Source organism: Camarhynchus parvulus, chromosome 3 (genome assembly GCF_901933205.1).
Source record: "Camarhynchus parvulus chromosome 3, STF_HiC, whole genome shotgun sequence".
NCBI lineage: Eukaryota > Metazoa > Chordata > Aves > Passeriformes > Thraupidae > Camarhynchus > Camarhynchus parvulus.
This window is the reverse complement of record NC_044573.1, coordinates 75,334,818-75,623,175: the sequence shown is the minus strand read 5'-3', so window position 1 is coordinate 75,623,175 and position 288,358 is coordinate 75,334,818. Positions and strand designations below refer to the sequence as shown.

Here is a 288,358-nt window from a genome sequence, read left to right as displayed (position 1 = left end):
TTATAGATATTAGCATAAGGTAAAAGAAGAAGAGAAACTAAGTGCACTGGCTTTTATTCATGTGCATTTGTGTGGAAGATGCTTGGCAGCAGAATATTTCAGTAAAGTTACACTACTCAAGAGAGTAATAAAGTGTGCTACAATATTCCTACCATTTGAGTGTTCAGACTATGATTTTCTGAAGATAAAGTACAGGTGGGGAGGCTTTCTGGCACCAGCAGTCAAAGCTTTTGTTTTCCTCTTTTTGAGTTTACAAAACCTTTGGGATATTTTGTAAATGTGGCCATAAGATAGTAAAAAGTGGATTTTACTAGAATTACAGCATTTAAAGAACTCTGCAAAGAGCTGACTGGGGCAACATTTCTGTTGTGTGCAGTGCATTACTGAATTGGAGTTCTGTCACATTTCTGACATACACTCTGAGTTTTCAGTGCACCTATCACAAGTCAATTATATTTCTTATTTATTGGAAGTGGGCCAACCAAATGAGGAATAGCTGTACTTGGTGACACCAACTCCATTTTCCCCTGTGGTAAAATCCAAGTCTGGATGTACCCAGCAAGACAACAGCAATGTTTCTCAACATAAACTCACAGACACCAGGGATTTGGGAAAGTGTCACCTCTTGATTGGAGGCACACACTCCATATCTAATTGTCACTCATGGATTTTTTTATTTTACTCCTTTGGGAATTAAAAACTCTTCAAAAGGCTAAGCGCTTTGAAGAATATACGTAATCTAGATCTTTTGAAAGACTTCTGCTCAAGCATGGATAATGATGTGGCTTGCAGCTCCTTTTTTATATGTCCAGGAGGAAATTTCTCTAACATATTCTTTCTTCTTAATTAATTTAAAAGCCTTCCAGTGTCTTTCATAAGTTTTTGTTACTTGTGCCTTCCCCTGGAGAGTTTATCCCAAAAGGAAAATCCTCCAGTGACAAAGTTGGAAGAGAAAAATAGAAAAATAACAAAAAAATTTTTTCAAAGTCTTTTGGCCTTATTCGTGAGTAGGTGGTTAACTTATTCTCCCCACCATAAAATATCTCTGTCTATGAACTTGGACTGTGCACATCATATCCATTGTCCTCAGGCAGACACATTGTGGAGCACAGGAGAGGTGCACAGATATTGTACTCAGGACAAACACATCAACTGAAGGCAGCCAGACTTCATCAGCATCACTTACAAAATGCAGCCACACTGCATGTTAAAAATGGAGGCTTTATAAATGCTAAGTCTTACCAAAGCATGAGCATGATGCTGCCAGGAGAGCCCTGTGCCTTTTGGAGCACCGCTCAGCATCACAGTGCACTGTATGTTTATAACTCTTTCCTAAGCAAATAGAGTCAGAACAGTATAATGAACCATAACTTTTCCTACTTTAATATCAGTTTTAGAGAGAGCAGTGCTGGCTGGTACTGCTCAGTATTAATTGTGTTTTTACTTTTCATTTCCTGTGTCCAAGTAAAAGCTTTGTAGTTTAAGGGTGGGTCTGCCATAGAATCCAAAGGAAGTGAAGTTAGCTACATCTGCCATATTTAATTTAGCTAGCTCAAGTACTGATCACAGTGCAACAGCAGCAGTACAGAGGCTAGAATTTACAGCCCTTTTTGAATCAATAGCAGGACTGTTATTGACATGTGGGATGCCTACTGTAGATATATCTCTGGATACTGAAGTACCTGAGTTGCTCTGCAGAGGACTAACGTGAGATGGATCAATTCAAATTAATCACTTTAACCAATGCATATTTTGAAAGTTCCAGTTTTTCCATAGCTTAATAGTATGAGATCTGGCATTATTTTAAGGTCTTGGATTGTTTTTAACCCTACCTTAGTCTAGCAATCGGGCTAGTTTAAAGTGAAGGTTACACCAATACACAAAACTATCATGAGCCCTTCTTCTTTCAAAAGTGTAACTCATGTAACCAATGTCCTTTCTTCTCTGCCTAAAAATCAGACATGGATGCTGGATAAAAGCACACAGAGAGGGCTCAGCACATTGTGAAACACAGGAGGTTCCCTCAACATCGAGAAACACTTTTTCACTGTGAGAGTGACTGAGTGCTGGCACTGATTGCCCAGGGAAGTCAAGAGGGGGCGGTTCTCCCTACTTGGATATATTTAAGAGCCTGGTCTTGGGCAACCAGATCTAGGTGGCCCTGATTGAGCAGCAGCATTGGGTATCATGACCTTCAGAGATGCCTTCCAACCTCAGCTGTTCCCTCAATTTGTGACTGAAAAGTACCTCACCATCCACCATAAGCACTTTTTCTAACTGATCTCTGCATCAGCCAGCTCAGACTGTGTTTTATCAGGAGGTGAGCTGTAGCTGCCATTCAGCCATTGGAAACATAACAAGGGCCACAAAATGGGAATTGCTAAGGACACTTTAACTGTAAGCAAGCCTCATTACCATTCCTCATCATGATCTTCCAAATGATGCTTTCCTGGGGAAAGGCACAAGCAGAAAGACCACCTGTATTTCCCTATTAGCACATTCCATTTACATGACCACAGGCTGGTCTTCATGTAAGACTTCCATCTTTACTCTCTGCTGTAGACAGGAAACAGGACTTGCCCAATTTGCCATGGAGGAACACATCATAACTGGTTGAAGATTCAGTAGCCTGTCTCAGACATCTGTATTTTAATTTCTACTTACATCATTGATTAATGCAGTACCACTGTGTACCATTTTATTCTCCAAAAATGCATAACCAAAGTCTGAGCTCATAATATTTTTTTCTCAGGCTCAGTTTACTGCCAGATGGAATAAGAAATGTTAGGAGATATTTGATATCCAAAGCCAGCTTTCACTTTACCACAAAAAGGCAGTTGTGCTAAGAGTTCTATTTTTAAAAGAGTTATTCCAAGTTGCCAACCTTTTGGATAATAGTACATGGTCTTTTACTGAAAGCATTTGTGAAGCAAATATCATAGGGATTAATATTTTTTTAAACTAGTATAATATTTCTACATATATGCATGTGGAAGTGTCACATATGTGTATGTATTCCCTGTATTTTATAACTGATCATTGGGTGCAAAACGAGAGAGAGAGAGATAAATATTCTAAATCTCGATTAAGAGCCTAAATCACAGTGAATTGATGTGTGCTCAGCAGGATCTGCTTTTCTAAGGTGCATTAATGTTTTAAAGATCTCTGAAATTATAAAATGCGATTGAAAGAACAAACAGGTTAATAAAAAGCAGGCAAAATGGTACAAGGTGTAATTTGCAGCCCTCAGAAGTTTTTACCGTGAGCAAGTATGTGAGCCTTAACGATGATCAAATTAAATGTCAGATTAATTCCTAGATATGTGGGAGTGCATGTGGTGATATCAATGATTTCTATTCACAGCAATGACTCATCTCATCTGCTTCTTGAAATTCAAAAGTGAGAACTGGACTGGCACCATGCTTCTCAATGGCAGCACTAATTGCTTTCAGATCTTACATTGCAGGGATACCCTCTGGACTGTTCACAGGCACTGAGCCCTTGTGGCTAATTAGGATCTAGCCCATAACTCTGAATGAAAACCAGAAATTTTTAGTTCAATTTTTTTACTGTAACATCTATCCATAAACCTGCTATCAAGATAACCATATCTAATAAAAAAAATTAATAAATTCATGAGCTTTCTCTCAGGTTAAAAACAACACTCTTCTCTCCTAAAGAAGACTCTCTCTCTCTCTAGCATTTGTCTGAGATTAAAAAAAAAAATCACATCTCTTTCTACCTAAATACAGTGGAATTTTTTATGCCAGTAGGAATGTCTCTCCCACATAGAGGATTCTTAGTATAAATCCAAAAACTTCACTGGTAACATTTGGAAAGATGCTCTAAAAGAAGGAGCACTGATACATTCAGTTCCGTTTCACCCTCTTTGGCTCCCAGGGTACCAAGGACTGTAAGACTGCTAGTAATAAAATCACTTTAATGCTCTAGTACTTGTTATCATGCCTGAAAGGCTGTTTATTGCTATAAAAGGTAGGAACATTGTACTATCTATATAAATTAAAAGCATAAATACCAAACATTAGGGAAGTGATTCAGTAAAGGTCAACAATCATCCATTGAACACAGTCACTGCCAAGATATTTTTGGATGTGCATGCCCAGGATATGCAACAACAGATCATCAGAGTGTGGCTGGAGCAGGCTTTCCTGAAAAACGAAGTGCAGGGAGTGCAGAATCCCTGAAGCAATATTTGTCTGTTTTATTAAGATGATAATAGACCTCTGCAATATCATAGTGTTGTTTCCTTTCATCTTAAGTTGGAAAGCCATGCAAAACTCTGAAGAGACTGGGTAATTATTTTAGGTCCAAGAAAAGGCCAAGTGAGATACCCTAAGCCATGCAGGGAATGGCAGAATCAAGAAATGAGGGAGAGTTTGAGTGCACTTTTTCTGTACAGAAAGTCAGTCACAGAGAACCTGTCCTGCTATTCAGAGATACAAAACAGCAGTACTATTTATCAGCTTTATGGGAGGTGAGTCCTGCAGCAACAAAACAAGTATATGTGATTTTAAAATGTTAAAAGAAAAAATGAGAAGCTTTTAGTGCTATTGGCCAACTTCATTTGACAGCAGGTTTTAGATCCACAAAACAATCTGAAAACTGTGGATTTACTGTGAATGGAAGCTTCCACTAAACAAAAAACAAAATAAAAAATTCTTTCCCACTTCTATTTTAAATTTAAAACACAGATTTCAAATAGATAAAAAAATCTGGCCTTATCAGACTGCTTCAGTACTGATGTGTATCTAGTTTTGCCTGCTTAATGTCTGTCCTCATTCAAGATATTACCTTTCACATCCAAAGGGAGCAGCACACAATTCCCATTTAGGTTCCTCTGACTCTTTTAAATAGTTATACATGCATTAGGCCAGAGATGTGGCCAAAACCCACTTCCCAAATTTATTTAAATTTGATATAATTCAAGAAAGTAAAATTGCAATACCATTTGTATGTCATTAAAGAAAGAAATGCCTTAAAAAGACAATCATATGAGAATTTCTACTAAATCTATTCTTGGACATCCTTAGAAGTGTAAACAGTAATTTTGGTAACCATTTTTACTCATCATTCTTGAAGAAATTATACCTTGCTACAGTCAAAATAGACATGATACATAATATAGAATGAGCAGCATTATCTTTCTTCCTTTTTTAATATCAAATTTTAATTTTTGTTCTGATTTCAGTCTGAATTAATTGCCTAGTAGAAGAATGTAATAAGAGCTGTCAGATATGGAAAAGGTCTCTCACTTATGAAATCTCATCTAGTCAGAAGAAAGGATGAAAGAAGAGAAAATGTTTCAGTGGGATGTATCTGTCATGATCATGAGTGTGTAATTATCGTGTTTCAGCACTGAAACAACTGCAAGTCATTTTCCTGTACATATCTTGCCTTGTGCCCTTCCCAAGTGCATATGATTTATTCCTGTATGTAACGTTCATATTAAGGCTTCTAATTGAAAGCCATGTAAGTGTAGTTCTGCTATGAGAATGCTGTAGCTTGAATCTCAGAAGACTTTAGTTTAATTTTCTGTCTAACACAGGCTCAGTCTCTGTTCTTCAGTTCACCATATACCTAACAATTTTCCTCCACCTCTATCTGTTTCTCAGCATGCCAGTCTGGCTTTCAGGTAAAGCTGATATCAGCTGAGATTCATCCCATCTCTGTTAAGAAACTAAAACTAAAGTGAGTACAGTCAACGGAAACAAACAAACAAACAAACAAACAAAAAAAACCCCAAAGAACAGAAAAACACGCACACAGTAGCATTCTAACTGTAATTTGAATTTATTCAATGATGGAGACTCCACAGCCTTTCTGAGCCACCTCTACCAGGGTTTGTTCACTCTTACAACAAAAAAGAGGCTTATTTTTCTTCATGTCTTACCTGAATTTGAAATGAGTCACTTCAATCCCTCTTTATGTCCTTTAAGTAGAATGCCAAAAAATTTTCTTAACTTTTTGCCTAGATGTTGAATGTCTAAAGCTAAATGAAGTGAAACACACAGAATTAACAGCTGCATTCAAATGGTTTGGTAGTCAGAGAAATAAACTCCTGAGGGTATAAACTATATAATTCAAGTCCTTACTCTCTTTAAGGAATTTGAACTTGCATTCCCACATTTGGATCATTTAGCCATTAGACTATTTAGACTATTTGAAGTACTGAAGCAGTAGCACTTCTGTCTCTCTTTTTTTTTTCTTTTTTTTTTTCTTTTTTTTTTCCATTGGCTGACTCACATTCCAAGCAGATTCGTGTTTTGGATGCCTAGAAAAAGAAAGATAAAATAGTACCTGTTCTGAGTTAGCTCACTTTTTACTCATCACACTATTTACACCAAACTCTTCCCGCATTGTTCCCTTCTGGATGGTTATGGAAGCTCTCCTCAGAACTAACTACTGAAAATATATGTCTGTCATGACCCCTTTTCCCCTACTCCCTGAGATTAGGGGGAAAAGGGACATCTAACAGTGATAACTTCTTGGATATGTACATAAGTACAGCATTTTGGACCTTAATTCTGTGTGTATAATTGAACTGCATACAGTGCTGCAGTACTAAATGCAGTAAAGGTTTGACTCAGCTGTGGACAACAGCCAATTTACTTTGTGTGTAAATCCACATCCATCACTTCCATTTTTTATGCACAATGGAGCAGTTTCAGCTCTGCCTTTTACTACAGCATGAAAGGAGAGTTTCTAACATCATCTACGTATGGCTCGCTTCTCCTCATACCACCTTCCCAGGGAAAAATATGGATGCACAGTGTTATCATTTTCATTTGGTTCAGTTGGTTAGTTTTGTTTTTTCCTTGCTTTTTTTTTCTTTTTTAATAACATCTATATGCATATTCTTGTACTCTTGTAATAGAAATTATTTTCTTTTTTTAATAACATCCATATGCATATTCTTGTACTCTTGTAATAGAAATTATACAGTAAATAAAATATGCCACAAACTGGAGGCAGTAAGCAATTATGTTTGAGGCTATCCTCATCCAAGGGGAATTAATTCTATAGCTTGTGACTGGAGTCCCCCCAGCTCAATTTCCCATGTCCCTTTTCTCTTGCTCAGTGGCATGGTGCCCAAAGGCAGTTACACGTATAGAAGAGTTTCCCATAGCTGCTTGTGTCCTGGCTGACTTTCTGACAAGGAGAAAAATCCCTGTTTAATTAGTTAAAGCTGAAGAGCCTTAGAGGACTACATAGCATTTTTGCATATGCAGTTGTGTAAACAGGGAATCCATCCCCTTTAGACTTATTGGAATGGACCTGTTTCAGCTCTGGGAATTATTAGAGATGCTGTGAGTACAAGTCTTTAATGTGATCCAGTTATAAAACACAGGGAATCTTTTTCATTACTGTTGAAACCTCTCTTAATTATTTTATACAGTGGACAGTATTAAGAAGCCAACTGAGGGGTTAAATTTATTGTGGAGAAATATTTGAATATAATACCATTGTTCCCTCTGCCGAACACAGTTCACATTTAAACAATGTTTAGTCATGTCCTTAACTTGAAAGTGCAGGAATAAATCAACTTCTGGGCACCACTGAGGTTACAAATGTAAAGGCACATAGATTTTCTACTAGACTGATAAGGTTCTCAAATAATGGAAGGTTGTTCAACACCTAGCCTTCTGTGGGTGTGTTTATAGGCCATTTTCTGGGAGTTTTCAGCCTGGAGGAGAGAGGGTGACCTTATGGTGGCCTTTCAATATATAAAGGGGGCTTATTAAAAAGACGTTTGTGTGTGTATACATGTATGTATATTTACCAGGATTGTACTTACAGGACACTTTTGTGGTTCATTCTTTTTTAAATTGAGGTATTGAGACACTCCAACAGGTTGCCCACAGAGTTGTGAATGACCCATCATTGGAAGTGTGATTTATGATTATGATGATTTAGAGACCCCATATCTCCCTTCAGATATATTCATCACCATTATAAAATCACCAAGGTTTTAAAAGTTAATTTTCCTCCTTTGGTTGAGAGGATGTAGAAGATAAATTGTGTTGAGCACAAAAGATATGTACAACCAGTACTGGAGAAATCAAGTAACTCAATATTTTGTTAACCTATGAATGACAAAGGCATCTACAATCTGTCCCCCACCTGGGCATTCTCACAGTCTGAACCACTCAGGAGAAGGCTTAAGCCTTAATTCCAAGCTTATCCATCTATCTATCATTCACTCACCTTCATTGCAAACCCTATGTTTTAAAATCCTTGTCCGAAAAAAACCTAACAAAAAGTTATTCTTCTGACTAACCGCTCTTCTGCATTGTTTTCCTGTAGATATAGATAGTAATAAATAAGGCAGACTTAAAAATAAATAGAAAAACCAGTTGATTTACAATCTGGTCTCTTTAATTTATTATTTAAAAGCGCAGGAAAACAATTGAACTCTGTTGAATACCAGCATATCTGAGCTACTGCAGATGGAGGGGGGTCTAACTCAAGACTCTGCAGTAATGAACTAAACTCCACTAGGAGTCTCATCAAAGTAGTGGGAAGGAAAAACAAAAATTGAGATTGCTGAATGAAAGGCAGAATCAATACTTCTTTTAATATTCAAAATTCTGTCCTCTTTATTAGGAAAACAAATTACTCTTCTAGACTATTCAAAACTGCAGAAAGAACCCCAATGAAATAAAAAACAACATAGTTATGTAGCAATGTCTGGATATTTAGAAACTCTGTGATCAGATCAATAGCTTATTGATAGATAATAGGGGTATGTGAGTCATTGTCTAATACATAGAATTTTTGTAGAAACCTTTGTCAGCCTTTTGTCATGTACTATGTTTTGGGGTTTTTTCTTATTTTTTCAGAAACAGTCCATGTAAAAAGAGCTTTTATGTAAGTGCTCAAAGGCTTGAAGAACTCTAAGTAGACCAGAGAGGGTGTGAAACTAGCTAAAAAGTTTTCCAAGTAATTTTATCTCCAAATTGCTTGGTTTGGCCCAAGTTCTCAGCCATCTATTTTCATCCTGAAAGCAGCTCATCTTCAGTGCTGGTGGCAAAATTGTTACAAAGAGGGATTTGCTTAGTGTGCCTAATGTTGAGAGGACCTAATGTTCTGAAAAATGAATTTGGAAAACTTCCCAGCTTGCACATCTGCCCCTAAAACATGAGAAAAATGGACTGAATACGAGAAGGGAGGATTAAGTGAATATTTGATCCCCTCTGCCTTCCCTTTCCTAAACCCTGTGGTCCCTCTGGATGACCTTTTATCTTAAGCACTGCCTCACAGAGTCCAACCACCAAGCTAGCTCACAAAAGCAGAAGACCCGTCTGACAGGCAGATGTATGGATGTGATACTGCAAATCAGCCGGTCATATGAGCACCATATGTCAGCAGTTGGAAAGAAGGTGCATTGGAAGAAAACTCACACTATGATTAATTGGTAACTTGAGAGGTGTTTTCTTGCTGTTACTCTTTTTCTTTCTTTCATGTTAGTGACTCTCATATTGCCCTGATAGCGAAGAAAGTGCACCAAAATACATGAAGAACTGAACAGTCTCTAAATTAAATAAAGGTGGATAATAGAGTCACAACATTAAAAAGATGAAGAGGATTCTCAGATCATCACTTCCTTTTCCTGCTTTATGCAGCTGTTTCACAGAACGTACTTTCTCAATCTCCATCTCCTTGCCAGTATGATCCAAGAAGTTCGGCTTTAGCTATTTTCAATCTGGGACAATCCCAAAGCATAATATATATCAGTGTCACAAAACATTTTCCTGATAATCAACCTAAATATTTGAGGTTTAGGTTGATTAGCTCTCATTAGCTTTTACAGCAGACCTCAGATGAAATTACTTATCTCATCCTTTGTGTTTAAATCTAGGCAAGGAAAAATAAACAATGAATTTAAAACAGATCTCCAGAGGACAAACATATCCAATACCTGTTTTAGCTCCACCTACTTGTCAAAACTATTGAAACTATAGCTGGTTACCCCTCACCTCAAACTGTCAATTGATGTTTCCACTTACTGATCACCTCTGCAAACAGTGATGCTGAAAGCCTGCACTCTGGATGTCTGCCTCAAGCAGGTATTTACTAATTTATTTTAGACTTCATTTAGAAAAATTCCACTGGGGAATGAAGGAGATTTACTAGCTTTTAATAATACATTAGTGCCTCTGATGTGAATAGGAGAACTGAAAAAATGTGAAAGGATTGAATGTGATGTTCAAACTTTTTTTTTTAACTACCAAAAAATCACCAAATTTTGGATCAAAATAAAACTCCCTTGGAAATTTGACAGCATCCACTGTGCTAATAACAGAATCCTCCTCCAGGTATGCACTACCACTTTAGTGAGCTACTCCTGGTAGAAAAGACAATATAAATACAGTCTGATCCATTTCACACAAAATCAGCTAAATATGAACAGACAGCATAGAAAATTTGAAGATCTCAAACAGTCCTTCCATCTTCAGATGGAAAGGGCCAGTCAAGTCTAGCAGCAAGCAATGCCTCAGGGCAAAACCCTCTTCACCTATCATATTGAGATCTAGAATGGACTGTCTGAATTTGATCTTGAGTTCTACTTGTGCTGTACATGCTTCCCAGAGCTTCAGCACTTTGTTTTCAAATATTTTGTCTGTTTTGTGCATTTTCCATTTCAGAACCTTGTGCCCTGAACCAAGGTTTCACTATATTCACTTCCATTCTATACAGAAAGTAAATACAAGTACAAATACATAGTGCACTCCATGGAAAGGTAAAATGGATTTTGGATGCTACTATAATCTTCCTTAATGTGTCTGCAATAACTGACAGTCTCTAACCTCCACACAATACCCATTCCTTTTAGAAAGTAAGATCTATCTGTTACTGAGATAAATTTTAAGGTTTTCGGTGGGATCACTAACCACAGCCCCAGTAAACTGAATGTTAACTGACATCAATTATTGGAGAGTACTAGTAGATTTTCCTTTCTGCAGAAAATATTAAAAAATTACACAGAACAAAATAACTTTTAAAGCAAGCACTAAGCAGAATTTACTTTTGAACTATTTCACTTCAAGCAAACCTAGCATCAGAAAAAGTCAAGGTAAGATGAATAAATAAAGATGTTTTTCTCTTACCTTCTGGTTTTCTCCCAGGCCAGTTTGTTCTTGTGAGGTTTTTCATGATGCTGTTCTTAGCAAAATTTATCATACCTGAAGGACAAAAACATAGCCAGATGTTTGCCTCTAGACTCTGTAAATAGCTGCAACCAGGTTTCATCTTAAGATTGTTCTACTAGTTTGATTGCATAATTTAATTTTATGTCTGGCATTGAATTCTTTTTCTTCATGTACCAGCCACAAAACTGCTGTCTTTTCTTTTTTCAAAAGCTGGGAGATGTTGACTCCTCTCAGATAAGATATTAAAGCAAAATTCCATTTATATTTGTTACACACACAATGTTGTTGTAAGTGAATCATATGACCAATTGTATTATAAACCAAAACATCCATTATAAAGATTATAATAACTGCTGCTACTTTGAATTAAGAAATATACATTAGCTAATGTTAGACAGAAGCTCTTATGACTAAATACTCAGTCATTATTGTGCACACAGTAATTTTTCCATCATATAATGTCTAGATTTTTTAACAAACTCTGGAGAGTTAGAAAAGTGAAGATATCTGAACTGAGAAGCTTCTACTTAAATGGAATCTATCTCTAGATATAGATATTTATACACACACATGCAATTACGAATAAATAAAACATTTCAGAGATGTATTAGATAGTGGAAACATCTCCTAGGAATCAGGCTCTTTCACATGTCACACTAAGATATGAACGAAAATGAGATTACAGCCACAACCAGAGTGCTGTAGAGTGAATTACCCTGTGAAATCAGGTGAGTTCCCATTGGGACACGCAGGGGGACACACACTCAAATGCTGGATTTATCCACACATTTGATTGAAGTCCAAGAATCAAAACAAAAAAATAAGACAGCATTTGCAGTGAATTTTCACATCAGCCATTTTGTTAGCCATTGGCAGTCCATTGGCTAACTTTGTCCTCTTATTAAATGTATTATAAAACATCCTTATATTTAGAAAGTTTCCTTATAAATTTGTAAATGTAAGTATTTTTAAGGCCAGATTTAAAGAAGGTGACTGTGGCAAAATGAGCATTTTGTAGTTAACTTTAGGATGTTGTCCATTTTTATTGTACAGTCCCAACCAGTGAAAAGTAAAGCCCTTATGATTGTCTGAGCCTGTGAAGGATGCTGTGACGGGAAAGAAGAAGCTAATCCATGGAATTTGTCTCATTTCATAATGGTTCTCTAGGAAAAACCTCTCTGTAGTCCCCTTGAGACACTAATATTTCCCAAAACTTTTCTTCTATCACTTCTGTTGTTATCAATAATCTTACCTTCATCACCTTCAGCAACTGTCCCTCCCACTCATATTGACATAGTGTTGGAAATAGTATTCAGCTTAGTTATATCCTTTATATACTAAAACAATGGAAACACTGTAATTAAATAAAGTAATTCAACTTTGAAATCCAGGATTTTGAAGGGGATTTGAACCACTGACCTAAGGACTCTGAAGCAGAAGGAATATAGAGAAAATATAGTCTATCACTGAAGTATCAAGTCCTTTGCCAAAGCAGTTGCAATAAAGTATTTGAAGGTTCATTTATTTCGTAAAGCCATTTTTGTTGTTATTTGGATTTACCAAAATTGCTCATCCACTGAAAAACTTTGCCAGTATTTACCTAGATTTTACATAAAGGTGTCCATAAAAGCATTATTTGCTTCTGGTTCACTGTCTCTTCTTTTTAGCTCTTCATTCCATTCAAAAAATAATTTTAATCCATTTAGTTATTTCTTTAAAAAACTAAGGCACTCCATAAGAAAGTATAGAATACTCTAATTAAAATACAACATAAAAAAATTGTAGAGGCTTATTAAGTGGGACAGAAATTCATACATTTGCCCACCTTTAGCTACTCTTTATCTTTTGGGACTCCTTTTTCATGATGTATTGGTATGCTCAAATCTACTGTATGCTCAAATGTACTGTTTCCATTCTTGCATGTTTCCAATCTCAGACACCCTGATGGCACTTAAGTACCAGTTAATAAGGTGGGCTCCTAAACTAGCTCCTTAATTCAGCCCAGGAGTGAAGCCAGGCCATGATTCTGTCCCATCAATAACAGAAATAGTACAGAGTTGTGTCCATTGCAATGTCCTGTAATCAGCACTTTTCTGTGCCAGAGCCCTTTTGTTTGACAGGAGATTTGAATACATCATACACACAGTATTGACACAAATTGTTTTAAGAGCACTTGTTTTCATATTGAGTTCATTCCTGGCTCTGGTGGATTGCCTTGCTTGAATAGAGATTATTTTCACAATCTCTATTCATTTTGCTACCTGTCCTAGAGGCCCCACAGTACTCCCATCTTGTGATAAAAATACATCAATGAAACACTCATCTTGCTGGTTTGGCACTGTAATGAACCTACCCCTAAGCCAGTCCAAAAACTTAAATATGTCTCCAAGTCAATTGTGTGAGTGTAGAGTAGCAATTCCCTTTTACTGCCTTAGTATGCAATATATCCCCTAAGTAAAGCTAGTTTAGGGAACAAAGAAAGAGTCATTCTCTCCCATAATTTTCTTTAATAAATAGGATCTAATGATAACAACATCCCTGTTGAAAGACACAGACCACTGTCAGAAACAATAACAAAAAAGAATAAATACGTAAATGCGCTATTAGTCAGTGACAACAGCTCTGTTAGCGTGCAGGATTATTTATACCAGACCTGAAAATAACTGATTTGTAATAGCCTTAATGTTTCTTGTTCGGCAGCCAACACACCCCAACCATTTTATGTGCAATCATCATGAAATAATACACCAGAACTGACCAACTGTTTGAAATATTCTTAGTCACAGTTTTAGAATTGAAGTTAATTAGTTAAAGATTTTTTTTAATAAGTTAATTTCTAAACCATAGCTCTGTGATTAGGTTATAATTATTAATAGAGAATGTACTAGGACAAAATATGCATCTTAATTAATTTTTTTAAATTTACATTTACACTGTCTGGAATTATTTACATCCAATTTCCACTCCTGGAACCAACCCTGCTGTGAAATTGCAGCCTTATGAAGTACTTGGCAACTGAAAAACCTAGCTATGAAATTTTGTTCATCATTATATTTTTCTCCTTTTCAATTTTACACTTAATTATAGACCATTAAATCAGACCTCAATAAATGTATAAGATTTTCTGTCTTATGCAGAGTAGTTCTTTATTTACCATCATTGACAGAATGTTGGAACACTCAGAAAGAATTCCTTTAAACATTTATTTGTTGTACTGCTTACTGTAGAAAATGCAGAAATTCTTAAAATAGTTTTGCAATGCTTTAGTCACAATGCTTGGCAGTAACACTCAGTCCAAAATTGCCTGTATTGCCAAAAGTCTCCTGTATTTGTTGCAGCTTCTTTTCAGTCCCATATATAACACTTTGCTTTCCTCTTCCTTCACCCCTCTAACCCTCATCTTTTCAATGTAAGAATATCTCTCAGTTCATTTTAATAAGTTCCTTTTTTTATTTTTTTTAAGTTATTTTTCAGATCACTGAGCTTGGAAGCTATGGTTCACTGCTAGAGCTACAACCCTGACCGTGGTTTCAGTCAACATAAAAAAGAAATAGATAAGAAACAGAAGCATAAGAACAAGATAGGGGGAAAAATAGTATTTCCTGTGCCTATTAAAATACAGGAGAGAGAAACTTTAAAATTGCTATTCTCTCCAATGTTCTAGCAATTCTCAGGCCAACATTTTACACATAACCCTCCCTTCTAAACTTCACTGTAATCCAGAGAGTGCAGACAACCTGAGCCTCTGAAAACATACTAGGAGCATGGAAAATCACACAAAGAGCACTACATCCATCAATTAGCACAGCACCTTGTTACAGTTCAGAACCAATATTGGGAGGCACCTGTTTTTCTATTAATCAGCACAGGGAAATTCAAATCTGTGTCTCTGTTCCCAGGGAAAAGGGGGTTTGTTCCGTTGACCTAAAGACTCTGAACAGAAGTGCCTGTCTTCATCCCATATATAAGTGGTGCAAAGACACCAGTAACACACGAACAGTATAATCTTTTCAATTCAGTGATCGGGTTATTAAACTACAGACCAGGGCAAAATATCTGGATTAGAGTTCCAGCAACAACATCTTGTTATGCTTTTAAAATGAGACATTGCTTAGATAAAACACAGAAATAGTGGTTTGGTCTGCAGTAATGAACTGTGTCCATTTTAGTTTGGTTTTGTTTATAGAGAGTTTATATACTTCCTATTTCTCTACCTCAATCAAAATCCATTTATCTCTACAGGAATATATTGGCAAGATCAAAGATTTGAACCCAAGTTCAAGAATGTTTCTGGATACATTTAGTTTTGAGCAGAGCAGTACCCCTGAGGATTGTGGGGGTTAAACTCAATATGTAGTAAAATGTGAACAGCACTACATATACCTTGTTTATTTTGGAACCAGATTTCCTGATTTTTATAGAGAAAAGCAAGTATTAGTTTGATCTTATTTCTGTTAAACTAGCCAATGTAGCATCAGTTAGATGCAATGAAGTGAACTTTGTTCCAACTTCACTGCCCTCAGTGTGACAGTGTCCCGGCCACTGCGGAGCCAGGGTGTGCAGCACCACAGGTGACACCTTATACGAAGATGATGAGGTGGCAAATGATTCACCAGAAGTATTGCTGCAGTTACAGAGATTTGTCAGGTGCTGATAAGCAAAGATAAAAGACCATCTTAAACTTCCACCTCCAGCTTCCAGTCATATTAAATACATTAGGATGAGGGAAAAGAGAATGAATATTTTTAAATGAATAGAGCATGGTGGAGACTGTTGAGAGAATGTATATCTAAACCTCACAGAAGACCTATTCCAAAGACTTTTAAAGAGCAGTGGTTCAGTTAATGACGCAGAATATATGAAGGAAAAAATGACACATTATAATGAAACAGTAATGGCCGATCTGCATAATGTGAAAATATCCCTGTGATACAGAATAGATGGAATCAGTCACCTCAATAAGTCTCACCTCCACTGTGCTGAGAAAGCACAAAAACAGCAGCTGAGGAGCATGAATGGTGGGGTAACCAGGGGGAAAAAATGAATTAAATTAAATTAAACAGGAAATAAAGTGGCTGAGGGGTTTTATCTTTCTCCAGTAACAGATCAGTGGACTAGAAAGCTAACCCTTTGGCACTGAGGGTTTCATTTCTGTTTAGGAGCTTGTCCTGCTTATAGTGACTCAAAGCCAGAATTCCTACACAGAATTCCCAACCGAGACCACCAGGATTCCAGTAACTTAGAGAATGCCTGGATGTATTGGATGGTATTGGACAACAATGGATCACCATTCTCAGTAAGTGCTGGGCAGTGCTCCAAACACTTGCTAAGGCAGCATATCTTGTTCCCTACACTCTCCAGTGAGTATGGAGATATTTTACATAACAGGGACAAAAGACAACTGTTTTTCATTGGCTTTTATTTCGCATATCTATTGGTTTTTTGTCCAATTTTTCCCTAAACCTATTGTTTTGTCATACATGAAAGAATTTATCTGTATTTTAAATAACTGCGAAAGAAGGCATTTGAGGGAGGTTATTTAATTGGTGTGGCCTGATGTTTCTTTTCTTCTTTTTATGGCATTATCAAACTTCTGCTTCCCACAACTGTAGGCTGTAGTTGAATTAACTGTTCATCATTTAAGATTAGTTGTTCAAAAAAATACCTTTATATCACTGTTCATAGAATTCTCAGACAATTAAACTGCTTAGTCTTCCTCAGTGCTGGGATGTTTTCACACTACATTTTTATGAAAAATAATCCTGCCTTACATGTTTTCAATTGGGAATAAAATCCTCATAAATTTAAAAAATATTTCTTCTATAACTAGAAATTCTCTTAATTCTATAAATTTCAAGGTACAGTACTGCACTCTCTAAGAAAAGTATAAATTTCATCCCAATATTTTCAATTTATTGCTTTGTTTATTTGTGAGAAAAGACAGCACTTATTTCCCAAGAAGACATTATTATAGGTCTTGTAATGATTATCAAAGAAACATATAGGCTCAGAAATGCTGTCATTGATAGTTTTCTAGACAGGGAATCAGACTGAAAGATTTTCAGTCTTTTTTCAGATATCCAGAAATAATTTTCTGTGATATTGAGCAATGGTTTATGCTTTTGCATTTACTTTGGAAGAAAGAATTTCCTATATTTCTTTTATTTTCATATTTTCATGTTTGTTTTATCAAACATTTTAAAGTTTTTCTATAGAGTGTTATTTAGTCTCTGTAATAAAAATAACCCTTCCCTTCACTTTTTTGGTGAAACACCTCTCAGTTATCTGACCAGTAACCTGGCTAATAATAAGAAATATCTAAAGCATGCACTGTTTTAATCTCTTGAAGATCCCACCAGAGCACATAAATAAAATAAATACTAATTAATATCATTCATATCATCACTATGATAAGTGCTGATTACAACAGTAAACCTAATAACATTTTCTCAAAGTACCTCATTTTCATGGAATAGAATCCCTATCCATCAAATGTGAGTTTTAGATCTAAACAAGAACTCACCATTGTAGCTTTTGTGTAAACCAAAATACAGTAAAGAGCTAAAAACCCTCTAAGTTTCAAAGTTTAGCAAGAGTAGAGATATAACCCCCAAATGTACCTGTGAATTTCACGATAGCTTACAGGTAACAAAACTAGAGCTGGTAACTTTTAACTTAAAGAAAACCAGGTTTAAAAGTGAGGGAAGGTAGCTGATCTGTGAATTATATGTTAGTGAATTTCAGGAGCATTGATTAAAATAATCATTTAAAGAAGAAAGATTTCTAAATGAACCCTGTGTAACAGGAAGAACCAGTGAGTCTTCTTAAATGAAAAATCCTGCTTCTTTGATAAATCATGATTTTTATAGGTATCAAAAAATCTACAGGGGAATTGTTTGAACTTTCATTTATTACTTCTTTGAACTTTTAGATAATTATTGGCAATATTCCTCAATGTTAAAGGAAATGAATAGGTTAAGAATTTTTGGGTGTAACAAATAGTTTCCAGGGCTGAAAGAAAAACCAGGAAAACCTCATCAAATACTGAGTGATAAAGGGGATAACAAGGGTCTGCTTAACACCAGATTTAATACTTACCCAAAAACTGTAACTTCTCCTCTGTCCTTCTCTCAATTTTTAACACTGATTCTATTCACCTGCAGAACAATGGCAAGGTTGGTTGCTTGTCTTTTTGAGGCAGTGCTTTTGCACGTAAATTAACTAATTTTAAGAAAAGCCACAATTATGGCATCTCTACACATTTAATGATATCTTAGATTGTCTATACAGGATATTATTTTTCTTCCCAAAGATGTGTACAAGCAGATGTTATTTTTCTATAAATACAGATAAAAGATTTATAGATAATATCTAAACTTTCTTCACCAGTAATATTTGAAGTAGAGATAATTTTCTTCACCTTTTTTTTTTTTACAGGAAAGACTATGTCCCCTCCTTTATTTTCCCCTTATCACCCACACCCTCCAAGACAAGACATTTAAAAGACTGAAGGACTTACTTATGTAGAAACAGCAGATCAGTAAAGTATAAAATAAAACACTGGAACATTTCTGTGAGAAATATACTGCTTGGTGTAAAGAAAGACATAAGTATTTCACAAAATAAAAATCACAAGGATAATGTTCCTAGCTCTTTTTCCACTATTATCTTTCTACAGAGGAACTGCAATGCTACCTATCAGCATGTCCCTCAATTTCAAAGTGCTTTAAAGTCAAGTGCTGCATGCAGCACTTTTCTAACTGACCAAAAGCAACCTGTGCTGTTCTATTAAAGTTCTGCCTGCCTTTTTCTCAGTGGCTCTCGAGGTTGTTTTTTTTTCCACAGAAGTCTCATGAGAAACCACAGATATCTACAGATGCCTGTGTCCTGAGCTGCAACATTAAACAATTCTTGCTGGTTCTTTGTTGTATCAGTCCCACGATACCTTCCCAGAGAAGTTGCATTCAGTCAGTGTAAGCTGTTTCTAGTGATGTGAGCTAGTAACTAAACAGTTTTGAGCTATCTTTGGAAAACAAACCAGGAACAAACCCAAAACTTTACCATCAGAAAAACTTCTGAGTTAAAGATACCAAAACTCTGGAGAGAAAAAACCAATGGATGAGAAAGAAGACTAGAATTTCTGTGTGTTTTTTGAACCAGATTTATGACACATGCAACTAACTGAAGACTTGCCTTCTGAAGATATTCCTGGGAGAAAAATTCTCCAGTTCCTGTGACACAATTCCACATATTGTTTTAGCTCAGACCAGAAGTGAATTTTGCCAAGCTAATGTCCCAATTGTCCCAACAGATTGTTCAGGCAAATTTCAGCCTTCTCAGAGGAAACAAAACTGGAAGGTGCATTTCAGGAGTGTGGACTCTGACTCTGATCTGTAATTAAGGCATACAGTCCCTGGGTCAGATGAGAGCTCAGCACAACCAAAGTCCCCAAAGTGGGGGAGTACTTAGCACCTGAAGTTTCATTGTCTGGGTCCTCTCCTGTTCTCACCTGCCAGTCTCCTGCACGCCTTACACTCAAACTATATCTCATAATTTTGGGTCTAAGAATGCCATAGAAGATTACATCAAAAGCATTTCATCAGAAATCAGTTACATTAGCCAGGCAAACTTGCCCATGGTGAAGAACTGCTCGTCATTCCCAGACTTCTTCTTGGATCATCAGAGACTTCCTCTGATCATGATAAAATTAAGTTTAAAAAATAAATGAAACATATTAAAATGGTAAAATGTATCAACTGGTTCCTTTAGAAAGGTATAGAAAGCGCAAATTAATATTTGAGGAGGTATAAACACTATATTAGGAAAACCTTAGGAGAAAGAGCTGGAAAATCTAGAGAAAAACTCAAGAGGTACAAGAATTTATCCAAATTGATATGGAAAATTGCCTTATTCTAGGAAAAAAAAATATTATTTTTCAATAGAGATGACTAAGAATTTCTCAAGAAAGCCCTTAAAGGAAAATTCACCAACACTAAAATTCCATAATTAATGAAGACAAGCATAGAGGATAATGACCCTCTTTGGAATGCTGTCAATCTGGTGACAACGAATTCTACATAAATATCCCTCTACTAAAGAATTCCAGAAAGTAGCAGCCTATATGAAAGTGTAATCAGACATCTGGGACAGGGATGCAGGTAAAAAACAGGATAGAAAGAAATCAATTATTCAGTTCAAGGTCAGGATATCTGCCTGGGGGATTTATATATGGCCAAAGTGTCTAAGCATCATCATAGTTGATCTTCTCAGCACAGTCAGTGGTGCCTTAAGAGCCCTCAGCTGATCAGCAGCTGGATGTGTCCTGGAGGATGGGTTGGTGGCCCCCAGCCCAGCAGAGGAGGTGCCCTGAGGTGGCACTCCTGTGGTACAGCTGTGTGGCACCGGCTCAGAGTTACCAAGAACAATTTGTTGCAAACATGTGAGAAAGTGTGGGAACTGCAACTCTGCAAGACAGGCTAAATGGAAACATGGAATGGAATTGCTGAGGTAGTAAAAGCTGCGTTAGAACCTAAGTGGAAAAAAATACTGGTGGGAAGAAGGAATTCTGTGAGGAATATAAAAGGCAGAGAAAAGTAAGACAACCACCAAGCATTACCAATCAGTCTGTTCCAAGGAGCAAAGCAGACCCACCCCTCCCCACAAGGCTGGTGACTGGCTGACCAGAAATGACCTGCTGGGTGCTGTGGGTGACCAGCATATTCCTGCTCAGTCTGGTACACCACAAGTCCCAGATATGTTGCCCATGGTAACACACAGTGGAAAGATGGATGGGCGTAAAATTAGAAGAAACTGAGAATTTATATTTACATCCTAACAGAAGGTACAATAGCAAAGAAATTATAGGGTAAATTACAGTTGTTGCTCCCTGGATGGAATGCAGTTACCATGCTTGTAATTTATTCCATGGTGATTCCCCACACCCCAAGTCTGCAGCCACAGCACCTGCTAAAGGGGATGGAACAGAGCAGGGAGCAGAGTGGAGGCACCACGACCAGGCTCTGCTGAAATCCTCCCAGGGAGGGGAATTCAAGGCTGCTTTGCAGCTGAAAAACCAGCCAGCACCTGTCAGCCAGGGGAGAGAGAGGAGATGTCCTGCTGCTGAGCCAACAGCTGCGCTGAAATCGCTCTCCTCAAATGGACTTGGTTCATTGTAACACTAACACACACCTCCAACCCAAAGGTACCACCTCCAAGGCACAGCCGCTCCTCAGTGGTCAGGTGCTCTGGATTTTATTTACTGTATCTTTAAAAGCAAAGCAAGAGAATTCTACACCAATCAGTAACAAAGGTATGTATGGCTAGAATCACACAAGCTCCAGCTAAACACAAAGAAATAGTAAGATGGGAATAGAGAAAAGTTAGGGAAGAGTCCATCATAGCTGCTAAGATCAGTCAAGGGGCTGAACCTGTCTTCTCCCCCACAGGGACATCTATTGGGAAAGAACTACACTGTGTGTGTGCTGAATGCTTTTATTGGGGGTTACAGCTTGTCTGTGTATTGCTTTGAATACATTTTTGCAGTCAGATACCGCCAACAACAGTCCTCAAACCTTAACCTGCCACAATTTTATATTAATAGAGAATGTTATTCCATAAACTGTTGGTGTGAGCCTCTCACTGCTGCTGGCAGTCATTGGGAACAGACCCAAATGAAAACGAGGATCTGCTGAGGAATCTCCCTTATGTTGTTGCCATATTTCCCTGAACAAGCCAGTCAAAGCACCCCTTAATCCAGCGGGAATGTTCAGTGAAGGGGACACTGACAGACTGGTCAGGCACAAGGGTCCCAGCTTTACTGGGATGCTGACAGACAAATCAAACACTAACGGTATGGAGGGGTCAAGTCCATCTCCCCACACTAAGGTTTGAGGAAACCTCCCTTTTTCACATGACACACATAAACAACTGCTCTGTATTCCTGTCTGCGCTCTGCTTCAATTTGGAGAGGTAAAAGACACCCCAAGACCAGTGACACAGTGAGGGAGGGTTACCAGCTCAACAACTGTAAGAGGAACTTAATATTCGGTGCATGTCAGTCCCTGAGTAAAATTGAGTTGCCTCAGAAGAGTCATCTGTTTTCATTTTAAGACACAGATTTTACAGGGCCTAACCTTCAGCTGCTAGTTCAGCGGGGTGACTGCATTTGGTTTTTATTGTGATAGGACATACCTTCTCCTGATGCCTTCAGTAAAACCTCTCCAGCTATCAGGTGCAGACCTGCCTGTTCTGGAAGTGAGCTGTTACGATTTGACAAAGTAACAAAATTACAAAACTGTAAAAACTCTGGTTTCCATCTTCAAATCTTAATTATCTTTTTCCTCACCTTCTCCCTGCACGCTCTTTCTCAGTTCAAAATAAACTTTTTCTCAATTGTGGCTGATTGGTTACATTGATTACTGTGCTGTCCTTTACCTTTTCTCCAGTGGAAAGGAGACCACACTCTTTATGTGCTTGTAAACAATAAGATCTACTTTTTTCTTACTTTCCCTTCATGAAAGCTCATTTTCTCATCCCCTCAGCTTGTGCATGATAATGCAAAGCAGGGCACAACCCAGGAAGTCTTCTCTTTTTTAAGAAACTATTTTTTGCATTTACCATTTCCATTCCTGGCCTATACCTATAGCCTAATAAAGATGAAAAAGTAAAAGTTCATTTTGAGAGCTACTTTCAGATTAATGAGTACTCTATCCTTATAAGGATGCCTTTTCTGTAAGCATCTACATATGGGCCAAGTCTGATGCCACAGAAAGGCAAAAATTAGAGGCAAATTCTGTTTCACTTCCCTCTGCCTGCAATAACTTGCTTTAAGGGAACATCTGCCAGCGGATGGAGTCATGCCTCCTTCATGGGCTAAGCTTGCTGCATTTACCACAGGCGCAGATTAATAATCCTTACCACTACCACCATCACCACCCCATTTTATTTCATGGTACCACACCACTGTTGCCTGTAAAACAACTGGAAAATGAAATTACTTACTGTGATAATATCATCTTTGCATTTAGGTTTTTTTAAATTGTGAAAACAAAGTGTTTCCAAGTGTACAAGTTTAACATGCTTCAAGTGATGCATGCATTTTCTTTAGAAAACAAAAAAAAATTACATTTTGCACAGTATTTTATCTGTTGCTCTAATTTAAGAGGTTTGTTTCAGACTGATACAATTGGAAACATTGCTAAATGTGAGCAAACATTTTTGTTCAAAATTATCAACAACTCATAGTATATCTTCTGGAACTTTTGACATTTTCTGTGAAAGGGCAGACTGAGATGAGGAATCAGGAAAGCATCTTTGGCTCAGATCTAAGGCAAATAAGTATATAACTTTGTTAGTTTTGATTAGGCTTCTATACTGACAGCAAAAATACTCCTGGCAGCCAAAAAAATTATTTTTTCCTTTAATCTCTCCTACTCAAAAATAGACCAAATTATTATAATAAAAAGAAAACTAAATTATTAATTCATTAAGTAAGTTTGGCTCATGAGCAGTCTTGAGCTAAGTAATTCTGAATTGTCATTTATAGAAATATATTAGTAAGCTGATTCACTTGAGTAGGAAGGAAGATGGATTGTGAGGATAATAGTATATAAATATATATAACTATATATAACTGCATGTAAAATAATTCCTGACAACACCTAATGTGACGAAAGGGCAGAATTAGGAGGAACAAGGTTACCTTATTATGCCAGCATGTCATTTCAAGATGACTGCATTTTCAGATAAAATATAAGTCAATGAAAAACCAGTCAAAAAACAGTCAAAAACCCAAGAGTTCCTGATTTGAAACTTTTTGAAGTGACTTCACCTTAAAAAGAGAACATGAAGCAGCACACTGTTTAAGTCTGAATACATATATGAAGAGGAGTTTGAATAGGTAGTTAACAGCTGTTATTGATTAAATTGTATGCAAAAAAAAAAAACAAGCATAAAAAATAAAAAATAAAATTTGTCCTTGAAAACCGGAAACCCAGCACACTGTGTAATGAGAGATGAAATATATCAAGACCCCTGACAAAATGTTATGTGTATTCAACCCAATTTTTTATACAAGGCTAGGAAAGCAGTGAGCTAAATCTCATAGGGTGCCTGCCTGAGCTTCTCTTCAAAAGCATCTTTAAAAGCATCTTATTTTCTTAGCTTCAAATACTTTTATTGAATTCATTATATTGTGTGACTCACGCATGTGCTTAAGAGTCTGAATAAAAATCACTTTAAATATGTGCTGTGTTTGACTAAACTGGACTGTAAATGTATCTGGTGCTTTTCCCAGTGGGAAACAGAACCTGGCAAGATTGTTAATTAAGGTCTAAATTAAACTAGTCATCTCTGTTTCCTTGTCACTGGAGACATGACTGCCCTCCAGAGGTGATTTTTTCCCTCAGCACAGAGCCGTTCCATCTGGACAAGTTGAGACGGACATAATTTTGAGATGGCTCCCATGAAGACAGTGCAGATCCAGGACTGAATTAAACATGCTGCCTCAGGGTCCAGCAGGAGACTGCCAACACCAACACGGACAACATCCCTGCTTGTTGTGTCACTCACACTTCTCCTGCTCCTTCAGCAAGGCCAGGAATATCTTCCATCTGCCTGCATACATGAAAATCAAGCTATGCAATATCACAAAAATACATATTCTTAATTGCTTTTTTTAGCACAGGTTGATTCTCTGAAATATTTTGAAAAAGGGGACAGCAGGCAGCACTTCATGGCTAGAAAAAAGCTAAAAGATATTATGGAAGCATTTCAATGCAAAAAGGAGTAAGACTTGGGAGTCATCTTCATCCTCAGCAGCTTGCCTGCTCAGTCTGCCATTTTTCAATCTGAAAGTAAATTTTCCTCCTAACCAGGAGGAAATTTGTTCAGTAAATCAAACTGTTCAATCCAGGTGTGGATTACAGTGCAGAGAGAAAGCAACCTGGAAGTTATCCCCAGCAGTGTCTGAGTGAGATGTCAGTGTTGCACCAATGAAACAGTTGTGACAGTGGCAGAGCCCAGAACCAGCAGATTGTTTCACAGAAAATAACTAACTTTCTGTGTTTCGGCTGAATCCTGAATTAGATAAATGTCAAAATGTACCATACACTTCTTCACAACAGAGAGAAAAATAAATACAATTTAAGAATATAAAATTAGGATTTTTTTTTTTGAGAGCATTTATGTAGAGATTGGAGCTCACAGTGAGAAAGAACAGTCTTCCCTCTACTCAGCACTGATGATGTCAGACCTGGAATAATATGTTCAGTTGTGAGCTCCCCAGCGCAGGAGAGAAATGGACACTGGAGAGAGTCCAGTGAAGAGCTGCTAAAGTGATGGTACTGGAGCTTCTGCCCTAATAAAAAAGGCTGAGAGAACTTGGACTGTTTGTTCAAAGGTTCAGGGGAGATCTCATCAATGTATGTAAATTCTTGGAGGGGCATGAAAAGAAGGCAGAGCCAGGCTCTTTCCAGTGTGTCCAGAGACAGGACCAGAGCCAATAGCCACAAAATGAAACACAGGAGGTTCTGTCCAAACATCTTTGTTCTGTGAGGTTGACCAGGCACTGCCACAGGCTGCCCAGGGAGGTGGTGAGTTCTCTCTCCTTGTAGATATTCAAGAGCCATCTGGACATGGTCCTGAGCAAGTGGCTCTAGGTGGCCCTGCTCAAGCAGGGAGGTTGAGCAAGACGATGTCCAGAGGTCCCTTCCAATGTCAGCCATTTCTGATGGGGATGTGGTGATGTGGAGATTCTCCCTCCTGTGTGGTTTGTATGGTCTGAGCAGTCACCTCAGCTGGAACTAGGAAATAAAATGGTTAATGATCTGTCTGCTCATCCTGAGACCAAGCAGTGCAGTCTACTTCATTCTATATATGTCAATTTTGTTTTTCCTAATATAAGGTGGCTTCATCTATTCTACTCTATGGGTCCGTGACTTTTATTAAGTCAAAAACTAGCATTATTTGGGCTAGTGCTAAGCAACAAAACCAAAAAATGTGCCAAGGAATGTACTAGTGATTAAAGACTGTGAATAATCCCATGCTAATGCTGGGACAATGTCCTGGGCTTGTTCAGCTTGATGGTATAAATATAGCTTTTATATTTATAACAAAATAAAGGACATAAAATAGAGCTCTAATTTCACTGTATTAATATTTAGCATCAATTTCCTTAGCAACACCTTCTCCAGTGCTAAATCTTATAATGATGCCTTGGTTTGATATCTAACCATTACTTCCTTTGTTAATAAGATTCTGGTCTTCCTACTCTGTTTTTGGTGTGAGATGCCTCCAAGAAAATCAAGAAAAAAATTTTAACATATATTGTCACTTTTGTCATCAGATTTACATCTATAAATGCACATAGGGCAGAAATCTCTGGAAATGTATTTTACTTTCATGTATTTTTTTACACCTTAAATTTAAGGAATAAAAGGCTGATTTCTGTTTCTGAAGTCTACTATTAAAAATGAAAATACTATTTAGAAAGCTACAACTCTTTTTGCCTGAAATCTCTATACATTTGTATCACTAAATATTTTTTTTATAGGAAGATGTTTTGTATGTATTTCAATAAGCATGTCTGAAAAGCACATTTATAAGCATGACAAAATAAATTATGTACCACTGATTAAAGGGAAATACATGTTATAATTAGGTATCAGAAATATCAGAAATGCTGGTTAAAAACAGAGATAGAAGGTTTGTTTATTGTAAGGCAGAGATTTGTAACTTTCACATTTGCCAAAGGAAAGTACTTTATTCTTTAGTCTGAAAAATGTATTACAATTCTTTGCTTGCCTTCTGGCTGCACTGATATAAAATTTAAAGATCCATATCCTTACTAAAATTAGTCATAATTTTGACAAATCAGGTCTCTTTTTTCTCAGTGTCAAGCAACAGTAAATTTTCTTCAAATACTCAAATACACGAATAATTGCAACTTCTTAAAATATAATTTCATATATACAGTTGTTAGTTTTGAATATGGACAATGTAAGATACAAAGCTAAAGATAATTCAAAAATATTTTTACTGCGCTTTCAGTTCAGACAGTGTCATAGAAAAACTGATGCATGACTCTTTGAAGAGCCTATTTTTCTAAGAACTAATGGATGTGGACCTTTTCTCAGATGTAGCAAATTGCCCTTCAAAATGGCAATCATGCTAACAGGAAAGGTCACCTACACTTCAGCTACAGATTGAGCATAATTTCATTGTTATTTCTTTCATTATATCCTGCCTAATTTATACAAGTTGATGTTGAGCAGAGGAGTTGTAGTTTGGCATCTGCATGAGCATGAATTTGTCTCTCAAAATATACAGGGTAGTCATAAATTTTTCTTTTTAACAACTAACTGTTAACACATTACAGCTTTTAACCTTTAAACAAGGAAGGAACCTCAAATTAAAATTAATAGCATCTATCCTACAATTTCTTTTCAACTCCAAGCCTCCATTTCTCCTTCTACCTCTGCCTTAGTTGTTTCAGATATTGACTTTACAAGAAATATAAGATTTCATCCTATTTATCCAGTCTGCATGCCTTTGGAAACAAGGAGCCATGGTCAAGGTATAGATCACTGAAGGGGAAAGCTGGATTCTCATCTTAGCTTTGCCTTGACAGTCTGTGAAATCTGTGCAGGATTCACTGAAGTTTATTTTCTGAAGGTATAAAGGGAAGAAAAATAACCCCTATTATTCTCTCAAGTGCTTTTGGGATTTAGAAATGTGACATAGAATGTTAGACTATGACATCACATCTACAAAAAATTTTCTTGGTATTTCTGTAATCTCTGTAGATACACTTAATAAGATACAGTTTGATATAAACAAATATCAACAGATCGGAAACACCTTATATTATATGCATATAACTGAACAAAGCAAGTAATGTTTCATGCTGATAAATATTGAAGACATTTTAAAAATTGGAGTTATCTTTATTTTGGGATTCTTCCACTAGCCAGAAAGTTTGAATTTGCTTAGTCATTAGTGGAATTTAAAAAAAAAATCTTTCTAGAGTTTACTTTGCTGGCATCCTTTCATTTTGTCATAGACTTTCTGTTTATACTGCAGGCTGATAAATATCTTGTTACCTTGTTCAGATTTATATGCTCATTACACAGATAAGTATTTCAAATATTCATGTCAAACTCTAGACTTCTTATTTTTCAAAACACAGGAAAGGGAATGTAGTATACCGAAAAAATTATTCCCCAGTCTGGATTCTGTGTAGCTCAAACAGTCCTGATTGTCCTAAGGTATGACATCTGGCCCTTCATTTCTTATCAAAAGATGGTCTAAGTCCTTGAATTGGGACATGATTCTTCTCCAAATTGTAAGAAACCCCAAGAATGCTCCATCCAACATTCATCTATGCTCTTTTCTATTTCAAATCTCTCTCACTGGATCACTCTGCTCACTGGAAGTTTACTACTTGTGACTTTCCACTGCGACTTCCATAGGAAGAGCCCATTATTTAACTAAAGACAACAGACGCTGGGACAAGGATGTGAGTAGGAACTGAAGCAGCTCCAATTAATCACCATCTCCTCCATCTCACCTGCCACAATGAGATAAGAAGACTTCAGAAATGTTATCTCTCTTTTTCTGGTGTAACCAGTTTCAAGTTTCCTGTCTAGGAGAAAACAGTTTTGGTGCAAATCTGCAAGAAGCTGCAGGAGTCAGGGAAATTGCAGGAAACTGGGCTGCAGAGTAATTGTATATAGAGAGTCCTTGAAGAAAAGCATCCATCCTCCCCAAACATAGACTGGATGTGCTATGGATGAGGTTTGAGTGGGAGAATGGAAAGTAACCCAATCGATGGGAAAGTAGAGGAAACACTGGGAGCTGGACTGTGAGAATTCTCAGGGGACTGTACCACACTGAGGCCACAGCCAGCTGTGCCAGAGGTCAGTTCTGTGAGGGAACAGGGAGCAGTGGTCATCACTCCAGGGGAGGCTGGATGTCAGCCCATGGCAATGCTGGAGGTGCAGGGAGAAGCAGCAGCAGGTGGGAGGATGACCCAGGTAAAAATATGAAAAATGGCCAAAATGACATTTGAGAACGATGGTTCTGAGACATGTTAAGTTATGGCTCAAGCTGCCCTGTTGGAAAGATTCAATTACCTTCATCACAAATTATTCGCTTAGCCCTGAATTTAATCAGTGACCTTTTACTACACCATAATATAGGAATAATAATGTTTAAATCCTGTTATGAAGTCATATTCTGGTGTGATCCTAAGCAAAATAGAGTGGATATTTAGGAATATCACTGGGTAAATATTCAAAGATATTTCAATAACATGAACAGCTGACACTCATTAAAATATACGTGTGTATATTTCCATTTCGAAGAAGATAAAAGCATCAAACAAAGTATTGATTTAATGTTCATTCAAATTGTTTGTTAACAGAATCACAGAATACCAAGCTGGAATGGATCCTCAAGAATTGTCTGGTCCAATGTTTCTTGGTAACAGCATGGTAAAATCTTGGTCTAGACAAGATGGCCCAGCACTCTGTCCAGCTAAATCTTAAAGGTGTCCAATATGGGGGAATGCACCACTTCCCTGGAGAGATTATTACAAGGGATGATGATTTTCTCTGTGAAAACTTTTCCCCTTGTGTCCAGCCAGAATCTGTCCTGAGTTAACTCGTACCCATCACTCCTAATGACTCCTCCTAAAAAGGAAGTCTCCATCTTCTTTGTAGCCACCTTTTAAATACTGGAACATGGTGCCAAGGCCTTCTCTAAACCTTCATCCTTCAGGGGTGAGCACACCTAGATAGGCCGCTCAGCCTATCCTCATAAGTCAGGTTTCCCAGTTCTTGGATCATCCCTGGACCCCTTCTCTGGACCCTCTGCATTCTGTTCACGTCACCTTTGCATAGAGGGGACCAAAAATGAAGATAGTTTTCCAGGTGTGGCCTGACAAGCACTGACTAGAGTGGGATGATGTCTTCCTCTCTGCTAGCGATGTCCCTGTTGATGCATCCTGTTGACTTTCTTTGCTGCAGCAACAAATTAGATTTCTTGCACTTATTTTCCAAAGTTTGTTAGGTATTGAGATGATGTGTCAAAGACATAAAACTTCCTCTCTGTCATATAATCAGATCTTTATCTCCTCCTCCTCCTTCCAGCTTATAATGGGGAGTCATTGTCTCTTGTTTATAAGACCATCAAGGCAATTACATGACAAAACTTGCAGCCACTAGTAATCATACTCTTTGTAAAATGTAAAACATTCAACTATATGTAGAATTTACTTTAATTAAATCTTGTCAAAGGAATAAATTTTCAAAGCACAAACCCCACAGCATGCAAGGCAATACAATCATGCTTTTCTAAACAAAGGCACTTCATGTCAAATTAATTTCTTTCTAAATAAATTAATAACTGTCCCTTCTGTACCTGATTATATATCTCAAACTATGCATAGGGGAAATACAAAGAGAAAAACACAAAGAAATAAAAACAACAACAACAAACAAGCACAAACAAAAACCAACAAAAAGCCCCCCAGGAAAATAAAGAGAGGGGATGAGGCTAACCAACTACTTTCATAAAAATGATTTATTATAAAACCAAATAAAACTCCCATTGTGCCAAGGTGGATATGCTATCAAGAGATTAATGAGACATAAACTCTTTCTCTATGAGATCTATTTCTGAGCTCGTTGTCATGACACTGGACCACCTAAAAAGCAACTAAAAATCTTTATCAAAAACATCAGATAACTAATATGAAGAGAATTGGAGTCTCGGTTCATTCCCTAATGGACTTGTTACTCACAATATGTAGAAACTATGTGAAAAATCAGGTGGAATTCTCTCTCCTCCAAAAGCACATCTCATACTAATCTAAACTTTAAATAGTTCCTCTTCTACCATCAGTAGCTTACTGTGTTTGATTTTATTCATTTGAGACATGTCAAACCCAAAACTAGAGTATTTATTACATATATAAATATTTATGTCACGATTCACACAAACTCCCAAATTTCTTCTTTATGCTGCTCTTTTATACTGTACATAAGACATTAAAAAATCAAGCCCCAAAGCTGTCCAAGCTAAAGGCAAAGAACTATAAAACATAAGTAGGGTGGAGACCTTCTATGTCCCAGTGCACTGTGCAGTTCTCTGTTTTAGGAACAGGGCAAAGAAACAGGAAAGAAAAATATGTTTCACTTTGGGGAACACAGGAATACCCATAGAAGTCTACAGCAACTATCAGCAATAGTCCATAAATCCCTGGTAAATTATTATGTTCTCTGCACAGATTTCTTCCTGTATACAGTCACTCCTTTCCTTACAACTACTATATGCTTGTTTACAGAGCTAAAACCCATGCTAATGAAAAACAGTTGTTCGTGTTCTCAGTGACTAAAAAGAAATGTAAGATTTGTGTTAACCTGCACAACCTCAGTTGTTCTTTCCCTCTACATTTCTATTCTTTTCACTGAGTGAGGCAGGTGTTTTTCAGGCAAAAAAAGACCGGTGAGTGTATATGTAGAGTTTATAACACACTGTATACCCACACAGCTTCTGTATTGAAACAGGGAAAGGGCCAAATAGATATCTTCATTTTATAATTTTTGACTACTTGTCTTTACAATTTACAAGTCTTCCATCTGTGGCCAGGAGGCTCTTGACTTAAAGAGAGGATGTGGTTCTGGTTCCAAGTATAAGTAAGAGAACCCAACCCAGTTTCAAGGAGTTTCTGCTGTGATGAAGAACATAATTTCCAGAGAATGATGGAGAATTCCTGTAAGAGAAGCTGGAGCTGTACATGAACTTCAGGAACAGATTCAATCTTGTTTTCCCTATGTCCACTCAAACCTCAGTCCCATAACAACTGTTCTGACAAAGTTCCAGTGCAATAAATTTTGTTACTCCTGCTTTTGGAGTGGTCTGTTTCAGGCCTACAAATGCTGTCTTTCTTCATTATTGTTCCATTAAACTGCTAAATCTTTTCTGGAAAATGCAACTGAGGACGGACAGGCCAATTTTTAAAGGTGCATAATTGAATGAATGCAAGGCAATGAAAATTCCATACCTCAAGTTACAGAATAAAGCTTGAGAGCTTTCTCCTTTACAAATATCAGAAGTTCAAAAAATCTTTTAACAGATGTCAGGTTCTAGAAAGGCACCAGTACATATACAAGAAATACTAATAAAAATGCACAGAAATCTAATGTAAATGATTAATTTAAAAATAAGTAGATAAAAGTATAAATTTTCCTCGTTTCTGGTCTAAATCTTCAAAACATTCAATTTCACTATAAAACTCAAGTTGTCTTCCTTACATAATGATGGATTACCTTACATATGATGAGGTGCTGAGCAGCTGTGTCATTCAGAGATAGACAAGGAAACATCTAATCACCATCTAGAAAAGATTTATCAATATCTTAAGAATATGTAAAGGCATAGAAGACAATCAGGACTGCAAGTCTTCATCCAAGATGGATCAACATCTTTCTTCATTACAGATCCATAGGAAAAATAAAAACATACTAAAAAAATCTCAGTTTTTTCTTTATAACACACACACACACACACACACACACACAAAAAAAAAAAACAAACAAACAAACATCCCCTCCACCAACATTCTTTTGTGAACCATATTAAATTCTAATAGGTGTAAAAATAGCTGTTATTCATCATCTCAGATGAAATGGATAAGAGCAGGATCCTATACTGGAACCAAGGTCTGTGGGACTGCTGAGGATCAGTATGAAGGGCTAATAAGGTTTTATCAGTGAGCAAATGAGCACTGGTGAAATATTTTAAAGAAATGTGCTTTGACTTATTAATAGATAGATCCTGCTTATCCCACAAAATATGTGCCATATATCATTTATTTTTTCAAAAACTTTTAGCTGTATTTCTTTCATCCTGTATTCTCCCTATTTCATTTTATTTACTCCCTGTGCTAGTGAAGCAGCAAAAATATTCTTAGGTCAAAAAAAAAAATACTGAGAAAAACATTCACTTTCACTGAAAATAATATTGAACCATAGGTTATTTCCTGCCTACAAGAAGCCGATAAAAAATACTGTATTAGGGAAGATAGCAGGATATAAGCAATGATCCTAAAATTTAAACTGCTAAAAACATCTGGTAACAAGTCAACCATCTGCTACCTTGTAAGCAGCAAATGAACATTTTTAAAACCCAGCTTGTTATTCAACTAATGTAAATTATTGGCTCGGATGAGGAAATATATTCCAATTAGGAATTGTCATGGGATTTTACTATCACTATTTATTTTCAATATTACTCATAAAAACAATAGATTATAAAAAAGGATCAAACATTTTTCAAGAAAGCACACATCCACAGCTATTGCTACCTAGTCTTTTCTATGGAAATAAGGAGTGAAAATTGGCCAATGCTGAAAGTTTTGTTCAGTCAGTAATGAAGCCAAGCAATTCACATATACTCAGCAAATCTTCAAGTATTGCTTCCCACAGAAAACACAATCCACCAAATTTAGACTTTAGTTAAAATGGTGCAAAAATGGACCTGAAAACTTATCTAAGCTGACAACTCTCAAATGTTTTCTTTTGTTTAAGTTATTCAGTGGCAGAAAATCTCCAAAGTTCCCAGGAGATTTATTCCAGCATTACATTACAGTTCCGGTATTCCAAATATTTTTTCTAAATGTGTAAACTGATTTTTTTCTTGCTGCAACTCAAACAGACTACTTCTTATCTACCTTGAATCTGTAGAAAAGGTAACCTCCCCTTCTTTACAACAAAACTGTCTAACTGTGGGCAGTAACTGCATCCCCATTCACAGCCGCAGTCATTCCTGTACACATCATATTGCCTTAACCACCTCCTGTTCATCTTTCCTGAAGTCCATTCCTACCCAGAAGAGAACCATTCCTGGGAAAGGCTGTTGAGGAACAGACAGTGCAGTTTTATCACTTCACAGATCCATATCTGTAGTTAGTTGTTCCCATCAATTTACAGTACTTTGTGTTGTCTTGAAGAGCTTTGTCTTATTTTTGTATCATATCTTCAATCTCTTAAGACTTGTTGAATTCTAATCTGTACTTCAAAATAATTTCATTATCTCCCAGTTTCAGGTAGTCTGAAACAACAATAATTGAAGTGATTAATAGAAGAACTTAACAGTACAAGATCTAGATGTCTTACATTTCCATTAAAAAAACCCAAACAAAACCTACAAAGCAAAACCAAAAAGAAACAAACAAAAAACCCATCCAAAAACCCAAACAAACAAAAAACAAAACAAAAAAAAGCCCATCATGAAATTACTCTCTCTGTATATTTGTGCAAACTCTTTTTCATGCATGCTATAGTACTTTCCTCAAGAACATCTCAACAGCTTTTCTTGTAAGTAAAATGGGTGAAACAGTGCCAAAAGCTTTTCTGAAGCTAAGATGTATCATCTCTACAATTTATTTCTGTAGAAAGACCTCTTACCATCCAGAATTACTGAGGAAATTGAGGATAAGTGTCAGGTTTATAATCCCCATTTCCTTTTCCCTTTCCCACTTCTTCAAACTTGCACACTATATTTGTCTGGTTTCAGTCTTCTGGCATGTCATAAACCTTTGAGACAATATCAATGAGAACACTTCTGAAATTACCTCAGTGCTTTACAAATACTCAAATGAAAGCGTTTCCAGTGGATTAATTATTTTTTAGGGTCAAAATGAGAAATTACACTTAAAAACACCCCAGCATAAGCTCCCATTCCGTATCTCTACATTCCAGGACAGATGGGTTTAATGTCCACTTTATGAGAGTCAGGCACAGCGTGTCAGGACCATGGTGGCTCATAGAGAGCCACCACTTGTAATTTGGGTTACACAGGAAATTAGATGGAATACAGGAAAAACTCAGGGAAAAAATTGCATTAAACAAAATGTCATATTCATAAAATCATTTCTTTTTCTCTTCCAAACATGCTGGCAGTATAGAGTAAGAACATTTTTAAACCGTGATGTTTAATTTTCAACACTTCATTTTCAGTTCATCTCAGTCACAGACTTTCCTTAAAAAAAACAAATAGTTCCATGATCACAGAGGTGCCAATTAAACCTGGTTTACCTGGATTCATGCCTGTTGTTGACTGATTGTATATTTTCTAAAAATTGTGTTGATTCTAAAAGGGTTGCCTCACATGTGAATTCTCTACTGTGCTGAAGAGCAGCCCCACAGAAAGGTACCTGGGGATCCTGGTTGAAGTTGAACACGAGCCAGCAGTGCCCTGGCAGCCAGGAGAGCCATCCCTGTCCTGGGGGCATCAGGCCCAGCATGGCCAGCTGGGCAAGGGAGGGGATTGTCCTGCTCTGCCCTGCACTGGGGCAGTTTTGGGTGCCACAATACAAGGCATTAATGTATTAGAGAGAGTCCAAGGGAGGGCCATGAGGGTGGTGAAGGACTTGGAGGGGAAGCCATGTGAGGAGTGCCTGAGGTCACTTGGTCTGTTCAGCCTGGAGGAGGCTGAGGGCAGAGCTCACTGCAGTTACAGCTTCCTTGTGAGGGAGAGGAGGGGCAGGCACTGATCTCTGCTCTGTGGTGACAGTGACAGGACCTGAGGGAACGGCCTGACGCTGTGTCAGGGGAGGTTTAGATTAAATATCAGAAAAAGATTCTTCACCCAAAGGGTGGTTGTGTAGGAGGATACAGTATGGGTAAATGAAGGTGGTATAGAAAGTAATCTTACCCCCTAAAGAGTTGCAGCTGAGCCAATTACTAAAGATTAGGAGCAGGCCTGATGTTGACAGGCTGCAGCTGTAGCCAATAAGAAGAGTGTTATAAAAGAGGGGATTGGTGGGAACTGGAGTCAGCTGGCTGCTGTGGGGACAAGGAAGAGTCAGTGCCTGGAGGAGCTGCCTACAAGAAACATCAAGGAGGTACAAAACTCTAGTGATATGGAACCCTTGCAATGTAATGGCAATAGAACTCTTGCACTATAATGACAACAATAGTGACCCCTGACGTGATTCGGGAGAAATGACCCCGTGGATTTGGGAGAAAAAGGACTCAAATATTAAACTAAATAACTGCGTGGATTTGGGGAAAAAGGACTTGAATACTGAACTATTGGTAGAATATATCAATTGCAGCTATTAATGTTTGTTAAATATGAGTATAAAATATTTTGAAGATAAGTACTTTGTAAACTGAGAAAAGCTGCAAAACTGAACCAACACTCAGAAATATATATTTGTACTATAATATGTTGTCTGAACATTTGTATAACTATTGCTTCTGAATGAAATATACAAATATGTCATAATGTTAATTTATTTGAATATGTACTTCTAGAAACGCTGCAACTCTGTAATTAAAAGAAAAAGGGGGAATTGTAGGGGGATACAGTATGGGTAAATGAAGGTGGTATAGACTGTAATCTTATCCCCTGAAGAGTTGCAGCTGAGCCGATTACTAAAGGTTAGGAGTAGGCCTGATGTTAATAGGCCACACCTGTAGCCAATAAGGAGCGTGTTATAAAAGAGTGGATTGGTTGGTTGAGGGGAACTGGAGTCAGTTGGCCACTGCAAGGACAAGGAAGAGTCAGTGCCTAGAAGAGCTGCCTACAGGAAACATCACGGAGGTACAAAACTCTAGTGATATGGAACCCTTGCAAAGTAATGACAACAGAGGTCTTACACTATATGACCACATGGCTGGGTATTGGAACAGGCTCCCTGGGGCAGTGGTCACAGCAGCAACCTAACAAGAGTTTAAGAAAAGTTCAAGTGGAGGTCAGAAGTTAGACTTTGATGATCCTTGTGGGTCCCTCAGTATATTTTATGATTCTTTGATACAGAAGTGCATGCTGCAGCCTCTGCCGAACACGAGATTCTTTGGCAGTTATACTTTCTCCTGTCCACAGCTTTCACATTATTTTTATAACTTTATTAATTCCTTTCCTGCTGAAAGTCTAAATCAGATCATCTTGCCCTCAATAACTAAGAAGATAACTCAGAGAGAGTGAATCCTGCAATAAAATGTCTTAAGTCAGATGAGACAATGCCACTTCAGAATATTCTTATAATGAACATAAGTAGTTTAATGTTTTTCTGAACCATCCTTAGCTTTTCTACCGAAATCATTTTGTGTCATTTAATAGGAAAAGTCTTCCTGACATCAAACTTGAAGACAGTGAAAAAGGGGAAATACTACATCCTGGCAGTGAATTTTCCTTGCCCTAGATTTCCCCTTCACTATCAGGAAACACAGAGAGAGAAAGAAAAGGCTTGGACACCTGAGGACTTGTCAGCTCAAAATCTTCAAACTAAATTCAATCTGCTCCTTCTGTGAGTTAATAACATGAGCTGTGGGAAATACCAAGAACAAAGTTTTGCAGACAAGAGGTAACCCTGGGATGACATAGCAGTGAGTTAGTACAGCAAGACAAGACATTCAGCAGATTCTTTTAATGAGTACAAGACTCAGCAATGCAAGACAGAGGGTTAGAAAATCAGCCCACAGCTCACAAATGTTTTCAGGATATCATGTGCAGAAGTGTGCACATCAGATTTGTGTTCACTTAGAAAATGGCATTTCTACTGAATTATTCCAGAAATGGGAACTCAACAGAAATATATCTGAATAATCAAAATAGGAACTGACCAAGTTTCCAGGCTTAAAAAAAACAGCAACAAAATTTAAAAAAAAATCACAATTAAATAGTTAAATGCAGGACTTGTGCTGCCTACAAAATGAAGTACTTAGGTATTATTACTGCTCATTGGACCTCCTTATCAAAATATCTCAATTAAAAGGTAAATTATCTTATGTCTTTTAACTGTCTAAGCAAATAGCCTTTTTACACTAAGAAAATTGTTCCTGACTTTTACCTCGTAAGGGCTTGTCTTCACCTAACAGTTCTTTTGCAGAAATTTGGAATGTCAGCTTTACAGTGGAGTCACTATGCTGCTCTGTTTGCTGCAAATATGCCTGATATGTTTAGGTGCTTCTATGAAATACATTTTTTCTCTAAAAGTGAAGGAAGGTAGACATGATGTCAGAAGGTGTATGCACACAAGGAAATAGAAAAACAAGCCTCCATTTTAAAGCCCTGGGGATGAGAGGGTAGACATGAATTTGTTCCCACCCAAATCAGGGGACCACACACAGACTGGCACTGGGAATCAATCACTCCTCGTCCCTGCAAACTGCTAAATCAGGGCCACCCATTATTTGGAATATTTCTGCTTTAAAACAAAGCCAAAAACATACTAGGGATCATGATAATAGTTCATCAGCATGATCAGACAGTGTGCTCACACTGTCCCCTGGTTGTGCTTGGATTGCTGCTATGGAGCCAGGCAGAGTCTGATGGGGAGCTGCTGCAGACTAACTGGATCCTGGGATTGCATGGCTTCCCTTTCTGGAAACTAATTTCTCTTTCAAAGAAGCCTCAGCCAAGGAATGGTACCAAAATCTGTTTTGCAGGAGATAAGTAACACAGCTGAATTTTCTGATGGAGAAGCTGTGAGAAAATTGACTAATGACACAGAACAAAACCTGAGTGTTACATTCAAAACTGACAAAGCTTCAAATCAAAATCTATCTCTGGCATGTCTTTGTTCTGACTAGGTCTGAAGGCTTTAATAATTTACTCATGTAAAATGGCTTTATTAATATTTAAGTTCAAAGACGGGTAGGCGTGTAGAAAAAAAACATTAAAAACACAGGGTATTTTTTTATTTCCCCTTTAGTCATGTTTTACAGCTGTAAATACCAATGGAGATGTGTTACATTCTGTATTTATGTTCTGCCTGGCATACTGGAGAAAACCTAAGTGACATATTCTACATGCTATATCATGCAAACCACTGCCTAGTTAGTTACTCTTAAAATGTGTCTGCTCAAATCCATGTGCAGGCAGAGACACAGGATTGATGTTTCCTTACCACATCTATATTAACTCTCTCTGTATGCAAAATCAACAAGAATTCTACAAATTCCCAAACATTTGAAATTAGATTTATTTATTCTTTAGTTTAATTATAATCTAGTGAAAGATTTTCTTTTTTTCCTCAAGAGGTAATTTAAAATCAGTAACATTCATAAGAGCTGATTAGTGATTCTTTCACTGCTTTCCATTTGTTTGTTCAGACAGACACACAACTCCCAGTCACAGGCACTCTTTTTGCACCAGCCTCTGCAGGACTGGCTTTCAATCACAGAGACAGCTAGGCAACAGAGCTAGGTATTTTGGTTTTTTTCCAATGTCTAATTCAGAAACCAGCATAGCTGTCCTCTTTCCTGAGAGAGTGATGAAGGCAGTCTCACAGAGCTTAAATGCACCTGTTAGCTGAGCTTGCTCAGGTGGACTAATTGGCAAAGATAACTGTCATACGATGTTAGGAATTCATTATTTCTGCAGACTGGCTGGTAACAGGTTCAAGCTTTTCTTGGGGGAAGAATTGCATGCTTTTTCATAAAATACAAGGAAGGAAGACAAATACTGGTGAAAAAAATAATGTATTTAATCCTAAAACTGAATCATTATAATTTTTATTATGTAACATCTTAAAATGAAAAGGAAGTATTTGGGATGAAATGGGAGTAATCATCCAAATTAGCCATATCTTTTGGGGAAATGAAAGGCTGAGAGCACAGGCTGAAGCAATAGCATTCAATTGTCTTTACTTTTTGACATTTAGTGAGCTCTTTGTCACGACATCAGCACAGGCTTCCCCCCAGTGCCTGCATATAGCTCAGGGGTTGGCTGAGCCCCAACAGACAATATTTGTGCAGTCATCCTGTTCTGGGGGTGTCAGAGAATCCAGCTGGAGGGATATATCTGCGCCATGCCTGTTGGCCTCGGGCCAGAAAGCAGCCCCTCTATCATTTCATTTATCAGCCTGGCTGTAGCTGTTAGTTTATAGAGGAAAGCACATGGGAAAATGTGATAAATAATGGGATTCTTCCATGTTTCTTCCTTGGGACACAGAAAAAGCTTGATGTCCTTAACAGAGGTAAACAAACCCAGAATCAGACCTCAGAAGGCTCTTTGGGAAATCAGGATCATCAAATGATGTCCTTTTTATGTTGAACCACAGGACAAAACTGATTTTTTTCCTTTCAGATTGTCACATCCCACCTGCTTTATCTCAAGAGCCCTTTGTCTTTCTGTTTACTTCATCTCAGGAAATAGCTATGAAATTGTCCTTAATCTTTAATCAGTTGAGTGTTACCTTGAAAGTTTCTTTCCCCAAATAATCTGACAAATCCAAAGAAATTTGCTTATACCACTGGTGAAGGTATGAAGGGAATGAAGTCTTTTTTCTGAGCCATTAAACTAACAGAGGTACAAAGGCAATTTGCAGTATTTGATAAAGATGACAAGACATTACCAAAGCAGAAACCCTGTAAAGCTACAAACAACACACAGAAATGTAGAAGAGGTCATCTAGCCATGAGTGAGGTATGGAAGCAATGGTCATAACTGCAAAGTAAGGCAGGAGCTGGCATTTGAAGGGGAAGGTTGCTACCCCACACCGGGTCCTGCAGGATTGGTCACTCCTCTGGCAGTCACCGGGCACATGGAGCTGTCCTGCTGCCACTTGTGGATGTGCAGACTGTGTGACAAAGTCTGCAATTATTGAAAGAGGTAAGAGCTCTGCAAAAATGTGTAGGAGTTGTATCACCAGCCCAGGACTTAATGACTTGTGAGTGACCCCAGCATTTTCTCAGCAGTGTAAAGGAACAGGCAATAAAGAGCAGACGTTTCAAGAGCCAGTTAAACTTGGAGATTCATTTTCAGATATAAAGGCTTTTATGTCAAGGTCATCAGCTCAAATCCAGCTAATAGTGGGTCATCCATCTACAGCAGTTCTTGTAGAGGCTTCCCCAGTTACTACTGAGGAAATACCTAACACTGACATTCTCAAAGTGAAGCACACTTTGCCATCCTCTTGCAGACCCTTGAGCTTCAAGGATGACATCATGATGCATCCCTTTGTGTATAAATGGAGACTGTTTTACACAGCTGGGAGATCTTATATATATTCCATTTGTCTTAGAAACAAAATATGTACAAGCTTATGTAAGGCCCATCCCAGGCATCAGTAACTGGGGAGCTGTTTAACCTGTGATAGCAGAGCTCCATGATGGAAGCCCACAAGGAAATAGATATGCAAACACAGTGGTGTGGGCACTGTGGCAGAAGATGAGAACTACACAGCCTTAAGCTGCATGTGAAATTCATCCTAGACTGGAGAAAGGCCCTTTTATTAACCTGCATATTGAAACATTTAGCAATGTCTGGAATTTTCCTCCAAATGTTTTAGCCTCTGTGTGCAATGGTCAGTCAAATCTTATGGGTGGATAAAGTGTAGGCAACTGCAACTAAACCAATGTACAGTAATCCAGTAGGGTGCAGTAAGTCACAGAAGAAAACTGACGCAAAAGGATGGTGATGGTTTTTTTTTGTCTATATTGTTTAATTATGTACATACAGTAATAGAAGGCATATCTCTCTGCTTAAGAAGCACAACAGTATTTTTGGACAGCAAACTTAAATATGGCTAAAAGTTATAAATAGAAATTATTGGAAAAATTTTGAAATGGGAAAAGAGAGTGGTTTATTATTATATTTGTATGATATATTTATGATTTAAATTAAGATCTTTTAAGAATATATATGTCATTATTATGTCGAAATTTTAGAAAAGATGGCCAGTGGAACCAATACTATTGATAGTCTGAAGATAGATGCAAAACCCAGAGCCACAATAATTCAAGTCTTTGTTAGTTCTAGTTAATATAATTTTCATTAATTGTAAGTGAAATAATACCTGACTCTCTATTCACTGCTGAATCATCTGACAGCAAAACCAAAACAAAGACTTTTAAAAATACCAGCCAGAAGTGAAGCTGCTTCTCTATCATCTTTCTCAAAGTGATACAGATTTTTAACTAAGCATCCAGCTGCCACTTTACACATTTTACTATAAATAATTCTGGGAATCTGCACAAATCTATAAACATAATGTGGTTCTATGTGCTACAGACATTCTTATTTCAGATCTGTCTCTTCATCATCTCTCCTCTCTAGATATATTGCTCTGGACTGAAAAAAATCCTGTATCCTAAACAGAAGGGAAAGCCTAGTGCCTTAAATTTCTCAGTTTATATAGGAGATTTTTAATCAAAAAAGATAAAAGTTAAATGTCTAAAAAGATAATAAAAATACACAAGACCTCCTCAGAAGAGCTGTTCTTCTGTTTTATATATTTATATATTCATGCTCTTACACTATACAAAAAAGATAAATGAAGAGGTGTTCTAATGTCTCAAGCACTGATAAAAACAACAATAAAAATTCAATTTCTTTAAATCTTGTTTATAGTCAGCAGATATTTGGTTAAGAAATCACTTAATGCCCAATGATAAATTCACTAAATGTCTGCTAGAATTAAAAAATATAAGAATTTAAAAACAAATCCATATTGAAAAATATGAAATTTCTCAACAGCTCAGACAGTTATTTTAATATTTTCTCTTTTTAACTTTCATGTGACAAAAAATTAATGATCAGTAATACATTTTTAGAAATTGTTTAGATAGAATATCAATGTTATGATATCTTGTCTAGAAAATGCTACTGTCGTTTTCTCATTTCCTACTCTTTCTTTTAAAATTAGAATTTTTCTATTTTAAAGCAGAGTCTATCTCTATTTCTCTTTACTTCCCAATTTTCTCACTTTACTTTCCATTTCCCCTTGCTATGACTGAGATATAACAAGAAACTGAGTTTATGAAAAACAGGGCTTTTTAATTCAGAATATGGACTTTTAACATCTGTATATTTTTACAGGATTATCGTATTAAATTTGCAACTCAATTTTCAATATTTTCTCTATCTTGGCTTTACTGGCTGTTAAATCCAAATTAGCATGAACAAAGTCTGTCTTTTATTTCTACTCTGAGCTGCACAGAGGTGCTTGGCTGTACAAATTTCAAGGACATTCCATACAGGAACCTCAAAGTGTAGTGCTACACATGCAGTGAAAAGCTGTAAACAAGCTGGCCAGGAAGAAAGTCAAATAGCATCATCTTATGCCTTTGGTATAAATTTTCTTAACACTGAAGAAGAAGGAATGAACCACATAACCCATTTTAGTCAAATAATTTGGATTATAATATGCCATGCTGCATAAAGATTTATATTTCTCATATTTGGCAGAATTTCAAAGTCAAATATTTATTTAAAGAGTGTCAATGCTACACTCTCTGTATTTGTTTAAAATTACCTGACTGTATTTGGAAGTACTTCCAAATTGCAGTACAACTTGCTACAAGAAGTGAAACCATCTGCTTATGGAAACAAGTATACAGCTATCTTATATTCCATATGACAAGAACAAACCACTCTTATTTTTCTCTGTTTAATCTTCTTTCCAGCATTGTCTCCTGGCTCATTTCTTCTTTCTCCTCACATTCTCACACCCTCAGCTTTTATAAATTCAATTTTCAAGTCCATGTATTATATGGCTACTCAGCTGTCCACTCCTTTGCCTTTTACCTCATCATTTGTTTATAAACCTGGGAACTGATCTCCCACACACCAAAACAACGGGCAGCCTGAGCACTTTCTTTAACAAGGAGTTTCTGTTGCCCACCCCTCTCTTGCATCCTTTCTTTGGAAGAGAAGGTATCAGACTCAGCAAGAGGATTTAATTCAGCAGAGAACACTACAAAAAAAAAAAAAAGGACCAGGAGAAATTAGTGGACTGGAATTGAAGAAATAGCCCTTGGCAAATGCAGTCAAAATGGTTATTAGAATAGGCCCTAGTCCAGTTTTTAGGCAGATTTACAGTCCCACAATATTTAAAACTCCTAATCCTAGGCTACAGCGCCTCCTAGTCTGGAGTCTGAAATTTCTGGATAACCTTAAATGAGAGATGAAAACATATTTTAAGCCACCTCTATCATAGAGCCTAAAATTATGGCAATGTTTTTCACAATGAGTGGCTGAATGCTGGGATATGATTCCCTTAAAGGTTATGGAATCAATGTTTCTGGAAATATTCATATCGCAGCTGGAAAAGGCTCAAAATGAACTGATCCATTTTTGGGAATGGCTCTACACTGAGCAGTGGGTTGAACAAGATGACCCCAAAGGCATCCTCCAAGCTATATTATAATGATTTTATAACTGAGAGCTGGTTAAGGAAGTGACCATAAGCATGTCTTTACTCTTACCTGCTTCTGCTTGGAGATAGGGCAAGAAGGACTGAATATTGCACAGTTGTGGATTCTAAACATCCATCTTCTAAAATGGATGGAGGACTACATTTACTTCATCTGCCAAGAAGCAGGACAATGCATAAAGTGAGAGATTGGAGCATGGAAGTTTCTTCCTGGTACAGCAACAAACCCAAACCAGAATGCTCAAACAACTGTTTTCATCACAGATGGCTTTAGCCCCCAAGGACTGCAGGGATTTGTAGCCTTTCTGTCTGAGATAGAACATGCAAAATCTGAAGAGCCCAAAATTAGTTAAATCATAGAATGATACAAATGTTAAGGTTGGAAAACACCTTTGAGATCATCAAGTCCAACCATCAACACAGCACTACCACCATGTTAGACGTCAGGAAAAAATTCTTCACTGAAAGAGAGACTGGCCACTGGAATTGTCTGCCCAGGGGGTGGTGGAGTCACCATCTCTGGACATGTCTTAAAAAGACCGTATGTGTCACTCAGTGCCATGAGGAGGTGTTTGGTCATAGGCTGGACTTGATGATCTCAAAGGTGTTTTCTAATCTGGTTCATTCTGTGATTCTGCGATCCATGTCTTCCAGTGCCACATCCATACATTTTTCCAACACTTCCAGGGATGGTGACTCCACTACTTCTCTGAGCAGAAAATTCCAGTGCGTTAAAACCCTTTCAGGGAAGAAATTTTTGCTAGTACCTAATCTTAAACCTCCCTTGTCACAATTTGATGCCACTTCCTCTTGTCCTCCCTCTTGCTACTTGGGAGAAGAGCTCTACCTCCACCATACTATGCCCTCCTTTCAGGGAGTTGTAGAGAGCAATAAGGTCTCCCCTGAGTCTCTTTTTCTCCAGGTTAAACACCCCCAGGTCCTTCTGCTGCTCCTCACACAAAACCTCTCATCAAACTATGAAGTTAATTCCTTGAAGAGCTGGTTTCATACCAGATAAAGATCAACTTTATGGTGTCAACAACTGAAGCTCTCTGAGCTGTAACTGTACTAGTCTGAGCATTTAGCTATTGAAACCAATCTATGGAGCACACTAAGAGCACAGTTTGATCTGCTCACTTCAACGTACCTATAGGATGGTCAAATATACATGGGAAAAGTATCTTCTTTTCTAATGAGTTCTGGACTACCACTTCTAAAGTTTCATTTGTAGAAGCCTATATTCAGTCATTCCTTGAGGAAAAAAAGACGGTGAAACAAAGTCTGCTGACTCTGAAATGTCCCCTTAGGAATTAGATTATCAGAGCTTGTTTATTCAGATATCTTTTGTGATTATGATTTATTCTGTCAGTTTTAAATTGGAAGGTGCAGTTGACTGAAATGAGCTAATTCAATTTATAAATGCAGACTGCAGGAAAGAAGTAGCATTTTTCAGGTCCAAAATGATTTTTTTTACCTTAATTAGTAGAATATGTAAAGCAAATGTGGGAAAACTGCTTTTAATTTACAGTAAAAAGGTAAAACCAACTCGTTTTTAAGATCAGTCTTTAGAACAAGAAATAGACAGTTTGAGACTGTTGTTCATTATTCAATACATATGATTCTGTATCATGCAAATTCTCTGGAATTAGATTAGAAAGCTCTGTTCATTTCCAACTGCTTAAGCAGCAGAAAAAAAAAGCTAAACTAAGGTCAGTGCATATGACATGGGCATGAATTATTTTTTTACACTTTAATATTGATATTTAGGGAAGTATTAATCCTCATGACAAGAGCCAGTCTGGGGGATTATTTCTCAGCAAGTGACAAAAATCTTGCACAGAAAAAAAACATTAATTCCTCTTAAATACTAGTGAATGACATTGTTTATGGGATGATGCCCTGCTCCACTGACAGAAGACTCTTTGAAAGGAGAGAACATGAGCATTCAGAGTTAACAAATCGGGCTGTACATGCAGAATATCCAGAAGATTTATATTCTCTGTGATGGGAAGAAGAAGAACATATTTCATATATACTTACTTGCAAATTATACCTAGCCCTTGGCATAACTGCAGTAATAGATTCAACCTCCATCAACAGATCTGTGACCAGAAGGAGATCTATACACACTAACAGAAATAATGCAGATGCTGGCTAGAAACAGCAGTTTATGTCCTAGAAGCAATATTAAATTAGAGAATACTGTTCTCATGACGCACAGTCTGGAGTTCTGCATCCACCTCTGGGGCTCCCAGCACAGGAAGGACCTGGACCTGCTGGAGGAAGTCCAGAGGAGGCCACAAAGTTGATTTGAGGGATAGAGCACCTCTGCTATGAGGAAACACTGAGAGAATTAGGATTGTTCAGCCTGGAGAAGAGAAGGCTTTAGAGTGACCTAGTTCCACCTGTCAGCACCTGAAGGGAGCCTACAAGAAGATGGTAGAGAGGCACTTTACCAGAGCCTGTAGTTACAGAACAAGGGGAATGGCTTCAAACTGAAATAGAGTAGGTTTAGATTAGATATTAGGAAGAAGGTCTTTACTCTGAGGATGGTGAGACACTAGAAGAGGTTACTCAAAACGTTGTAGATGCCCCATCCCTAGAAGTGTTCAAGGCCAGGCTGGATGGGGCTCTAGAAAACCCAGTCTAGTGGAAGCTGTCCCTGTCTATGGTAGGGGAGCTGGAACTAGATCATATTTATGGTCCCCTCCAAACCAAGCCTTTCTGTGATTCTATGACATCAAACTTTTATCTGCTTTCCTATTTCACTATAACCTGTATAGAGGAATAACACTAAACTGGGCTTAATTCCTTAAAGTCATGGGAATTTGAATGGTACTCTGCTTAAGCCAGATTCTTTGACTGTTGAAGGGGTTTTTTTAGTAATAGATTTTTTTTTTTTAATTTCAGCTCAAACAGTATCACAAATACAAAAAGTGAAATCAACAAGGATATGTTGAGTGTGCCTCTATCCCAGGAAGAAGAGAGCTCTTCCCTTCCATCAACCTGGTGTAGGTGGTACATAGTATTAAATAGCAAAGGAGATTTCCTAAAATATATAATAATGTAAATAAAATAGCTATGATGAAACGTTAGGTCTTTGAAGAGGATTAAGAAATGGCAGTGAGCCTGAAATTGCCATAGTGAGGCACCATGATTTCAAAACATGCTACATGGAAACTTGGAGCCTTGCCCTTCCTGCACTGAGCTGAAACACATTTATTGGTTTGGTTCTCTTTGCCCTGATGTTGCTGGAATTGAGGAGCAGTCAAGCTAAGATTCACGAGGAAAATGGAATAAATACAAAAGTCTGCACTATATAAAAATATTCAGCTATGTCTACAAGAGTTCATACTGAAAACCACACTTTGTGCTGGTGTTACCAATGGCTTTGTGACCTCCTTGAAGTTGTGCTTGGGCCTTGGTTATGGCAGTTTGGGGCTGGAGGCTAACTGAAAATCTCTAGCCAAGGACAGGATAAACCATAACTGTTCTCCAGTATTCTGACTTTGTCATCAGCAGATTTTTTTTCATTATAAATCTTTCTTTTGTTCAAGACAACAGCAAGGATGAATTTCATGCATTTGTGTGCATACAACTCTCTGACAAAGGAAATACCTTGCCCCTGAAGCTCATACCTCTCTCAATCACATAGAAAGTAAGAGCAATTTTTTTTCTTAAATAAAAAGACAAGCAATGACAATTGCTGCTAAAAATTACTGTAGGAAGATGATAACCATGAGAAGAAGAAAGCATTCCTATTATCATGGCATTTCATAGGAGAAATAACAATCTCAGAAGTAATATAGATCAAAAATCATGTTATTTGTCTGCCATTATTATCAAGAAATGCAAGTTTCACAGCATTTCCCCACAGCCAGAGGTTATTAGAAGGTTGCTAAATTATAAAAACCCTCTAGAATTCCCACTACCTCCCTCTACCTTAATGAAAACACATACCATGACTTCCAGGGCAAGAGGTAAGGTTGCAATACTTCCCTCAGGGACTCTGTGAGGGAAGCTGAAGCAGTGCCAGAGTGAACAGAGCAGAAGAAAGCTAATTTTGCACATTCTGGGACTTTGCAATGCCAATGATATGCTCTTCTAAATATACATTTCAAAAACTGCACCTGGGTCCACTTTAAAGCACAATAAAAGCCAGGCAGCCGCCACACCTGAATGAAGCTAGAATGGGACTTACAGAGCCCTGAGAAAAAGCATCCAGCGCTGAGACACTTTGCAGAAAGTTGACTCTTGGCCTGGCCTGGGAAACAGGAGGAAGAGCAGCTTGTTGGGGCTCTGTAACTATGGGGCTTGCTTGCACTGTTTGGTGCTCACAGTTTTCAGAATTCATATTTTTTCATGTACAATGCAGTCTGTGGCCATTGCGGGCATGTACATATTTGTCATCATGCCTGCTGCACACAATAAAGTGTGTCAGTCTCCCTCACATGGTCATCTTCAGGTAGGTTCAGGTCAAAAAACACAAACATTTCACATTTTTGTGTGGGAAGACAAAAATGTATTCTGAGACCATCAAAAATAAGGAGCTTTCATTATCAAGCTCTTCTGTCAGCCATAAGCCATTAGTTTTGCCCAACACTGACATTATACTAAACCCCAAACCAAACTCAAAAACAATCCCACCACCCCTAAAAAACCCAAACCAACTACATACCTGGGAAGATGCATGAACTGGTAGTCATAGATTGTTGTCAGACCCAAGATCACAGCCAACCTTCTCCTCAGGCAAAGAAACAGTGATGTATAAACAGGTGACAACAGATTTAACCATCTGGGGACATTCAACAATATTATTCTGGAGCATGCTTTTACAGTAGGTGCAGACTTCTTGTTTAGTAATCATCTTTCCCCTTTTGTTTTGTATCCTTCCTTTTAAAATTAAAGTCAGAAATAAACATATCAAATCTACTTCTGAAACAGGTACATCTATGGAATAGCTTCCAGGGCCCAATATTTATTAATATATCCCTATATTATCAGTAAGTTTAGTTTTATTCTTTGATATTTTTCAAAGAAAAAAGACAGAAAAAATCATTGCAATGGTCACGTGAGACAAGATGATAGCCACGATTCTGCCATGCCAGGGACTCCTTCAAAATTATGTCTTTTTTTATATGTGTGTAAGCTACAATAAAGAACTATTTTAATGCCAGATTACCAAGTACAGTGCAGTTTTCAGTTTGCACAATCTGTCACAGTACAATGTCATTATTTGCAATGTAAATGTTTTACTCACAGAATGTTCAGCATGAAATACTTAAGATTCCTGGACAGTTAACATCTTGAGAAAACACCTCTTATGTTTTCTCATTTTTCTGTAATTATTCCTGTATTTTAGTAATTTATTACAATTTTAGAAGTTTAAGATTTCTACCTTTTCTTCTCCAGCTGATTCAGCTCTGAGGATCAACCTTTGCTACCGTTACCAAGTGAGGTGGAACCCATTCCATTCTAGAACATTACAAAACCTCCCCAGGAGGTTCTGGTAGCAAATGCTCCAAAAATAAAAACACACAACAGCATTAAGTCTTTGTGCTTAACAGATCCAAATTCCATTTAGGCAGCCAGGTAAGGGGAGACCACAATTATAACCCTTTTGAATTTTTTATATCCCTAGACTATTGGCATCAATATGTTGTGCTAAGCTTCCAAATATCTGTAGCACAGGCAAGTTTGTAAGAAGATAGAATTTGAGAATGTTATTTTTTTTTAATTGAGAGAAAATCAAATATTTAGTAAGATTCTAAATATTATGTCAACTTAAGAATAAAAAAGCTCACTACTGCCTGTAGAGTCCTTAAAACCAGGGTTTTCAGAAATTTGCAGGTGACTTATTAACCAAAATTATTGAATATTCATTTGGAAATAAATTTAAATGAATTGCATATGGGAATTAACTTGCTACAATATTAAATAAGTATTTTTTCAAGTCTGTCCTAAATAAAAGTTTAAAAATGAAATAAAAATAACTACAATAAAAAAATTAGATATTACGGTATTTCTCATCCACAGTTCTAAAAAGTATTTGAAAATATTCTTTTTAACAGCTTTAATTTATCAATCAACTTACTAGAACCAAGACCTTGAATTTAATTCACTTGAGTCTAAATAATGCCTATACATATATGCTATCATATATTATATGTGTATATATTAGACAAGCCAGTGGGAGACAAACACCAACTGCTTTTCCCTCCAAGCTCTCATCTCCTCTGATACTGCATTTTAAACACCAGCTCCTCCGTCATTTTTTAAATACTGGCAAAGAAAATTTCTTTAGCATGGAAAGGCTTTGCTTGAATCCAAATAAACTCATAATAATCACACTAACTGCTTTTACTGAAGTGCTTTTCATCAGAAAGGGACATTTTACTTTATTTTCAGGAGGCTGATACAGATTTGGTTAAGCACATATGAAATGGATGATACAATTTCTTTCTGGCCACAGAATAAATTTCCAAAAGCAGAATATTCATGCTTTTCTTTTTTATTGCTCTTTAATCCTTCTAAGGTTTTTAAAAGCATAAAGCTAATTTTGAAGGTACCATGAAGATGTTCCTCACCTGAGAAGTGAACAAATTGTTCACGCAAGTAACAAGATCCATCACAAAATTCGTTAGAGGTTAAAACACAGACCGAGATCCTTTATCTCCTCTGCTGGGTCTGTCTCGTCAGTGCGAGTGCTCAGTCATCCTCCCTGAGAAAAGTGTTTCCTGATGTTCAGGTGGGCTGTCCTGTGTTTCAGTTTGTGTCTCTTGGCTCCTGTTCTGCCAGTGGGCACTACTGAAAAGAATCTGGCTCCATCTTCTTTGGACTATATCATCAGATATGTATAGACCCTTCACTGCAGCCTCTCCACTGTGTCCTTACCTCCCTGGCTGGAGAGCCTGTAGCTGGACACAGCACTTTGGGTGTTGCTCCATCAGTGTTGTGTCCAGGGGAAGGTCACGTCCTTCATCCCACCAGCAGCACTCCTGAGTGCAGCCAGGGGGAATTTTGTCCCTTTTTTGTTTGCTGCCTTTGGTGCTGGGTCATGTTCATCTGGGATCCATGAAGCCTCCCAAGTCCTGTGCTGCAAAGTTGCTTTCCAGATGGTCACCTTTCCTGCCGGCACACAGGACATGCCAACAATTTCCAGCTCTCATTTCTAGGATTTTCTGCTTAAGGAGAAAAGTGGGGGGTTATCTGTACATGGTGTCTTTTGAATTTTTGCCAACAGGCATTTAAATTCTTAGGAAAGGCAAAGGAGAGAAAATGACAACACAACTCTGCAGCAAACTGTAAATCCAAAATAATTAAAGAGGCAAAGACAGTTAATGACACAAAATTGATAAATACTTCAGATAAAACCCACTCCTTATTCCTGGTAATGTTTGCTGATATAACATTGGGGATTACCCCAACTCAGTTTTACCCTAAAGAGGGTGTCCCTTTGATATTTACCCAAGTGTAAATCATTATAATGTTGACGCCTGGCACAAGGGCTGGACCAGGGGACGCGTGGGAGGCTCTGCTGCTGAGGCAGATGGGTCTGATGCTGTGCTGCCAGCCAGCTCACACTGCAGCCAGCTTGGGGTCAGCCTGCTGGGCCTCCTCTCACAGAAACCCAGCAGCACTTCTAATTCCTTTAGAAGGCATGACATTACCTACACGATTCACACACTGAATGCCACAAAAAAGTTTTCAAAAAAGATTCCTTCTCTTTTCTTTGAAACAATACTCTTGTTTCTGTCTTGCCTGTGTACTCTTCTCTGCAAGGCTCCTGCCTTGCTGGGCAGGCATGCATACACAAACTAGATGAGTTTTAAAAGTTTTACCCAACATGTTAGTAATTATTAGAGCTCTCTCCTGTTTACACACAGCTCTTTTAACAGCAATAGACACTAATGTTATAAGCCAGATGTGCAAAGCAAAGTGGCCATACATTCTCACTCCCAGATGCCAGGATAGTGCTGCTAGCCCTCGCCTCTGCTCCTGTCTCAGGAGCAGGGGAAAGGCAGCGTTCCTCCTCTGTCAAGTGTCAGAGCAGGTGAAACATTCCATCTCTCCTTGCAATTACATCTTTCCTCTCCTTTCTCTTGTCTACTTAACCTCTGGAGCAATGATTGCTTTTGTGACTTTGAAGACACACATTACACACTATGTCTGGACCACAGAACAAGAAATGGAAGGGGCCATGAGGACTTTCAATATTCCTCCCTTTTCAATGTGTTGGCATTGGCTTACAATGCTTACAATCACTTTCCTCTTATGGGTAGGATTTTTTTTGCCAGGACATTCCTATTGGGTGGCTGCAGAATCACAGCCATGAAGAACAGAATAGGAATGAGCCTTAAGGGACAGTAAAACCTTTTCTAAATAGCTCTCCTATATGGGGGGGGCTCCATGGCCAGCCAAGATGACTTTAGTTTGATGCTACAGGATTTCTACAGTATCAGAGTAAATAAAGGGTTATTTCTACTAAATATTAATCAATGCATTTTTTGAAGTTATGGTGGTAATAATATTTTTCATTATCTTAGCTCATGTCTCAAAGTAAACCTTATGTTCTTGAACTCTCTCAGTTATAAAACTGCAGTAACACATCCCAGTTTTAGTGAGCAGTGAAATCTCTAAATGGAAACAATTATGTAAATAAATCACACAAGTACAGGTAATATAATCTGAAAGCACAATGAGGCTTTTTTCAGCTGATAAAATCATAGTAAGTGGACAAAATAATTCAAAAAGTAGCTTTGAAAACTGTCAAAATAAATTAATATAGGAGAGATACTGAAGAATGAACACCTTCTAGCTGACTTTACATGTGAGTAGCAGTACCTGGTGAGGTAGAAGGGTATCTATGTGCCTTAATCTACATCTATGTGCAGAATGGCACTGAGTCTAAGATGAGGATAAATTAGTTAATTTCTAAAGGAAATAATTTTGGAGATCAGCTCACCTGACAAGATATTACTCCATGCATTTGCTGCATAAATTTTTAAATGAGTTCTACTAAAGGTTGGTAATCTAAGAGAAAATACCAACAAAAACAGTAAAAGGTTAAAGAAATTACTTTAAAAAAATATTTGTTCAAGTGGTTTATTATATCTACTGTTTAAAAAAGTCTGACTCAGCCAAAGCCTTTGACGTATTAATAGTTCTACACTTACCTGTAAAAACAAAACATTTTCAGTCCTCCATCTGCTCTACTTAGGAGTCTTATGCCCAAATATCAAAACACCTCACAGTCTTCTTTTGCAGAACTTTCATCTGCCTAAGCTTCTCACTGTAAGACAGCTATGAATCAGTTCAAAGTTCTCAGTAGTTTTATTGTATTTGTAAAGACTTAAATTACTAATCCACTGACTCGGCAATGTTAGATGAAAATTACCTTCTTATCCTACTCTCTACAATCCTTATCCAGCACCCAAGGATCTAGCTTACTTTTACCACTACAGCAGAAAAAACTAGGAACACTTCATCTAGTAAAAAACTGGGCATTTTATAGGAAAAAAACATGCTATTAAAAATCTTGAAAAATAAAAGAGTTCTAAACATATTTCATATTTATTATAACCATAGCAAATATATATTCTAACTAGGTAGAAGAAAACACTGCTGCCTTGCTTGACTTCATTGCATGAGACACCTTAGCCCTGGAAACAAAAACTTACAGCCAAATGATTCTTTGCTCAACTTATTCATGGAAGACTGAGTTTGTCTAACACCCACTTTGTCTCCTTTCAAGCTGCTGTTCTAAGACACTTGTGGCTGTCCCAGATAGTTGCTGGCTGACAGAATTAGTGCCCTCAAGGGAAGATGAACAATTTCAATTTTACAACCATTTTTGGCTGAAGCACCAGACCAGGGTACTGCCATTTTTCAGAAACAAGACCTTTGGTTTTAAATCATTCACATCACCGCTGGCTGAGCTCCAGGATTTTCTTTTCTTCACCTACTTTGATTTGTGAGAAAGAATGGATCACCAAGAGGATCCTCTGGATATTCCTTTTGTAAGATCCCTAAAGTCATGTAATTAGTTCCAGCCTAAGATTCTTTTTCTTACTACAGATGGCAACTTGAGCTTGCAAAGGTCCCTTGCCTCATTTCATTTGCACTGCACTTAAGACAAATGTTGAACACAAGAGTAAATCAGGTTCTTGCTACATATTTTACCACTGGGTTCACTTTAGAGGGAATAGACTTTCACTTCTTGCTCCTTCAAGAGAATTATTACTTAGATATGTCTGTGCCTGGTCCTCTTTACAAAAATATCAGGGATAGTTTTGAGGCAGACTCAACAGTAGTTTGGAATGGTGTCAGATGTCTGGGGGATTTTATTATTATACATACGTTGAGCATTCAAAACATAAACGGTGTAAAATTTGCTATCTCATTCATGGTAAAGTCATGCTGACCTTTTACTAAACAGCAGTGTGCTTAGTGGCTATTAAATCAATTTAAAGTCTTGAGTCACAGATAAAGTCTCTGTGTCTTATCATTTTAATGGGCCATTTCCCACCCTGGCTGTACTGAGGGTTGTCCCACTCTGCTCCTTCTGACTTGTTTATCAGCCAAGCACACTTGCTGCTGTCACAAGTAAATACTAATAAGAAGTAAATGGTACATGATTAGTGGACATCTCTGATTGAAACTTTTTTCCTCCTGCAGAAGAATCCTCAGTACTGACATCCCTTCTGTGTCATTGTGGTACAGACACCAGCAGACAATTTGTTTGTGCATAAACCAGTGGAATGGACATTCAGGCTCTGCTGGGACTTCCTGCCACAGCCACACAAAGGTGGTTAATAAGTCCTTGAAAGCCTGTCTTACGTGGTAGGACTGAAAGGGAGTTTGAGGCCGCACAAGCTCATTTACATGTAGCTTACACTTCATTTTAAAAGAGGTCCAATTCTCTTAAACCTTTCAGAGCTGGTAATTCTAAACTGTTGACAACAAAAGTAATTGCTATATGTAGATTAACCCCAACTGTTTGTAAAGTTCAACTTCATTTCCAGCTCTATTTTCCACAATGTAAGCATTCCAGCAGATCTGCACTTCATTGCACAGATGGTATCTCAAAAAAAACACCAACAAAAACTATTCATTGTTAATATGTTTCTGGTGCCAAGACACACAGAAGGTTTATATGCCACTATGGAAAGGTAAGACTGAAGTAAAGCTGTTTCTCAAGTAATAAAATCATCTTTTATTTCATCTTCTCTTTCACAAGGGTAGCTGTTACCCTGGGTCTCACTAGATGTTCCATGGACAATATAAAGGAACTTTCTTTCCAGAAGCATCAGCACTTCTAACTAGTTTGTTAAACCAAACACGTTTCTCATGACCATTCTTGACTTCCTTAACAGCCTGTCCAAATTCATGTAAATCACAGCCCCAGCAATCTGATGAGAAACATAGCTGCTAACTCTGTATTCAGAGAGCCGAGCCAGGTTATTCCCTGTATGGGGCACAGCCCTGTGCTTGGGGACAGGCAGGCTCTAGTCTCAGATATTAAAAGCTCTGATTTTAAATACAATCCTGTCAAGACAGCACATACTTTTATAAATCTAATCCTCATCCAAGTCTGAAATCGACTGTCACCTTCTCAATGCAGCACTCTCATCTATAGGGACAGGAGACTTGTCCCAGTTAGTCTAAAAAGATTTTTAGAATGCAAATAAACTTTTGTTTCAACCAAAACTGTGGAGAGGTTTAAAAGAGTGCTAAGTCATGGAAATCTCTTGCCAGGACAGCATCCATGACTATGGATGTTCACTATACAGCCGTCCTCTTCATTAATATTGGCAGCCCCACCAGAAGTTTTTGAAGGTGCTTTAGAATCAAAGAAACACAAAGCCAAACTACCCATTGTGCTGAGGTGCCAGGCAGCAGGAAGACAAAGGATGGAGTGTCATTTCAAGATGACAGCTGTGGCCAGCTGAAGCCGCTTCCTCCTCAGCCCCAGCTGTGCAGGCATTGCTGGCAGCCTCTCAGCATGCAACCCAGCATCTCCTTTCTATTTCACCAAACCAATTAAGCCAGTTAACTTGTAATTGCTTTTGTTCCTTGCACAGCATGCATATGGCAACTATCCCATAGTGCTCAGCAAGTCTCCGGGGATTTCTTTTTAGTTTCAGTGTGATTTGCTGTTTCTGTCTTGATCTGCCTGTGACAAGATCCATCAGCACATTGACCACACTGTCTCCTTACTGTGTGAAGAGTGCACATTGGATACATAGCATCATTCTCCCTTTGGCAAGTCAATGTGATCCTCTGTACACACAGCAGGGGCCACTTACAGCACCATAATAAAATATTTTAAAAAATACAAAACCAGAAAACTTTTGTAGCCCAGGGAAATTCAGAGTGCAGGCACAAGACATGGTTGCATAATATCACAGATATTATAGTCATATCACAGAAGATGCCAGTGGCCTTTCTTAGCTGCTCTCATCACTAACAACAGCTGTTCTCATCTCATATCAGAATCCAGATATTTCTTGAGATATTTTTTAATACTATACACATTTAAGAAAAAAAATCAGCAGAAGTATGTTCCCATAAAGCAGCAGTGTGACTATTTCAGAGCCTACCTTGTCAGCTTAAAACTATTATTTCTCTCATTCCCATCAGATGGTCTGAATTCTGCAAGTGACATAGATAGGATCGTTTTTCATTCAACAAGAAAAATTCAGCAGTAAGAAGCCAAATGCTGAACTGTGACTTTTTTGACACAAAAATTTTTTTGCTACCTGGAAGAGATAGTTCAGTCCCAAAAACCACACTGAAATTGCAGGGGGCAGCTGTGTCAAAGTAGTATTTGTGGATGGTTAATCCACACTCATTTTCTCAGTTTGCTGTGACTCTTTCCAACCTGGCAGACAAGGAAAAAAAAAAAAAGAAAAAAATTAAATGTCATTCCCATCCTCCCTACCTCCATAATCTAATCTAATGTTTATGGACTTTGTGGCTGCAGAAAGGGATATTCAATACAGATACCATTTATTTTCTTTGCAAGTATTTAACTTTTGAATCCTGTATTTATCATAGTGTGTGGACATACACAGATAGATAAACCATTGTACTGCACATAGGAATATATACATAAATCACCACTTTCCACAATTAGCAAGTTCACTTTGGCCTGAAAAATGTTTTGAATCATTAACTAAATTTTTTCAATACATTCCAGCTATACTGTTCTGAGTGTACTGGGGCTGAAATAGAGCAATACATTAAAACCTTCAGAACTTCTCCTTTATAAAGCAAGAATTAGAATCAATTTTAGAACAATTCATTAATTACTTATCCAGACCTTGTGTCCACTCTACTGGACAATCCTTGAAAAAAAAATAAGATGTTGAAGCTGAGGAAGTTTTAGTGAACGAAAGCAGATATTTTTTAGCCCAAATCACACACTGCACCTTTCTGAAAACAAAATTAATTTCAGTGATTAAATAATGACTCAAAAAGCAGATAGCTCCATTTATTTAGAACAGCACACAGCTCGGATTACTCACTCAAACTGAAGTTCACAGAACAGAAATGCAGACCTGGGAAACACAAGATACAGTCTTAAAATTCAGTCTTTTCCTGCTCTAGCCTGTAATCACTCTTCCTGGGGTCCTGGACACCCATTGTTGGCTGCAGAGCTCTGGGCCTTGTGCTCATGTCCTCAGCTCTAGCTGCAGCAGCCCTTCAGTAAATAGAGGGGGCTGATAAGAAAGATGGGGACAGACTTTATTTTAATAGAGTCTGTAGTGACAGGACAAGGGGTAATGGTTTTAAGCTGAAGGAGGGTAGGTATAGATCAGGAATAAGTTTTTTACAGTGAGGGGGGTGAGACACTGGCACAGGCTGTCCAGAGAGATGGTGGCTGCCCCATCCCTCGAAGTGTTCAAGGTCAGGTTGGACAGGGCTCTGAGTGACCTGCCCTAGTTGAAGATGTACTTGCTTACTGCAGAAGGCTTGGTCTAGGTGACCTTCTAAAGCTCCTTCCAACCCAAACTATTCAATGATCTTATGAACCTGACCCATCTGTTGAGGACAAACACTAAACTTTCTGAGACACTCAGCTGTGCAGAGGAGCCTCCCCCTGGGGCACTGCAGGCTTATGGAGGGCAGAGCAGGTCTCTCAGCACTCCACAGGAACTGTGATTGGTGCTTATTGATCACCAATTCTATAGTAAATGTGTACATATGTACATGTGCAAAACACGGAACAAAGACTTTCAATCAAATATCTGCTGTATACCCAAGAGCTGTAAAACTCCTGTATTGCCCATATTCTGTAGACAGTTTTCAGGGTTTTTTATACCTCCCCTCCACTAAAAGGTTCATAGGATATCTTCATTAGCTTGTTCAGAACACAGATATACACAAGAATTCACCTCAAGAGGCATGACTACAGAACAGTCTGTGGGGTGGGAAATACACCCCCAAACTCATAAGACCCCTCAGTGATTCTGTAGGTGCTGAATCTTTTTACAGGTCACCAGGCCACATGAGAGGAGAATCCAGCTCTGCATTCCGATCCCAGGCTGCAGTTAGAAGAGACCAGTGCCTTTTTTCCCTATTTGCTTTGTGAAAACTAAAAAAGATGATGGGAACAATCCTTCATTCAAAATCATATCTTTATTCCAACATGAAGAGAAAAGCAAACTGGAAGATACCATCAATTTTACTAATTCTTCCTTTCACATTAGGAAAGCAAGTAATTGATCCTTCACATTCCCTCCAGTTTTTGTTTTTCAGAGTACACAGAATATAAATTCTTCATGTAAAATACAAAATAAATTTGTCTATTTAACAATTTAGAAGAAAAAATTTTAAAATCTACAATTTCATAAATATATCTAAAATCAGGACACTGACTTTCTGGTCTATTTAAAATAATTTTATGGAGCTAAGCATAAGAGAAAGGAAAGAAAAGCCCTAACAAAATGCAGTTATGTTGTTTATATCATTGATGATATCACACTTGAATAATTCTTACAATTTAATGTAGCTATAAAAGCAGCCAAAATAATTTTTTCAGTGAAGTAGTTTAGGAATAAAGATTACATTCATTTTTAAACTATGTTGAAAGCTTGTTTTAAAGAGTTATCAAAATAACACTTTTCAATGATGTTTTTATTTCAATAAATTTCTATTTCATGAGCCAGATACAAATGTGGCTCATCTAGTTGGCTTTATCCAGCATCTGTCTGGATTTCAAAAAAACTTCTACTTGGCCATCTTAAAATTCCTATTTTCACAGACAGTTCCTCTCTGTTGCTTTCTCTTATAACTTGATTCTTCCAATTCTGACACCAGGGGTTTAATGTGTGAGGGATTTTTTTCCTTTTTGCTTGACTGTCAAAAGAATTCATTTTCTAGCTAAACCATATCTTCCATGTTACTGGTACTTCAAATTGTGTATCTTTGTCTAACCCATTATTTTAGATATATATAATTATATTAGGTACAGTTACAAAAAAAAAAAACAGAATAGTTTATATATATTTTTTCATAGATTTATTTTGCTTGTTTTTGTGGGAATAATAAAACAGATATGAAGCCAGTCTCCTTAAGATAGCACCACTTCTATTGGCAATAATACAACAGGTGTTAATTCACTGCACTTTTATTAGTTGAAGCTAGGTAAGACCTAAGTAAAATAAGATTGATTTTCTCCTTGAATCCTCACCGACCATTTCTCTTCATTAGACATTCAAGTTCCACTGTGATGAGGGGCATAAAACTAAGACAGATTTGCAGATGGAAAGATCATTATATTCTTTCAATATAATCTCTGCTCAAAACCCCATCACAAAGTAATAAGGACTTTTCTTTCAGGGACATGATGGAGGTATCTTTGTGACAGCATTTATGAGGCTTGACAGCCCAGCTTCTGCTTGTCTGCAGTAAGCTTTTTAAACATTTCATTTAAAGGAATGCAGTTATTTTTCAGGTTTCCTGAAAGACGTAGGGAAAATGAGAGCAATCTGAACATGCTTAGATCATAACAAATAATTGGATTGAGTATGAGCTATCAACTTAAGCATAAGGTAGATATGCAAAGATTACAAAGAAGACAACTAATGAGATGAGATTGCAAAATAGTCATAGCTGACTTGTGTTCTCAGCCCAGGTAAAGTGACTGGACTTAAAACCAGACAAGCAGTTTCAAAGTAATTAAATGCTCGTGCTCTCAGCTGCAAGGTTGCCTCTCCAAACCCACAGCATTTTTTACCAGCATCCAGCAAACTGCTAATAAGAATGAGGAATGAAACAGCTGGGGGCTGCAGAATCATGTTGCCATGGAAACCACTGCAGGTGCGTGGTCCGAGGAATAGTAAACCTCAGATTTTAGAGTTTATAAAAAAGAATAAGGAAGAAATGAAAAGAAGACAGAGATAAATAAATAACACAAACCAAGGACATTGCAAACACTTTTGAGAGAAGGACAGACTAGTATTGTTAAATGGGACCTGTCAGAGAGAACAGTGCAGGGGACAAAGGGACTGAGCTGAAAGATATCTCAGTGCATAAGTATGCCAGAAAAAGGAAGAAGAAATCAGAACTAAACAAAAGAAAATACAGACAGCAGAGGGCACTGAAACAGAAATAAAATCTATTACAGGTCACTGTGTTTAGAAAAAACAACAAAAGAAAAGAACAGTTCAGAAATTGATGTGGGAATCAGGACCCCTTGGATTGCCTGACATAGTTCTAGTTCTCTTATGCCAAAAATCATTTGTACATCAAGTCTCCCACTTGTATAACTCGTGCACCAACCTTTCCCAAAATAACAGCTCATTCATCTATGTAGAGCACATTGCAAATCTGATGGATCTGATTTTCAAAGGTATTTAGAGTCCCAGTACTGTAGCTGGTGGGAATTGCTCAGGTCCTGAGCAGGCTGAGCACTTAATTCACATTCACCTCAGTGGAACTGATGTTCCTCATGCTCACCTTGCCTGTCTGAGGACTACTGGCACCCTAAAGTCCCTCTACAGTGATGTGCAGCTCTAGATTTACTGAACCAACCAAGATTTTAATTTGAATTTGTTTCTCTCTCTCAAGTGACTCTATAGGACACGTTATCAATAACATTTTTATTAAGATTACATTTATCTATGCAGCTTCCTATTTGTAGAGTTTATGAGCAAAAGGAGGAATGCTGTCTGGAGTTGCCATGGAGTGATTTCATTGCAGGCTCACAATACTCATGATGCAAAAGAGAAGTCTCAGAAGACCATGATGTCCCCAAGCCCTTTTGTGGTGATGGCTACTCCACACAATGGCCCCACACTGCCCTGCAATAGCCTCACCCTTCACAGAGCAGGAAAGGTGGGTTATGCAGGTGAAGGATCCAGTCACCAAGACAATTGGTGACAAGAATTTTGTTGCTAGAAAGCCTTCTGGTGACTTTTCTGACCAGGAGGAAACAATGTGCTGTTCTAGACAGCACCTGAACAGCAAATCCAGGGACAACAGCTATGGTACAGTGGCATGCCATAATCCAGACAACAGCAAGAGACAGCTTCTGGAGGCAATATGCAAGCTACTGCACAAAACACTAAAGAACTCCCTGATGGCACCACCTGCATTTACCACTTAGTGGAAAAGCAGACAAGAAGGAGAAATCGTAGTGCAAAAATGACAAATTAAGTCATAAGGCCTGCGTTCCTTCAAATACAGAATAGAGTACAGGATGTCAAATGTCAAACAGGAAAAACGACTTTGGCCAGACTTCAACAAAAAGAATAGGAAAAAAAACCAAAAAAAACAAACCCCAAACCTCAACAACAACAATAACAACAAATGAAAAGAAAAAAACAAAAACAACAGAAGAACCACAACAGTAAAACCCCAGAATCGAAACAAAACAAAACCAAATAAAACCCAAACAAAACCAAACCACAGCTATATTAGGCAGCATACTTGGTTTTCATACATGCATTCAGTTACTCATCAAAAGCATGCAATGTCCTCTCCCCCAGAGCTTTAATAAAGTGGTTTATCTTAAAAGAGACATCACACAAAAATAAAATTAGAAAAAAAAGTTTTTTCAGATAACACATGAAATTCAAAAGATGCAAAATTTGGAACTATGACAGAAATGGTTTAAATACATCATCCTAACAGCTGAAAATATAACCAGCTATTCCTGAAACACAAACTAAGACTAGATTGTCTGCAGGGATGAAGCATGAAGCATAAGCTGCTAGAATAAGATGGTCTTTTGAGTCATGTTCGAATAAAGAAGGAAAAAACAACTCAAAGAAAAATTAAGGTAAGCAAAAAAAAATTGAGGAAAACGTTGCTAAAGGCATAAAAACAAATAGAAACTACTCCTTCATAGAAGTAGAAAACCTGCCAAGAGTGTCTCTAGGGCTACTAGACAAAGAAGGTGTAAAAAAAGGGTTTGGAACAGATGTAGCCTCAGGAGAAAATCTAAACAAGGTTTTTATGACTGTGCTTATCAGGAGAGAATCACAGTATCACAGAACATCCTGACTTTGGAGGGACCAGCAAGGACCATTGAAGTCCAACTCCTGGCTCTGCATGAGTCACACCGTGTTCCTAAGAGCATTGTCCAAATGCTTCTTGAGCTCCGTCAGGCTGGTGCTGTGACCACTTCCCTGAGGAGCCTGTTCCACTCTGGGTGAAGAACCTTTTCCTGATGTCCAACCTGAACCTCCCTTGACACAGCTTCATGCCAAGAAATCAAGAGACACAGGTTGTAAGGAGAAATAGACCAGTAAGGTCAGTGTTTTTATTGCCCAGACTGCATAACTGAAACTGCTAAAAGATATACAGATAAATATTAAGTACCTGAATAAATGTCAGGAACATGCCAAACAACCTCCAAATAATTAATGGTTTCCTGCAAGAGCTCAAGGAAGGTAAGATACATTCCAGAGGAAAAAAAGTACTTACCTTTACACAAAAGGAAATAAAAATACATCAGTCACTAGGGAATTGAAGATCAAACCCTGATATCCAAAAGAGGAAAAAAATTGAGACAATTCTTTTATAGCTAGAACACTATATTAACATGAGAATAAATAGAAAAATGAATTTTCCAAAGCACATGATGCCACAATAATGAAATTTACTTCTCTGACAGGGTGAGGTGAATTCACTTTGGCTTTAGCCCACTGAAGCTGCTCCAGCCAGGAGCCTTCTCCAGCACAGACCTCCCATGAGGTCACAACCTCTTTCAGACATCTACCTGTCCTCATGTGGGTCCACCAGGGGCTGCAGGGGAATCTCTGCTCTGGCACCTGGAACATCTCCTGCCCCTCCTTCTGCACTGGCCTTGGTGTCTGTGGGCTTGCTCGGCTCACATATTCTCTCTCCTCCCTCCTCTGGCCACAATTTCTTCTGCACAACAACTTCTTTTCCCTTAACTCTGTTATCCCAGAGGTGTTATCATCACTGCTGATGGGCTCAGCCTTGACAGGGTTGGGTGAATCTTGGAGCTGGGTGACATTGGCTCTGCCAGGCATGGGGCTGCTTCTCAAAGAAGCCACCCCTGTGACCCCTCCCAGCCAGCAATAACTTGCCACACAAGCCTAATACACAGGGCTGTCAGGCTAGGGGGAAGAAGGTTAACTTATGCATCTTGTCTTTAGTAAAACTTCTGGAATTTGATATTTACATAGGAAAATTAGGGTTGTATGGCTTAGGCGAAGCTAATACTAACTGTCTGCGCAACCAAGTGACAATAATGAGAGAACAACATGTTCCTAGCATAGCTACTAATAGTTACTTTTAGCCTGGAATGGTGGGAGATGAAACAGGAGATCTGTCATACATTTTGAATTATATTCTGAATTTTCTGTAGTGAAACGGTTGAAAGCAAAACCAATTTTTGGATGCTGAAAACACCTTAAAGATTCTCAAGGACATGGTTACAGCCCCTTATCAAAGAAATGCCATGAAATTTAACCAAAAAATGGTACACCTGAGAAAGAAGAATTAAAGTAGTAAATATAAAAATGAGACTGTTTACACAGCAGAATCACTGCAGAAACATAGCTGAGGCTACAATAAACTACAAATAAAATGAGTTGAGAGCATGAGTACAGAGCAAAAGTAATTCTCTAATGAAGGTAGAGAAGTATTTCATGAAGGTCATGAAAAGTAGCTGTTCCACTCTGCAAAGTATTGACAAGACTGTAACTATGGTACAGTAATTCAAATAAAATTTGGCAACTCAAGGAGAAAGCAAGGAAGGTGTTTTAAAAATAACACGAAGAAAAAAATGAAGAAAGAAAAATCAAAGAATTATATTTGTTGAAACTAAAGACAATGTTTTTAAAAGCCTTTCAAAATACAAATTTCATAATAATGAAGGAGGCAACAATGAGGTATTCCCCAATATGCAAACAGTTAATTTGAGAAAGGGATGTGTTTCCATTACAGTTTTAGGAAACTTAAACAAAAAAAGCTTTTCAACATGATGTCAGTTAAGTACTAGGAGTAATTAAACATGGAGAGTACCTAGCACAGTTTCTAATTTGGCCTCTATTATTGTCACACCACTGCTCAAAACAGAGTGGCAGGGTCAATACCCACAGTGCAGAGTCCAGCTCCTGTCTGTTTACCCTGGGCTGACTTTCTTAGTGATGAAGATGTTTGACCTGGTTTCTCTTTGGTTAATGACTGGGATGAAAAAGGATCTGCAGGGAATTTATTTGTACTATGTATTTGGAATTGCTTGCTTACAAGAGGCTGGGAGTGCTATTTTTAAAATGACAAACTTTAAGGGCAAATTAGCTATTTGCTAAATGCATCAGACTTTGAGTTCTGATGTTAACATTGAAAATAGTATAGCAGCAGAGTGGTAGCAGATAGAGCATGCCACTTCTTCTGACTTACCAAGGACATTGTTTTTTCAAGGTTTTTCATTCTAGATAGCAGATTTCATTACCTTAACTAGACATTTTGCACTGTAATGTCAAATACAATACCAGAATATCCATGAAAACATGAATTTGAAGTGAGAGAAAATAATATCTCAAAGTCGAGGATAAGGAAGAGGCTCAATTAGAAAAGACAGATGCATCTTACTGCTCAGCACAGAGATCATACTCAAGGATAAAGTGATACTTGACATAACTTAGGCTGAGCTAGAATTTTTTAAAGGTATTAAATTTTGGAAAAAGAAAAAAAAAAAAAACAAAACACAAAAACCCCCAAACAAACAAATGAATCCCAAAGACTTGGTACTACAAATTGGGCTAGGGTTTCCAGAGACATGATGAATGTGGGGTGGGAAGGTAGAAAGCTTAAAAGGAGTGGAAATGCACACACCTGAAACAGTGCAAAATCCCAGGGAAGCCCCTGCCCACAGAATAAGGGACTTCACATTCTGTAGTGCAGAAATGTGATAGGATGACCATGTGGACTTGTATGTTCAATAATAAGGGATTTTTAAGAAGATTCTCTTACATACATTTATTTCCAGTAAGGGACAAGCTTTTGTATTGGGTACATATAAGACAAGAATTGGTAAGGGGAAAAAAAATGGCTATCATGGCTTAATAATATTTTAAAGGACTTTATAATATTTTACAACGGGGCACAAGATGACACAGGATGTCCTTTCTGTTTGCTGGAAAACCAACCAGGTTAGAAGCCGCCTAATCAAAATATTGTGGGGCAAAACTGGGAAGGATATTAGGCAAGAAGCCACATTAGTAGCCCTAAAGAAAAAACTAAACCTAAGGCATGGGCTGATCCTCTGTCCAACAATTCCAAGACTGGTCCAGCTGAAAAATTTCAGAGGAGAAATCTTTTGTCAGTCAACCTACTCCTGCCTAGGACCATTCAGGCCTGCAGCTTCAGACTCACAGGAATCACCAGGTCTAAGAGGGAAAGGAGACATCACACCAATGTTTTGTTAAACTCAGCCTAGCCACAGGAAGAGCTGACACTACATCCATCTTTTTATGAGCAAGAGCTTTCACCCATCTTCTTGCTGGCAGGCTACAGACAGAAGGTTGGACAAGCCCTGCTCCTTCCAACAGGTTAATAAGAAGCACCATATGGAGTTAGTTCCAGGCCAGACAAATCATTGCTATATCAGAATAGAGACCTAACACATCTGTGTAACATCACCTGGTTATTGGCAGATAGATTATGTCACAGTACCCTCCTGGGCCGAGCCATAAACTACTCACAAACAGGCTTTAGGATACAAGCCATGAATTCATAGCCCTGGGGTCTGAAGATCCTCTCATTTTATTCTAAACATCTGTAAAAGAGATTTTTGCTCTTAGACACAGGGATATCTATGGAATTTACATAACACAGATTCTAATGCACTTTCAGCAGCAAAAATTAAAAGAGCTTTAGCTAAGTATTCCAGGAGTGAAACAATGGCGTGTATTGACCTTTAAAATCCTCTTAGCCAAATGAGCATTAATTAAAAATCCTAGAAGCTCATAAAAGTTACAAGCTGTGGTAAGCAATCTGGAGAATAAAACTCATATAAAAATAGCTACTTGAATATTTGAAAAATCTTAAAGAGGAGAAAATTCTAAGCTTGTCTGCAAGAAACTCTAACAGGAAAGTAAGGCTACATTCATTCATTTGATTTTCCATCACAAATGTCTGGAATAGCTCTAGAAAGAGGAAATTTCTTCCATTTGTTTAATAGAAAGACAAGCCAAAGGACCTGTTCTTTCTTCTGGCGAATCTCTGGAAGAAGTATCCATAATCTTGCTGAGCCTACTAGCTGCTCTGAAAGAGAGGAACAGGCTGGCCAAGCAGCAAAGTTTCTGGACACCTCTGGAAAACCACCTTTTCACTCATGAACTCTGCAAATAGGAAGCTGAATACATAAGTAGTATCCAATTTATAAAATTACACTGGTAATGTAATTTTAGTAGGCTTAATAAAAATTTCATTGGTAAAGTAGAGAGTCACTAGAAAGAGAGAAGACAATTCAAAATTCAATTGGTTCAGTCAGTCTTGAAGGTACATATCCCCTTTGCTGGTCTCTACAATTAAATTACTGCTCAGAGGCTGTTTCAAAAAGTGACTACCAAAAAGACGTCAATAAAATTAGTGTTACAGTTTTGATACACAGAGTACTGTTACAGTTTTGATACACAGATGTTACCCTATGTAAGGTTGCCAAATTTTTTGGTAATGCTAGAAGCTTTGACTGTACATCCCTGTACATAACTGGGGCCACAGCAGTTGTGACAACTGCTAAAATTCTCCAGGCCAATAGGGAAAAATCTTAGCATACTGCAAGAGAAGAAGCAAACACAAAGCCCTCCTTCATCTGCCCCACAGTTCACTTTTAATAGTTCGTGTGCAAACCACGTGCAAAGAACAGGGAAGGGCAATTTCCTCCTGTAAGGTCAATGTCTCAAAGTTACAAATGTATGCAGCGATGCAAAGTGATCCACAGCTCTTCGGAGCTGGAAAAGCTGCCAGCTCCAAGCACTCAAAGCTAACACCATGACATCAAACACCCCCAAAAAGCTCTTTTCTACAGCACTGCTAAATGCTAGTCCTTAATCGAGGAGAGAGCTCTCAGGCCTAGGGTTAAGCCAAACTCATCAGTAAAGCAGGGCTTTGAGATGTTGGCTGTCAACCACCACTTCCCATGTGTGGCTGTGTGACACTTCTCAGTAATCCTCAGTGGCAGCTCTGTAAACACCAGAGGTTGTGTTGTTCAAGCTTATCCTAGGGATGCCAGGAATTATTCCACTCTTTTCCCTGCAGGTACAATATTCCTCTGGTTAAGTCTTTGTAGGTTTGAAATTTGATCTGGTGGAGCATATAGTTGTTTTGGGATAACAAAATCCAGCTTGCTGATTTCTGTTCACCTGCAGATGCAATCCTTAATTTTTGAACTGTGGTCAAAACCAAAAGCTGAAACTAGTAGCTGCAATAAGTAATAAAGTAATGAAAATAGATCATCCCAGCTAATTTTAATTGTTGGTACCAATTGGTTTTCTCTCAGGACACATTACATCCATGGGACAATAGATCAGAACAGAAAGAACATTTACTCAGTGCTGTAAGTGGAAATTCTCAACAGCATAGAACAGAATTAAATCCTTGCTAAAAATCTCAAATGCCACAAAATGCTGTGAAAAAAAATAAAATATGCAGAACATTGCCAGTGCCTTCAACCACAGCAATAGCAGGGGATTTAACACAGAGAGATGACTTTGCTCCCTGTTTTATCCCACTGTTGATAGTCCTGAAGACCTTGAGGCTTTTCCAATAGTTTCAGATACATTGAGATGAGTGAGAACCTGAGTGAGCAAGGAAAAATTTTCAAAACTGGTCGCTGCATTTCAGGCTGGAAATTTAAGAGATTGAGCTGCATCTGCTCACACTTTGCTTTGTGTATAAGGCACTGCTCTTCGATAAAGCTACAGCTAAGAAAATGGCATAAACACAACCTGCACTCTCTTCCCTTACTTCTCTGACTTTTCAGGTCACAGAATGGAAAACCCAGGTTTTAAAGTCAATAATAATTCACCACATTTAAAGCAGAATACAGAGAAGTTATCAAAATGTCAACTATTTTTAGAGGTCTCATGTAGGCAACTGGAAAGTATTTTAGTGGTATTTCATGGAATTAGTTATAAATGTGTTCAAATGCTGTTGTAGCTAGTAAAATAGTAAGTGCAAAAGTTATTTTCTTTACCCTGTATTTTTTCAATGCTGACAGTTTTATACATAAGTATGATTATGGAATGTTAAGAAAACCAGTCCTCTGGCTTCAGAAGACTGATGGCTGGTACTAAGACTTCAGCAAACTAACCTTATGAGTCAAAACCAAAACTATCCCTCTGTGTCTGCTCCTAAAATATTGTTTGATACATATGAAATCCGAAGAAATATTGTGTTTTTCACGTCCTCCTGAAAACCACTGAGAAAAGTTCCAAAATAACTTCCTGCCCTTTTCTAAACAGAGATGTTCTTAAAGCTGTCATTGATAGTCCTTCATTTGCTCTGAAAGAAATAGAGAGCCAGATTGCCCAGATCCAGGGCATAAACAGCGTGCTGACATTTAACCAGAGGCAGCATATCCTTCCTAGTCAGTATATTTTTCCCTGATACTTGGCATGTTAAGACCAAACTTCAGTCTAAACTAGGAATCCTTGGATAAACATGGTGAAAGAAACAAATCCAATTTGGTGAACAAAACCAAAAAGGTATCTTCAATCTGGTAAGGTTCATGTTGGCAAAGCCAAGAAGATGCTGAGCAGAATCTGTGCAAAAATCATTTTGTCACAATTCCTTCACTGTTTGTTTTCTCTAAGCACATAATTTCTAACACATAATGTAAATATTCTGCTGAATGTAGGTTCAGAGCTTTCACAGTCTGGGGTGTCCTGGGAATACTACCATAATTAACACTGCCATCTAAAAGCAAAATAACCTGAAGGAATCAACACGTAATTAAAAAACCTAGAGAGCTTAAATTACAAATGGTAGCTTGTAGTCATCTTCATTCATTTCCCTTTGCTCATTGCTCATTCTATGAGGAAGATGCAATACTGTCATTCCTCTCCAGACCAAGACCCTCAGACTCCTGAATGTTGTAGATGTTTTAGAAGATCCCACAATTAAACAGAGTTGCTTGGTGTGGTCATTCCAGGTATTTCTCCATCATTATGCTCAATTAAAGAGCAAACACAGCACTTAAACATTTACCTAGGTGTTTTGTTCCTATGGAGACATGTCAAGTCATTGATTATTCCGGGATATAATGCTAACAATAACCCAAAATTTATAACTTTAAATATCTTGAATCTTGAACCATTTCAAACTGGACTTGCTTCATATGAAAGCAGTATCTCACAACCACTTCTATTTTTTCATCCACTTATGTCCAGAAATTTTGAACAGTCTAAGAAAGTGCCAAAGACTGAAAAATATCACATCCTAGGAACATTTTTGTTACAGAACAGGGGTGTAATGTTATAGCTCCAAAGTCCAAAATCACCAAGGATTGTTTTCACTCTACTTTTCTCTGCAATGTCTTTATCAGAAATAACAGAATCACAGAATCGTTAAGGTTGGAAAAGACCTCCAAAATCATCAAGTCCAACCTTGGACCTATCATAACCAGGGCAACTAGACCATAGCCCTAAGTGCCACATTCAGTCATTTCTTGAAGACTCCCAGGGATGGTAACTCCACCACCTCCCTGGGCAGCCCATTCCAAAGCTTAACCACCCTTTCAGTGAAGAGATTTTTCCTGATGTCAAACCTGAATCTCCCCTGCTGCAGCTTGAGTCCATGCTCTCTTGCCCTGTTACTTGCTGACTGGGAGAAAATACCAACCCCACCTGGCTACAACCTCCTTCCAGGCAGTTGTAGGGAGTTCAAGTAGTTTTCACTCCTGAGCCTCCTTTCCTCCAGGTTGAGCACCCCCAGATGCCTCAGCCACTGCTCATAGGACTGACTCTCTTGACCTGTCACCCCTTCATTGTCCTTCTGTGGACATGCTCCAGTACCTCAACAACTTTCTGGAGGGATCCAGAACCGGACACAGGACTTGTGGTGTGACCTCACCAGTGCAACACTTAAATCATCACTTGGACAAAATAGTCATTAAGCGTCTAATTAAATGGAAAAGGTCACAAAAGAAGCATCCCAGGACTCGACCTTAAATTGCACTTCCATTTCCTTTTCAAGATTATATAGGATAGTGAATGTATTCACATACATATTACTGAAATTTACATTCAGACACACACACACTCTTGAAATTTGCATTTGTGTCCTTGTTCCTCTCTAGCCAGAGCCAGTGCAGATGGTACTATCAGAATAATTAAAATCACCCCTCTGTTTCATTCACAGCTTGTGTTCTTTATTGTTCTCCCATTTAGACTAAACTCCTTTTGCTTGTTTGTTTTCAAATATTATTTTTTTTATTTTAAACAGCATATAAATATATATATATATTTATAATATATAAAAATATATATGCTTTGCTCATTAGAATAATTATTTTATATGCACATTAGGCAGATAAGGATTGTCAAGGAAAAAGGCTGTTGTGAATGTTTGTGTACCTGGATTTTGAAGGCCATTTGACTATAAATCAGAGCTCTATGTGGAGCTAGTTTTCCCATTACTGTGCCCAGAAAGCATGGGAAGCCTAGGAGGGTTGTCTAAAACGACATTTAGAGACATTCAGTGTGCCAGCACAGCATGGCAGAAGATGCTGATGTCAGAGCGAGAGGAACACATGTTGAGCAGACAATTCCATTTCAGTGGTAATCACATTCTTTATGTTAAATTTTATTTATGATTAATTTTCTATTTCTTCATTCCTCTGGACCACCAGGGATGAGGAGGGAGAGAAAATCAGGAGTGAAACTCAGCATGGGAAGACAGGAGAGGTGGGTGGAAGATGTTTTAGTATTTGGTTTCTATTTCACATTACCCTGTTCTGGTCTGATTGGCAATAACTTAATCTGATTTTCCCAAGTGGAGTCTGTTTTCCTTGTGATGGTCAATGCAGGGTAATCTCTCTCTGCCCTTATCTTGATCCAAGAGCCTTTTAATATTTTCTCTCCCCTGCACAGCTGAGAAGGGCAGTGGCAGAACAGCTTTGGTGAGCACCTGCCACCACCTGCCAGGGTCAACCCACAGCATATACCAAAAATTTCCACTAACTGTCCTGTATCTGATACTGAGAAATGGTACAGGAAGCTGGGATATGGAAATGACATGGCTGTGCAACAGGGAAGCTGACAGGTTCTCTTCCATCTGCTCCCAGGCAGGTTCAGAAAGCAGAGTCTCTATTTTTAGGCAGAAATGCTGACCAGGTTGTCAGATCCAGCTATGACTGAGCTGGACGTAATGTCAGACCTTATCTTCTGTTTGCACAGCTTAGTGTATCCCATGGAGGTTCAATCAACATGATAAAATACCCTGCTTTGTTCAACAGCAGAGTCATTAGCATGAGCACCAAGCCATCCCCTTTGTTAGCCAATCTCAAAGCAAGTGAAGAAAATGACAGATGAAATTTATCACTATAAGAAGAAATCAAAGTAAGATTTTCATGTTTCTGAATGTCATGGTAGACAGAAAGGCTTTGAGAGGGATTTATATTTTTTAAAGTTTTAGCTGTCATAATTATCTGCTGAAAGTTGTAGTTAAACCACAACTTTCCTAAGCACTATGGAAAGATGAGGCTCTGTCCTTTTATTTCTAAAATCTTCCTCAACTATAAAGGGACGCTCATTCACTCTGCAAACTCCATACTCCATTTCCACCCAGTACAATAGAACATTGCTTAGGACAAACATGAAAGCTGAGGACACTGAGCTCTTGTGGAGAATAGAACCTCGACAGCAGATGTTTTAGCCAAGTTAAAAGAAAGAGCCTATTTCTGGCCATCCAGAGGACCTTTATACTTCTGCTTTCATCATGTGCCACGTCTCCAGCAAAATGAGCAGGCTGTTTTCAAGGGCAGGCAATTGCCAAAGAGATTCAGGTTTACTATTTTCTGTGTCTACAAAAGGGGCATCAAAGATTATAAAGGCATCAAAGTGCTGTTGCATTAAGGGTATAGGAATTTATCAGGACGTTCCTCAGAGATCAGAGGGGTGGTAATGGAGACAAGTTTTTGAGAACTATGGTTTGATGAAAAAATGTTGAAAGTCTTCATGAAACATATTGTCTGAGTGATCAACTCCCACTGCGTCAGCCTTGCCAAACTTAGCCCCACATGTCACCAATGGCTTAGGTCTGAAGTTTTTAACAGCACTTAAATTTAACCGCACTTAATCAACAGCTTAATTTAAACAATTTAATGAAAGATTCTTGTAGAATTTACCATAGCACAATGGCAACTCATAGACCTAATTCACTTATGAATCTAATGTACTTAAGAATTTAAGAAACATTCACAAGACTTTAACATGTTCATACACACACACAGACTTAAAGGAGTATGTAGGCATATATAACCCTGTGAAAATTCCCCATATTTTCAGGGAAGTACTCACATTGGATGCCTTTGGATCTTCTCAGAGGATGAAGGCTGATCCTTGAGGAGTGGGGGTATCAGCCCAGGCTCTGTCTGCTTCTGGCAGCCGTCCTCCAAGTAAACTTGAGGGTTCTCTGGCTCACAGTGGTGTCTCACTCAGAGAGAGATGCTGCCACAGCCCACTGTGTCTGGGACAGGTCAGTGGGTCTCACTTGGGACCATTGTCCATAGGTCACAGGAAGGTGGGCTTTAGTCATAGCAATTTCCCATCCTGACCACAATTCAGGTCAGTAACCTCCTTTCAAAGTTCAGCTATAAAAATGTTGTTCCATTTGGGTTGTTATTCAGGCAGGAAAAACAAGTTTCTAAGGCTGTTCATTAAAACCAGGAGCTCATCAGATGGTGTAAGTTCCTGGGAGCAGAGTGTGTTTCTGAAAAGCTCAAGAGAAGCATAGCCAGCTGCTGTTCATCAAGGCTGAGGCCTAATGAGCATTTCTGAGATCTTAGTGTGGCCCAAGGAGGAGAGGGCAGTGTCACAACCACAGATGTACAAGAGAAACATAATCTTAAATGAACTGTAACACACACAGCAATTTCAGATTACTGCTACCACTGTGGAAAGGGAGCTCAGTGTCAAACGAAATAATCCTATGCAAACACTACCTCAGGTGCTCAGTAATAGCTAAATAATCAAATTGAGAAACATTTGTACGCCCCCAGAACTTCTGGTGTGTCTGCAACCTTTGATACAAGGCACAGCTCTGCTCCTGCCTTCCATGTCTCAATAAATACACAAAAAATACAAAAAATTATTGTGTTTTTGCAAGTGTAGGAATTCCTACGCCTGTGATGCAGGTATCCATATTCATAGAATAGTTTGGGTTGAGTGGGACCTTTGAAGGTCATCAGTGAGCAGAGACATTTTCAATTGGATATCAGAGTCTCATCCAACCTCACCCTGAGTGTTTCCAGGGATGGGACAGCTACCACCTCTCTGGGCAACTTGTGCCAGTCTTTCTTCATCCTCATTATAAAAATCTTCTTTCCGATATCTTATCTAAATCAACCCTCTTCTACATTATCTGTCCTATCACAATGGACCCTACTAAAAACTTTATCCACATATTTCTTACAAGCTCCTGCAAGTACTGGAAGGTGCTATGAAGTGTCCTGGAGGCCTCTCCAGGCTGAACAACCCCAGCTCTCTCAGCCTGTCTTCATGGGAGAGGTGCTCCAGCCTCCTGATCATTTTTGTGGCCTTCTCTGGACTCCCTCCAACAGGTCAATGTCTTTCCTGTGCTGGGGGTGGCCATACTCTGGCACCAGATGGCCACTCTCAAAGCATCTTCTCACTGTACAGAATGTCACAGACAAGAACTAGCATTATAAAAGGAAAATATCCGAATCATATGTAGCCACCCTACTCATTGAATTGCACTTTTATTTTGTTAACAAATTGCAACATTTGTTTATAAATAGAAGTGTCTACTCTGCATGTATTGCAATGTCATACTGGCTATACTTAGTATTTCCAGCAGAACAAGAAATTCTGAGTTATGATCTTTCTTCCCTAATCTCTGGTTCTAATTATTCAAAAGCAAGGTGATATATTTTGCTGCTTTGCTCCGTTTCCCAAGCAGCTAAAAGCTCCTTAAAGATCCAAACACTATCAGTGTCTTTCAGACAAAAGAGGATTAATTGCCCTAGGAAGCATTGCTCTTGGAGACACAACTCAACTCTTTATTCACTTGCTTTTGGGAGCAGAAATATCTCCAGAATGTGGAATTGTTTGAGGTAAAAAAGAAAAAGAAAATCCGCTTATGCTGTATTATGAACAAATCCCAATTGCAAATCAAATACACTGACAGAACTGAACTGTTCAGTGCTCAGTATAACAATAACCTGGCTAAAAGTACTACCAAGGTGAGTTTTTTAATCTTTAAAAAGAAAAAAACAAAAACCAAAATCCAAACCCAACTCAATAGCACCTGCTAATGTATCCTACTCAATCCCAGAGTATTAAATGTTATTCTGCAATACAGAAGATACTAAAAGGCTGACACTGGGATACAGGTTCTTGTTATATGCATCTTCTCTTTTTTTCTTAAATTTTCTTTGCAACATAGACTAATATAGGCTGATAATTTTGGATATATACACCAAAGTAATACTTTTTCTTACAGGTGAAAGTTCTGAATACAGAATAAATCAGGAATAATCCAGGCTGCAAGGAAAGTATTGATCATGGATTTGTAATGCCAGCAAACGACAAAATGGACAGGAGATCAATAACACTCATTAGAGGTTTTTCTACAGTTCAGTTTTAGAGTGACACTAAACACAAACTCCTCAAGATCCTGAACAAGAATGGTCAGAAAATCTAAAACTGGATTTACCAACCTGAGAACAAAACCTGCAGGCCAAAATGCTTCACTGTAAAGTATTGAAATATCTTCTACAGGATATCTCAAGGTTTTCTTGCTGGAGGTGTGCATGTTGTTTGTCCACATCTACTGATTACCACTTATATTACCTTCTTTAATTTTTTTCCTTTCTTTCCTCTGCAACTTCAATATAGTTGCTTTACTAGTCTGGGGCTCTTGGGACTGCCAACATGAGCGAACAGAATTAAGGCAATATAGCTGAATGATAGAAACTGGAATTTGGAATGTATGCTAATACATGGATGATATAACCTTCCATAAACACTGAAAGACAGCTGGGACTAGCAAACACAAAAGATAAGTTAACAATCTGAAGAATTAAAGCATTGTTAAAAGTCTCATTACAAATTCTGTGCAATGGGGAAGTAAGGCTGACATTTGAGCCATTTTCACAGTCAGTAAAAGCTGGTAAAACAAAGCAGATCCCAAGAGGACAAACAAAAAGCTTTTCAACATGGGAACAGCCAACACAGTCATCCTTGGAGGTTTTCCAGACCCAACTGAATGTAGGCTGGAGCAACCTACTCCAGCCATAAAGGCATCCTGCCTTAGGCAGGAGGTTACATTACCCTAGAGATTGTTTCCAATGTCCTCTGGATCTTATAACATACAATGTTTCTGTACATTATTACATCAAAATTAGAACACAAGATTAGGCAAAAGATGCACAGACTAGTTTTAAGAGGGTCTGTAAACACGAAACATCAAACCCTTCGGGTAATGCAGTGTAATAAACAGTGCCCTTGTTAAAAAACCTCTGAAAACAACAAAAAAAATTGTTCTGTCTTAATAAAACAGAAAGGCATTTAGAATCAGTCCCTGGTAAAATTACAGAGCTTATTTTGTGAGATATTTGAGAACACCTGAAAGACAATGCAGTCACTGCTCACAGCCAGCATGCCTTCACGAGAGCAAAGTCCTGCTTATCCAACCAATATTCTTTTAAGACAAAGTAACCCACCTTGAAAGGATGAGCATTGGATTTCAGTGAAGTTTTTGATACTCTCTCTTCTACAGGAGATATCTCTACAGGATCCTTCTGGACAAAAAGTCCAGCACACAGCTGAATAAACACATCATGGGATGGGTGAGCAACTGGCTCGTGTCAGTCACAAAGGGTGACAGTGAATGAGGGGACATCAGACTTGTCACTAGTGGGGTTCCACAGGGCTCCATCCTCAGCCCTAAGCTCCTCAACATCTTCATAAATCACCTAGATGAAGGACTGGAAGGGATACTGAGCAAGTTCAGAGATGAAGCAAAGCTGAGAGGAGCTGCTGACTCCCTTGAAGGCAGAGACTTTGACAAATCAAGAGGGATGGGCAATCAGCAACCATCTGAAGTTCAGCAGAAAAATGGATGGATTCAGCAACTGAGATGGGGCAACCCTAGCTGGACAGACAGACTGGGGAATGAGAGGCTGGACAGCAGTGCCACAGAAAGGGACCTGGGGGTCCTGGTTGATGGCAAGTTCAAACTGAACCAGCAGTGCCCTGGCAGCCAGGAGAGCCATCCCTGTCCTGGGGGCATCAGGGACAGCATGGCCAGCTGGGCAAGGGAGGGGATTGTCCTGCTCTGCTCTGCACTGGGGCAGCCTCACCTCCTGTGCTGGGGCCAGTTTTGGGTGCCACGATATAAGAAATGCTTTAAACTACTGCAGAGTGTCCAAAGGTGGCCACAAAGATGGTGAAGGGCCCTGAGGGGAAGCTGTGTGAGGAGTGGCTGAGGTCACTTGGTCTGTTCAGCCTGGAGGAGACTGAGGGCAGAGCTCACTGCAGTTACAGCTTCCTGGTGAGGGGAAGAGGAGGGGCAGGCACTGATCTCTGCTCTGTGGTGACATGACAGGACCCGAGGGAACGGCCTGAAGCTGTGTCAGGGGAGGTTTAGATCAAATATTAGGAAAAGGTTCTTCACCCAGAGGGTGGCTGGGCACTGGAACAGGCTCCCCAGGGAAGTGGCCACAGCAGCAACCTGACGGAGCTCAAGGAGCATTTTGACACTGCTCTCAGGCACATGGTCCTGTGCAGAGCCAGGAGTTGGACTCAAGGATGCTTGTGGGCCCCTTCCAACTCAGCATATTCTGTGATTCTGCAAATATACAAATTTATGCAATTTTTCATAACTCAGGAAAAATGTAACTAAATACTTTGAAAGTACAGTCACAATGGTATCAACAAATGTTCAGGATTTAAGATGGGGCTTCCCAAATGGTGGAGAAAAATATCTCTTAGACTTTAGCTCGTCCTCATGAATAAACATCACTAAGGAGAGACACGAATTTCAGAAAAGCAGCTGAAGAAGTAAATATTTATCTGCCTGAATGGCTCAAAGAAATAGGACATTAAATGCAAAATATTTTATTTATTGCAAACAAAAGCTGTGATAACAACATTGCACAATACTGAATTTTAAGGTTTTGAAATTCTCAGAAATCACTCTTGTGACTTTTTTTGCTCTATATATATCTTTATATTTTTACATTAGTTTTACATTATGACAAGAGTAAATTACTTACAGAAATTAAGATAAATTGTATATAGCCTGCCACCTTACTAATGTTTCATTTATATGTAACTGAGTGTAACCATTTAACTTTGATCTGAAAGGGTGATCAGATTCATTGGTTTGCTAATCATACAACAGAATGATACAGTCTGCACCAATAGTTTTTTAAACAATTAGAAGTATATGGGAATTTACTGTGTGCTGCGTGTTTTCTACAAAGTGTAGGTAATAACTCACTTTGTTACTTTACTAGAGCAACAATTTCTCCCTTTTGTGTAAGATCTCCAGCAGACAAATGCATAAGTTCAACATTTTCAGATCCAGTGCTGAACAGCTTGGAGGGCAGTAGTGAAAGTCCTGAGTGCAGGATGGGTCCCTCGATGAGCCATCAGGAGAGACCCGGCCTCTGCACTGAACCCTGCTTCCTTAAGCTGCTGTGCAATTTCCTCCACATCCCAGCCCCCCTGCCCCTGGTTAGCCAGGAGGTGATCAATGAGGCGTGGGCAGAAGGCAGTGGACATGCACTTCACCACCAGCTTGGCGTTGAGGAGCAAGGAGAGTATTTCAGCATCACAAGTGGAATCATCAACCTGCAAAGAAAGAGAAATTCAAAGTAATTAACAATTAATTACCAGATACAGCCATCAGCCAGAACGTGTCACGATGGTTCTAACTGCACAGTGTGACCTTCAAAGTGAGAGGAGTATTCCCCACAGATTACCTACAAGGATACAGGCTTTGCATATGTCAGAATATGTAAAGGTATGTCTTTAACACTCTACCACATTAATATAAATATCTGACCTGCACAAAGTTAAGGAATAAGAATGCTTAACAGCCTGGGATTACACCAGCTTTATAGACTTTTCCCAGGTTTTCAGTCCCAGTGCAGCACAGATCACACCATTTAGCTCCATATCAAGAATGACAATCTGAGGAAGGTCAGAGCAGAGTATATTAAATTTTGGTCACTTTATATTAATATATTACATTACATTTCACATGTTAATATGACAGGCAACATTCACAGACTCAATCAGCACCCACAGCAAGGATAAGATTTTCAAAAGAATGTAACATATTGAAAGATGTGAAACAGAGCTGCTACCTCTGAAGACATCCTGGATGCCACAAAAACTGTGGTTACTTGATATATGAGAACATAATACTCTCTGGAGAATCTTGTCTGTCTAGATTTACAAATAACACTATAGAATACTTTAAAATCTATTTCAGTTAATTTTGATATGTCCTTTCCTGGTTTCTTTGAAATACAGTGCTGTGTTAATTTAGCACTTAATGAAGCACAATTGAACAACAACATAAAAAAAGGGACCCCACCCAGAGGGACCTTGACAAGCTTGAGAGGTGGCCCTAAGCAATCTTCATGAAATTCAACAAGTCCTAGTGCATGGACCTGAATCTGGGTTGGTGCAATCCCAAGCACAAGTACAGGCTGAGCAGCGAATGGATCGAGTGCAGCCTGAGGAGAAGCACCTGGGGATGCTGGTGGACAAGAATTCCAACATGACCCATCCATGTGCTCTCACATCCCAGAAAGCCAATCAATCCTATCCTATGCTGCATCCCAAGCAGTGTGGGCAGCAGGGCATGGGAAGGGATTCTGTCCCTTTGCCCTCCCAACCTGGAGTGCTGCATTCAGCTCTGAGATCCCCAACATGAAGACATGGACATTTTGAAAAGAGTGCAGAGGAGGCCACCAGGATGCTCAGAGGGCTGGAGCATCTCTCCTATGAGGATAGAGTGAGATGTTAAGTCTGGAGACATTAAGGCCCTGGAGACACCTCATACCACCTTCCAGTACCTAAAAGGGGCTACCAGAGAGCTGGAGAGGGACTTCTTACAAGGGCAAGGGGTGACTGGACAAGGAGGAATGATGAAATTGTAAAAGAGCAGGTTTGGATTAGGTATTAGCAATAAATTCTTTATTGTGAGGGTGGCAAGGCACTAGCATAGATTGTCCAGAGAAGCTACAGGTGTCCCATTCCTGGGAATGTTTCAAGGTCAGATTGGATGGAGCTTCAAGCTACCTGGTCTAGTAGCTTGAAGGATTGGAACAAGATGACCTCTAAGCTCCCTTCCAACCCAAACCATTCTGTGATTCTGTGATAAAAACAGGACCAGAGGAGGGCTAGACAATAGTTTTCAATTAGTGCACCTTATTAAGTTACAAATAAACTAATCAAATTATGGTACATTTACAAAACCACCTCCCAGTTTAAAAGGAAAAAGAAAATTGCCTGATTACTTTCTGCCTAATTTCCTATAAAAATTATGTGCCAACATACATGATTGGTACCAGGGTACCAGCAAGTAATAAACACCCTATGGTAAGTTATTTAGCACCCTTGAAGAGCAATTCAACTGCTACACAGGACATGACTACTGCACAAAGGGAGACTGGCAGATTTACAGTTGTAATCAAGCCATTTTTAAACTAATTAGCACAGACAGTTCAGTTTACAAAACAGTTCTAAGAACTGCAGGGATGTCCAGCCTTTAGGCTATCCCATCGTAGTCTTCAATTGTTTAGTAACTGCCAAAAGTCAATGAGAGAAATGTTTTCCTGTTGAAGACAGGCTGATAATTAAATAAAATGGGTCAACAGACAGCTGAACATGAGCCAGAGTGTGCCCAGGTGGCCACGAAGGCCAGTGGCATCCTGGCCTGGATCAGCAATAGAGTGGCCAGCAGGACCAGGGCAGGGATTGTCCCCTGCACTCGGCACTGGTGAGGCCACACCTCAAATCCCGTGGCCAGTTCCGCACCTCGCACTTACAAGAAAGACACTGAGGTGCTGGAGCACATCCAGAGAAGGGCAATGGGCTGGGGAAGGGTCTGGAGACATATGAGGAGCTGCTGAAGGATCTAGGAGTGCTTATCTTGGAGAAAAGGAGACTCAGGGGAAATCTGAATTTCCCCTGAATTCAGGGGAATTATTGTTCTCTACAACTGCCTGAAAGGAAGTTACAGTCAGATGGGGGTCAGCCTGTTCTCCTAATTAACATGTGACAGAACAGGAGGAAGCATCCTCAGGTCATGCCAGGGGAGGTTTACATTGGATATTAGCAAAACATTTCTTTATGGAAAGAGTTGTCAAGCATTGGAACAGGCTGCCCAGGGAAGTGCTTGAGACTTGGTTTAGAGAGGACTTTGCAGTGCTGAGTTAACAGCTGGACTTGGTGAGACTTCACAGGTATTTTCTAACCTAAACAATTCTGATGCCAAAATTTCTAGTGTTGGCATCTTGCAGCACACCATGGAGCACACTAAGCCATTATCCAAACAGCTGCCATCTCTTCTGAAATGGGACTGAAGGGATATTCTCTCACACCTTGAAGCTCTGTGTGGTCTATTCTTAACTTGTGTGTAGAATGAGACTTTACACAGGGCGTCACTGTTTGATTTTATGAACATAAAATGCAAATAAGGAATTACAGTAGTGAGATTGAGAGCAGATGCAAGGTTTAATTTAAATTTTTATGCTACTATTCAGTTAAGAAAAACTGCTATAGATTAGTGTGATTTTATATACCAGAAATGTACAAAATTGAGAGAGACAAATCTGAAAGAAGACTGTTCCTAGCATAGACCATTGCTATAGACCATCTGAGCTATACTACAGGGATGAAGATACCCATGCAACCCACAAGCAGAGAAACCTGTCTGCACTCACAAAGAAATGAGATCAGTGTGGTTTCCCATGTAACAACACAGCTCACAAAAAGGTTCTTGGGTTGTGCCCCACAGCTCATCCTTAGACCCAAACAGATCAGTAGGTTTAAATTGATTAACATTTCCCATTTTCTGACTTGCAAACTGTCTGAAGACCTGGTAAGGAAGAGGAAACTTTTGTAATTTAGTTGTGTCCAGGCAACACATGTTGGCAACCAGACCCTGTGAATGCATTTTGCGCAGTTAAGGCCACTGTCTGTTCCACCATTCTTTGGGAAGTCATGTGGGGTCTGGCAAATGTGGGAAGAACACAGAGACACCAACGTTTAATGAGAATTGCATTTAAAAATAGGCAGCAAAGAAAGCTCAATTGACTAATTTACCAGTTTTACAGCTCCAGATCATGCCAATTTTGGGGGTATCAATTGCACATATAAAGGCATTTCTAGTCATTAGTTTAAATAAAAACAACAACTTACAGAGATTGTAAATGAATTGATACATGTTTACAAACCTTAATTGAGACACTTTATACACTGAACAGCTCTGTTTAAATAGAACTGTAAGATTTTTTTTTAATTAAATCATTGTAAATGTAGCTTAAGACTACATTTATTTAAAATTAATTTTAAATCAGAACAACAAGCATTAAAGTAAAAAAAAACCTACTAAAACAATATAAGAGGCAAACACAGAAAGCATATATTTTTAAAGAACTACACCACAGAGAGTATAGTAAGTTTTTTATGCAAGAAATTGCTCAGCAAAAGTATGACTCTCCAATCTAAAAAAAGAGACAGCTTCAAGGGCATAGGGCAGATAGCAACATCACCAAAATTATAAAGGGATTAATTTAAAACATTATCTTATTAAGAAAGTAAAAAATATAAAGCATCAGATTAACTAGTGGGATCAGATTACGAGAAAATTTAAAAATAGGCTTTTTTCGCTCTTGAATTCTCTGTCAAATGATACTTCAAGATGTAAAAGCTCATCCAAATCTAAGAAGAAATTGCACAAAACCAAGAAAAGAAAACCACTGGCAATTACTTAGCAGATACATACAGCTGAAAATAACCAAAAGTTTGGAAAGTAGTATTTCAGAGAAAGAAATACTGTACATCTGCCCCATTCTTACTCCTCACTAGACTTGTAATTCTTCCATCTGTTCAAGCCAGGATGCTGTTCCAGATGGCATTTTGATCCTCAAAATGTTACATTTTAAAAAATATTAATGGAAATCAACCTCCAGAATTATTTTTGCTTGCCATACATACCAAATACTAGCCTACAGTAGATACAGACTCCTAAACACACTACATTTTCATTTTCAAAATCATACTTTTGAGTCTGTAAGACAGTAAAACCCAGCAAGTAAAAAACAACCACCTTACTATCCCAGTTTTAAAAGCTGTTTTTTCTAGGCAGCTGTTTTTTCTTGACAGCTCCGTCAAGATCTTACTAATGAATCACTTCTGATCTGCCTGCAGATGCAGAGCCCTTGCTATCCCAAGACCCTAACTAGTCCATAAAACTAAGACTATTGCTAGTCACAGAATCACTGTTCCAGTGATATGGAATGCAGCTGACTGCAGTTTAAAGAGGTCTCAGAGGTGCAGGTTATCTTCTGCACAAATTAACACCCAACCACTTTCCATATTGTGTGAATAAACTATGACCCACAATAATGACAGAATCAGTGTGTATATATAAGAGAAACATCATTATATGCCTATCTAGAACTCCATGCTAAGGGTGATAATTTTTTCATTACAGTAAAATCTGGAAGGTTTAAATGGGAGCAGCTTTCATTTTTCATATCCATCTCTCCTTCAGGAGAATTTATCAGCGTAGATTTAGCATGATGCCTACACAATGTCCATGGTTACGAGTAAAAGATCTAATGGGGATAATTACATTAAGGAGAACTGACTTTTTTCCCCTTGGCTTTCCTATTTAGGTATTGGTTAATATCTACTTCCAAGCACTGAGGTGTAGGCATTCAAGTGGTACCTCTGCCCTTATGAGAGCACTTGGAAGTACTGCATCCAGGTGTGGAGCCTCCAGCACAAGACATGGACTTGTTGGAATGGGTCCAGAGAAGGTGATGAAGACAGTCTTAGGAGCACCTCTCCTATGAAGATTAGCTGACAGAGTTGGGGTTTTCAGCCTGGAGAAGAAAAGGCTCTGGGGAAGACCATACAACAGCCTTTCAGTACAACAGAGCTGAAGAGGGATGTTTTACAAGAGTATGGAGTGTTAGGACAAGAGGAAATACCTAATCTAAACCAATCCCCTTACTTTAAATGGTTTAGATTGGATACCAGGAAGAAATTCTTCACTGTGAGGGTGGAACAGGTTGCCCAGAAAAGTTGTAGATGCCCCAGCCCTGGAAGTGTTCTAGGCCAGGATAGCTTTAAGCAGCCTGGTCTAGTGGAAGGTGTCTCTGCCCATGCAGGGTTTGGAACTAGATGATCCAGTTCCCCATCAGCACTGTTTGCACAGGCATCCAGAGGCTCTGGCATTACCAACAAGCATAATTTCACCCATAATTTCTGCATCAGAAAACCCATAAGTTATGAAAGGGAAGGGCTGCTGATGACCTAACAGCAGTAAAGAACTGAAACCGCTGTTTCCCAGAGTATTCCCTTCTCCAATACTATTTGAGATGAAAATGCTTTTCTTTTTATTCATTCCTGGAGTACAGATATATAGAACAAATAAATAAGGGGAAGAGAAACAAGTGACATAAAAAAATGCTGGAAAAATAAACTGGAGAAAGATATTTTATCATAATCACCATTAGCTTATAATTTAACTATTTTTTTAAAGATTAAGCCCCATTAAGTGAATAGCCATAAATGGCATACACTGGAGAACACTAGAAATTCCATTATTCCACACAAAATGTGTGATTGTTCATGTTAAATGTTTCAGTAGAACATGTTATGAAGGTAGATTCAGTACTTCATCACTGAAATTATAACATGCAAATAAAGCTGAAGTATTTTTTCAGACTACAGCATTTTTCTTGTTCCACTTTCTATTAAAGTATTGATTGAACAAGTATTTGCACTGCTTATATTAACCACCACTTGTTAGCTGTTTTAACATTATAGGTACGAACAGGCAATAGAGTATTTACTTGCTCTCTCAGATGTATAAAAATCAGTTTTCATCTCTGAAAATGCACAATGCACAGACAACACTGAAATCCCTCTCAAAAACAATCTGACTTTTAAGGGCTCTATTGGCAGTAATAAGATTATTTAGGTAAACTGTGTTTTTAGATTACTCACACAGTACACAACATAGGGGAAGAACAGTTATTTCTGTTACTCAGAAAAGACAAGTGGCAGTTCATTTAAAGATACACAATAAAAAGAGGGGTCTGCAATTTCAAAAAAGCTTACGCAAAAACTTGGTTGGTTTATTACAGGCAAAAGCTGCACAATTTCTAGTATCAGCACTTCAGCATCATCCTTAACTGTAAACATCCATAAAGCTGTCAGCAGCATACAACAAATGGCTAACTAATACATCCTATCAGCAAGCAAGTGCTGTATTTTTCTCACAGGCATGTTTGGGAGCTGTGTTAGCACTGGATTGGGGAATCAATAGCCATGATTCCCCTCTGCCAGATGTTATTTGTCTGTTTCCTGTTTAATGTAAGCAGAAATGGCCTTCCTATGAAAATTTAATTTAGAATTTGACAAAAAGCATTAACTGCCTGAACACTGTTTTTTAAAAAGCAAAAAGTATGCATAGAAAATGACACTGAATAAACAACATTGGCATAGCTAAGTAATATATGCCCTTTCAGTACAACAGCAAACAATGTAATCATAAGAGATGCATATAAAACAAGGAGTAAGAGGTACTTTTTATACAATATAGGAACAGCTTTTACATTTAGCACAGCACTCTTCTGTACTAGCTGCTTTTCTAACTCTGTCACATTCCAGGTACTGGCTAAGCTCTATGCCTGGTGTAATAAAGTCAACAGTTAAATCTTCGTTGACTTAAAGTAAAACATTAGACCAAAGCTAACTGCTTCAAAAATTCTAGGTTATTCAGCACTATTGCAGAACTATATGCCCAAATTAATTCTGAATTTAGAAGGAAAAACCAGAAACAACTTATCAAGCTGCCACCTGTAAAAGAAAGCCAAAAAACCCCAAAATTATCTTGGGCATGCACAGGTATACAAAATGCTTTATACCAGCAAGAAGCTAATAAGGTTCCTGGCCCTAAAGCTCCAATATAATGTAATCAGCCTAGAGTGTAGGAAAGCTGTAGCACATTAGAAAGAAATGGCCAGTTTCAAGAGCAATACAATTAGTACCCATTCAGTAAGTGTTACTGCACAGCATTATGCTTTAAAAATAGTTAAATAAAATGTATTTGGACTTATTCCTACTGACAAGCTTCAGAATTAGTCAAAGAAGTCAATTTTAAAAGGCTAACAAGAACACAGATGAGAAAGTACATGCATATATCAGATTATCCGATTTATGCTTGTTTTTCAATGAGATCATTGTTTAAAAGTTATCAAAAAGCCTTGTTTTGTAGAAATAAAATCTAAAATTGCAGGTGGTAAAAGAAAACAATCAATATACTATTGTTTTGGTGGTTAATATTTATATAATTGTTTTGTAAAAACTCAGAAAATTTGTGGTTAGGAGACTAAATTTCATCCTTTTAGGCGTTCATTCTTATTTGCTGAAAAGCAAATGTACAGGGAAAAGACAGTTATGTAATGTTATATAGCAACTGACATCTGCATTAATTTCTTCCAGTTCTTGCCCAAAGAAAAAGACAGTGTTTAGATTTCTTCTCCAGAAACTTTGGCATCAAGTCTGTTTAGAATGGCAGGAAAGTCCCCAAACATACCACCACATCAAAACCAGTGACATAACAGCTCTCCAAGTGTATATAAACACATGCCACATTTGTCAGAAACAAGCTGAGTCATCTGACATACTTTATCGCTTACAAAACCCCAAAGTGAGAGAATATGAACACAGAGGTAACAGTCTACTTCATGTATCAGAATAGTTTCTGTTCCACCACATTGACATAAAACAGCACACCAAGTATTTAAAGGAAGTGCTAAGAGGTTTAATCACTCAAGTATGTACAAAAGCTCTTACCAGCCCTGTGTTACTGCTCACTGTGGACACAATAGCTGTGCAAAACCTTAACAATGGTAAGTGTCTCAGCAGTCTCTGCTTACTACACCAAGATAAAAGAGCTAACTTATTATCTCAGCCTCTGAAAGGTGGTTCATTCAAGTGTTCATACCTTAGCAACAGCTGTTATCTGCTCCAGTGCCACAGCATGAAGGTCTTGGTCTTTGCTTTCTACCAGCAGTTTCAGGGATGGCAGCAGGAGGGACTGGTTAAGCAGCAGCAAACATAATTCTTTTATACACTGAAATAAAAAGTAAGTTCTCTCAGTGTGATCTCTGAAGATAATAACATCATTATTCACAAAAAAATTTATGAAAACCTTTTATGTCAAATACAAAAACCACACTTCCACAACAAATGAACTCCCCATTGGAAACAAATCCTTGGAAACTAGAAAGAACAAATTTTAAAAATGTAGAATACTGGTTAAAGTGCAACATTTGTTAGAATAAGACAAGGGAGGTACTGAATCACCATTACAACCAGGAGTTTTACTGAAACATAACAGCAGTCCCACAGCTCTCTGTGGGACTAACATATTTGTGCTTACTGAAATACTGCAAAACACAGGAAGAAATGCTGACAGACACCTGCGACAAATCTGTAACTCAAACATGCAATCAGAAAAGCAGAACAAAATAAAGAGGAAATAACAGCACATGCCAGAGTTGAATAATGTTTCTGTTGCAAATAGCTTCAAAATTTTATACAGTATTTTACACAAAATTAAGGTTTAGCAAATTAAGTTTCTGCCATTCATCTAGTTTCCTATATCTGATAATACACCATAAATTTAGTATCACACGACTTCAAGATAAAACTGTCCAGAAAATACCTTCTAAAATAAGGTGTTTTATACCTTTATTTATAAGATATTTTTTATAAAACATCCCTCAACAAATCTATTGTGCACTTCCAAAACTTTACCTTGTCCCTTAGTTAAACAACTAAACAACACGTCCCACACGTGAGCTGTTTTATTTTCCTCAATATTGTACTGATTTGTCCATTTATATGTCAAAAAGTATTTCAACCTAGAAATTAAATTATAAATCAAATTATAACTTCTCTTTCCCTTTTTGTCATTTCTGAGAATTTAGGTTGCTTGTCACAACCACTTCTGAATGAGGTCCATCAGAGATGTCCCATTTTCCAAGGCACCTTACACTAGGGACTCTGGATATTTTATGGTAGTTACATTTCAAATGGTATCCATCTCTTAAGAGATGCTCTCTGTTTCACTCTAACAATTTGAGAGCAATTGTCAAAGGAGCTCATCAACTAAATATTAAGCTAAGAGAATGCAAGTCATGTATTTTTTATGTCTTTTGAACTTTAATGATAACTGTAACAATTTAATGACCAAGATGATCCACACATTTAGTAGCACAGTTTCAGCAGCTGTGAGCCTAAAAGCCTAATTATTATTTGAAGATGAGGAGACATTAAATACTCCAAATGTAATGTACTGCACAGATACATGGCTTTGCTTGGGACAGGGAGCTCTCTGGCTGTACTTGCTCAGTCTTTTCTAAATTTACACCTTCAAGAAAAACAGCCTAGAAGGATATATTTCATCACAGTAAGCTCTGAGTCACTACGGCAAGCCTTGTTATCTTACTCAGACTTGTTCTTTTAAACTCATATTCACTGCTGCTACTGATTGTTGATACTCAGAATCACACAATATACTGAGTTGGAAGGGACCCACAAGTATCACCAAAGTCCAGCTCCTGGCACTGCACAGGACCATCCCCCAGAGTCACAGCACATGCCTGAGAGCAGTGTCAAATGCTTCATAAACTCTGTCAATCTTGGTGCTGTGACCACTTCCCTGGGGAGCCTGTTCCAGTGCCCACCACCCCTGGCGAAAGAACCTTTTCCTAATATCCAACCTAAATCCCCTGACAAAACTTCAGGCCATTTCCTCAGGTCCTGTCACTGTCACCACAGAGCAGAGATCAGTGCCTGCCCCTCCTCTTCCCCTCCCAAGGAAGCTGTAACTGCAGTGAGCTCTGCCCTCAGCCTCCTCCAGGCTGAACAGACCAAGTGACCTCAGCCATTCCTCACATGGCTTCCCCTCCAGGCCCTTCACCATCCTCATGGCCCTCCCTTGGACTTTCTCTAATACTTTAATGTATTGTGGCAAACAAAACTGCTCCAGTGCAGGGCAGAGCAGGACAATCCCCTCCCTTGCCCAGCTGGCCATGCTGTCCCTGATGCCCCCAGGACAGGGATGGCTCTCCTGGCTGCCAGGGCACTGCTGGCTCCGTTTGAACTTGCCATCAACCAGGACCACCAGGTCCCTTTCTGTAGTGCTGCTCTTCAGCCTCTCATTGCGCAGTCGGTAAACCAAGGCTTGCCCCATCCCAGGTGCAGAATCCAGCACTTTCCCTTGTTAAAGTCCACACAGTTGGTGATTGCACATCCCTGTGATTTTTCCAGGTCTCTCTGATGGGCCTCTCTATCCTTGCGGAAGTCAACAGCTCCTCCCAATTTAGTGGAATGGGCTTGTTGTGAATGATATTATGTGGATCAAGGAATAAGAAGACTAAATAAATACATTAAGCTTTGTCTGAGCATTCATATGCTTATTAAACTTCTGGTAATTTCATACTCCAATAGATTTTTTTTGAGCTGCATACCTGCCATTCCAGCAAAGTTACTGAATGAAAAGTCATGGATTCACTCTACACTGCTTCTTTTCTTGAAAATGTGTATTCACAGCAATATTGAGAAAAATAAATTCTGAGAGTCATAAAATACATAATATGAGCAAAACAGCAATTTTATCATGCTTGGTAACATTTCCCTCTCAAAAACAGCGGGACAAATAGAATAACTTTCTGCCTGATGGTAGCATGTCTAGCAGACATACTAAGTCTTAACTATCACACCCAAGTACAGAAGAAGCCATAATCTCTTCTGAAGAATGACGACACATTCTAATAACTGCATTTTTTTTTCCACAGGAAGAGAGTGGACAGCTTGCCAGCCATGGAAGACTGTCCAAACAGTGCAAGTATCAGCTTGTATCACTGCCACTAATGACTACAGGGCTGCTCTGGACAGGAATTGAAAACCCAAGCCCAGGAAAGAAGGCATCACCCACAGCACTTCTCAGAGCAACGTTAAGTGGGTTTCTGTTCTGCAGTGAGCACTTGAAAGCATTCAAATATCTGCTGCCTGCCATGAGAGGCACTGCTTAGGGGGGATTTGATGTTATCTGTGAGTTCAAAGGGAAGGCCCAATTCAAAATCTGAATTACCATGATTTAGTTGAAACTTTTGTATGACAACTTTTGTCTTCTCTCTAGTTATGTAGCTATCAGTGGCTCACTGTGACATCAGCAAGGCAAATAAACCATATGTCATAGGAGTCTGTTTTGGGTCCAGTATTATTCAGTATTTTCATGGATGGCTTGAAGGGCCAGATAATGAGTACAAACGGCATTATGTCTGGAGAGGCTAAAAACAGACTGAAAAGCAGCATTTAAATTTAACATTATATGAAGAAAATTAGCAGACACAACTCTGTATGGGCAAAATCACACAATCTAAAATAATATATAAACCCCAGGAAAAACTAGCTACAAAAATTAGAAAAAAAGGAGACCAACTGTCTGCTGTATTATTCTAGGAAGTAAGTATCTCAGCCTCTAGGACACCAGGGTCATTACAGATAAGGGACTAGATGCATTCTCCCATGTTAACTGACACATGACCCATAGGCTGAGAGAAGAACATGAGATATTCAGAGGAGTCACATTTTCAACAATTACGGGGTGGAGAAGGATTTATCCCCCTCTAAAGATATGAATCAGGCAGTGCAGATGTTGGACAGTCCAAGCATGCATCTTCCAGGCAAATAAAACAATACTTTCTTCCACAAAAAGGAATGGAGGTATCTATCCATTGAATAATGCAAATTAAAACCCTAAACAATCAAACAACCCTAAAAAATACCACCCTGCAAAGCAAACACAGAACAATTAAAGCTATGGAACTATTCAAAAGACATTTAAAAAGTACTTGGCTTAAAAAGCTAAATAGATAGTAGGAATGGAATGAAATAAGTGGAATGAAAAAAAGAGTTAAATCCTTCATGACTATATCCAAAGATGTTTTTTCTAACTTCTAGACCACAAGAATTGAAGTTATATGTGTTTTCCATTACAATCTTTGAACTTGGCAAGGTTGTAATGGGGGAGAACTTGAATGGCAAATGTTTTTCACGATAATTAACTGGTTTCAGTTTTTAGAATTCTATCATTCCAGATTTGTCATCTTAATCTGTCTATATACTGAAATGTCAAATCATCTAAACAGGTTGTCAGTGATCGCATTTTCACCTTAGTCAGTCACATAACTGCAAACCTGTCATTTGAGCACCTCAGTACTGTAGCCATACATACAAATAAATTACTTAAATTCATACATGCCATTCCTCCTCTTCCCAAGAAGTGACTTACAGGAATACAGCCTGTGTTTGTAGGTAACTGTACAACTACACATTTTAGTGCAACTCCTTGTCACTGCACAGCATTCTAGCCATAAAAAGGTATTTTACATCAGTAAGGATGTTTAAACCTTGAAGATTGGAATAACTTCTTATCTGTACCTGTATAGTCATACCTACATGGTGAGCTCTTTCAACAGGGTGTGCCATTAAAAAAAAAAGAAAAAAAAAAGGATGGCATCTCCAACCAAAGCTGTCTACCAATACCAAAATTCTGTTTAAACAGTGACTTGCCATGGAGATCATGGAGAACTTTACTCAACTAAGAGAAATTCAAACCATGACCCTCCTTGAGCAGAACTCTTGGTGAACTGACTGCTGTATGACAGTGACACTCACAGGGATTTTTCTCCCTTGGTCATTGAGGTGAGGCAGAACATTCTACTTCAACAAAGTTCAGCTACTCCTATGCACACTAAGATTGTGAGTTTACAAGCTATAATGCATCATTTCACCACCTTACAAAGACAAGTTACATATAATTATACTAGTCCCAGGGACCTGCCTTCCACCAAAGAGTTTTGGAGGGATTAGTAAATGTACTTATCATTTCAGTTTACTGCCACCTTCTGGAATCACATTTTACAAAGATTTCAGAACTTGACTCAGATGAGTGTGTTGGATTAGGAAAAAAAACCAACCAAACAACAAACAAAAACCCACACACCCACCTGTCTGTATTTTAAACAGAATGTGTTGTTTTTATTCTGCTTTTCTTCCTAACATCAGCTGCTTTCTATTACAGACAGTGACTGCATAAAGATAATTATGCAAGATTAATCAGCCTACTAAAAATATGCACGACTACTCTGAAATTGTGTGAAGTTTATTAAGAACTTCTCCAGTCTGTCTTCATTAATATACAGTACTTACATACAAAACACTTCAATAATTTTATACTTAGGAGATGTTTGTATTGAAGTATGCATAATACTTAGGGAAGACAAGTTAGAATATCATAGTTACTAGTTAGCAATTACTTGTATACTAAGGTTTTTCTCAATCACCATGTTTTACAGGGGTTCCTCACTAAATCTTTAAGGATTTATTGGTAAGAGAATTACTGATAATTTAAGTAATAATTTTTGCGATACTGATTTAAATGATAATAGATTATTAAAGCCTTTCTACAAATACATTACAGAATAATTTATACTGAAACAGACTTACAAGATCAGCTAATCCAACCAGCCTCCAACTTGAAGCAAATCCAACAATATCAAACTGCCTGTGATCCAGTCAAGACCTAAATACCTACAAAGGTAGATTCGCCCTGTCTCTTCTAGGCATCCACCCATTCTAATATTTCACTACTTTAAAGATGAAAAATGTTGTCCTTGGGTGCAATGAGAGTTTTTGATGATGTAACATGTCTCTACTGCCTCCTGTCCTATAACTGAGCATGTCTGAAAAGAGACTGACTAATTCCTCCCCTTGTTTCCTCATTTGACTACTTAAACACATGATCTCCCATAGTCATCTCTTCTCAAGACAGACTGAATCCAGTTCTCAGCCTCTCTGTTAGCTCTCCATTGGACTTGATCCAGTACAGCAACATCTTACCTGAAGCTGAGACCTTGAAACAAGACTCATAAACATGACACCCAAAGTTAAAACTTACCTTGACAGGGAGCATATGCTTTGTCTCATACAAAGAACGGCAAATTTTCAAAATTTCATTTCCTGTCTTCTCCTTTTCCTCAGGTGGGCACTTCTGCAGCATAAAAGTCCCCAATTTCACCCAGGGATTATCATCTGTGCATGATCTGCCCAGTAAAAAAAGAGATGTATATAGAATATAAATATACATATAGCATTTTCTGTAGGTTGTTCCTTGTGTGTGACTTAAAAGCACAACTTCATGAAAGAAAGATGAAAGTATTGAGACAAGTCACTGTCCATAATGCCACCACTCTTTCAATACAACAAAGAAATTTAAATTACATGGAATTATGACATGCTTATTGCAAACCCTGAGGAATTAGACACCAGAAGAAGACTGATCAAATTAGAATAGCACAGGATCTTGTCCTGGCTTTACACCAGCTGATTTCCCAAGCACAGTGGTATCGAGGGAGGGGTGACAGGAATCCAGCATTCCTAATTTTGTTTGCTTTGATCACATTCTAACAACTTCTGTTTCTCAAGTATCTGTCTCTTGCTTCTGAGAGGAAAATATATAGCCAGATTCACATTTTAATTTTCAGGTCCAATGAGTATAGACAAAATTAAACTTTTCTCCACAGCCCATCCAAAAAGGGTAAGGAAGTGAAGTTACTTGCATCTGAACTGTGCTAGTAGATATGGATACAGTTACATTTGTTTTACATATTTAAAATGTTCTTCTAATTCCTCACAGAACCTCATGCTATGTCACCATTACAGAATCAGACATAAACAGATGGCAGACAGTAGATACAAGTAAATTTCATCATGCAGGATAGCAAACACAGTGTTTACTGTGAAGTTTTTTTCTGTTGCTGCAACATTTTTACATTTTTTCACCTATAGTCATTATTTGGTAGATCATGGAGATATTTTAGATACTTTTGTTAGGAACAGGAGTACTGGCTAGGAGTGGATGTAGTGACAGAAATGGGTAACAGACCACTTTTAACTGATAGCACAAAGCACAAGACTGGAACACACCTACACTACCATTTTTCTAATGTAAATTAAGTTGATGCATTTCAATTCCCACCTACAGTGGGCTAAAAGCATGCACAATTACAGCTTATATAATGATCGTATTAAGCCACAATAACACAAACTCTACGTTCATCTGTGCATAAACTTAAGAAGGCACAAGAGCTATTTTAAAAATCACCCCATCAATTTCTCTGGTCAGTAATCAGCATCCCAAAGACATGGTAAACTTTCCACTTTAGCTTAAAAAAAAAAAACAAGAACAAAAAAACCAACTCACAGCAGGACCAAAAGTGGCAATTTAGTATTATAATTTAGTGAAAATTAAGATACTTATTTAGTACATGTGACAAGAAGCAGTAAAGTGCTGTCAAAGTGCTGCTTTTCAAAGTTATTATTTTGCAGCAATTGTTAAAGCAACACATTAATATAACTGTAAATGGAGTCTGTTAAGAGAGTCTGCTGGATTGACATACCAAGTGCCTGACAGCTCTGGAGAGGACAACCACCAATATCTACTGTTTCATACATAAAAGCTCTCTCCTGCTCATTGTCCACTTCCAAAAGTACACACTGTAAACAAGTAAAGGCAGCCCCATACACAGCTGTCATTACAGCTGCCCAACAAGAAAACCAGACAGAGAAGCTAGGAGTGGGAAACTCTGAATGCAAATTAAATAGAAGTCATTGTCTTTCTTCCTTCTGACAACTTAATTGAGCCTTTCCATCAGTCACAGTCACTGTGCACAGAGCTGTCAGAAGTCTGTCTGGGAACAGCAGAGCTCCTCCTCTCCGCTCCTTTCAATGTGATGGGTCGAACCCCAAGATGCCAGATTATTCAGCAAACACAACATGAGGCACTGAATCTGTGAATCCCCAGTCATGGCAGAAGAAGGAAAAAATCCCTGAAACTCCATCTTTGCCGCTGGTTAAAGGGATAACTCCTGCTCTGTGATCCATTTCTTGCTTAGAGGCCCAGAGTCAAAATCAATTTCCATTTCTATAGCTGCTGCCCCCGGAGCACATTAAGAAAATCTCTAGGAATTTTCCATAAGAAGAAGGAAACAAAAAATCACAGTACAAAACACAAAAATAAATGGAAAGATGCAAGGCCATGAAGGCCTGCCGTATGCAAATTTATTTAAGTAAAGTATCAGATTATATAGTTTACATACATAAAGCTTTACTCATCACAATTCCTTATAACTCCTGTCCCCTATTAACAACTATCTGCTATCTCTAATTAAAACCAAAATTAAGTTACCAAAATCTGATACCAACAGGAAAAATTCAGTTTTCTTCTCTCCTGAATTTTACTTTAGTAACAGTAATTGTGAAAAAAAATTATTTCTCATAATGAAAAATGCAACTTCAAAACCACAGCGGAAACACCTTACATTTTTTTCCCCAACATCAAAAGAGGAAAAACCAGGATTAAGACTAAAAAAGTGAACTAAAGTACTGAGTCTCTAACACTGGGGTTATTTCAGTTCCAAAACACCTTATCAATATTTATAATAAATATAAAAAATGCCTTTTGAATGTAGGCAGCAAGTTCCAAAGGACTGCCGAGCTTCAGGTACTGTCAATAATTTTTTTAAGAAACACCTTTATGAAATGTTTAAAATGACATCTGACTATGAGCCATCTGGGTGGAGAAGCATGCATGCATAACAAGGGTATGAAAATAAAATTTTAAGAAGTGTACAGCTTTGAGTGCTGACTCAAACAACCAAGCTACCTCTCTGTTTTCTCACAGTAAACACAGCATATTATGACAAGAAGAGAATCATACTTGTGATAATAATTATTATTTTACCTGGAGTGTTTCAGAAAACAAGAACTCAAAAAACCATTATGCATGGACTTACTAACATAGAGGTTACAAAAATTAAAAGCCTAACAAAAACTCCCTCAAACCTTAGTTCTTTTATTTCTCCTTCCTTTTAAACCTTTTACAGAATGTAAATTGTGTTTTCCAGCTTTATATTCAATTCTAAGTATTAGATATTTACTGCTAGATTGAAAACCTAAATTCTAAGTATTTACATGTCTCACACTTAAATTCCCCAGCTCCTGTAAGGATTGTTACATTGGCTGGAAACAATAAGCAATAATGACCCTCCTTCTGAAGGAGAGGAGGAAAAAAAGAGTATAAACAAACAAGTTAATACATATAGTTTTAACTTCTTGATGCTTTCCTCTTTGCTCAAAAATTTGTTAATACAACTTGCTTTAAAATGAAATTGTTGAAAATACCACTAAGAAAACAGTTCCTGTTCTTTATGCCCAATCATCCTAAAGATAGGCTTTTCAGGAACACGTGCACATATACATTCATAAACCCCTAGGCTGCTAAGCATAGCTGAATGCTGTTAACGTAGAATTATGGAACAGGGGAGAAGAGGGAAGAACTGTGACTGTGTAATTGCCTAGGAGCCATAATAACTAGTTTAGATGCTAAAAGAGTTATGATACAGGTGACCTAAGTATTTGCAGAAATTTTCATTTCCAAGATTGATGAAGTTGAAGAGGTATCCCCCACTCTGAAATCTGATCCACAGTCAGTTGTGACTACACCTTATTTTTTTTCTTTCTTTCTGGTCTTCACTGTAGGAAGTCAGACTGAAGGAACATAACACCAAGAGGTAGATATAATAAGGTAGATATAATAATATAATTTTTTTATGTACTCTGTAACAGAACGGTAGACAAGAACTGCCCATATACAAGAAGGGCTCTCCTTTCACGAACTCTTTTGTCTTTCTGTTCAACACAAAGAAAACAGATTTTGCTAGTTGCAGCAGTATTTCTCTTGAGCTTTTGTTCTTTAAGTTTTAGATTTTTGTTATAGGTAGTGTTTAGATTATAAAAAAAAATTGACAGTTCCCACACACTGAGGCATCCAATTTTCAATTACAATCAAAACTGAAACTTAACATGGAAGTTGAAATATGAATTTGTGACAGATCCCACAGCAATCCCTGTAATCCTTAATGTACTGAAAACAATTTTTGGCTTGTAAAACTGTCACTAAAGAATTCAGGTTATTGCTTATCCAGAAATTCCAAACAAAGTGCAAGCTTGAATGTTAAAAACTTTTACAGATTACCTTGTAACCTACCAGTTCTCTACATAAACATAAGATAGTTACTTTTCAGAAAAAGATAAGCCTTAACTTTTCTGAAAAATCAATGCACATAAACACTTTATGTGTGGATGTAGTCCCCAAGTTAAAAAAGGTTGTAATCAATACACCTAAGTAATCCAAAATAAATACACTTAATAACTCTAACCTAACTACTGCCCGACATGGCTAGCCAAAAAAATTATTAATATTACTGCTCTCTGAAAGATACATGATCCTTGCCTCTTCCACATGAGTTTATTTGAATACTTATATCTTAAAAGTGATTAGTTAAAAAATTAGTTAAAAAATTTAACTGCTGTATTCTATACTTTCAAATTTCTTTAGAAAGTCACAGAAAAAACCCAAAGAACTGATAAAATATTTCATTGCCTATAGTCTGGATGTTCCAAATTACTACTTCCAGTTAATATCCACTTTATGGGTGCAATTCTGAAGTCTTCTAATTATTTTAGTCTTAAATTGGTTTGGATGCTTTATTCAGAGACAGAAATAACAAGTAGTGGTCCGGACAAGAGAAGGGCCATTTCATGGTACCATTACCCTCCCAGGCCTCCTGCAGACTGTCTGCCACATCCATCCGAACATCATCACCTTTCAGAGGCCTTTCTGCAAAGTGTAACTTTGAATATAAAGAACAGTCAGAACTTTCTGTTCTTTTTTTATGGACTCTGTTTATACTGCTAAAAACAAGAGCAAAACACGTAGCTTGAAATTATAAGTAGATAGAACACTGTCCTGTGCTACAGTTCAGGCAATAAAATGTTTTTCTGCCTTCCTTCATCACAGGCACTACATATGTGTATATACAGGTTTTACAAGAAACAGATTGATTCAACTCTGCTTTAAATAAACCATTTATTCTTCCCAGTATGACCCTTTCCAAGAGATGCACTCCTACCAGCCACTAACTATTCAGCTACTGGACTGAAAACAACATGATATCAAGCTAGACTTTGAACTCTTTTCTTAGATGGCTGTTTGAAGAAACACTCACCCATTGCTCCTGTCCATTGGCGGCCAAGCCTGAAGCAGCAGGACCAAGTGCTGAAACTCAGACAGACTCTGACTGGACTCCAGAAGTCCCAGGAAGAGATGGTATCTTTTTTCTTCATTTTCAATATCTGTTATCTCTACCTGAAAGAGACAAAAACCAAACAAACTAACTAAACCAGATTATTCTTTTACCCCTAGAAATCAATGATTCAAAAGCAATTGACAAACTGTCTGTGAAGAACATCACTGTTCCAAAATAATGCAGGAAACACAGTGAACGTGATTTCCCAGAAACCTATTTTCTTATCTCTCATTTTCAACTACATGCAAATAAAATGTGAGAACACAGAAGCTGTGGAATGACTTAGGTGGACATTCCTAGAACAATGTAATCTCACACAAGTACATTATTTGATTAGTTCAGAGGATCAGATCTCTGTCTTCTTCAAACAAACAAAAATTCCTTAAATTTCTTTTTCACAGTGTACAGACATATCCACACACATTTTCAAAGAATGGCTATGTCCAGTGCTTTCCTAATATGTACTACTCTCCCTCATCCACAAAAATTCAATAGTTTGATCTGAATTTACAGCACCTCATCTTTTCTCACCTAGAAAAGTGCCTTGAAAGATGGTTCTCAATTAATCTCCCCAGCAAAGCAATGCTTGCTAACAATACAGTATTTCTCTGCACTGGTGTTTGAACCCAAGGGAAAAAAAAAACCACTGCCCTATCAGCTCCCAGCCAATTCTGTCTTGGGACAAGCGCCTATCTCTGTTGCAAACCTGCAGCTTTTGCCTGGACTTGAATTCACTCCAGTTGATGACAGGTTCTTTTAAACATAATTAATGCCTGCAGTTTCATGGTAAAAATGTGCAAGGTAAAAGGTCTGACTGTCAAAGGAAGGTTGCTGTAAATGGGAACCAACTTGCTACTAAATAAGAAATAACTGCTGGTTGTAAGTTTGGATATCACACCAGGAGGGCTCTCATAAATGGAATAACAATTCGCTGCCTACCTGACAGACCCAAGTTTTTAGAGTTCAACAATTATTTGTTACAATAACAAAGTAGCTCCCTCTGTATTATTAACACATTCTAATGCTGAACTTTTCCTCCAGAGTCCAGAAACTTTCAGAATATCAAACACTTCAGCTTCATCTTATAATTCTGCTGAGGATACACAGCATTAAATGTTAACTTTTCTGTTTTAGCCCAAGTAGTTCTAAGACATCAAACACGGACAAAGTCTTCCTTAGTTCTACAGCTACTCTGAAAGATTTAAGATCGTATCCCAATCTCTTCAAAGTGGCTCTGATACATCAAGGGCAAATTTCCAAAAGAGGTTGGAAAACAAACATTACTGATGCATTTATTGAGTTGCCTACGTAATCTGTGACTTTAAAATATTTAGGGTTGAAAAACTGTTTGCTTCTGTCTCCAGAGTATATCTGAAAGCACCATACATTTCAGATAGTGAAAAAATGTTTCCTAGATCTGTCCACTTGAAATATTTTTCTTTACTGCAAATGTCACATAGCAGACATTAGTTACCCACTTGTAATATATATACTTGATAATATATAATACTAGATATTGAAACGGCAAGGTTGAAAAGAGAAAGGAGATAAACAAGAAAGGAAAAAAGAGACAGAAGACGTTAGCCTCTAAAGTTCCAAAAAATTTACCATCTTAGCAAGTTAAGTACTAGCTAGACAACAGAAGTTCTCACACTGCTTACCCATCCCCAAACCTCTTTCTCAGAAAACTAGCTCTTTATATACTGAAACCAAGTACATACCATTCTGGATGGCCCACTGAGTACATTTTACTATATCTTCAAAAACAGCACATTACTTCAAAATACAGACTAAATTTTAAGATCTTTCTAATGATAATCATAAAAATGGCAATAAATGGCAAAGACAGTATGAATACATAAGAAAAGCTATCAGAGAAAGTCCCCTACTAGTAGCAGAGAGCAGATCAGACATCCTACTCAATGTGAACTGAATTCCAGGAATTCTGCCTAATAATGCATCTTTACAGATTTTGGTTTACATTTTTTATGAGCTTAATGCATCTAGCACCATAATTTTGTGTTTTGGACAGCTGGATCCTTGGAACATGATTGCTCATGACAGAACACATGCTAATTCAATTGAAGTCAATCAGAAGAAATACCTTTCTATTCTCAAATAAGAGAGCATTTCTGCAGCACTTCTCTCTACAATGGCATTTTTTCAAGTCACCTATGTTTCTCAACAAGAGTAATAAAAATTAAGCGAACTTTCTATGGTGTTAATGATTTGTGTTTTTTAAGAAGACTAGAGAAAATTCACTCTTTATATGACATTTTAGATGCATGTCACTTCCCTTTAACATGAAACAAGAGAGATTTCAGTGACAGTTCCTTGCTAGAAGGAAGCAATACCTTGAAAAAGAACATAGGAATGAGGTTTTCATTTATATTTATTATGTGTCTGTATGTATATACATACATACATACATCTAGACAGATGGACTGATCTATATAAAACACACAGAGAGAACTTAAATTTTGCTCTGTATTACTGTCTTTGCTTTCTGAGTCTGAGGGAGACTACAGTGAGGAAGCAGACACCTCCCACAGCAGAAACAGAGCATGCTCTGTGTAAAAAAGTAGGAATTTCACCTTCACGAAGTGAAAGCTAGTTGAGATGAGTCGCTGTGGTTACTCAGGCCTCTTGTTTCTTTGTAAAAATAGATCTTAAAAAATCCACTTTTAATTGAACACTCTCTTTGTAGCAATTTTGGATGGTCTATTCAGATGACTCTGAATGTTGTAACACAGGGTATTGGGACAATACCACTCTGCTTCCCCTTCTTTTTTTTTAAAAACAAAACCCTGAAACATCTTTCTAAACCACTCCGAGGTTAATCATGCCAAGATAACCCACCATGAACTGCCTGGAGCCCTCTTAACACAAGTGCCTGTAAAGAACCTGTCAATAAACAGAATAATGAAGCCCATAGGTAGGCATGAACTTCAGAAGACCCCAAAGAAATATGAAAAACAAGTGGAATAAAAAAATCAAACAAACCACAAAACAACAAAAGCAAGGGAAAGGAAATCAGGGTTTTCAGTTTTAACAACAGATTTGCTCAATTCTGGCTTGATTGTCCTCAGTTTCAGGCAGTCTCTTTGGCAGTAGAACACAGCTGGCATCATGTTTCTCATTAAAAGGCTGCACAAATATTTACCACAATGGGAAAGACAATTAGGGGAATTAATTGTAGAAATTATCCTCATGATAGATTATAAAACAAAATACAAATTAAGTAAAGCCAAACCTTATGTTAAACTGTTAAAACACACAATTTCATTACTGAGGGACTACATATGTTCAGAATCAAGAATATACAAACATCTGCATATGTTAATGGTTCCTTCAAAAATCATACAGGAAATTCACAAAGCAAAATACTGGCTACACAAACAGCATGAGCTTGTCATAGCCTACAAGAGATTCAGTGCTGAATTAAAAACTCTGTGCACTTAAAATTTCTCTTCAAATAAATTCAACTTTTCTGCCTTATGATCAAATCTTTTGGACTTACCTTAAATCTTACAAGACTCTTTCCTCACAGATTAGATCCTATTAGATGCCCAAAATGTTGAAGGCGCTCAGTTTATCGACTTTCAATGCACTAAGTTTTGACTCATAATGTTATTCTACAGATTTGTTATTTGATTCATACTCATCACCTGTGGTATGGATGAAGGAGTCCAAATATGAAAAGTTGTCTCACAAGTTAGTTATGTAGCTTCTGGAAACCTAAAGTTTTATGAAAACTGTAAGATGATGCACTTGAAGAATGATGAAGTTTAATAAAACTGTGGAAATCACACATGACTGATAAAAAAAAGCCTTTGGCGTGGCAGAGAAGTGAGATAATGTACCAAACTAAAACACTGCATAATCAGTGGTTCAGTTTGGCACATTATCTCACTCCTGAAATCAAAGTTAAAACCAGTATTTACAGCAACTTTGGAATGTTGCTGTATCTGAACTGTGTTCTTAAGTTATAGATAGACACTAATGTAATCCTGGTCTCCTGATCCAACAGGACAGACACATCTGATAGACTTGTAAATGCTTTATTGCTAAAACTATTTAATTTGACAATCTGGCGCTGACTGACTTGGTTGATGAGAGTGCCTTTTGTTTGAAAAAAAATGGAAATGCCAATAAAAAGACCCAGTCAATTCAACTCTCTCCTTCCTCTGAGATAACACAAAAATGCTATTTTTGTATGAGAATGGTGAGCAGGAAAACTAATGCAGACAGACTCCGACCTTCCTCTGCCCACTGGTATCTATTCTGCAAATTCAATTTTTACTCTGTCAGTGTGACAGAGCCACAGCTTTCATCAACAGATTTTGCTGATTACAAAGGAGATAAATTATGAGGATGTTTATAAATGAAATCAGAAAAATATTTTCACTATAATTGCTTGTTTATTGGGAAAAGCTATATCCATGCTTAAAAGCAACTTCCTGTCCTCAAGGCAGAAAAATTTGCCATTACCAAGGAATGCAACCAAAAGCTTACTGTTTTACATGATTATAAAATTAATTTTATTACATCTACCAGATGGTAAATGTAAGTATTTCAAAATATGTTCATGTTCAACACTGCAGCATAAATTTGAATTAAAATGGCCTTGAAAATAGAAGCACTAAGCAGGTATTTGACTAGTCCCTTATTGCTACAATAGACAATTGTTCTGCAATTTCTCAGAACTTCCTTGTAAAATGCTGCTTTTATACGTGTCCCTGCCCTCCCTGCCCAAGCAGTAGTAATAGAGAATTTATCTGTGCTGCATCTCAAAATAGGCAGACATCAAAGATTTTATTCAGATTTGAGATAGGGAACATTGATGCTAAAATTTCCTTCCACTCATTAGACAGGGCTTAATGTGGTTAATAAACAACAACTAAAAGGATTGGTAGCAATTTGACTGCATTCCTCCAACTGCCATCTTGATGTGTGCTGTTCATGGCTCAAAAATTCAACAGCCTTGCCCCAAAGAGTTCACAATCTAATTAACTAAATCAGCAAAGAAAACACTGTCCTTGCTATACAACAGGCCCAGTAGGGTTTGGTCACTGAAGGAAGTAGTCCTTCCACTTTGCATATCAGGCTATAATCTGTCATTCCCCGCTCTGCTGGTATCTATGGAGCTACTGAAAGTCTGCACAAATATAAGTTACTGAAACCTACCTCCAGTACAAGGCTGCAATGTTAAAAGCTTTTTACAAAGGACATATAAAATTACAAGTTAAATAGAAATGTTAAAGTCAATTATTCCGAATATGAACACAAATGTCAAAAAGCAGTCAAAAAAAACCCCAAAAAACAAACACAATCTGCAACACTATACAAGTCTTCCTGAAATTGCATAGCTACTGACTCTGCACATGTAAGATTAGGAGCTTTTAAAGGCTATTATTTATTTCATCATCTTCAAACTGTTTCAAGATGTTAGAAATCCTAGCAGCTTTGATGTTAGACACATTATATAGTTGTGAAACAATGCAAAACCACAAGCACATATTAAACATCTTATTCAAGATTTTCACATCCTAGAGCAACAGTAAACCCTTTTTCAAGGCAAAACCAAAAGTGCTATACCCTGCAACATACGCCAGCATCCCATTATTTCTAAACCAGGATTTCTTTAAAAAAAAATCCACATTAAACAACTTGTAAATTGTGATTGAGGGGAAAATCCTCCAGGACACAACAGGATCAGGCTGGGGAGACTAATAACAGGCTTGGAAAAACAAACCACGATATCACTCAGCCACTGGTCCACCAGCATATGGGCAAGGATACACAGTATGGAGAAAGTCAAGGGCAAAGGAGCCTGTCAGCTTTAAATAGGCTGTTTTGATCTTGCTTTCTCTATCTACCCTAGTTCACATTCTGATAATTCTACTTTCAACCCATTTTGGTAAATGGAAGTTTATGTGGTAGTAAGTCACAGCTGAGAGATGGCAATTTTTAAAAAACAGTTTCATTGGCTTCACAAAATGCTCCTGTATAATAACAGGATTTAGCTCTTTCTTAATGAAAAATAAACACAACAGCTAAAACATGATCCAGTCTGTTGCAGATTAAATTCCCTTGCTTGAAAGCATCTTTTGTGAGGCTATGCTTATGGAGTTTTCCCAGTTAATGCAAAGCAAGTTTTATTAAGGGATAGTTACTTAAAAACAACAAAATCAACCAAAAAATACAAAAATCCCCAAACACATTCCAAGGACTGTGTCAGGGAGGTTTAGGCTGGATATTAGGAAAAGGTTCTCCACCAGGAGGGTGGCTGGGCACTGGAAGAGGCAGCCTGACAGAGCTCAGAAGTGACTGGACAGGGCTCTCAGGCACAGGGTGTGACCTGTGACTCCTGGGGTGTCCTGTGCAGGGCCAGGAACTGGACTCATTGACCAGGGGCTGCTCTGACCTAGACTGAAAGCCATAAACACTGTCTGACAGACCAGAAGGAAGTGTCTGCTATCAAAACTACAATCTTAGAGCAATCAATTCAAAATTAAAACTGAAGTCAAGGGTTTTGCATGAACAAACTCACTGTTCACAACGCGTGCCTTCTATCCCAGAGGAGGAAGAACTCTGAAGTCAGGCATTCTTGCACTTTCCTGAGAGCTGGGCTTCACATATTAAAAACTATTATTGAATTCTGAGCACATATGCAAGCTTGCTGCATGCAGAAACTAAAGAGATGCACATAATAGAACAGGTAAAATCCTGCTCAAATTAAAGCCAGTGTACAAGATATGCAAGTTATGAGATTCAAGCTAAAAAAACAAATCAACAAGAAGCCTACTAGGTACTGAATCAAACTAAGGCTCAGCCACATGTTGAGTTCTTATAGAAATACTCAAGAACTTTTTTCTTCTGAAGTGATTTATATATTGTTTAATTCCTTATCTGCTTCATATGCAGCTCACTAAGAAATGCATATAGATTCAATAAACACAAATGTGTTGCCTAATGCATAAAAATGAATAACTTGTGCAGAAAACAAAATCCATTCATTTGTATTCTGCAGGAGACTATGTCCTAATCTGCAAGTATAGAGAAAACCTCTGAGGACTGTACATAGATATTGGTAGGGAGAATAACAGCAAATGGTGAAAAAAAAAGATGCATTTGAAAGACTCCTATATCTAGCTAGACGGAACTGAAAGAGACAGGACTAACATACATTATTTAAATTGTATATTGACTAGGTGTGTGCTAATATGTAAAAATTTGGATGCATGTATAGTTAAAACTAACACCTGTGCAACATGAGGGACTCACAGACATGTTAAGTAATCTTCTCTGTATGCACCAACTACTAATCATTGTTTTGTAATTCAGAATTTATATATTATATAAATACTCTAACAGACCAGACAACAGCATTAGAAGATAGAGCCCAGAAATGACAAGATTTTCATCTTTAAATATGTCTTTTAAGCTGTTAACTCAGCATCAGCCATTTCCTTCATACCATACACAAGTGGTTTTTAATTTTCCCTTCTAATCATCACTACCATCAAGCAGCAGTGCATCCACAAGCTCACAGTATCCACCCCTATGCATAACTGTTGTCTTGATAACCAAAGTCTGCAATTCTTGCTAATAAAGAAAAATTCTTTAAAAAATTCTTTTAAAAATTGTTTACATGTAACTGAAATGTTTTCAAAATTACTACTTCCAAAACATCTTCCTGCAAATAGGCAGGACTAGAAAAGTCAAAGATATATTTCTAAAAAGAAAGACTCCAACCTCCAACTAAACTAAAACACTGTCTTACAGGAACAGAAGATTGTTGATGTCAATTCCAATTATTTCAGTATTACTCTTACCAGTTAAAAAAAAAAAAAAAATTCCTTCATTGTTGTTATGATCTAGGCAGGAGCAAATAAAATACCAGGTGGATGGTTATCACAAAATTATTTAAGCTGTAAAAACTGAAATAAGTGAGTAGCTCTGTTGCAGCCATAAAAATAATCCGAATAGGGCAGGCAGCACCTGTCATACCAAATGGCATTAGAGAAGCACTGCAGTTGATGGTTTTCTTTTTGATTTGGTGTAGCTGATGCAGTCACAGTCTTATGACAGTTGGATCCCTAAGTAACAATAGCAGCAATGTGGAAAAAGAGCCCCTCACTCTCTCAATCAACATGAAATACCACAAATTCTATAAACTAAGAACTATTTTAAGAATACCTGAATGAGGTCCTTCAGATGATACAGAGTTTGCAGATCTCTAAATAAGAATTGTCAACTAGCACAATGGCTGATGGAATAAGAAAACTGTTTGGAAAAAAGGACAGCATCTACTGTCACAGTTATTAATAAAAACACACTCATTTAAGATGCTAACACTAACACTCACAATGCCTAAAGAAAACCAGTTTTACAATTTACTTATATTTTCAACGGGCTTAGAACAACATTCCTGACTAGAACACTGAAGAGCATAATCTACTACGAGGAAAAAAAAACCAAAAAATATAAACAAAAAAAAAGCAGTTTATGACCAAATAGTAAAGGTAAAAAGTAGAATTTCTCATGGGTTTATGGCTGCTTCCTTGTTTACATAAACTATGTTTTGGGGAGACTGCAAGCATGGAAAAGACAAAAACGCAGACAAATGATTGTCAAGGCTAGTCTATGTCAAAAGAAACCTCCAAAAGACTTAAAAAAAAAAAAAGGTAAGTAAATGACTCCATGATGGCAAATAAAACGTAATAATGGTAACACAACTGCATTTTAAAATATGCTAGATTAGTCTAATCAAGTCAAAACAGTAACCTGAGACTCGCTGAATGAAATCCAGAGACCTCTGGTTGATGTACAGATGAAGTCAAGAGAGCAATTAAGGTGCTGGGATGCATAACCACGGAGTCTTAATTTCCACAAGGACAGCATATTCACTTCTCCAATTACCTTTCTCAGAAGGTGTACTACATATCACAGTGGGCTCTGAGATAGAGGAGAGGATACTTATGGAGAGAAAAGGCTGTGGAGGAGGTGGTGTGACTGAAATTGGTTACTGAGAGTAAACAACAGAATAAAGGAAAAAGTGTAGTAAATAAAAATTTTGATTTTATGGTTTTTAATATCCTAAAAAACCACAGAACTTAACAAATCACATAAAAAGGTTAAGTCACAGAATCACAGAATGCTTTGGGTTGAAAGGGACCTTAGAAAGCATCCAGTTCCAACACCCCTGCCATGGGCAGGGACACCTTCTGCTAGACCAGGTTGCTCAAAGCCCCTTCCAAGCTGGCCTTAAAATACTCCCAGGAATGAGGCATCCACAACTTCTATGGAGAACCTGTTCCAGTGCCTCACCACCTTCAAAGTAAATATTTTTTTTCTACCACTTAGTTTAAACCTACTCTCTTCCAGTCTGAAGCCATTCCCCCTTGTCCTGTCACTTCAGGCTCTTGTCCTTCTCCATCTATTTTGGTGGCTCCTTCCAGGTGCTGGAAGGCCATATTTAGGTCATCCCAAAGCATTCTCTTTTCCAGGCTGAACAATCCACACTCTCTCAGCCTTTCCTCACAAGAGAGGTGCTCCCTCAAATCATCTTGGTGGCCTCCTCTGGATGCACTCCAATAGATCAACAGCCTTCTGCTCACAGAGACCCCAGGGCTGGATGCAGCACTGCAGGTGGGGTCTCACCAGGGCAGAGCAAAGGGGCAGAATCCCCACCCTCACCTGCTGCCCACGCTGCTTTGGATACAGCCCAGGACACATTTGGCTTTCTGGACTGCAAGGACACATGGCTGGGTCATGTCCAGCCTCTCACCCACAGCACCCCCAAGTCCTTCTCAGCCAGGCTGCTCTGGATCTGTTTGTTCATCCCCCAGCCTGGACTGACACCAGGGCTTTCCCCAGTCCAGGTGCAGCACCAGCACTTGATCTTGTAAAATTCATGAGATTCCCATGGGCCCACTTTTTGAGCTTGTCCAGGTCCCTCTGGATGGCATCCCTCCTTCACAAAGTTTCAGCATGTTTTGTGCTCCGTGATGCATGGTGTGTCCTAAGGCTGAAAATTTATCAGGGGATACCCAAGGCTGAATAACAGTTTATCCACTGATTTCTTTGAAACATAATAACAGAAGTCTGATTATATTGCTAATAAGCTCTTAATTTTTCTGGGATCAAAACTGTTTCAACCATTCTGCACTTAAAACCTTCATTACAAAAGACCTATGAGAGAAAGTGAATGATCCTTCATCAATCCACTCCAGAGCATTCTTATCTTCCTTTGAAGCAACTGCAACTGGTCACAGAGCATTGCAGTGCCCAGGGCTCAATTCAAAACTTGTGTGCACTCACACTGCTGCTTTTCTCTACACTTTGTCTTATCTGCTATACTTGTGTAGTTAATGGAAAATATTTCATTTGCATCTAAAAGTATTTAATTAATCATACACGCTACAATTTATGTTCCCTGAAAAAAAAATCACATGTTTTCATATGGATAAATTGCATCTTCAAGGAATGGAAATTAGTGTTTTAAAATATTAATTAAAACTTAAATTAAATTTCTTAAGCTTAATTTTTATGCATTACCAGCAGAGAAACAATGTCTCTAGAATTATAAACAACATCATAACAAATTTACTCAGAGTTGATAGGAACATAAATCTTTCTTCTAATTAAGCATTTTTCACAAATAAAAGATGGCTGAGGATAAAACAGATACAGCTCCTTCCCTTGTGTTTTGCCAGATCAAACTAAATACACCTTCCATTGTTACCTGATAAATGGTTTCAACAAAATGGGCTTCTCATGTTTAAATCTCTGACATGAGAAGAAGAAATGGGAAAAAGCTGAAAATCACTGGACATTGATATACCCATTGAGACCATTCCCAAGGAACTAGTATGAAGAAACACCATTTCTCATTGCACATTTTTTATTAACAGGGTTAAATTATGAACAAAGCACAATGGAGTCTTGACAGTCACCCCAAGCTGTCGGAAAGTCAATGCAGACATTACTAAGGTTGCTGAGACACAAGTTTGCATATGCCATACATCAACACAGGCAGGAAGGAAGGAAAATATTTTGTGTACATCCCACACACACAACACCAATTAATCTGTCAATATTTCAAAGCTAAACTTTAGAAAAAAACTAAATAAGAGAAGCGCCCAAAGTTACACTTTTAAATCCTTAATAGACATTCCTTCCAATTTTCAAAAACATTTAGCCCTCAGCAGCTCTCTATACCCCAAGATCATGAAAAAACTATAATATAACAATATGAGGGAGAAGGCTAAATGAGATTACCTTCTCTAAATGACAAAGCTATTTGCATTTAAGTGGCATGCAAGTGGTAATTACACTTTGCATTTGCATAATAATGAAACAATCCTTTTAAGAAAAGGTGTGTCTTGTAGAAGCTTCACAGTGAATAACTTTGTATATGAAAGTAAGCCTTGGTGTACTTCCAGCAGTTTTTTAGTGCCCCTGTAACTTCCTGAGGCAAACCCCAACTCACTTCTGTAACCTATGCCTTGTAACTGGTCACTGAGCTGAACAGCTAACTACATACACACAGCCTGTTAGCTGACACTTCAGGCTTGTTAGACACTACTGAGTCATTACAGACTATATTTTTATCTTATTTGAAAAGAAATGGATTACCCATCTTAGATGAATAGGGATAAATTTTGATGTCAACATTCTAAACGATGTCTTTCTTCCCCCTCCAACATTTTTTAATATAGAAAAAGTCAGTATTTTGACCCATATTTTTCATGCACCAGTTAACTAGAAAATTACAGAACCTGAAGAGCTCAGATAAAATTCATCAAGGGGATTAAAACAAGGCATGCCTCCTCCTCCTCCATAGCGTGGGATGCTACTGGAATGTGAATTAAAGACTCTCAAGCCTTTGAAAAATGAAGACCCCTGAATTTTTAATTTTGTTAACTAATCATTAGAGAACTGGAAATCACTGTGTTTCTGAATGTTTGATAGGTAGCTGCTTCCATAAAGTACATTTTTAATTTTGTAGGAGCTGGCCTGTTTCCCAGCACACTGATTTGTGGGACCACTACTTACAGCACCTAGAGCATAATTAAATATTAAGTCCCTCCTTGATGTATGCAAAGCCTGTCTAAGAGGATTAATAGGCACACTGAGGGTGGCTTTCACACATTTTCTGGTAATTGAACACTGCAATATCATTAAAATTATCTTTATTAAATAGAAATCCACAGTCATACTTTATAATATCTGCTGTCCCTTTTTGTGCCAAGGATTGCTATAGGAGAAGAGGGATCCCCCAAAAGTATGTAAGAAATGCCACACAAGTAATAATACAACAATCTGGAAGCAAGATAATGAATGCATTTTTGACCTATTTGCAATCTAAAGTTCATTAAAAAGCTCTGAAAACCAACAACCTTTAAACACATTCCTGTAAAATCTAAAACCAGCATTCAATCCACAGCCGCTTCCCTCCCCACTTACTTAAGATGTGATTGGTTTTTTAAAATTATTTTGCTGGATGAGAAAGGATGACCAAATTGATAAAGGCGTAGAGATACTAGAGAAAGTGATGCCTACAGACAGGGCAGGCAGACTGACAAAGTTGGAAAGATGAGATTCCTCCTGTCTACTTCTTCTTCCAGGATTACTCAGCAACCTGATTAAACTTTTAAGTTGTCCTTCAATACTCCCTCCTGTATAAACAAGGTTGCTTTTAAAGGTCTTCGTACCTGAAGTGTGAACTTGCACGAGAAAATTGTGTCTTAACCATAATGCTCTGCCAAAGCTTATATAGAAATCTCTCTTCTCTTTTCAGCAACCATATAAGCACTGACTTCTACAGTGTTCCTGTTCCACTAACCTACCTAAAGGACTGGGAAATGTATAGTTTTCAATCTGTTGTTTTATGATTATATTTTCCTTGTTTGTTAGTTCACAAAATATGCAAACTTAGTAGGACCTCAAACAAGACCATCACTTGCTTTTCTTGTATCAGTTTGTAGACTAGCATTTGACATCAGCTGACTAAAAGAGGAAAAAAACCAAAATAAATACCTCTAAGACCACTTATTTATTTTCTTGGACATTTGTGAAGAACTTTGAATTTCAGTGACAAGTATCTAATGGACAAGCCAACATGACTGTTCTGTCTAAATAACATGTTAGTTACCTAGCAAAAATATTTGAAGAAAAGAAAGGGCTCTTATCAACGACACTGAGCTTGAGCTGACATGAAAATGAGAATAACTTTTAATATATTCCAGTAGGATTCTTATAATTGCACTCTGTAGCAGAAACTGGGGCGCATAACCACTGATTTTTATGTATGTACATTTAAGCACTGCTTTCACTATTAAGCATGAAAGCTATTTCTACACTGAGCTAAACAATAAATAGTATATACAGATAAGTTAGTGTTACGGTGTTGTGTACATATTTTCATACAGTTATCTCTGAAAGGTTTGAGCTTATCTAGTGCGTTTTTCAAGCTTTATTACATGTCTTCTTGTACTATTTGCTTACTCATCAAAAAAGTGTGAACCACTGAAGTGATCAGCAACTCTGTGATAAGCAGATAAACTGTTGCTCAGCCAGTACAAACTTCTTCCCCTCACAAAAAGAAAACCAGGTTTTCCTGCTCGAAACTAGGATTCTAAAAATCCCTTCAGGAAACTGAAAGTAACTGATTATATGGAGAGGCCTGAACAGGCTGGAAGACTGAGGCAGCAAAATTTGCATAAGGTTTAACAGCTGTGCTGCACCTGGAACAGCACAGGTGGGGACAGCACAGCTGTGGCTGTCTCAGCTCTGCTGAGGGAGCCCTGGGGGTTCTGGTGGGCAGTGAGCTACACATGAGCCAGCAGCATATGAAATGCATTCAATTAAGTCTTAAAATTAGGTTTTGTAACCAAATGGATGAGTGTTTCTTTTTGCAAAGTTATACATCCTGACTTACAAGATTATGGGAGAAAATAAAATTTTGATAAATATTTAAGGTAAAATCACAAGTGTAATGAGTCTCATAAGGCTTCTGTCAAATACAGGTTCTTTTTCTGTCTTCTACAAACTTGGCTGAAAGCTATTATCTGCCTGTATCTTGTTTTCTTAAGACAGTTGAATGTTTTATAATTGGAAATGATTTTGAATAGGAAAGCAGGTCACAGGCAACACAAATACTGACAAAGGATTGAAATGAAGAATCCAATCACAGACACTTGCATAGCAGTTGAGGAGTTAAATGCTGGTATTACTGTAAATACAAGAGAAAAAGTAATTTCCAAAGAAACCAAGAGATAAGTACTTTCTTTTCCTTTTAAGATTTTTATTAGGATTGTTCCCTTGGATGAATTTAGCACAGCAAGTCAAAACTGAGATATTGCTTTTGTTTTATATGAATATAAAGTGGGTTTGTTCATAGATTTTTTTGGGAACTATTAGAAATATTCTATTTTTGTTCTGTAAGGTCTTGGCATAGGGAGAGGCACTTAGAAAATGAACAAAAAGTAACTCTGCTTCTGAACAATTCTACATGCAGCAAGAGCTATTTCACATGATTTCAAGACTGCTACACATTCATACAATAATATTTAAAGGCTCAAGACAAAAAGAGTCTGGCCAGTAGCCAGTAATTATCATTCTAATTCTGAGTAAAATGTGACACCAAGTGGAAGACAAAGAGGGAAGATAAAACTGACAGAAAAAAATGGTCAGAAAAGAAAGAGGGTACAAAAATTCAAAGTCAATGTTTGACATGGAGGAAAATCACTAGCATTCCATCAAGTTCAGTATCATGGACTCCTGATCCTAAACAAAAATTAGAGAAATCCTCTACTTTTATGTAACTTTGTTTTTCAAAGAATCAGAATGTATCAGAAACTTGATTTAAAAAGGAAAGTAGGATTAGTTTCCAGACAACAGGATGCATCACAACCATATACTGCAGACCAGTGGTTCATTACGTAATCCTCACACACAAAACAGTTTAATGCTGTAATTTGCAGCAGTCAGTATTAATACCTTTGTTTCAGGCCAGCAGGCTCTGAGAACAGCCTGTGTCCTGAAGTACACAAGCAGCTTGCTATCCTCATCACTGAGATGGAAGGCTTGCTCCAGAATTTGCAATACCCTGATGCGAGGCTTCACTGGTAGGGAGTCATCACCACAGAAAGGTCTCAACCACTCCAGAAGGTCATCTGAAGAAACTATTTTCTCCCTGTAATTAAATAATACTGTGTTAAACAGTCTCAGGTAATAATACTAATGAAAATACTACATGCATTTTTAAAACTAAACAAGAACATTCGGGATGTAAGAAATACCTAACACCAGGAAATGGAAGATCTGACCTCTGTGAGGCTGCAAGGAAACCAGCCCTTGTAAATCAGGAGCCCAAAGTTGTGTGGCATAAGAACTTTTTCTGGACTTCAAACAACCATGTAATACCATAGGAATCCATCTGTAGACTTGCATATTCTCCCATAAACTACCCTGGTACCATACAGTGGTGCTGTGTTTCAGCATCTGGAAGTCCATGCCTTTTCATGGGGTCTGGGCCTGACTGATGCCTGTACTACCACACCATCTGACTTTATGGAAAACCAGCTTGAATGCTTGCATTTTTAGTATTACACTTTGAATGCTTATTCATACTGTCACCCTCCATTCTTTTTCTTCCTTTAAAAGCCCTTTCTTTCCAATCCACACACACAAATAATTTTCTCCCATTAGCAGCTCTAGCCCTATTTTTTTTTCTGTACCATCTCTAGCCAGCTTGATCATTCCAAGTTCTTAGCATGATAATGATTGCAATATGTCCAAAATCCTTAGAAAGAAAAAAGAGAGATGTTAAAACCCCTAAGTTTTGGGGTCAGACTTTGTTAATGATGAAAACTCTTAAGTACATAATTTGATTCAGAAAGTGAATTCTATCAAATACATTCTAACTGTGTGGAAGCATTCACAGTTCACAGATCACCATGAACTGACCAAGCAGTTCACAGCTGGAGACAGAATAATCTGTGCTGTCCCTCGGAGGCTATAAACTAACAAGTACCAATTCAGTAAATGCTGTTTTAACTTTCAGTAATGTTTCAAATTCAAGCAAACTTATCTTAAAAAAAAGAAGCCAAGCAAGGGGCTCCTGGTGGAGTGTGATTTGTAACTAATGTTCACTTATTTGTCTTAACAAGACAGTCGGGAAAGTAATATGAGACAGAAAATACCAAGTTAACCTGTCCTGCAGCTATGAAATAATAAACATTGACATCTGAGGTTTTCATATTACAAGGATTTCAATTTTAGTTAGGCTTAATATTGTCTGAATGATGCTGTTAGCACAGAACTCCAGCTGAATTAGACATGCCTTTGCTGAACAGGTGGCATTCAAACTGTAAATTTAAAGTCTGGGAATTAAAGGGACTTGCTGGAATATTTCAAGAGTTTGTAGAGCTTGCACTTGACGCTTACATATGTTTTCCTGAGGAAAATATTTCTGTTTGATAAATTGAGTAGCTGAGTTTTAAGGTAATAAAGAAATATTTAAAGGAATATAAACAATCTCTTGCAATCATAATTACTTTCACTCCAGCCTACTGTTTAAGCAGTTAAATGTTGATGAAGTATACAAACAAAAGACTCCAGAAAGTGTATCTCAGAATAAAATAGTACTGACTCATCCTTTATAACTTAGAATACTGCAAATTATATTTATTGCAAATCTTTACATCAATTCAGTCTACTTCAGCATCCAACATTCAACTGATTTACTTTCATTGCAGAAGCCTCAAAAAAATAGTGTAACTGCTTTTGTGTGGCTACCAGAAAGTATGGGATCTTATTATCATTATTATACATGAATTCTTCATTTGTACATCTGGGGAAAAAAAAAGATTTTTTTTTTTGTTTTTTCCTTTTCTTTACAGGAAGTGAAATGGAAAACGTCAGTGAGACATACAGGCCATTACGTGATCTGAAGTAAGGACATTCCCAAAAGAGGAGAAAAAAATGTGGTGAAGCATCATACAGCATTTGGGAAATTATTTCTGCACTATACTTTACAAATATGGACAAACTTAGATATCTAAATTACGATATCTGAAAGTGAATCATTACAATTTGCAATTTATCAACTAAATTAAAACAAAAGCAGTGACATGCTCCTGGTAGATATACAATCTGCAGTAGTCACAGCTGAAAAACCATTTTCTCATTTCACTATAATACACAGTTATCTAAATTTTAGGTTCAGTGCTTTCTTCCAAATGATCAAGTAAAGGCTTCTGTCAGGGCTCAGACTTCTAACATGAAAAATGATAGCCCATTCCAGAATAAAGTCTTAGAAAATTAAGTGCAAACCCATTATATATATCCTTGAAGAAAAATCATCCATATTCAGTATTGTACCTTCAAAGATTTCATGAGAAGCATCTTTCAAAGTCTTACCCAAAGAATCCATACAGGAAGCTCTTACCCTTTTTCAACGCTTGCATGCACTGCAGAAATTATACCTTCAAGGACTCCGAGCGGATCTTTCTCTGTTATAGATGAGTCACCATTTCCACTATTAAGGGAAGACAAAGTTACAATTAAAATGGTCCCTAATACCGTATCTCATTTTTTGCACTTGCAGTATTTATATGAATTGTTCAATAATTATAAGAATGTTCAATTTTCGCTTCTTAACTAGCAGCTTTATTTTAATGTCTTCCTATATTCAGAATTTTCATCTTTCCTATTTTTATCTTAGTAAGTGGCCAGCACTCCAGTGGACAACACTGGATTAAAAATCAATATAACTCTATTCAGAACAGATGGAACATGACTTGTTGCATGAAGAAAATTTAGCATACTCATTTTATATTATTATATTGCACTCCTAAAGTTTGAAACAGGAGTAGAAGGCTGTAAACACTGGTCTTTTTCTCAAAAGATACTGCACATATGACTGATAAAAATGCTGTTCTTAGTACCGGTATTAGCATATGGTAGCTAAATAACTTTTTTATGAGTGAAGCTTGAATCTCAATATTTTTCTAAACATCTTCAGAATATCTGGAAACAGTCAAATTATAATTTATAGTACAGAATATATGGAAATATTCAGGGTTTTAAACTCTGAGAAGACATGATATGTCTCCAAAAGATAAAATCCATTACCAAAACACACAAAAAATTCATCCTCAGAAGGCAAAAAAAGAAAAAAAAGTGTATTTTCACAGAAAGAAGATGTAACAGAACTGAACACTTTGTTTAGGAAAAAGAAAAAAAAAATACACCCTTAGGGCAGTAGTGTGGAAATGGTAAAAAGCAGACCAGTATTCAAATAATCATTTTATGCAACTAGCTACATGCATTAGGAGATGGTTTCAATTTCCTTTAAAACACAAAAAGCTAAAAAATTTATTATATGTCCCTAGAGTGAAGACAGATATAAGACGCTTCATTAATGCTCTTTTTATAAGCCACTTTGTTAGTGATTTGTTTACAGGCCAGATTTAAATTTTCCATTTTTTGTGCCCTTTTTTCAATTAAGTTCATAATAAAAACACATCTACAATGGGCATTAACATGGCATATGAAAAGGAAACTGGAATACTTGCAAAGCTTGCACACTAAGAAGAGCATGAGTATTGAAACAGAAACAAACAGGACATTTGCAGCCCTTCAATACTTGAAGGGAGATTATAAGAAAAAACGGTGACAAACAAGAGAGTCAATTCAGACTACATATAAGGAAGGAATTTTTACAGCGACGCTGGTGAGACACTGGCACAGGTTGTCCAGAGAGATGGTGGATGCTCCTTTGCTGGAAACATTCAAGGCCAGATTGAAGTGAGTGAGCTGATCTAGGTGAAGATGTCCCTGCTCATTGTAGGGGGTGTTGCACAAGATAACCTTTAAAGATTCCTTCCAAACCAAACTATTATGTGATTGTACAGTGTACAGAAAGTGAATTCTTACTGCTCTGCTTGCACTTACTTATGTTTAGTGTACATGAATACCATATTGAAGGAAACCGACCAGCAAACGTTATATTTTGGGTATTCTCAATTTAGAGATCAGTTCTGGACAGTCCTAGCCCTTGCTCTTCAAAAACTGTTCATCTCTCTAATCAGAAATTAAAGTTGTTAGTTCCTGTCACAAGCAGGCTCTAAGCTCCTCAAAAATACCCTAAAACAAAACAAACTACCCCCCCACAAAAAAACCCCAAACAAACAAACAAACCAACCCAACCTAAACCAAAATGGGCCAAAAGAAATCTATCTACAAAAGTTAATGGGCATTTCTAAACACAAAAAAAATCAGTTTCTGACAATACATCTGTGAAGTTGATTTTCCAGAACAACAGATGTATGAACATTTACAGGAAGCTTCAAGTTTGTCAGACACAAGACAGGTGTCTTTCACTAAGCACAGGGAAAGGAGAAAAAAGGTTAATCTAAGCAGTAAGCCGCAGTTATCTAGAATAAGGAAATATTTTAAAAATTTAAAAAGATGGCAAGCTACTCATTTTTTAAGCTTAATACTGCCTTTACTGCCTAATGGTTAGAGGAACTAAAAAGAGATGACAGCTCTTGAGACAAACAATCCTGTCAAGTTTCCACAGATTACTGCCTTGTTATTTTCTTAATAATTAATGATTAAAAATAAGCAGCTACGAACAGAAACAAATATAATTAATGAAGGATTAGTCTTCCACACAGATTATATGCTATTTTATGGATGTTTTAAACAACAGAACATGATTTAGTGTTCACCTCAAAACTCCTAGGTATGAGCTTGCTGTAATTACACTGATAAAGGCTTATTTTGATTTCAGTTCAGTGTCAGAAAAAGTGATGCATATTTAATCAAATTCCTCAAACAGAATAAAGTACAAAGAACACTTGGAAGGAATAAATTAACTTAATCTAAATTTTTTAACCTAATTACTGTATTCATTGAAAATACTCCAGCTTTATTTTCCTCCTTCTGATTGCGCCTTGTCATATTTAAATATGAGGAAAATAAGGAAATAACAGGCTAATGGCGTTACCATTCAAAACTGGGGATAAATGTCTTAATGGTAAACCATTATTTCCATCTAAAACACCACAAAATCATTATATACAAGTTACAAAATTACTCTGTATTACCTCTGCTCAAATAAGATGAGGTAATAAAAAATTTGATTTTCTTTTCCCCATTAATGTAGCTACTCTTTCTAACAAAGCTGGATTTATCCTCTTCAACAAACAGTGGGCATTAAACAAGGAACTCAAAATTTCACCAAACCTTTCCTGCTCACTGCCTGGTGAAATTTCATAAAACACTATATCCCTGTGGACATCTAAGAGAAGAACTCTAGGAGCAGCAGGTGAAGGAGACCATGAAGTCTTCAACAGACAAAATGTCTTTCCTGACTGACCAGCCATGGACATGCCTGCAGTCATGGATCATGGAACGCTTCCTATCCACCATGCCAGAGATCTTAAGCAAGGAATTAGACTGAGTCATAGGTAAAACTAATCAGGAGACCATAGTTGCTAAAATATTTTGGTTTGTTTTCCACAAGTTCATGGTTTCTATTGAAGAGGCAACTGATTTTTATTTATAGTAGCTGTTTCTAGAGGCACACAAGGAAGTGCACAATATGTAAATCATGTAAAATATGAAAATATGCTCTGTGGAGAGCTTTTACACATACCAATGCAAGAGTTTCTATTTTGAATTTTGTGTGCCAAAACTAGAAAAGTAGTTAAAAGAACTAGAGGACAATACTGCTCTTAAAATTGCAATTCAATGATTTACAAATTAAAACATACTAGATTAGGCAAATAACTATGTTATATTTAACAACCAATCTGTTTCTGAGAAGGCATCAAAAGTTGTTAAGCCTGTCATATCATATGCTGTTGTAAAATGAAGCCAAAAAGTAACTTCAGCTTTCATGAAGACATTACTTTCTAGAAGGTTCTTCTGCAAGAATGACTATATATGCTAATAACAAAAGATATTTTCCTGTGTTTGAAGGATGGTTGTAGTTAATGCAACTGAAAGAAAGGATGTGTATTTTCAGTCACAGAAGTGGTGGACTGTTGCTTAATTTTCAGGCAAATCACTGATACTACCATAATTTTTCACATCCATACAGGCCTCCTCCACTTATGTTTGCAATACCTTAATTACATGCCTTGTCACCACAGCTATAGGAAATCCACGTTCAGTGTCACAGCCTTCCAACTGCTACTCTGAAGGTTAATTGTCAAAGAAAGAATTTTACAACTAAATCTCTTTCAAAACTACTGTATAAAATAACCATACTGTGTAACATATCAAAGCTCCAGTAAATAAACCTAAAAAAGGTATTCCTTTGAAATGTTGCATTTATTGAGTAAAAGTTTGCCTTTACCAGCTACACAGGCAAGACTGCTTCTTTAATTGTAGAAATGCAAGTATTTAACAAAATGTTGTAATTTGTGTAGTATCTTGAAAGTGAACATCTGCGCATAAGATAGAGATTAATCCAATTTTAATCATAACAACAGGAATACCAGCAGGCTTAAGAGATGTCAAGTAACAACCTTTCTTTTAATTCCTCCCTATATTTAGATTATATGTAGTACCTTATAATATTAACCCTTTCTGAATTTCATCATAGGGAGGATATTATCTCAAGTATTTTCTATTTTAGCTGATGCTAGGTTTTCACTTCATGTTCTTTATCATTGTAGTAGACAAACCTTCCATTGATCAGAATGATATAAAATTATCTTTCTCTTCTTTTCCCAAAAATACAGCAGAGTGTGAGCGGAACATTTCTACTGACCACATAAGGTCACAACACACACCAAGCCATCTTAATTGAAACTTCCAACTCATTTGCCCACCTTTGCCACTACAGTTTTCTCTAGGAGACAATCATTCCTCCCTTTCCAGTCAAGTGCTGCATAGGAGTTACTGGAGACAGTCACTGTCCCAGAACTTTAAATCAACTTGCAGCCATCCCAGCCTTGCAATGCATATAAAGAACAAGAATTTCAGTTTGCAGAAAAGTGTTGATAAGAAGTAGAGTAGAAAGGAGAATTCTGATAGGTTTCTCATACTCTGCATGTTAATGAGACTCATTATGGTCAAAATAACTGGACTTTGTGAGCTTTGTATCCAGATACATCACACTGCTAGTCAGGAACAGCAGGACAGTTATTATCTAAAGCTAAATTATTCTTCTTCAAATGGACAAACCCAGACAAGAAAGATTATTACTTATGTTGCTGTGCAAAAGCTCTATCATCGAGGATGCTGTGAACATTCTTAAACTGAGTGACAGGAGAAATCAATTTTCTGCCAAAGAGGACTGCAAACAATTTGACAGGCTACCCTCTTTTCATCTGTGGCACTTCAATCTGCTATAATATATACATGCATGCTGAAGAAACAGTAGAGCCATAGCAAACTTTCCATGCTAGACTTCTTTTCCAATTCCTGGTGTAGGCATTCAGATCATCCTGCCCATATAATTTTTCTGCATGCAGAACAACAGGATAAATTCTCAAAGTTTTATCTCTCTAAACTGGTCTTAGAAGTGCTAAACAGTGTTTACCAGACATCTAACAGCAGAATACTCTTTCATACTTGTTGCACGTATGCATGTATACATCTCTTTGAAACAGAAATACTTCAGAAGAGAGTTTTGCACGAACAGTTAAATGAGAAGTATCTGTTCAATTTAAAATGGATGATGTAAAATTATCCTCCCTGCTTCCCTGCACTCCCTTAAAAAAAATGAGCAGGAATAAAATATTTCTAATGAACCAAACCAACCAGCGCAAAAAAAAAAGCCCAGCTCCTAGAAATGGCTCAGCAATTTTTTCCAAAGATGGAAATTGTATGACTTCTGGTAGGACACACTGCTGTGGCAGAAGCTATTACTAGGCCTCTGCTGCCCAAATACCTGCACGAGTTACTATTTCCAATAAACACGCCTTTTAACTCTGTTTAAGAAGGAAGAATTATGTGCCATTGTAAATGTTACAAAAATTCCCAAGGGCACATACAGATAACGGAACAATGCTGTAAAGCCAATGCTTTTAACAAAAAAGTGCCTGTAAGCTCTGTCTGTCTTTGTTCAAATTGCTCAGGCTTCCCCAACTCATAAAAATATAATATGAAATTATTGGTAAACAAAAACATAATCAAAAAAACTTTCCTCTTACTGCAAAATCCAGACATTAAAAGCAAACAAGTATTCACTGAAAATAAACAAAACAAAACAAACAACCAAAAATCACAACAAACCAACACACCAACTCAACCATCAGAAAAAAACCTTTCAAGAATCCAGAAGAAAGATTTTTGTGCTTACCTTAATATACCTACAATTTTTTTGATAGCACATTGGACAATATCCCGAGGAGAAAGGCCTAGATCTCCAACAGCCACTTGCAACAACTGCTGCACCATGTCCAGGGGTTGACCATCTATACACATGGCTACTGCTTGCTCATGGATTTTTTCTTTCTCCGACCTTGACAGATCATATAAATAGCCATACTTCTGTAGTGCATCCTGTGAACAGACAGTTTTTGGAACACTAATCAGTGTACTGCTTATTTACAGGGCTGTATCAGTCTTCCTTTCTGCTAGGAATTAACATATACTGAGAAAAAAAAAAAGATTGACGGAACCGAATTTTCAAAACCCAGGTCAACAAAAGCAAAGGTAGAAAACATTAATAAAATATGACAGAAGATTGATGCCTATCACTGCTAGTCATGGTAACACTCAAAGCAAGCACTTGATCAGTAATCATTACCTGTTTGCTGCTTTTCAAATAAATGATAAAACTGTGAGTGAGTGTTTCCAGATGAGCAAGAGATTGTTGCAAATGATTCAGTGTTTCTTCATAAGCAGCAGATGGGCTTTCAGCATCTTTCATGTCATTATCTGAAGTTTTTTTTCTTGATTTCTCAGAAAGATGTTTGACTGCCTTAATAGCCTTCTTAGTCACTTCTATCCTGGCTTCAACTGGCAGCTGAAAAAGATTGCTCAATTATTTATTCATTCATTACCTGTACACTACTATTTATATTACAGCAGTTCCAAGAGGTCAGGGGGCTCCACAACACAGCATAAAACTAAACGAAGTATTTAATGGGAAACAATTTTGTTTCTGACTAGTTATTTATTAAAATGATCAGTATTCCTTTACTTCCTTCTGTTGTCCTTCTTTTTACTGACTCATGTTCATTTTAAACCATATGAACTTCTTTTCCTAATTATATTAATTATTTTTGTAGACTGCCACCTTATAATCTTTGATTTTCCGTTCTTCACTGAGAGATGTGTGAGAATTGCTTTACAAGACTGACTGATAACTCACCTAAGATTAGTTTTGTCAGGTTTAGACCATGGTTTAAAATATAAGATCATAACCATAAGCAAAAACCCCATAAGGACTGAGAACTTTTAAATCAATCTAGTTAAAGCCCAAGTTATACAAAATACTTTTAAAGACTCGTACAACCAGCTGTATCTAGGCATTAAACTGAAACAAAGTCTGACTTTCTTGTTTGGAGAAAGACACAGCTTGAGCTCAAAGTCCAAAACAAAGTCTGAAGTATGATTTTAGATATTCATGTATGATTTGCTCATTTGTAACTTCAAGTACGTTTTAACAATGTTTGCAATATACCCTCCAATGGGTGGGAGTGTCCTCTGCCTGAACTCTAAACCCAAAGCATTGGGTACTTTTAACATCAAGTGTTTTAGTTGCTGCAATTCTGAACAAAGACATAAACAATTTTAACTTTCAAGTTGAAATACACAAGGAATAGAATAAAAATGCTTAAATCTGTATGACACAGTGAATAGGAAATAAGATGAAATATCATAAAAGAGGGCAAATAAACTGCTACAGCATTATTCATACAAAGTCCAAGAGATGTTTACAGCATGAATTTAACTAGCTACTTCTAAAGCCATAAAAAGTTTGATAAGGATTATTTAGTGGAAAGTTTTACAGTTTACATACTGTAAAACTCCCTAGATAAAAAGTCACAAGTGAAAGATCTATAGTTTACTCCTGGTTTTTTGTGCTATTACTGTGAACCACACTAATGGTCTACTGGATATTTTAAGGATGAAAGCAAAATGAGTGGACATTATTGTTAGAGCTAAGAAAGTTTGCCAGTTTGAATGCAATACAAAGGGAATTTTAACATATAGTTTCAAATGCAACAGAGTTCTATTCCCACTCAAATTAACAGAGTTTGTTACTGTGAACAAGGCCTCAATATCAGGTTTTACTCTAAGCAAGGAAAAATTCATAGCCTCCACATCACATTAAAATCTAACAACCACAGCTGGATTTATATATCCATTTTATAAACATGATAAAAGAAGAAAACAGCTACATATTTCATTTTTTTCTCTTCTAGTGTACATTCTAATGTTCAAAATGCAATTAAGAGTGATGCAAAAAGCAAACAATTTAAGTATTCCATCTAACTTATATCCTAGAGAAAAGTGTCAATATACTGCCAGTTAAGAAGTCATGTTGCCATAAACACATGCAAAATAAAGCGTTCAGATTAAAAAAAAAAGAACTAAGAAAGAAAATACAGCTTTTTCACAAGCCTGTTTTAATTTTGCATTCACATTTGCATAGTGCCAAAATGCAGCACTATGAACATATCATTTCTCTGGTTATTTTATTCCAAACTGTGAATAGCTCTCCTCTCTACTTCTAGTCAGCTTCAGTAATGAGATTTGGTATCAGAACCAGTGATAAAAATGTAGCTTAGGGGTTAGTTCAAGCTTTGTTTGCATGTGAAGTGAAGTTTTAGATTTAAAAAGCTTTTACAGTTTAAGAAGATCTCAAAATCTATAGGCTATAATGTGTAATAAAAAAATCCTAAAAATCTCTTTTCAAACCAAAGAACACCAATACTATTTCACCTCAACAGTTTTTACTCCTCATCTCATAAGCCTATTCTCCTCAAAGTATATAAGTACTTAATAATGTATAGTATGAGTATCATTTACTTCTATGTGAAAATGTTGACCCTGCTAGTCTTGTTGCCAGTGATTAACATGCAAGTGTGAGATTATGGCAACAGCTCCACTCCTTTTAATGGCACAGGAACCTGGGATCCCAGCAACACTGAAACACAGAATGGGTGGAAGGGGCCAGCAAAGGGCATCTGCTTAAACAGAGCCACCTAGAGCCAGTGGCCAGTGGCTCTTGAATATCTCCAATGTGGGAGGACTCAACAACCCCTCTTGTGCAACTTGTGCCAGTGTTCACTCACCCTCCTAATGAAAAATGGAGGGTGAGTGATGTTCAGATGGAACAGCTGGGTGCAGTTCCTGTATCTGCTGCCAGATCACAGAATCACAGAATGGCCTGGGTTGGAAGGGACCTTAGAGACCACATAGTTCCAGCCCCCTTGCCTTGGACAAGGACACCTTCCACTAGACCAGACTGCTCAAAGCCCCACCCAACCTGGCCTTGAACACTTTCAGGGATGAGGCATCCATAGCTTCTTTGGGTAACCATTTTTCCTAATGTCTAATCTAAGACTACTCTCCAGTTTGAAGCCATTCTCCCTTGTCCTGTTTCCATTATGTCCTTGTCTGTCTCCATCTTTCCTGTGGGTTCCCTTCAGGTACTGGAAGGCCACAATTAGATCACCCCAAAGCCTTCTCTTTTCCAGGCTGAACAATCCAAATTCTCTGTCTTTCCCCATTGGAGAGGTGCTCAATCCCTCTAATCTCACCCAACTCTTTGTTTGCTACCACTGAGCATGACATTAGATGGCATAGAACACACCTTTGGCCAGCCCACGTCAGCTGTCCTGGCTATGTCCCTTAACCACTTTTTGCCTACCTGCAGCCTACTCAGGGCTGAGGTATTGAGATAAAAATTAAGCCTTGACACTGTACAAGCAGTGCTCAGCAAGTCAAAATCCCAGTGTGGTATCAACACTGTTTCAGTCACAAATCCAAAGCACAGCCCCATTGAGGCTGCTACAATGAAATAAAACTTCATTCCTACCAGACTCTGTAAAATTCATCTGGAAAAAGTTTAAATGGAAGTTTAAGGAACCAGCCAAAGAAAAGATATTTGTGAAGTTTCCTATTAGTGAAGTTTCCTATTCCACTCTCAGAGCAGATTTGATTAAAATAACTATATAATGAAAGGCACGAGAAAGTACCTTGCACTGATACTAGAAAAAGAAGTACTGTCAATATCCATGAACAAAACAAAGTCAGGCAGGCAAGGCAAACCAACTGAACTGGAGCACAGTGATAAAATGAAGCCAAGTAATTCAAAAAGTAACATCTGAATGCAGTCACGCTATGTAAGAACATTTCTTGTACACCTTCAGGCAATGTCATGCCCTTTCTTTTTCCTTAGTGTTTTATACAGCATTAAGTCAATCAGCCAGACAAAAGATAGTGAACAATATTCTGGGCTTTTTTTTTTTTTTAACTGAGCTTTTTTTATACAGTTATTTTAAACAGCATTTAGTGTCTCTAAAGTCAAGAAAATGATGCAGGTTAATGTTCAGTTGTAACAGGTTCTCATTCCACACCTCTTTGGTATGTGGTCAAAAGAGTACTACTGACTCAGAGAAAATAAGTCAACCTTTCAACTCAAATCACTAAGTTGCAAGAAAAGTTCTTTTAAATCTTTTAAAATAGAATTTGGGAAAGATGTTATAAAAGATGGAATGTTAAACAAAAAACATCATAAGCTGTAATCTGATGGAAGTCTGCAATAGAGTACCCATGTTAGGAAAATTTCAGCTTCTCTCTCACTACAGAAGACCAGACTGATGATACCACTGCTTTTTATTCTGCTTTTCCCATCTAAAGCTGTAGCCTTTTCTTCTTCTAATCAACATATTGTGCCAAGCTCCATTTGTAGTGTGTGTTCAATAATGAAAATACAGTGATTTAAAAATATTGTATTCAGTTGTGGTTTTGTTGTGCTAGGCTTTTTTTCCAGAGTACTGTTAATCAAAAAACCATCAGGGCAATGACCTATGAGCTCTACAACAGATGGTTTCTTTAAAGACATAACCAATTCTCTAGCACAATGAACAAAATGCTGGCAATGAAGGAATTAAAAAAAAAAATCCCCAAACTATCTAAAATGCTTCACAAAGATCACAGAAACAGGAAATGGCAAATCATCATGGTAAGAAGTTGATACGATCATTGCTATAATTAACAAACTATGACATCAGTATTCTTTAAAAGCAAACAGAGCTGCTGGGAAAAAAGATGACAGATTCAAAATGCATGCAAAAATATAAGCAGTCATTCCAATGAATATTTGGAATATCTCCCATTTAGGAAGAAATCTGTTCCATACACACAAATAGCCTTTTCTTAACATTACAGAGACTGAATGATTTATTATTTAGTCAGAAAGACTTAAATAGTTATACAGAGTTAAAAGCGTATCTGAGTAGAAATGCCACAAGCAGGAACCTTTTCACCTGCTTGCAGCAGTGAGCTTCTGTGGTCAAGGGATCAATACTTCAGCCCGTCAATGTGTGAGGAAGGCACTGACAAAGGCTTAAGGTCCTTGCCTGTTTCATTTACCACAAATACAAAAAATATTGCATCAATCTGTACCTTCTTCAACTACATTAACTATGTTACTTTAGGTCTATGGTTTTCTGAAGTCTTACTATGATGCATCTCTGCTCACACAGTTCCCATCACACAATGTGACCACTTCATGAACCCTTAATGCCTGGGAACCAAATCTTATCTTCCAGGTGATAACTCATTTCTACTGATTGCAAGAAACATGGGAGAAAAGAATCTCTGGCCTCGTAGAGCTAGAAGTACCTAAAACCGTGTCACACCCTGAACTACAATCAGTATAACAATGTTAGTTGCTTTTTCATAAATGCAAACTCCTCATCCATTTCTCCAAATTTAGACATTCTCTCAACCCCTCTGGCCAGTTAAGCACTGCTCATTCAGTCACTGCTGGCCCAATTCATAAGAAAGCTAAAACATAGAGTTTGTGGTAAGAGACAGGAGAATAAAAGGGCCCCTGTCAAAGCTCATCACATTCCTGTCTTTGTCAGGAAGAACAAGGAGTTGCAGAAGCCACCACTAAACCCCTGTGTTTTCATTCCCTTTTGCATAATTACACATTCTGCTCCCAGATTTTCTGCCATATCCAAGTGACACACAAGCAAAAGCAGCTGCCTGTTGCTTTGCTGGCCCACCACTGCGTCTCCTTACTTCTACTGAAATACTGGAACAGCACAGATATTTTGATGTCTGTTTCCTAAGCTCCCACATGGTGACAACAGCAATGCTACCTCTGAAGTTGAACTCATGTAGCCTACAGTGCTATGTAACCAAGGTCCCATTACCTCTTAGCACTTGAGACATTTCTCAATTGTTTCTGACCGAAAGGGGTTTTTCCATGGAGATACTGTTCCACAAGAATACCAGTGGAGTGCATCTCATCATCTCCCTGGAACATTCTCTCTTCTTTCCCACCTTCCCCTTCTGATATTTGGAAGGAGTGAGAGAGAGCTGTGAGGGTATCTATTTGTTTTTTGGGTTTTTTTTGTCAGGTCACTTCTCAGCACTCCTAAAAAACCCACTTCACTATCTCACTGTAAGCTTCCTCTCAAATTTCCTCTATGAGAGAAAGCTCAGTGTCTCAGTGACAGTACAAATTATTTCATTATAATGACCATGGTTTTTTGCATTTTGACTAAGTATCAGCACTTCCATGAAATATTTAAATATGCATCTGTTGTGGGAATAGGAAACTGATATAGTAAAGTATTTGGTCACAAAACTAGACTGGGAAGAAAGTGCTGAATTAGAGATTAAAAGAGTGAGCACATGACCAGGGCAGCCTCAAAACACATAAAATTTAAGTAACAGGCACAACCCAAAAGGTTGCTTTTATGTATGAAGTGTTTTGCAGATGGAAGGTAGAGGAAAGAGACCTCAGAGATAAGTTTCCAGGGTCTATAACGATAAAATTTCTCATTGTACAATTCTACTTGAGAACTGAACAGGATCCTGAGGCAAAACTAGTTGCAAGCTGTCAATCCTAAACCCAGTGCATGGCACATTAGGTGATTTGACCAACTGTTTCAAGCACTTCTTGAGCTTCTTTCATGGCCAAAAAGCTAACAGGTCTCTACTACAAAATTCTGCCTGACCACAAACCACAATCTTCTTGCCTTTAGTGTTTCTTTCATGCGATTCCTTCTCTCTACTCTCAAGAGGGCAGAGAAAATGTATAGAATCCTGAACAGAAACAAAGGAAAATAATCAAGGTGTTTCAAAACAGACATATAGTGGAGGATATCCACTCTCTCCCAGTACCATTCATCTGGAATAAAGAAGAAATAACCTTGAAATACTCAAGAAACATTAACAGCAAGAGTTTCAAGTAGTCTGTTGCAATGACATGTAAAGACAGTACTTCCTTCTCATTAGACAAGCCATGCCCTTGCTACCTCAGTTCAGGGTCAAGTCTGGCAATTAAGATCTCAGGAGCAGTCTAAATCATTGCTCATAAGAATGAAAAATACCTTTATGAGATAAAAGGGATCAAAACACCTAACCCAAGACAACAGTTCTGCTAAAAAGGCTTCAGAGACAGCTGATGGAACTAGAGAAAACATGCTGGTTTACTCTGACAGTCAGATCACAGCATTAATTCTGTGCTGACAAAGTGTCTTATTAATCCAGCTAGCATTTTGTCACCAAATTCTGATATAGACAGAGGTTAGATGGGTTCTAATAAACCTATACTAATATTGTGGGAACATTAAAACAATATTTAAAGACAGAACAAACTGAAATTCACCTCATTAAACATGGTGTATAAATACCTCAGATAAACTGTCACAAACCAAAATAAAGAAGATAGACACAAAAAAACCCTGGACACTATCACCTTTTCATTTCAGATAAAGGTAGTGAAGACATCTCTAGATCTTTTAATAAAGTAAAATCTAAGAAATCTCATTTCTTTTTTGTCCTTCACAGTAAAGATATGTAAGAAAGCATGGGTAAAACTTTATGCTAGAAATAGCCTTGCAAGTAGGTTTCACTGAGCAAAAAGAAACTCCACATCTGGTAATATATGTTACACACATGAAAGTGCATTCCTTCAAAATCAAGCTTTCAGCCAGATGAGATTACAACAGTTTATAATTTACATTACAATGCTTAGAAACCACATGCATTGGGCCAGAATACTTTCTCTGTGGAACATCTTATTCCGAATGCAAGAGCCTGGTACTAAGCACAAGCCTGTGGCACAATGAATTTTAGTATGAGCACAAGTAAATAAATACAACCACACCAGTGTCTGGTGGAATGAGAATGCAACAGGGCACAGGCAATCCAGGAGGGTCCTGGAATGCACTGATGACAATGTCCTTCTCCAAGTCATACAGGAACCAACTAGGAGAGGTGCTATGCTGGAACTTGTTTTCACCAACAAGGAAGGACTGGAGGGGAATGTGATCATCGAGATCAGCCTGGGCTGCAGTAGCCATGAAGATCCTTAGTGCAATGAGGAGGGTGCACAGAAAGTTCACTGCTCTGGACTTCAGGGACTTGCCATGGGATAAAGCAAAGAGGGACCCAAAAAGGTTGACTGATATTGAAGGATAGCCTCCTTCAAGCACAGGAACAATGTATCCCAAAGAAGTAGTAGTCAGGCAAAAAAGCTAGGAGGCCTCTAGGGATGCACAAGGAGCTCTTGGAAAAACATGAAACACCAAAAAAAAGCCTACAGAGGGTGGAAACAATGACAGGTACCCTGTGAGGCATACAGAGGAACTGTCCCAGCAGCCAGTGATCAGGTTAGGAAAGCTAAAGCACTGCTCAAACTAAATCTTGCCAGGAACACCAAGGGCTACAAGAAAAGCTTCTGTAGGTATATTGGTGAGAGAAGAAAGACTAGGGAAAATGTGGATCCTCTCTGGAAGGAAATAAGAAGCCGGGTTACCTGAGACATGGAGAAAACAAAGTCACTCAATAGCAGTTTTGCATCAGTCTTCACCAGCAAGTGTTTCAGCCATGCTACTCAAGTTGCAGAAAGCAAAAGAAGGGACTGGCAGAGTGAAGAACAAGCCCCTGCAGAAAAAGCTCATGCTCAAGACCATCTAAGGAACCTGAAGGTGCACAAGTTCTGAGTCCCTATGAGATGCTTCTGTGGGTTGTGAGGGAATTGGTGCATGAATTTGCTAAGCCACTGTCCATCATTTGAGAAGTTGTGGCAGTCTGGAGAAATTCCCACTGACTGTAGAAGGGGAAAGGTAGTCCTCATTCTTAAAAAAGGATGACCTAGGGAACTGCAGGTTGGTTAGTTTCATCTTGGTGACTGGCAAGATCACGGTGCGGATCCTCCTGGAAACTATGGTAAGGCACAGAAAATCAGGAGGTGGCTGGTGACAGCCAACACAGCTTCACTAAGGGCATATCATGCCTGACAAATCTGGTGGTCTTCTCTGACAGGGTTACAGAACTGGTGGATGAAGAAAGAGGAGCTGCAACTGGTGTCATTTACCTGGACTGGTGCAAAGCATTTGACACTGTTCGGCATGACACATAGACTGGAGGGATGGATGTGACAGATGGACCACTTGGTGGATTAAGAACTGGCTGTGTTGGCTGCATACAAGGAGCTGCATTAAGGGCTCAATGTCCAAATGGACAGCACTGACAAGTGTCACTCCTCAGACGCTGGTATTGGGACTGGCACTGTTTAATATCTCTGTCAAAGACAGGGACAGTGGGACTGTCTGAGCCCAGAGGAGGCCACAAAGATGTGCAGAGGGATGGAACAACTCTCCCGTGAGGACAGGCTGAGAAACTGGGCTGTTCAGTAAGGAGAGGAGAAGGATCTGGGAAGATGTTAGAGCAGCCCTCAACACCTAAAGGAGGCTGCAGGAGAGCTTTCCAAAGGGCCTGTAGTGATGGGACAAGGGGGATGGCTTTAATGAAAGAGGACAGGTTTATATTAGATTAGATAGATGGAAGAAATGCAGAAATCCTCCATGGCAGGGAGGTTGGAACTTGATGGTCCTTAAGGCCTCTCCCAACCCAAACTACTCAATGACTCTATGAAATACACAATATCTTATTCTCAGTTAAATGAGTACACAAGGTCTTTGAGGTTCCATCAAAACTCTCACATCCACAGATCTAACTCCCCTAAGTGAATAAAAATCCCTTCTTTTCATACTGGCTGTCATAAGAAGAAAAGGTAGGCAGGGAAAGGTTTACAAATTTATCTTTAAATACTGCAAAATGAAAACTGTAACATCTCCTGGGACTTTCCTCTTGATACTATACTGAACTCATATATTATATGCTTCAATTGAGGACTAAAATTCTTTAAAAATATCTCCTTACCTTTGTGACAGCTTTGGAAGAAAAAGTAATTTCATCAATGAAAGTAGCAATATCATCTGGATCAAGTCTATCAAAATATTTGGAACACATATCATATGCATGTAGCCACTCATCCATGGTTTCTGGTATTTTTTTAATGAGATGGTGATCACCATTCCAAAAAAGTTTTTGCAACCACACAGTATAAACAGAACTTGGTGACAGCATGCTGCCATCTTTTTTAGGAATTTTGGGAGCCAGCTTGGAAATAGATAAGATATTTTGACTTGTAAGGATGGGCTCCAATGTTTCCAGAGGGTTTTCATTTTCATCTGTTAATTTTTTGTAATTAAGACCTAGTGACAGAAGGAGAAAGAGGTAAAAGTTATTCATAATTAAATCTACTCACACTCCAAAATAACATCTGAAATAATGAATACACTAGCATCTGCAGAACTAAAAAGACTCTAGCCCATCCCCTTTTACAAACATAAATACTGACAGACTTAGATTTTATTATGTCTTGGTGCACGCAAAATTTCTCAATCCATGGAACATATTTTAACATTATATATCACTCCAGCAAGGGGGAATTGGTTCCTACTGAAAGAGGGTAGATTTAGATTAGATACATGGAAGAGATCCTTCGCTGTAAGGGTGGTGAGGCACTGGAACAGGCTGCCCAGAGAAGCTGTGGATGCTCCATCCCTGGAAGTGTTCAAGGCCAGGTTGGGTGAGGCATTGAGCAAGCTGGTTTAGTGGAAGGTGTCCCCGCCCATTGCAGGGGATTTGGAATTGGCTGATCTCTAAGGTCCCTTCCAACCCCAATTGTTCTGTGATTCTATGACACAACCCAAAAAAAGCAGATTCTCAAAGAAGCAAGAACATATATATAGTATATAGAATCATGCTAGAACTTAAATGTAAATCCCAGAAAACCTCATGCAAGTCAAAGCATGAGTCTTCATTAATTTAAAATATTGCAAGGCACTAACACTACAAGTAAACTAAATAAGGTCAGCTAGAGATAGGACATGTAGATCCATTTACATCAATATTTATATAATCAAGAGTCATGCTACTACTCTGCCTCTCAGAGGAAGAACATCCTTGCAATTAATTTACCAACAACAGAAGTATTTCTAGAAATGATACTATTTTGTTTTCTTTGCATATAATTTCTAAAGTAAATGACTACTATTGCCATGTTCTTACTCATACACTTTGGGCCTGCAACCGCTGTAAACACTTAGTTGTTGTTCCTTCACTCCTATCTCTAAACTATGCTGAACACTGAGAATTTTGATTAGGCATGCAGTGCAAAGATTTAATTTTTTACCACACAAACTGATGAATTTATGTCTCACATATTTTCCCAGGACTTTTTTTTAATAAATTGCTTAAATAAATTAATGAAACAATAATTTCATGGCACAATTTTCTTTGGCAAGCATAACAGAACTTGATTGTTGAATAACATCAACAAGAACTGAGGGTTATCCCTTGTCTCCAAAAAAATTGACTTCTTTCTTCCTGCAATACATGAATTCATAGGCACCATCTCTTCAAACTTTGCAGCACAGTTAGTGTTCAGTAAAAATTAGGTTCCAATACTGATCAATTAATTCATCCTCATAGGAGGTAATGCCATACAGTGTGTATTTTTCATTCTGAAAGTGGATTTGCAGTTGTACAACTAAAATTCAAGAAAGTGTCCAACTAACAAGCAAATTCAAAGTAGTATTTCAAGTTCCAGAATGCTTAGCAGCGGTGTATTTTACAGTAATTGTCTGAAAATGTAGGGCTACAAACATTGCTGTAATTCTGGGAAAGGAAAAGGTAATATCAAGGGTAAAACATAACAAAAAATTATCCTCTTTCAGACAAACAAACACAAAATGCATGAAGTCCCTAATATATTCTGTAATTCAGACTCTCAAAAGGTAAACTTTCTTAAGCCCATTGAGAATATTCATGTTAAACTTGTAGTGTTAAAAATTATACTCTAGGAACTTGATATTTTTCATTTAAAATTTCACTATGAAATAGCACCAATCATTTTAAATTGCATCACTAACAGAAACCTGCTCTTGTTTTTTCTTGCTGTGATCAAATAAATTTCCAGTAAAACAAAGATAAAGAATTTGCGACTATATTAATTGTATTCATCTCCTTTGCTCACAGAAAAGAAACAATTACCAGGAAAACATAAACCAGCTGAGCATAATCATGCCAATACTTACATAACAAAGTAATAAATACAGTTATGAAGAAAACAAACAGGTATTCTCTTACCTGGTGCAACTGCTTTGAATTTTTTCAGGAGTCGGATGTGAGTTTCAGGTTTAAGAGCATGGTTCACCACTTCTGAGCAGCCACAGCTTTCCAGGAGTGTAAAATAGTAAAGCAACCGCTGGTGATCTTGGCCTTCAATACTTGGGTAAACATATTTAGCCATGTGTTCATGAAAGGTTTCAGGACTGCTTTTCAAAGTCTCAAACAGACCAAGACTTTGTGCTCTTTCTTCTATTTGCAGTGTCGATAACCTGTGTTTAGAAATAACTTTTGCTTAAAGGCCTGGATGTGCCATGAAAGACTCTTACAGCTGCACACCTGGGAGACAGGACAATCCTTCCCTCTCTCTAGGGTCTCACTCACAAACACTTAGATAATTGTACACTCTATAAACAAAAGCTAAGCAACTCTTGTATTTCCTGATCCTGTTACCTCCTTGGACATGCAGATTAAGGGTTATGAATACTGAAGTGGAATTCAAAGCAGGACTTCACATCTGTGAGTATAGCTATATGTAAAAGGTAAAATACATCCAGGACATGTGTGAAGGAAGACTTTACTAAACAAACTAACCAGCCACTTGTGGCTGAATGATGTTCAAAGATCCTACTGCCCAGTCAGAAGCTTTTCCAATCCATTACATTCTGTTTTCTGTAGCTGATGAGTACCTGTGCACATCTTGAGAGATATTATCACTGAAAATTGGCTCTTGCTCAGCAATTAATCTGTTTGGCACTATTATTCATGCTTAGGACAGTTTACCAGGACTTTGACAGTTTAACAAGTTGCTTCTCAAATTGTCATCCACGAAAGCTTATGAAAATATAGTAAGCCTTGGGTTGACATCAGTCAGTCTCACTGCTTCAGGAAACTCTTTCCTGAATCTTTTGAAAAGAATATATTAGCTCTTTCACAGTATGAATTCAGACACCTCCAGCTGAATACGCAAAAGATAATCACTCTTTTTTCCCTCAGCTGGGAGAAAAATAGGTGCATATCATCTTAAGTTTATCTTTCTCAACTCAAAGTTCTACATAAATCTGAGGAAAGAAGTAACCTACAAATGATTCCTACCTCGAGTCCTGCCAGAGTCCAATCATACGGTACATTAGGATAGTACATTTAATTTGGAAATCTGATGTCTTCTTATACCATTTGATTCTCCTCTACTTTAAAACTCATTAAATTAGAATTTCATCATTTCCTTCCCAAATACACATGCTGTAAGTTAGTGTTTCTCTTTAATATCCAAGTAAAATGTCTGTGTTTCATTCTTAAAGATCATTTTGTTATAGCAAACACCACAAAGACAACCTTCTCAGCTTAAAAATTAACTGATTTCTTAGGGAGAACAAGATTTTTTTAGTTATTTTTACATCTGTGACCTATCCCAAGATGGTTAACATTGCAAGCATTCTTTTAATTCTACAGATTCTTCTCATTTGTTAATTTTTCTACAATATTAACAAAAACAAGTATGATATTAATAGAAATAAAGTACCATCCAACTCTTCATATTGGAGAAAGCAGACACTTGGACCTGATGTATTTCAAGACTGTGATATGACTATTTTTTTGCGCTCATACCCGAAGTTCAAACTAAAAGCTAGTTGAGCATTAAAATATACAAACAGGATTGGCAGATGTTTGCAGTGTTTTTAGGGCAGGGCTATGGGCAGATAAGAAGAGGTTATGGTGTTATTCAGAAAGATTCTGGAACAAGAGGTGCTGTGATAGACAAAAGTTTGTGTTGCTGATATCATAAATTGCATTTTATAGAGTTTTGATAATCAAATGTGATCAGATTCCTCAAAAGAAATAACTAAATTTCCCCTTAATTTTTATAAAATGTCATTCTGAACAATTTTCAGACTCATATTTCACAAAAAAGTCATAATTCTTTGTCACCAAATAATCAAAAGAATAGTTAATACAAACTATGTTAATTCAAACTCTGAAGCTCTTTTGAGCTTCTCCCTATGTAAAATGGCTTACAGAAATACTGCATATTTGGTTAAAGGGATTAAGTCTTAGAATAAACTTAATTTCAGTTCAGAATGAATGCATAATGAAACATCTATTATTAATGCCATAATCCCAAGACTCAAATATACTGTAATGGTCATTTGCTGTCAATCAATTTTAAAATGAGATTATGATACAAAAATATGCTCAGCAGCATATTATGCTATTATACATCAACTTTTAAGACTTTCTTTGAATTTCTCTAGAGAAAATAAGGTTACTCTCTACTTCTGTGATTTCAGAATTCTATGAATACTAAGCCAAGGAGGACAAGAACAAAGAAAACAACAGAAAACTGTTGCAAAACAGTTGGTAATATTTGAGTCCCAGAGAAGGCAGCTGGCTCTTTCACACTACGCCCAGTGTTGCCATGTTTATATCCTGACTGTCTGTTTTGTTTAAAGCAGTAAATAATTTAGCAGCATCAAAATTTAGAGGGTATGACTCCTCTGTTTTTTGGAGGAAGTGAAGAAAAATCTCAGAACATTATTTCATCTTCCCCAGACAATTCACTAGGCTTTGTTTTTTATGCGTCACATTTTATAAAATGTTTCAATGCTTTTTTTAATTAATAGTTAATGTTAAGAGACGTACCAACACTGCTGCAAGCTAAAGGTGGTTTAAGAATGTAACACTTGAAACAAACCAAATTAATTCATCATATCTGTCAGAACAGGAGGTAAGAGCTGCTGCATTACACAGGGAGTTCTACATCACTGTCATCTGCATGTGCTATTCAGGCAAGTAGCTTCGTCTTCCATCAAATGGGTTTATTCTTCTTTCAGTAGGCAAAAACTGCCTGACATGATGTAAGAGGTTAAAAGAAATAAATACATAAATTTAAAAATAAAGACCCTAAAGCCACTGTGGAATGAACATTATAAGCACCCCTCCCCTTATGCCACACCAATGCCAGGTTTGGTCTGCCATAATCTTTTTAGGCTAGAACAGTTTCAGTAAAACATTGTTAAAAGAAAAAGCCCACTTCTATCAAAAAATGAAACTAATATGAACAGATGCACAATGTGAATAGGGATATATTTATTTCCTCTATTATGTAGAATAGAGGTCAATAAAGTGCAAAAAAAGAGTAAAAGAGAAACTTATCAGGTTTCAGGATATATTACAGGGACTGTCAGAGTAACTACAGGATAAATTGCTACTGCAAGAGAGAACTAAACATTCAAAGTTATGGAAACTTGAACACTGAAACAAAGTCCTGGAATACTCTGAAGAACAGTAAGACACACATGGAGTTTTAACCTTGCCTGCAACAGCAGTTTGCATAATGTAGAAAAGACAAATATTCCCATACTATCCCAAGTATGGGACAAGACAAATGAACAAACAACCCAAACTCCACTCCCAATATAATTAAATTCTGTCATACTTTAGCATTTATTTCTGTGTAACAGAATTGTATGTGCATTTGCAGAGGAGACAACTTACCCACTGTCAGTGAATAAAAATTCCAGATGGGTCATGTAAACTTCCCAAAGTGGAACACTGTATCGCTGAGCCAAAGAAACAGCAATTTTATAGACATTTTCTTCAAGTGTCCTGGTAGAGGACAGGTATGAGAGAAAATAAGGAAAATTATGTTAAGCCCTATGAGATGTAATATGAAAATAAATGCTTATGTTAGAAAACTTACTATGTCTTTTTCATAAAACAAGAACATAGAAAAAAATTTAAATAAAAATACATTAAACATGTCTTTCTGCATTTACTTTTACTCAGTGCTCCATTTGGGGAAAAAAAAGAAGAAAAAAGCTACAAAGATAATTCAAAGACAGGAACCAACTCCATAAGCACTGGTTCTCAATGGCAATTTCTACTCAACCCTGTGCTAAAATAAAAATCTCAGTTTTCATTCCATTTCAATTACAAAGTGATGAAGGATGTAACTCGTCACAGTTAGCATTTATTTGATTTCATTGCAACACCTACAGTGTTTTAGCACAACTCATATATAAATCCTCAAAGCTCTTCCTAGTAGTTCACAGACAAAAACACTTCCAGTATTTGTAGACTAAAAGGTGTGAAGATGTCCAGCTCATTCTGTCTTAAAATATTAAAAACTGCTTTTCTGTTAGTGCATAAACTCTTTGACAAAAGAAGAGATGGAGAATATGGTAAAATATGAAAGCCTAAAGTTAACTTCATACTAATCTTTACTAATCCAGTATAGTTGGGTTCAAACAGAGATGAACGGCTCTTGTTTCTAGGCTGGCATAAAGGCTGTTAAGGCTGATGGTGGGATTTTTGGGTTTTGGTTTCAGTTTGGTTGGGTTCAATCTTTTCTCTTCAGGATAATTGCAAGAAAAACATTATTTGTGTGTAATTACTTCCTCATAGGCCTGTCATGAACAACTTCTTTAGAATGTACTTAATGTGAATCCTTGAGGAGGCTCTGCCTGAGCAGGGAGGTTGGGCAAGATGACCTCCAGAGGCCCTTTCCAAGCTCAGCCATCCTGTGATTCAGTGAAGGAGGAAGATGGTATAAATGCTTCAGTTGCAAAATAATCCAGTCAATCATACAAATCAGGAGTGTCTCCTGGAACTAGTGGGATCCTTTCCTCCTGGAACTTTATAAGTTATACCACAATCCTCCCCTTCTGTCTAAGAGTGGCATGCAGCAGCAGCAGCCTAAGGCAGTGGTGGTTTAGGGAAATTATACCATATAAATGAAGAACAGTACAAGCAATTTATTCATTGTCAAGGTCATGACAAAAGCAAGCAGCTGTTGCACAATGAAAAGCTGAAAAAATGTCCATTACCTTGCAAAGAATCTTTTAGCTTTCTTTTACACACCCTTTTTCATGCCCAGCACTGCCTGCCTGTTGGTCTGAGTCCAAGGACTGCCAAAGGAAACCTCACTGAAGGTGAGCACAGGCACACTTTGGATGTATTTTGGTGTTGCTTACCCAAGAGTGGTGCAAACTCAATAAACAACAGCTTCCAAAGATATACACCAAATACAGAAGATAATACAGACTACTACTGGTTAGCTAGTTTTAGCAAATTGCTCCTTCTAGTTCAAAGCTGTTTGGTAAATAAGATGCAATCTTTTCCAGGTGTTGTTCCTTCAAACAGCACTTCATAAAAGATTAAAAAACATGAGGCACTTAATTAAAAAATAAGAACAAATATGCTACACAATTACACTGAATTTGTGCATCTTTTCCATTAGAAAATGCAGATTAAGACTCCACTGAGAGGATTAAAGCAAAGAAGCTGCAAGCTGAACAAGTAATTAACTGGATCTTTGCAACTGCCCAATATGGAAGTGCCACTTCTAACCCTTTCATATTGTGTTTTTACCTCTACTTACTGTAAGAAACTTTCTCTTCATATTTACTTTATTTTACAAGAGACAGTATCTATAAACTCTTGGGTTAAAATGTAAGTTATCCTGCTGTAATCAAAGTAAGTATCTGTAATAAGAGAAGACTACTTGTGTTGAAGTTGCTGTATGTAGTCATCAAGATGTAACCTGCTGACACACTAGATGGATGAGCTTAGTAACAATATATACAAAGCAGGCAATTCTAATTAAAAGACGATTAAAAGCTATTTTTATGAATGCAGTGACAAAATCTGTGCAGGTACAGATTGCACAGATACAAAGCATCAGCTTTGTTCTTCAAAAGCTTTATGCAGACATCAGCTGAAAATCTGAGATTATATTTAAAGCTTCTAATTGCAGAGAACTCTTCCTCTGACAGTCTGTCAACTAGTCAGCTGTGACTGTCCCTAAAACATAAGTCATATTCATGACTTGTTCACAGCTTGAAGTACCTGCATGCAGATATTAATTAAAGGTATTTTTAATATGAAAAGTACTATCCTATATCTTTCTTTTTTTCTATTCTGGATTTCTGAAAGGTGAGATAAAAGCATGTTAAATATCAGAACGTATGTGGTGAAGTACTTCCAAATGACTACACGGAAAAAATACAGTGATATACAGCAGTCCTAACTAAATTATTAAGAATAAAATACAGTTTAACAACTATTTTTTTTCAACTATAGTTCATTCCAAACTTTGATGCATGGGCAGACCTTAACAGATTGCTAGGGCAGGTTTACAGGAGATGAAAGAAAGAGACCAAACCTTCACCTATGCTCTTCTTTCATTAATCCCTGATTAATTTTAATATTAGAAGTCAGTAAATGAAGAGTTATAGATTCAATTATAAGTCCATTTATTTGAGCAACATTTCATTTAAGTAGAGCAGTTACACAGAAAAAGCTCCAATTGAAGCAGCATTACAGTGTAAATTTCAAAAGCAAGTAAATTACCTCTCTAAAGGTCAGTACTACTTTCTATTTACTCTCCTAATTTAAAGCTTAAAGCTATTCTATTCTGAAACAGAGAAAACAAACCTAATACACATTACTTACTCTGCCAATCCTAGTATTGTTTCTCTCTTGTACTGTGCGTCTGCTGTAAATCTCTGCACGTCCACTCCTTTGCCAAGTCCTTGCAGAGTCTGAGCCTGAGTGAAGTCCAGCAGTCGTTCATTGTAGTAATGCAGCTGATTTATCAAACTGGTGATTTCTTCAGGCCAGTCTGCCTGGGCATACTGAGTAACATGCTTTGTGACCATCTGAATCAACTCTTTTGGATCAGCCTGCAAAAATAACAGACAACAAACTAAAAAAAATCCCTGTTAACACAGAACAAAAAATTATCAATATGTAATTGATCCTTGTGTTCAAAATTAGGAGATTTGTTTCCATTTCTGAGAAATTTTAAGTAAACAAAATTTAAAATTTTCTGTAAGGCCCATGTGCTCTGATATCATAATTTATCCTTTTGGAATGTTTTAGACTACTCCATATGATACAAATATTTTAAAAAACTCCAAACTTACCTCACCAAATTAACAGTAACAAATGTTTCACTGTGACTGAATTTATTCGTTTTTAAATTCCTCATTTTTATTTACATTGAAACTAAGTAACTGACTGATCAAACACTGAGTAAAAGAAAAGTTACTGAATTTCTGATACAAGATTGAAGAGAGGAATAGCTTTTAAGTGTTGAGAACTAATACTTTCAAAGAAGTATTGCAGGATTCACAAATTACTCGATGCATTGCCTACACCCTGAATCTTCAAAGAATAAAACTGATCATCTATGAACTAAGCAACCTGACTTTTCAAAATACCTTAATCACAAATAAAACTTATTTTTCTGCGTTAGAAATTACACACCAAGTGCATCTGTTATAAACCATTAACTTCTGTAGTCAAAAATCCTCATAGCAAAGCAACAATTTAGAACACGAAGCATGAAAAATGAATGCATGTTCTGTGGAGTGCTCCAATTTACCTCAGCGTCTGGACAGTGGCTGTGTCTAGGCACCTCCACTTGAACAGAGCTCTGTGTAACATCTAAACACTTGGCTTACTCGATAGCTTGATTTCTCTCTTCCATGAAAAACGAGGGCACCAGCAGCTCAATGCCAAAAAATGCACTGTGACTGCTGTGTGGCATCCACTGAGGAAGGAGTACCTCCAAAAGAGCCACCAAAAAAATACTTTAGGATGTCAGTGTAGATGAAATATTCCCTAAGAGAAACAATTGATGTAACTGCTGTGATCTCAAAAATGTTGAGTGTACCCGAGCAATATACATCAGTTTTTTACTACAGAATTATTCTGCTACATTAGAAGATAAACTTGTGAACATTGAGTGCACAGCTGGGTAAAACATGCACCAGAAGTTTAAACCTTGAGGCGTGCTTTATTTTTTCTGTGACTTGTTGGTCATTCTAAATGGATTTTTTTCCAAGTATCTTAACTGACAGGCTGCTCACCAAGTCACATTAAATGCTACAGGGCATCCTTTTTCCTCTCCACTCTACACTTCTGAAGCCCTCTAAACATTGCAAACTCATTAGTTTTATAAACAACAGCAGCACTTCTCTCAAGGCTGCTTAGGAGATCGGTACTAGAATAATAAAACTTCAGAAAAAGAGACAGGCAAGCAGAGTAGTGCCTCTACAACACAATTATATCAGCTGGAAACCCATCCACAGCTTATTATGTACCCTGGTATCTCAGTCTATGTGATACACTAGAAAACAGAGCATGGAGACAGGGTAAGTCAGAGCAAGACAGGGAAACATGTTTAACATAACTGCCTAAAACCTCCAGTGCACTGAGAAAGGCAGGTTCCTTGGACAACCTATGGGAGTAAATTTGCTCTCTTTTGTTAGCTTTCCCCTCTCTCCATTAAGGCCCTATTTGTTATACTTCTGTAAAAGCACCTGTGTGTAATCCTCCATGCTGCCTGTTTATGGTCCCAAGGACCTTATTTGGAAATAATGTCTTGGGGTCTATTGGTCTTACTAATGTCAAATTTAGAATAAAAGAATCTGATACTACGTGAATACCCATGTATATATAACCCCAGATATTTACGGCAAAATAAAGTGCTAACTATTCAATCTAGAAAATAAAAATTATACATTTAGATTAAGACAATACAACTGAAGATTTTTTACTGCAAGTAGTTTCCAAAGATTGTCTTATTCTGTTCACCACCAGAAATCTTTCAATCAAGTATTATCCTCTTATCTCTTAAAAAACCTATGGCCCAAACTATCGCAGCATTTGAATCCAAAATTAGAGAAATCCCACAGTCTTCTGTTTGGTATCAAGATGTATTGAACTTGTATTTCTTAATTTTAAGTATTCATTTTTAACATCTTCACACTTTTAATAATGCATATCTTTTAGAAGAAAAGCAAAACTATTTCTACATCCATTAAATAGTTAATTCAGTTAGACATAATGCTTGTTCTAATGAACAGTAAGAGAGAAAAATCACTACAGCTGCATCACCAGTTTTCAAAAACTGTTTTAACAAATTTTAATTGAAAAAACCATAACAACTAGCTAGTAACAGTACCTGGCCATGAAGAAAATCAGCAAAATCAGTCAAGTCTGAATCTTACTACAACATTCACAGAGTTTTTCAATTCTTGGACATTCTTCAAATTGTAACAAACAGCAATTTGTGTAAATACAAATTAATTTTGACAAGTAAGACCAATAAGATGCCATATTCAACTTGTTCCCTTTATAACATCACCTGTCAAAAACCACACCAACAGCCCCCAAAGAGCTACTACACAAATCTGTTGGTTTTTCAGAGTCCTTTGGCCAGTTAGAAATTGTGCTTAGGTGTCCAACTCCCCAGTTTGCCAGATAATCTCCTCCAGTACTTCTAGAGAGATGTTTGAAAAAAGCTTTCCCTCCTGTGATCATGCAGGAAGGGCAGTTTACATGCACAAACTGTACAGAGTAAGTTTCCAAAGAAGCCACAAGAGCTGACCCAAATGTATTAACACCCTTAACTCAGAAGCCTCCCTAGCACTGCCAGAGGAAATCCCTCAGGAACCCCCTGCCAATGCATTTCACTCAGCTCTTGGGCTGACACTATATTTGTGCTGACAGAGGCCTTACTTAGGAATTAGGGAAAAAAAAAAAAACAAAATGGAGAGAAAAGAAAAAGCACACATCACTTCAGCATAAAGCTAATTTAATTTCATGTTCTTACACGCCATTTACTCAGCACAGGTCATATTTCTATCCCTACTGCCCCACTGGTTATTATCAATCCCTCAGCAGGGATTCAGGGTCCACCTGAGTAAATGTTTTAAAGCAGTTCTTTTTTGATCACCCTCTGGCAGTGACATCAGTGAAGCCCCTCAGCATGTGTGCCACTGTGATAGTATAAAAGTAACACTGGTTTTTATAAAGAAATTGGAGATTTTGATCGTGGAATGTCTTCATTCTTACTCCTGAATTAATCTTCAACTTTTCTGGCTTTTTCATGGCAAGTTGGTATGCCTGTTTTCCTTTTCCAATCTATTTAAGACTTAATTCAGTCATGCACATCAGAAACAAATAAACAAAACAAAAAAATGTATGAGCTATTATGCTGCTCCTCTCCTGCTCAGGAAGTGGCAATAATTTTACAACTATGGTAATACTAATAAAAAAAGAGTAACAAAATAACAAAATAAAAAATAAAACGCTCTACTTTGAACACTTTATCAGTGATATAATAGATCACTGTAAGGCTATTTGGCTTGCTTACTTCTTTTAAGACCAAGAATCCATCCAATTGCTTATAAATAACATTATTCTTTTGGTTCTGTTTTTAATGTAAATAATCTACAGACTGCAATACAGAAATGATCAGAAAAACTGATCAGAAAAACTGCTTAGATTGGAGGCCAATCCACTCATAATCACTCAAAGACAAAACTGACACTGTGGACCTCTCTAGATTGAGGTTGTAAAGCTTTTCCATCACCTTTTGAACTGTAATCTTTTGGCAATGGGCAAAAGCTGCCACTGCATTCAGCCACAGAAATCCAAAAGGAAGGCAGAGGACAGGCTCCCTTGTGCCCAGATCCCTCTAACATCAGGTTTGTTTTACACCATTTTAAGCAATCCTAAGAAAGGTATCATGCTCCAGAGGGAGACACATACACCAAGCAAAATCCTCATGGTTATCAAAACAAGGAGATAACAGCACATGAGCAAGGGTGACCAGGGAGCAGGGTATAAGGTTCCTGCTGCAGACACACCAGGGAGCAGCATGTAAGGTTCCTGCTGCAGACACACCAGGGAACAGGGTGTAAGGTTCCTGCTCCAGACACACCAGGGAGCAGGGTGTAAGGTTCCTGCTCCAGACATACCAGGGAACAGGGTATAAGGTTCCTGCTGCAGACACACCAGGGAGCAGGTTGTTAGGTTCCTGCTGCAGACACACCAGGGAGCAGGTTGTTAGGTTCCTGCTGCAGACACAGCTGCACTTCGCCCATTTCCCTGCCTCTGCAGTTGTTGCCCATCACCAGTGCAGCTGGGAACCAAACCACACCTCTAGAATGCATTCATATTTCGGAAAGGAGAGCTCTCCCTAATCCTTGTAGCAACTGCCACAGTCCTTGCAGCAAGAGATTCAATGTGCTACAAATTTGATGGAGGGGAAGGCATGAAAAAAAGAATGAAGTGAAGCACATAAGACAATAATTTTCCTCACATACTGAAGCAGGAAAAAAAATTTACACGAACAAAATAGTTCACCCAAGAAGTAAAATCCTGAGCGTGCCTGTTCACTCAAGAAATACACTCCATCTCTCCACAGGACAGCTTTTCATTAATTAAATTAATGACACCTGTCTTCAACTTAGACTTCTGTCATGCTGTGAATCAGAAGTATTTTAACTTAGATGCAGCACCACATGAATTTGGAGTAGCCAACCTTCCATATCACAGCTGTCTCACATCTGATCTAGCCAAAGCAAAAGATAAAACATGGCTAAAATGGAAGACCAGAACATCTCAGAAATAAACTTTTATTGTCACATCACTCAACTGCGAGGATACCTCAACCTTTATGTCCTTCCACTGCTGCAGCTACACGTATTGTGTGACAACAGTTTTGGTCAGGATCAGCTTTCACAACCATTTTTTAAAAGGGTATAGGAAGCAGCAGATCTCATCACTCACCAGTGAAATCACATGAGGTCAATATAAAAGAATACCTACCAGAATACCTTCTGTAAGCTATAAGATGCATCAGGTCAAGCTGTACAAACATATCTAAAAAATGAAGTAGAGAATCTATTGTTCATCTCATCTCTATTGTTAAACCTGTAAGACTTACACATTAAGACATTAAAACAATATTCTGTTTCAGATTTAAACTCTTAAATCATCTATCAGAAGTTTTGTAACATACTCTAACATCTCAGCTATAATTAAGTATAATGGTTTTAAAGCCTGTCCCTACTCTTAAAAAAATGCTTCTCACCACAGTATGGTATATGGTACTGCAAACAAGGTATTTCCTACTGTACTAAAAAATTTGTATCTGGATTATGCATATCCAGGAAGGCAGCTGTGGATTTAAATTCTCTAGCCTCCCTTCCTTCCTTTACCACAGATTTCATGTAGATGTATATTTTTTTCCTGAATGTTCAAAAAAGTTTCATTCCAGATGTACGACTGTATCAAAAAAAAAAAAAAACACCACTTCTGGAAATCACTTCTATCACTTCTGCAGCACTGCTGCAGGAAAAAAAAAAAAAAAAAACAAAAAACACACACACACAAAAAAAACAAAACAAACAAAAAAACCAAACAAAAAACAAAACAAAACAAAAAAAAAAAAAAAAACCCAAGAGGCTGCTGTTCCATAATAAAACAAAAGTGATTGGAAATGTTGTCCAGGCAGTTGTTTCTATAGTTATGTTAAGTGACTTGTGTTTGAAGAGTTGAACAAATTGCTCTCATGCTGTTTTTACAGAACCACAGAATGGTTTGGACTGGAGGGACAGCTGAAACTAAACCAAGCTACTCAGAGCCCCATCCAAACTGGTTTTGAAGACTTCCAGGGATGGGGCATCCACACCTTTTCTAGGCAACCTACTCCAGCGCCTCACCACCTTCACATCGAAGCATTTCTTCCTCAAACGTAATCTGAACCTACCCTCTTTTCAGTTTAAACCCAATCTAAACCTTTCCTCTTTCAATTTAAACCTGATCTTCCTTGTCTGGTCACTATGCCCTTGTAGAAGTCCCTCTCCAGATCTCTTGTAGCCCCTTCAGTTACTGGAAGGTGCTAAGAGGTCTCTCCTGATCCTTCTCTTCTCCAGGTTGAACAACCTCAATCCTCTCAGACTTTCCTTTTAAGAGAGGTGCTCCAGTCCTCTGAGCACCTCTGGACCTGTTTACGCAGGTCCATGTCCATTTTGAGGTTCTGGCCCCAGGGCTGGACACAGCACTGCAGGAAGGGTCCCACAGGAATGAACAGGCAGAATCCCCTCCTTGCCCTGCTGCCCGCAGTGCTTTTGATGCTGGCCAGGACACAACTGGCTTTCTCGGCTGTGAGCGCACGTCACTGGCTGATGTCAAGCTTCTCCTCAGAGAAACACCACTTTTTTGCTTTGATTTCTATCAGCTATTCCAACAAGAATGAGGAATAATTTCTCCCAAGAGTAAATGTTTCCACAGGTTTTTTCCTACCTTGTGCTCTCTTACAGATCTTCTGATTGATAAGTCAGGTTGAGGTAGAAAAATCTCATCATTTCATCTGACAGCTCTTTTAGTGAAAATAACACAATATATAAAAGGTTAAAGCGTCAACTGAAAGAACACTTCTGAAAATAGAAAATTACTACATGGTTTTGAGTGAAGTACCTACTAAATTCATAGCATATAATTCATTTCCTATTTGCAGTCAGCATTACTCTCAGTAAATAAGTGCCATGTTTTTGGTAATAATCCTAACCTTCTGTCTATCTCCCTTTTGTCTAAAAAACAAATCATTGTGCTTATTTTTTGAATAAATGATGTAATTGGCTATTCTTTCAGAATATGTCTTTTATCTTGACCTACATGCTACCAACTGTACTCATATACAGACTCTGGGACAACCATAAACTCTTACTGCAAAACTTAACTGCAGTATTATGCAATTTCAGTTTAAGTACAATACTGTTTCTTTTTAATTTGTACAGTTACTTAACTTGATACATGCAAATATTTCTGTATTTTACTAATTTAAAGGCTAAAAACTAGATATCCCATGAGCTGCAAAAACACTTAACTTCGTCTTCCCTGACAGCTATTAAAATGCCAGAAGTCAAATATTTTTCATCTTGATCCAAGAGCACTGCTAGGACTTCTGAGAAGTACAGTGACCACCTTACATTATTGGGATATACATTTTCATTAGCAGTCTTCTCAGCTAAATACAGAGGCCAATCTAGCATTTATCCTAAATTCTCCAAGATGTAAAAAAAGAGGAAAAAAAAAAAAAGAACGCCAACCCAAACTAACCAACCAACAAAACCCACTTAACTCAACCAACCAACAAACCCCACCAGCAAGGAGTCAAACAACTAAAAACAAAGGGATGGAGAAGCCTACTCTCTCACTTGATGGAAATTCAGCAGCTGAAAGGTAACCTATATTGCCAACTCAGATAAATGAAATTTTGATAAAATGTTCTTAATAATTAGATGACTAACAAATTTCAAGCAGGTTGCCTGCAAAATCCATGATGCTCACAGACTGGAGAAAACAGCTATAGAAACTTGGAAAAGGAAGGTAAAAGAGAAGATAAAACTGCTTGACTGCTTGTAAGACTGCTTCAAAAAGCTGTTGTTCACCTCTGTACTGTTTCCCAGAGAGGGAAAACCCTTCACAAGAAGGAAAAGCATTACCACTTATCCCAGCTATCTCCCTCACATGAAAAATCACTACTATGTCTCCAGAGAAACTTGGGCAAGCTAAAACTCAACCCTCTGCTGAAATGAAAGGCTAGTTTGAAGATCCTCTTTTTTAAAAGAAAATTTCTAAACTGCTGTCTAAAGAACAACATTTGCTCCACTTTCAGAAGTAGGATTTGACAGAATAGCTCATATGACCCTTGAGAAACAGAAATAAGCAAGACTGCAAGCATCTCATTTCATAAGTACACTTTATCTTGAAGAAATGAAACAGGGGAATGGAGGCAACACCTAACAACTATTTAACAATAGGTATTTTCTGAGTCACCCAAATATTATTTGGTCCCAACTAAGAATAGCAATACTTTGTCGTGTTGTGTTCTTAACAAAGAAAGATGAAGATCTGTGAAACACTGGCTTAACTGTATCAAACACATCACAACCAAAACAATCTACTTGTCACAATCAGGCTGCAATGTCCCTAATTGCTGGATTCGTTTTTCAGGGATCATACCAGAAGATGTTCAAAACTAACCATATTTGCTGGTAGTTCAGGAGAGCTTACTTGAGCTTTAACTCTTTGGACACACCATAGGTTAGTGAGTTCTCCATTTTTGTTAGCTTAGATATTCACTAATTTTGAAAATGTGTGATTATGTGTTGAGATATCACTGAAAAATAAGCAAATCAATGAGGAAAACTCACAAAATATGACAAGCTATAAAGGAAATTTTAAGTGCTAAATAAAGCGCCAGGAACATGTTTTATAAAGAATGGTAAAGCTGACAGAAAAAGTTCTGAAAAGTGCTCAAAATCAGGAAGCCAGCTAGAGAAGTGGCAGGATCCCATGGAGAAAAGGTGTGGAAGGAGAAGTCATGGGTAAGTCCACAGGAGTAGGAATCATGAGATCTTTGTGTCAGCCTTACTGCTGAAGGTGTGGGGAGAGGAGCCCCATGAGTTAAATGAATCTGGAAGGTGTCAGTTAAGTGCTTGCACACCATGAGCAGCTGGCATTCATCCCTCAGTTCTGAAGGAACACAAATGTGAAATTATGTTAAATGGCAGGCCAAGGTGCACCAATAAATATTTTTAAAAATAACATGCCAGAGTGCAAGTTCCATCCGAAAAAAAACAGGACGTAAAAGGGATCTTCATAGGGACTGTAGCCCAGCAAGTCAAATGTCCATCCGTAGTAAGATGGCAGACTATATAACAAATATTAAGACCACTGAGCATTAAGAGATTGGTGGGAAAAGATCAGCATGGCCTCTGTTCACTGGCTGGAGGGCTATGAGGGTATCAAAAGAGCACACCGACAAACTAAATCAAACACACAAAAATCTTGCAAAATACTTTCACAAGTCTTCACACTGAAGTCTGACCAGAAAACTAAAGATATTAATGTATTGGAAGAATCGTCCTCTCACTAACTGAAATCTGGTGAAACAAAAGAGAGAAGTTTGGAGATCACTTTTTAGAGAGGAGAGTCAACAGCAAGTACTGCAGAGGCAGGTTTTGAGACCACTTTTAGAATCCATTACTGATGATCTAGAGAAGGATTCTGATGACACTAGGGTCTTTGACTTCTCCCCAGATCAGCTGTTAGTCTGGCTGGCAGTCCCATTCATGGTGGCTTCTGCCACTGCCCTCCTTTTCCTTGGTTCTCCTCTCCATCACAGAATCTACACACACACAAAGGAAGACCAATGGGAGAGTGAATAGTGCAACATAAATTCAAGGAATTATACACTCATCTCTCCCAGTTTTGCTTTTCTAACTATCAGGTATGCACTGGACTCGGAAACAGAAGCATCATCAAATTCAACAGATTCACCTGCCAAGCGTTAACGAGTATCAGTACCTGAATATGTATAAACATGTTATTAACATGTTAATAGTGTAGGATATAAAACAATAAGAAGTATTAGGCATAACCAGCAGCATGAAAGAGATGTGGAGCAACCCAAAGACCAGCAAAGAAACTTGAACTTGATGCAGAACATACAACAGAAATTTCCAACAGTGAAACAACAAGGGAAAATCACACTGCCAAATGAAACTTGCTTGTTTTCAGCATCACAAGCAAAACAGAAAGCGATGAGGGCTGGAGATGAGGGCTTGAATCAGGACTTAAAAAACCCCAAGTTTAAAGCCCATCATAGGCCAAAAATAAAGAGCACTACATTTTACCATCTACAACAGCCCTAGTGCTAGCCATTGCATTTATGAATGGAAAGCTGAATGTCCAGACAAAATGAAACAAGACTGCCTGACACAGTTTGTCAGTTTTGCATGTTAGTTGCGCACACGATGTAAAACACTATGTACATAAATCCAAGTTGAGATTAAAAATGTATATATTATCTCTAGTAAACTGAAGGCATCATTTAGGAACGTGACAGAATATGCAAAACAATATGCAACTGTTTAATGAGCATTCAAATAGGAGATTTAGAGATTACCTCATGTGTAGAGACTTAACCTTTAGCTGCACTAGAGTGCCAGGTTAAAGCCATTAAGACCTCATCTAGTATGGGTAATAGATCTGTTATCAGATGCATCAGATCTGCTTCCCTCCCTTTTTCCTGTATGCAGCCTTCTTATATAATATCTATTTCCATTTCAAATTAAGTCTTTATTTTCAACATCCTATATTTGGAATATTACATAAAGCTGTAGCATACGGACCATGGCTGGAAGTTTTACTTCTCTGGATTAATATAACCATATTTATAATTTATACCAACCTTACACAAACAAGCAACAAAACCTTGGAAGCCAGGTGATGCTGGCAGAATGAAATCCTGGCAGACCAACAGAAATTTCCACACATTCCGTTCCAAGTTCGAAGCACTCCTCTTTTGACCAAATTTTGCCTCTTAGAATGTTGACAGAGGCTTTCCAAAGCAGCAAGCAACAAAAAAGGGAAGCAGATTAAGTGCACAAAGAACAAGTTCACTGCATAAATGTACCCTGTCATATAGTGGCTAAATACATATCAGGCTATTTAACTCTGTGGGACTGAACTCCCAGCTTCTTCACCAATTCTAGGCCACAACAAGAGAACTATCACTAAGGAGAATCTCTGAGCTTACCACTTCAACATATTGTCAGTTGCAATGCACAAAAGGACAGGAATCAAACTCACCTTCTTGAATGAAAAGTAACATATAAGGGAAGAAGATAAAAAACTAAGAATTTTCTGCTAACAGCAAATCTCCTTATCTGGTATTATGTGCAAATTCCTGTTCCCCTCTGCAACTTAGCAGTATTTGTTGTACCTGTTGTTTGATGCTCCAAGAAAAAGCTTGCCCCCTCAGATGAGGTCAGTAAAATAATCCTCTTCAAAATAACAGAAACACCTCAGCAATAGAGTATTAGCATGAGGACAGGAACGTAACATATTAATTAACCTCGGGATAATTAAGCATTTTCACTCCCTTCTAGAATAAACAATTTATTCTGGTCAATTATCAGATCACCAGGATAGGACAAATGAGGAGATAAGCTGCTAACAAGAAGAATTACCCAGCAAATTCCTTGGTCAGTTGTACAGCTTTTCTTCTTGTTCATCAAGACTGGGAATTACTGAGAGGTGAATCAGAGTGGCAGTGGGGCAACAGCCTGGATGCCGTGCAAGCAAGGTTCAGCAACAGCTGAAGCAGGCATGTTACCAACCCTTCCAGCCACAAATGCAAAAGCACAGCACCACAGGGGCTGCAATGAAAAGTCAATCCCACCCTGTCACAGACCTAAACCAAAAATAAATATAGGTCCAGGTCCTCAAAAGGTAATTAGTCTTCTCATACCAGTACATTCCACATACACTCCATTCCTTGAAATTTTGCTCTATTCTTCTGACCTTTATCTGCAGTTTTCTTAGGTTGGAGAGCTCCTTTAACATATTCCTCAGGACAAGAAAGTAATATAGCTCAGATGCCTTAAACTGTGACTGTTACATTTATGTTATCATAACAACTAAAATTTGAAATTGTCTTGGGCACAAAATTAAAGTAATACTTTACAGCCAGATCCCTTTGTTTGTCCCAGAAACAAAAGAATAACTTTACCAGAAACTGAAATTATCAAGATGATTTCCTTTTGGGCATCAACAATACAAGAAAGTGATAGTGAGAATTTCTGACAATTTATGACTCTGGTTTGATTCACAGATATTAGCTGTCAGTATTTCACATCACAACTAAAACAAATAAAAAAAGAAACAAGCCTTCACGCAACAGACCCAATCGCTGCTTCAAAATATCTTTCTTGACTAACTAGCAAGTCCTGAAAGTCTGTCCTAGCCAACAGAAGAGGAGCTCTCCTTGCATTTCTCATTATCCTTGTAACATTATGCTCTGTCATTTCCATTCTACCAACATTTCTCCTGTTCTGCCAGAGGCACTCATGAACTCTTTTCAAACAATGTCATTTTAAAATGAGAAACACAGAATGTGCAGACTTTTCCATGCTTCCATACAGTTTCCTTTAAATTCAGATAATTTTCCAACAGTATACTTGATTCACCAGACTAGAAAAATCACAGTTACTGTGACTCAGATGCTGGCAGACAGAAATAAATGCACTATGATCTTGAGGTTTCACCTTCTGAGCATGTAGCTGAAGTGCCAGATTTACTGGCCATGTAAAGAGTGAGAATGGGGGAAAACCAGGATTGGCTGTACACCCTCACCCACAAAAATGCACTCAGACACCTTCTGAGAATAATGTACAGCTTTGAGGGAGGCAAAGGACCTAGGGATGCACTTCTGCTTTCACAAACAGCCACAAGATAAAGGTGATGCAAGCCACCAGTGCCACGAGTCAGAAGACAAGCTACTACTGAATGACATCTCCAGCTGAGTGTAACATGTTCAAAGAAGTTTGAGATCAATTTTCTTTTCCTAGCACAGAACTCTTAGAAAACACACACAAAAAAACCCTCAAACTCATGGCTAGATCTACTCCCATGGACAGAAACCAGAATAACATTGATGAACAAACTTGCAGGTGGACCCGTTCTTTATTACCAGCATCTAAGATGCAAATTTAAGCAAATGTCTGTTTTGCATAAAAATTAAGCATAAATTGGGCATTTAAGTCTGGCATTTAGCATTTTTGGTTTGGGCTTCTGGAAAAAAAATAAGTATGTTTATTTTAGTCAAAAGTATCTGTTTCTATTTCTTGTTTTCTACCTCTGTGACATTCCTTCACTGAATACCCTTGGAATTAGTAGCAATAAATTATAAATTAATATTTGCCTATGTTGTTTTTTTACTGGCATCCAGGCCAGTTTTGGTGGGGTTTTTTCTTGTTTTTTTGGTGTGCTCTTCACTCAATCTTCTTCTACAATTGTTTTCAAAAGCTATTGATTAAGAGTAGCTTAAACATAGAACCTACTATTTCTAGCATGCAACTTAGAATCCAGTATTTATCACAGTCACATACAGTATTTTACCAAAATGGAACAAAAGATTAGCCAAAGATCACATCACAGTTAAGAGATAAATTGCATGGTGCCATTGACAAGACTTTGCTTATTAAATGGCAATGGGAGTACAAACAGTTCAATCTAACATCTCTGTCCTCATTCTTGTAACTTGCACTTTCCAAAGGCTTCTTAGATCTTCGTGTAAAATAGGACTGTTTAAAAAAGCTAAAGTAAGAAAAAAACCCACAAACTTTTTTCATTAAAGTTATCTTGCAGCAGGAAGATTTACAGGCTCAAAGAAAACTTTTTAACAAACATGAATTAATTCTTCACAACCAACTTATTTTTCAAGCCCCACAGTTGTGGGCTATGTTTTCCTGTAGCATCTAACCAGAAAAGAGTAAAATGAACATCTCAGCAGGAACATGAAAAGCTTCCTAATTGCAGAATTGGGCGAATATCAAAATAGGCTTTCTGCTGTAAATCAGGAGTCATTCTTAACATGGAAAAAACCAATTCTCTCATGCCACAGTGGTGATTACTTCCTTTTCAGAAAACTTGTGACCAGAAGTGTTCTTTTAGCTACAATTGAGAGACAGGCTGAAAAGCAAACAGTCCAGAGAGCTTCCTCACAGGAGGAAAGAACTGGTGTAAATTCAGAAAGGCTCCCTTGGAGCAAACAAGGGGTTTTATGCAGGCACCTCAGTAAGAATGGCAATCAGTGCCTTATTAAACTTTTGTATGCCACCTCTTCCATTTAGTACAGACTTCACTGTAAAACTGCTTTAAACACTGGCAATGGAGAACAGGCAAAGTAGTGCCATTCCAAAAACAGAAACTTGTCAAAGGAAATAAAAAAATTTCTCTGTGAATGAGGATGAATTTTCAAAACACCCTAGGTGAGGCTATGGAAACTTTCTGTAACTGTTTCTGTTGAAATGGACTTCACTTTTCCTGGGAAGTACTATATTGCCTTGGACACAGTATTGCAAGGTAACAGCATAAGCTATACTCATTACTGCTTAGTGCTTATAAGCTACTTTGAAAACTGATAGTGCTGTTACCTAAAAATGACACTTGATACTGTGCTTCAAAAACTCCTCCACAAATTGTTAAGTACTTGTTTGTTTACAGCACTGTAGAAGAATAATTATGCGTAACATAACAGGCTGCTCACAGTGTAAGTCAGATCAGCCCCTTAACAGGCTTAACTCATGTACTGGCTTTTTAGAATAGCTTTTATGTTGAACATTAATGAATGTGGCTTTAAAAAGAAAAGAGTACTAACCCTGTAGAGAGGGTGGCATTTGTCCTTGAAACATGGTGCCAAACGAGCATAGATCTGCAGGCTATAGTAATAACTTGCCAGCTGGAGAGATAACGCAGAATGTAATTGCTTTTCAAAGCATTTGTTGGCATCTACCACCTAGAAGAAATAGAGAATTAATTTACATGAAAGAATTAGCAAGCACACAACATTAAGTGTACAAACTTTCTAATAAGCTACTTGGTATCATTTAGAAATAGCTCAGTGTTTTTCTGGCACAGAAGTAAAACAGTAACCTCCATACATAAAGATAATTCTACAATATGATGGCTTTTTCCCCCTTGCACAAACACCTAACCAAAACATTTTTCCAACTACACTATTGCTGCTTCTATACCACAAGGATATTATCCACATTTCTGAGTTACATTAGAATTGTCAGTCTGGTGGTCCAACTTCTATTTTATGTAAGAAAAGGTATCTTTTCATCAGTGCCATGCTCAATGGACAGTCCAATGACATATGCTCACTTTCCTTTATATGCACCAGCCCAATCTATAAAAATGTGTATTAAAATGAATTTGAATACTTAAGCTTTTAAAATCTTAAGGAAATGAAATTTGCTAATGGAATTCTGTTATGAATAGTCTTTCTTGGCAAAAACATACAAACAAAGCCCCTGTCAACATACCTGTGGCAGTGCAAGCAGATAGGCAAGAGACAAGGTTGCATCCTTTGGTAAAGCATCACTTGCCAGTTGTAGCAGAACTGCAACAGAGATGGAGCAGACACAAAGTTCGGATTTCTGACCCACTTGGACTTGAGAGCTAGCAAATGAAATGTTTGCAGGGCAACTATATTTTATTAGACATTAGCTTGAAGCACTCCAGACATACTTAATTAAACACTTATCAGCACAATCCAGAAAGAGATATTATATAATTAAACTGCAGCACAGCTTTACCTTAACTTCCAGGCAAAGTGTTTGGTGCATTAACCAAAGAAGAATGTGATTATGCAGCAACAGATGCTAAACAAAACCACCAGTACTGATTTCCAAGAAGTAAATATTTTGCTTGCAAAATCAAGGAAGTAATGTAATGTTCTAAAGGTTCAAAGATACCAAGAAGAGGAATGGTACAAAATGTCTTCTCTTCAAGCCTTAGCTCACATTCCCTTATCACTGAACACAACAAATCATATTCAAAACTTCTGTCTTAATTAAAAATAAAAACAAAAACCACAAGTATCATAAGAAACACCACAAAAAGGTTCTGAAAACAAGTATCAGTACTACAGCAATTGTAATAAATTCATTAAAGGATAAGCATTCTGATTATAAATTCATATACTTCTGGTAAAACTGACACAAAAATAACCTGCTTTTCCTGCTTTATAGATACCAAATTTGGGGGGAGGTGTTGTTTCCATTGTTATAGATTACATTATTACTAATGTTATTAATAACAATATTATTTCAATAGGAAGAAGATATCTTCCAGCAACCTAGCTCTTTGTTTATTTCAAGGAAGTCTCAAACACCTGTTTGTTAATTCCCACATTACATAAACTCCTCTGCAGGGCATGCTGGTAAAAACCCAATTACTTTGCACACACTCCCACAGTTAATTCTTTGTTCCAAAGAATGACTTATAAAAGGCTTGAATGACCAATTACAATTTTAAGATTATCATTAATTTGCCATCAGCCTGAAGTGGATTTACATGCTGGCCCGCAGCCAGATACAAGCACTAAATTTCTATGTGACAAGTCACCACAGAGGCTGCAACACAAGCCTGTTCAACAGCACCCATCCTTTCTGCTTCAAATGGCTTTTACTGGGCTTCAGACAGTTTCTTGCTTCTGACAAGATTGTTTCTGCTACGCTCTAAATAACCCATATGCTGTCCAAGCAAAGATAGTAAGAACTCTAGAAATATCTAATATTAAAATCTTGATGAAAATTGCTGTCTCGTCCTCTGATAACAAGCAGTTACTTTATGTATTCTTACAACCACCTCTAGTTAAACAGAAATAAAAAAGGGAGGAGGAAGAGTTTCAGCCCATGATAAAGTCTCAATAAACTTAGAAGCATATACTGCAGTTAAACAGCCATATCTACAACTAACCACAAAATTATGGGGAACATTAAGGTATTATTTGCTCTAAAACCCCTGAGGACTAATAGGTATGACTGACTGTCTTGGGTTTACTCTGTTTAGTGCCTAATCTGGTTAGAAGGATATACAGCCATCTTTTCAAATTTCATCTTCAACCTCCTGATCAATCCCTAAGGCCTAAGGAAAAAGAAAACCCCTACTAAACAGAGATGCACAACACAGCCTCAGCCACACCAAGTCTGGGTGCACTATCAGCCCACAGCTGAGGAAGGAGCATTTTACAGGACCCAGGGAGATGAGAGCTACCATTTCACTTGGAAATACTCAGTTTACCACCTACATCCAGACAGCAAGGAGAAGAAATGTCAAGGTCCAAGGCTTGTTGTTGCAGTATGATGTAATACCCTGTTTCAGCTATCCCAGTTCCTCCCTCAGGTGTGCCAACAACTCTCCCTTCCCCTCCTCCTTGCCCCCTTGCTAAGTGCTGCCTGTCAATCTTAACATTCCAGCAAGGGCATCGTCTGATTGGCAAAAGTTCAAAAGATGCTTCTCAGCCCTGGCAACATTGGGCTATTCAGGTGTCACTTGTCCCCTGAGACTTCCCCCCTCCCACCTGGTTGGTGGCATACCTACCCCTTCCCTCCCCCTCTCCCTGGGCTTAAAAGACACGGGGACCACACAGTTCTTTGTTCTGTTGGAGCTATTGCAACATTCAGAGGCCTACGAATAAAGCTCTGGATCAAACCCTCCAGCAGGACCCATCTCCTTTTCCTTCACCATCACCTAAAGCCTTTCCACCAGAGGTAAACCTGAGTTCCTGCTTGCCTGGACTTGTCCCAAGCGCCAGCTGCAATACCCAGCTAGCCAGGGGTGTCTCTGGGGTGAGACCACCACAGCTGCTGCCTTTGGTCCAGCAGCAAGGCCAGATAAGCCCAGGCACGTTCCATCCGGTAATATTGGGATTTTATTCCAATCGCTTGTAACACTACCAAATCCATAAAAGCAGCAAGATATCCTGAGTTTTATTACAGAGTTTTATCAAGGCCAGACTGGATGGGGCTCTGAGTGATGTGGTCTAGTGGAAGGCGTCCCTGCCCATTGCAAGGGGTTGAAACGAGGTGATTTTTAAGATTCCTTCCAACCATTCTATGATTCTCTGATGATGCACACTGTCTGCAGGGAAAGTGTTTAGCCAGTCTCTCACAATGCACATGGCACTGTTATAGTAAACAAAGTCTGATGCTTACTCCAGCCTCTCCTAAGAAAAAGTACCAAGTACAATGAAGACTTCTTTGCTAAACCGTATCTCCCTCCAGGTTCTTCAGTTCTTTTGATGGAGTTGAAACCTGCTGTTGTAACTGTCCTAGAAGACAGCTAGAAACAAAGAGGTGGGATTCAAACTTGTCAGCAAAATCAACTGAAACCTGCCATGCTTGCAGTGACTAGAGCAGTGCAGTAGCTGACACCTCATATCAGCATTCAAGTTTTGTATGGCAAAATCCTCCCAAAAATGTACAGGAAGCCTAAAAATGATAAAAATGCAGAACAATAAGTGGTATTCATATCTGTGTGATTCCTTAAACTTCAGCAGTGTGCTATCAATAGGTATATTTTTAATCTGCACAATCCTGAATGTGTTAACTCATGATAAAGACTTCCATGAGAATTAACAAAGCAAAGCTTTAAGGGGGAAGCAGTGGGACACAATACCTTTAACACAGGGCTAAACACACCACAAACAGTAAATCATTAATCCAATTATTTAGAGAAAGCTATGTTACGCTTAAGAACAATTTACTGACTACCAAAAGGTGTAATACAGAAGGACTGGTGAGTCCAGAATAAACACAGCCCATTTTGCCAGAGGAAAACACAGAACTCTATTTCAGAGCACAGCTGGAGGGATTCTTAAGTGAAACTCTGACTATAGAATAAAAGTGGTGGAAGAGAAGTATTTAATGGCAAAAATTTTATTCTGCACACTTAAGAGGGATGAGATAGGTGCTCAAAAACTGAAGTTAGAATCTAACATTTCTTCTTCAAGGAAAAGTCCCCAACACTGAAATTTCCATCTCAAAAGCAGCCACTGAATTGTAAACAATCAGCTCCAATTACCCAAGTTAGAGCAGGAACTATTACCACAGATCTGCCAAGTAAATAATTTTCCCTAAGGAAGCAATAAATACTTTTTAATCCTTGCCTTCCCTCCTCCTTTAAGACACTGGAATCAAAGCTTAAGGCCTATGGGCATTCAGCATACAACAAATGATATTTTAAGTACTGATTTTAAAAGATTTTTTTGCATTAAGAGAGCATGTAAAGACCAAAACACTCATGCATCCAATTTATACAAGCTGTTGCTAACCTTTTCTGATCCACAGTGTTGTTATATTAGAACTACACAGTTATCTCTACAAACACCACATATCTCAAACTACTGAATCATACACTTGTAAGACAAATATGCTGGTTTTCATGAAACAGTTTGAGTAAATGTGTGGCTTATGAAGAAAGCCTGTCTTGAAACGTCTCATCTAGCAAGTGATTTAATATACTCATTTTTCATGACAGAATTTACCACAAGCCAAGTATAATACATATATCTTCCTTCAAAAGACACTAACAGTATGTAATATTTAAACAGTTAATTTCTTAAACCAGCAGGAGACATCCAAAAGGAAAGATAAACAGCCACAGGTGGTTTTTTGTTATCTTTTTTTTTTTAAAGTGAAATTGTTTCAGTTAAAAAATTATTAAATATAACCTGTAACATGTAGACATTTCAGAAGAAGACAAAAAGTTCTGATGATTCCAGAAGCTGTAGTTAAGCATTAATTGGCAAATAAAATACTACAATAAACCTGCAATACTGAAACCTGGATAAACAGTGGCACAGAATCTGATCAACTGAATATGCAGGCATACAGAGATATAACTCACAATGGCTTACAAATTCCATTTACCTATACATGGTAATATACAGGAAACTTTCAACAATTCCTCCTATTGTTGCCAACCCCCAAATAACACTTTCAGCTTATTTAAAGAGAACTTTCATTTTTCTAGTCTTTGCTGAGCAACTCTTAAAGTCATCAATTCCCTTGAAAACTCTGCAGCTACTTCTAACAAGACTTCTTACCAGTAAGAGCCATTGAACCAGATCACAATCCATGCAAAACACTCAGAAAATACTTCAGATTGTTCTGTGCAATTCTCCACACTTAAACCCACCCACAGATACTTCTGTATTTACTATATATGGAGTGAATATATCCAGTATGTCCATACCTTCTGTAGTTGGAAGTAGGTCTTTTCCTTCGCTCTTTGTCTCTGCGAGTTTCCCTGTTCTCAGCAACACTTCTGCAAAGCTTTCCAAAGAATTGTTCTGGTATGTTCCATAGCTGACTTCAGACTGGAAGTAAAAAGACAACTGACATACGCACTCTACACTTGCATTTTTATTTGGATCACTTGCATCACATGCAGCTACTTACCTCAGTTCCTCTATTTGCTTTCTTTTGTTTAATTCTAATGATTTTAATGATGTTTAATTCTAACAATGTTTAATTTTAATGACACTTTCCTACTATGGTACATAATTTCAAGTCACACATATAATCAAAAACTCTGTATTTGCAGTAGATTATAAAGATCTCAACAAAAAACTGCAGACTTCTGTAACTGTAACTTACTTCTGCAATATATGGATCATCAATTAGAGACTCATAAAATGGATGACAGCCTTGTTTTTCCACAGTAGCATTTTCTCCAGACCCACTTTTTAATACATCTCCAAATTCTTGGCCCTGGGAAAAATAAATATAGTTGAGCTTAGTTGTAAAAAAGCTCATAAAAATGCTGTAAACACTATGCAGAAGGGAAACAGCTGTAAATGAAAAGATCATTGAATTCAGTGGGGAGCAACAAAGGAGTCATCTTACATAAACCAGTTCTGAATGAAGTCCAGTATTCTTAAAAAAGGAAAGAGAATCATGATCAAAAGTAGTATCACAGAAAATAGTGGCACAAACATTATAGAAAGTCACTGAAATAGAGAAAGTAGAAAGGAGAAACTGCAAAGGAACAGCTTTGAATACAAGATGACAGTATTTAAAGAGTGGGCTTTACTGTGCTTTGCTCCCCAAACTTTTAAAATTCTGCCAAATTTCAATTAGGCCTTCTTACACTATGCCAAAAAACAGGAAAAAACAGAGCAGAAAACAGCTTTAGACCCCTTTCTTCACTGGGATTTCTTTGCAAACAGTCCTGTGATGTCTGTAGTTTGTTTATGGATTTGAGGGTTCTGCTATCAGCTCCTACAAAAGGAGCTGAGTTTTTATACTAATGTATCACAAATCTGTAAACATCTGGGGACACATCAGCAATCCCTTACATGTAGTGGTCGCAGGTAAGTTAAAGACCTCTTCCACCACTGCCCATCACTGACAGCATGCAGCATGGCTTTGGTAGTCAGAGTTGTGTTGGACAACACCTTCATGGTTTTGGATGTCGTCCAGTACAACAAATCAGCGGACTGGCCAGAGGAGGCGCTGGTTTCATCCTGTGACATATCCAACACACAATGCAAGGGTTAGACTCCTGCTGTAATTAGGTTACTGACCTAAAGCCAAACAAATGCATTAGAATTCAGGCAAACTATATTAATAACACACTTGAATGACCATTAATTCAGGCAGCAGCTGCCAAAAATAAACAAAAGACAAACCAAAAGTGATTTAGGAGTTTCACTGTGAAGTAAGCGGTGTGATCAGCACAACATTTAGCCCCTTACTCAGTTATCACCCCGTTTCCACAGACTGCACTTGTTTTAGTTCCAAAGTTTATAATGACAATGTTCTATATAAATGTTGAATGTTTCCACTAAAATAATCACCTCTCTACAAACATGAGGATCGAGTATACTAAAGTTAATCTTCGATAATTCAAGAAAGCTGATATTAGAGACAACCTTTATTTTTACAGAGGTAGCATTAATTAAGTTGAATTCACAATAGCGGAAATAGTAGAGATGCAAATTTACATCTCTAGACCAAGTAATAAAGTATCATCAAGCTTTGTAATTTTGCAGCTGGCACACATAATACTGAAAAACAGGCAGCCTAAAGGACTACAAGAATCCCAACCTTTTCTCAATCAAAAACTTCTTCTGCAATACATCCACATATACCTTCACTTAGTATGAACTCACACATAACTCCACTCTTATGAGTAGATACATGTTCCACAAATGGGGCTCTCTATACCAGCTCTTCTTATGTAAAGCATTTAAATAATACCCAGAACATCCATGTTGTCTGATCTGTGCAATTCCAGCTCTCAAAGGTTTGTGTTAATTGCATGCTTTACAATGTGTACACATTAATCACAAACATATAATTAGCATACTGATGTAAACACACTGTTTTCACAACAAAAAACAAATATTTTCCTCCATATAGCAAACTTCAACAGCCATATGTTTATCCCTAACAACTCTACTATTAATTTCCCCATACACTGAAGTATATTGGAACAGAAAAATTCTACCTGTATAATGGCATGGGAAGTATTAGTTTACAACTTACTAATTAATGACAGAACCCCAAACAAACATTTCAATTCTTTCAATGAGAGCCAAATGATGCCAGGTTATGCTGAAGAGAAATACATCCCACTGTAACCTCAGAGGAAAAACATATCGGCTTCAATAAGGTAGAATGTCATGTAGAAAACCTTATTTTTAGTACCTTTTACTATAACATACAGTAAATTACTGGTTTAAGCTGACCATTGAAGTAGCAGGTTCACCTTTAGTCCTTCAGCATTTGTTTTAATCTTTTCTGAAATCATATTGTGCATTCCACAGATGCACCACTAATGAATCAACTGGATAAACTGGGAATTTCAGCTCTTGCTTCACCAAATTAAGACAGTGCATGCCAAGTAGAACCTGTCAGAATTTTTGCTGTTCTAAAAAAATAAAAGCAACTGAAAATCCTAGGTCTGGTGGCCTGGGGGGAGAATTTCTTGTTCATGTGTTTTTTAAATAAACCATTTGAAATACTAAGTAAGACAAATTTTTGTAATTTATTTTAAATGTTACATACAGAATACTAATTCCTTTCTGCCACCATTTTCAACTAGATGCTGGAACACACCTAGCTGATTTTTCATGGAGGAAAAATAAACCAAAACTAAACCAAACTAAAACAGAACGAGAAAAAAACATCCCACTCAAGTTGTCAACTGCATTGGAGCAAAGTGCTTTTCTTTAAATCAGCCTTCTTCAGCAGTATGGAAACTAATGAGCCAACTTGCATGGAGGTGTTAATGCTTATGGCACTACTGCCATTAGATAAACTCTGCTGACTTTCGTTTAAAAATAATTTCACTCTTACAAGTAATTACAGCTTTTTCAGCAAAAATAGAAGTTTTGTTTTCTGAGAAGCCATCTTACTCTGTACCTGGAACAGCAACACTTACATGTTACAACTTTTTGCTATCTGAAATCAATCTCTTACAAAATAAGTTATTTCCTAAATAAGGTTGGAGATCCCATCTCAAGAAAACAACTTTAATTGTATCTTTAGGCAGAAGTTATATTTTGGGGGTTCTGAGAGGTGTTTGAGAGAAATTATTTTCTTCTATTAATTCTTCCTGACATCCTTTATAAAGTAAGTGCTTCTGATTAAAATCAGAATATTAACAACAACAACTTATTAAATAGTAGACAAATTAGCAGATTGAAAATCTGCTTGAATCTAAATGGTATAAAAAAAGACAACCAATGAATTCTGAATTATCACGTTACTCTATAATAACAGCAAAAATATTTATATAAATATATACAGCATATTTTTATATCTATATACACCTTTGCTCCTACATACACTTATATAATTCCAAACAGTCTCATGGGAGGACAAATAACAAAGCCAACTGTTTGTGAGACAAACCACACAAGAGACAATAATAAATTAGAACAATAGCAGCATGGACTTTAGGATTGGTTTTGTTCTTTGATGACAATTAGTCAAGGTGCAAGGATTAAAACTTGCAAAAACCATACACTGCATACACTTTGTATGTTAAGAATCATTTTATGTCAAGACTATGAAGGAAATGAAATGAGGTATAACAGAGTCTGTTCAAAAACAGAGCATCACGCATTAGGTCTTCCTTTTCCCTTTTTGGTACTTCCATTGCCAAATAGGAGTTTAAAATAGCCTCTTTTACATAAGTGTTCATGCAGAGCCTACATGTGGTTATTTTGTGCCTTGGAGGGTTTTGTATCGGAGATTTTAATTTTTTTTTTCAATGTCTGTTACAGCTATGAACTACTCAAAGTGAAAGCTCCAGTCCTGCAATGATAAACCAGACCCTAAATGAGAGACTATGAAAAAGATTCAGCTCAAGATGACAACCCTAATATCCAAGAGCCACTGAATGTTCAGGCTCCTACTAAGGCCATAACATCATGGAAAAGAAGAAATAACCCAGTCTTAAGCAGACACAATGCATTTGATTCAGCTGCTGAAACACACAGGCTTTGATGAGTGCCTGAGATACACAGCAGTAATTAAGACAGCTGCTTAACACCTGCAGATCTGACAGACATTTTGGAGCAGCAGCTAAAGGACAAGAGCATAACTGATAATAACTGTCTAGTAATTTCTAACCAGCTGTGATAACAATGTGTGACCTACCAACTTAATGTAAACAAATGTTCTGAGAGATCCTGTCTTTTTCCAGATATAGCGCTTGGGAAAACTGGAAAAGCAGACACTAATGCTCTGTTAATCAAAAATTTTCTTTTCTTTAAGAAGCCTTTAAGAAAATAATTCTTATAATTTGAACATATTAATTTCTCAAGAAAATGTCTAGAAAATACATCTGCTTTTCTATCAAGAGTTCATTTAAAAATAAAACTTTGAACTTAATTTCTCTTGGGTTGATGTGCCATGTAACAGTAATTACGCTTCCATATTCAGATATGTAAAAATAATGATTTATAACAGATGTAAACATAATTTAAATATTATGCAGATTTAATAAATTCCGAGCTCACTTACAAAGCAACTGATTAATATTGTTTTGTGCTTATACACAACACAGCATCTCATGTCTAAGCATTTTATTTGAATTTAATAATTTTACCATTAATATTCTGAAAGGCTTTTCATTAATCAAGAGCTTAATTTTCTCACCAAGATATTTTGGTTGAGAAGCACAAGATTAGTTTTTTAGGCATTTGTAGCACAGACAAGTAAAAAAAAGATGACGAAGTAAGAAGGATGAGGATTGGTGAAACTTAACATTTTGCTTAGAAACAATCTGGTACATTGGAATGATGATAGCCTCCACAGCATAACTTTTCAAATGGATTCCATGAGCTCAAACAACAGTGAGAAATTGACGCAAAGCTTGTGCACATGCATTAGCTCCTACAGAATAATAACGTGCAGCTTTATCACAGCATTCATTAATTTCTTTTAGAGTAGGACCACCAAAAACCTGGAGAAAAGCTATGCTGAAGTCATCATGAGAGGAATATTAAATGAACCATTTCTAAGCAGACTATGATATATATAGACTATATATAGACTATATATAGATTCCTATCAAGATTTCTGCAAGTTTTAGGGGAAATAATTTGGAGGAAAAATTGAATAAAAATGAAATTATATCAGGAATTTCTAGGGAAGAGTTCACCAAGAGAAAGCTGATGAAAAAGTATAACCAGCTGGTGATGTTGATTGACATAAAGGAAGAAATGGTAGTGGAGACTAATAATTCAAGGCTAGACAAAAGTAAGAGGGAGAGAAAAAGGTCACTAAAAGTTTAAAAAGCAAAAGTGATATACTTACAGATAGGTATTTTGAATGCAATAGAAAAAGGGATGCCCAAACACATGCATGCCAGACCTTAATCAAGTCAGGATAAGAAAACTTACACTTAGGGCACCAATTTGAAAAGGTATCAGTAAGTGAGGAAAACCATTTGTCAATTCCCTGAAATAAGGATTCTGTAAGTTAATCAGGAGGTAAGTGAAAATGAAAGGAGTACAAGAAAAGGGAGAAAAATCCTCCCCTTTTTTTTCTTTAAAAAAACGAAAATTCTGCACAAAACAATGAAGGTGAACAGGAACAACAACAGGAAATTAGATGAAGTGTGACTACAAGGATTGCAGTTATGGGATTCAGTGAAGTCAGAAAAACTGAGTTATTGAATATATTGCTTTTCTAACACTGCAGATGTCTGTAACAAAGGCAAAGTTTTACAGTGAGTAAATTTTTGGCTATGTTTCCTCCTATGTCATTCCAAGAAATGAAAAAAAAGCTATAAATCCCTATTAAGTCAACTGGGAGAGAACAAAAGGAAAAAATTAGCAAATATACAGAACTTTATTTCCTAGTCTAACAGTCTGAAACACGACATGCCAAGGAGCCTTATTAGAGAAAAAGAAAATACACCTCAGTGCAGCAACATACAGACTTGCCATGTCAATTGTCTACCTACTTCAAATTCTAAAGAGACAATCAACCACAACTAAGGGGGTGGGGAAATGAAAGCTGTATTGGAGAAATTTTTGAATGTAAATTCTCCAGCATAATGAAAATTGCTTCCAATATGCAAACTGAAATGATAGCAAAGTTAATTAGTGAGTTTACTCAACTCTGATAAACCTTTGAATAAATTTTTGAATCATTTATATGCATGTCTAATTGTTCTGACACAATACAGTACTTCAGCAGATGAAAGGTGATGCATGACAAATTTTTATAGACATTAAAATATTGTAAGCATATGCATCCACACCCATATAAATTTTATTAACATCTACTTAATAACCTCCCACTCAGAGAGATGCATCTACGGATTTCCAGAAAATAAAACGCATTTGTGCCAGTCAAACAGACCTGTTCTTCATACTGATGATTCTGGCAGACACAAAATGTTGGCCCTCTTCCTCTAAATTCTGTTTGTAGTGCTGTTTTACCTTCTTGCCGTTTATTTTATATACATGCAAATACATACATCTACATGTATGTCTACATATGCATGTATATACATACATATACATGCACATGTCTATCAACACACACATATACATATGTTCATACATAAAAACCATACACAAAATATGGACATATTCTCCAAGGAGGCTGGAAATCTCATAATTTCTCAAAAAGCCACCCTATGCAACATGAATCTTCTCTTTCTTTCTTTCCTTCCCTCTTTCACCACCCCCTTTTAATCTCTTCTTTCTTGTATTTCTTTAAGGCTTTTGATCCCCTCTCCTTACCCCTAGATTTATTTATCACTTACCTATTTCATTAAACAAAACATAGAGAAAAGAATAAATTAAATATAGAATTTTCCACTTCAAAGAGTGTGAAAAACATACCTGTTCTCACAAATAGGTAAATAATTACATCTTCTTTAAAGAGACAAAAGTACTTGCAACTGTACACATATAGACATAAAAAATAATTGATATAAAAGCAGAAAGAATAATAAGACTTGTTTCCTGTTGTCCTGCCTGAACTCAGTGTTCCTTTTGATCTTACACATAAAAATAATTTCACATGCAATGTGTGTATATTATAAAGTAACAAGTCATAAACTTCATGATGCACAGAACTAAGGGGAAAAATAAGTTTAATTAAAAAACATTTTTAGTTAAATATGTATTTCAGGTTTAAAATTGTTGCTTTGCAACTGGGACAGATTAAAAAAAAACTAAACCAATATAAATGTCTATTTTAATATAAGATTTTTTGCACTTTTCCTCTGGGTTTATGGTTTTTTTCAATGGCGCTACGACTGTAGGAAGAAGCAACTAAAAATCAGAACGAAGTATACATACAGAAGCAAAACCTTTAAGTTAATGTAACAAAAGAAAGTACTACATGTCTAATGTTGCTCATTCTATCTAGTAAGCAGACAGATGTTGTTAAAAACTCAAATTCCATTCTTCAGAGTAATGTAGAACAAAGTCTTTTATTATTACCTTTAAAATTCACATTAAAACTTACCTCTGTATCCTTACTGATCAACAAAGAAGGCCCAGAGATACTTGAATTCTCACCTCCTTCAGAAGGAAGAAACTGGTAATTCACAGCCTGATAAAGAATCTGTAAACATGAAATAAATATTATCTTTTGCCAGGAAAACAAGCCAATGAAAGAATTATGACTGATTTCACAGAAAACCCAAGAAACTGACGTAAAGGCTTCCATGACAGAAAAGGGGGCAAGAGAAGATGCAAAGAAAAAAACACAGCATCTCTGACATCCTCTCACTGTTGGAGTCTCTAGACAAAATGACCTTCCCTTCTCCATGAATTTTGTGCAGTATTTTTCCCAAAATCTAAGATTTATTTTTTTTAACTTTATGTACTGTGCTGTACAACTTAGAGTAAAAAAATGTCATGAAAACCTCCATTTTCTGAACTGAGACTCTGAGGCATTGGGCAACTCCACTAAGACGTGTTCCACAGGACAGCGGTTTTGTGAGCAGAAGTTCTGCACAGAACTTCCACCTTCTCACATTGCTTGTATTCTCACAGACATTTCTATTCAGGGGATTTTTTAAGAAAAAGGCTACACACTTGCAGCTGCCTTAATGAGGCTGCACATGTGCTGTAGCTATGACTCCCTTCTCCCCCATTCTTACATTCTGTGTCCAAAGACCTCTAAGATGTTTCTATTACACAATTATAAATCTAAGAACACTGTGAACTCTTAGACAACTAAGACAACTATGAACTCAAACAAGTCATACTATGTAGGCCAAGCCACAATTACAGTGAACAGAAATTTAACATTTTGACAATCTAAATTATTGCCCTTCAATTTCAAATAAAACTTTTGCTATGTCACCTTGACATAAGTTGTATTTAAATGCCACAATTACGTGTTCTCACATATATACTGCAATCAGCTCAACACCTAACATGTGATTCTATCAAGTCAGTCATTGCAGAGTTAATAAAGATTGCTCAGACACAAAGCCTCTTGCAGTTGTTAAAACCATTACATCACTGAAATCTGTGAGAAAATAATTTCATTGCATATTGGGTAAAGATCATAAAAATCATCGAATAAACCCTTAATACACATTTATGTGGGCATTTAATGAAGATGAATTACAAAGTATAAATACATGGAAAATATTTTAAAATTTCATCAATTGCATTTTTAAATAAAATGTTTAAATCAGGCAATCAATAAAGAAATTAAAAATACTAAAGACAGAAAACACAACTGCACCTCCCCTTCAGAAACCAATTCATCACACAAAACTGCTTAGAAAGAGACCTCATTTGCTGAAATATAACAGTGAAAGTAGAAGAGCAGAGCAGAACAAATAGAAATATACTGGAGGGAAGAACTTAAGGGAACAAACTTGAAAATGAGCCCAAGTCCCCTTCACTTTGCTAGGCACTGAATTTTGATGAGAGAAGCTCCAGAGCCAGGTACCTGTGTCTGCAGTGAGCTGCTCACAGCCAGCAGTGCCTCTATGGCGCAGGGGGCACAGTGTGTCAGGGCAAAGGCCATCAGCTCTTGGCGCATCCCCAGGTCCTGGAAGCCCTCTGACTGCCCCAGCTGACTGCACACCTCCCAGCTTTTAGAATAACCTACAAGGGAACAAAAAGCACACTTCCTATCACAACTGAAAGGAGGATGCTGGCCAGTTCTTATTGGATGAGATAAAGGAGGGCATGTGGTATTTCTGTCAAGGCTTAACATCCCCTGAAAAAGGAACCATAAAGGCTCCATAAAACAGAGATGTAGCTCAACTTTAGACTGACCAAATACATTAAAGACTATTTTTTATCATATTGTAGATAACAATAAAATAGGCACCTGTAAGCTTACATCCTATATTTTTACATATTACAATAAGAAAATCCTCATTTATTTCAGTGCATGATACTGAATACCTTACTGGAGTGGCTGTAAAAAAAAAGTACAAAATATGTAACACTTGATACATTAAAAAAATCTCAACACATATTGAATTTCCACCCCTCATTCTCAAAGCAGAAAAAAAAGACCCAAAGAAACAAATCCCATCTTCCTTAGTATTTTGACATATGCATTTCACTTACCTGCACTCATACTGTCACATACACAAATTATATAAATAGCACAAATATATAAATATCTTTAGAATTTTGATAGAAAGGTAGACTTCTAAAAGACCTGCACTTTCCTGCTAGCTGCAGTCACAGGGTTTTACCTGAGGAGGCTACAGTATAGAAAGAAGTAGAAATTGTTGTTGCCAGAGGCATTCAGAAAAGCTCCCTGAGGTTACACATCCAGTGGTTCAGTACACACTTATTCCATGCAGTATTTGCTGTTTGTGTCTCTGTTCAATGCCAGTGCACTTCCACTAACAAGATGTAACTGCTATTTTAAAATGAAATGGAACAATCTGAAGTACCACACCTCACAGTAAGACAAAAGTCAGAACTCAGATTTCCGCCTCCATCACCTCATGCATTATTTATTTATTTACTTCACCTGTGGCCATGAGCTCCTGGCAATGCATACTAGCTGCTTTGTAGTCCTGGAAACTGAGAGCCTGTTCCACTAAAAGGATTAGAACTTGACCTTTTCTCTCCATCTGATCATCTCCTGTAAGAAAAAAAAATCCAACTTTTTATTAGTTAATTGGAATTAATGTCAACTTAAGTTTGCCACTTTATTTCTTAAGAATTAACCATGTAACACAACCTGAAAAGCCCGTCTTGAAACTGAAACAAAATTACCTGTGCTTTCCTGAAGGAAACAATAAAAGGAGCTAGTATTTAAAAAAAACATTGGCACCATAGCTTGCAAAAAGCCCCAAACCAATTAGCATGCTATGTCAAGGTTAAAAAATAGAAGGTTTTGAAAATTATATTTATGTGTTGGCCAAAGGATCAAAATTGATACTTAAGCGAAGTGACATATAAATCAAAATCCTGACACTGAAAAAAATAGTCTATGTACTGTAATAGAAGAAAAGAGTTGAAATGTTTGTTTTCTTGTAATATACAGAGGCCCATTTTAAACTGCCACTTCATGACTCCAAAATAATGCATAAGAGGCAGAAAATGGAAGCATTTAAAAATCTGTAACCTCATAAAATTGAGTGAGTAGAACTGAAACTAATTTTTCCATATCACATCCATCTCAGTCACCAGACCTTCTGGACAACAGCTCTTCCACTAGTTATGAATCAAAAGTTAGACTTTAGATACTATTGAAGTCTTCTGATTAAAGGTTCATCAAGAATCTTTGTAGAAAAACGTCCTGACCTCAATTTTAATACATCAGCGTTCACAGATGAAAATCTAATGAGACAGCTCATATCCATCTCAAAGCCACTTATGGTCAATATAAATAACATTTATGTCTGTCAGCCTTCACTAGTAATCTATATTTTTTTAAGCTCTTTTCAATTTAGAGTGAACAATTTGCTGGCATTAGTTTGTCCAGTCTTGTGCTCAAAATACTATGTACATCCATGCACTCTATGAGAAGGCGACAAAACATGCACAGGAAAAATAAACTATTAATTTAGGAAAGAATTTTTAGAATAAAAACAAGTGGATTTTTAAATGCAAGCTTCTTGCTCATGCTTCTCTATTATTAAAAGCAATTTTATGCAGTCAGTGTTGTTACAGTAATTTGAAAAGGGCACTGGTTTATGAAACTATATTATTACAACTTGTGAAATGCAAATATTTCAGAAGGTTAAACAGATCCAGTTTCAAAAACCATTTAAAAAGTACATGTTCTTAAATTGCATAGCTGTTATTTTTAGCTCCACTTTGCAGATCCATCACCATGGACAAAGTAAATTTCTTTTTAAAGCTTTCTCAAAAGGAATGCACTACAATGACATTCAGGCAAGTGAAGTTACCCTAATTACTGAACTCAATCAAGGCTCCCCTAATCCCTGCACATCACGACTAACTCAGCTGGGAGAACAGGTTAGCTTCCCATCATTTTATCTTCCAGCCTCCTGCTCAATATACTGCCAGCACTCAATCCTGCAAATTAATCACATTCAAGGCTCTCCTGTTGCAAAATTATGCCCTCTGGAACCTGGGAACCTCTCATTCGGGCAAAAGCAATTATAGATGACAAAGAAGTGCTTCTATCCTCACAAGCTAAATGTGAACTGTCATTTCTCTAAGCGAGGGACACGTACTTGCCACTCCTGATGCCCACTTCACCCTGACAGCTTGACTTCTTACAGAGAGATCTGACTAAGTAGCAGACACAAAGGAAAGTCAAGAGAAACAATCAAACTATCATCCCTCAGATTTCAGGCAAAATAATCACTGCTATTTATGCCCACTTAAAAATGAGTGGGACTGAAGGAAAGAAAGGAAGAACATTTGGATCACGGAATGGTTTCTTTAACTGTGCTTGAGCAGCAGTATGGTATCAGGTCCCCCATCCCCAATGTTTCAGCCAAGGACTTTTGATGTAGGAGAATACAACGCTGCATGTTTTAAAAAAGCACAAGTGTAAAAATAAAAGGATAATTCACTAACACTTCCATTACACCTTGGCACTCACTGTAATGGCAGAGAACAATCACTGGCTCCAGTGTTACTCCTTGAATCCCTGAGTGAAGCCCTTTTCCATGCACCTTTCATTAACCATGCAGTGACTGATAATGCTCACTGCTGCAGTTTAGTTATCATCTTCTATTCAGTTATAGAAAAACTCACTGCTTCAGCTTTGTAAACACATAATTTGATGGTATTTTAATAATAAAGTCTCATAAAAGGAAAAGTTTTGAAGTCTAAATTGTCTCCCTTGCCATTCTGACAGCCATCCATGACTTAAAACCAAGATAGGAATGACAAAATTCTTCAAATGGTGACCTGATTATATTACATAGTAATTCTACTTCAAGCCTTAATGATAACACCTGACAGACTCAAATTCAGAAACTGGAAAGTGGAAGGGGATAACCTAGATGATTCTGAGGTTATAATAAAAATAACGAGAGAAAAAACATGAAAGCTCAGAAATAGTAAAATTTTTTTTGCTTGAGAAATAAAAGATATTGAAATACTTTTTAAAAGCTTGGATCCAATCTGGATTATATAAAGAAAAAAGGTTACTGAAATACTGAAATGCCTTGGGTAAGATGCATGCTATTTTTGAGTGGATAAAATAACATTATCCTGAATGAAATCATGCCATTAAAACTTAGAAGTCAAATGATATCAACATTGTACTTCAGAAATTCCATGTCGCCTAGATTTAGGAGATTTAGGAGATCAGAAGCCATCTACATTGTTAACTCCAAATGCAAGAAAGTCAAAGTTAAGAATGATAGATTTCAAAAATAAGCTTTAATTAAGGAATCTCAGCAAAGCTTAAAGCTAATAGATTCACTTACGGATATTAAAATTAAATAAATTTACCATAGAGAAAAGGGAATAATGGAGACATTTCTAGAGAGTCTGACAAAGGAAATAATGACCAACACTCAGCAGATCTTTTTGACATACAGTAAGAGTAGAGAGGATGCTCCTGATTTCTGATACAGAAGCTTTTTTCCTACTTTTTTTTTTGCACACATTCACTCAAGTAATTGCATAACGTGAATTTGTCACACCCATTCTTAACAAAGAGCACAAATTAAGTGAGGATTGCAAGACACAGAGCAGCTCCAGCTCCCTAAGCATGTGCAGATTTTCTGGCTGTCATGCTGAGCACATTCCTCCTCACTCACTTTACCAATCTGTGAAATTAAGATAACAGTTGTGGGCTTACTTTACAGAGGTAGCAACATGAGGCTTAAGTAGAGTTCACTGTAATTAATCAAATACTTAAAGCAGTTAAGAAGCTAGCTGATATATCACATTACCTAAGCAAGATTTTAACTTTGATAAGTATGAATATAAATTCTATTACTAATTTTCAGTGTTGCTCTCAAAGCAAACTGTATTCAGAATACATAGTTCACAAAGCTCCTTAATAATGACTCTGTGCAATCTACCCTTGCATCCACAAGAAATGCATGCTTTTAAAATTAAAATTAAAATATGTATGTTCTTAGGATTTTATAGGCTATCTATTACATATAATAAAACACAGCATATACTTTATGCTCTATATGGACACACACATAAAAAATTTACACAGACATGGACAGAAGCAGCAAGCAAGTCTTTCCAATCAGTAATTATACAGGGTGGAGTGGCAGGGCTGTTTTACAGATGAAATATTCACCTCATGTGAAATGCTTCATTCCTCCCCAATGACTGCTCTTCCAGGTGACTTTTTAGAGGTATCTTTGAATTCATATTCTAACAATCACCTCAAATATCCTAAAGCATAATATGAATGTTCATTGCACTGCAGTTCAGTGTCTTATTAGCACAGCTTACCTGCAACCCTCAGCAGGTTTGCCAGTCCCAGGAGCTTAGCAGGCTGTTTATAGTTTGTTGACATCTGAGCCAGACAGTCCTTGATGAGACTGAGTCGATCAGAGCACAAACGCACTGTTGAAAGGAGAACTGGTTTAGAGACTGCACAAATGAACTTGAGTGCTGTGTTCCTGCTCAAACAGCACAGGACAGAAGGAGTCCTGGGGAATATAAGAATGCAAACACAGTCTGAAAACCAGCTCAAAGCTGCTTGCGTGCAGATCCTCAATTATACCTGTAAACAGAAAGTTAAAATAACACCACAGGATATCCAGCTCCAATCATTAGCAAGTCAGGCTGTGAAGGGAGCAAAAAGAGAGAACTGACCTGAATGAAAACTCGTTTTTCTTTCAGATTTTCACATTCACTCTTTTAAAAATGTGTACAATTAACTGATATACCTTTATATATTTTTATTATAATTTTTGCCATATCCCGTAAGACTACTAATACAGGCATTAACTTTTGTTTAGAATGTTGCAACTAAGATTTCATTTATTTAGCATGGACAAGATACATCACACAGACTGAAAGAACTGTCATTAACAAATGCTTCAGCTCTTTTTGATTTACTTAAAAATGTCCTGAGGAAGTGGAAGGACAGTCTGCAAATCACCAGGTTCTTTCAACCCTATCCTGAGCAGCTTATAATTAGTACTGTGTTTAAAAAAAAAATTACCAAGAATTAAACAACTATTTCAACTGCATAATTTAATATCATGAACTGATTCAAGTGCTCTATTTAGCTCATTAGTGGGTGGCTAACTTCAGGCTGCTGCTTTAAAAGGTAATGCTTTCATACTATGCAAGTTCTCAGAGCATAGAGGAACAGCATGCAGATATCCCACTTAACACTCAGTAAGAGTGAATGGCTGCATGGGGATAAACTCTGCATTAGCATATTGGGCTTAAAACAGGATATTAGGCCTCTAAATAAGAGCAAAGACATATTAGTATAATGAAAACGATTAATTCTGGAAATTAGACTAAAATGAATAAGAATGGAAGAGCAGGAAAAGGTCATATTTTTAGTTTCATTTTTAATACTCTATCACAGGCATATATTAGTATTCAGCAAGAAAATGTTTTCAGTCACTGATTATTTAAGCAGGAATTTTTAATACATTATATAACTAAAAGTAATCTGATATAATATTACAGGTCAAACACTTAAAGATGGACTTGTCTTCACATTTTATTTTAATACGGAGTCTTCAAACCAGATTTTATTACAACATTATGCTACATTATAGCATAATGGTAGTTCATAAACTTAGACTGTTAACTTTGCTAAAATAGAAGTGGGGGAAGATCTACAGAAAACTAAACACAGAACTGCAAATAAAAGTCTATTGCTAAAAGACTATTGCTGCAAGAACAGCTGATCCTTAGTGCTACTTTAATGACATTCTATCAAAGTAACAGATCATTTAAAGACTTTCATTAAAACTTGAAAACATAATTTTAATCTTATTAGATTAATTTGATTTACATGAAAGATACTGAAGCAAGGATGTCAGGATCATTAATGAAATTACATGCATGATTTCACATATTCTAATTAATCTAGATCAGTTGTATTACACATTCTGTCAATGCAGCATTATGTCACTACTTTTTTTAAATTATATCTCCATGTCCACATCAAAAAAGTTGAAGAAAATACACATACCTTTTTACAGGTTGAACAAACAGACTGAAAAATAATTTTACTCTAGAAATCAACAGACCAATACTGCAAGATCTAAAAATCAGACACTCTCAGTCCAGAAATGTTAAGATTTCTGATTATAACATTTGGAGCATCAATTCACTTGAATAAATACTTGGAAAAAAGAGAACAAAAAGGGAACACCAAAGTAATGTAACAACAACTGCTGAGAACATCTACTTCATTTTCCATGATATGGAAAGCACCAGAAGCGCTTTCCATAAATCCCAGTATTCCTCTGCACAATGCCAGAAGCAAAACATTATCATCAGCACATCTCATGGCTCAGTGCTCATCTCTGCCAGTTCCATGAGTAGGGTTCATGCAATTTCATTGTATATAATCATAACTTCTTTCCAACCTTTGTCCAACAACTTTCTGTTCTACTGCAGTTGGAGCTACAAAAGAGTTCGTTTTAAGCACATCATCAGAAGAAATACCTTGTAAAAGTTCACTTCCACTGTCATTGGGTTTTATATACTTCACAATGAAACAGCCCAGTGGAGACATGAAAACTGCCTGACATGAAGTACTTCTCTCATACCTGTTATTTTAAAGCACACAGCCAAGTGCAGATTGTTTGGTAAATAAAAGATGAGTTCAATTTTTGTTCAAGTCACCAGGAGTTTCATATACTTGATATTCTATTTTAAAGTTGTGCTAAAAGTCAAAAGACAAAGACACCATATGCAAATATTGTTCTTACCTCACAAGCTAAAAAATTCTATTAAAAATATATTTTCTACGTGCCTGTAAACTGCTTGGAGGCAGTATAAGGACTCTTTATTTTAATCATAGCACACTTATGTAATAGTAACTATTTCTCATGCATATTTATGCCTATAATTCACGTAATCATATAAAGAATAAAATTAAGCAGTACCTTGCAGCGGTAATATTTTCACACCAAACTCTTCCAGGTAACCCAGAGCACGAATGAGGTCCAACTCCTCCTGAACAGCACTTGGACTGTCTTCAATAAGTTGTAGACAGCACCTAAATAAGAACAAAACACATTTTTACGAAGTGTGATAAAAACATTTAAAATTAAACTTGTGGGAGAAGTTAACTGGTGAGTAAAACAAAACAAAACAACCACCAGCAGTAATTAACTGCACTTATGAAATGTCAGACTCCCTGCTTTTGTAATGCACATGTGAGGTGTTTGATACAGTTTATCTCTTACAGCTGGCTAAATGTTTTAACAAATTTCTATTTTGGCATTGCCTTCAACTGGTTGTTATAAGCACATTCCCTAAACCCTCCTGAATTTAGATCTGCAATGAATTTACAGATGATGTTGAAGGTTTATGTACTTAAATACATAATTATTTTGGGAAATATTTCTCCTACCACTATAGTGTTTTAGTATTGGCATATAGTAGAAGTTATAAAAGCAAAACACTGTAAAAAGTTAACAGGAAGTGAAATGCTAAGAGTCATTGTCACAAATTCCGTTTTCTCAACTAGGTACAGAAAATAAAACAAAGCTTATTAAAAAAACAACAAAAAACCCCACTAAATTCCTCTGAAGATGAATTAACGTATTAAATTATTAAGAGCACATAATTCTAAATAGAGTTTTTAAATCATATGAATAATATATACTTGTAATAAGCTTTTAGATAGTTTTTTTTAAATGCAAGCTGCATTCTGGTACAGCGTAGTCACATGTAGTTTTACTAATACACATTGAACAAAGAAAATCAACATGCAAAATCACAGAATCACAGGATGGTGATAGGATGGAAGGGACCTTAAACATCTAGTTCCAAATCCCCTGCCATGGGCAAGGACACCTCCCACTAGACCAGGTTGCTCAAAAGCCCTGTCCAACCTGGCCTTGAACATTTCCACAGATGCGGCATCCACAGCTTCTGGGGACAGCCTGTTCCAGTGCCTCACCACCCTCATAGTAAAGATTTTTTTTTAAACATCTAAATTAAACTAGTCTCCTCCAGCTTGAAGCCATTACCCCTTGTCCCACTATATGCCCTTGTAAAAAGTCATTCTCTGTCTTCCTTGCAGGCTTCCTTCAGGTACTGGAAGGGCACATTTAGGTCATCCCAGAGCCTTCTCTCTTCCAGGCTGAACAATCCCAACTCCCTCAGATTTTCCTCACGGGAGAGGTGCTTCATCCCTCTGAACTCACTCCAGCAGGTCCATGTCCTTCCTGTGCTGGGAACCCAGGGCTGGGTGCAGCACTGAAGGTGGGGTCTCACCAGAGCACAGCAGAGCAGAGCAGAGGGGCAGAATCCCCTCCCTCTCCTGCTGCCCACACTGCTTTGGATGCAGCCCAGGACACATTTGTCCTTCTGGGTTGCAGGGACACATGGCTGGGTCATGTCCAGCCTCTCACCTACAGCACTTCCAAGTCCTTCTCAGCCAGGCTGCTCTGGATCTGTTCATCCCCCAGCCTGGATTGACAGAGGGAGTTGCCCAGATCCAGCTGCAGCCCCAGCACTAGGTCTTGCTGAACTTCATGAGCATTATGAGCGTCACGTCTTGAGCTTGTCCAAATGGCAACTCATCTCATTTTAAATGGCTAAAATCACCATTCACATTAGATTAGGAAAATATTTGATTTGTCCAGTCTGTCCTATTTTTTTTCCGCTTGTTAATTAATAAACATTTTAAATCAAAAACAAAATTGCATATTATCTGAAAATCCCATCTGAACCCATCAGATTTTTCAGGCATATTGACAAATATTTCAGGCTCAAGATTAAAATAGGAGAGGAATAAAAGAGTTACAGAGAAGCTGGAATTCTCTGCCTAGGGAGGTGGTGGAGTCCCCATCCCTGGATATGTTTAAAAAAAAATTGGATGTGGCACTCAGTGCCATGGTTTAGCTGAGGTATTAGGGCATGGGTTGGACTTGATGATCTTAAAGGCCTCTTCCACCCTAGTGATTCTGTAAATACATTCTACCTAAACCAACTCATACACAAAGGCTACTAGGAGACCTACACATGATAATCACTCACAGAAACTCAAGTTAAGTTACCATGAAACAACTGATTGAAGGTAAATCAGAGGAGGACCAAAACATGTCACTAAACAGAATAAATACAGGGTCACACCTTCATAGCAAGATCTGAGCTATAAACCATGTATTTTGAAATATCACCATAAATCCCTAAGAGAAAAGCTGGTCACAGAACCCTTAGGCATTAAAGGGGTCTTTAAACTCCTTGCATTAAAAGCAACACTATTCTGTATTTTCAGAGTCTGCTTATGAGAAAGATTCCCAACAGAAGACTGGGTGGGGGAGTGATACTAGCAAATAATGCTATGATAACATTACATCAGTTGTTTTTATGCATATGATAGTTGTAAAGGTACCTGGCCAATTCCATACAGCTATCAGTCAAACTGGTTGAAGAATTGAAATATTCTCTACCAGCAGCCAAAACCAGTTCAATGCTTCTGGCATAGCTGACTCGGTACTGTGGCTTCCCTTTTGATGAACTTGGTAGATCCACTGACCAAACACTGCAGTGCATCATTTGCCCAGCCAGGTGGATATTGTCTATACTGCTTGAGCATAGGAGACTTTCGGTGAATATCTAAAAGAAAGAACAGTCATTTAATAACCTGCAGGAGCAGTAGCTTCAAATAAGCTTATCTGTATTGCATGGCATTAACCCCTTTGAATACAAGGATATTTGAATCAAAAGAATATATTCAGTCCAAGCAGAAAATCTAACTTCTACCAAGGGAAGTACTTCTACAATGCACTTAAGTAAAGCTAAAATTAACTAGTAGCTAGTTTCTATTTACTGGAAGTGAAAAAAAAAAACATATCAACTGTCTTTTTACAGCATGACTTAAGACACCAAAATATACCTACATTCTCAGGTATTAATACAATGTAAGAATCTGAAAGGGCAGTTCATTATTAAGACCTTAAAACCAACAATGTAAGAGAAGAAATTTTGTATTCCTAAAGTAACTAAAATTATTTAGAACTGAGTATATAAGACGTTCTTTAAATTTCCACCAAGACTATCTTCAAAGAATGCAAACTCATATATAATGCAGCATCTGCCACATAACACCTGATTTATTTCAAGGTAGAAATTTTGCCCAATTTAAGACACTCAACCTCAATTCCTTAAAAAAATTATTTATCTCCTGAGCACAGTCATTACTGTGCTAATGAAAAGGAACACAGAAAATTTAATCATTTCAGAAATATCACAGCTGCAGCAATATGGCCTTTATCAAAGGTTTAAAAATTCGTAACAAATTCAAGCGGATAAATGAATCATAGAGCCAAGGTTGGAAGGGATCTCAAAAGATCATCTGGTCCAATCTTTAATGGAAAAGAGGGCATGAAGGAGACTATTTAGCACTCTATCCAATCACACTTTATTTATTTACTCTTTTCTAGGAAGACCCTCTCCAAATCATCTCACGCTCTAGGAAAGGAAAACAGTTCAGTGCTTCTTAAAAAACATCACACAAGTGGATTATCTTCCATTTCACAACATATCAACCCTCAAGGAACACAAGAGATGCAAAATATCGCAGCTGACCCTTCCTCCTCAAAGATCACACACAAAACATTTACCTCCCTCAAAATGAAGCCAAGAAGACAGAATTCACTATGCATGGAAAAAGAAGAGAGCAAGCATCATGCTAAAAGATAGCCAAACTTCACATGGGATTGCATATCCTTACTGCCTCATCAATTTATCAATTTTGAAATCATCAAAGTATAATTGCATATGACAGCACTACATTTCAAAGCATTTTCAGCACTCCTACATAATTCTTTTTCCAAAACCCTTTATTGTGTTTCTTTTTTAATCATGTTTCAGAGTTAAACAAAAATAATGTTAATAGAAAAATTATATTAAGACCTGAGTAAAGCAAATGCCTTATTTGCAGAGTGCTCTAGTATTACAATTTCTTAACATGCACTTACAAAAAATTCAAGTACACTAAATTGTAGCCCACCACAAAATCGTGGCTATTAAACATGTTGCAGTTTTTCTAGCCATATAACTACAGAAAAGGAGTGATTTTTCTCATATAGAAGTTGAATAGCATTGTATTTTCCCTTCTTTCTTTTTCTGATTTACTTTTAAAACTTCTCCTAAGAGCTAATCAGAGGGATAGACATAAGCAATTAATTCTGTAAACTGCAATAAAACCTGCTTCTGTATAGATATAAATATTAATTATAGGTGACATACTAATGCATCTGTAATAAATTACAGTACATTGAAGTGAAAATGTAAATAAACAATATATGTCACAGCAAATTCTACATCTAACAGCTGTCTTTTGCAAATACTAATGACATGGGTTTGGACTTCATGCACATGCAAGGGTGTTTACCTTCATTCAAATTAGATTTCTCATCTCATATAATTTTACTTCAATTGTAAGCAGCACAAACTCCATAATCCTATAATGATCTTGGATAATATCATCAAACCACAACTCCGTGTTTAAGAAATGCTTGAGTGAAGATAACATTTTATTTTCATTAGTCTAGAGTGTTTATTGCTAAACACATTTGTACACAGAATTACAGGCTATGTAAGAAAAATCTCACAAAGCTGACTCAATTTCAAAAAAGTTGAATTTTAATAAAAGATATACACAGTATTTATTAGAGGAGCTTTAGATAAAATGAATAACACCACAAAATTTTTACTTAAACAAAATACTGTAAAAAAAAGGCAGTAGATAACCAATTAACAACACAGAAAAATGTATTTACACCTGTGAACAACAATATGAAATAAGAATGTGTAGCTTACTTGGGACATAAGCCAGTAAGAAGACATAAAACTCACCTCATAGCAAGTATCTGAATGTAAGCACCTATACACTTTCTGCTGCATATCCAGCATATCCTGGAGCAATTCCTTCCACTGCGTCTCAGTAGCGGACGGTTGCCTACAAACGTTTTTTAAAATTAAATACTCGCTTCTTCAACAATTTTAAAGAAAAGCAGTAGATTTCCATCACCAAAAATACACATTTTCTCAAACTTTATTTCAACATGTAACTAGAGTTTTAACCAGAAGTGATTCAAAGACAGAAAGCTTTTAATATTAATGAATGTTAAAACAGGATCTGTGGGATAAAAGGGTTTGAAAACAATGCAGTACCCAAAGTTCTTTTTTTGTTTTCTGTGGGATAAGACAGGGATTTAAGCGATCTTTCTCAAGATCCCCCAAGTAGGTTTTGATAATGTTCCACAATACATCAGTAAGTTGGAAGTGCTATCTTCCTGCTAATCTGGGAATTGTAGGGCAAAACCAAGTCAGTAAAAGCAACTGAGGATCATTAAACTGCTGTTCATTGTAGGCAATCTCAAAGGACTAATCAATGGCATGCAATCACAGGAGAATAAAGCTGCGACTTGATTTTTTTTCTTAAAATTCAGTGGTATTCAGATTTTTGACCCTGTGGATGTATGGATCTCTGTTTATCCACAAAGCTTCAACTTCTTGTGCTCTACCAAAACTTTTGCCAGTAAAAACACTATGAATGTTTTTTGACATTATCTTGAGGCTGTCAGATTACAAAAAGACCTTTTTAAATTGCACGAGCTAGTTCCAGCTAATAGTGATTTTCTCATGTGGCATTAGCTTTTACTTTGGCAAAACAAAGGGTCTCCAACAGAAGTGGAAAAATCAACATTTTTCCTACAGAGGCATTGTCTTGATCTTTCTAAAGAGAAGCTTCTAAAGGTCTTAAAAGCTTTCAGACTACTAAAAATATAAATAACACTCTACCATCACAGATAAACTGTTGTGCATATTTGCTTTAAATAAGAAAGGCAAATCATCCACAGTTATGTCTGGCTTTCCATGATTCAAAATTTTTATCTGCTTATACCAAGAGCCATTTAATAATTCATATGCATTTGAAAGATAAGTTAAATGAAAGATGAGTTAAACTAGAAAAATTGAAAAATTATACTGGGAATATATTCTACTGGTAGAATCAATACCTAAAATCAATAAATTACCCTATTACAAGGATTCCAAGAAAACATGCCAAAAAAACCAAAAGAATTATTTTACAAATCCTACACTCTCAATAAAATTCAACAGGTCTTATAGGATCTTTTTTACAATATGTTAACTTTCACAGTTCATCATCCTGCAGTATTTTGCAGCCAGTATGCATTTTAAGCTTGTTTACTTGCACACGAACATACTAAAGCAGGTTTGAAGGCAAGCAGAGATTTTCAACTGTGGAGAATGCAGCCAAAACACTAATCACATTAATCATCAGTTCAACCAAAGTGTTTATGTACACTGTCTGCAGGGTGAACACCACAGCTCCTTGCTGCCAGGAAGAAGGCAGGCAGGCTCTGTTACCTCAGTGCCCTTCCCCTGTTCTCCCCCACTCCCCCTGGAATACTGACTTGCGACCTGTGTGCCTGGTCAGCCTGACCATCAGCTTCCGAGCCTCCTCTGCACTGTCCTTGGTGTCCTTCACGAAGGAAACCGGCTTCTGCAGGCCGTGCTTCTCCAGCAGCTCCGCCACACTGCAAACAGAGCCAGCCTTTCAGAGCCCTGCACAGCAGAGCAGCTACTGCTGCAGCAGCAGGACTCTGAAAACTCTCTCAAAATATGCACTGCACATGCAAACAGTCCCAAAAAATCCTTACAGTATCGATTAGCCAGAGTAACATTATCTACATTTTTTAAAATATATTAATAATACTGTAGGGTAAACAAATACCACCAATACTTGATGACACACCTTTCCAGTTTTAGTCTTTAATCACTCACAGCATTATAGAGTATCAAGTTCAAAACAAATACCTCAGGTTACACTCTTCTTCCTCGCCAAAAACACCCCACCAAAAATAAAACAAGCAAACAAAAAAATCCCCAACCAAACAAATAAAACAATCCCCAACAAAGTTCCCTACCAAAAAAAAAAAAACCCAAAAGAAAAAGGAAAAACCAAAAAAAACCATCCAAACTTTTATTCCAAGAGAAGTATCTCTACAGATTCATAATATTCAAATAGATACAATCATTCAAAATTTCTATGTTCTGAATATAAAAACCATACAGATATCTTTTTATTTAATGCTGTCAACAAAATTAAGTACTTTTTCTGGTTTCTTATCATAAAGAGCTTTTGGCTACACCTAGTGATTTCTGTAAGAACACACTATTTATTTTAGCAAAATTAAATACCTAAGAATTTGTTCCAGTTCGTCTACTTCATCATGAAGAGTTTTAGTTTTATCTGTTTCAGGCCTGCAATGATATCACACAATTAAATATATACATATACACATACCCCCTTATAATTTCCTCTTGTAATTTGTATTACATAGATATGAAGATAAGCAGTGTGACAGACTCCTTGATTAAAATCAAATATCTGTTTACTTGCAAATATTAAAACTGTTGGGCTTCTTGCTGTAAAGACAATTAAAATTTAGAGGGTCCTTCAGTCTCCCAAGAGCAACGGTCTTCCTTCCTCCTTAGACTTTTCTCAGGCTCTCTCCTTCCTTCATGAAAGAATATTGAAAGAATAGTTTGCACCTCACAGATCACAGGATATGTCCTCTTCAAGCTTTCACTTTCTTGAGCATTACTTGTCCCTCAATAGGTTCTATCTCCCCTCTCTCACAGGGACGTATTGCTGCTTTTAAGTTAAGTGCAAGATGCCACTATTGTAACAAAACCAGTAAGACAGCACTAACATTTTATCTCAATTCATCAGACTGTAAAAGTCTAAGAAACAACATAGAAGCCTTGGTCCAAGCTGCTACTTTAACCCTTCTTTTGCTGAATTAACTGGTAGAGTATGCACACAGCAGAAGTCTATAGATACACACATTACAGTCATGGCAGCTCAGAGGTGAACAGAATATTCCAGTAACTCTGTCCACCCTCTAGTAACTCAACAACCCTTTTTAAAGCGTTAATCAACATCTATATTAAATATTTCTAAAATATTTACAAATAACTAGCTGAAAATGTTTACCCATATCCTCTTTGTGGAAGGCATTCCAAAATATCATAACAGAGAGAGAGCTGGTCATCTCGCTCACAGCTGTAAATACACTCCAACGCTGTAATCATAAGCTGGTCCTGATCAGGAATAATTTTTGCCTGACACTAACAAAAAAAGAAAGTAAACTGGTTTTTATTTCTTGCTTCTAATTCAACAGTAAATTTTCTTTTGAATATAAAAATATGTGTACTCCAAGTAAATAAACTGTCTTCAGGTGCAATTAGAAGGTCTCTTGCCAAGAACCTGGTAAAGTCACAACCAGAAACTTATCTTGGCTAGTTTTCTGCAGTGCAGACACTTGAAAGCAACAGTGGTATGCCATTATACCCTTTCTGAATTTAAGAAGTGGAAAGGGTGCAGGACAGAGGAAGGCAACTGCTGCAAACATTTGTCAGACTTATTTAATATGTACAAAGTACCAACATACATAAAAGAGCTGTGGTTGGGTTTTGCTGGTTGATTTCTATCCATACACTCAGAACATTCAATAGCATGCAAATATGTGCCTGTGTGCTCTGGAATAATTATTTAAGCCAAAGAAGCAGCATGAAACACTCACACAGAAGGCAATTTCAACCCCTACTCATTCAACTCTCACCTCAATTCTAATGGCCCTCACTTTATTCTTTACATTTGCTGTGGAAGGCAGGAGAGGGGGAAGTAACTTGAAATCTACTCATAGTAAAATTCCTCAAGAAAAAAAGTGAGATCATTAAACTCTTTCATACCCACTTTTTATAAAGGTAATATGCCAGGAAATTACTTTAAACAAGTCACCAGGAAATTACTTAGAAGACGAATCCATTCAATAATTTCTATTCTACTTGGCTAGAATCATTATTACATTAGTTTGACAGTCTCATCAAAGACAGTTTAGCTGCACTATAATTTATGGTAAAAAACTTTTTAATTAATGTTTTCTAAAACATAACAAATCTTGGGTCCAAGAAAACGAGAAAGATTAGAAGGATGATCTGACTTAGATGAACTAACTATTTCTGAATTCATCTCTTGAGGACAAGAATTTACAAAGGAGCCAGTAGAACCAACAGAGCTCTTTACTTACATCAGGTTTTGAATTCTGAAATATCTTCAGAGGTAGAGTCAAGTCTTCCTTTGCCAATGTTACTAAGTATTCTTTAAAAAGTGTATTTGCAAGACCAGGGGACTGGTTTTCACAGCGGTGGAGAAAAGGGATCATCCACTGATAAACATTCTTCACATATTTTTCATCTGAGGACTGGAAAGCACAAAGAGTTACAGAGAGGAAATCTAAGAACAGGTCCAAAACAAGCAGGAAAAGCAAAAAACAAATGGAACTTTTTTTGATCAATATAACTGAAACAGTTATCTTCACCTATCACAAAGAGATCACTACATCATGAAGCACTGAAACAATCTTCCTGCTACCCAATGGCTTGGGGAAACTGAGCAGGACAGGAGGAAAACCCATTATGTGAGGAAAGCCTGCCTTCCTCCTGCAGCTTCAGAAAGACTATGCAATCATGTCAGAGTAGCACTGCTTTCTGCAATTCAGCAAGAATGCAAGACAGAAAAAGAAGTCATGAGTGACTATATAAATCCAAACCCAAAACCAAATGAACAAAAGACCAACCCACCCCCCATCCCACCACCAAAAAACCCCAAAAACCAGAGAAGTATATTTAATTTCTGAGTACTTTCCCATTTTCCTCTGGTGCTTATGTGTTCTTCAACTGAATTCTGAATTTCAGATCCCTGTTCCATCCCTAGCTATTTTTCAACCCTTCCAAGAGGTCTTTTTCTATTCTGAAATTCCACGCTCAAGCTCAGTACAGAGACAAAATCACACATCTGGTGCAGAGGGAAATATAAAAATTTCATTATAATATGTAAAGATACCAAAAAACATCCAAGCAACACATTCAATGTTGTTGTATTTGCAGCATCATCAAGAGCTACACTGAAGATCCTTAAAAAAAAGGCCAATGAAAAGGCAATTCACAGCTTTCCAAGTAGGATTTATTAACATTGAGTCCTCAGCCAGGGATAAAGTGGGTCTTTGAGAAAACTAAGCAAACTTAGCTTTTTTTAGAAAGAAAAAGAAATAAACCCTACCACAAAAAAAAAAAAAAAAGAAAAAGAAAAATAAAGAACAGTGAAAATGTAGAATTTTTACTGAATTATAGATGGAAATTCACCAGAAAAATTAGCATCTTTCATATACACAGGATCACGGGTAATCTGAGTTACTGGATTTCAAGGCATACTTACTGATTTATGCAAAATACTTACATTCTTCATCAACAGTCTCAGCTTCTCAATGTCCTTCATCTCTAAAAGTTCTTTCAAAGTCAAAGTTCGATCACCATCAGTCTCATAAACCACTGTCTCAAGAGTGATCAGATTGTCACAAAGCACCTGCAGACCAGGAATGTTCCTCTCCATGCCAAGACGAACAAGGGACAGTGCACAGTCAACCTGAAAAATAATTTAAAAAACACTGCTGTACAACTGTTTGCCAAACACCAACTTCAGTCTGAGTCCTTTCTGTGCATCTATTTTATTCCCTTGTTGCTTAATAGGTAATTTGAAGTTCCTAGAAGTTTTTCTGGACTGCATATTCCTAAATGGATTGCCCTTCTCAGCTTTATGAAGAGCACACAAAATGCTTAATCTTAGGGGATGATATTGTTAGATGTTTTTAACCAAGATGCATCGTATAGAGGCATGTAAATTAGAACATTAGTCCTTCTGGAGATCACACACAGCTCATGTCAGCATATGGAATATGAAGGATTGCTCTAAACTAAGACAATCAGGAAACAGATGTGTAATATGACTTTTCTAGCTGACCATGATTTAGTAATTTTAATTGTTGCATTTTACGCCACAAAAACCAATGACAGTCTTTCTCCAGTGACTGAAACTACCTTCATATGAAAGGTTTTGTTTTGATTTCAAAGAATGCAATGCTGGCTGTAAATATTGAGCAAGGCAGATATAAGTCTTGAAGAGCAGAATGCAACAATTTATATGTTATATAATTTAACTGATCCTTGGAAGTTGCTTTCATTTCCATACCCACCGATTGGTTGTTAAGATCACAGGCAACTATGATTAAAAAGAGCCGTGGTGGAGTGCAGACTTGTGGAATAGAAGAACTCAATAATCAGAACTAACCTATAGTGATACTTCCAGTCACCCTCCTTTTCATGCAGCTAAATTGGCTTGAGAAGCAATGAAATACCAGAGCACACAAGTGATGAGCTCTGTTCTTATGTGCAACAGAGCTTCAAACACTTTTAACATATAAAGAAAATCAAGCAGAAATAAGCTGCATAGTAGTCCCACAGACACACAATAAAACTGCCAGGAAGAAATCATGACAGTACCATTTACTGACATGACAGTGACATGTGTGACAGGCATGTATCAATATACATAACACAGCAGCATGTGACAGGTCATAAAACATGTTCCCAACATGCTGTGCACAACTTTCCCTCCCTCAATTACAAACACAGAATGCAATGGGAAACTTTTCATGGATTACAAAAAAGCTACTGTCTGCTATGGTAAACCAGAATCTAGTGGCTTCCTTATTTATTTCTAGGGATTAATTATTTGGCTGAGTAAACTTTAGAACAAGCCTAAGTACACCGCAGAAGAAAAAAACAAGTACTTCAAAAGCCATAATGAAGTTGAGACAGAGTGTACATTACTGAGGGAAAAGTGTCCTATTAATATGCATAAGACTGTTAAGGATTCTGTTTAAGAAGGCTGCTCAGCCATCATTTCCTCACTGCTATTCTCACCTGCATTGCATATTCTTCAATTTCCTGTGCTCTGCTCAAATACCAATCTGTGACGAGATCTACAGAAAGGTCAGTAGTCCTGTACTTCAGTAACTCAGGTTGTTTTTCATACAGAAACTGGCCTTCATCTTGCGAAGTCGGTTCAATAACCATCCTTTAAAAAAATAAGTATATGTTTAAGTATATATTTATTTACCTATTTTTTTTAACATCAGTCTTTTTCCTAAAACTTCTGAAAGAAAATTATACGATCAACCTACAACAGTGAGTGTTAGATTTTGTCAGCAAAGGAACTACTAAAAGACTCTGAACAGGAGAGAGATCATGAAAGAAAGAATCCTCTCTACTGAACTAGTAAGAGACTTCAAACATGTGACAGATCATGAAAGAGAACGCTCTCTACTGAAGATCCAGGTCTGCACAAGCTCTGCTTTCCATTTGGCTCAGTCAGTGTCCCTATGAAAGCTGAAAAAACAAGTTAGTGTGTACAAAAATACTGAGTCTTTCTGGGTCAATTCCCACATTTTAAGAATTAGTAAACAAATTCTTTATATTTTTGCTTTTATATATACTTACCTGCATTCTTGTTTTTCACACCAGTCTTCTTCACGATGTTTCTGCTCATTCCAAGGAAGAATTTTCAATGTCCCCTTCTTGTAGCTGGTATGACAAAAAAGAGAAGCTTTACGTAATTTTATGTCCTTTTAATTTGTTATGGCACTCAAGTAATGGAATACAAAGCATACAAAAATATTTCAGTGAATTCATAATAGGCATGTCAGTCAATTACAGTATCAATTATTTAAGATTCATTACTTCTTAGTGGAGCTTTAAAAGTGTGGTTTTCCCTGCATGTTATCCATACAAACCCATATTCTACCTATACCATTAAAGAGCAAATAAAAAATATTAATAAATTTCCTTACTGACCATGCTTCAAACAAAGGAAAAAACTCATTATATATTTTCAGAGTTTTTACCATCTCACACTAAGTATTCTGACTTCATATGCTGTCACAAGAGACTGAAATGAGTAAAAACCTATGATATTCACTATTTGAAAATAAAATAAAATCATTCAAATTTTAGCACAAATCTGTGCTTATCTCAAGTTTAATCTGAGTTTCTGACTACAAGCTTCTACAATGAAACATTCTAAATATTGAGGTTGAAGGGACAAAAACCTGTTTAAACTGCAGGTTAAGAACATCATGGATTATTACCAGAATGATTAGTTATGGCTTGGTGTAGAAGGCTAGCTGTTTATGCAGCATAAAACACTAGGAAACCATGTCAAGCTATGCAGAACATAAACCAATGGGGAAGAGAAGAACTTGATAGGTTCTGGCACTTGCAGAAATAGGAAACAAACTATGTACAAAGTGGAGACATTAGAGGCGCAGTATACCAAAACAATAAGCTATTTTAAATTTAATTCATTTTCTCCTGACCCTGAAAATAAACAGCAACAGCTATACTACATAGACAAGCCCTATTTATAAACTAACAACTGACTCAATCTTCTCATCCCTTGAAGAGCAGCACTGTAACTCAGTACCTTAAAAATAAACAGAACTCCAACCAACAAATCAATTTCACAATATAGGAAGAGTTGAAACAATAAGCTAAAATCAGTAACTCCATCTCATTTAGCAACAGCCATTAAACTCACTGAACAAAGCAAGGTATGCCCATAAACTGCCCTGCCCCATATACATCTCACCTAGAACACTGGTCACTCTTTTCTTTCCCTCCTCTGTGCATTAGCAAGCAATACCTTGTGTTTTAACACAGTCATTCCAACCCTCCAAATTATACATGCTGTAGTAATCCAACAGTAAAATGGTACAGACAGGTTTGCAGGTTATAGAAGTTAAACAAAGGAGTGAGGATGGAAAACTGCTAATTCCTGTGTCAGAGCTATAGCAACACCTGCTTTCAATTCTAGTTCACCTGAACAAGATACTCTATGGGTGTCCTTATAATTTTGCACCATGTAGCAACATCATTAAAAAAATAATTCATAAAGAAAACTCCAAACTAACATTTGTGGTATAAACAAGAATAAAGCCATTTTCTTATTTTTGAAAGATTCATCATCAGCTCTTACATTTTGGGGATAAGGCGTGCTGTAGTTGTTTAAATCTTAAATAACATAATTTACCAATAATTTAATGTGTAAAACTGACTTCATAAACTAAATTAATAAAATCATATTTCAAATGTCATACCTGAGAATGTTATTATGGAAGGCCCAGTTTGTAGTGAAAAAATTTTCTTTATCAGCTGAAATGTCAAATACCAGAAAAGCCAAAGTGTGATTAGTAATGTCTTCCAAAATATAAAATCAAGACAGTACAAGCAGGACTTGATATTTCAATTATAATGCTCTCCTTTTCTGCGTTCTATTTAACAGAAAAGAAAGCAGAACAAAATTTGTCTAAGATAATTTCATATTAGCATATTTTTTCTCATTCCCAGTAGGCTTAAAAGACATTTCAAGGGAATGTTGGTTGGTTGGTTGTTTTGTTTGGGGAGGCAGGGGGTGTGAAGGCAGGGAAAAGACTGGGGGTAAAACTAAAGAAAAGTGGAAAGTTATGGACACAGCTGTAACAGCATGGAAATTACAGAGGAAAATGCAGTTGCTCCTCCCTGCATGGAATGAGATCAGTGTGCCTGACTTCCCCCACACAATATGTGCCAAGGGCACCTAAATGAAGGGTGGAGCAGAGTGGAGACACCATGGCCAGGCTCTGCTGGAATCCTTGCAGAGGAGGGAATTCAGCAGTACTTTTTAGCTGATAAATCCCAGAGCAGCTAAAAACCAAAGGAGATAAAGGAAGATGTCTTGCTGTTGAATCATCAACCATGGCAAAAACACTCTCCCTGGACTGCTGCATATTCCCATCCCAACATTACATCAGATCCTACACCAACATTCCCTGCCTCCAAGATACCTCCAACCCTCACTGAATAGGTATAGAAGTATATACTTTTATACTAATTTCTTCCTTAAATGTAAAGAAATAGTATAAAAATTAAGAATGGGGAGAAGTCAGGAAAGACTCCATCACAACTTCTGGGATCAGCCAATGGGCTGAACCTGTCTTCTTCCCTACAAGGATGTCCACTGGGTAAGAGCCATGTTCCATGCACACTGAATGAGAACCTTGAGCTAACTTTTTTTAGGGAGTAGAGCTACATTATGTAATACATATTGCTTTGAATACGTTTTTGCAGTCAGATACTATCACCAGCAATCCTTGAACCTTAAACTGTCACAATTTTATTAATAAAGAGTGTTATTCCATAACCTGGAAGCCTGAGTCCTTCAAGAGAGTTGTCAGCCACTGGCAGCAGGGAACTCACTTGAATAAAAGTGTGCAGACCCAGGAGAGGTCTCTGTTTGGTACAGAACTGCCCTCCAACTTAGGATCACACCATGACGAGTCCCCATAATGGAACACTGACAGACTGGTCATGAGGGTTTCAGACTAATCAGACATGAAGGGTTTGAGGAGACCTCCTCTTTTCATGTGACAGGGGGTTGTTTGGTTTTTCAGTTGGCTGGCTTGGTTTGGGGTTGTTTTGTTGATGTTGTTCTTTTGGGAGGAATTAAGTGGCGTTTTTTAATATTAACACACCTTCTTAATGGGAAAAAAGGTGCTTTTATACAGCAAACAGACAAGGGTTTTATTTCAGCAGCTGTTTCAAATGTCTGCAAAACTGTACCAGAACTACTATGAGAGAATAACATTAAGAGAAGATTTTCAGGTAACAACTCCAATTTCACATCACAGATAGCTTTTTCCTCCAACATTAGCTTACAAACTAATGTCTTAACTATTATTCTGTCCCCAAAATTTGTAATGCACTTTGTTAAAATTATTTGATGTAGTCAGGTCTCAGGCCCATTTGAGATCATTTCTTTATTAGTAAAGCAATAAAATAGCAATTGTTTTTTTATAAACTACAGGGGCAAGAAATATTCAGCTGCTGGCAAGGACCAGCTGGCAATGGAAGCTCTAAAAGCAGCCTGAGGGCCTGAGCAGTTTCAGAGGCTGAAGAACCAGAATGCAAAGAACATGCACTAGATCCTGCCCCTCCCTTAGTCCCACTCCTATCCACAGCTCCACTAAGAACAGCCCAAAGAGTACGAAGGAACCTATAAAACAAGGTCTGACCCTCTCTGTCAGTTTCTCTCACTCACCTCTTGGCTGAGTCTCCACCCTGGAAGGTATTTGGAAGACATTGAGGTGTGGCACTTAAGGACATAGTTCAGAGGTGAACTTGGTGGTGTTAGGTTTGAAGCCGGACTTGATCTTAAGAGTATTTTACAAAATGAACTATTCCATTATTCTACTAAAGAGAACACAAACTGTGCCTCTACCCCCCTCTTTCAAAATCTGTCTCTAGATTTTGAGAATCAAGAATCTCTAATGCCTTTACCTGACAGTAGAGCAATTACTTACACAGTAAGTAAATAATTACAGCAAGACCCCTTAAGAAAATTGCTGCACATGTCACTTATTGTATTTACTCTGAAAGCAAAGTCTTGTTCCCAGCAGTCACCTGCATTTTCATGACTCTCTTAAATAAGAGCTTCCCACCTAAATAAATCTTCCTATCTAATCTCAGAAGCCCAGAAGAAAATTTGGGAAAATTTTCTTTGGTTTGGCTGTTCTTCTGGTTGCTTTGGTTGTTGTTGAGAGAAAGAAGTCAGGCAAAATAGAAGGAAAGAGGTGCACACATTTAATGGGTATTTAAACTTCAACATTTTCCTCTTTAGGCTAAAAAATTATGTGAAAAAAAATTACTACAAATAAACAAATACAGATATTTAGAATGCAAATTTAAAACCACCCCTGCATGAATGAGATCTGTATGACAAGGAACCAGAATATCTCAAAACGCACACACTCAACCCTAATGCTCTGATCCCTCCATACGAGATTGCAAAAAAAAAAAAAAATTAAAGAAAACTCTAGTGACCCAAGCCTGTTTACTGCCAAATGCCACACTGAACACATTCTTCATAATTTTGCTGCCACATCCAGCATACCTGCCATAGATGTGGTGAAGTTACATCCAGGACATATAGTTCCAAATAAGAAGTTATTTCTTTACAGATTCAGTAGCACATAAGGCTTACCACTAAATTTGGCAAAACTTGCATATTTTTAACTGGGTTATGTAACAATATGAATTACATGTTTCTAACCTCCAATTATTCATAACATAGTTGAGTTACTTTACTCACTCTGATATACAAGTATTAGAGACTAAAAAGTTTAATTTTTATGCAAGCATTACTCACCCTGGCCTAAAGGTAACAGTTCTTAGCAAATGCTTCTTTTTACAGGCATGTAATTACTCCATATCTCTAATATTTTCAGAAAATAATTTGCATTTCCCTCTTCCCAGCTAAAAATTCATACTTCCTTCCCTATCCATTTCTTCCCCTTCCCTATAACACAAAAGCCACTTGGATTTGCCCTTAAATCCCAACTGTTTCAAGTATTTTTTAAGAGACTTTAAAATATAAGCCTTTCCAAATAGCAGAAGTCATGAATTACATACAGACGACATTAAAAATAACTTCCCTAACATCTCAGGTTTACAGTGTCAACTGAAGCTGAAGGTTTACTGCTTAAAAAAAATAACAGTTAAGGAAGATCTCACTCAATTCAAGTTCCCAGGCTTTGCCCTCTGTTAAATTTCCTTTCCTTTCCCTTTTCTCTGCAACTTCAAAATCCATCAAGGGACAAAGCAATGTGCAACTCTCTCTCTGACTGTTTTCTCAAAAGACTGCAATAAAAATAAAGGTGAAAAGTACAGAGACAAGCAATATGAATGACTAGAGGCAAGAAGTGTATGATGTCCCTTTTCTAAATGCCAGAGCAGATTGAAGAATCCTAGAAGAAAGAAACAATATGCCAAGACTGATTCGATATTGTTCATGTTATCATTTCACCTAAATAGGAAATGATATTTCACTGTACTTACTTCCTACAATACTGTAAATACTGATGAGACTGTCCCTCATTTACAACAAACAGCAGATCCTGTTTTGCACAATATGTAGCTAAGCTGTTAACTACCTGCTGCATAGCATAGAAGATAAACCACCACGTACTTGGGTTCAAAAATAGAAAGAATTCCTGGAATAAAGTCTTGTGGAAGTTTACTACATCTAGAAAATATCTAGTTGAGGATATCTGAGCCATATATTATAGATGTATGTTACTTCTCACTTGAGAAACTTCAAGTTGCAGTGTGCTTGCCTGTACCTATTTTCCTCTCCTGAAAACTACTGTTGGCCATTTTCCTTCTGGCCAAATCTACCAAGACCAATATCATGTTTCAGCATAAGGTTTTGCAGGAGGGAACCCCACAGTTGTCCAGACACCTCAATTCCTGAAGTGCTAAAAGCATACTTCAGAAGTCTTTCAAAAAAGGTTATTAACAGACCTCACCATGAAACACCAAAGAGGAAAAGATTTTTCATTTCATGGTAAAAAATCGTCATGCAGTGCAAACTTGAGTGCAAAATGTCTACCTCTATCTATTTTCCCTTCTCACAGCAGAAAAAGTTAAGAGTTAAATATTTTAAGTCAGGAAAAGGCATGGAAAATACTTTTTAAAGTATTTTGTGCTCTGGCTCCTTTGCCTTTTTAAAAGTATTCAGGTTCACCACTGGAATAAGTTGAGAGAGGAATTTTAGACTTTTAACTTCTCACCAAGAGTCAAGCAGCACTCAGAAACCAACTTCTATAAATGCTTAAAGAAAACACCACCAATAAAGATACAGCTGCAAGATATTTAGATTTTTCATCCTAGTATAAATCAGCATTTATGCAAAGTTACTCTTTTAAACTCAAGGTAAGTTTCTTGGTGAGCTCGGAACACACACACACAAAAAAACCCTATCAGAACCCACAGCACTCAGAGATGACTCCTAACTCCATTCACCTTCTCAACAATACTAATAAAATATGTAACTTCCTCTTGCCCCCTACATGACTGTATCCAACTGTCCTTACTATCTCTCCTCATTCTGAAGAGTTAATAAAAAACTCTTGTATTTGAAATTACATACAAGGACTGGAATAAACCAGTCTTGACACAAACAAAGGATGAGACATCCCCGTACCTAAGCCCTCTAAAAAGGCAAAGATTAGAATGCTATATTTATCTCAACATTTATCAAAAAGGTCTGTTCTTAACTGATACTTATGCTTTAGCACAGACTACTTTTTTTTCCCTTGGATTTCTATTCTCAGTTATTTCAGTGACTCATGCAGAAACAGAGAGCAACAAAACTCTGGAAAAGTAGTTGTTAAAATGGAAGCAAGTCAGTTGAAAAAGTCTTCAGGTGTCGAAATACCATTGCAGTCTGAAAATTCATGCATACAGAAGAGACAAAGAGGTACAGAAGTGAACACATATCTGAAAAGAGGCAAAACTCACATTTTTCTACAATGCTTTGCGTACAACACCTGTACAGCAAATGCAGCTAAATGGGGGCACATCAGAACCTTCACACACACTCTGCACACCAGAGAGAGATCTAGCAGGGCTGAAGTGTGAATTCAGCATGCACAGACAGCCTGCTGTTTATGCACTGTACACTGATCCAGAGCTCATTCTCCTTGTGCTACACAACTCTGCAGGTTTGTTCTTGTAACTGAAACCCACAGAGGTCAGAGACACGTGCAGGTTAAGCCTGCATTCCTATGCACTTGGAATTCCAGACATGGCTGCTGACAGACCACTGTAGTCACCAAGGCAGGCGGCTTTCTTTCCCAACTAACAAAACTATCAGCTGTGCCATACTATAACTGTATACTAATATTAGCATGGCTGTGAGGGTTTTTTTTTTTCCTGAGCCACTGCTTCTCCCCCACCTTTTAACCTTCTCTTTTCAACAGTAGAATAAATATGATTGGAATCCAGTAAAAATTGACTGATTATGGAGGTATTCAAGCCTGTTACTTCAAAAAGAGCTGACTTTTCCTGTATTGCTCTTTTCACTCTATTGTTTATGTTGTTTTGGCAATTCTTCCCATTCTTTTCTTTGACAAAAGAAGTCCCTGCTATTGTAGTTTCTGTATCATACCAACTGCATTTATTGAATCCTGCAGATTATTTTCTCTCCAAGGACAGGCTTTCAAAAGAGGAAGGTCTAACTCAGTTTTAAGGTCAGATTCCAATTCACTCAATTACCAATACCAACTGTGTGGGTTTGCTTTTTTTTTTCGCTTTTAAGCATTTCATACAACAGGCCTGTCTCCAGGACTCTTCAAGTTGAAAATTCAGACTATTTTTTCTTTAAATCTTTTCCCTTGTAAACTCATCCACATTGAATGAAAAGTGCAATTTGCCCCAACACATTTATGAAACAGTATCTTTTTGGTGAAAGACATTGATGTTTTTAGAGGTAGGTTTGGGACATTTTGGAAGTAGATTAATCTTTGCTGTCTTTTTTAATCATGTCTCCTTGTCTGAAAAATAGTTAGAAACACTCATTTGTTCCTCATTTGGAAGCCTGTGTGTTACATACATAAAATAACTAAAATATCCTTTTTTCATTTAATTTAAAAACTCTTTTGTCCAAAGGCTGTATCTTCTCAGATCGCAATGGGGAAATCAACACCACTTTCTGTTGCTCTGCAATTCTTGTATCTCTGAAAGTTTTGTTACGTCACAATTATTCCATAGCTGAGGATGAAATATAAGAAATGCATCCAAGATATACAGTCTCAAACAGCTGGGATATGTATTGCGTTGTTCACACTGCATAAAAACATTCTCCCCTCTTTCATTATAGAATTTGAACAATGAATTAGTAAATGTAACTACAGAACTGATTATATGTATTTTTAGGTTTCCAACTGCTTAATATACTACCAGATACAGAAGTGGTGGGCAGAGAGAGAAGTGCTTCATTTTCCAGAAATACCCATAGGTGTGACAAATTTATCAAGACTGAAGTGCAGCTGCTGCCTAAAACATCCTGCATTTTGGGAAAGCTGATCTGCATAAACCAATGGAAAAGGTATCCCACAGCTTTTGGCAGCCACAGTTAGCTAACCTTCAGAAACCCTGCCATGCACACTGCAGTGACATGTCTTCTGAAGCAGCTCTGCCACCAGAGGAGAAAGTTATAACTGATTTCATATAAACAAATCAAGCTATGTTTTAATGATGTGGCTAACCTCTAATAAAATCTGGGGAGAGGGAAACTTTCTTCTCTCCTAAACAACCTAGAATGAATAATCCCAACATCAGAAAAGTCAGCTAACACCACACAAGCACAGTTCAGAAACTCACTGTGGTTTTTTCCTCATGTATACAATTAAAATTGTGAGGCAATAGCCCATTTTGATTTTGTGAAAGCTATTTTAAAAGCAAAGCTGAACTCAAAGCCGTCTGCCACCAAATCGTGAAATACTACTTCAGAAGTGTACATTTCTAAAGCATGTTATAATGAATGTTCCTGGGAGAAATTTTATTCTAAACCCTACAAAAGAACAATGAACAGACGAGACATTAGCAGCAGTACACGTCATTAGAAGATTGGACAAGGCAAGCCAAACTCCAGTTCAGGACTATGCAGGCAAAAGATGAAGCCAGGACAAGTCCAGCATTAACTAGCCAGAAAAACAAAGGAAATTCTGATGATGATCTGTGGATAAACAGCACAGCCACAGTTCAACTCACATGCTACAGGAAGTTATGTGAAGGCTGCTACTGGCCTGTCTGAAACCTTCTCCATGCTGAACATACTCTGCTTTCTCAGCTAAAAGACACCCCAGCTCCAGCACAGCAGGTTCTGTGAAACGTCCCTCCTTCCTCCCTGACAGTTCATGCTTTCCACAGCTCCCTCATGGCTTCAAGTTCTCATTCTCTTCTTCAAAAACTCCTCACAACCACCATCTATGGTACTTTCACCAGCTCACTATCCGCAGCAGCCTCCTGGCTATAAATGAGCTATTCCTGTTGTTATCACAGATTCGCACACAAACAGCTTGCAGAAGAGTCTCTCTTCCTCCAAACCACTGCTATATTTTTACATGGACAAGAGCCTTCTCTGCTCCTACCAGAAGTCAATCCAGACAAGAGTATGGGTGTCATCGTGACAAGTTAATCTTTCTCTCAAAAATTATTTTTTCTACTTCATAGTAGAAGGTAAGATCTCCTGGTTTTTTCCTACCAAATACATCCTTGAAATTAACTACATTTCTTCCTCTGAACTGTTATTTTCTTCCCATTAGTGCAAAGATAAAAGACATGCATATAAAACACGAGGCCCTTATTATTTTCACTGTAGCACGATACAAATGAATTCAAGCAAATTCAAAAAGGGAACTGACCATGAGACTAATTCTTTAACGTGAACACCTCTGAATTACACTAAAAACAAAGGCAGTTTAGCTTCACAAGAAAAAAAATAATATGAAAAAGAGGGGACTATATATTAGACAGTTCCACAGACGTTCCGCTATCAAACCTATTTACATGCACATATAGGGAAGGGAAGAGATGAAGCTCTAAGAGCTTTATTGAAACTGCAGTGCCACAGGCAATAACTAAAAACCTAGTTCAGGAGAAGATATCATTATGTAAAAGCTAAGTTAACTGCTTATGAACTCTTCGTAGTACTTACTCATTCATAGATGAAAGTCAACTACATGGAAATTTTCAGATTTTAAAACCTTCACTAAGTTTTTAGGAGATACTTCCACATTCCCATCCCAGTTCATCAGGCAAATGGAGTTCTAGTAAAACTCACTTTATGTCACAACTGAACACCAGTATTTGAGAAAGTTAAGAAGCAAAAACACAGAAACATAAAAAGTTGCTATCTTAGGGGGAAGATTTTTACTATAGCATAATGTGCAATATAGCAGACTTATGACTTCTGAGAGAACCGTACATTTGAAGTTCCAGACTTCTGTGAGTTGAAAATGTGAGCAGTAATGTTATAACACAGCAGTTAAGCCTAGTACAAAGGATAAGAAACTTTTAAAAATGGAAAAATACTCTAGTTATGTATTTATAATAGTGGTAAAACACTGTTTTCCTAGATGACATTTAAAAACCTCAGGGCAACAGTCCTAACTACAGATTAAGAACACTAGCCAAAGCTATTAAAACAGATATTAAAAAGAGCTATCAGCTCCCTTGAATGCCTGAACTTTTACCACCTTCATTCTAGTTGTCCTAACAGATGTAGTCTGTGCATCTGATGGATCTTTGAGAAGGAGCATGAATCCCAATAAGAGACAGCAGAGACACAGGCACCATCAACATAAAAGAAGCTGAGAAATAATATGAAAAGAAGTAGGAAAACATTACAATCCAAATTCTGCAAAAACACATTACTTAGTAATGTTCATTTATCACAATACCAATTTGAAGCCAATACCATTTACAGCCACCAATGTGTCTCCGTATTTCAGATTCCTTCTCAACTAGGGAGCTGTTAAGCTTACTTAAATCACAGTCTTTTGCAGAAGTCTCATGAATACATAAATTCCCTGCTTAGACACAGAACTCCTGAACTGTTCTGAGTAACCCCAAAAGATGCTAAGCTATAAAATATGTGCCAAAAATGAGAAACAAAAGTATATCTACCATTTGAGACTTTTTACAAGCAGATACGGGGAAAAATATATGTATTTCCTAATAAGCTGTCACAAAAGGGAAAAAAAAATCTACTTTTTTCCTCCATTTGTTATGCCAGCTCTTCCTTGACTGACAAGACCTCAAATTTTTGTGACACTGCCCTTTAAATGCCATCCTGATGTAAATTACATGTCCAAGTACAAGAAAAACACCTACTTTATGCCTACAGAATGCACTAACCAAAGGAGCCTTTCTTTCAGCAGGTACTTAGAATTTACTTCTGGCAGCTGAACTGGAGGACACAGATGAACAGTTGTAACACAACCTTTACAAAAACATTTCTTACAGGTTATGAAGTTCATCATATATAGCACTTGAATTCATGTTGGTGGGGGTGCACAGCAAGCAACTGTTTCAGTGCTCTTACCCTGGCTGTGGATGGAGGTGCCTGTTTACCCATTTCACCTGTTCCATGCACTAACAAGGCAACACCTTCTACACAATCTCATGTTTCTCCTCTGCCAGATTTCCCTAGAGATGGAAGAACTAAGTGAGCATAGAGCAATGTAGTGAATTCCCACAGCGATGAGTGTCACCTCACAGAGCTCCAGCTGGGAATCAACCCCCTCATTGTTCAAAGAGTACAAGGTACAAAGACACAATACGGTAAATTTAAAACAGTACTTCATCCTACACACACACACACACACACACAGAGCCATATGGGAAGATGCAGAAGACACCTCCACCAAAACCATTTCTGATCAGCAGGGGGTCTGAGCTGCAGGAAACTGAGCAACAAAGGCATCAACAAGGCATGAACAAGGCGCTCTTTAACCGAGGACGCTGGATCAGGCTGCACTCCTGAACAGGCAATGCCATCAGCTGATCTGTGTCACTGGTCTCACCACATGCACCAAATACCCTACTGAAATCTGCTGGTACAAATATTGCGACCAAAAATTTTCAGAAAAAACAAGGATCTAGAAGAAATCACTAGAGAGCAGCCTTTTTTGCAACTGAAAGGAAAAAAGCTCAGCTCCTGAAGGATACCCCCTATTTCCCAACTGCAACAGTGTGAAATTTCAGAAGGAAAACCAGAGAGTTCTTTCCTGATTCAGAATCTATTTGCCTAAAGTCAAAGCTCATCAACGCAGACTGATTCACTGCTTGTCCTGAGACCCCTGCAATTACAAGCTACATAAGCTAAAGAGACTGCGCGGTAATGCTGCAACATTTCTCCTACCCAATTAGAACACAGGGTTTAGATTTTTGCAATATTTTTCTTTTCTTCAGAAGCATATTAATTACAGTCACTACTTACAGCTTTTTAATGCTCTGTGGGAATTAATAAATTGTATCATAATCTTGCTCAATCAGTTAATTTACAGAAAATTATGTCTACATACTGTCTCCTAACACAAAGAAAGCTAGACATCACACTTATTTAAATGACATTTCATAACAATGACAAGATGTCTACAGAATGTCAGTAATTTTACCATACTAATAAACTCCCTAAAAAACAACCACCAGAGAGACAAGGACAATAAAGTCACAAAAAAATTACTAAGAACTTCAATTCTCTTCGATTCACATGAAAAAAGAATTGCCAGAAGCCTCCGTAAAATAGTAAGAAAATTTTACTTTATACAACTTAAATCTATTTCATTAGTATATTAGTCTCATTGATAGATACTGTCATCAGTACATATTTAATTACATTACTAAAATATTGGTTTAGGGAGTATATTTAACAACTTTATGTGAGCTATCAGTTTTGTAGCAGAGAAACAGTTTTAGAAAAAGCTTATATCAAATATACAGTGTATTTTTGGTTTTATAAGTATATGGGATTTGTGTTAATCTCATCCTCATTTTGTAGTCGTCCAAAGGCAAAAACCTCGAAAGACACACAGTATTGTCTATTCTGCAATCTGGAGGATAAAAAGTGTGAATCTGCACATACCTGATCCTAGCACTGGAAAGTTCTGTCTGCTATGAGAATAAAAATTCAAAATATATACCTTCATTTTTCAATAGCAGACAAAACTAAGTTCTTACCCCATAACTTCACATCTTTACTGCTAAATCACTAGTGAAATGTTTTATTTTAGCTGTCATCTTGTCTCTTGGCACATAAGTCAGTTTTGTAAACAAACAAAACAACAAAGTAAAAAAAAATATTAAAAAAAAAAAGAAAAACAACAAAACCAAGAACAAATAACCCTTCAGAAACGCAAGGACCCTATTTATGACCAACAATGAATCATAACCACATTTAAGATGACCATTCTTCCCCATGTGTCACATTCTAAACCTTAAAAAAAGAGAAAAACTGGAATATGTTTTACCAATTTTATAAACACTTCAATAATTTCTCCTCATGGTCCTAACTTGTACTTTAAAGAAAAGGATAAAACAAGTGTTTTCATACCGTAATTAAATCACTAAATGTGTTCCTAATACTACCAACAAATAAAAAGGGAAGCATTAGCTATCATGAAATAAAGACTGTTCTTTCTCTTCAGGGACAACAAAACTGGTAAGTATTTTGAGTCAGGAAAAGTTTCAGGGGAATGAATTGAAAAACCCTATTGTAAAAGGAGAATTGCCCAAATGGGACTGGCAAAACCTTGAAGTGAAAAGCTTGACTACAATGACTATAATAATGGAAGACTACAAAAAAAATCTATTAGCTTCTCCAGAAATTTTCCCTCTTTAAGTAAGGCTTTAAAAGTCCTATTGTAAAATACCAAATAATGAAATCTGTCCATCTCTTTATGAGCACTGAACAATATGCTTCAAAACTAGTATCATAATTGAAGAGTCGAAAAGAAACACTCTAAAAGCAAAAAATTCTTCTAATTAATATAAAGAACTTAATTATGATGTTCAAGGAAGACTCTCTTAGAAAAATTAAGATTAAATTTACAGTAAAATAACCTTTTATGCTGAAATGAAACAGTAGGAAAGTCTGTATTTAAAGCTTTTCATAATTCTACCTTACCAAGTTACATAAGAATCAGTACCAAGAAGGTTAATGTTTCTGAAGTTATTGACTGCTTAAGTGTTAAATTACTTCACAAAACAAATCCAGAAAAATTTGCTTCACAAAACAAATCCAGCAAATTTGCATTTGCTTCCAGGGACCTAAACACTTTTATTATTCCTTTCCTAACACTGGCTGTTACCACAAGCCAATTAAAGACCTGTACTACACAGGTGAAAATCTGGGCAGTTTCAGGTCAGAAAAGTCCATGTTCCCTCTTAGATACGTAACAGGGCAAAGAACCTCTAAGATCCCTACTTTCCTATTAATGACCAAAAGGATTCCACAAATGATACAAAGTAAAGCAGGAAATGACGACTGGTAAAGTCAAGACCCATATAGACAAAACTGCTCTCTTGATTCCAGATAATAACCAATAACAGAGTGGCATACATGGAAACTAATTATTCTAATTAACTGTATTAATCTAAAAAACTTCTCTCTCTGAGTTAGTATCTATCAATGCACCCTTACCAAGCTTCAGGTAACAGCAAAGCATACTCGTGTGGTGAAGCGGTCTCTGGGAAATTGGAGAGAATCGCCTGTCTGTGTGGAAGTAAAGTTGATCCATGGAAAGTGAACAAAATTTCCAGGGCTCTGACATTGCTTTCCTGAAGAACAGAAAAGTAAGTTGCAGAGCTTAAGACTGATTTAGACTGAAAATAGAGCAATATAATGAAAATAAGCAAGAAAGTTTAGGTCATACAACGAACAGTTCGTTTTTAAATTTTCTTTAGCAACAAAAAAACAAGGTCAGGGTCACAGCATTCATTTATTTAAAATCAAACAAAGACACCACCTCTTAAATTTCCATTGAGATTCAACCAAGTTCAAAGGGAGAAGGAAAAAGCACTTTAGTGCAAAGAGCAATATCAAAATAACATTGGATTCTAGCAACATAAATATTAATACCCGAGCATAAGTTCTTGCTGAAAGTACAATATTCTGATTTCTGAACTTCTTAAAGAATTCTCCATCATAATGCTCAGTTGCATGAGGCCCTCCAAGGATTTCCTTCAAAAAAAAAACAAAAAACTGCTTTTTATACACGATTTACAAAAGCATCAAAAAGTCCACATATCTTTTTATCCTAGGATGAGTAAGTATGAGATATATGCTGAAAAGTATGCTGGGTGTTCTGTTTCAGTATGAAAAAAACAGATGCATTTTTGGTTGATAAGCTAAGACCATTTTCTGCCTTATTTTAATTAAGGTTTAGACATAATTAATTACAGGGATGTGGTAAAGGCCATAAACGGGAGTGGGTACATTACCAACTGCAAACTTTAAATTTAAAAACTTAGTAAAATACAGTTTGACATTCCAAAACCTTTCACTTTTGTAAGCTCATGGAAGAAAAAGATTTCTTAGAGAACCTGCACAGACATTGTCAATTTGACTGACAGGGATATCACAGTAACCCTGCCTGAACTCTACATCTCATGTAGTTGCAGAACTCAATTCCCTGCAGACACAGGATGTTTAAAGCAGGCTTCTGCCCAACTCCACCTCTCAAGACTAGAAGCCATCCTTTTGAAATAGTGAAGCAGGAGAAACACAGTCACTGGAACAGAAAACATCTTACTTTTCTCCAGCCTTTCAACAAGGCTGTAAACATTAATACCACAATAAATAACAAAAAATGGTAAGACGATGTGATGCAAAAGTTGCAGGAATACCTGGGGTGTGAGAACTCAGAAGAACTCACCTCATAGGTCTCAAGGCGATCAAGGTAAGTTAACAGCTTCAGCCTGCTACGGCACAGCTCCTTCTGTTCCAGGGTCAGCCTGTGTTCAGAACAGGAATATTCACATTTGCCATTAATATTTTATGTCAGATGCATATGAAGACAAAGGTTACACATTTTAATGACTTTGTGCACTGGGATATATCAAGAAATTAAGTAAACCTAGAAGTTTGACACAATATAATGCCAATTAAAATTTAAACCACTTTTCTAGTAGGAATAATATATATAAGAGTAATTATGTTCTTGCAAATGTGAGGTTATTATAAACCTATAATTCTGAATAAAACATGGCTTAACATTTCATTTACTTTGAGAAGTTTACTGATGATAGCAGTTCTTGACGCTTCTTGGCCTCCTTTTCCTTTCTAGTATCCATTTCTTCATCTGGTGACAGAAGGTCTTCATAGGGAATTTCAATGTCAACTTCCCCTGGTAAGATAAATCTGGAAGACAAAATTAACAATCTAAGCAATGAAGGAGAAAAAAAGAAATTAAATCATTTTTGAAGAGACATATTAAAACAGCTTTTTGTCTATGTTTTGACTAAAAATCCACATATTTATAGAAAAATACTGAATGTTTGTTTTTAAACTAGCAGGGATTCTTCCCAAGCCAACAAGAGACATCAACTCCTGTTTCCACTCCCTCCCTAAAACAAACGAAAACCAAACTTGATAGAAGTTTCTAAATTCGACAGCCAGCAATTGGATTGCCAGCAGCTCTTCAGCACACAATGGCAACAGAAGACTGCACAAAGAAAAGAACAGCCTCTTTCTCTTTCTACCACCAGAAACTGAACACTGAGGAGAATTCTCTACTGTGTCTTGCTTCTGCTTGATCAATACAACTAAGACATAACCAAACACATTTATAGGGTTAGTTGCAGCTTTCAGAAGCAGCAAGAGAAACCGATTCTCATAGTAAAATATTGACATCATAGATTCCCGCTGATGAAGAAATTACAGGGCATATATTTACAATGAACACTGTATTTTATATACATAGAGAGATAAAATGTATAGGTGCTTTATGGACATCTATAGAAGAGTCTGAGTCAAAGCATGACCTTTCTTTATATCCTGCAAAAGCTTCCCAATATTTTCACTAGAGGTTCATAACAAAAAAAAATTACCAAATTACTATAAAATATTTATACACCATTCTTTAAAAAGAAAAACAAACAAAAATCTCTTCCCAAACCTGCCACCATCCTCTCCTTTTCCAATGGCCACAAGAGCCTCCAAGTCTGTGCCTTTCAAGCCATACTGAAGCAGCTTCTTAGCAGCATCTGCGTTTTCTGGAACTCTTTCCAAGCACTCGTGAAGAACCCATGCACGTTTCTTGATTTTGCTCTGTCCAAGAACAAGAGCACAGACACAGTGTTACATGGTCCAATCCAAAGCAACAGAACCAGAGATTACGTTAAAGTTTTCTCATGTATTTCTTCCACTTAAGAAAATGTCAAGCTCCCCTGGTGACTGACAATGCAAACTAACAAAAGAGATGAGAACACAATAAACGCAATCCCCTCAGAGGGGAATATATATGTGGCAGAAAAGGGCACGAAAATTCCAAATTACTTAGTTACTTAGGAGAACTTGCACAACTGGAACAGAAGTTATTATTTGTACTTTCTAATTAACTTCACTCCTTTTTACACTAAATAAAATGTGATGGTTTGGGGGTAAAATACATGTTTTATAAACCAAGTGTATAAATTCCACAACAGCACTAAAGTAATTTTCAATACCACCCTCTTCACATGCACTAAGATTCTGTGACAGAAAAGGCACCAGAATTACAAAATACATTTGCCTTATCTGCTGATCTTTGGTTGACATTACAGATCACATGCAGAATGGCTAAATTTTGATATTTAGTCAATATCTGACTTGAAAAATAATAGATTACACTTCTCTTGATCTCTTGTAATACTTTAGCCTAGACTAACATACCTATCTATACTACTATATATACACTAATATACCTATATTACTAATTCTATACTCTGCTATTCTAATACTAAATTATATATTACTATTCTATAGTAATAGTATATTTCTATTACTAATAGTTTACCACAACCATGAGGTACAACTTCAACACCATTTTTCTGCTGAGTTAGCAGTCTTTCTTCCAAGCCAAAAAAACCCCATGTTGATTTCTACTTAAAAGCTCAGTTACAGTTTGCAGAGTTCACTGTAAATTTTGTTATTCAAACTTTGTGATACAGCTACTGTACCAACTTCAGCTTCTCAATTTATTTTCTATAATAACTTGAAGTATAAACAGTTGATATTTCCAATTATTATTCTTCATCTGCCAGGCAATAATCTACTGCGGCATGTGGGGGAAGAGATTACACAGAGGAAATCTGTTGCTATTTACAGAAGTTAGAAGATATTCCAAAAGACTTTCATTAGCTGCCAAGGTTTCTAGATCAGGCCTTCAGTTAAACTGCTCTCTTACACATGACAAGAAATGGAATTTTCAGAGCAATTCTTCAAACTGCCACCAATTCACGTTGCATAAATTAGAACACAATTGAGAATTCCATTTCTGTAAGATAACACAGACAGTCTGATAAGAAAGCCTTAAAAAAAAAACCCACAAAACACAAACGCACCAAGTAGTCTTGAATTGAAGCGACATTAACAGCCGACTTCCTCCACTGTCTTTGGTACACAAGATCAGAATCAAGGCCATATGTTTGAGCTAAAGACAAAGCTTCCCCATATTCTTCATTATCAATCTAAAAGCAAACACATGACAATTAAAGTCATCTGATTTTCCATATGAACAAGGAATTGTTAATTCTGTGTGTTGAAAGAAGCAGAGGGATAATTACTGTGGGAATGCATAAGCAGGTAGGAAAGAGACTGGTTCAAGATACAGATAAGTAAGACTCAGATCTGACGGACACCTCTGGAAAATCAAAGATTTTTCCCCTCAAATAAAAGGAAGATGTTATTTAGGAAACATCATATTAGTCATACATCATATTTAGTCTGACACCAGCATTCCCTGGGAACTGTAACAGTTACAGAGTGGGCTGGTTTACCATTAGAACAACAGGAATGGCCTAGACAAAGCAGTCTGTCCAAGATCCTTAAAAACAGAGCAGTATCTGTTTGGTAAGAATGACTCAGAGGCCTAATCTGTACATATATCTGAAAAAACAGGCAAAACATTCACAGAAGACTCCTGGGCCAACAGCAAGTGAAACTGATTTCATTCAATATATTTGCCAAGTCTTGCACTACATGCAAACACATGAGCACATGTCCAAGACCAGCCAAGCCAATGATACACAGTGTCTCCCAGTGGAAAGATCACATCACTTCAGTTATCATAATGCTATTTTTAAAAAAGGATCCCTTTGATCAGGTGACACAGCACAGTGTCAGTTAAGAGACTCTCAGAAATATGCACCTAAATCCCTTTGTCAACACAGCAGGAATTAAAAGAAAAAGCTCTTTCTAAATAAAGCTGATTAAAAGAGATTTTACTTTTCCTTTCAGACTTACTTTTCTCTGGTATAGTTCCTCTGGAGTCGTGGATCTTAAGCTGACAAGGCGGAAATTCTTTGTAATAGTACGCGGTCGTTTCCGTGGAGGAGCAAATCGTTCCATTTCTGTTACAAAGTACAGGCCTTGCTTTAGGTAGCTGAAGTATCTGTCCTTAGCAGAAGTTTCCTCATCTGAGTCCGAGTCATCATCTCCCTCATCTTCATCACCAGGCCTGCTCTCCAAGCGCAGTCTTTTTGGAACAAGTTTCACCTCGCACTGTAAGAAAACATGAACAAGAAGCATCTACCTAGTACACCTTAACTAGTTTAGTGAGAACTGAGTCCATCTTCCACTTCAAATTTCAGAGTCAACATCCTTTCTCCCTCTCTCCTTTAAACCCTTTGTTTCTCAGTTTGCTTAACCTGTTCCACAAACCCTGACTGCATCTGTCTCCTGGATGTGAGGTTTCATCCCTCATCTACCAAAGTGAAGGCTTCTTAGTAACCTGCTTTTACCCTACACCTCCTGCATCAGCCAAGACAGGGCAGAACAGTGGAGACAGCTTTCCACACTTTCTATAGCTTCCTGCAGCATACAGGAGCATTTTCAACTCTCAGCTACTGAAATTGAGTTTTTCTATTCAATGTAATCTCAGACTACATCTTTAGGCTGTGGTATGCCACTCACTAGCTGTACATATTATTTCCAGAATAATACAACTTTCCAAAAACATACACACAAGCTTTGTACTGAGATTTTCTGATTCTAATGTTAAACTTTTGACTAAGATGTTTAAGACCTATTTCAATATAAGCTTTAGAAAGCAGTAATTTTCTCTGTTTTAAAGAAAATTACTGGTTGACTTTATTATCCTTTACTCCCTTCTGGAATCCTACTAAAAATAAACAAAAAATGTATCTGTTATGTGGCTCTGCCTTCACTGTGTTCCTCATGGCTAACTGAAATGTGTTCACTCTTTCTTTATGAGTCGTGGAAGAGGGATGGTTGCAGTGCTCTTCAGATGCACTAACATACAAGGCAAGGTTACTGTCAACACAAACTATTTTCTGTTGCAAGTTTCCTCTCATTGAGACTCAACGTTCCAGGAGTTTTGCTTCTACTCTCCACAACTTATTTATTGTTTTATGAAGTTTGTCTTAGAACAGTTAAGCTGCAGCAAGTTCAGAATCTCCCTGAAATGTCTCTTTACAGATAAGAAAGAAGAATCACTTTTCCTATTAGTGGCACATCTTCTATTTTAACCCCCCTACCTGAAGATCACATAGAAAAAAGCTAACTGTTATACTGCAAATCAAAAGGATATCTGCTTGTGCACATTCCTCACCTCCAGACTAAGAAATCCTCCATCATGAGCCGAAGTGACCTGAGGAGAACTCTCAAACCATTCACAAGTCTTTCCCAGCAGGTTCCTTAATGTCTTGACTGATGACACAGTCAATGCACCAGAGCAGCGAGCAAGGATGACAGAATTATCTGCCCACCAATTTACATCTATCAATGGGTAATAGGATTCTTTATCTAAAATAAGAATGCACCATATAAAGAAAGATAATGTTAAACCTCAGGTAAGAACAGAGGAGACTGCCATTATGAAGAAATACAGTCTAATCTAACAGATATTTATTGTTATATTTGCAACCTTGGTTCACTAAGCCTGTATTTTGTATCAGTTATCTTTTACTAAACCGTATTTGTATTAAATAAAGCTGTTGAGAACAAAAAAAAGTCACAATTACAAACATAATATATAAAAATTATTTGGAAAAAAATCACAGTAAACTGATTTACTTGCATGAAAACTAACAGATTTTTCATCTATGATAAAGATCTACTTCATTACCTATCAGGCCATCCTCAACATGACAACAAACCTAATAGTAAGGAAAATCAGAAAAGACTACAGTGCTTTTGGGGACAAGTAAACATATTAACATATTCCAAGAGGATGTTGTTAGGAATGTTAAACTAAAAAACCAAATAAACAAGAAAGTTTCTAGGACTGAGGATGGAAGCTATGGCATTTCCAGTCACTGTCTTGATTATGGTAACGGGGTGTTGGGATAAAATGTTCATCAGAGAGTGGGCTCATATTGCTACCCCCCACATGTCACATCCCTCTCCTCTGATGAAAACAACCTTTTCCCAAACAGCACTAACAAACAAGTCAGATTATTCCTTTTTTTAATAGTGCTTAACCAGCAGTGCCTACCTGTGAAGGTCAGATGAATTAACCTGAAGACAAAATCTCCAAAGAAAATATTACAAAGAAGCAGGAATTTTTTAATAATATGGATGTGTATAAGCAGCAGCAAATGGATCATGGAATAGCTATTGATCTCTGCACTCTTGGAACAGCCATGCAATAACCAGGTGCTAAATGGCTGCTCAGACTGGCCTGAGCTTTCAGAAATAGAGTGTGATGAGGTAAATCCAGTTAGAGGAAATAGCTATAGAATTGTTTTTAGAATTTTTAACTGGTATCTTTAAATTAAAGTAGCTTTCAAGATTTATTAGACATTTACAGGAAGAAAAAATGAAATCCTGTGCTAACTGAAATATCAACTTTTTTATAGCTGTAAAAGCATTCCTAGAAGAGAATCTGAAAAAAACCTATTGTGACATTTAGATCTACCATGCTACAAATTCAAAGCATGCGATTTTGGCACCCTGACTGAGATTTAATTCAGCTATTTCAGTCGTCATGTATTTGCATTACTATTGTTAACTCCATAGTGATAAAAAATAATGATCTAACTGTACTGCATACCTTTCATTTTCTTTCTTTTTTCACTAGAGAGTCTCCAGTCTGGGTTAAGCTCATCATAGCCAGGCTAAAAAAAAAATTACATGCAAGTACATCTTTGTAACACAGAATCCATTCATTTACTCTGTAGCTGACCCACTCATTTTTCAATTAAAATGCTCTCTATAAATTCAAACTCTTCTCAAGCATAAACATACAACTGCAGCAGCACCATTGTACTTTTCCACAGACAATTAAAAGAAAAAAAACCCCAAAACCACAAGTCATGGCCTGACCAGCTTTAAACAGTAATCATACCTTAAAGATTTCTGAAATAAAAGCTCTCCAGCAATTAAAAGCCAAGTGTTTGCTTTTCATGTTTATACACAGGACTGCAGGCACATAAAATAATCTCCAAAAGAGTCTGTGTAGTGGTCCTGTGTGACAGTCTAGCACAGTTCTCTAAGTATTTTCCCCAGCTATTTTCGGAATTTTAAAGCCCCTTTGAAGACTAGTGCAAGAAAAGCAGCAGCATTATTAACTGAGGCACCGCAAAGTTTAGAATTATGTTGCAGTGCTGTTATTTTAAACGTGACTTAACAGTGACAGAAATCCTGCCCCCAAGTGCAACGCAGGGGAAGTACAGGAAGCTGAAATAACTAAAGCACATTTGGATAAAGCAGAAGGTGTTTTTCAGACTTGATTTCTTAGTAGAAAGAGGAGAGTCTACTAATTAAAAGTAAACATGAGGCCAGTCTAATTTAATTTCACACATATTATGAAAATACACATTATACTTGGACACCAGTTTCACATATAAAAAAAATTTTGAGAATAGTCAAGCACTAAATATTCCTTTATATCACCCTCACTGAATTATGAAGTCCTGAATGCTGCTTCAGAATACATATTCATTATTACTAAAAACAAAGAAAAAATGCAACTCACTGTAAGCATCCTTGAGCAAAAGTTGTCTGAAGTGTATATTAAAAATAGAGATAAATAGATATGCATATATAGACATGACACTCATCTCAACACTAGAACAGAAATTCTTTCAGGTTTTTTTTTGTTTGTTTTGGTTGCTGTTTAAAAATGCCTTTCTAAATAAGCTTGAAGTTACATTTTGATCCCATTTGTTTACCCTACGTGGAACTGATATTGGTTTATGTCTCATAGGTTTAGAGCATAGCATACAGTACTCCAAGTAAAAAGTCCTTCTTTATCTATTAGTCAAGAAACTAATGGGAGGAAAATCAGAACACTTCACATACTAATGTGCATCATTTCAGATTTTTCACTTTTCAGAATGCATTTCCTCATTAAAATAAAGTTGGGGTTTTTTCCTTTGAAAACTAATTAGCTTTAAATTTCCAGTGTTTTAATTCACACAAGTCACTAAAAGTTTGCCAGTGTCTGAGCAATTCCTAATCTAAGTTCCTCTACTTAGTTTTGCAACTAATTCCTGCAGAAAGCATTGGACTTAACAGCAAATTGATTAAGCAAATATTCTACAGCATCATCTGGAACCAGGCATGGTAAATTTTGAGGGAGGAATAGAATACACTAAGACATCCAGAATTTAGTTTCAAGCAGTGAAACAAATTTAGCCATGTTAGCCTCTACTTCTCTTCTGTAACTGAATTTCAGTCTAAAGGTGGTGTAGTCTAATTCTAACAGTGTTACCTCCTTGATACCAAAATGCCTCATGAAAAATTCATTGCAACATGATTGGTTCTTTCTCTTAATTTTTCAAGTTCACAGTTTATGGGCATAACATAGAAAGATTATAGTAAATGTAAGTATAGGGCTCTTGAAAAACATGGAGCTGACTGGGAAGCTTGTGTGTAGCTAACACACAGTTACGCGAACTCCTCTCATCTCCTACAAAAACACAATTCCAGAGGAGTAAGATATATAATTCAAGTTTCTAAACATGTACATTCTTCTTACCTGATCAGTTTGGTCCCATTCTCCTTGTTGTCTGAGAGACGGAATAGACCAGATCGTCAGTTTTCCTGAGAAATGAATAGCTGCCAAAAGAGCTCCATCAGGAGAAAGATTCATCTTGAAAACTCCATCCTGCCAAACATGGCATCCAAGCAAATAAACAAACAAACATAATAAATATATACACCAAGGAATACCCAAAAAAATTCCTCCAAATACATATTTTTTTCTCTTTTAGGGAAACAAAAAATTGTACAATCTTGCACCCTGAAAAGTTAACATACCTTAAATTAAAATCAAACAAAAAACCCTTATTCTAAAAGAAAAACATAAGAGATCAGTTGCGACATGGAAGAATAAAAACAACCTGCATAAAGGAAGAACACTATCTTAGCATGAACAAATCTTTAGGAATGTATACTTCTGTATCACATTGTTATATGGCAAATAAAACCTGGAAGTGCAGCATTCCTAAGAGAACACCCTGACAGCAATGCAAAGCTGCTTGAAGGGAAAAGCACAGGTTGTTCTCTGCACAGAAAAAACATCCAGCCTCGGTTTTCTACTATTCTGACTCTCTCGTCCTGATTGCTCCTTAATAGTCTTCAAGAAAGACTATTACCAAACCACAGCTTAATACAACTCTTCCTCCTCGGGAGCAAACTTATAGGTGGGTATTATTACAAATCCAATTCTTAAATTAAAGGAAAACAAAAAAAGGGATACAAGAAATCAGACAATAAGAGATCTTGGAGGAGCCCACTGTTCATTTCAGGACACTGAATCAGAATCCAAGAACCTCGAGTGACAACAGACCAAGTAGTAACATAGCGAATATCAGGTTAAGTCCATATAGATAAATTAATTCAGCATTTGTACATTAACTTCTCTAAGGCTACAAAAATTCTCCTAGATTAAGTTTTCCATCAGCTCTGGACACTTTAAGAGGCAAAATACACTTCTAACAAAATACCTTCTTAAGGATTCACAAAATCCAGCACATTTACAACTGGATCTGTACACTATTTCCACAAGACACTCTAAATACACACTTAAATTTTAAAGTCAAATTTAGTGACACTGGCAATGAATCACAATTTCTGAAAATACATTTCACATTTATTCACCCCTCTCCCCTACGTTTTCAGAAAGATCATTCATTTCTTAAAGTGTCTCATCTTCCCTGAAAGACAGCAGGATACAGATTCCCAAAAATTACATTGTTCATAAAATTCCATTTTGTTAGCTCAGTTTAAAAAACCTTTTAATAAAGATTCACAGTTAAAATTTTCCAAGAATGTAGCTAACCAATTTTTTTAGGCCACTACCACCCCTCTCAGAAAATACCTCAACACAAATGAAGCACAGAAAGGTTAGTTCACATCCATCAATTAAGAAGTTTAAATGGCGTTCCTACAGAATGTTACGGGTAGCTATAATTTGAAGATAAAAAATATTCTTTTCAGGTCAGTGTGTTTGGGACTTGGGAGTTTTTTTTACTATTATTTTTATTTTATTTCTTAGCCTTTTTAAAGTGCTAGGTATGCCATAGAAGCAATGACAATCAAGAAATGTTTATTGTTGTACAGTGTTTGCAGCTGTTGAGAGCACTCCTTAAATTGATGCCTAAAATGTGATTTTAATTGAAAAGGAGAGCATTAAGGGGTTTTTTTTAACCCATTAAGAATTATTTATATTAGAAAAAATTCATATTCTCTGACTATATTCTTAGGCAGCTGCAGTACTGCACTTTCAACTGTAATTGCCCAGGAATTGTACATGCCTTCTAATGGCACTTCTCTCCTTACAAGTCAATTTGCCTGCACAACAGACAAAGAACAAAAGACTGTTAAAGGACCCAGAAACACAGAGGTAAAATATATAACCTGTTCAGATAACCGATCAGTGGTATACATCACAGATCTTGAAAAGAGGTAAATGTTTACTCAGCAGTCAGTAATAATTCTCTGGCTGTGAGATTTAGATACTGGGTGGCCATTAACACACTCAAATTTATCACCCAAGCCCTGTTATCTATAAAAATTAATCAGTCCTTTGCCAAAGTAGGCAATGCTGACCCTGTAAACAGCTCATCAGCTTAAGGGAACAGCAAAAGATGTTGAGAAACTCAGCAGGCTGAGTTTCACATTTTTTAAGTGTCATTTAACAACACTAAGAATCAAATCCCAGTGCAGCCAGTTCTAATATACTAGTCATCTAGCTGCTGCGTCTGTCATATTTTAAATGGGATGTTAATTTCACACTAGGAATAAAAACTATACCTTATATATTTAAGCCATAATCTCTGAAATTGGATCAAAACATTCAAGGATAAATAAGTTTCCATATTTCTTCATTAATTTAGTATTGGCAAGTGCAATGAAGTTGAAGTTTAGTACAGCTACATGCAATACAAACTTTTCAGCTAAAAAAGCTTAAGTCAGCTTTATCTTTAGCATTCTCAGTGAAGGAAATAAAATCTCTCTCTGTTCCACCCTTGAGAAAAATTCAGAAAGATTTGTTTTCCCTTTCCAATAAAGCAGGCAACTTCTTCTTTTAACCAGCCACCTAAAACATCCCAAGAATCTATTAAGGTCATTTCCAACTCAGATCAGCCATTTTTCCACTCAGGAGGACACAGAGTGAAGGTGGTAGACAGATTCTTTATTGTTCTTTCCTTGTAAAGCAAAAGAGGGGAAAACAATTTCTCTTACAAGAAGGGAAAGGGGGATAGAAAAAGGAATCAAACCAAGGCTACACATGACAAGTAGACAAGAGACAAGAAAAGGAAAAGCAGTACTGCATGGGAAGTTCCTAAGGCATGTAGAAAGCCATGAATGAGCATCACGTACACCACTTAGAAATACAGAAAGCACGCACCTACACCTCAGCATGATATTCAAGGTTTAACACTCATTCATGGCAGAGGAGAACATAAGGTCTATACCCAGAATTTGTTAAGAATAATTGATTCTGATCAGCAGTTTCATTAGGCTCACATGTATCCTGGGAATAGAAGTCTGACCCATAATAAACTTTGGAAGCTACTAAGCCAAATGCTTCCATAGTATCTCAGACTGTGAAAATAAAGTCCTTGTGTCTGCCCTATTTAAGCCATAAATTATTAGTTTGAATTCACTTATTTTTTCTTTCCCACATGGTGTGAAAATTGTGGGCTGAGGCTTTTTTGTTGTTTTCTAGTGAAATACATGTAGTGCAGAAGGCTGAGTTTTGTTCTTATTCTTTATCTCTTGGGCATATATTTTATTTGAGAAACATCATTACAATCTACTTTCTTCTTGTAGAATATATAACACATCTAACATGGTCTGATTATCATATTCATGAACAAATAATTAGGTGGCTTCTTATACCTTCTTTTTTGAATAAGGGTTTACATTTAATATTGAACTCTACATCTCTAGACTGGTTCCTGAAACCCAGCAATTCAAGCTTCAGCAAATGAACTAACTGGATTTTTAAGAAAAACAAGTAAGTGGCAAGCTACTCCATTTAATGCTAAAGCTTTTTGATTAATTTAATAGAATGTTAATTCCGAAGTTGCATAAATTAAAACTTACTTGCAGTCGGTCTCTCAGGTAGTCATTAATAGACAATTATGTTAGTAAAATACATTTCTGAGGTAGACCTAGACCTTAATACCTGTTCTGTTCCTCGCCTGCTGTAAAATCTTAAATTCATAATCCTTAATAATCCTCTTCTCTGTGCCTGTAAGAACAGAAACAAATCATACAATGAAAAACAATCTCCTACAGCTTCATGCACCAAAAATTAAGTCATATTTAAAATACTAAAATAACTTTGCAAGATTCTTTAGAGGTTCTGCAGAAAGACCTTGACAAATTAGAGAGATGGACAATCACCAACCATATGAAGTTTAACAAGGCCAAGTGCCAGATTGTGTATCTGGCTGTGCGCAGAGACTGGGGAATGAGAGGCTGGAGAGCAGTGCTGCAGAAAGGGTCCTGGTTGACAGTGAGTTGAATGAGTCAGCAGGGCTACAATATATGGCAGAGATTAAGCCATCAGTGTGCCCAAAGAAAGCCATGAGGATGGTGAAGGGCCCTGAGGGGAAGCCTGTGAGAAGTGACTGAGGTCACTTGGTCTGTCCAGCCTGGAGGAGGCTGAGGGCAGAGCTCACTGCAGTTACAGCTTCCTTGGGAGGGAGAGGAGGGGCAGGCACTGATCTCTGCTCTGTGGTGACAATGACAGGACCTGAGGGAATGGCCTGAACCTGTGTCAGGGCAGTTTACATTGCATATCAGGATAAGGTTCTTCACCCAAAGGGTGGTTGGGCACTGGAGCAGCTCCCTAGGGAAATGGTCACAGCTCCAGCCTGACAGAGCTCAAGTGGTGTTTGGACAACACTCTTGGGCATACAGTGTGACTCTGGGTATCCTGTGCAGAGCCAGGAGTTGGACTCGATGATTTTTGTGGGTCTCTTTCAACTCAGTCTATTCTGTGATATTTTTAAACTTCCATAAGACTGCCTACTTTAAAATAATGCAAGCATAGTAAGATCCACTTTGTATAATTCTGACAGTAGGTATACATGTCACAGAAAAGCACTCCTCATCTGCAATTAAATTAACAGCTCACTTGTAATAATTAGCAACACCTATATAGGAGTAAACATTGGAATTTTTCCTGGAATATAGTGAATTCATTTCAGTATAACCAAGCTGTTACCAAATCAAACATTTACTTCTACTAGAAGCAAAAGAAATCAAGAGCTAGAATTAAACTGAAATATTTATTTCAGGCATGCTGCCTTTTGTTCTGAAGTAACAGAAGAACAAACTAACTTTTTTCCAACAAAGACAGATAATATATCCCAATGTACAACTAAGAGGAAAAAATATTGTAGCTTGGAAATTTACAGACTCCTTTCTTCTTGTTTTTGGTTTTAAAACCACAAGTGATAATTAAGAACTTAAAGTTCAAATCATACTACAGAAAAAGCAAAAACGGACGCTGTGGGGAAAAAGATAACTATTTAGGCATATGTATCATAGCTTAGAAAATTTTGCTTCTTAGAAAGAAGCAAAACATTCCATTAAATTCATCTCTCATAAAAAGATATTTATTGAGCTTCCGTTGACAGTATTAATCCAGTAAAATGAGGAGGCAAACTTACTGTTCTAACATCATCTTCATAACTAGTGACCTGTTTGTAATGGGGAGAGCCTGACAGAATTCTCCAAGCAGATATTCCACAACCAGCTGCTTTAGATACTCCATCTTCATCTGTTTCACAGCCTCCTACAAGGAGAAGTCTGTAATATATATAAAGATGCATTATGATTTCATATACTGCCACATATTTTTTAATTTTCTTAAGTCTATAGCAGTTTGCTTGGGGTAACAAAAGGTTAAATACACCAAGACACTTAACAGCCCAATAAGCTTTGTGAATAAATACCCTGAAATCTAAAAAAACTTCAGTATCATTCAAGTAACATTTGTTATTTATAGCATGTATATCTATTCATTCTCATCCCTAGCATTCCAGGTAAGTCATCATCTAGAATAAAATAAGTCTGGCCACAAGTTTGAGTTTCCTTCTTACCCTCAAAAATTATTAAAAATTACTGCTTAAGAATATAACAAGTTCCAATCATTCTGTTTTAAGTATCAGATTCTCATTTATTCAGATGTTGTATAAAAGCTACTTCTCTTTCACTGAAGAACTGAACACATTAAGGCTTGTCAATTCTGTTTGCTAAAGCCACTGTACCAATTACACATGTGCATGTAATACTTTCGTTGCGCACCATAGGTGGCATTTTAAAAACTTATAAGTCTTGTAATTATTACACTAAGCTGTAATCATTACACTAATGCCACAGGTGGCATTTTAAAAACTTTTATGTAAGTCTTGTAATTATTACACTAACTTGTCATTATTATACTAAACTGTATCACAGTATTTGTCCTTGAAGCCCTTCCACCTGATTAACAAGCACTTCTATATTTAACTGATGACTACTTTGATGAAAACTTTCAGAAAAGGTGTCTGTTTGGAAGCATGATTGTAATGAATCACCCATCAAAAGCTGAAGTATCCACAATAAAAGGCACAACTGCAGGAGCCCAAACTGTACCCTGGGAATGCTGCATTATCCCTTTCCCAAGGCTGCGCCATTCCTGAAGTGCTCTGCCCCCAGTAGTGGCTGCCATTCACACAGCACAGCTCTGGCCACCAGGGATGCCAAAACTACATCTCCAAAAGTCAAAGAAGGAATAAAGGAAAAAAAATTCCTTCCACATTTAATCCTTTTTAAGACATCAGTAAAGCTTATTTAATAATGCCAAGTCTCCCGCTAGTCACTAATGTACAGCAGGATGATTTTATCCCATGGATGAATGACAGAATCACATCATCAGGCTGGAAAAGAACCTCTGAGATCATCAAGACTAATCTATGATCAGACACTACCATGTCAACTAGACCAGCTCAAGGGATGGTGACTGCACCACTTCCCTGGGCAGTCCGTTCCAATGTCTGATCACACTTAATGTGAAGAAATTCCTCCTGATGTCCAATCTGAAACTCCCCTGGAACAGCTTAAGCCTCATCACCATCTATGTCTTTCTGGCTCTTTGGGTGAGGAGGTTGATCCCCACCTGGCTACAACCACCTTTCACATAGTTGTAGAAAGTGGTAAGATCTCTCTCAAGAATGATGCCTAAAGTTCTCATGAGTTTTGGTTATTCTGTGGTGTTAAGAATAACCTACAGCAGTAAAAAAGAAGTCACTTTCACCAAAAACTGCAACAGGAGACATGAACTTGACGAAGACTAATATTTTTTCCTTGCACATGTGCTCTACACATAGCCCAGCCAACATGCAGCAGTTTCCAGGCTTCATTCCTAGATCCTTAAACAGCTACATACTCCTGAGACCATCAGAGAATTCCTGGAAAGCCTTTGAGGAACTTCAAGGAAGAGCTAGCTAGCATGCATTAGAAGCTTTTAGCAAGTTCTGCCAGCTGTTCCTAATCAAAGGGTGCTTTGAGCTTTTGTTCTAGATAGACACCTGATTAGCAGGGGTCAGGAACCCTTTCAACAAAACCTGGAAAAAAGACCTATGTAAATGCCAGGCCTAGAGTGCAGCATTTTGCAGAAAAAGATGGCCAGAACCTGTCTTTGTGTATGATCTAAAAAAATCACAGTGATGTGCTGCCAGGCTCAGTCTCCAGCACCCTCTGGAGCAGCTCCCCAGCACCTCAGAGGCCTTGACACAGACCATGCTCCTAAGGGAGGACACAGATTTACAGGTCCTGGACTTGCAGTGACATGGCTCCAAGCAACCTCCTCTAGCTGACCCTGAGGTGAAGGGGAACAGATTAGATGATCTCAAAGGGTTCCTCCTCAAAAAGTGGCTGCTCTTGCAGTACCTCAGTTGTACTCCACTCCACAGGTTTATACAAAGTTGGGTTGAAGATAACCAGGGTAACTCCTGTCTCAAGAACAAGCTCAGCTGAGGTATCCAAGAAAAACTTGATATGTCCTTCTTTACTCAGCAATTTTGGTACAAAAATTTTAAATAAATCTGAAACACTCAAACTCCTTCATCACAAGCCCTTCATTGCAAACTTTATACTTTAGTATCAAACATATTCTGCAGCAATTGCAGATAATCCAGAAATGACACATTCAGTTCCAGATTAAGATAGCAAAACAAGCAGCTGTTGAACCTTGGATTTGGAGTTTACAAAGAGCTCACACTGAAGCAGACATTTAAGTTTTGTCAACTAAAATGCACTATAAATTCCATCCTAGATGAAAGCAGGATCACAAGAGAACACCAGCACTAGGTACCTAACTTAAGGTATATAATACTTTTCCACAACAGTAAAAGTCATTATTGGATTTTTTTCCAAAAGCTATAGTTTCAAGTTTTCCTGCAGATTCAGAAACATTCCCTACTGACATATTCTCTTTGCAATTATCATACATCTAGCTGAAAAAATTAAGTAAATTAAGTTCTTAACTGCTATTTTATTGCACTATAATGGGTCATGAGCAAATACACTGTAATACAGTAAAGCAGTAAGTCAAGCCTTACAAGCAATGAAGAGAGATCAATATAATTTCATCACCTGAGATTAAATGAAATGCAAGAAAGCACAAAATTACAAAGTTGAACATGTGTTAAGTGATCAAACACATTATTGAAAATTAAAACTTCGAGGCATATCAACAATTTTCTTTAATGTACAACTTTCAACTTGTGTCCAAGCACTTCCAGGGTCTTTTGGGATAACAAAAAAGTTTCAGCAAGAGACGTTACCCACAAATTTAGAATTCTCCAATGTCAAATTTACAAGCTTTCTGCCACAGACTAAATTTAAAAACAGAAAAGACTTGCATCCATCAGGGGAAAAACACTGGTTCTTTTGTTTTCCATCCATTCCATCCAATTGTCCATTCTTTCAAGCGTCAATTTTTCAACTTTACTAAGCCACTCAACAGGCTGCACATAGAAGGAAATACTACAACCATTAAATCTGATCTGATGAAAGGATACAAGGGGTTGGTTCTGCTGTCTGGTCATGTAGTGCTACCAAAGCTCCATAACCCACAACTATTACCTCAAAACGGTAAATTTAGTATACTGAGTAATAATTATGTGAAATCACTAAATATTAATTAAGTGGCAAGAAAAATCCATATACAAAATAATCTATCAAAAGAATAAGCTAGAAGAACATTACATCTCATTAATAATAATTTGTTTTCCTAAGATAGATATGACAGCTCATTTAATACTGAAGAATGAGAAGAAGTTTTTTCAACAGTGGGTTTCTTCTGGTAGTTTATAGCCAAGCCTAATTTCCATTTTAAAAAATACAGTGATGTAACATTGCATGTAACATTGTATTAAAAGATTCAATCCTAGCAGATCTAATACAAGAAAAATATCTAGAACAAAGTTTGGTTCCTACAACTGAAGAGAAATAAACAGAGTTGCTGAGTTTATCTTGGTACATAACAAATTGATACTAAAAAAGTAGACCCATTTTTAGCATATATAATAGGCTAACCAGGACTTATTTCAGTTACATTGGGTATAAGAGCATGCAGGCAGTCAGTTCACATTTCAAGTCCAGTTTCTGTACTCAATAGGTTACTAATAGAGAAAACACATCACAAGACAACTCCAAATACAAGAGCCTGGCAGTTCTACTTAGAACACTAGGGAAAATGGGCTTGCCAGTAAGTCCAGCGATGAATTCCAGATAGAAAAACAAAAGAAAATGCAAAAAAAAAAAAACCACTAAAAAAATCCCAAAACAAACAAAGAAAAACAAACAAATAAAACAAAAAAAGAAAAAAAAAGAACAAAACCCCTAAATTTACCCTTCAACATTACCCATCTTTCATCACATTCAGAAACCTCTTTTGAAGCTATTCCTGACATTCTAAAAAGTGCAGGTTGCTTATGCAAGGCACTCACACAGAAAAAGACGTAACTTTACTAATGGAATAATAAAAGCCAAGTGAGATGAACTAAGGTTCCTCTTTTATAGTAGAAAGAGACATGACTTGTTGTCACTGATGCCCTAAATACCAATTTTAGCAAGAATAGATTTTTCTCCCCCTCCCTATCCAACACACTTCAATGCTTATTTTGCCACTTTTTGTTCATCATTTACATACCAATGTCAAGTAGCAAACAGAACACTTACCTGTGACCAGGATGATAAATGACAGTTGTTATCCCATGGGCATAGTGGCTGCCAAAGCTGAAACTATGACTTTCTTGAAAGCTTTGATTTGTTCCAACACTAAGTATGCCGGGAAAAAAAATATGCGTTACTTCAGATTTATTTTCTTTAAAGAGTAGAAAGAATTTCTCTGAAGTTCACTGGGGCATCTCAAAGCAAATCAAAATTTATGCTTACCTTACAAGGTAACTTCTCAGTTCTCCACGGTAATTAACAACAAGGAGCTCAGCTGACCACTGGGCACTTGCTTTGTATTCTAGAAAGATCAATCCAGCAATAGCGTAACTCAGATCGCCTGGAAAACTTGCTGTCTTTACCCAAAAATGAGGGCAGACATTGGGAGAGAAAGGGGATTTTTAAAAAAGTGTCTCTGTTACTGAAAGAACTAGAAAGCTAAATTAACTATATTGTATTTAAAAAATAAAGTTTCAGTTAAAAGTAAATATATTTTCTTTTATCTAGATTATCAAGAAATCGTATTATTACAATGTTTGCAAAGACAATATATTGAGGAAATACACTTGAGCCACCTCCACAAACCAGTTCAATACACCCTTTGAACATGCAAAACAGAAAATATATTGTGTGGGGCCTGTCAACAGCAATTATCTAATATCATACCAAGCAAAGTACTCTGGCAGAAACATTTCTTGGTTTACAATTTGACTTTACATATAAAGTCCAGATTTATTATCTATTAATACAAATTGTGGTGATTCCATACTTCCACTGTCTGATGCACCTACAGATGTACCACAATTTAGGACAGATGTAAAACATACCCTTTTATGCTGTTGTAAGGATTACACATGACTTTTGTCATCCTATGGTGGATGTATTATAGTGGAGCTTTTTATGGTCCATTTCTGTGTGGTATTCAGTGTAAGCATTTATAGCAAACTAAGCCATGATTTAAAAAAGGTCAAAAAGTGGAAATTATCCATGAGCCTTAAAAAAAAGTTCTACTATATTGGTATTTAACCCAAGAGAGCACATACCGGTGAAATGACCAAAAGCTCACTACCCATCAGGTCAAACACTCTGACTGTTCCACTGCTTTCAGCATAAGCAAGTAATGTACAATCATGACTCCATGCCACTCTCCTCCACTGAGGGTTAGGATCCTTTGGCACTATAAAAAAATAAAATTATTAATAAAAGCAAAAAATAAATATAATCCCTTAAACAGAACAAAAAGTCAATTGCATCAAAAAAATGCAGGGGGCCTACTAGCATTACAAGCTTCTCTCAGAGGAGAGTAAAGAAAGAAAAACCACGTATGTCTCCCAGAGCCATTAATTCTAACTATCATTTCATTTCAAATTCAGGTTTCATATATTCTTAATAGAAAGAAGTGGCAGAGAGAAGGTAACAGAGCTAGTCACAAAGCAAAATTATTAAGAGATTCTTTCCAATGATTTTAAGAAGTTAAAGTAAACCAACACCACCATTTAGCAATGTATGACATTGATGATGATGACATGTGTCATCATAACAATGATGACACTAAGTAATAATGAAGAGGTTGCCATACCTTGACATTTTCCAACTATGGATACAAAGTCATCTTTTGCAGACCTGCAGAAATACCACATATAAATTTAGACACAAAAAAACCCACTGTTCAATTTTCTGTAACTGAACACTATAAAAATATTCCAAATGCGCAATTCAAAAGCCTGCATGCCTCTAACTACTTGTTCAAAAAAGCAGATAGTAACTTTCACCTTCTAGGCAGCTACAGTAACTAACAATAGCATTTTAGAGACTGTCCAACTGCATAAATACCAACATCTCTCATTTATTTGTAATGCTGTACAAAATAGGACAGCATCATCTCAGTGCTTCATATAACTTTAGAAAAAAAAACTAGTCAGTATTCTCTAGGTTACAATTTTAGAAACAATGCAAGAATATAGTTACATTAATACAGTTGAAACACAAGATTTATTTTATAGTCTTTAAGCTGACGTTTATGGCGCTCACACCACTTTTGATTGAACAATTTTCATACACTTGCTTCCTTTACATATAAATGGAAGGTCTGACCTTCTAGCAAATGGATTTTTGTGAAGCAAGTAAACACACTCAATCAAGATCTGTTCTATAGCTAAATGTGCTCTTGAACTGGCAAAGGAGAGCTTGTTCTTAAGAGAGCACAAGAAAAGGGAAAGCATCAGTCTTTACAGCAACCCACACCACTTGTAAAATAAGGTGAAGTATTATACATGCCAGCTACTCCAAGAGAAGAACACTATGTACTAGCTCCTTGTCCCGTTTATAAAGGGAGAATTTCTAGAGGGGGCAGAAAGGCAAAGGTTAGAAAGACCATCATTTGCGCTGAGTGTTTTTGAGGATCTTGATTGTCTTTCTTTCACATATTGAAAACAGAGAGAGAGATACAGATATATACTTATATCAACACATCTGTTATAATTGAGGGGGTCAAGGACATTTTATGTTGGGTTTGGGTTTTGGTTTTTTTAGGCTCCTGCTTTTATGATCATTCCATGGATAAATTTCATAATATATAACATTGCAAAACAAAAAAAGAAATCTGTAAAAGTATTGCTAGCAAATGACCAGAAACACTTTGTCAGAACTCCAGAGCTGAAGTAACAGATAATGCTAAGTTACCTGATTTCTACGCATTGGTCTTGAACAACTGCCAACAATTTACCATTGCTGAAAGAAAAAACAGATGTGAAACTTCATTTAAAATCCACTCCTTACAGAATGTACATCAGAGTGCTAGGTGCTTTTCTCTATAGTTAGATATAAATCGCCACATTTAAAAATAAAAAAATTAAAATGGGAAATATCAGTTTTTTATTAAAAATAAAATATCCATGCTATGATATTACTTTCATTTCAGAGAAATCTATCTGCCACTCCTTCCCAGCAGCACTGAGAAAACAGCACAAGGTCTAAAATCCCACTGCATGAGAGGTCAGAGTCACATGCTGCTTATAGATAATTCTACAACAGCAATGTACACAACTATGGGTTGCTTTATCTGGTATAAACAACTATCATAATTCAGTAAGTTATGTGTCTTTGCATACAACATAAACTAAAACCTTCCCTACTACCTTCATGTAACCATGTCACTGAACCATTTTTCTGTGCTTACTTTTAAGAGCCAGTGATCTCACTGATGCTGCTAAAATTCCTGCAGAACAGTTGGTTCTAGCCTTGGAACTCTGTATGCAATAACAGACAAGCCTTGAGGGCATGCATTCACTTTCCACAAATATAAATTGCTTATTTTAAAATTATATATCCTGCCAAGTTCTAAGTATTTAATCAACCAAATTCAGGACTTGAATTTGAAAATAACTGCACTGCAAGCCACTTTGCCCCAAAAGCTAGACAGACATTCAGCCCTGAGTGAGAGGTGCACTAACAGAAGGGAAGCAGGTAGAAGCCCCTAGGCAGCACACTGAGGCCACCTGTGAGAGCTTCCAGTATTTCTCTTAAACAGAAAGAAAAGCACATCTTTAGCACAGTACCAACTCAGCATGGCTGAGTGGGGATGGTGGGGGAGCAGAGGAAGCATTAATACATTCACTCCTGTCAGAAATGGCAAAGCATGGGAGCTGCTTACCTTGCAAGTATGAGGTGCCAGTTGATCTGCTTACTAACCAGGCGAACCAGTCCAGCAGGTAGAGAAAACTTTGCAGGGCTGAAATACCAAAACCGTCAGGATCAATCAGAACACACAGAGAACCAATGCAGCACCTAAGATACATACACCACACAACTCAGCTTCAAGGCACCCATCAGTTACTTGAGAGGGTTTGCAACTGAACATGAATCAACACTGCACCCTGCCAACAACAAAGGCTAACAACAACCTTGTTTTTACTAACAGAACAAAACTGCATATTAAGGGAACTCATCATTCATTTATTACTCTTTACACTCTGTCACCAGCCAGTTTTGATACACCCACTGAAAGAAGAACACCAGCAAACAGGAGGGGCACCAAGATGATCAGGGGACTGGAGTACTTGCCCTACAATAAACCAGATGCTGCGGGAATTTTATTTGTTTAGCCTGAAGAAGAGAAAGCTTCAGGATGACAAAACAGCAGCATTCTCACTGATACCAGGAAGATGGGAGCAACAGAGGTGCATGGCTGGAACACAAGAAACTATGGTCAACCCTTTGGAGGACTTGGAAGTGCTGGGGTAATGGTTGGACTCAATGACTGTAAAGGTCCTTTCCAACCTAAATGTCTCTGTAATTTCGAAACAAAGGAGGGTCCAAGATGACATTAAGAAGAGATTTTTTTCACCATGAAGACAGTCAGGCACTTGAACAGGCTGATCAGAGAGTCTCTGGGCTCTCCATCCTTTAACCTTTCCAGGACCTAGCTGGACAGAGCCGCAAGGAGTTCAGTTGGAATTCAGTGTTCTCCTGCTTTTAGTGGACTTTAACCTAGAGGCCTCCCAAGCTCCCTCCAAAACTCTTTGATTTATCAAATACATGAAAACAGCAACTAGAATAAATTATAAAAGCTTGAAATTAACTTTTAACTATGACTACTGGAGGGAGGGAGGGAAGAAAAGTAGGTGAATTCTGTCTACAACTGACTTCTTACAACTAGACTCACATGACAGTATGTTGCCCATAAACATCAACCCCTCGTGAGAAAAGGGGTGGGGGGAAGTAGGTGCACAAAAATAAAGCAGAACACTAGCAATAGGGAAAACAGCATTCCCTGCCAAATTCAAGTACAGTACTGTTTCACAGGAAGTCACAATAATGTCCCTTTCCACATAAAAGATTATCCTTTAAAACAGGAAACTATTATCTTCAAACCTGCTGAGCCATATAACGACTGATTTTCCAGAAATATTGTACTTACCCCAATAAATTTCTGGGACCATTTCATGACTTTTTGAATCAAAACTTAAATTTATAAATGGCATGAGTGCTGCTCAAACAGTTACCAAGTTTTTCATATAAGTTTGAATTGTCAAAGAAAAAAAATTCAAAATTATTACTCCAAAGGAAGTAAACCCTGTCATGACATCATATCTGTCACTGAGGCTTAAGAAAAAACCTCACAACAGCTTCCTTTGCAGTATCTCAGCTGGGAGTGGAAAGGACAAATATGTGTTTGGAGAAACCTGTTCCAACTGCAATGTTACTTCAGCTTCTGATAAAAGCACAAACCAGTCTTCTTCTATTTAGACTTCAACTGCAACTCAATTTATGAAAAGTGGCTATACTAAGCATTCCTTGGACAATATTCTAAACAAGTGTTCAGTTTTACTCCCATCAGGATTTACTTTCCATCAAATCAAAAAGCTGTAAAAATATTACCAAATATTTTTTGCAGCATTCTTGTAAAACCTACCTGTACCAGATGTACCGAAGCAAAAATAATGCAGGACCTATAATGGAAAGAGGTAAAAATTACATCTCTAGTAGTCTTAAAACCCACTCCAGGTGCACAGGGAATCTCAAGTTCTCATTAAAGAAAAAGGGAATGAGGGAAAAATCTTTTATACTTGGACAACAAATTCGTATGTTAGAATAAATGCAAATGTCTAATAAAGAACAAACTTAACAAACAAACAAAAAAAACCCAATCCACTGTACATTTTAAAGTCTAAGAGAAATTCCTACTGGATGAAAATACAATTCAGTCACTGCCATTTAACACTTATTTATGCAATGTAATATCATCAGAATCTAAAACTTCCTCATAGAACTAACTAGCAGACAATCCAGTCCAAAGGACGTTAAGAGAGGGAAAAAAAATGGCTCAAATACAAACACAAAAAAAGCTCTGCAAAACAAGCTCTGCAAGAAATTAACAAGCTCTGCAAAACACAGAGCTTGTTAATTTCTAAGAGGTATGGTTTATTAGTTTGTCCCAACAAACTAATGAAGACAAGAATGCTCACAAAATTGACATAAAAATAACACAGCCATGTTCACAATCAGAAAACATCTTCCTGAAAACACATGCTGTATTCTTCTTCCATTACTACTTCCATCATTAGGCACTCTAAAGGGCAGAAATTGTAAAAATTACAAGCAATCCACACAGTCTTAGAAGTCATGAAGGTAGGAACAAGTAATATTTACCTGCAATTGCTCTAGTGATGATAAATGATGCACCATGTGTTCTGTTGCCTCTTGGCTGCAATTACAATAATAATCATCAGACAGCATGTCACACATTTTAACTTAAATACAATACTCATACATACATTCCCTGATTAAGTTTAAGTTGGCTCCTAGCCTTCAGGTTCTTTATGTATTTCCTATTACTCACCACTTCATATAATGTCTACTTTAACTGCATAAGCTAAAACAGTTTATAATGCCAAATCATTTAAATGCCAAGACGCAATAAACAAAATGTGCCACAGATTGTCTATTGATTCAGCTTTGCCTCAATCTTTGGGGAGCAACAAAAGATTATGTTCTCCTGTAAGCTATTATAAAGCATTCTTTTTATGCCAAATAAATGCCACAATGATCTGTAATGCCTAGCAGTCAAAGTACTTGGTGTGCAACATATTATGCTAATATCTAAGTGCTAAGCTACCTAAAGATTGCTCATGAAAGTTTCAGAAACATCAAGAAAAAGAAACTATTTTTGAAAAAAGCCCCCTTTTTACATCAATTTGTACTATGCAATATGGCCACTCAGATAACCACCTATACTCCATAGCATCTCACACAGCCTTTCCACCTGCCCTGCTCTACACTTTAGGCAAAGGGAGCAATTGCAGTCACTACACAAATGAAAGCACTCTTCAAACACAGAAAAAAGGAATACAAAACAACACAGGATATACATTCTTATCTATAAGAGGAGATAAATTATTTGCCAGTAAGAAGCAGAAAAAAGATACAAAACTGAGAAGAGAACAAGGACAACCAATAAGGAAGGATCCACAAACAAATCCTAAAAATAAGCAATCGTGCTTATACCTTTCTAATGAGAATATTAGAGCACCACAAACTGAGCATTAGAGTAGGCAATGACTGAATTTTCTCTTCCATTCAAGATAAAATACATAGACCAAATTTCTCGTTAACTGAAATATTCAGACCTCACCAAGTTACAAAGCAGTAAACACTGAAAGACATACAAATTTATCAACATTCTGCAGTATATCAATGCTTAAAAAATAGTATTTGGGCTCCCAAATTTAAATTATTAAAGTAAAGATTAGTTTTCCAGGCAAAGTTGGCAATCCATAAACAGTCTTTCAAATAACCAGGCTGTCATCTCACAGCATGTAAGAAGCAAACACAGCTGTACTAATAGATAACATTCCACATTCAGGTTGATCAGCCAGGAAATAACAAGGCATTACAGTAAAATAAGCGAGAGCATAAATTATTTCTTACAGCTACCCTAGTACCTCAGGGAGAGCTGCAATTTCCTCGAGACCTTAAAAGCAGAGCTTGTTAAAAGTTTTGGTTTATGAGGAAGTTCCCAGTAAAAAACATTTCCTAAAACTGCTTACATCTCTTTAGAATTTTTTTAATATTTTAAGTGCCTGCTCCTGAGCCTAAACTACAGACTGCTATTCCACACATCTTCAACACTCTGCAAAACCGATTTACTGTTATATCCTAAAGACCTGAATTTTACTTTTTATAATATATTCTTATCATTTCAGCTATAGCAATGGTTACCAGATATGCTGTAGCTCTTTTTTAATTCATTCTTTCTTGGGAAAACAACTTCAACTTCTCCTTCCCTACAGCATTCCAGAAATAAAATCCAAGTAACTTTCTTGCTGACAAGACACCCACTCAGTTTTGGATTTTTTTGCATATCCTGCAAGTTTACTGGGGGGACAGCAGCTCGTGAGTGCTGGGGAAATCTCAAAACATCAGACTGTAATGAAAAAAAAAAACCACAAGACCAGGTGATACATTTTGGAAAATAAATTGAAGAAGAGAGTTCGATCAGCCTTTATTTCCACAAATCATTTCACAAGTCTTCTCTTGCAACCCTGCCCACAGCCACTGCCTCATTCACTATTTTCATGGATCTACTACTCAGTAATTCCTTTTATTCTCATTATATATATCAGTGTTCTCAAACAGTGCATTATATACAATGGCATCAACATCCTGAACACGGACTGCTTGATTTCCACACCACTCTTTTCTCTGGTGTAGTCAATTCCTTGTGTGTTTCCTTCACAAATAACTGGTATAACCCCTCCTGCCCCTCCTCTTCTTCCCCCAAAAAGCTCTTACTGGAATGTTCAGTACAGGTGAATGACAATACTGACAAGAATTAAAATTAAAGCAAATTTGGGCATTCAGTCTAAGAGATCCATGCCAGTTTCATCAATGTCTTGAATGTAACGTGACTTCGCATGTTCATCAAAAGACTCATCTTCCAATAATTAGAGCTATAAGTTCTAGTACTTTGCAATTAAAAATTAATCATCCTAAATGAAATAACAGAAAAAATAAAGTCAATAAATACCTGTAAAACTTTAAGATCTGGCTTTGCAGCCTAAATTACTGCATAAGAAGATAACTAATTTCATTTCCCAGTGCAGTATTCAACTTTCTTTCCCTTTCTACCATACCTTACCTCACTTATTCCAAAAGATTCAGTTTTACAAGAAAGTAGGGTGTGATTTTTTTCGAAGAGTGTGAAAAAAACAGGATTAAAAGAGACAGATGTTCCAAAGGGAAAAGTCACCTAAGGACACTTAGTCATGTAGGACAATCACCTAAGTAATATCACTGTTAAGACACCTTAAGGCAAAAACTGATTCATACTGACAAAATAATCTGTTTGCCTATGTTGGCAGTGTAAAATCAATTTCCCACTAAAACAGTAAGACTATCACAAGTGTCCTTGAGTACTGACAGTTTCCAAGAATGTAAATCCAAGCAAACTATACAGCATAGTATTTTCAAACCTTCCAACTTCTGCTAGTGAAAACAGGTATTATCTTTAAAATAAATAGGCAAGAAATACCAAGTTTAAAATAACCAGCACCATCTGCTTAAGCTGACAAGCAGAATTCAACAATGCTTAGAAATTCCGACTGCCAGGGCAGATGAGGACCCTCAGACTGTGGTTACACAGTAACTTTAAACTGGCATCCCCACCTGCTGCCACTGAAGGGAGGTGTCACCTCCCTGACATACTATTCACAGCACCCGTGGTACCTACAGGGGTATTGAAGGGACCCCTTAGCAAAAGGAGATGAAACAACACGGTTGTGTCTCAGACTAATCACTTCTTTAATCAACTTACCATACAACCTCAAGAACACTAATGGCAGCAGAAAAGGCACTTGTCAGAAAAGTGCCCCCTTAACACAACCACAGCCTTGTGTCATCGTACCTAAGTCGCCCTCATGGTTTGCAACAGGAAAATTGTTTCCATATGCTACTAAAAACAAAGACTATTTACCATTTCTCAACACAGTTGAATTAAAATAGGTGCAACTATTGATTCATCTGTACAAATGACCTATTAAGCTAACAAATGGTAATACTGCAATCATGTTTTCCAAACACCCATACCTGTTGCTGCAACTGAGGATTTACAGATCAAGAGCAACAACAACAAAAAAATCTTTCTGATAAATGAAAACCTATTTTTTTGAGCATGGCTCTAGTAATTTTTAACAGGTACATTCTTCCACATGTGATGTTTTTACATCTTTTCTGTTCAGTTGTTCTCATTAAGCACAAAACTTTGTTAAAATGCTTCTATTACCAACTTTCAGTGGGAAATGCATTAAAAACTTCAGTGGACTTAAAAGTCACTACAAGAAATAAAACCACATTGCTTGCATCCTCTATATCCAAGCCAGACAAAAGCAGACATGGAAGTAGCAAGCTCAGCACATTGCAGAGGAAAACATGAAAAAGGTAAGATGAAAGAGCTTCTCAGCCCTTCTAGTGACCTGGGAAGAAGAACAGCTAGAAATAACTAAAAACGTGCAGTACAAGAACACTGTTTTCTGATTTCTTAAGTGCTGGCTTAAGAAATCAGAAATGGATATCTGTGCACGTTGCGAACAAAAGCGAAATATTTTTCCCTTTTACCCCACTCCTGCAAATAGAAACACAACTGTACTGATACAGGAGTCCAGAAAGAGGATCTAATTTCCCCTCATACAAGGTAAACTCAACAAAGGTCGTATTTTCACCAGCACAGACTCCACATCTCTCTGTACAGCAGTTTCTAGAGGTGAGACCTGGACATCATTCACCATAGCTTCGCTTGCGCCAGTTCATCAGTAAAACACGATATACATTGTTCAATAAGCAAGAAACACTTCAAGGCATGCCAGGTGGCACAAGCCACGGCGGGAATTAAGTGACACGAAGGCACAAGGGGGCAATGGTCGCACGAACACCCCGTGTGCCTGCCAGAAGCAGCGCGGGCATCCCGCTGAGCCCCCCCGCAGGCACCAGCGCATCCCCGCGGCCCCCGGGGCGCCGCCGCCTCCCCGCCCGCGCCAACGTGGCCGGTCCCCTCCCCCGCCCGCGGCCGTGCCGCGGCCACACGCACCTGCACCTCCGTCTCCGGAGGCCACTCGGTGTTGACCAGCAGGTCGTACAGGATGTTCTCCTCTCCGTCCTCCGCCTGCTCGCCAGCGCCGGCCATGCCGCGCTCCCGGGGCGCCCCGCCGTTGTCCCCGCCGGTGGCGGCCATGCCGGGCCAGGCCGGGCCGTCCCGCCCTCCCCGCGCCGCCACGGCGACGGCGCCCGGCGGGGGCCAAACGGCTCCGCCTTTAACTCGTGCGGCGCCGGCCCGGAGCGGGGAACGCCCGGTGCGGGCGAGACCTCGGGGTATGGATCGCGCCCTTACCGAATAGGGGCAAAAAGTGGAGAAAAGGGAAAAGGTGGATTTCTCGCTAGTGGTTCTTGCGGCTTTAATGGTGCTACGTAGGACTTCTAAATATTTCAGTCCTACGAGTTGGAGTTCCTAGCGTTCAGCTCTCTAAAGCAGATAAAAGGAGCTTGTTTGTAGGTTCTGGGCCCTCACATCAGGAAGGGCATTGAGATTCTAGAGCGTGTCCAGAGAAGGACAGGGGAGCTGGGGAAGGGTCTGGGGCACAAGTCTGCTGAGGAGCGGCCGAGGGAGCTGGGGGTGTTTGCCTGAAGAAAAGGAGGCTCAAGGGAGACCTTAACACTCTGAACAACCACCTGAAAGGAGGCTGGAGCCAGGTGGGGTTTGGTCTCTTCTCCCAGGCAAGAAGCAATAGGATGAGAGGACAGGCTTAAGCTGTACCAGAGGAAATTCAGGTTGGACACCAGGAAGGATTTCTTCACAAAAAGAGTTTTTAAACATTGAAATGGGCTGCCCAGAGAGTTGGTGGAGTCACTGTCCATGGAGCTGTTTAAGGGAGGACTGGACGTGGCACTCAGTGCCATGGTCTGGTTGACCAGGTGGTGTTCCATCACAGGTTGCACTCAATGATCTCACATGTCTTTCCCAGCCTGGTTCTCTGAAATAATTATGAAAGAACTGATGTTTCAGCCTATTTCCTACAACTTTATAAAGCATTTGTAAAATAGAAATAAAATTACTTCACACCCTGACACTTCTGCTCCTGCAGTCTAATTTTCTCTTGTGTTAGTAAGCTCTTGTAGGCAACTGTGTGTTCTAGAATTAGGTTAAACAAAAATTCAAATTCTGAAACTAGGGATTCAGGGCAATATGAAAGCTCTGTTGCGTGCTTGGGAAAGACTTCAAGAAGAAGCAACTACTGAGAAAAAATGCCTTTTTGCTGTTTCTATATTTTTAACTATATTTTACAATGTAGCTTGTAAAGCAATAGTAAATAGTATAACATCGTGTTTGTAAGTTTCAAAGAACTGTGGGAGATGTATAGTAAATTACACTCCATGTTTCACACTAACAAGCAGCACTATATATTGATATCAAGGTCTGCCTACAAATGGGTTTTCTTAGTGCCGTGGTTGAATCTGTACATTATTCATATCTCTGCCTTTAAAAAATCACTAGTTTTGTCATTTATTTGAAAAGAGCAAACTAATGATTGACAGATATAGCGAATAATAGTGAAAGAAAAGAGGCACATCAAAGGAAGATACTCCCAAAGGAATTATTAATACATGAGAAACCATTGCAAGGCAAACAGCCTGGTATGAAGGGTATAAAATACCCTGCTGTATTTTTCTCTGGATATCACCAGTTTCTACACTGTAAGTTAACAGCTAGTAGGGCTCAGCAGGTTTTAAAAAAATCTTGAAACAAAAAAACAAACCACCAGGACAAGACCAGTATTCAAATTGCAACACAGTACTCAAGAGAACTACCTTATCAGAGATGCTTGTTTTGGGGTTTTTTGTCCTTTGAACCAGATGTGTCTCTATCTCATGCTGCCTTCAGAAGGATTGAAGCTGTGTTTCACAATGGAAAGCAGCAGGCAATGGTTGATGCTGTGCCTTCCACTCAGCAGGCAAATGCACCATTGGCTCCTGATGTAACTATAGAAGCTGCACTTCTGCACTTGCAATCTCATTTTATTTTTTTACAAAACCCCGAAGGTTCTTGCGTTTAATGTCGCTAGAAGTTACCCTGGAACAAGATGGTGCAGAATTTGGGGAAGCTTCTGTAAAACCTGGAGAATACTGTATCGCCGTTAGTGTATATGTGACACACACCGCGGCGTGTTTGAGTCTCTGAGCCCCTGGGCCGTCAATACCCAGGGGCGCTCACGGGCCGGGCCGGAACGCGCGGCGCGGCGGCTCCTGCGCCCACCCGGCCCCATAAAGCGGCGGCCGGGCCGCGCGCCTGCGCCCTGCGCTGTTCGCGGCGTTCCCGGGGCGAAGATGGCGGCGTTCTCGGGTACGTGGCGCGGGGGCCGCGGCCTCTCGGCCCTGAGGGAGCCTCTCGCTTCTGCCCGCCGGCTCTCGGGCTCCCTGCGACACGGGGGAAGCACCTCGGCCGCCCTTCCAGCCTAGCCCGCGGTAGGGTGTGGCTGACCATAAACCAGGCTGGAGGTTGCGAGGCCTGCGGGGGATGTAGGTGCTTCTCCCCGTGTCCTCGGGCTTCTGTAGGCTCTGAGAAGTGGTTATCGGAATGGTTTTGCAGGTTTTATTGCATATGTGGATCTATCAAACGGGCTGCTTAAAAGTTAGGCTCGTTCCTCATGCTGTCTGCTTTTAGTAACAGGAGGTTTATCATAACTGTTCTCTGTATAGCAGTGTATAATAACTGGCTTTTTGTAAGAGAAGCTCTGCGTGGTGATACGGTTTGGCAGACTATGTATAAACTATATATGTGTATATAATAGTAAATTGTAATCCAAAGCTTACTATTAAAGGAGGAAGCATCACTCTTTGTGTCCCGTTTCCCATGTAGATATTTGTAGAACTAGGCAGCCAGCCAGGATCAGAGTTCTGTGAAGTTTTAATGTATATGGGGTTTTTAATTTGTTCCTTTTAACTGAACTTTTTGCATCTTACCATGGGGGGAAAATGCTGAAGCTTCTTCCCGAGATCTAGAGATCAGTTTGGATGCTAGGCAGCAGGATTAATTTGGATGTAGTTGAGGAAAATATCATGGTGTTATTGTTTGAGTAAATTCTTGTACTTTACATTGAATTAAACTGTGTGAGTTGGAAGTATATGGGGAAAAAATGTATGGATTTGTTTCCAACTTGGAATTAGTATGAATTGGTTTTGATTGCTATTGATTTTGTTGCTTGTGTGGGTTGTCTACTTTTGTAGGATTAGAGTCCTGCACTTGAAAATATTAAAGCTTCCTGCAATCACATTACAAATAAAACACATACCTTACAGCATTTGTATTATAGCAAGTGGAAGAATAATCTTTGGCTGTGCACACCCACCTGCAGCAGCCCAGCTCAGTGTGTGTGCACATGTGTGCTGTGCCTGAAACCCAGCATGTGGCAGTGCAGAGGCCAGGGTGAGAAACCTCTGCTTGGAAAGGTGCATGTTTCTAGCTGAAGGAATTGATTTAGAGTAACCTTATGTACCCAAGGAGATGACCAACAGATAAATTGTAATTTTGATGGTACCAGCATTTGGGTTGCTTAGGATCTGCTTTTCTCTTGCCTGTATTGAATAGCTGCAGGTTTCTTTTGTTTTCCTTTTTAAATACAGAGGATTTGTTTATCAACATACAAGCATGTTGCTCCATATTTAACTTGTGTCTGAGGTACAACCATCAGACCTTGAGATGACTTTACCAGAAGGGTTTCCAAGAAAAAAAGTTTAAAAAGCAGATGTAATTAATAACTTTCTCAAAATCAAAGCCTTGTCTTCTTATTGTCAGGCAAGATTTGGTGAACTAGAGTCCTTAGAGGATCGGGTTTTTTCAACTGTAGAGAAAGTTGGGTATTTGTGATTGACAAATGTCCTGTTGTCTGCATAGGCAGTTTCCTTAAAGGTGCAAAGATAAATACCTTGCCCTTGGAATGGTGCTCTGTTCCAGTGTGTTCACTTTGCTGCTGTGTCTGTACCCACCCCTGTGCCCTGTGTGTGCCTGACTTACTCTGCTGAGTGGGGACAGCTCTCAAAGCTGCCTATGAGGAAGGGAGAATGTCTCCATCAGTGGGTGCTGTAGTGAAGGCTGCACATGCTGTTGCCCACAAGAGTGGTTTTCCATGGTTCTGCCTGTAGCTGGAGGTGTTGATGCTTGGCAATCTTTGGGCAATGTGAGGTTATTAACGCTGCTTGATCCCTCTTTGCTTGTCTTACAGAAATGGGTGTTATGCCTGAGATAGCTCAAGCAGTGGAGGAGATGGACTGGCTGTAAGTAGGAGTGTGGCAAAGTCTAATTTGCCTTTCAGCAATGTATGACATGCTTCTTAAAGCACCTCTGCTGTCACATTAAAGCAAAGTGGATGTGTGTTTTCCTTTAACTGTCATTGCACCTCACGTGCTTCTCTGTAGTGTGAAAGAGTGAAGAGCACAAACTGACTGCAGCAGTAACCCTTAAACTTGGGCAGGCAGAGCATGACTGCTTATGCTTCACTTCTTTTGTTTCACAAAAGGCTCTGTGCCTCTGGGGTATTTATATATATTGGATTAAATACTGCCACATAATTGATGCTAGTGTAGTTTGTGTTTTCCAGGCTGTGGTCTATGATTGTGTTTTTCAAACTTAGTGCATGTGTGTCAGTCTTCTAAAAAAGTTGTTATTCTTGTGTTTGGTTACTTGTTTGGCCAACATGTTTTTACTTCAGAGTTTGATTTGAATTGTCATTCAGAAGGTTGTCAGTATGGACAAACTTAATGTATGTTGTTCTTCTCATATGAATATTAATTAGCTGTGATTGTCTGAAAATGCTGTTTGAGTTTAGTTGTCTTTACTTTTTTTTTTCCAGTTTTGAACAGGAATCATGTAAATGAGGTCAGCATAAGTGGCTTTAAAGAAAAACTCATTTGAAGAAAGGAAGACAAGGAATATATAGTTAATAAGGGGGTTTTTTTATCGTTAAGGTAATGATGTGAAATGTAGTGCTCTTACCAAGGTGCAGCTGAATCCACTGCAAGCCAGGAGGAATAGCAGTTACCTGCTTTATCTTGCAGATGATTTGGTTTCTGTGAATTTCTAGATAAGTAAAAATTTATTTTCTATTGATGTAGAACATTGCCTTGTGTTAATGTGTTCTTTCCTGCAGTCTCCCTACAGATATCCAAGCAGAATCCATCCCGTTGATCTTAGGAGGTGGTGATGTGCTTATGGTATGTAGGCAGGATAGTCTATTCTTAGAAATCCTCTGTCTTTCAGTTGTTGTTTGTGTGGTGAATTTTGTTCTTTCCAGACAGGTCCATAGTTAAACTAGCTCTCCTGTCGCACTTCAATAGAAAGTATATTCTCTTTGAGATACTAGTGTGTTTCCAGCTGTTCTTGCAGATGAAATCTGGGACTATTAGGCTTTATTTTTTGACTTCTTGACAGGCACTGCCACATGAACGAGGGCTGTCTGATCTCATCTGCTCTCCTTTTGGCTGTAAATACCTGACACAGCTCTGTATGGAACCTGGCTGATACTGCCCAAGCCAATGCTGCAGTATCAATAGCCTCGAAAGTATCATATTAGTATGCCTTGTTCATCCTGTCTTTTATGGTTCTCTGTGTTCCTCATTCCATAAGCCAAAATAATACTTCTTAAAAAATAAACTCAGTTTATCAAAACAGAATTCTAGAACAGTCCTTACAGTCCTGGTAAAACTCTTGTATTTTTCTTCCTATAGGCTGCTGAAACTGGGAGTGGAAAAACTGGTGTAAGTAATCAAATTAGCAGAAAGTAAAAGTCTTTAAGTGGTCTCATATATGCAGAGAGAATATTTATATGTGTTTAGGTATTTTTGGTAATAGTCTTTACCAACATATATGTAGGACTGTATTTCAGTGTTTCTGGCTGTGGGTATTGCACCCCAAAAAAAGGCTGGAAATAAGTGTATAACTTGTGGAATGAAAGTGACTTTTCATTTTAGGCTTTCAGCATTCCAGTTATCCAGATTGTTTATGAAACACTGAAAGACCAAATGGAAGGCAAGAAAGGAAAAGCCACTATTAAAACTGGAGGGGCAGGTAAGTTTTTATATGTCACATTCCTTGAATTCAAAAGTCTGCTGACTTGTGTTGATTTTGTCACTTTTAAAAGTAAAGTTAACCTGCCATTGGATGAGTATTCTTTCCATAATTTGGGATAATGTAAATATCATCATTCAGTGTTTTATTAAACAGAGAATATAAATTTACTGGTGGAATCATGGGAAGAACTGGTGTGCGTATGACTGCAGACTCTTAGTAATGCTCTTGTTTTCAGCTTGAAGCTGGCTGAGCCACACCTGGCTTTCCAGTGTTCTTCTGAAAGCCCCATACTAGGTTAATGCCTTGCAAGATGTGAAGTGGTAACGGTGTCCACCTTAAAAGAAGGATTTAAAAAATCTTTCTATTGCAGGATTAGGTGAGACCAGCTATGACACTGTGAATTTGGTTTGGGCCTCTTAAATAAGCTTGAGCAGAAAGCTCTTCTGGGCTCAAACATGTTTTTGTGTGGCTGGGATAACAGTGTAGGATCTTTCAGTTCTGATGTGCTGAGAAGATCTGTTTTGTTCCTTTTAGCACCTGCCTAGGTTTGGAATTGAATAATTGATATCTTGTTTCTTCTAGTAAACATTGAATTGAGCAGGAAATGCATAGGGCTGGAACTCAGCTATATAAAAAATGGATTGTAACCATGATAATATCCTCACAGTATTTGGGAATCTGTTATGCATCCATTTAATTGGGCTTGGAACCATAAAGCCAATAACCATGTCCAGTCTGTGGTACTGATAAGATTGGGTTTTATGTAAGTGAACAGTATTTGCACAAACAGCACTCTAAAGATGTTATAGAAGTTGTCATCATTATAACGACTGCTACATTGGTGACAGTAAAATTAACTTCTAAAAAGTTAAAATGAAATCCTCCTTGAGAGAATGTAATATGAATACACAAATACACTCAGTAAACCTAATTGAAATGACACCTGTTTGATTTTTTTTAATCATGTATAGATTTTATTACAGCATGTTGTTGGGCATATGAAAAATGAAGTCAGAAATTCAATGTGCATGTATCTTAGCTCCTTAGTAATGACATTTTAACTTACAGACTGAAAGATACTTTAATGTAAGCTTGGAACAGAAATGGCCAATAAATGGCCATTTGGCCATTTGGCCATTCAAATTTGTTGTTCTTCATATAGTTTTGGATATTTTCTATCTGAATTTGATTGTGATTGTGTGAAACTGCCTTATTTTATGAAAGTCTTCCTTGTTTGCAGTTGCATTTTTAAGTAACTTAATCTGTTCTTAATGGAATAATCTAAACTTCCATAGAATACCTTTGCATTAAGCATTTGTGCCCCTCCTTTGGATTGTAGGCCTTCATTTGAGCTTATATGAATTTCATATAATAGCTTTGGAACAAAGCTATTTCCCCAGAAAATTAAGCCAAACACTGTAGAAAGAATTTGAATTTCTAATTTGAGGTTTTCAGGCTTTCTTTTTTGATTAAATGCTTTTTCTGTTATTGTCTTTCAAACTTAGTGCTCAATAAATGGCAAATGAACCCCTATGACAGAGGATCAGCTTTTGGTGAGTTGTCCTGCTGTTCACTTGAGAACTTTTTGCTTGGTAAAAAAAGAATAAACTAGAGGAAAGAATGCATGAAGTTTTCTTTTAAAAGCAGTTAGACAATTTCTTTAACTAAAACTGTCTTGTAATTTTCAGCAATTGGATCGGATGGTTTGTGTTGCCAAAGCAGAGAGATAAAAGAATGGCATGGATGCAGAGCAACTAGAGGAGTGACTAAAGGTACATATAAAGTGCTGTGTTTTGAATACTCTTCCAGAAAAGTTTCAGCTGAAATGCCTGCTTGTCAGCCATTGTTAATGTAGATGGTTGCATTAAAAACTTTCTATCCATCTGACCAAATTTAGTAGCTTAAGACTTGGAAATGACAAATACCTCACTTTTGTTCTCCTTGTGTTGTAAATTACCTTTTCCCTGATAGCGATGCCTGAAAGTAGAACAAAATCTTCCCAAACCTTAAAATTATAATAGAAAAGCAAACATTTACTTGACAGCCTTCAGGTACACAATATGGTGAAAACCATGCCCCAAATTGGAGTCCTACAATTTTATAAGATTGGGCAGTTAGAATATCCAGCCAGTATTGTCCAGTTAAGGAGCAGTTGGTTAGGTAATCCTCCCCCTGGATTCTGTCCCATTGGAGTCTTCCACCAGAGGACCCCCTGGTCCTCTGACTCTACCTGTATTATATCTACGATATGTGGTACAAAATAAAAATGTCCGTGGTAAACTAACAAGTAAGATTAAACAGAACTTCTAAGAGTGTATCAAAGAGTTTGTTCACTGTGATAAAGAGAGCTGGAAAAGTACTAGAAATTATACCTAGGCATTTAAGGGTCTACTAAGCTACAAATACATGAAGTATACATAGAAAGCTAAAAATCTTCAGGCATCAATAGGAGACTGAGTTGCAGTAGGCAGAATCATAACTAATATTCATCAGAATGCATCTTTTTTAGGAAATGGCTATGCACACAGTACTTTGAGTTGTTTCCTCACAGACTTCATGCAGGTGTGCAAAAATTTGATGGTTCTGTGGTTGTAGCAGTAGTTGAGAGGCCAACCCTAACACTTGACTCAGAAACAGAGTCATCCTGATACTCCAGTGATTCTGGGAGTGTGTTCAGAAAGACCCTAAACAGTCTCCTTTAATGGGGTGTGCAGATAATTCTGTAGTCTGTGTGTACATAACAGCCAGTTGGATGTTCTTCAAGTGGCACAAGGAGTTGTTGGTGCTGGGGCATGCTGGTGGTCTGGTTCTGATTCTGCAGAACCTTGTGTCCTGGGTTTACCAGTTCCCATGCATTCAGTAGGATCACTTCTCTCTTGCTTGTCACTCCTTTGGAGCCTTTCACACTCTACCTCTGTGTACTTTGTCTCTCTTGCCTGCTCTTTCTTCATTCCATACATAGGTATAGACACAACCTTTTCACACAAAAACAGTGTAGGGGATTTCATCACATTTTTAGCAGGACTGGGATGTTAGATTGAAAGTAGCAAGCCTGAACCACCTAAATGAATTTGGGTATTGTATTAGATCCTTTCTTTTTCTTTTAAAGGGAAATACTACTATGAAGTTTCCTGTCATGACCAAGGCTTGTGCAGAGTTGGTTGGTCAACTATGCAGGCTTCACTAGATCTGGGTGAGTTTCCTTCTGAAGAGCCTATAGGTAGTTTTTGTATTGACATGGAATGGGTGGAGTGCTGTTCTAGTGTTGCAGAGAATGGACTCTTCGGGAAGGATCCCAGTATTGGGGAGTTGAAAATGTTTTGTATAAGTATTTTAATTCCTGTAAGGGGAAGTCTTTGTTTGTGGCAGTGTTTTCTTGTCTTCTGTGACTTTCTGCCTTTTATGCTTTTTTTTTATTTTTAATGAAGATGACTGGAGACAGGTAAAATTGATAAATGTACTGCTGCAGAAGTACTAGTTTGGTGTACATCCAGGTCAGAAATTAGTAGTTAGCACTGTGTATTATTTGTTTATGAGATAGTGTTGGAAATTTCAGTTGCTAATACCAAAAGGAAAAAGCATAACCTGTCAACCAAAAGATAAAAACCTATTGTATTGTCTTCAGGCACTGATAAATTTGGCTTTGGATTTGGTGGCACTGGTAAGAAATCTCACAACAAGCAATTTGACAGCTATGGTGAGGTAAGCTTGAATTGCATTTGGCAGAAATATTTTTAAAAGTTTTGCATGTTAGTTTTGTTCTGTTACAGTCGACTGTCTTTTGAAGTAGGGCTCACTGCTAAGGGAGGCTCACTGGGCAGAAGGCCAATGGAACATTGAAGCATTTTTTCACAAAAGCTTATTAAAAGATTCAACAAAAGCAGTTATAAGCTTGAGACATGATAGTGGTTATACTGCAATTATATTGATTCTTATTTAGAAGTTAAAATTTTGCTGTTTTAAACAGGTTAAAAGTTAACTGACCTTGAGATTTGTCTTGACTTACTTCATCTTTAGCTTGAGTAAATCAACCCATATGTATACACTGGGAACATGCAAGTGAGGGCATCATATTCTGTTTACTAGAAGTTAAAATAGAAGTAATTTCACAACTCTCTAATCTGTCAAAATGCATTATTAATTTTTACTAAAACATAGAGTGCACTACTCCTGGCTATTGAGTTGGGTTTGCCATTACCTTAATGTACACTTCTCAAGTGTCTGCTGGGAATATCTGTAATGGATTTTGTGTAGTGTAGCAGTGGAATTGAGATGTTTAAACATAAATAAATGGGCACTAAAGCAGAAACTCAAGTCTTTTTGTGCTAATAATAACTCAATGTCATAAAACCTGCAACTTTTATGACTACTGTAACTTGTTTAATAGTGACTCTTGAGCTTTTGATTAGAAGCACATAATAATATATAAATGTTATTGAATACCTTTAAAACTAGCAGATCTCAAGACACTAAGATAAAGCATTTAAGTATGCATAACATGCATATAGTGTCATCTTCAAGAGTTAGTCTTTTATTATAGTCAAAATACAGGTTTCTGATGCCATGTTTGGTGTTCTAAGCTTAGATTTACATTGGCTAATAAATACGTGACTAATGTGCTTTTCCATAATGCAGAATACTTCAGGTATATGACTTAAATGTATCATTGTCATTGTGTTAGTTCTTGAAGTAAATTTAAAGCAGTAATAAATGCTTAAATATCTATGATCAATTGGGCAGTTTACTGAACACTTGAAATCAAATAAAAATATGTGTTCTATTTACAACAGTCTGGCTGAAATAAATTGAACTTGTTTGACTTAAGAATCAGCATTTATTAGGGAGAGGTGAGAAAACTAAAAGCTGACAGAATATAAGCACTAAGTTGTCTTAATGCACTGAAAATGTCTTAGTTTCACAAACCTTATTTTGTTGTGGTTTTTTTTTTCAGGAATTCACTATGCATGATACAATTGGCTGTTATCTAGACACAGAAAAAGGACAAATAAAATTTTCCAAAAATGGTAAATTTTATTCTCTTTGTTTGGAATTTTATTTGGATGCTTTCACTGGGGGGTAGGGAAGGAGAGAAATGCACACACTTGCAGAGTCTGACCGAACCAACCCTACTTTCAGGGAAGGACCTTGGCCTTGCATTTGAAATCCCACCACATATAAGGAACCAAGCACTTTTTGCAGCTTGTGTACTGAAGGTAACAGGAATATTGCAGATGTCCAAGATTATTATCATTTTTCTGGGTTTGTTTATACTTAAGTATAAAATTTGCATAGCCACTTACAGTTACTGCCGTTGTGCATGTAAAGTCAGTTTTCTTTGGTTTACCAGTATTCACTACTGAAGTAATAATGTACCTTTGAGTACCATTTAACCTAAATGTTTAAATTCAAATTTTAGTCTTGAATTTATAGGTAGAATAGCATGGACAACTAATTCCTAATAACAGTGCTATGTTGTGTGTATTAAACTGTTGTATACTGCCATTCAACTGATACAAGCAAATAGCTTGAAAGTCAGCCTATTTCATGTGTTCTGAACTCTAACATTACTGTAATGTAGTACTATGTCTTTCTGAGTTAGTCTTCTTGAGTCTATCTCTCAAGCAGTAGAGATTTTGGTAAAAAAAATTTTCAGTGGTTAGAGAGATGTACAACTTCAGAAAAAATTCTTTGGGTTTTTTGTTGGCTTTTTTCTGTGTGTTTGGTTGGGAGTTTTTTAAGTTCCAGCAACTTAGGGAACAGGAATGTATAAGATGGGAGAAGAAAAGACCTTGCCTATCTCCTTGTCAATCTCATTTGAGTTGCTTCTCATTTTATGTGGTCTCTTGAATCTGTGTGTATGACACAACTTTTTTGAAACCTAGAATGCTGAATTGAAATTCAATTTTGGTGAAGAAGATTTCAAGTTTCCACCAAAAGATGGCTATGTTGGCCTTTGCAAGGCTCCTGAGGGTAGTGTTGTAAAATCACAACACTCAGGTAGGTTAGATTTTTACAAACTTCTCTTGTTTCTATATTCAGGTTGTGTTGCAGAGCATCTTTGGATCCCTTTAATTGCAATCAGAAAGATCTTAAATAGAGCAGTAATGAAGAAATATTGATGCTTTTTTGAAAGTATACCAGATTTTCTTACTGTTAAACCACCAATAGTCTTTAATATTTTGAATTTAGAAGTACATCAGATAAAAGAAGTCCAGCTAAGTTTTTCAACAGTGTTACTGTAAAAATCTGTGTGGGTCTTTATGACCCACAGTAGAATGGGTTATCCTGCATGGGCCAGTACACCCACTTGTAAGTTCTGATCATTATTCTGAAGTTACTCATAACTGAGAGAGCAATCACATCACCTTTCAATGGAGCATTTAAAAATATTAGCTTTTAATTACTAATAGAAAATCCAGATTTGTTTCCAGTAAAAATTCCAGAATAGGAATGTAGTTTGTCTTAATGGTGATTTTTTTCCACTTAGGAAATGCGCAAGTGGTTCAAGCACAGAACCTTCCAAATGCTCCAAAAGCATTGATTGTAGAACCGTCAAGAGAGCTGGCAGAACAAACTTTGAACAATGTGAAGCAGTTCAAAAAATATGTTGATAATCCCAAATTAAGGTAATAGTGAATTTGCTAGTTGCATTTATGGTATTTTCCATGGTTGTAACTTCACGGGGAGATGGGGGGGGTAGGTTCCACTTGTAGCTAAGTGAACCATAATCTGCAGTGCTGCTGATAATAATATCAGTAATAACCTGCTACCAACCAAACTTCTGACTATGCAACTGCAGTTAGATCACTTAGGGTTTTTTGGTATGTTTTATCAGTGGACTACCTTTTTCTCATACAACAAATTTGGTGGGTAGGGCTTTTTTTTTAATTATCAGTTATAACTACTGTGATACTTCACATGCTTCTCTTGACTAAAAATGCTATTGGCTTACTGCCCTTCTTTCCTAAACATTTTTCTATGCCCCCATCTCCCTCTACCCCCTATTTTGTTTGTTTTTCATCTCCCTCAAATAGTTGTATACAGGGTCTTCTCTCTTTAATTAATGTGCTTGCAGGACAAATTATCATGGAGGTGCAATTCTGAAAAATGAATCATCTATAAGTTGCTTTGGATTTAGATTGTGTCTGCTTTGTCTGTGCTTCTAAAACTTGAACATTTCCCAATTCTAAACTGCGATCTGTGTAAAGAGTTCATTTACTAGAATTGCTGGGACTAAGCAATAGGAATGGGCAAGCTACAAGGAAAGATTCATTTAGTTTACTGTTATTTGCATTTCTAACTTTCAAGGACACAGGAAACTTTGTTGAACTAAGTTACATTATTTCTGAGATTTTTAAGAAACATTCTTTGTAAGATTAAATTTGTTAAGGTGCTCATTTGCTTAATACAACTGTGATAAAGTAATCACATTCAAATACAGTTTGGTAGCAGAGTTTTCACTTGAACTGAGGTAAACTACATGTGAAAGGACGAGTTTCAAAATTAATTTTTTCTGTTATTCTTGAAATTACTGTTCAGAGCTGTTAATTGTCAGCTATCAATAAAAACATGTGTCTGAAGACAGATTCTAAGTAGACCTGAATATAATAAATGGGTAAATGTTGAATATATTCATGTAATTTTAGGGAACTGCTTATTATTGGTGGAGTTGCTGCAAGAGATCAACTCTCTGTACTGGAACAAGGTGTAAGTTATATTTTTTTCATATGATTTATCATTTGGGATTTCAAGTAATTTATGCTGTTGCTAGAGGATATTAATGGTGGTAACTCATGTAATAAGAATAATAAACATGTTAAAAAGAAAATGTACAGTCAATAGGAAACTATTGCACCAGTTGCACCAGTCTAGCAGTTGTTCCTTTACTTCCATGTCAATACAAGTACCTATACTACTTAGTCAAGTTCCGTTGAAGCCTGAGTACTCCTGAAGATTTTAAAATAAAGGTGTAATTGTTTGCCATTTGTCCTTAACCAACAAGACAGTTTTCCTATTAAGTTCTGTCCTGTTTTTGTGAATAAAAATAGTCTGCAGTTATCAAGATGAACCTACACTACAAACCAGTCCTACATAGAAGGAAGTGGTCTGGTTTCAGCACCATGAAATGTACAATTGATTCAATCACACTGTAGGGAGAACTGAGTCACAGGGCCATGTTTTATATTTAAGACTCACTTTTGGAAGTGAAAGCACATCACTATTGATAAGTTTTCTAGTGGTTCTAACTGCCAAAATAAAAATCTTCTGTTAAGCCTACTTGAACCAAAAGATTATTCAACTTCCACGTGAACGCTAAATTCTTGGTTGTGAACTTTTTTGCCTGGCAAAATTTGAAGTTATTTCTATAGTTGATAGATTCCACCATGAGAAAAATGTATCCCCATTTAAAAATAAATGTTTGTTGGCTTTTGATAACAAGATTACACAGCTTGGAGTTCAGGGAAGGAAAAAACGGGCACAGCACTTCCCAAATAAGGGAAGACTTCCTCCCTAAGGTAGATTATGCTAATGAAAATACTGTAGAACCAAAATGAAGGTTGCTCACAGAGGAGGTTGTAGGATCCCTTTCCAGAAGGGTACTGAAAATTGTATTAGGCAGCTGCCTAAAGTAACTTAGAAATTGTCCTTGATTTCCATGTGAAGGTGGGGAGTGGAGACCAGATATTCTCAAGAGATCCCTCAGACTCAAATTACTCTAGGATTTTATGAAGTTATAATTAATAGAAGATAAAGCATTATACTGGTAATTGTCTCATAATGTTAATCTTAGATGAAACTTTTAATGCCTCTAATTAGTTACAGGACCAACTCATACTCTTTATGTACTTAATAGGTGGATATTGTTGTTGGAACTCCTGGAAGGCTGGATGACCTGGTCTCAACAGGGAAGATTAATTTATCTCAAGTTAGATTCCTGGTTCTGGATGAAGCTGTATGTAGAGAACTAAATGCTACTTAAATTCTGTTCTTAAATGCAATGTGATACTTGCAAAAAAGTGAAACATTATTTTTCTATAGTATTTGATAATTCGGTGGAACAGTTAGATACCTATACACTGTTCCATCTTAATCCTCTCATTGTTTACAACCATAGTAACCTACTTTTTTTTCCCCCACCCTCATAGCCTCTCTGTTAAATCTGTTTGGAATTTTTCTGATAGGAAAATGTATTTCAAATTATATTTACAAGGTACTGAAGTCTGTCCCTGCCACTGCAGGGAGCTCAAAGGACAAAGACAAAAAATAAGTGTTAGTTAACCCAGCAGGTCTTGAGGCCAGTGAATGTTGTACTCAATATGCTGTGAAATAAGGGCATCTCTCTGATCTCTGGTAGTACATCTGAATATTCACAAAGATCAAATGCCTTGGGGTGTTAGCTAGGAGTAGCTGCTGAGCTTCTCAGCAGCTATAAGTGCTCCACATTTTTACTGGGTTTTCCTCCTTAGTAATAATATCCCTGCTATGCATTGACCTGTCCAGCTAATTAAAAGCAGGAACTTCTGAGACTAGGAGTGTGTTGCTTATCTAACTCAAGTGTAAAGACTGAGAAATGAGAGAAGATTTGCATCTTCATCTCTTTTATTTCATCCCCACACAGGATGGCCTTCTCCTCCAAGGTTATTCAGATTTTATAAACAGAATCCATAGTCAAATTCCTCAGATAACCTCAGATGGAAAGAGACTTCAGGTATAAAATATTTGTGGTTTGTTTTTTTTTTTTGTTGTGGTTTTGGTTTGGGTTTTTTGTGTGTGTGTTTGTTTGTTTGTTTGTTTGTTTTGTTTGCTTAAATATTTTTGGGGGTGTGTTGCGTGCTCTGCTTTCAGTTGTTGACTATTATTTGGCATAGAGCATGCTTCTTTGGAGTTTCCAAAAGCTCTTGTCCAAAACTAACATGCGTTCAGTGAGTTCAGTAATTGCCTGTGAAAATATTTTTAGCCTTCTAGATGTTGAAGCCTAGTGTTCAGGAGTTTTCAATTTATTTTGAATTATTTATATATAAATCTAGCAAACATGACTGAACACATACTTTATGTTTTCTAACATATTAATAATCTTGATTCATCAATTTTCAATAGTTTTGCATTCTTCCTGCTATTTTTTTGGGTCTCTGTAACAGAATAGTTAAGCAACTTACTTTGTGTCTTGACTCTTGCCAACTGAGTGGTTCCTGTGATGAGATCCAAACATTTTCTGTTTTGCTACATTAGCTATTCAACTATGTAACATTCATACAGTTCTACTCTCACCTTTTTGGACTGGGAGGATTTTATCTTCAGTGGTTTCCATGTGACTCTCTTCTTCTCAGGTGATTGTGTGCTCTGCAACCCTGCATTCTTTTGACGTGAAAAAACTATCCGAAAAAATCATGCATTTTCCCACCTGGGTTGATTTGAAAGGAGAAGATTCTGTCCCTGAAACTGTACACCATGTAGTTGTGCCTGTAAATCCAAAAACTGATAAACTCTGGGAAAGGCTCGGCAAGAATCATATCAGAGTAAGTGAAAATTGAGGTTATTTGTCCATGTTTACTTATTTAACCTTCAGAACAGGGGCCTAATACTGAAGGATCTTTGCTGGCTATTGAAACAGCTTAATCTGAAATGGTTTGTTCCATGGTAGTCAGCATCGTATCAGTGGTGTCATAACTCTGTTTCTGAACAGCTCAGTGTTACAAACATGGCTGAGGAAGTGCTTGATAGAGTAACAGTCTGATTTGCACTAGAGAACAATGGCATTGTGCTTTTTCACTCATTTCACAGCTAATGGTCTGTGGCCTAACTGTACTTAGTATCTCTTTTCTGACTTGGCAGGAGGGAATAAACCTGCCAAGATGGATCATTCTATAAGGTAGTTCTGTCTCCAACCCATGTGAATGACATGAGCAGTTTTTACAGGAATGGTTGTCATATCAGACTGCATTTGAGATTCCAGATTCTACATACACCTGACACCTATTCACATGAGAAGGTGTTGGTTGGCCAGGTCTTTAGTATTCAACTTCTGAATAACCTGGAACCATATTTTGTTCTTGGCAACTCTGATGCAGTTACAAATCTATGGTTTTCTTAATCTCTCCTTGTCTTTGGAATGTCTGTTTGTCATGTGTTGTCATTAAGTCTTAGTGTGAGTTTATTTCTTTTGGATTTTAAGTTTATATCTGATTCAGGCTAGCATAGGGGAAAAGATAAGGAGTTACTATTTATGTGATTTAACTATATTTTTCAAAATCTTCTTATTCTGGTTTGTTTGTGTGTTTTCAATTCTTCACTTTGTTCAAAGGTGTTTCCTATCCAGTGGCTACATAGTTTTATTGCCATTTTTATGAATAAGTTTTGTATTCTTAAATACAAGACTTTCCTGTAGCTAAAGGTGGGTAAACATGGCTCGTAGGAGAGCAGAATGCTAAGATTACTTCTAAACTTTTGTTTCTTCCTAGTTACAAGTTAGTGGAGTCAAGTATTTCTCTGTGAAGAGTGGACTACTGACTTAGGGGGCTTTTTTGTTTGTGTTTTTTCTAGACTGATGAAGTACATGCAAAAGATAATACACGGCCTGGCGCTAACACTCCAGGTAACGAGCAACACTAAGAAATAGTGACATTTTTGTAAATGTTTTGAATTAAAGGTAAATTGTAGTAGATACTGGCCTTGAGTCATGTTCCTCCAAAATTTTATTTCTGTGTTCTCATAGTCTTGAAGGGAATGTGTTTCTGTAACTGGGAAATTGGAAAGAGACTTGAATATATATTTTGCAGATTTGTAGACAAGCGTTTGTTGATGTGTATAAGAAACCTGAAACTTCTGAGTGCTTTTGTGCCTCGTGTATTGTATCACCTTGCAGCACAGGAGCGTGGAAGGCAGAGGTAGAAACTGAACGTTTAGCTTACTTGCTCTAATAATAAAAGTTTAACTGTCTACTTGAAGGCTAGAGAACTTCAAAGATATGCAGTTCAAAGGTTCTTCATGTTTTTAAACAATTTGAGTGAAATAACTTCTTTATTTTTATTTAGAAATGTGGTCTGAAGCTATTAAAATTCTAAAGGGAGAGTACACTGTTCGAGCAATCAAAGAGCACAAGATGGATCAAGCCATTATCTTCTGCAGAACTAAAATAGACTGTGATAATATGGAGCAATACTTCATCCAGCAGGGTGGAGGTAATGTTTTCATGTCAACTTTACTCAGCTCACTTTTCTCACTTCTGTGTTTTTTCAACACCAAATTTGTATGATAGAGGTTACCAGTACAGGGACACAGCACAAATAAAATTGTGCTTCAGGTTTTTTTTTGCATACTGACTGGGCATAAAATTCAGAGTTTTGTAGCAGGCAGCTGCAGGGGTGCCCTTTGTGAAAGAAAGCAATGAACTGTCTTGTACATGTTCCAGATAGCTTTGAAATGAATGGAAACCCATCATGCACCAAAATTTGAACCAGTGAGAAGATATATGGTGCCTCTGCTGAAACATGCTAGTAAAACTTGATAGTTGGTAAGGGCAAGAGACACGGGAAGAGATGTTCACACCTAAAAAGACATAGGAGAAATGTGAAAGAAAACACAGGAACAGTGAAAGGCATGTGTGAGGAAAAAGGTGAAGACGAACGTTTGTAGAAATGGGGAAATTTAGAGCAGGAAGGGGTAAGGAAAAATGCCTGCACAGATCTGCTCTTGGGAGGAGGGAGAAATTGTGTTTTACTGCTTGTCTTGTGTATTTTTTTCCACCCCAATGCCTGTGAATTTTTTTTCCAGATCTGTATGGTTCTGTGTCATAGCTTATATGTGATGTTATTAATGTATATAAATTCTTTCAGGGCCTGATAGGAAGGGACATCAATTCTCATGTGTCTGTCTGCATGGTGATAGAAAACCTCAAGAACGAAAGCAAAACCTGGAAAGATTTAAGGTGATGCAGCAGATTCTTGAAGGCTTTTTCCTCACTTCCCAATATCTGAATTCCTATGGTTCCTATGTTAATTTGTGTTCCTAGTTCTTAATTTAAATTAAATTGCATTCAAATGCTCTATGTCACACTTCCTGAAATTGTAAGGCACGTTTTCTGTAGGTGGAAGTTTGTACTGGTATCAGTATGACCTTTGTGAGTTTGAATTCAGAAGATAGTAGGCTTACTTTGAAATAAAAACCTAACTTTAAACTCTATAGTAATTACACTGGTTTTTAAGGTCCTTTAGTACTTGGTCACTTAAAAAAAAGTTTCAGTATTACAGTTTAGTTTTGATTAAGCTGTTTGTTGGTTTTGTTTGCCTAATGGTGCTGGGGAAAGAAACAAGGATGTAAATTCACCAAACTATTCATGCTTTACTTGAAGTGTTCTTAAATGTACAGAGACACTTCAAGGTGAAGTGCAAAGGACTATGATTTCATTGCTTGTAATTTTGCTTGCTGTGTTTAGCACATCACTTCATTACAGCTGTTTTTGCAGAGAGGAGATGTCCGTTTCCTGATCTGCACAGATGTTGCTGCTAGAGGAATTGATATTCATGGTGTACCATATGGTAAGACAGTTTTTTAAACTTAATCTGTTGAATTGCACTGGAACTTCGATATATTTACCTGTCCAGTACTTAAAATAAATATATGACCTATAGCAAAATTTTAAGAGATTAGATGTTAAAGGCTGAAACTAGACAATATTTAATTTGGTTGTTCACCGTAAGTTCTCAAATACTTGATGTTGTTCTGCATTTTTTGAAATCGTTCATTTGGTTTTCCATTCTTGCCAAAAAGTAATCGGGGAGAAAGCAGTTTGAGAGTGAGAGCCTTTATTGCAGGTATTGCAGGTTACACCTGTAACTGTTGTAATAGACTATAAAGTATGTACATAGACTAAAGAGAAGAATTGCAGCAATCAAAATAGTATTTTAGATATCTGATCTCTGACCTTAGCTCATACATTTCTGTGAACTGTGTTACACAGTTATCAACGTGACACTCCCTGATGAGAAACAGAACTATGTTCATCGAATCGGGAGAGTCGGCAGAGCTGAGAGGTATGTGTGTGTTCAGGGCAGCCACCAGGTGTTCTTGAGATTTGTTGTTGTTGTTTCACAAGTTGGCAATAGTTACTGAAATACATTTCTCCCTCCCTTGTCTCCTAATATTTCAGGATGGGTTTGGCAATCTCCCTTGTGGCAAAAGAAAAAGAAAAGGTAATTATACTCCAAAGCAAAGATTAACAGACATTTACTGAGGTTCTGTCCTCAGCTGCTATGTGACCTTCTTATCCTGCGTTGAAAAACTTCTTTTTTGTCCCTGCTTAATTGAAGGAGAACTTAAACAGATTCCTGAGTTCTTTTTCGTGCTATAATTAGTCAAAATGAATGTACTAAACTATTTCATGAAGTTTAGAGGTCATTTTGCATTATTTCTAGGTTTGGTATCATGTGTGCAGTAGTCGTGGAAAAGGTTGTTACAACACCAGGCTGAAGGAAGAAGGAGGTTGTACCATATGGTACAATGAGATGCAGGTAAGCATTTTGCTTAAATGTCCCCCAATTCCTCTAAAAGATTCCAGAATAAAGTTCTTGTTTCACCTGTGTGGTTGAAGCACAAATCTAGTCTTAGGGTGTTTATAACCTTTGATTCCATTTAAAGAAGAAATTAGAAGACTTTTCAAGTTATATGTTCTGTAAGTTGTTTAATTATAAAAGCTTATTGTAATATTCCCAGCCAATGTTGTTGGGAGTCTTACTTGCAACTTCCTTATTGTCTTCCTAATCAAAGTCTGTTAAGATTTGGAGGATGTTAGTTATGCACTTGTGTTTAGATGGTTTGTTGCAAAACTTAAAACTGTTGTTTCTTTAACCTGGAAATAGTTTGTCACTTAAGTAGGTTTTCATTGGGATTTGTATACCAGCCATGAATGCATGTTAAAAAGCAATACTTGCCTTCTTTCTCTAATGAAGAAGGGCAAATACACCTCATCTGTGGTAAAATAGGCTTGGACTATGAGCTGTATTATAAAGTAGCCTCATTCATACAAGTAGGGTAGTGTATGAAATGAAGACTTCTAGGTGGGGTAAAACCATACTGAAATTGGAAATGAACTTTTGTAGTCTGAGCTGATAAAAATGTGTTAAGTCTTCTGTAGCTGTGACCAAACTGGTTCATGTACCATTCCTGTTCAAACTACTCAAATGTGATGGTTCAGAACACTAGTTTGACTAGTCTTGGACCAGAAGAGTATTTAAAGACTTCTTGGGTTTTTTTCCTCTTAGTTGCTGGGGGAGATTGAAGAACACTTGAACTGCACTATTGCCCAAGTTGAACCAGACATAAAAGTACCAGTGGATGATTTTGATGGGAAAGTTACATATGGGCAGAAGAGAGCTCTGGGCGGTAAGAATGAGCTATTCTCAAGTTCCCTTGCTATGCAGTGCTCAGTTTCCTGGTTGTCTCCTGTGTCACTACAGAATAATAGACTATAAATAAAAAAATAATAGATTATAAACAAATTTATTATAAAAAGCTGCTAGTTTGCAGTCTTCTGCATTTGTTACATGCAGCCTATGGGTTGCAAATGACAAAAGTATGTGTATGCCTGTTCTGGTTTCTTGTGCTTTTTTTTTAAATAAAGTAATTAACTCTCTGAATGACTGTGGTTGGACATTGTTAGTTCTGCTGAAAAATGGCTTTGAACACATAATTTAGATTGTATCTCTTTTGGCAGGTGGACTGTATAAAGGCCATGTGGATATTCTGGCACCTACAGTACAAGAGTTGGCTGCCCTTGAAAAGGAGGCTCAGACATCTTTCTTGCATCTTGGCTATCTTCCTAACCAGCTGTTCAGAACATTCTGATTGTGCCACACTGGAGAGAAGGCTTGAGTTAATAAATGCTCTGCCCTGCAAATACAAAAATCCCACACTGTCTCTGAGTAGAGGTAGTTAGAAAGCGATTAAAACTAAATATACTTCTTGCATGAGGAACAGAGTGTTCAGCACTGTTAACTTTGAGTAAGCTGTTCTCCTAATAAAATAAAACAAGTCAAAGATGAAGTGGTTTTGTTTGGGTTTTTTTTGCCTTAAAGGATTAATTTGCAGAATCATTCTTTGCATGATTTTGTTAATTTATTCAAAGTATAAGGGTAATTAGACAAATATGGGAGGAGAGGTTTATATTTCTATTTATTTATATTTAAAATTATTTAATTATTTGTGTACTGTAAATTTTTAATGCTGGGCTGACTAAAGATAGATTCATATTCATTCTGACAGCTATTTATACTAAATTAGAAAAAACCCCAGATCTCAAGTAGGTGTTTGATGAAGCTCTTTGTTATCCTAAACCCCTACATCTAGGCTGATAACTGCATTTTGATTCTATAGTTCTAGACTTCTCTCAGTTAATGGTTCTTAAATTTCTGAAATGGATTGTACAATATTGTAGCAATATTGTTACAAAGATTTCTACAATACTTTTGAATTCATAGGGGAATACCATATGAGTATCAAAGCATTTCACAAAACTGCAGGAAAAGCTTTTTCATGCAGTTTCATGCAGCAGTATAGGCTGAAGTATTTAATGCCTCTTGTGCTGCTTTCAGACGTTGAATTTGTTCAGTTGAAGTTACTGCAGTCTGGCTTGTAATTTCTTTTTAGCTTTTTTTTCTCTAGTGACTCTTCTGATGATAATTAGAAATTTCAATGACTTTGCCCGCAAATTGTCATCCAAATATCGCAGGTCATTGGGAATGCCAGACACCCACAAATCCAAGTTAGCTTTTGCCTTCTTTGTGAAGTCATCTTTTCATAAATGTTCTATCCCCTTGAAAAAGCAGTGACAATTTAAACTCAGGTTGAGCAAATAATGATTTGTAGTGTTACCTGGAGAGGGCAGACTGAGAGATCCAGGGATTATAATAAAAAATATAGATTTCTCAGTAATATAAACAAAGTATTGCATTTATAGAAATTAGTGATGTTACTTGATCCCAAGGAGAGGGGAGATTACATGGTATGCTTATCATTAGAATTTGGGAAGAAAAGTTCTATCGTGTTGTGTTGGTCCTTTCAGACAAAAGTAATGAAATCTGTCAATCCTAAATCAATCAAAATTAATTTATTGCAATGCTGAAAATAATTTAGATGCAGAAGGAATTAGATCATTCATGTTTGCCAGTTGAAGCTGAGATTAAAACTAGTTTCATCTAGTTTAGACATATATCTTGGGAAATATTTTTAAATCACAGGGAAATGGTAGGTAGGTGGAATCAAAGTCTTAGTAGCATTGATCTTTTTGTTGAAATGTGACATTCTTAATTTGCTACATGTTACCCAAGTGCTGATATTGTTCAAGATTTGCTGTTGGGTATTGAAATTACAAATCATGACTAATTAGGGCTAAAAAAATGATGCTAAAAAAGTAAATTAATTTAGGCATATAATTTAGGCATGCCAATTCTTACCTAAAATTTGTATTGGTGCTGGAGCTGAAATTGCTACAATGGCCTGATGTATACTTGCTTTCAGAAGAGTTTTGCTGATATGCCTTCAAATGCAGTAGCATGAAAGAGGTATCGGGCAGTTTCTGATTGAGAGATTTCAAAGGTTGTGTGAAATGTCAAGAACTTAACTGTATCTTGTGCTAAATGGCAGAAAGTCCCCACTGCCATAATCAGTAATCTCTAGGAAAAGTATTCAGATCAGATGGCGTATAGCAATTGTTTGGAGGGATCTGGCCTGGGGTTTTTGTATTACTTCCAGTTACTGCTGTCTTAAACCACTAAGATGGACTTACTGGAAAATTTGACATTTTCTCCAAAAAGGAAGTATGGCTAGTAAAAATCTTAAAAACCAAAATAAAATAAAAAGTTGAATGAAATTACGCTCAATTAAGTTCAGACAATTTTCCCTAATACAATGTTTCCTGCCTCTTGTTATTTTTATTTGGGAATGAACGTACCTTTACACCTGGTTACAGGAAGTGATAAGGCATATCTAGATAGACTGGCATAATTCCCGTTAAAAGCTTTAACTGCCTCTTTTGAACCAAGCACTGACTTGCTTTCACACCAGTCAAAGCTATGAAGATGTATTTGTACTGGACGTTAAAAGAACAGATACCCAAAAAAAAAAATTTCGGCGTCAAGTGGTGTATATTTCACGGGAATGCTCCAAGTGATTGGAAAAAATAAAAAATTCTCTCGTAGAAATCAAGTTACCTAATTTTTGTCTGCATCTCTGAATGTATCTGCCCGGGTGGGCTGCTGGGCACGCTGGGCTCCGTGCCTGGCCGGGGCTGTCTGTCCCGAGGCGCTCCGGCCGGGGCTGTCTGTCCCGGGGCGCTCCGGCCGGGGCTGTCTGTCCCGAGGCGCTCCGGCCGGGGCTGTCTGTCCCGGGGCGCTCCGGCCGGGGCTGTCTGTCCCGGGGCGCTCCGGCCGGGGCTGTCTGTCCCGGGGCGCTCCGGCCGGGGCTGTCTGTCCCGGGCGCTCCGGCCGGGGCTGTCTGTCCCGAGGTGCTCCGGCCGGGGCTGTCTGTCCCGAGGTGCTCCGGCCGGGGCTGTCTGTCCCGGGGCGCTCCGGCCGGGGCTGTCTGTCCCGGGGCGCTCCGGCCGGGGCTGTCTGTCCCGGGGCGCTCCGGCCGCTCGCACCGCGCTCAGCCCTGCCCGCCTCGTGGTGGTGCTCGCGTCTCGCGTATACCCGTTCCTACACCAGCCTGCTGCTCCCAACTGGGTCAATTACATTCCCTCTATCTTTTTTTTTTTTCTTTAGAAACAAACAAACTCCTAAACTAAAAAGAACTTAAAGCTGTTGGAGCTGTTTGTGTGGAACGCAAACTCACAATGAAGGGCCCTTGCTTCACTGTCTGACTTCTTGTCGCAGCTTGAATAAACATGCAGTGTGAGCTGCTCGGATTGCTAATCCACTAACTTCTGCTTTAAAGGGCTTGTTCCTTGTCTGGGTACAAAGCTAATTCTTGCTACTGTACATGTCAAAACTATGTTTATTTTTCTTCTCAGTGCTGATTTCTAGGGCTTGTGAACTGAAAACAGAAACAAAAAATAGGCTTTCATCTGTGCCCCTGGCAATATTTGTTGCCATTTACTGGCTTTAAAATTGTGTAAGCAAATCCCATGTAGACATTCTTGCTGTGCTTCAGCTTTCCTGACCAAAAGGAAGGAATGGGAAATTCAAGATTAGCCTGAGTAAAATGAAAAAAAAAATACAAATTCTAGTTTTAACCTTCTTTTTAAACTAGTTATATTTTAATAACAGCTATCAAGTTGACTTAGGGAGATATTTTTGTTTGGTTTCTTGAATTTATTACTTGCTTACTGGAGCACCCTTGTTCAAGAGCTTTGTATTTTTGACTAATTTGCTTTAGCACAATGTCTTTGAGAGAGCTCGCATTCTTATTGGATGATTAACTATTCATTTATAACTACTAGTAGTAATCTTTCTTTGTTTTCCTTTACACTCCTATAAAGGTTCCTTTTATGGAAGGGAAAAGGATACAGATGGTGTTTGCCACTCAGTGTCCAAACTGCTGAGCTGGGGCCCCCTTTTAGCAAGCTCCAAAGGCAGGAGGAGTTTGCAGGTCTCTTAGCTTTAAGTATGGCTCTGTTTTGCTATTGTGAAAGCAGACAAAATTGCTGCTGGCAACACAGACTTGTACTTCAGTCTTCTCATGTTTATGGAATCACACACACAAATAAACGTGCCTGGTCTATTTGAAGAGGTAATTGGCCTGTGGTCACTACCATATGTGAATATCCATATAATGCAGTAAGCTGGGCTCCTGCTTAAGCCAGTTAGCAAAATAGCTGCATCTCAAGTAGATTAGGTACATGTCAGAAAGAGGAAAAATGGGTGGAAGATTTGAAGGATGAACTTTGCCAAGAATTGAGTAGCCTGCTGCCTTGCACCTCTGTAGCTAGGGAAAAGTGTAACAGCTAGGGAGACTTTGATAAAATCTTTATCTGTGCAATTACACCACCCCTTGCCTGTTGACAATATGAAGTTATACAAGATGCGAGGGGGATCAAAACCTGTCTTGTGTAAGGAGTTCTCTAATAATGCTTTTTCTACTCGTTGTTTAAAAGCAAAAAGTTGCCACTTTTCAGATTTGCTACTTGTTGCAGTAACTGATGCATTTAGTCAATGATGAGCAGGGTCCTTATAATTTCTTATTAAAATTTGTCTAAAACTCACTGTGCCTCTTGCAGTGATATTTGTCTATATCTCTTGATTTCTAAAAAATGTGTCCAGATCCACAGATGGAAAAACTGAGGTAAAGAGATGTAGCAATCTGCTGAATGTCAGCCAAGACTGGCAAGAATTGTCATAATATCTTTGCAGCGGTAATATGTTAAATGCTGTTTCAAGATATACTCAGCACATGAATGAATTAGTCTTTTTCATAATGGTCATTATTATGGGAGGACATAAAGGTACATTCATGAAGTGTATCCCATGACTGCTGAGTACTGCTGCTTACTGGAGTGCCTAGGCTGTGTAGCAGAAAATTTCTCTTGTTCTGAAGGGATTTTCTTGATTTATTATTTAGCAGAAAAATTAAAAATACAAACAGCTTACTTAATACATGGAGAATAGATTGCTGGAATTCAGACTCTAGCTAACATTGAGCTAACACTGTTTTGGGTGACAGGATAATCTTGCCTCTCCAGAAATTACAGGTCTCCTTTCTGTAGGTGTTATGTTGGACCTGCCAGTGCTAGACAAAAATTCAGGTACCCTGTCAAACAGCATGAAGAGCTTGTGTTTAGACAACTTAAACCATCCTCTGTGTAAAATAGAGCTGAATTTAAAAACTCTAACACATATGGAAACATCATAGTACTGACATTTCGTAAACTGTGTTGCCTCTTCAGTTTGCTCTCTTTGGAGAGCACTAAAATGTTGTGAATTGTCCAGTGGTGACTTCCTTTTGTTTGTTGATTGTTGCTCATAGAAGATAAACTCATAGAAGATTTGGATGGTATCAATTAGAACCATCCTTCCACAGATGCCTTGTTGGGAACCAGCATCCTTTTAACCAGAGCTGTAATTGTGTTAGAATTGCTTCAACTTCTTGTATGAGTAACGAAGAATATCATGTAGGATAATAAAATAATAATAGAAATTACATCCAAATTGCTTTCAGTGGCATTTCTGACTCTTTGGCGTATATCAGTATGATGAGTAGCCCCTTTGTTATTTAGGTTTTAAGCAATGTGATCTGTTCTATTCTAGTCTACTAAAAAATCTTTGTGATTGTTTTTTGATTATTGCTGTTCCACTGAACAATAATGGTATTTTTAATGAAGTGATTCAAAATAGGAACTAGAGAATTGTTAGTATACAGCACATGCAGTTATGCTTTCACCAGCTCTGCAACAAATGCAGTAATAGGTTTAAGGGTTTTTTATTGTGTCTTAGCCTTTAGGAAAAAAGAAAAAAACAACAAACTTTCATTGCTCTTCCTTATAAAAAGAATTTAAGCTCTGTTTGGCTGAAATGGTTAAAAATAAGTAAGTTTTACAAAAAGATAGTCTGTTCGCTTCTAAGCACTGATCTTTTGTGGTATTTCTAATGGTCTGAAAAGTGAGAACAGAATTTAAATTCAGATTAAAAATTGTAAAATAGTCTGAAGTCATCTATAGTTTTCTGTCAGCAGCCCAAACTTTGGTTAGGAGTTTTGCCATTGTTGCCAGGTGATGCTTTTAACTATGGACTGCATTTAGTCCAAATTTCTAAAACTATGTGGTGCCTAGTATATGGTAAATATATCTATTTTTTCTGTATATCTTGCTAAGATTTAACTTTTCTATGGTATGTTCAAACAGCTTTTCCTGATGGGTTAAAAATAGTCTTCATATCAAAAGGAGGAAAAAGTGTGTTGTTAATCTTTCCATATTAAACTTGGGGTTTTCTCCTGAATAATGCCTATGGTATCAGAGGCTTCCTCCATATGTTTTACTTATCTCATTTATCGTGTAGGTAACTTATGTAAATGCTGTGCTCCAGGATGCAGTCTCCTTAAAAAATCAGGAAATCCCTGGGAAACTGTCCAAGTAAACACTGCACAGGCTACTGAAACAATCAGAAATATGGGTTTGTATACAAAATATTTTCATCAAGCCTATATAATACCCCCTTAAAGTTGTCTCTTTTTTTGTAAGGCATCCAATAAAGTGACTTTTCTGCTTGTTAGACCCTGTGTGCATCCAGTTGCCTCTCCTGTTACCCTACCGATGAAAAGTGAGTTAACTTATATTCCTGTATCAACAGGATTTGTTTCCATGGTGGCTTTTAGTTTACAGCCATGGGCTGAGGAGAAAATGTATCAGGGGAAGATAAGGAAGAAATGCAAACTCCATAAATTAAAGAAGGAATGCAAATCAAATCCTGATTGAGACCTAAATTGCCAGCTTGAAAATAATCTTCTATGTAAATGTTTCCATAAGTTACATGATTTGGGGTAATTAGGTTTGTGGTGCCCAAACATGCTCTGGTTTTAAGGTTATGATCTTCAGAGATCAGTGTCTTACAATCTTAAATCTTTGCGATAATCTTGACTGTGCAAATCAATATACAGCAAATACAAATTCTCTTTACTCTCTTGCATACTATTATTGTTGAAGGCAAATTAAAATAATGTGGTTTGATATGCCATGATGGAAAATTCTCTCACTGCAGCATCTGTGTTTCAGCATGATGTCAATCTCTGCAGCTCATTCACAAATCCCAACCTCGGCTACGTTCTGGTTCACATTAGGTTTGTACTGAACAAAATAGAGTGCAACAAAAGTAAGCAGGAAGCAATTCCACCCCCAAATGAGGCTATTCCAGTGGTTTTAAGTGTTTAATAAAAAACTTAACAAATTGCCAACTCAGGTAGAACTTGTGGAATGCTATTGTTTCTCCTTTTGTATAGTGATGCTCTGTTGTTCAAAGTATCACATCCAACAGCCACAATTTCTCAGGCAATACTTACCAAACTCAAGCCTCTAACTCATTTATTTGAAGAAGAAATCCCCAACTCTGCTAGACTATTTCCTGCATTAAACTAATTAACCTTCAGACAGAAATTAGGTCTTGCAGAGGTGGTTGTTTCTTAAGAGAGCAGCCACAGCACTACTGACAAGTGTTTGGTGTGGAGAAAGAAAGTTTTAAAGGAGGAGTTGATTTCCAGAGGTGCTGCTGCTATGAGAAACAATTTTCAGTATTATATGTATTCTTGGTTTATCTTAGTTATATTTTTAAATGTTTTTTTAATATTGTGTCAGCAGCAAGTACTTTGTTTTCTTTGCCATACAGACTTTATAAGATTTTATTCTGCAAAGTTTTTGTATTAAAAAGCATGTATGTGTCATTTTATAGGACCAGTGTCAGGAATTTGTCTTAGTTTTACTAATTTAATCTGTTCCTTTAACAAGAAAAAAACTGGGGGAGGGAAGATAGCAGTGGGCAAGGACAGCCCATCCAAGGCTTAGTTTGATATAGTGATGTGAAAAGTTTTTCCCTGGAGTTCTGCTTACATCATCTGTGTGTCACGAGTAAGCACTGTCTTTCTTTATGAACTGACCCTATTTCAGAATTCCCTTTGCATCATGCATCACATTCTTGGTTCACCTGCCTGTGCCAGGTGCCTTAGTACTGCTTTCCCTTACCTCTGATTTAGGAGATGTGCTCAAGTGAAGAGCAAAGATATCTGCCAGGTAAGGAGGACAACATTCCTCCCAGAACACTACTAGCATGAGACCTAGGCAGCAAAATTGAGAGCAGTAGTGGAATGGTACTGTAAATCATTCTACATTTGACTGGGAGAAAAAATGGTGAATCACATGGCACAGTCTGCTTTATTTTTCTAAAGCCCTTGTTTTGCCACTGTGGTAGATGAGAGCTTTTCTGAAGTGATGCCTTCTGATACCTGTCAAGAGTGGCTCATTTTCCTCACTGCTCTCCTAGAAGGGAATGATATGAACTATTGGGCTCAAAAACATTCTTTTGAAGGAGCAAACAGAAAGGATGAGGTTGAGAAATAATGATTATAATGAAAAAAGGAGCAAGTTTAAGATGATCCTGGATTTCTTTGAACATCCACTCTATCCACCACAAACCCCATTTCCTATGCCAGTGGAAATTTTTTTCATAAGTTCTTCTGTGTCAGGAGGATAAAAGATGCCTTTCTTTCTGTGCCAAAAAATTTGTCCTTTAGTTACACTGGTTTCTTTGAGAAACCACGGTGTGGTTCAAGATGCTGTTTCCTGGAGCACAGAACTTCATGTAAGGAAGGAGATTGTTATGGTTGGTTGAACCCATGGAGCTGAGCAAACACATCAAGGCTGAATGTGTTGGAAGTGAGTATAAACAGATTCCATGCCCTGAGAGGTAATTCTTGAATAGTGGCAAAGGTGTGTAATTATTGCTAAATTTACCAGCATAATTGAAGTCCTCTAGTCAATTATAGGTGATAACACTACTTGTGCACACTGATGAGAACTTATGGGAATAACTAAATTGCAGGTTAGTTGGCTGACTCTGTGTGTGGTTTTGCTGTTTGAAAGACTCACTAAATTCCCTCTTGTGCTAAGGGGTGGTCTGTCACACAGCCAAGGACTAGGCTGGGGACTACATTTTGGTTTATAGTTTCTCTTATAACAAAGATTGGCACAGTTTGTACTTTGTAAAGGTCTAGGAAAAGGTTGCAAGATTGATTTACTCATTTATTTGTTTATTTTCTGTTTTGCATACTTTGAGAGATTCATAGGAAGATTTGGTTTGGAAGGGACCTTAAACATCATCTAGTTCTAATGCCCTGACTTGGGACTGGACACCTTCCACTAGACCAGGTTGCTCAGAGCTACATCCAGCCCGGCCTTGAAAACTGTTGGGTATGGGGCATCCACAATTTCTCTGAGCAACCTGTGCCAGAGCCTTGCCACTCTCACAGTGAAGAATTTCCTCCTGGTGCGTCATATAAACCTTCCCTCTTTCAGTTTAAGGCCATTTTCCTTTGTCATATCAGTACACGTCCCTGTAAAAAGTCCCTTTCCAGCTTTTCCTTTTCCTTTGCTCTCTGAAAGTGAGCAAGTGTTCTGTGATTATGGAGTGATTATTGTGTATCCAGACTGACAGATCAGGACAAGAAGTCAGCCTGGACGGCTCTGACCAGGACCAACCATGCTTCATGGCAACCAAAGTCTCCTGGGCAGGTGGGGTGAATATGTGGGAATGCTGATATTTATTAACACAGTGTGCATTGATACACCCTTAAAGGAGAGCGGGAGGATGCAGCCTGTTTTATTGCCACTAAGACTCCCAGACAGATCACATGCATGACTGCTCCTGTGGTTAGCTGGGGATGACCTTGCAGCCTGTCTGTGAGAGGGACCCTCACAGAGAGTTACAGCCCCTGCTCTTCTTTAGGCATCATTTTCTGCTGTGCTACTGGATGTGAGTTTTAATTATACCCATATAGATTTGCATATGTTTTCCAAATGGAAAATTTTAAAAATTGCCTTTGGATAGTTTAGTTTGCCTCAACACCTCTTTGCTGTCATTTTAGTTGATCAAAATCAGCTAAGGAGTACTTAGCTAAGGATTTGTAGACAAATAAAACCCTATTCTTTCTGACATGCTGAAAGACAGCAGTGGAACACCATGACTTTGGAATCCAGCTGACTTTCTACATAAGTACTGGAGAAAAATTCAGAAATAACTATTCAAAAATCTGCTTCTAAAAGTGAGAAGCAGTCTGGATGGTGATGTTTTAAGAAGTCTTTGTGCGCCACTGTGCCTTTTAGATGGGTATCATCGGGATCATGGAGGTACCTCAAAAGGGCTGTGTCCTAATGTACACAGAAAAAGTAAAAGGTGCTATGTACTATTGCTTTTTCTACAAACACGAGGGATTTACTGAAAAGTGCTAATGATAATAGATTTAAAGTGCTTTTGCCTTTAGCAGCACTTTTTTGGTGGATGTTTTTAGTCATACAACTCTAAAATATACTGATTAGCTGATGATAAAAATGGTCATCCTTTAGCTTACATTGCTTTCTATGTGTCTAAACAATTTTGATAATAGCTTTCTGAAGCAAGAGAGAAAATACCAAACTCATGTACTAAATAAAATTGTAGCATTATTTAAAAAATAATCACTCCTTCAAGTATACTCTCAAATGAGCTCCATCTGGAAATTTAATTTGCAAAGGTAATTCTAGGAGCACACATCTCTCATGTTTCTATGTTAAGCTTCTATGAAGTTTTAACTGGATGAGGGTTTTTTCCACCTATAAATTTGGCCTCTCCATGAAATGTGAGTTCATAAACCACAGAAAAATTCAATTCATACAAATTAATCCTCTTGAGTGTCAAGAAAGTTATTACTTTCATATGCTTTTGTGCTTTTCACAATGTAAGATAATGATGCTGTATATATTAAACTTCAATATTTTAGAGACGTAATTAAAAAAAAACCATTTAAATAAAGCTAAGTGTCTACCTAAAATGTAAAAGCAAAGAATTGTGAAGCTCAGGTAGGAAATTCTGGTCTAAATCATATTCTTCAGGATTTTCAAGAACCCTGCTGAATGCTGCTGGATTGTCTGCTCTGTCTAAACTTGCACTGGTGTAGGAAGAACTATATGTAAGTTCTGTTTGTGAAGTTTAATTTTTTTAAAAGAGAAAATGAAAATATAGATTTAAAATTTTCATTTTCAGATTTACAGGAAGTTACCTACTGGATATGAGTATATTTATGTAATTATGCAAAATTATAGATGGTTGTATTAATGCACATTTATATTGTTATATGTTCCTTTTTTTTTAAATCATGATGATCAGAGAGGACAATGTTCATATCTATATGAAAAGACACATGGGTTTATTCTATTAAGTTTTTTTCTTCCAAGTGCATTTTTTAATTGATTAAAAGGTAAAAATTGCACCCACCCATGATGGAACATAAGGGATTCTGAACAAGACCTAGAACAGCAGTGAAGTCCATCTTGATTTTGAAATTGAATTCCTGATGTCCTAAAAATTATTTTTCAGATTCTAAGTCCAAAGTTGTCTCAGTTCTGTAAATGATTTCCTTCCTGAATTGCACAGTTTTCAGGAGCCTAAAGTCTTCCTTCAGAAAGTAATCAAAAGTGGATCAATAAAACAGGAGAGAATCTGGGGTCTGTTCAGTGCATATTGAAGGACCACAAGCTAAATATTTCTGCTTCGTGTAAATTGCCTGCAAATACTTTTAAAACATGGCTGATGCATAACTGTGTTCCACATCAAATGTAGCAACATTCTTTCCTTTCTCGTCAAAAAAGTGGTATCATCACCAGTGATGGCTTTTGCCCTGTAGATGGGTGGTTAGAGCATTACCCGAGGTACAGAGGAATGAAAAGCACATTCTCTCTGCCTATGAGCTTTAAAATCCTTTGCTCCCATGTCACTAGAGATTACAGCACCCAATCAGCTTTAAACTGGTTTTGGGAGAGAACACATTTACCTCCCAGCACAACTGTGCAGAGTAGAGTTAAAGGTTCATTGGTCTAAGGAATAGGCCAGAGAGGAAAGGAAAGAATCCATTAAGAGTAAGTTATTCTAAGTTATTTTTTGAGTTGTATCTAATTGCTGGTCTAATCTTTCTACCTAAGATCATAGAAATGGAAACGTCATGTTTATCTGGACTGAAAAGCTGTCTATAATTAAATTTTGTCCTTAAATAAGTACCTAAGGAATATGGTACAGTCATATCTTTGTTTCTTTGACAAAAGTTATTTTACTGAGTGCTGAAGTACCTCACAAAGAAGTTTTCTAATCCTCACATCATTCCTGTGACTTCTACTCAAACTCTCCAGAGTTGTTCTTTGTCTGTGTACCAGCACCAGGGGTGCTCCAGCAGAATTTCCAAGCACAGAGTAAATGCAACCTCCCTTCCTTCTGTGCCCAGTAATGGTATTGATCCTTTAAAGTCGGGAATCATGCTGAAAACTTGATACTTCTGTCTCTCATTCTTTCCCTTTCTTTTTTCTTCCAGAGACTGTTTGAGGTTACAACCTAGAGGAGTGATTATTCTCACAGGTAATACTATATATGTGGCCATATTTAGGATCAAAGTACTTGTTTGTGATTGGGTTATGAGGTGGCTTGTACCACTCTGGGTTGTTTTTTTTTTTTTTCCTAAATTTTGATACAAATAACTTGTGGGGATCCAAAAACCTCCCACATTCTCAGTGATGGATTGCAGTGTGTTTGGAGACCTGTCAGTCACATAATTTTACTGATATGAGCTATGCTACATTTTTGTCGCCATAGTTTCTTATGTAATAAACAAATGGATAAATAAGGCAGTGCCAAATCAATACCATAAAGAGATCTAAATATATGATTTCTCTGTGATTCTATTTTTAACTAAACTTGTAATTTCATCATAAAACCTACCAGTTTAGCTTGATGTAATCCCATGTTGATTGACATTAATTACATTTTCTTCCTTTAATTTATTAATCAAGTCCTGCACCAGCCAGCTCTTTTGCTTAGGATCAATGTCAGTGTGACAGGCCTATAATTATCCAATTGTCTTATTTGTTCTTTTAAAATATCCTCAATTTCTCTATTGTTTCATGATGCATTGAAAATAAGCATGAATGATCCAAAGGGTTCCTTCACAACCTGTCCCTGAAACCTTTACAGAAAGTTATTTGGACACTCCAAACTCTACATTTAGGAGCTACTTTTTAGTACCTTTCTGAGTTACTATTAAAATGGAAAATATTTTTGACATCATCATCAACTGAACATGCAGGGGAAACTTTATTCATTAATGCATTTTGGAAGTCCTTGGGAAATTCTTCTGTATTTTCACTAGTGCTGTTGAGACTTTTTTGCAGATCTTAATCTTTCAATAATGATTTTCAGATTCCCCACCTTGCTTTCTCATAGGATCAAGCAAAATCCTGTTCCTGTGTTTGATGTCTATTTGCTATGGCACTCACTGCAAAATCCAGGACTAGGGCTGCATTGTCAGAGGGCACAAGTGAAAGAGGGTGAGATTTGAGGTAAACATTATATTTATGGTGTTATGGGCTCACCTGGAGGCCACACATAAGACTTCTCTCTCTGTATGGTTTCAGCATCAGATATTATGCCATGAAAGTACAAGATAAGGGACCTTTAGCAGAGCAGAAAAGGGGACATGAAGAGCCCAGTGACACAACAGCTTTAGTTAGTGTAATGGGGAGGACAAACATGTTTGACAGCCTGTGCTGAAGCATGGGATAAGCCTTGTAGCATTGTTTTAAGATAAATGTAACCCATGAACCCTTAGACCCACTGATGCCTGTCAAACCCGATGTTCATTTGCTGAACAAGAAAAATAGCAGAAAAGCATATATATCAGTTAAATTGTGCAGGATAAAAAAGCCTCTTTAAAGCTGAATAAAGAGCAATAAATGTGATAGAGAGGATGCTTGATGGGCTCGCAGCCCTGGTGCTGTGAACAGCTCCATTGTCAATTGTACCCTTCCTCTGAACACCACTTCTGCTTCTTCAGAGCTGTGGGTCCCCTCACTGGTGGGGTCCTGCCATGCATAAACACCATCAAATTGCTGCTCAGTAGTGGTAAAATCAGGGCAGGCTTCCTGTGCTGCTGCTGCAGCTGATGGCCTGGAAAAGGAATGCTTTTGAAATGGGCTGCGGTTCTTGCAGCTCCCCTTGATTATTTCCATCTCTGCATCAATCCCCAATTCAACACAGTGTGAGCTGGCTGTGGGTGAAGGTGCGTGTCCATTTGGCAAACAACAAAAGGAAAACCTTATACCATCTTTTATAGAAAATGGATGCTGTCTGTATCTTAATTTCTAAAGCAAAAGTCCATGGTGAGTGTATCTAGCTGCAGACAGAAGATTATGTGCATCCTTTATCTCTTTGTGGCAGCACATTTCTCTCTCTGTCGGGTACATCTGCCCAGCTGGATTAACAGCTTCTTTTCAGTATTTCACCCCAGTCCCTTTTTGTTGAGACTGGAGGCACATTCAGTTAAAGGTAAACCTAAGAAGCCAATACATCCTAATGTTCAACATCTGATGGTAATCCTTGTATAAGCCACTATGAAATGTCAGGATAAAACTGGTAATAAAAGGCTCATGTTTAACCAGAAATGCATGACCAGAAAATGCAGAAATCAATATCTGGTTTTGGTAACTTCATACTGAAAATAATCTCCAATATTTCATTACTATGTACTTTCTGTTTCCTGAGGGGCTAGATCTAAAATCTGTTACAGGAGAGATGAGAGGAGACATTCCTTATTCTGGCAATAAATCTCTAAAGGCTTCTGTTCATGTTAATCATAATGGAAAGCTTGATTTCAGTACAGCAAATGAACAAATAGACAAACAAATACTGTATTCAGTGATTTTCATGAGCTCAAAGAATATTACCAGTGAAAGACCCTATATGGGAATACATATAGTCCTTTTACAAAACTGTTAAAGACACTTTAAGATTTTAATCCCCCATTGCTTGCATGCTATTCCATCTCCCACAAATACATAAAAGACATATAAATTAAATACAGAAATCATAGATCACAACCTTTTTCTTTCCATGTCTTCTAACACAGGAATAAAATTACTTTCACCAAAAATGAAACGAACTTGCAGCTTGTCATTCTGTGTGGTACTAACAGATAAAGCTCCTTGTCCCAGGCAGTGGGCTGGTAGGGTCAGCCCTGGCTACACGAGCTTTGATTTAACTATAATACAGGAAAACAGATAACATGTGAGACAGATAGAAATCAGAGGAACAGTGGTGGAATGTTGTGGTGTTAAAGGTGAAGAGGAGTTCTAAATGTTGCTGCTGGCATTGTAGAATTCATCACTATAGAAAACAGAGGAAAATTCAGAATTATGTAAAAAGGATAAGGATATATAATGTTATATCTGGGCATGGATATTTGTATATAGATAATAAACAGATATCCAAGGATGTGATTGTTAATGCTAACAAAAACATTGTGATGGATACAAAATTTTCTGTTTTCCATTTGATTTAGAGAATCTTTAGTTTGATAAGTTTAATATATAAGACTATAGCTGTGATCATACCCGTACAATCATGGGAAAGAGACTGCTCATTTTGGGAAACTGAACATGGGACTGTTTCTTGAGAAGGCTTAAAAGGAAAGGTAATGAAAGGGAAAGGAAACACAGGAAACAATTCTACAGGAAAAGCATCAGACCACCAATAAAATTCTTTATACATTTAAGGTTGCAGCTTTTTATCAATGAAGTACTAAATCCTGTCTTTCCCTCCAGTCTCTCCCTCTCTCTCTCTCTCTCTCTCTTTCTTATGTGTTATTGCCACATTTGCAAATGCCACTGAGTCTTGAATTGTAACTTTAATATGAAAGAGAGTAAATTTCCAAAGCTTTGTACTCAATAGTCTGTTATCATTTAAATATCAGGGCATGTTACAGAGCACATCTGTTTTTCTGGACATCTGAGGGGGGAGGGATTTGAGAGCATGGGATAGGCAGAAGTTAGGATATATTGGACCACTGTTATTCATTAATAACAGATAATATTTAAGCATTCAAATATTAGGACAGAATGGAACACTGTCCTTTATATTTTGTTATTGAAATAAATATTAATAATCATTGCCAAATGTTTGTCTTGTTGCCATAGCTGCCACTAATAAACCCTGAGAGTTGCTCTGCCAACTTTCTCCACATATTTCCAAAAAATTACTAATGCCTATTTTCTTCCATGTTCTTGAGTTCAACAAGAAATTAATTTTGTTAATTTTAACGTGCTTTCACTAGTTTGTTAACTGTAAAAGTATGGTGAGCACTTTGCTGGTTTAAAACCAGTCATTTGGTTTATAAAGATATCATAAAGTACCAAATTTAATCCTTCATTAACAGAATATCCCTTTTCTGTAAGACGGTACAGAGACACAGTGCACTGTGCTTGCATGGGAATTCCCTGCTGCAGCTCTGGATGATGTTTTCCAAAACTGCATGCTGCTAATATCTCAAAAATTCCCCACCAATAACAAGAATAGTCATATTGTTCTATGTTTCTCACTTTGTTCTTTAACTTTGTTTTGTAATAAACTTTAACTTTGTTTAATAATATCAACTCTTTGACTTGATCAAATGCCTCCCCCACCTGAACAGACAAACAGGTGATAGTAACCAGAGACCCATTAATCTGGAATATTTAAAAAGTCTGACTGCTCGGCCTGCATTTACTATCTCATTAAACTGGATTGTAATGTTCAAGTTTCCAGGTTATGGCTGGATATGTAATTAAATAATGAATTTAATTAAGTTCATGCTCTCTGGTTACTGATATACTTTGTGTGCCAGAATTCACATGCTGTGATCCCCGTTTTTGAATGGCTCAAATTGCAAACCTCAATTCTGTTTTCTACACTGTCTAAAACATAAAATCAAGGAAATGGGAGGCATATTCTCTCTAAAACCATGATTGGTGTTTCCTGGACTGGTAAATAATGATCCCCATTAACAATTTTTCCCCCTATTCTTCCCACTTTAAAGCATCCAAATGCGCAAACAGGAGTCATGCCAGGTTAAGAGATTGGTTGTTAATGAAACCTCTGTGTGAAGACCCTCCCTAATCTACTGAACCCTCCAGAGATCAAACAGAGAGTTAACAGAGCAGAGCAGGTTATATGTGATGGATGTGTGTATATAAATCACTTCCTCAAAGCCAAATTGTTCCAATTCACTCAGTGGCAACAAACTGCAAAGATTCTCACAGAAATGTAACACTCCCTCCCTCCTCCTCCTCCTTGGTGAGGATTATTGGCTGAGAATTAGAAAACCCCTGGGAATCCAGGTAATGTAGCAGCAGGCCAAGTAGGGAATAAAAGCAAGCATGTGAGAGAAATAATCATGATTTTTGTCTCCTGACAAGCATTGTTTTGGTCCTGAGAAAGTCCATACTGTTACTTTGGCTTTTGATATTGTGCAGATATATTTGCTTAGATGTTCTTAAAGAAGGTAACATTAAATGAGATGTATTGACAAAAGAACAAGGGATGAATCTTTAAGGAATTATTTATAAAATTATGGAATAAAATTCAGCTGTAAATCATACGGTCCTAAAGGAAATTTCTGACAACTGCTTCTCAATACACATTTTTTTTTCTGGTTTGCTTCAGTTATTCTGATAAAGCAAGTTTTTGGAATCTAACTAAATGAAGAACAGTTGTCTTTTTACTTATTAATGTCTGTCCTGTGCCTGCCTTCTCAGAGGTCTTTTTAGGAACTAATCTTAAAGCTCCCAGATAAGAAAAGTTCACTGATTGCAGATTGTGCTGACACTATAACTATCTCACTTAGTTTAAGAGAGAAAATCTGCCCTTCATTATTTTCCCAGTGGTTTCAGCAGATCCTATTAATATATCCAAGAACTGAATTGCATCTGAGAGAAATTTTAAATGATTGCACAAATGAAATTCAGTTAAATGTGCTTCCATACTCTCTGTTTCCCATTAAAAATTATTCTTCATATGTTTACTAGATGTGTTTCTCCCTCTGTGTTTTACCCTGCTCTATTTCCAATGTACATTTTCTTCCTTTTCCTAATAACCCACTCCACTTATTTTTAGCTTTCTCCAGGCTCCAGAAAAAAAACTTCTGAGAGAAAAAAAATCTGCTTATCACTTCTGTTTATTGAACCATTGATATTCATGGAGAGTTGTTAATTAGGAGTTTCTGCTGAATACATACTATAGAGTAAAGGAAGGTTGAATAGGTCATGATTGTAACTATATGAAGAGTTAGGTTTGGAAAGAAAAATAAAAGAGGAGTGAAAGGCTCAGACTTTTGCCTGCTTTATATTTTAAATTTCTTTTCACTTATCACAATGAACTTGAATATGCACATTTCTTGACCATGGTCATAGATACAACTATGGTAGTTTACATCTTTGTCCAGAGACAAAATATTTATATGTGAGATTACTCGAAAATATGTTCCCTGACTATGAAATGTCATTAACAATGGAGGAAAAAAAAATCTAAAGAGGTAATCCCTTGGATAAAAAAAGCCCCTTCAAAGCATTAAACTACAGGTCATTCCTGTGAAATTCATTTCACTTCACTTTATATTACTGCAAATCAGTCACCTTTAATTCCCTTCTTACAGGTACTCTTCAGTGTGCCTATGACATCTGACTTTATAGTTGCTGTTTTTGGGTTAAAATGAATCCCACCTTTCTTCTTTGATTATGTAGAGTCTGTGATTGATTGAGATACTGACATCTACCTATGGACATCTACAGAAGTCTACAATATAGACAGCTGCATATGTCTGTATTGATGTATAGACCTATATATTTTGTCAGATAAATCCTGCCCAAAGCAATATATTCAGCAGCCCCATGTTTTTCCTTAAACCCCTCTACATGTACATTTCTAAAGACATTCAAAGTGTAAGGTTTCCAGTTCAGAGCGTCATGAACAAGCAGACAAGCTTTGAGGCTTCAGTCAAATATCATTTGTAACAGCTGAGCTTGACAATAAAAAAGCCCCAGCCCCAGTCCTGGCTGGTTCTTTGGGTTTCTTTTTTATAGTGAACATACTGACAAATCCTCTATTATAATAAGAGTATGGATGAATACAATAAATTAACACTGAACGCCAACTGATGTCAGTCACTTCCTTCCATACATTGTGGAAAATATAAGTGTGCCTTTGTACATGACAAAAATCAGTTTGGTTCAGTTTATTGTGTGGGTAACTCCAAATCTTTAATCAAATCCCTGCTTAGTCTTCATGCCAACTTTTGCTTCTAACTTTGAAGATTTCATTCCAGAGGTTCAGGCAGGTCAGTGCAGAGAACTATGTACTTCTCACACTTGATCAGCTGGGTCATCTATCTAGGGGACAGGGTGGTGGTGGTGGTGGGAAGTCAAACAACAGTGCAAAATAATTGCTTTTTCTCTTTTTATATAGAAAAAAGGAATTTTGTTGAATGGCTAAGTCTTCAAAAGGCCATTTTGCAAAACAGGAATACACTTAAAAGCATATAATCTTTAGCTGGAGGCCAGACTGAGTATGTTTCTGATTATACTGGTGACCCTCACCCTAAAATCCCTTTGTAGAAATGCCTTTATTCTAGACAACATACTGACTAGCAAATGATCTAACAGATTTCACAGCACATAAATTAAGACCTAATAAATTATTTCAAAATCAAGCTCCCTAATTACTGAATCAGTGAAGCATTCCATTTACAATTGCAATTACATAAACAATTAATAACAACTGACTAATCACAGAAAAAATATTTGATGCTTACAATGGAAGACAAGCTAAAATTTTAAGCACTAGATAAAACTGGTATGGACTGACTAAAGCCTATTAATCATGGTTTGTCTAGATACCAGGACAGGAACATTTAATTTTGTTAGCTTATCTGAGTGTAAATGATATTAACTTCTTTCACTGATTAATTTTTATATTTATTTAGAAGTGTTCTGCTCTTCTTTTCCTTTGCAGAGTAGAAGTTGCTAACTTTAGCAGAAAAGGTTTTTGAAGAGTAGACTATGAATTATATATAAATGAATATTTTTATATATGTATATAAAATATATAATCCCTATATATTTCTTGGAATTCGTAGATATGGAAAGAACAAATGTGCAGTTGGAGAATGTACTTTGTTTAAAAGTATGGCTATGGCTGTAAGAAGATGGTTTCTACACAGATTATTGTAAATTAAATACATTTATATTCTCTCATCCCCCAATGTAAATCTAATAGTGGGAATGCATATCACCTATAAAATACAAGGCTGCTCACCCTATGCACAAAACAGTGCTTCTAAAATACCCTCCTTTGGCCTAGTGTTTTCCCCAGGCACAGAAACAAAGGTCAAAGAAAGATACAAAAAAAAGAAAATGTAAGTTGCTTATTTAAATTAATTTGTTTGAGGTTTTGACATATCCTCAATGAGAAAATTAAGACAGGCTTTCAAGGAAAGGGAGTCAGTATTGTGTGTAGGTATGGGGTGCTTCTGTCCCAGTGCTTTGCATTCTCTCAAGCACTGTTAGTGAACAATAATAGCACTGCTGTCCCAGGACTTCATATCTCCATGATTTCTAAGGATTACATTGAATCAAGTGCAGTGCGATCTATTTCTGCCCTGCCATCTGGACAAAATACATGAAGATGTTGAAATGTAGTAATGAACTTGTAGCAAAGGTCCTCGTTGCTTCTCATGACCCTGAGCAGCAGAAAGTTGTTTATTAGAGATGGCACTCAAACGCTGAAAATGCCAAAACACAGGGAGAGTGGAAACAAGAATGTAACTGCTTATGTTTATTGGCTGCCACATGTACACATGTATGTGTCTTCCTATGTCAGATCAGAGGACACACTGGGACCTGGGGAGCCCATTTCAGAGTGTTCAGACAGTTTCAAGAGTGTTTCAGAGTATTTCAAGGCTTCTGTGACTTCTGTTCAAACAGTGAGTTCAAACTCTGTGAGGGAACCACTGAAATCATCACCTAATGTCTCCAAATTACTCTGTAGGAGAAAGTTTTTCAAGCAGCCAGTTCTTTCCAGAAACTGTCGCTTAAGTCTGATATATCACAATGAGATTATGAGTCAATTGTGAGTTTGTTAACAGAGTTTGAGGGTCCCGTTCCAGAACTAGGACTGGTGAGGAAGGTGCTGAGAAAGGTTTCCCTTGCAATTGCTCCATGTGGGTCTAAAGGAGCTCTTGCTCTTTCCCAGATACTTCAGATTCTCTGAGATAATGAACTCCTGTTAGAAGAGTAAGGAAATAATCCGTTCAGATGACTGAAACAGTGAAGATTAATCTCTGTTTTAAATTGTTGGTGGTCCAGCAGTATAGTCTTCCATATCTCAAATACAGACTTCTTGTTCATTCACAGTCTGCATGTTTCTGTAGGCACAGATTGCTCCATACAAAACCTGAAACAACAAATAACCTTAGTACCACAAATAGCTTATTAAACTTTGCACATTCATCCTTTACATGGTCCCTAACTATGTTAAACATTCTTGCTATCTACCAATGACATCTGAAATATTTTATAGGAATATAAGAGATCTCATGCTGTTCAGACCAATGACCAACACAAACTCAGCCTCTGCTTCTGACAGTGGGAATAGGATACTGAACATCAGCCATGTCCATCTGTCTTCTTTTCGTCAGTCACCCCATATTCTCTGTCCCACTTTTCTTTTGTAACAGTAGGTGGTGGGTTTTTCTTACTTGTGAATTTATCACTGCTTGTTACACAGGCAGAAAAAGTTCTATGAAGCATTTATCAGGAAAGGACTTGGAAATGTGAATTCTACAGCACAACATCTTTCTGATGCAAAAATCCATCCCGTTAAATAACAGCAGTGCAATAGCAAACCCTAATAATTTCAGATCTTTCTAGAGTCATCTCCTGTGGTCCTTACTGAGTCAGAGCCTTATTCTGGAGTGGATGGAAGGTTAACCTCAGTAATAACAGAGTAGTTCCAAGGTTTTCCCCTTCGTAAAATAATTTGTAGTTATCCACATATTGCTGTAATATACGTGAATTTCCCTTCTCACTCTTAATCTACACAGGAAGCTGTTTATGTATTTTCTGGAATGCCAAGAAAACAATCGTAGATCATCTATTAGCAATTGGATTACAGAGTCTCCTAAAGCTGGTTAGCTTTTCTTTGCCAAATACTTTCTACTTCTTCAATCCAACTTACTAGGAAAAAAACCCATCAAGCTGCTATACATGTTGTCTTTTCATTTTAATTGCTGGCATTTTATCAGGAATACACATAGGTCCCAATATGCACAAAGAACTTACTGTACGTTTATTTGCAATATCAAATTCCATGTCTTGGAGTAGATTATGTTTGTAATACTGTTTTATGTCATAAAAATCTGGTATATTATTTATTATACAGTTTTAATCTATTACATTCAGTTCTTGGACTCAGTTTTAGCAAACTGAAGCAGCAAGAGAAAGATTCATGCTAAAATTCAAGGAGAATCATATCTGAGAGGCAGGGGTGATTCACTTATGTTCAAGTTAGAATGTGGTCATTCTCCTGAGCTGCACCTGAGGAAAGGGAACAAAAACTCATCTTCAGTTGAATCAAAAGAGACTTTATTGAATAAAGTAATATCAGTAGCAACAGCAGCTGTTCAGCACCCCTAAGAATGGATTCTTCCAAATTTCTAGTAAGGAAGCACCAAAAAAAATGGATTGCCAAATCTGGCAGTCTAGGCCTTTGGAAATAATTTGTGCTGTGTGGACATGACCATCAATGAAAAGCTGAAACAGGTAAAATTACAACACAAACTTCTCTTTTTGGAGCCAGCAGTTTCTCTGAAGCCTGATCGTTGCTATTTTGATTGATGATCATTTGTGAAAAGGTAATGAAGATGCAATGGCTTTAATTCTTCTTATTAGAAAACTATGAGTAGTACATGTTATTACTTTCTCTTTCATACCTGTTAGAAACTTAAGACTTGTTCCTGCTACATCCCCTATCCAGCTCCTCCTAGGAGCTGGATTTGGTTTTCAGCAAATTCTCAGACAGGCTACAAACTCAATATCAATCTCAAGAGTCTCTTCTGCCTGAATTACAAAGCAGTCTGGTGCAATGTTTGAGTGAAAAAATGAAACAATGGATCTAGAATTCAAACTCCTGACCTCAGTTCCTCTGTATTTTCCATGTTACAGAATCTGCTTGAATTTTGTCTCTCAGTTCCACTCCAATAGCCTATGCTGTGAACCAGATACTGTCCCTGAACTCCAAGCATTTGTGGGATGGGTGGGGGGAACTATTTATAAATGTTTAATCAAGCAGGAACAGACTAAGGTGTAAAATGTAGAGCAATACTTGCTTTGAAAAAGTAACAGCTAAATCTGGTTTGCCACTGTTGCATAACAATATTACTGAGCAGTAAATTCTGTCCATTAGAAAGCAACGCCTCTGCTGGAAAACCTGTGTGTCCTCAGAATGACTGTGCCTCTAACAGCCTGAGACTGACAGAGTGTCTCCTTGTTTTAAACTGACATGATTGTAATCTTGGTTTTAAGGATTCCATAATACATTTCTCACACATCTGAAATACCCAGTGAAAACAGCAAGTTTGTATTTGCAAGAAATGCAGGAACCAAGGCTTTGTAGTTGTTGCTCTTTTTTTTTTTTTTTTTATATCTAAAATATGTTCTAATCAGTCAGCTTTACCATCATTTATGATTTACATATATTCTTTTTCACTGGGAGAAAATGGAATGGATGATTACATTCTATGCATTAGTTTCACTGTCCCTAACAGAGTTAAACATGAAGGAAAACGGAGTATAGATTTTCTTTGTAATCAGACTTTAGACTGATGTAACTACAGAAAACAAAAGCAATCCCAAACCCCTAAAATCTACCAGACATGTCTAACAATATAATTGATTTGTGCTTGTACTGTTTTGCTTAAATTCACAATAAATTGACATTTCTGCTTCATTAGCACCTGCTGTGTACCACTGTAAATGAGTACGTATAGCAGCCCTGGTACCTTGAGAAAATGAGAATATACTCTTCAGAACATACTAACAACTACATTTGAATTTATGAATATCAGAATTCCTTCTGAAAAATGTGGACTGTTTAAACAAATAATCCTTTTGAAAGTGTTTATTCTAGAAAACTGTATTTTCTTTCCCAGAAAATTACATGCAGCAAGGGCTGATGGTTCCAGTGATTTGTCAACCATGGCATTCAAAGAGATGAGAGCTTTGAGTTTTTCCTTAGAAACTGGAAAAAAAAAAGAGACTGTGGTAATCAACTAGAAAGTGCTTATGAAAACAGGCTGAGAAAAAAATAAACAAACACCTTCTGCAGTGCACAGTTTAAGGTTAACCTCAAACACATTTGGATGCATGTGATTTTTGCCTTCACCCACTCTTGTGTTGAGACACCAGGAATAGACAGGTTCATATCTACATTTGGACACCTGAGTAGCTCACTTCCTCAGAGTGCTGTGTATAAAATCCGAACAAGAAAGACGTTTTCCTGCAGCACCCTGTGCTGCTGGGAGCCCCCAGGGATGAGTGGTGGCTTGAAACACACTGCAGCCAGGTGGATGCAAAGAGAAAGAATTTGCTCCCCCCACCTGAGTTCCTCAGAGTTCTGTCTGTGTGGGCTTTAAGCTTATTGCTGTTGCCCAGTTTGCCTCACAGAGGTCCTGTGGAGCTTCTGCCTTTGAGAAAGAAAAGAGCTAGTGAGTGATCAGCCTAAGAATATCCCTTCAGGCATGCCACTGCCTATTGCTGTCACTCCTGGTGTCTGCGTGCTGGCTCCAGGAGCATCACTGACCACCCAGACTCAGACGCCATAGCTCAAAGTACATTGAATAGGAGGAGACAAATCGGTATGAACACCCAGCACATTAAACTGGACAGTGTCCCGTGAAACTGCTGTTCTGCTGGCAGTAGAATTACTGACAAGGCATCCAAGAGCTGTAAGAAAGGGGGATGCCTGTGAAGTTTGCTGTTTCATCTTGGGCTTAGATGCCTACCTGCAGCTCTGACTTAGATGTCTCTGAAGGCTAAATTCAAAAAAACCAAACTAAGTCTTAAAAGATGTCTCTTAAATGTTTCCTATGAACAGCCAGAGGAAACAGAGCTGCATGCCTTTCACATGACCTTAGTGGCAGCAGATCTTGCTGAAGCTCTGAGATGACTGGCTTTTACATCTTATGTATGGAAAGGAAGATAGAAGTGGGCTAGCTCTGCAAGAAAAGGATAAGGTTACTTTGCTGAGGGGAGAAAGTTTTGGGGTTCCAGTCATTCTCTCAGTATTTCTGGTTGTTATAGATGGATAATGAGATGATTTGCCCTTGCAGTAAAGGGATAACTATTCCAATACTTCCTTATTGTGCAATATTAGAACACCTAATGTACACTGCAAATTCCTGTGTGACAAGGTGGTTATGGGGAGATTTTGCATATCACTTATCTAAACTGTTTTCAGCTTTCACAGCCTGAAAGAGACCTCTTGTAGTGTGCATCTGGCTTCAACTTACTGTTCATGAGAACAATAAAATCTTCATAGCACTTCTGTAAGGGATATTTAGCTCATAGAGTACTACCAGTGATTTTAGGCATAGTTGTAACAACCAACAAACGACCTCTATACTAAATGCACGAGTAGGTCCGTTTTTTGCTTGGCTGTTTGTCCCAGAAGGCCTTTCCTAGTCTGTGAGCACCAGACCTGTGTAACTCCTGCTGCTTGCTTCAGTGATTTGAGATAAGCAGGGCATTGTGCTGTAGCCGTTTGCTGCGGACAGATCATCTCTTGAGAGAGAGGAGATTCATTTCTCCTAACACTCAGGCTTCCATAAGACTTCAGGAAAACCCAATCTGTTCTTCTGTGCTCCAAGAAAGATTCATAACACCTTTAAAAGCGGTTGATGTAGGTGGGTACCTCTGGGCTACCCACACTGGCTCTTTTTATAGTCCACCCTGACAGGCATTTCCAGCCAGTAATTCATCCCTTCCTAACCTTTGGGTCATTCACACCCCGTTTTATCACCTGAGTCACTCAGGTGCAAATGTCTGTGTTTGGCCAGAGGGCTCCCATCCTTTGTGCTTATCAAAGTGACAGCTTTAAAGGAGCAAATGGCCCCCATCACCCAGTGCACATTTGTAGGGAGAGGCGATAAAAAGAAGGGGTTGTGTGCCCTTTCCTCTGCATCAACACCCTAAGCTCCTACAAGTATGCTCAGGATCGTCTGAAGTAAGGGCTGTGCTGCCATCCCAGACAGATATCAGCAAGATCCACATCTTGTTAGCTACTATTGTCATATGAAAACCAAGCACAATACCTTTTTATTTTAGAAGCTTTTATGCCATCTGCATATTTAGAACTCCTGATGTTCACTGATCACCCTTCACAGATCTGCCTTATTCTGTATCCAGTTTCAGAGTTGCTTTTGTGATTTCTTTTTCATCAAAAATCTGTGATGGCTAAAAATATGGCAAATTTTGCCAAAAAAAGGAGAAAATTGGAGAGAAAATCAAATAAAAACTTTCTGAGGTACCAAATGTCTCCAAAGTTTTATCTAAATATGTTATTCTGTTTTGCAGTATTGAAATAATTTTAAAATGCTGAGGAATATCTTATCCAATACCAGCTGGTGTATGTAGTGCTCCTGATGTACTCATATGCATAAAATATATAGATGGTTCTGGAATGGCATTAGTTAAAACACTTGTTTTCTCTATTTGCCTGGGGTTTTTTGAGTGCAGTGCAATATTGATGCTGTCATTTAATACAGACTGTCACATCAGCAGCTGGATAAGAGTTCATCACAAATAACAGCATTGTTAAAGAATGACCTTATAATCTACATAGATTTTTTTCTTCTTTGATATATTTTTATTGAAAAAACAAATAATTTTCTCTCAGCATTTGTTAAACAAAAGAATACTTCTAACATAAAATTACCACAAGGGAACTATTTCTATGTTGCCACTCTTTAAAATCACATAACTAATGGTTACAACTGCAACTTCATACTGACCTTTTTTTTTCAAATCTAACCAGAAATACAACCACATAATTTGAAGCACTTTATTTAAATTGGAGCTTGTTACCTATGTTGTACAATAAAATGTTTTTAAATGATAATAATTCAGTCCTTATAAATCTGCTGCTTTCCGCTCTGTTAGCACTACAGCTCCATGCTAGATGTCAGTGGCATTCCATACAGGCACAGGCATCTCCATTAATGAACCTGAAGCAGATGAGGGTCATCATTAATGTTTGACTGTGTATTTACAGAGGGAGATTTGATGAGGAGTATGAGCAAAAGTAATAGATCTCCCACCTTGCTTCCTTCTCCATAAACACTGCTTGAGAACAAGTGGCTTGTGTTTGACTATACACTTAGATGGATTTCAGCCAAGTTAATGACCAAATATTACTGAATTTCCGAAGGCACGTGAAATTTTCAAACCTTTTTCCCCTTCTCCATCCCCGAATAAAACTTTGTTTAACCTGATGCAACACAAATTTCATCACAAGCGCATCACTTACCAGCAGCAGCAAAGGAGTATCTTTCACAGGCTGGTAAATGAGAGTGCAAATTCACATGAATTCTGCAGAAAAGTGCCCCTGAGCAGCCACCCCATCTCAGAGACGCCTGATTGTAAAACCACCACGGCCACCTCAGCTGTGTGTCCACACCACCTACATTCAAAGGGAGGGGATTGGGCAGGGAATCAGCCGCTGACTTCAGCTGGCTTTCGATTAAGGCCACTTCTTTGCTACAAATCCATGAAGCCACTACGAGAAGCTTTAAAATGTGTTCCTGGATATCCCACTCCCACATCTCGAAGGGCAATTATTTGGTAGAGTAACTGTAAAACACAGTTCTCCTTGGCTTTAGTACCCTTTATGACCTATCTAATAACATATTTGTACTAAGGGTGATGCAAAAATGATCTGTGGAGCTGTTGCTAAAGTTACTGGCAGCATGCCACTTCTAAAGACATTGAAGGATGAAAGATTCAAATGGAAGGAGTCGCGTTGAAGGATTTTTAGATTCATATCTAAAGGATTTGAATTTTTGCCTGCTCAATATTATTACTTCTGGACCAGTGTTTTTTCTGGATAAAATCAATCATGCCATGGAGCACAGGGCTACGCAACAAGGTGGTAAATACATTTGAATCCTACCTACATTTTATTGTTCATCATGAGTGCCAGCAGCCAGCTGGGTGATGAACTGTGTTTGTGCAGTCAGTGGCGCAGGAACTCAGAAATAAATGCTCTCGGTTTTGTGTGGTGGCAGGGAGTGCTGAGCTGGGGCTGAGTGGGCAGAACAGGACTGTGTGTGTTCATGGGGTTGGAAGGGCCATCATGTTTCACAGATTCCCAACAACAAATTCTGACAAGTGAAAAATGTCTGATTTTAAAATGTCACACAGCTTGCCTTTTTTAAACACTTTCTGTATTTATTTAACCTAGTAAATAGGTTTATTAGCAAGGTTCCATTCTTTGTAGTTTAGGTAATGGATTTACCATATGTTTATGCTTTAAGGACTTGTGTAAGACTGCTAACACCTATTCCTCCACCTCCTGTCTCAGGGGTTAAGACCTTGGTATGTTGCCAGTTTACTGCTGTGGTCCCTTCCCCTTCTATAATTGCAGTCCTTCCCAGAGTGAAGGAAATTCCCTGAGCTCTTGCTCTAACTAGCCTCAATGTTTCCCTACAAAAAGGCACTTCTTTAAAAGAATAAAAGTAATAAAACTTTCACATTATTAACTTTTTCCCTTTTAAAAGAGGCTGAAAAATGCCATTGTACCACATTAAAGACCTTTACATAAGACTCACCATTGGCTAATGAGCCTTGTTGTACAATCTACCACATGCAACTGCCTTCAAGTGCTGCTTTTAACTTAACCTTGATGTAGTGCCAGGAATGTGCAAAGGATATACTTTGATGGCAGGGGCAGCCCCCTCCCTGCCCCCTCCCCCGCCCTTTTCCATATTGATACTCTTCAAAATGTCTCTAACATTTAATTTTTACTGTTGTTCAACAGAGCAGCTACTTTATATCCTGTAAAGGAGGAATGAGTAATCACCTACCCTATAGAAATAAGCGAGTAGATCAGTTGTTTATAGTAGAAATGATAAGAAATTGTTCATACTTTGTACTCGTGCAGTGACTTTCTTCCTGGAGATACAGAGCACTTCATAAGCATCCTCACAACTCCCCTGTGAAGAAAGTCTCATAATCTCTGCTTTATCATTAATAAAACCAGTGCAGTGAATTTCCAGAAGGACACAGAATATCAGCACCGGTAACAGGATCTGAAGAATTTTTACTCGCAGCTCCCTCTTTGATTATGACTCATTTCCTCCCATTGCTGGAGTGAATTATTTTGGTAGCAATACTACTGGCATCTGTTTAAATTCCATGTTATGGTCAGACATGTTCTCCATAGAAACACGTATTTAATTTATATGATAAGGTAAGATTCTGAACTAACATTACCCTTTCCTTGAATAAAATGACTATGATATTGAAAATGAATCTTAAACTTTCCATGAAGACTATTTAAAGAAATGGTAATTTTCTTGAGCTTAATAGAATTAATTGACTTAAATGTTTGTCTTTTATTTCTTAGACTGCCTACTCAAAACATAAGAGCTGTTATCTAAATGTTTTACATTTCCATAATTTGAGAATTTTGTGACTAGGAAGAGTGGAAGTTATTCTTCAAACCAGACATGGGAGGTCATTCACAAAGAATATATTCAGGGGTAAAATAGATGACACAGAGCATGGGGAAATGAATCGTCAAGGGACAAAGATAAGTTTTGCTGTATGCAAACATGAACATTTTATCAGGATCAAGGCCAGGCCAGAGGGGGCTTTGAGCAACCTGGCCAAGTGGAAGCTGTCCCTGCCCAGGGCAGAAGGGAGTGGAATTAGATGGTCTTTAATTTCCATTCTAACCCAGAACAACCCAAACTGTTAGTCCATTATTCTCTAGAAGTAGCCCATGAATTTTCAATTTACCAGGACAGTGTAACTGATAGAATCACTAAAAGTGAGCATGAATTTAAGTAAAGATTTAATTAAATCTTTCAAAACAAAGGTTATTTAAAATGAGGTTTCTTTCCATTCCATCCTCTTCAAAGTCAGGAAAGAAAGTATTTTCCACATGTCAGCTTCTATCATACTGGGAGAAAAATTGGTTCTCAATTACACAGTTTACCAGGTGGCATGACTGCAATTACAAATTTGAAACAAAGTAAGTGAAAACTAAGAGATTACTTTCAATTACTACATATTAACCACTCACTGTGATTGTCGTGAACTTTTGTCAATTCAGTTGTCTGTGTCCCTTTCTAGAATACCTTCTTTAGAACAGTCTTCTAACACAAAAAAAATTAATTTTTCTAATGTAATTTTAATTTCTTGTTTAAAATATTGCAAGTAGTTAGGAGGGATTTTGGCCATTTCACCATATGGAGGACTGACTATAATTGGTTGACATGTATTAAGATTTTTTAAATATATATTTGAGTGCTTTTTTATTTTTTAATTTGAACATAAATTCTATTAAGTTTTGAAGGCAATTTTGAAATATTTTTGAAATAATTTAAGGTATGTCTTTTTAATGAAAATCTTGTGGTTCTGGTTTTACTCCCCAGTCAATCAGATGTTTTGCTTCATTTCAAAACTTTAAAAATATGTAAAAAGACACACATTTTTAGAAATATTAATTTTTCAAAAATAGTCTGGTTTAGTTCATATTTTGAAAGGAAAAAAGAACTATCAGCTTTGAAACATCAAAAAGCCCTGCTGTGGATATGTTGAGATTTAAAGTGGATATTCTCTGACCAGTGGATAATCACAGTAGTCATGAGGTGAAAGTTAGGATGATGGTAGGGGCAGGAGAGAAGCACATATATGTTGGGAGAGCTGGAGGGATAAAGTAAAAACTTATAAGATTGAGACTGAGATAGGGCAGGACTTAAAAAGTGTAAAATGAAGATTACCTGACCAATTTGTCTTCACACTCCATTGAACTTACTATAAACACCAGGACAGTTTAGATAATTACAGAAAAAAAAGTGATGTTGAAACAAAATAGAAACCCTTCCCAGACAAAAATACATAAATATATAAACACAGCACTGTAATATCCTGAAAAATTACCTGCATGTGTATGGAATGTGATTTTTGATAGGGGTTTGGGTAAGAATCCATATGAGCTGTGCCTGTGTTCCATACAATCTCCTTACACAGGCAGAATTGTTTTATTTTCTCTGTTAGTGCCCCTGAGTTGTATTAAATCCCTGTACCATTCTTCCTTGCACCATGTTTGTTAATTAACTCTTCAAATACTGGCATGTGTTAGAGATTAGACAAACACGATTTGCTTTGTTAATAACTTCAAGGAGAAAGGATCAAACATTCCCATTAATCATGTTATCTTTTTGAGACAGAACTCCATGACATTCAATCTATGATATATTTAAAGTAAAGATATTTTCTTACTGGTTGAAAAACTCTGGGGTTTCCCAGAATCCTGTGATATTTGCGGACTTCAGTTAAAAATAAAATTGTTGATCTTGCTTTGCAAGGCCCAACTTGCTTTTCAAGGGAAAAAAATCACAAACATCTGCTGTTCTTCTCTCCACCTAAGAGAACAGGACTCCACTGAAGCACGACCAGACAGTTTATTTGAGCTGCAGACGCACGGGGATGAATCTCCATGAGGAGAATCCTGTACAGTGGTCGGCCAATTACCATTTCTCTGAGGAAAAAAAAGTATTTAGTTACTACCTAACAGCTTACATAGATCTTATCCTTCAGCCAACCAGGAAAGTAAATTTGTGGGTTGCAGGAACTTTAACAAAATCTAGATCCTCCATACTGCTGGGGATTGTAGTAATGTGTCAGATTCCATGGTTTTCTACAGCTCTCAATTCCCTATTAGGATCTTGAAGCTGTGTTGTTCTGAACTTGCTGAAGTTGTTTCAGTGAATAACTACAATTCAGGAAATAATTTGCTTGGAAACCATGCATTTTCTAAAAGAATGGAAACTCTGGAGACTTGTGAATAATAACCAGCCATACTTTTTTTTTCAAATTTTTTAGAGGACACTGTCCTTTTCTAATGATTGTCAGGCTGAAAAAAATGGGAAAAAGTAAGAAGGAACTTAGATATTAAAGATTTTTCAGGACATCAGCTTCCAAAACTAGTAGGTTGTTTTACTAAAACTACTTAATTTTATCTGTATATTTCTTACTTATAAACTCCTTTCTCCATAATCCTATTCAAATAGACATTAAAAGATGACACCACTTTATGGTCTGCCTCAGTGTTTGCGGGCTGCTAGCACTGTCATGCATCTCTTTGTGACTGCAATGCTGAACAGTGCTGCACTACAGAGTACCCTGGTGCTATGCTCAGTGGAAAACTGGAAATTAGCTGGAGACCCTGATAGGCAGTACAAGCCTCATGATGGGTAATGTAGGAGGAGACTAAA

General features: G+C 37.4%; 2 protein-coding genes across 2 annotated transcripts; one reads left to right on the top strand and one right to left on the bottom strand.

Moving 5' to 3' along the window:
• Window positions 1-78,084: 78,084 nt before the first annotated feature.
• Window positions 78,085-234,406, bottom strand: NBAS (NBAS subunit of NRZ tethering complex). Its single transcript, XM_030945947.1, has 52 exons — window positions 234,263-234,406; window positions 229,831-229,885; window positions 229,094-229,130; window positions 227,333-227,410; window positions 226,363-226,410; window positions 225,260-225,303; window positions 224,724-224,857; window positions 223,903-224,036; window positions 223,687-223,785; window positions 219,129-219,267; window positions 217,634-217,699; window positions 213,974-214,102; window positions 212,045-212,108; window positions 210,602-210,795; window positions 209,275-209,532; window positions 208,374-208,499; window positions 206,948-207,099; window positions 206,056-206,190; window positions 205,706-205,784; window positions 204,910-205,011; window positions 204,472-204,608; window positions 189,891-189,974; window positions 189,315-189,468; window positions 187,792-187,977; window positions 186,584-186,757; window positions 185,488-185,621; window positions 184,689-184,751; window positions 183,902-184,024; window positions 182,316-182,418; window positions 179,848-180,071; window positions 177,386-177,498; window positions 174,753-174,866; window positions 170,872-170,985; window positions 169,825-169,982; window positions 168,379-168,477; window positions 161,733-161,900; window positions 161,032-161,145; window positions 160,628-160,751; window positions 155,911-155,987; window positions 155,241-155,378; window positions 140,663-140,892; window positions 137,705-137,815; window positions 134,231-134,481; window positions 131,957-132,291; window positions 122,340-122,558; window positions 121,890-122,092; window positions 116,016-116,105; window positions 113,564-113,759; window positions 98,474-98,613; window positions 93,304-93,448; window positions 87,277-87,405; window positions 78,085-78,866 (listed from the first exon to the last, which is right to left on the bottom strand). The coding sequence occupies exons 1-52, from the start codon at window positions 234,404-234,406 to the stop codon at window positions 78,591-78,593; spliced, it is 7,143 nt and encodes a 2,380-aa protein (XP_030801807.1). The 3' UTR covers window positions 78,085-78,590.
• Window positions 234,407-236,507: 2,101 nt separating this feature from the next.
• On the top strand, window positions 236,508-256,330 carry DDX1 (DEAD-box helicase 1). The gene is made up of 26 exons (XM_030945416.1): window positions 236,508-236,569; window positions 238,449-238,500; window positions 239,373-239,436; window positions 239,950-239,979; window positions 240,193-240,289; window positions 241,798-241,845; window positions 241,981-242,064; window positions 243,402-243,485; window positions 243,918-243,994; window positions 245,244-245,316; window positions 245,429-245,505; window positions 246,175-246,289; window positions 246,780-246,918; window positions 247,939-247,999; window positions 249,147-249,245; window positions 249,912-250,001; window positions 250,621-250,809; window positions 251,834-251,885; window positions 252,325-252,471; window positions 253,126-253,217; window positions 253,755-253,827; window positions 254,250-254,322; window positions 254,439-254,481; window positions 254,704-254,799; window positions 255,550-255,670; window positions 256,002-256,330. Exons 1-26 carry the CDS (start codon window positions 236,554-236,556, stop codon window positions 256,130-256,132), a joined length of 2,223 nt encoding a protein of 740 aa, XP_030801276.1. The 5' UTR covers window positions 236,508-236,553; the 3' UTR covers window positions 256,133-256,330.
• Window positions 256,331-288,358: the final 32,028 nt, after the last annotated feature.

Bases quoted from the DNA above. Each gene is read 5' to 3' on its own strand.
- NBAS (XM_030945947.1), bottom strand. From the start codon at position 234,406: ATGGCCGCCACCGGCGGGGACAACGGCGGGGCGCCCCGGGAGCGCGGC. The intron at 209,533-210,601 runs GTGAGGAATGTG...GTTTTCTTACAG, and splicing joins GAGGATTTCTTAGTCTGGAG to TGCGAGGTGAAACTTGTTCC. The intron at 160,752-161,031 runs GTAAGTTACAGT...TTTTACTTCCAG, and splicing joins ATGATCCATATATTGCAGAA to TCTGAAGTCAGCTATGGAAC.
- DDX1 (XM_030945416.1), top strand. The intron at 251,886-252,324 runs GTAACGAGCAAC...ATTTTTATTTAG, and splicing joins GCCTGGCGCTAACACTCCAG to AAATGTGGTCTGAAGCTATT. The intron at 254,800-255,549 runs GTAAGCATTTTG...TTTTCCTCTTAG, and splicing joins TATGGTACAATGAGATGCAG to TTGCTGGGGGAGATTGAAGA.